The sequence below is a fragment of the Eublepharis macularius genome, chromosome 4 (genome assembly GCF_028583425.1).
Source record: "Eublepharis macularius isolate TG4126 chromosome 4, MPM_Emac_v1.0, whole genome shotgun sequence".
Lineage (NCBI taxonomy): Eukaryota > Metazoa > Chordata > Lepidosauria > Squamata > Eublepharidae > Eublepharis > Eublepharis macularius.
In genome coordinates this window covers 133,419,397-133,707,754 of record NC_072793.1, presented here as the reverse complement: position 1 = coordinate 133,707,754, position 288,358 = coordinate 133,419,397, and the positions used below count along the sequence as shown (strand labels likewise).

The 288,358-nt window shown below is 42.4% G+C and overlaps 1 protein-coding gene across 1 annotated transcript; it reads left to right on the top strand.

The window, feature by feature from the left end:
* Nucleotides 1-7,527: 7,527 nt before the first annotated feature.
* Nucleotides 7,528-8,838, top strand: LOC129327650 (uncharacterized protein F54H12.2-like). Its single transcript, XM_054976402.1, has one exon. It carries the CDS (start codon nt 7,528-7,530, stop codon nt 8,836-8,838), a length of 1,311 nt encoding a protein of 436 aa, XP_054832377.1.
* The last annotated feature ends 279,520 nt before the right edge of the window (nt 8,839-288,358 follow it).

Below are 288,358 nucleotides of genomic sequence, written 5' to 3'. Positions count from 1 at the left end.
TGCTCTGTCTTTTTACCTTGTTCATGTTCTTTCTTCGCCCTTAATTTTATCAAGGCCTATTACTGGTTAGCTACTGAGCCTCCTCTATGTTGTTCATTATGCTTACTATATATTTGGCGCTAACTTCACAGTGCTAAGTGCAATAACCGAATAGTTATGCTCTTATCCAACTTGTTCTAGAAAACCCACCTAGAAGATAACCAAAGAGTGAACCATTCTTGTTTTCTTATTTCCCTCTTTTCATTGAGGGGCACCCTTTAAAAAGGTTGACTTCTAGGGTTCCCAGGTCCCTTGGAGTCCAAACTGGGGGATCGAGGGGGGGGGGTCAGGGGGGATGCCTTGAGAGTATTTATCTCATGAGTGTGTGTTCCTAAGAACTTGCGCTGCGGGGCTCCTGGGCCCATTCCCTGGACCTTTTTTCTCCTGCCAGCCAGGTGAGTGGTGATGGAGGCAGAGGCTGGGAGCAGGGGATTCGCCATCCCCACTTGGGGAATGGGATCCCTATTGGTCTCAGACACTTAAGGCATTAAAAGAAATCCTGCACCGCATTGTGCTGAGAGGTGCTGAGCCCTACTGATAACCCCCCCCCCCCCGATTGAACCATTATTCATTGTGGCTCAAGGTCAAAATGTCAAATATTTAATTGTGGATGTCATCCAGCTTTGCAAATTGCTAAATTGTTGTGTCTTTCATGATTGTGTCATTCAACCACATTCTAAATAAGTGGTGAAGATACCAGTTGGTGAGAGTGAGGTAATTTCCTGAAATGTCAAGCAGCAGCTTCATTGGGGTAAAAGATTTCTATGTGTGAGTGTGTGTTTTCATTTTTAAGCTTGTGCTTTAACTACATGACAAGCTGTTATAGAACTGTTATAAAAGCTGTCACCCAATCATAGAAGAGACAGGAGGCTGTATGAAGTACATAACTAATGATTATGCCATCAACACCCTAGCATAACATTTGTTTGTTTGTTTGTGAGAGGAAGTGCATATCCTTCTTCCTAAAGAGAAGGCCAAGGTACCTATGATAAGTGTGACCCCTCACACACACAAGCCTTTCCCATCCCTTGCCCACCCTCTCCGAGCCTCCCTTCACAAGTTTGAGGCTTCCAAGGCAGGTAAAGTCTAGGAATCCACTACCACACACCACCTGTCTAGCCATCTGTATAGCAGACAGAGAGCCCTGACCCAAATCCTTACAGAGTCCCCTCTCCCCTCTTTCAGAGGCTCCAGCAGGCAGCCTATATGTACCTCCTCTCACCCAGCTAATGCCCAGGGCTATTGGGGAAAAGGGAACTCAGAGGTACTCTCCTTATATATACCCTGCCACTATTTAGACTAAGCCTATTTAACATGTGTGTGTGTGTGTCAGATATTTCCCCTCAGCTAATGATCTCAGGTCAGCCAGGGTTAAAAAACAAAACTGTATTTACAAGATGGAACATAGGAGTGAACGAATTTTAAACCAACAAACAGATTTGAGTTAACAGAGAATTTTTTCAGAATATCACAACAGGTTTGTATCAGCGATCTCTCTCTGCTACCTTCCCTCAGCAAGATCAAAACTTCTTCTCTCCCTGTCACTCAAAAGCCCTCCCCTCCCCCCACTGATAGACACAAACTCTCATTGGCCCAGCATTCTGCCCGCTCCCATTGGCTGTCTCTCAGGAGAGGTGGAGCTGAAGCCAGTCCTGTTGGTCACAGTACCTTACACACATATAATCACAAGCAAAGAAAAACAAACTATGACAAACAAATTCCACCTCTCTCAAGAACAAACAGGCAATTGAGATCTGTTAGGACAGTTAGGAAGAGAGAGAATGGGATTTTCGGCTGCTGAAGGGGAGCAACAGAAAGAAAGCTGGCTTCTGATGCCTGTTATATTGTAGTGTAGCATTCACTGTTAGAAGAGTATGGGGTTGTAAGTTCATATCTTAACAACGTAGCCACATGTTTGAATTACTCACTCCTGTATTGTTCATCTTGTAAATAAACATTCTTTTTCTGTTTTAACTCTGCCTGGCTGAAAGTTGTTGTCTTAGGGGAACTCCACACAAACACACAATTCTATCTGGTCATAGCCAAAGTGTCTGAAGAATTAAATGGTGTCAGGGTATATGGGAAAGAAAAACTGAGTTTCCTGACTCTGGTAGCCCTGGGAATTCTGCTAGGCGAGGGGTAGTGAATTGAGGGAATTGGCTGCCTGTCTGGTGAAGTCCCTAGGAAGAGGAGACACGGTGTGGATTTGGGTGAGGCTTCTCTGCCTCATAATTAGGGACTAGGCAAGTGGCAAATTGTGGCTGTGCTGAACTGCCTGTGTAGTTCAGAACCTGAAAAGAAAGTTCTAAAGTGGGTGACAGTGGGGCAGGGGTAACACAAACATTTAAAAAACTACAGTCAGCAACTGCTTTCCAAGATGTTAAAACAATCAGCCTCCAGGTAGTGGCTGGAGATCTCCTGGAATTACAACTGGTCTCCTGGCCACAAAGATCAGTTCACCTGGAGAAAATGGCAACTTTGGGGTGTGTGTGTGTGGACTCTATGGAATTATGCCATGCCAATGTCTTTTCCCTCCCCCAACCCCCCTTTCTCCAGGTTTCTCCAGGTTTCACCCCCCAGATCTCCAGGAATTTCCAAACTTGGAGCTGGCAACCCTAATCACAGCCCAACTAGTCCTCTATCAGCATACAATCATAATGTCAGCAACAAAAAATCCCTCTGAAACGAAGCTGTTCTGCAACAGCTTCTAGAATCCAAGAAGGAGAGCGCTCTCCTGACTATTGGTCCAGCTCAGGATTGTCTACTCTGACTCAAAGTTATTCCCCAAGTGCTCAGGCACAAAGGGGCTGTTCCCAACCTTAGTTACTTCAGATCTTTAAATTGGAGATGCAAAGGATCTTCCAGTATGGTGCCTTGTGTGGCATGGTGCCTCAGCAGTTTATATTTCCGATGTGGTCTCTGAGCTGAAGAAGGTTTTTAGTTACATTTTAGAAGCAATCTCAGCTTTTCATATCGGCTCTCACATATTCTTGGTGTATGCAGAAACATAATTTTCAGTGGGGAATTTTATGTAAGCACATCCCATTTTTTGACATATTTCTCAACTGGGTACAATTCTGTGTAACCCTGAGGATGTACTTGTTATTGATCGTAATATTTCAATTGAGCTGTGTCTGTACCATGAACTCTCTTTTTAGCCATGGCGATTCAAGTGCCAAATATCTGTTCAAAAGTGCATGAAGAGCACTGGGAGTTAATTATTATAATTATCAACTTAGTGGACTTGGATGCAAATCTATTAAAAGGTAGACTGTTAATTGGTATTAAACTGCTGATTACTGTGCCCTCTACTATAAAAAAATAACTAGGAGCATCACCCCATTGGAAAGTCAGCCAGATCAGAATAGCGGGCACTCAGAATTTACATATGTACTGTATGAAAAATTAAGCAGGCATACACACATTCTAAATGAATATTATGTGGAGAATTAATTAGGATGATTCTTTATATTTAAATGAGGGTAAATTTGTTTAATGTATATTGTTCTGTACTTGGAAATATTTGGCAAAGAATAGAGGAAGATTAGTATAATTTTATATATAATTAATATATAATTTCATTAATCTTCCTCTATTCTTTGACAAATATTACCAAGTACAGAAGAATACACCCCTCCCAATTGTGAGGAAATTTTAAACTTTCTCTGTTCTTTGACAAATATTACCAAGTAGAGGAGAATACACACTTCCCAATTGTGAGGAAATTTTAAACTTTGTTAGCCAGCCTAGAGAGAAAAACAAAAGATGGTGACAGTTTTGAAGATCACAGCAGCAGTGAATGATCCTGCACTCTCCTATATAAGTAGTAAAAGGGTATACCATGAATAATTAATGAGGCATTACGTCACCGGATGTGACGTAAGCAATGGCGCCCTCCTGTGACATCACCGGAAATGACGCCATCAAGCCCCGCCGCCGGAAATGACGCCATCAAGCCACGCCACCGGAAATGACGTGGGCAAGCTGCGCCACAACCCCTGACGCCATCGGAAGTGACGCCAGCAGACCACTCCCCCTGCCACATCGCCGGAATTGTCGTAAGCTGGCCACCCCCACCCATGACATCATCGGAAGTGACGGGTATACCATGCATATTAATTAGGCATTTTGCATATTTGCTGTATCATCGGAAGTGACGTGTGCAGGCCACCCCTCCCCTATTACCTCAGCGGAAGTGACATTGGAAGGCCACAACCCCTGCAATGTAACTGGATCTCCTTTCGCAAACACCACCCACTTCCACGTCAGTGAACTTCCACCTGCTGCACCCCACCCCGGAAATGGGGTAACCACCACAGCTATTGGCTGAGTATGGCCGTGTGACCCCTCTATCAACACGCCCATTCACCCCCAACCAATAGGATGCTCTTAGACACACCCATACAAGGTGGTTTTTAGGAAAGAAGCCATTTTGCGCTAGCAGACACGCGGCTGGGCTCTTGCTGATAACATGGATACTCCTGTGAGGCCCCAGGAATTTAAGACACCGTTGGCATCTAAGATGTACTTTGGAGAGCTCCTCCCTATGTATTGTACTTACCGGATTCGCAACGGGAAGATTGAGGCAGGTGAGCAGGCCAAGTCTCCGGAGCCGGATCTAATTCCCCCCACTATCATAGAAAATCCAATGCTACAAACATGGGGAAACCAGCATGGAACACAGACGGGGTTAACCGGCCCCCCTGCAGATGAAATGGATTTTAGGATACCCAACCCTATGTGGTGTGTTTTCCGGACCCCTGCTGAGGAGTTTGAGGATGTGGCAGAGGACCAGGAGGAGGATGGACCTTTAAATGAATCTATGGACATAGAAAGCACAGTTCAACACTCACAGGTACTGAGGTAAATCAATATTTGTGTTTGTGAATGGGGTGGCTAATGAAGTTGGGTGGGGGGTGGCCTCTGAGGGGCCTTTTCACTGAACTATGCCTTTTTTTATTCTGTTACACCAGTTTGATGAGGACGTTATCCAAGCTTTTGAGAATCTGCACATCGGCAGCCATGTGGATATGAACATCTCCTGCGTGTCATGCTTTTGCCTTAATCAGAGTGAAGAGCAGAAGAGGAGTTAGTTTGTCACAATAAAACATTTTATTTTTTACCCTGAATGGTCATAATTGTGTTAAGCGGGGTGGAGGTAGAGATGTCGGGGGAGGAGGCGATATTAAAGAATATATATTATACACCTGGAGAAACAGGTAGTTTTGGTGGGGTGACCCCTCTCTTCCACGCGGCCAAAAAGCAATCTAAAACTCTAACTCGAAATAATGTTGCTGCCTGGCTTTCAGAGCAAGATGCTTACACATTGCACAAGCAGGCCAGGGTTCATTTTAAGAGAAACAAGACCATAGTTTCTGGTCTGGATGCCCAATGGCAGGCTGATTTAGTGGATATGCAGCAGTTTTCCAAATACAATGAGGGGTACAAGTACATTTTAACAGTGGTGGACATCCTGTCTAAATATGCCTGGGCTTCAGTCCTAAAAGACAAAACAGGGGAGGGGGTGTCAAAAGCCTTTAATGATATTTTCAGGCAAGGTAGAAAGCCCGCCAAGCTTCAGACTGATCGTGGCAAAGAGTTTTTAAACAAGTCTGTAAGCAGTGTGTTAAAGAAGCATGGAGTTCACCACTTTGTCACCAACAGTGAAGTCAAAGCAGCCATTGTGGAACGCTTCAACCGAACTTTAAAAACAAAAATGTGGAGGTATTTTACAGCCAACAATACATTCAGGTATATTGACGTGTTACCTCTGCTCATAAAAACGTATAATCACAGCTTTCACAGGACAATTAGGGCCCGGCCTGCAGATGTAAATTCGGCCAATGCTCAGATGGTCTGGAGAATGGTTTATGGAGACTGTTTTGTGACAAAAGAAAAGGAAGGGGAGAATCCTCTGTTTAAAAAAGGAGACCATGTGCGAGTGTCTAAAAGCAAAGGGCTATTTGTAAAAGGTTATGAACAAAGCTACACAGATGAAATATTCATAGTGGAACAGGTCATCCGTAGAGGGAAGAGGCCTGTATACCAGCTCAAAGATTTTGCTGAAGACCCCGTCATAGGGTCATTCTATCCTGAAGAGTTACAGAAAGTTAAGGCAAAAGCAGACAGGGTGTACAGAATTGAGAAAGTTTTAGCATCAAAAGGCAGGGGGAAGAGAAAGTACTATCTAGTAAAGTGGTTAGGCTGGCCTGATAAATTTAACAGCTGGGTGCTTGCTTCCCGCCTTTGCAATCCCATCTACGAAAAAGAAGATGGATAGTGGGTTCTACGTCACCCTCCCTAGCAATGCTTGCGCAGATGTATTCCCACAGAACACCACTGCTGCTTTCACCATCCGACTAGCTCGGCCATTGGAACTTCTTGGTGCTTGGGAGGTGGCGATGGTTGAAATACATTACCCACACAGCTGGAGAACCATCCCCCAAACTACAACATTTGAAATGGCAAAGGATGGGGAGAAATGGGGCTTCCCTCTGAGACAAGGATATTACAAAGACATGTTTAGCTTGGTTGATGCCATGAACATTGCTATAGAAGAACACCCTAAACCCCCAGGGGCGGTGCTGCGCTATGACCTTGTTTCTCAAAAGGTTAAGATTTATGCTCCAGACCCCCATACTATCTCAGCAAGTGGAGAGCTGGCCCACATATTAGGCTTGGTCCCGAATAAACCTGTCCAAAAAATACCATTTACTGCAGATATTACAGGGGGGTTCAACAGCTTGTACGTTTATACAGACATCGTGGAGTATCAGATAGTGGGGGACTACTACGTCCCCCTACTCCGGTGTGTCCCAGTTCGTGGAGAAAGCAATGAGCGTATTAACATTACTTATGACAAGCCTCATTACGTACCTGTCAGTAAGCACCACATAGACACTATCACTATTGAAATTAAGACGGATCAGAACAACAACGTGCCATTTCGTCTCGGCAAGGTGATCGTGAAGCTTCACTTTCGTCCTCGGAAAGCCCTGGTCTTTTAAGCACATAAAGATGGTCATCTTAAAAAGCTATGGCGACCCAGATGTTTACAGGCATTACTACAGGAACCAAGCTGGAAACGCCCTTCCTGGATTCCAAGGAGCCCCTGTTATGTATGGGGCAGGTGTTGGGGGCATATTCCGGAGCCTTTTCCGAAAAGCCGTCCCTCTTTTGAGAAGAGGATTTGAGCTCATAAAGCCCCATGTAAAAAATGCAGCTCGAAATATTGCTAAAGATGTAGTGGGGCATGTTTCTGAAGCAGTTCTGAATAAAATGAGCCCACTTACACCACAAGAGGGGTCAGGCCTCATGTATCTTAAAAGGCAACGAGGGCTTAAAAGAAAAGCATCACGTGTTCCATTAACTGGCCCTCCACACCCCTTTAAAAGAAAAGCTGTGAAGCGCCGCGGGCCTCAGAAGCGGAAGGCAAAGAGAAGCGCAGGGAGACAGCCTCCGAGCCCTGGAGACATATTTTAAGCAGCAATGGCTTTTATTCACAGCGGCTCAGAAGAATGCACCAAATCAGAACTAGACCTGTTCCAAATAGCCCCTACGCAAACGAGCATCGAGAGGTGTCTATTTATTGAAGTCCCACCCCTGGCGGCTTTGTCAGAATCAGCACCACTGGACTTTTTCATCGCGGGAAATGGTGAAGACTACATGGATTTAAACAACACTCTACTTTACCTGTGTTGCAGGATCGTGAAAGATGATGGTACAGACCTTGATAGAAATGCAAGGGTAAGTTTGGTGAACTACCCGATAGCCTCTATCTTTAGCCAGCTGGACGTGACTCTGGGAGACCGCCTCATCAGCCAGAGTAACAACTGCTATCCTTACAGAGCCTTTATAGAATCAGTGCTCAATTATAGTGAAGACACACTATCCACCCAATTCTCTGCAGGCCTGTTTTACAAAGATACACCTGGACATCATGAATCAACTGCCCTGGATGGAGATAACAAAGGGTTTGTTAAAAGAGCAGCCCTGACTGCTGAAAGCAGAAAAATAGACCTGCTGGGGCGCCTCCACAGTGATCTGTTTTTTCAAGAGAAGCTGCTGGTAAATGGAGTTGATGTCAAAATTAAACTGACACGCAGCAAAGATGCCTTTTGCCTCATGACAGATGGTCCAAATAGGGGGTGCAAATTACAAATCTTGTCTGCTTCCCTTTTTGTGAAAAAAGTAAGAGTAGCTCCTGGTGTCCGTTTAGGCCACGCAGAGGCGCTCTTTACAGCTAATGCCAAATACCCTGTGGATCGCGTGGGCATGAAAGTGTTTAGCATCCCCGCAGGGAGCCGTGTCAGCAACCAAGAGAATTTGTTTTTGGGGCAATTACCCAAGCTTTTAGTTATAGGACTGGTAGATAACGATTCCTTCAGCGGAGCCCATAATAAAAACCCATTTAACTTTAAGCATTATGACATCAATTTTGTGGCACTGTACCTGGACGGCGAGCAAGTACCTGCTAAACCTCTACAACCCAACTTTGAAGATGGAAACTGTGTGCGGGAATACATGCATCTGGTTCAGGCGGCTGGTAAACATATGAAAGACAGATCTTTGTTAGTTAACCGTGAGGAGTTTGCTCAGGGCTACACGCTGTTTGCATTTGACCTGTCTCCAGATCAGGAATGTGCGGACCACTACTCCTTGATTAAAACTGGTAATCTGCGTGCTGAAATACGTTTTGCCAATGCACTGCCTAACACCGTTAACATGATTGTCTATGGGGTTTTTGACAACGTTATTGAGATAAATCATAGAAGAAACGTTTTATTTGACTATATGTAACATGGATACCCTACAGCTGACATCTGTGTTATCTACAAGCCCTCACACCAAAAAGACTTTCCTTGGAGTGTTTCCAGCTGACTGGCTCCCCAAACAGAGACTGCATCGAAGGCCTGTGAGCCTAGTGGTGAATACCCACCCCCACAACCTCCCTGGAGAACACTGGCTTGCCATATACTTGACACTGGATGGGTGTGGTGAATTTTTTGACTCTTATGGACATCCTCCCGACAGCCCCCTGTTTCCCAAAACCATTGTGAATTTTTTGCGAAAAAATGCCAACAAGACTGCGTTCCAACCCAGACAGCTACAGGCTGACGACTCAGTGGTCTGTGGCTATCACTGCATATTTTTTCTACAGCTGCGCAATAAAGGACTTTCCTTTGATCAGATCCAAGAACTGTATTCTGATGACTTAGCTCAAAATGATCTAATGGTGGAAGAGTTTGTAAAAAAGAAGGGCATGCCCAAACTTGTTCCAAACCTCTTTGTGCAACCCCAGGCATGTGTATCTTGCAACGAATTCCACAATATTGAATTTCAATAAAGCGCCCCCATGTGGGCTTAAAATGTGATTTTTGTCTGTCTGTTTTGTTTAAACAAACAAACAAACACGGTATAAATTTTAAAAGGAAATTTTTTATTTTAAAGCATTACAAATTTATCCATGCAGCTGGCAAGCTGCCTCTTCGTTTTGTAGAAGCTCTACGAAAATGGGCCGGCATCTCTTTGGAGGAGACCGGGTTCTTTAGATGCTCGAAAGCTTGGCGATTAATCGGGTTTCCCACCACAGAAGATGGAACATTCAGCTCAGCCATGGCCTTCATGAAAGCACCCCAGCCTGTGGGTATGCGATGGCTAGGCAGGGTGTGTGTTTGAGTAACCCCCTTCACCAAGTCCAGCATATTGGAGCCTTGGATATTTTCTCCTTTGTACACAAAGACTCCACGGTCATCCCAAGAAGAAACACTTTTGTTTTGTCTCATTTTGTTTAACAGCACTTTTGCATGTTTCTTATATCTAACAGGCAAAGTGTCTATTATTTCTTGGAAGATCGCATCAGGAATTTTAGGGGTTTCTACAGAAGAATCCTCTGGCTGAGGCAGAAACAGGCTCAGTTTAGATTTTTCACTTTCCCCCTGTTTCACATGTGTTAAAAATTTTTGAAGCAGGGCATCGTAATGCTTGGCCTTCTCATATTCTGTCAAGTCACGCCTTTGAAGAATCCCCTTCATTTCAGCATCTAAGGTATACATTGTTGCAGTTCTGATGTTTTCCTCCTTAGGAGGAGGGGGCCCCCTTAATTGTGCTAACTGCTGGCTAGGAACCAAATACATTTTTTCTGCATATTCCATTACTGACTTGTTAAAAGCCCTGTTAAGAGAGGAATAGCAAAGCTTAACAGAGGGGCAATAAACCCACCAGACTGTTTCACCAACTGCTTCTTCCTTTTTAGAGATACTCTTTTGTTACTCAGGTTCTTGATGAAACTTCGCCTTTTCCTCAGTATGCACACCTGCCGAGGTGATAGAGGGATGTTGCCTTTTAAAGTGTTGAGGGCGATTTCTGAGATAGCCGCGACCAGATCATCTGATGCTGAACATAAAATGGCTTTCCTCTGCTGTGGAGTAGCTTTAATGAGTAGTTTTAGGAGTGCCAAATTTCTCTTTATACGCCTGGACATGTTGTCCTTTGAAGGCCACGGGGACAACAGGGGGGTTAGAGCGCAGGCTGCTTTCTTTTGTACCCAGAGGAAGCCGGTTTTGTTTTTAAGACATACACTGCAGGCCACTCTGGTGGGAAAAGTCCTGTTCTTAACCTGTGAGAATCTGGTGTAGAGGCATTTAAATCTACAACCAAATACCCATAAGGGTTTTGTGTGGCATCCTCAAAGGCCTCCAGAAAGAACTGGGACTTCCCCGGGTACATTTGACGGGCCAGTGTTGCAATCTGTAACTTGTCTCTGGGGTTTTTAAACAACACTAGATATTTGGTATTTAAACTGATGGTTCTGTTGCTTTTCCCACAAAAGAAAATATTCTGAGTGATAAATAAGATACTCAGATTCCGATGATGCACGTATTTAGTAAAGGCTTTCTCAATTTCTGGATTTTCACAAGCTGAGTTCATCAAATCATCAACTATGATAACATTTACTTTATTGGTGGGGAGAAGTTGATCATCATTAAGAGTTTCAGGCAGTCCTTCCACAAATTTTACAAAGGGGTATTTACAGAGGATTTCATCATACAGATTCTGCCAGCAGCTATAAAACCACACAATATTTTCAGGCATGACAGACAGTACATGTTGGGCATTTTCCAAAATGTTTTTTACAAAAAAACTTTTCCCGCAGTTGCTAGGACCAGCCACTACTGCAGAAAATGGATGTTTCCAGCGTACATCCATATTAAAAACCGTATGGTAAAGTTTTGAAATCTTCCACTAGGACCCTCTTATCATAAACGACTTTCAATGTTTTTTTCAGTGGCCCCGTATGAATGAGCCACTGATTTTTGTCTCTTATGATGGAGGGCTGCTGGACTCGGATCTCTTTAGTAGTCTGCTCTGAGCCGTAGTCTAGCACCAGGTCCTTCAGCGTGTCAAAGTTTATTTTTACAGAATTGGAAACATTAAGAGTAATCCCCTTGGCTTTCATACACACCTTTCCCCCAGATAATCTGTAGCCGTATGTCTTTGGCCCAGCCGATGTGAATTCTGTAATATATTGATCTGGTGGGATCTCGCTTGTGAGGTCACCTAAGTAGTCTCCTAAAGGGGGATTCCAGTCCCCGTCTCGACTCACAAATATGACAGAATCGGTATCATGATACAAACAACGATCTTGCAATTTATCTAGCAGCTCATAAAGTTCCAGCCTTGCGTACGCAGTAGTAAAACAGGCAATCATTACATTAGTATTCCCTGATAATGTGTGCCTGTCTTTAGCGTGCTTCCAGGACACGCTTGCTGTCTCGTCATCAATTACATCAAAGCTGGATACTTCATATGCCGGAGAAAATGCATACTCTAAAAGTTTGGTTGGGTCCCTCACAATGCTAGTGTTCACCAAGTTTGACCTCTGGCCAAACTTGCCCCACAAAGAGTTCAAAAATAATTTTGCAATTTGCCTCTTTGCAGGGTTCTTAGCTATGTGTTCAGCGCGCAACTGAACACCTTCTTTCTCTAGGTAATCCTTAATATATTTCTCCCTTTTTTCCTCATCTGTACACCAGTTAGGGTACCCAGACGCTTCTTGTTTTTGCCGGAGGTGCATTTTAATATATTCTGAGAACAGTTCCTCAGAGCTTTCTTCAAAATGCCACACTTCACTAATAGACATCACACTGTACCCCTTTTCTATAGCCTTAAGTAGCTCTATGGTACACCAGGTCCCTTCTAGGGCCCTTTCCTCAGCTGAATGAGCGCAGCGCGCTTTCAGTTTTGCCTCTGCACATGTGCGGCACAGTGGGAACAGAAGTTTGCTATCCACCTTGAAGGGTAAAACAGGGTAAAGGAGCCCTCGAGGTGGATGCACCTTAACTTTGGCAAGGCCAAAATATTCAGAGACAGGGGCAAAGTCCTTATAAATAATGATTGGGTGACCAATAGGGTATTTCTTTGTCTTGTTTACGAAAGGGTACAGGCTGGTGAAGTCATAATAGTGTATTTTTTCCCCAGCCTGGGGCTTATAATACAAACAGACAGCATTTGTCCTCCCGCCAAAAAGGGCATCTCTAGGGCATAGAGGTGAGGGCAGTTTCTTTTCCCTTAGAAAAGCACCAAGATCCCTGTCATCCTCCATCATCTCCCTCCACTCATGTTCCCACAGGGTCCTAACTGCAAACCCCTGGCTTTTCAGAAAACTGGCCTTCATCTGTGTGCGGTGGTATAACTCGCCAAACGTAGAATCAGTCAGTGGATTTCTGTCAGTTGGGCTGAAGCAGATGGGGCAGCCATGGAAAAAACACCCATTAAACTCAAAGGCTGTGGGGGCCCCACCAACTTCTGCAAAACCGTCAAGAAAATAAGGTCCTACTTTTAACTCTCCACCTTTCAGAGCATGCTGTATCTCGATACCTTCTTTATGCTGGACATACAGCATCCACTGTATAGATGGGGTGGAAAATCTTTTGGTCTGTCTGTGGTAATTGTCATGTGGCAGCAGTGCAATTGTGTCTGGTTTTAAAAACATGTGTCTGAACATGGCCATGCAAACACCAGCGAGAGTAATATATTGGAAAGGGTCAATTTTTGAGATGGAAATAATTTCTTCCCTGTATAGGAGGCAGGCCTTTCTCAGGATTTTAACATCCTGCTGGCAATAATAAGACAGCTCTTTTTGCAAGTTGAAAACACTGTCTTGGTTATCCTGGTACCAGGACAGAAATTCCGCTCTCTCACCTGGCATCATATTATCAATGCCATAATCCTCCACCCTAGGCATGGGGCCGACATACGCCCAATTTGCGGCAGTGTTAAAGAAATGGGGGAAGAAGCCCTTGCACCCCTCAAAGCCCATGGCTTGTGGCAATTTTGCAAGCTTCATAGGTAAGAAGTTTAAACTGTCTATAAACCTAATACCAAACTTTTTTGCAGTCACACACATCAGTTTTCCCCCTTGTGTAATGAGGTCTACATCCACCTTTTCAACCAACAACTGCCTAACAATAAAGTAACTATCATATCCTTTTGCGTTATGGGCTAGAAAAGTGTAATCCTTGTACTTTTTGTTGATGAATTTTTTAACAAAGTCTGAAACGCACTTTCCACCCTTAAATTCCCAAGAATCACATTCCTCTAGCCCCATAGCGAAAATGTAATTTGCAACATGTATTCCGGATTCCTGTGTACATTCAAAATCATAAAATATATATTTGCTTGTTATTTTAGTTTCTTTAATTGGGGGCATGTAGCAGCGGTGGCTGTTTATGTCCCCAACGGGCTCTTTGCACTGCTTACACCACCGCACCCTGCATGTGTGCTTCTTTGGAGCATAGGTGCGGCATGAATTGCAAAATATTTTAACTGTGCATGTTGCCAAATTCAAGTGCCTTTCCAAACAGGACCTTGATTTGCAATATATTTTACAAGTAGGGCACCTTTCCTCCTGCTGAACAACACATTTTGTCTCCAAACATAAGCGGCACCGATACTTGCAGGTGTGTGAGTGGCTATAAACATTACCACAAACAGAGCAATAATTTCTCTGGCCAAAGAACCCCTTTATGTTCCTAATGCCATAGAAGTGATTTTCATAAAGCAGTACAAAGTATGTTTCAGGATGTATGGGATCCCCACTTCTAAAGATTTCCCAACCTTTGCCCCCATTGATAACTACTCCTATATTCACCTTTAAATGTTTCTCAAACGTGACCACATCAGATAGTAATATTTTTTTATCCTCTGAAATTCCTAGTTCTCTATACAAATTGCGGGCTCTTTCTGATAATTCCGGAATGGTGAGCATCCTCTTTGACATAACCGCCAAGAGACTACCCCCAAAGCACAAGTTACTATCAGTGTTGCTTAGATCAACTAAGTGCTGTTTTTTCTTATGGATTACCTCACTATAGAGGATAGTGCTTATTACCCGCCTTCCCCTCCCACCCCTGTTTCTAATTACTGTCATGACTAGCCGCAGGCTTCCATGAAGGTGGATTTCCGCATTACTTTGCATAAGATTGGACATCTGGTTTATGAATTCCTCGGCAGGGAAGTCTCCAACCGGCCTTCTCACTGAGCGAAGAGGGTTACTTAACCCCCCACCCTCAAGATGGAGCTGTACCAAATCACCCTCCTGGACTCTAGCCCTCATCTCATCAAGAAGCCCCTGAATGGATTGACGAATTGCCTCCTGCACAAGTACTGGGTGGTTTAACTGTTCCAAGTTTACAAATCGGAAAAGTTCTCCATATTGATCCATTGGCAAGCGCTGCAATTGTCGTTCCCACTGCCCCACCCTTTCTAAGTAAACTTTGGGTGGATCATTGTTGGGGGACAATTCTTGGGGGCTTTCATCAATGGAGACAGCAGCACTGTCATTTGCCAGTTGGGCGATAGATGGGTGGTTTTCTTGCGGAAGTAATTCCTGAGGGTGTTCTTCAGGGGTGGCCCATATAGGGCTAGCTGCAGTGTCAATTGATGAATGGGGGGTGGCAGGTGGGGATTCTTGTGGAGGTAATTCTAGCGGGTTTTCTTTAGGGGGTGCTGTAGTTCCATTTGCTGAATGGGGGGTAGTTGGCGCCTCCTCTGAGATGAGGCGACAACCACCAGCCATGTGTTGATTTGGCTCTTTAGCCCTCTGTCTTTTACTTATCAGCTTTAAAATGGAAGCACTGCGTTTTGGACGGGAATTAATATGTTTAGCATTATTTAGGAGTTTAAGTATCACTCTTTTCCATAAGTTTTTGAATTTCAAAGATTTGCTTTTCCTCTGGTATGGGGTCAGGTGAGGCTTGACCCGGCCTGCCCCTTTTTGCTTGAACCCCCCTTGCTGCACATTTAGATTTGAGATTTTTAGATCTAATACATTGTCAACTGCGGTAGCCAGTGCCTTGATATCTTTATAACCTAGCCTATCCAAGTTACCATTTAACAGTGCAATGCTACCACATATAGCTTTAACAGCTGCAGTAGTATCAGAGACTTTTAGATTTACTACATTCTCAACTGCGGTAGTCAGTGCCTTGATATCTTTATAACCTAACCTATCCAAATTACCATGTAACAGTGCAATCCTATCACATATAGCTTTAACAGCTGCAGTAGTATCAGAAATGTCAATTTTTGGTTTCTTGCTGGGTGGCATTGAAGACCCCCCCTTTTGTGTCTGTTTAATGTCAGTTTGGTGTACGTGTTTTCTTTTTGATTTACCGCATGCTTCTGGCTTGGTTGGGTTTGCCAATCCTTTCTTGCAGGTTTGCTGTATGGTATGCGGGTTTGAAAGCCTGCTGGCGGGTATCTGCTGCTGGGTCACATTCGTGCGCTGCAACGGGGAGCTCTGCTTTGAGGACCTTTTAGGAGAGTCACGGTCTGTATGGAAAACAAAAGATAACTTTAGTAAACCTTGAGAATAGCATTTCAGAAGCCCCCTAGTTTGTCAAAAAACCTCAAAATTGTGATCATTGTGAATAATTAAATATACCTGCTTGTGGATTTTTATGTTTCATAGTGCTCCAAAGAGTCAGCTGTGGAGCTGTATTTTTTTCTTTAGAATTTCTGCACAAGCATGGCTTTGATGTTTCCTCATCACCTCTTCCACTTTCAGGATGGTTATGCTGAACTAAACAGGAGACATCAAACCATAGAAAATTTCTTTCGTGCTAAGTTATAAAAACCTTTTTTTTAAAAAAAAGGATTTATAAGAGCACGCATATTTACCCCTGCCCCAGCCCAAGGAAAAAACTTCCCCATACCCCGCCATTGCTTTATGAAAGCACATGGCCTTCAGGCATGACGTGAATACCGCTCATTCCCCTCCCCCTCCCCCTCCAAGACATGCCCAGACATGCCCCAGTAAGGGGGAAAGCTCCATTTTATTGTAAACGATTTCCTCATCCATAATGTGCTAGTTTGTCAAAAACACCGCAAACCATAGTGCACCACAAATAATAAAATATACCTGCTTGTGTTTTTTTATGTTTCATAGCACCCCAAAGAGTCAGCTGTGGAGCTGTATTTTTTTCTTTAGAATTTCTGCACAAGCATGGCTTCGATGCCCCATCATCATCTCTTCCACTTTCAAGATAGCTATTCTGAACTAAACAGGAGACAACAAACCATGAAAATTTCTTTCGTGCTAAGTTATAAATAACCTTTTTTTAAAAAAAAGTATTTATAAGAGCATGCATATTTACCATCATTTGGATTGGCCATAGCTGGTCTCTTTTTCCAGTGAACTTATTAGTGATGCTATAAAATTCAAGATGCTGGGAAGGCCTTCACTATCTATGGAGGGACAATTCATTTTAGAAATAAAAGCTTTCCTCGCCAGAAACCTACAATCCCTACATCACAATCTAAATAATTAACACCCCAAAAGAAAAATTGTAGAAATCTGGCTTTAATTTCCCCACTAACATGGCAATCTAAAGCTTAAAACCCAGGACACAGGTTTCAAAGGTCCAAACTTCCAAGAACACATGGTAAATCTCCCACTCAAATAGCAGCCTATAGAAACATTAAGGTGGTTTTCTCCCACAAAATGGCAATTATTTAAAAAAAGCCTCATCTGCCCCAATTTAAGTTACCAACTACCACCCAAAATGCAGCAAGTAATAGAGAAAAACTAGTAGCCCCCCCCCCCATTTTCCCACATTTTCCCAAAGAAAAAAAGGTTGTATAATGGGGGGGGGGGGGGTCAACTCACCTGGGTAAGGTCAGGCTCTGTCTTGAGTTCCAGGAAAAAGAGGGCAAGGCTAACCTAGCACAGTCTTTATGAAACCTTGGCTCCATTGTGTGTAAAGCACCTCTGTGATTGGCTGTGGCATTCAGGTGGCCCTCAGTACAATGGGGAAACTATGTGCCTGAAGGTGTGTCCCCTCCAGACATTCCAGCCATGCTTTTCTGAAAGCACATGTTGTAGGCTGGATTGAATTGCCCGCCTCCCAGACAAGTTGTAGGTAACTAAGGACCAATGAATTTCAAAAATGGTTCAATAAGGCACCTCTGTGATTGGCTGTGTCCATCAGGTGGTCCCTCAGTGCAATGGGGAAACCATATGGCTGAAGGAAACTACCTCACCCCCACCCCCACCTTCTAGCCACGCTTTTCTGAAAAGGATTCCAGTCTTGATTTACTTAGCACCCCCCTCCCCCCTCCCCACCCACAAGTTGCAGTAAAAAAAAGACTACTGGTTTACAGAAAGGTTCATTTTATTTTACATTTTATATTACATAGTCTACAATTTACAGAAATGTCTTGACTTGAATATCAGGTTGTGAATATGTTCTAACACTGTTTATTTCATTTGTTGACGGGCAAAAAATGTTCTGAAATACCTGCCCTTGATTAAGCATTCAATGTGCTGCAACATTCTCTTATCAGACTCTTTCAAAATTTTTTCAAGGGCATTTTGGGAATTTACTGCATTGCCAACTTGGGCTATTAAGGAGTAAACTTCATCCATATTTTCCTGAGTGAAAACCAAGCATTCCAGACAATAGGCAAGTGAACTTATAATTAACAGAGCAGAGCTCGCACATATTTCATCACAAACAAATTTAACTTTCCTGTCCAGCTCATTTTCAGTCCATATTAAGCATTCGTGGTCTCTCTGGCCCGGGGCGTCATTCGTGCAGCCCTCGCAAGACTCAAATAAATATCCATTTATGCAGTGGCTCAGAATCCCATAAACTGCTGCTCTTACAATACTCCTCATGGCGGATTTGCGCTGGCGTGGTGGAATAAAGTCAATATCCCGGTCAATATTCAGCTGAAGAAGGCTTCTCATAGACCTGAGCCTTTCATGTGAGGTTATCATTCCCCCTGCTCCTGCAGATGTGGCCTATAAAGAAGGTTTAAATGCATTTTAGGGTTTTTTCCAAATTATAGCAACATAATTGATCCCCCACATACCCCCTCCCCAAAAAGAATCCACTAAAGAATCCATGCCTTACCTGGGAATTCTCTGCTGAAGTTAAATTGTCCTGTGTTTCTTGGTTACCCAAAGGCACAGTGGAAGTCAATTCAGGAAGTTCCAGAACATTGAAGGAAGGCCCCTATAAAACAGTAAAGATCACATTTTATTTTTTTCTTAACAGCTCTGTGCGCCATTTACATTCAGTACCTCTTTTGACCCCGCTACCCCTTCTCCTTCCCACATTCAAATTACCTGTGTTTGAGAGTTCGCTTGTGAAATCAGTTCTTGGAATTCTGGGGACACTTCCATCAGCTCATTCAATATTTGGACCATTTCACTGTCAGTTATGTCTGCGGATGTTCGAGTCTCCTCGTCGTAAACAGGTGCGGAAAACTGAAGCTTGCACGTACCAGCTCTCTATCGTCATCAGAGCTGGTGCTAATATAACGTCTTTTGAATTTAGGCCTCACCACCGGGGGTGGGCTGATAAGTTCCAGGGGCCTCACAGGAGTATCCATGTTATCAGCAAGAGCCCAGCCGCGTGTCTGCTAGCGCAAAATGGCTTCTTTCCTAAAAACCACCTTGAATGGGTGTGTCTAAGAGCATCCTATTGGTTGGGGGTGAATGGGCGTGTTGATAGAGGGGTCACACGGCCATACTCAGCCAATAGCTGTGGTGGTTACCCCATTTCCGGGGTGGGGTGCAGCAGGTGGAAGTTCACTGACGTGGAAGTGGGTGGTGTTTGCGAAAGGAGATCCAGTTACATTGCAGGGGTTGTGGCCTTCCAATGTCACTTCCGCTGAGGTAATAGGGGAGGGGTGGCCTGCACACGTCACTTCCGATGATACAGCAAATATGCAAAATGCCTAATTAATATGCATGGTATACCCGTCACTTCCGATGATGTCATGGGTGGGGGTGGCCAGCTTACGACAATTCCGGCGATGTGGCAGGGGGAGTGGTCTGCTGGCGTCACTTCCGATGGCGTCAGGGGTTGTGGCGCAGCTTGCCCACGTCATTTCCGGTGGCGTGGCTTGATGGCGTCATTTCCGGCGGCGGGGCTTGATGGCGTCATTTCCGGTGACGTCACAGGAGGGTGCCATTGCTTACGTCACATCCGGTGACGTAATGCCTCATTAATTATTCATGGTATACCCTTTTACTACTTATATATCTCCCACACAATAAAGGAATAGTAACATGTATTAATGATTATAGTTATCTCCTTGGGGAACCTTAAGTATCAGGAAATGGCCCTGGTCAAGTGCCTATCAGGGCTTGGAAGACACAAGCCCGTGCCTGCCCCTACTTAATGGAAGAGGCAGATATATATCTGTGTGGAGAGACAAAGAAAGCACTGAGTTTGCTGAAGCAACAGGGTGCACAGGATGTCTCCATTTGGTATCTGATTTGGGATAGTGGATTTGCAGCCCTACAGGAGTGCCCCTTTGCTTCCATCTGTGCTTTACTTGTACATTTGTAAATAAAACACACACTATAAAAATCCCATATGTAGTGTTATCTTTTCCAAAGAAAAAGTGCTACCTCTGAGAATTTTCACCAGATGAGGCATACAGGTGAGGCACACACACACATGCATATTTCACATATTCACAGATCTACGTATACAGATGAATGTATATTTCTACCAATAATTTTTATTACTATAAATGATCAGGGGATGAGGTTGTGCCACTAATCAATGTTAATTACCAGGTGATGTTATTTATCCCCATGCCTTGAAAAGCTTCCATTTCCTCTTTCCACACATTGAAGGAACAGGACATTGTTAAGTGAGTCAATGCTTCCCTTATGCTGTCTATTGACTTTGTAGCTGAGGTAAAGTTTAAGACACAAATTTCCTAATTTACCACTCAGGTGCATAGTATATAGCACATATCCAGATGTTTAGACTTCTGGCATACCTTTTCTCCAGTGGTCAGGGTGGGAATTATCCTCCAAGGAAAGTCACATTTTTTTCTGTTTTAAATATGAGGATCTGAAGCTTAGAGACAGTTGCTTGCTTAAGCTCAACTTGTAGATTTCTTTCTCAACTGGGACATGAACCCAGGGGTCACTGGTCCTGCTGTATTATTTTGTTCAGAGTATTCATTCTCCGGCTGCAAACCGAAGGACACTTCCCTGGGAGTAAGTCCCATTGAATAATATGGGACTTCTGAGTAGAACTGATAGGATTGCTCCTGATAGCTCCCAAAAGATCCATTATGCCTTTGATATAGTTTTCTTACAATTGGACTCTTGCAAATAGCTTGCATCAGCCAGTATGATCATGAATCTAAACTATGCACTCTACAAGTTTAAAATTCAAGCAAACCCACACTCAAGTCTTGGCCAATGTGTTACAAATGGCAAGCAGTCCCTGGTCCTGAAGCACATTCTCTGCGTTGGCAAGGACCAATTGAAATCAGTTGGAATTAACTCCTCTTTTTCTTGAGGGCATGGAAAGATGGGATGCAAATAGTTGAATGATCCTGTGAATCTGTTATTCAAATGATCTCTCCTTGCATCTAACTAACAGCACAGTATGAAGCTCTCTTGTAAAGAAGCATATTTAAGGGTTTACTGTAGCCACATGTGAAATTTTCAGGAGCAATGAGAGATGGAATTCCAGCTGAAAGATTTAAGTATATATCTTGCAACTTCTAATTATGAGCTTTGATCAAGCAATTTTCTGAGACATATGGGAGCTTCTGAACTCACACAGAATTCACCCATGTGCAAGGCTTTTTTACTGGTGACAGCTTGCCTGTTGAGTGCCCTTCCCCTTGAGGCTTGACTGGTACCTATCCTTTTTTTTATTTTCCAGAACAAAACAATTCTTTTTACCCAAGCTTTTACTTAGAGGTGGGAACATTTTCATTGTTTTGACTATCTGCTTCTAGCCCAAAGACTGTTACAAGAACCATTTAGACTGCCAAATGTTGTATGCTTTGGGATTTTATGCACTTTTATGCTGCTGGATTTTGTTGGCTGGTTTTTAATGGTTTTTAATTGTAATGGATTTGTGTTTTATGATGTTTTTGAGCTATGTCAAGCAGGTCTCTGAAGAGACAGCATGTAAATGTTTTAAATAAATAAGTGCTTACATTAATTTCAATGGAGAAATCTGCTCTGTGAGCATTCCATGACTATTTCCACTACATGAACGGAACCTATATGAAATAAGCTCCATGTGCACATTAGTACACACACACGGAACCCTAGGTTAGCAGCGCAAAGGTGGTTACATTACGACTGTTTTTGGAATCAGCTCTTCTTTCAATGGTCATGGACTTCTTCAAACAAACTATATAATCATCAAACAAATAAAATACTTGAATGCACTTTTGCTACTTCTGCTCTTGCAACTGAAAAGCTTACTGCCATGTAACAGAAATTGATTTAATATATCTATATTATTTGTTTGGTATCTATAATTTCTGGAACTACCTTGACAATCACATCTGTATTAGATTGGGCTAGCTTTTGATTCTTTAGTTATCTTGTGTTATCTTGATTATTCTTCCTATATATTAACTTTCATTGACTAGGAGAGCAATTATACATTTACACTCACCACTTGTTACAGTTCTTCCAAACTGCCACCTTCTTTTCTGCTTCTTCATTGCTGCTACTCCATCTATCACTTTGCTACTGAATATCTTGAAACTCTTCCTTTTAATATTCACTTGTAAGCTTTAAATGGCAGCTCTAAATTATCTTTTTAAAAACAACTATCATCAATGGATCTACTTCTTAATGGCCCCATATGTGGATACTTAAATCTAGAGATTAAGGCGATGGACAAAAAAGACAGATCTGTCTATATACCTGAGAAAAAATACAGGGTTGCAGATAGAATTGAAATGAAGAAAAAAAAAAGTGGATTCGGTTTGGTTTTTCCGGCCATGTCGGACGCTCCTCTCCGCAGGTCCGGGAGGAAGCGGCCGAGCAGCCTGACCGGGTGGTTGACCTGTGAGGGTTAACCCCCAGGACTCCCAGGTAGGGGGTCAGGGTCCGGAGCGCTGCTGGAAGAGCCCCCTGAAGTCGATCCAGGGGGTAAATAGCCCGTCTGCTCCTATGGAGGCCAGCAGACTTGCACAGCACATCGTGTGCTGCCGGGCCATGGAGAACGGCAACAAGCAGATTTAAGGTGAAAACCTGTAAGTAAGCGGATCCCTTCTGTTACTTTAAGCGTATGCGAAGGATTGGTGGGAGTTGAAGCTTAAGAAGGTTCGGATATCTTCCCCTTCATTGAGTTTTGGAACTTAGTTGGTGGACTCCCCCCCCCCCTAAGATGGCGATGAAAAAGCAGAGCCCTGCTGTGGGCAAATCGGTTTCGGCTGCGTTGCAGGGGAAGGGAGAGACTCCTGAAGAGGTGGTTAAACGGTCGGTCATTGAAGCTATGAAGCCCTTTGTTGATAGGCTAAATGAAATCGAACAAAGGGTTGGTTCAGTTGAAAATGAAGTGAAAACCACTAAAGATGTAGCGCTCGAGGCAGAGAAATCTACTCGTGAAAATGCAACACTCATGAGAGCTACAAACAAAGAAGTAAAGCTTTTGGAGAATCAACTGATAGGACTACAAGTGGATCGTGCTCAGATGGTATTGCGTTTACAGAATGTGAAGGAGGAGGAAAGTGAAAATTTAAAGGATCTGGTGTTGGAACTTTTGGCGTCATTCGCAAAGGCAACTAAAGAAGAGTTAAAAAGCAATATTCTGGAAGTCCGTCGGACATCTTCAAAATATGCAACGAAGCTTCAGCTGCCTCGCGAGATTATTATTGATTTTTCATCTAAGAAGACTCGGGACACCATTTTATATAATTTGACTAACGTGGACTTGGACTTTCTTGGCAACAAGGTTAAGATATCGAAGGACGTTCCATTTCTAGCTCGGAAAAGAAGATTCAAATACAAAAGGTTTGCAGCTCTTCTGAGAAAGCGTGATATAAAATACAAATGGTTATTTCTGGAAGGTATCTGGTTTAGATATAAAGACCAAGCCTACAAGATAATATCGGAAGAACAGCTGAGGGATTTTGTGCTTAATCATCAAGAGTTCGAGCAAGAAGAAGATCCAGAATCTGAAGGGGGGAGTGGGGAGGAGGGAGTGAGCGCAGCTATTGTAGTTGTTCAAAGAGAACTGAGACCGAGATGCAGGGGGGGGAAGAAGACCTGATCCTGACTGTAGTTCGTATCTTATAAGATAAGAACATAAGAACATAAGCAAAGCCATGTTGGATCAGGCCAGTGGCCCATCCAGTCCAACATTCTGTCACACACAGTGGCTAGAAATCCAGTGCCATCTAAAGGACTGTCAGTGAGGCCAGGACACCAGAAGCCCTCCCACTGCCTTCCTTCCAGCACCAAGACAACAGAGCACCACCTCCCCACAAAGAGAATACCATCTATCTCCTGTGGCTAATAGCCACTGATGGACCTCTGCTCCATATATTTGTCCAGTCCCCTCTTGAAGCTGGCAATGCTTGTAGCTGCCACCACCTCCTGTGGCAACGAATTCCATGTGTTTATCACCCTTTGTGTAAAGTAGTATTTTCTTCTATCTGTTCTAACCCGACTGCTCAATAATTTCATAGAGTGCCCACGAGTTCTTGTATTGTGAGAAAGGGAGAAAAACACATCTTTCTCGACCTTCTCTAACCCGTGCATTATCTTGTAAACCTCTATCATGTCTCCCCTCAGTCGTCTTTTCTCCAGGCTAAAGAGCCCCAAGCGCCTCAATCTTTCCTCATAGGGAAAGTGTTCCAACCCTTTAATCATTTTAGTTGCCCTTCTCTGTACTTTTTCCAGTGCTATGATATCTTTTTTAAGGTGTGGCGACCAGAACTGTACACAGTACTCCAAATGAGGCCTCACCATCGATTTATACAGAGGCATTATGATACCGGCTGATTTGTTTTCAATCCCTTTCCTAATAACCCCTAGCATAGCATTAGCTTTTTTTATGGCAGTCGCACACTGTGCTGACGTTTTTAGTGAGTTAAGATCTACCAATCTAATAGCATATTAGAAAGTTTAACTTTAAATAATTGTATTATGAAGGGAATTCAGTACTTGTAGTTGTAGTCTGTGTTTTTATGTTGTTTTTTCCCTCCCCCTTGTTTCTTTTTCCCTTTTTCTATTTGTAGTTTGTAGTTTTGATGTTAGTAATTAAAATAAAAAAATAAATATAAAAAAAATGAAAAAAAGGAAAAGAAAGAAAAAGAAAAAAAGAAAAGGGAGGGTAACCCTCCAATAAAAAAGAGCACTTGTAACTTTAAGAAATGGATGGTTTTAGTGGCTGTTGCTAGGCAACTGCAATAGTACTGCTGGCCTTCAAGCCTTGTTTTTTGTCAGGAAAATTCAGAGGGAGGGAGAAGTGCCCTTTTCAGGGTTGTGTGAAATCTGAAGGAGGATTCATCAGGCCAGGCCAGACAGCAACTATCAGATGCCTTGCTACTACATGGCTTGCATGACTCAACCAAGCCCAGCTGATTGCTATTGTTCAACAGCACCCACCCCACAAAAGGTAGTGTGGTGTAGTGGTTAGGGTTTCAGACTAAGACTTCGGAGATCCTTGAATTCTACTCTGCCATGTAAGATCACTGAGTTACCTTGAACCAGCTACACTCTCTCAGACTAAACTACCTAACAGGGTTTTTGTGAGAATAAAATGGAGGAGAGGCAAATGAGGAAATAGGCTTGCCATCCCCCTGCCCCCACCTGCTGCTTCTCAGCCCCACTTTCCAGCACAAAGGAAGAGCAGAGGGGTGCGCTGAAGCCAAAAATTGCCCGTTGAGCTACTGTAGGAGAGTGGTTAAGTGGTTGGGCTATGAACCAGCACTCTGCTGGTTCAAATCCCACTACTGCCCTAAGCTCAGCAGGTGGCCTTGGGTGGCCTCTCAGCTCCAGCTCCTTAGCTGTATTGTGGGGATAATAATGATGACTTTGTCCACTGCTCTAAGAGGGGCACTAATCTGTCTAGAAGAACATTATATAAGTGTGCTATTATTATAATTATTAATAACCATTGAATGAATTTAATTTTTAATGTGGTAGCTATTACTATATTTTATGGGCCATGTATTAATTTAGAGTTCTTTGGATGGTATTTAATTTTTCCTAATAATAATATCCCCTTTTTTTTTTTTTAACTTTCTTGACTTGAGGTTGATTTCCACAATGCATTTTCCTTTGACACAACCTGTCCTCACCATCCCAAGGTAGGAATATGTATACAGAGCAAAATGACACAGATGGAGAGATATAGCTTACAGAAGTTATCCTGATTGAATGGGCATTTTTTCCAGCACTTGGAAGCCGGAGATTAAGTATAAGCATGGTAGAAATATGGTCCAATCTTTTAAATATAGAATATCTGAGAGAGGATATTTGAGATTGCAAATTTAAGAATTGGAATGGGTATGGAGAACCATAAATCAGATAAAGTGTTTTGAGAAAAATAAGCTCCACAGGTGGGTGTCTATTAGTGAACCATAGCAAGACTTTCCTTGATAACTTAATATACACCTTGAAGTCTTTTGCTCAGTTTCAGGAGAATTACTAAAAAGATATCAAAAGACCTATATAGTCTGCCCCAGCATCTCCTTGCTCATGGGAGAGCTCTAGTGCATATATGGAGGCCCAGATACTCAAAGGAGTTCAAGTTGGGGGAAGTTCCACAAATATATCACTTTATTCAAACAGAACTGGGCTCCACTGAAATGAATGGAAAGCATAGGATCATCAGAGTCGTATCACATTACTTCTTTAATTATTTCCCATTGTCTTTGACAACGTTCATGGAATTATGGTAAACAAGGAATTGAATAGTTTACGGATGATTCTGGAAGTCATGGTCCAGCTAAACTGAAATACTTTAACCTTCTGTTGCAATTAGTGAATTGTAAAAATGCTGAGTTTTTGTGGGATTCTGCCCATCGGTAGATACTTGCATTTTATTGCAAGAAAAATCCAATACAAGTCTACTCAAATACCATCTGTTTAATGGAACTTAAACAGCAGCATTTCAGATTTTGATTGGGAACAAAGATTATTCATGCAGAGGAACAATGATTCAAGGCTTGGTTTTTTTGTTTTTATAACTTACAAAAACTATAGCAGTGTTATCAACTGGGTCTATTATATTGTATGTACTTCATTGTTCTCTAATTGTGAAATACAGTTTATTGGATCATTATTCTCTGCAAAATCCACTTTACACAATGTATTATACTGTTTCTAGTCCACTGTTTTGTGTAATCCAGTTTTCCTGTGTTGTTCATTGTATGTATTATATTGTCTTTATTGCATTGTCTTTTATAACTCCGTAATCTGCCTTGAGTGTCAATGAGAAAGGTGTAGACAAATGAAGTGAACTGCAAACACTGGATAGCCATGGTTTCTGGAACAATGGGATTTGCATCTTTGACATGTAAACCCATACATAGCTCCATTCAGTTGCCTGCAAAGACCCAATAGTTCTAAACTCATTGGTTAGAACCGGTGGCTAGGCATATGCATAGAGGTTTTCAGAATAATTGCCTGTGATCCAAAATAAAAATGAGGAACTGGATAGCATTTGTGTTATGTAGTACAACTGCTCATGAATACACATAAAATGTATTTTTATTCTAAGAGAATGTCAGATACTGCCAGCTTAGATCTCAAATAACTTCACTGCATGAGTCCAAAGATGCACGAGTTAAAGCTTTTAATAATCCAAGAATTCAGTATAGAAAGACTTTCTTGATAGTAATGGCTGTCCTCTCCCTCTGTTAAGCTTTAAGTTCTTCAGGCACTACCCACTTTACTACTGCCCATGCTAGTCCCCCTGAAACTAAGCTCTAAGTTAATTTCTAATAAGCTGCAGAAAGAAAAAGAAAAGTAAACAAAGTTGGATGCTCTTTGTCTCCTTGGCAACAGCAATAGCTGTCCTGGTAACATTGATAACTGCCTTCTCTGCATTCCAGAGCTTCTCCCATATGTCAAAGATCCTAATAACACTCCCAAAGAATCCCAGGCTGGCAGCACACCAGTGAACCCCAAACCCCCAAAGTATGGCAGGGGCCATGACCCTGACAGAGAACCCATATGCTTTCTATGGCTAAGACTTCAAAAATCAAATGTGATTATGAATCTGTACTTAATTCTTGCAAAGCCTGTTCTCCCATCACCATGACTGTAAGAATTTTATTATGTTTTGGGAGACATTATCTCCTGAATAGCTAGGAAAAGACAGAGCTTGTGCACCAGCAAATAGCTATAATGGTATAGTGTAAGACATGAATCATAGAGAGCAGAAACATTTGGTCTGTTGTAGAGGAATAAAATGTATCATGTCATTATTGCATTAAGTTTCTTCACATTCTTTTCCTGAGACAAGTTTCTCATACCTCCTTTCAATTATGCCTCATTTGTTCTTTTTGCCACAAAATTTAATTTGAAGCAGTTGCTTTGCAGATGGGCTTACACTTTACATTTAAAGCAAGAGAATAGAAAATGATTACTGTTGTATATCATAAAACTGAAAAGTCATTATGGGACAGAGATGGAGATTGAACATGTTTGCAAATAGCTCAGGAGGAGAGAGAAGAAGAGTTGCCTGCCTATGTGATTTTTGTTTAACTCGCATAATTAGTGACGGGCAAATTTTCTCAGCTTGATTTGAATTTGGCTCAGCAATTTTGCACTTTCTTGGTGAGTGTTCAGAAAAGAAAACTCATCTGTTTTCTGAGAGATTTCTTCAAGCTTGTAATGTGCATCCATTCTGATGGCATGGTGCACATGTGGCTTATAATACTGGTCTTTGAAGACTGTAGGTCTGTTTGAAAATCCAGCTATGCCCCTTTATCCAAAACACATCCAGGGACAAGAGCAACTTTTTGATACATGTCCAGGTTCTGAGGCTCAGCCCCCGGACTTGCCGGGAGGAGAGGATGGGAGGCAGCTGGGAGACAGGTTCCCAGCCACCCCAACAGACACCCAGGGCCAGAGCCCACCAGCACCAGAGGGAGGGAAAGAAGCAACAAAGCTTCAGAGGGTTAGGTGGGGCAGGTGGAAGCTGGCTAGCTCCACCTTCTGGTGGGAGGCTAAGAGCCCAGGCAGGGAGAGTGGGGGCAGCCAGGAGGGGATCAGACCAGAGGAAGAAAGCCTAGGAAGTAGGGAAAGCCAGCTAGCAGCAAGACAGCCAGCAACCTTACCTGCAGTAGAGGAAGGGCAGCACAGGGCCATGTCCCAGCCTGCAGGCAGGCTAGAAAAAATCAGCCAGAACTAGGTAGGGCTGAAGGCAAAGCAGCCACAGGTGGGGCTGCCTGAGGCCCTTAGTAGAGAGAGCTTGGCAGCCAGCCAAGAGAGCACAGCTGTAGCTGCCCAGAGGCCTGAAGCTCAGAGCAGAGGAGGCTTGGCAGCCAGCCAAGACAGCACAGCTGTAGCTGCCCAAAGCAGCCAGACTAGCTACCCCAGGTGCAGCTGCTTGAGGCATCCCAGACCAAGGCTAGAGGGCAAAAGAGGGGTGTGGCTGGCATGTGGAGCCAGGAATGAGGGACAGGATATAAGGGAAGTCCACCCACAGGCAGGGTGGATTGTTTGTTGTGTAGGAGTGTGGTGGAGTGGAGGAGAGTGAGAGTGATCAGTGGAGAGGAGGTGGAGAAAAAAAGACGAGGAGGAGTAAAACCAACAGCTGGATGGGGACAACTGTCATGGAAGGCAGCTGGGACAAGGTCAGGTTGAAGGGACCTGCAAGTGGACTGAGAGGGTGTGAGGGTGAGGTATATCCCCCTCCTTCCACACAGTGGTATCCCACATATTCCCTGAAGGTCCTTTAAGGCTGAAGTCAGGCAGGTTGGCGTCTCACAGGGCAGCACCCTTAGCAGAACCTGACAATACAGTTGAGGGAGACACAATCACCACACAAAATGTTTGGAAGAAATTATCGAGGTAATTTACCCAGAGAGAAGATAGGAAAGAAAATGCTGTTGTATTAGATAGACTAGTGGCCACAGGATCCACAGCAACCTATACTAGTTATATTGAAGTTAAAAAACATGCACATCTATACAGCACATTCACCTATAAAGTTTTGGATACCTGGTCTGCTGACAATACATAGACAGAATTTTGTTGAATCTCATTTTACATTCCAAATTGAAGAAAAACTGTGCGGAGAATTAGTATTTCATTTTTAGCAATGATTTGTAATTTGAGTATTATAAGCTAGATTAATTGGCATTTTAAACCAGATGGCTACCAATTAGAGATGGGCACGAACCGAAATATGAACCAAAATTTGTGATGAACCAGGCTGGTTTGTGGTTTGTGAACCAGCAGTTCATCAGATCCCATTTCTGATGAACCACCACGAACATTAGGCTGGTTCATTTGGTTAGTTTTTCAGTTCATCACTGCAGACAGCCTGGCGCCGATCAATCAGTTTCTTAGGCAACAGGGGATGGACTTCCTGCAGACCTTCTGCTGACCTGGAAGTGACCTTCTACTGACCCGGAAGTGGTGATTTGCTGGCCCAGAAGTGACATTTTCATGAACCAAAATTCACCAAATTGTGAATTGGGGCAGGTTTGAGAAAGTTCATGGTTCATAAAACGTGACGAACCATGAACCACACGGTTCATTTTTTCTGGTTTGTGCCCATCTCTACTACCAATATAGGTGGCATGGCATCAGCATGCATAGTGTCTTGAATCACGTGAACCATTTCCACAGACAGAAGGATTTTCTTCCAGAGAACATGACTTTTCCTTCTTCCCACTGTAGTGCCCCCTCCCAGAAATACTATTTCTGGTAGACAGGGGAGCCCCAGGATCAGCATTTTGGAGGCCATATGGGGCTGCAGCAGGAGGAGAGAGGCAAGGAAGTCATATTCTGTTTACAAAAATACTTCCACCTATGGAAAAAATCTGTAAGTTCTAAGCCAATATCATATTATTAAAAAAAATTCTAGTAGACTAGGTAATTGTCAATATTATCCTCTACTGGGATTTTAGCCAAAAGAAAATATTGGCTGAGCTTTAAGGACTTTATAAATGATAACTCGGTAATAATTTTCCAGAATCGCTGTCCATTTTTTGAGTTGGGTTGACTTCCAATTACCAGGGTTATGCACAGAGTCATTTTAATCCTTTGTAATATCTTGTAATTAGGATATGATTGTTTGTTTTAATGCACTGGTTGTACTGGTTTGGATCAGTGCTTGTGGGACGCTGAAAAAGTATGAACAAGTCTTGGCAGTAGCAGAAGTATTAGGTATCAGAAAACAGATTTGGGGAATAGGATCCAATAACAGGGAGACAATTGGTCTTGCTGGATTTCAGAGAACTCTTTGTTAGAAACTCCAGGCAATATAGATGCTATTTTTTTTTACTGTGGCCTGACCTCAACTGAGGCCTGCAAAGTGCCCTAGTTCCAAACTTTAGTCCAGGGTTCCTCAACTCTGTTAACTGAAAAATCAAAACTTAAAGAGACAGCTCCTCATATCTTCCTCTTCTTATGAACTTTCTATGAGGGCAGGAAGGCTGGGAAAAAATCTTGTTAATAAATAAATAAAATACCAAAACAATATATATATATAGAGAGAGAGACACATGTCCTAACTGACTCAACAATGCCCAGCCCAACCCCCTGGACCTAGAAACGTGAAATTTGGGGAGAATGTTCCTTTGTGGTGTAGAGGCTCACTAAGAAGGGATTTTAAGAAATTCACCCCCTAAGGGGGTTAAAAGGAGTAAAATGTGTTTTCCCATAGGGATACAGCTTCTCTGTCTGGCTGGCAGGGTGCTCCCCCCCCCCCCCCGCCAACTGCCACTCTTTCCTGAGGTCATTTGCATATGCGACCAGAATGGCCATCTCCCCAACATTCTAAAGAGTATACAGTTGCTACTGGGAATCATTGGATGTGTCCTGAGGAAAAAATAACCTCCCATCCTTCCCCTCTAGGGTTGCCAATCTCCCTGTGGGGCCTGGGTTTCCTTTTTTGGCTGCCAGGCTCCTGCCTGCTAGCACTCTCCCCCTCCCTGATGGGTCAGCTACAGAACTCTGTGTTCTGAAGTAAAAATCAGGTAAAGGAGACTACAGACAGTTGAAGAAAGACAGTACAAGATTCCTGAAAAGGGATTTTATATAAAAGTCAGTATGGCAACTGAGTTTTTAAATGTTCATGGGGAGATGGTGCATGACCTTTCTAGGGGCCATTTCAATGCGAACCTCTCACATGAACCTGCCGAAGTGCCCACCACACCACCCCTTCCTCAGTCCAACTCCACCTCACACCTCTTGCAGCCATCATCTCTTACTGCCCCCAAGAAGCCTCCTGGCAACTGTTGTGTAAGATATACCGATGCTAAAAGGAGGAAGCAACTTATAGATGTGGCAAAGAAATATGCACATCATACTAATGTGGTGCACTGAGCAGCAGTGGCCAAGTACCAGCAAGTCCCGAGGCAAGGGAAAGGTGACCATCCCTGCAGGCCTGGGCACAGTAGCGATGACCCTAGCATACCTAACAGCCACGATATACCCTGATATCATCACTATCATGGAGAAGTCTATGGACAGGCTGTGCAAGCGTGCCATTCTAACCCCCAAGAATGACAAGGCTGCCATCATTAATGAAACACAACTTAACTCCCTCGAAGGGGTAGAAATGGAGTACAGATCTGTGGACTCAGTGGTGCAAATGGATGTTGCTGTCCACTACCCTGTGGAGTTCCTTAACATGCTCAACCCTTCTAGCTTCCCAGCCCACAAGCTTCTCCTTGAAGTGGGGGCTCCAGTGATGCTGCTTCATAACCTTAGCTCACCCAAACTTTGCAATGGCACCAGACTACAAGTGAAAGCCCTCGACAGGGATATCATCGAGGCCACATTGTTCACCGGCAATGCTCGGGGGGAGTTGGTGTTCATACCACGCATACCATTCATACCATCAGATAACCTCTTCGAGTTCAAGAGACTGTAGTTTCCCCTCAAGGTCTGCTTTGCTATGATGATCAACAAGTCCCAGGGGCAGATACTGAAGGTGGCAAAAATTGACTTGAGGGAGGACAGCTTCTCACATGGGCGGTTCTACTTGGCTTGCTTCAGAGTGAACTCACCCATCAGCCTGGTGATCCTAGCACCTGAAGGGAAAACCACCTATGAGGTCTACAAAGAAGTCCTTCAGTAGAAAAAAAAAGGTTGTACATATTTTTCACTTTATTTATTGCACTACAATCTTTTCCTTTTAAAATCTCTTCAATAAATGTTACATTTCAAAATTCACTTCATCAGTTTTCGGCATGAACATGCTTCGCTTTATACAAACACCTTTGTGACACTCGGGTACTATGCCATTATACTACAACTCAAAAAAAAACAACAACCCACAAACCAAAAAATATTACATACCCATAAGTATAATAACTGGAATTAAAGTAGTTAAATACCTTAGTGAAGAACGGGCATCAAGCTAGTATATTATAACCTAAACAATATGTACAACTAACAGCTCCTCAGATGTTTTCCTTCTTGTGAACTTAAACAAAAACAAATATAACCTAAACTGTGATTATCTTCAGAGACCCTGCTTCATGTGCCCCCACTTTCTGAGATTTGATGGATATAGGGTTGTTATGGGGAGGCCGAATCCACATTACCTCCGCGCATCCCGGTGTTGCACTAAATGTCCGCGAAACACCCGGAAGTATAGCGTCTTTCAAGCGCGATTCAGAAATCGCGCTTGAAAGACGCTATACTTCCGGGTGTTTCGCGGACATTTAGTGCAACACCGGGACACGTGGAGGTAATGTGAATTCGGCCTCACTTTTTTAGATATAGCTATTGATTCTTCTTATTCTCTTTTTTAAGAGCAGGGTTTCTCTTCCATTTCTCGTCAAAGAGAAATCAATGTGCTCTTTTTTAACTTTAGCCTTTGCAGTTGTTTTATGTTACACAACCCAGGGTGGTGAGCTAGCAGGAAAATAATGTGGCTTGGGAAGACATTGCCTGCCTTTGAGCATTTACAGAATTAAACTTCCTTACTGCCCCATCTCTTTTCAAATTTCAATTTGATCAAAAAGGAATTGATTAGAAACTTACTCCAAATTCCTAAAAAGAGGAGAAACTAGGTAAAGAGGAATGAAGAGAATTTCTCTTAACCACCCTAGATGTATGGCAACTAGGGTTGCCAGGTCCCTATACCCTCCTGCTGGGAGGGTTGGGGACCTTGTACTTACTTTGTGCCAGTGACATGTTCAATCTGTTCTGGAAGTGACGTCACCATGCCGACTGCGGGAGCACTCCCGCGCTCTGCACGGGGCTGATTCAGCCCGTTCGGAGCCCAAATCGGCTCCAAACAAAGCATAGGAATGCTCCCACAGCTAGTACGATGACATCACTTCAGGAAGTGATGTTGCTGCACCAGTTGGGAGTGTGTGCGGGCGCATGTTCCTCAGGTGTCTGCTAGCGGCAGGCTATCTCCAGGAGTTTGCCACATCCCACCGATTGCCCAGCGATCAGCAGACGAGGAGGCAAATCCCTGGGAGTTTGCCTACCACCTGAGGACACCTGGGAACCCTAATGGCAACTTGGGAGAGGGCCTTCTTGTTTGTGTTACTAAAATTCTGAAAGTTTCTTCCAAGGAGGATTTGTCTGTCCCCTTCTGTTGTCAACTTCTGCCAGCAGGTGAAGATTTTTTTTGTTTCATTTGGTTCACCCTCACTGATCCCTCCTTCATGCTCAATGTTTTATTTTTTTTTAGTCTTTTAATTGTTGTTTGTTTTTGCATGTTTTAAAAGTTCTGGTTTTAACTGTTTTAATGATGTGCCTCAGTCAATTTTAACAGTTTTATAATGTGATTTTAGTATGTATGTTTTAATTTGTTAGTCACCTTGGTGGCCTTTGGGAGGGCAGAAAGATAGGATGTACATTTTGTAAAATAAAATAAAATAAACAAACAAACAATTTTTGTTTGTTATTTTTATATCATTTCTAGCATTCTTCAATTAGTCTAGTAGGTCTTATTCTTATAGTTGTTTTTGACAGAGTAATCTTAAATAGAGTTACTCCAGTCTGAGTTCAATGGGCTTAGACAGGAGTAACTCTCCTTAGGATTGTGGTGTGATTTGTTACCCCCATGTAATAGCCTTGTAGTGTCTTTTGAGTCTCTACTGGATGATGGGTCACATAGATTTATGCATCGATTTGTTTCCTGATGATGATTCACTTTTTCTTCTGTGTCTTCTTCTGTGTGGGCTGCTGAAGCATTCAGCTCTGTTTCTTAGGGAATATGTAGCAAGTGCCTTCTGTTTTGCTTGAAGGTAACAACCAAATGCGAAGCTATGCAAGGGTCAACTTTAACAGATGAAGCCTTATTCTTGCAGATTTCTCTAATATCTACAGCTTGACCTTCTTTGTACTGCTCTGCCAATTTGGTCCTGCCAGCTCCTTCAACCACTACTCCCCTCCCTTTTTAAAAAGTTGCTTAAAATAATTGAGTGCATTAGGCTTTGCCAAGTAGCTTGAGAATAAGATTCAATTTCATTAATTTTAAGTGAAACCCTTGTTAAATTATTAAAAAGCTACACATTATTAGCAATTATACATTTCTTCCACACAAAGCCGTTTGGCATCCAGAGAGGATTCTTTTTATTTTTTGGAGCATCCATATGTGGCTTAATCACCCACTTTCTGGGTTTTCTTCTGCTTTGATACAACCTTTATGGAAAGATCACAAAGATCCTTTGCATGCTGTACTGACAGGAAGGTGCACATTTTTAAAGGGCCCACCCAAACTGGTTCCATTTTCCTTGCTTCAGCCCACCAGTTCCCCTTCCCGCACTACCAGAAGGCTTTTACAATTGATAGCCTTAGTGAAACATTAACATGAATTTAAAGAAACAGATTCCTGAATGGAGCTGTGTATCTTAGAACTGCTGGATGGCTATCAGGTGACTCAACTGTTTTGTATGCAGGAACCTACAAGGTAATCTTTGGAAACTTGATGTAGTGCTGGAGCAATTTTCTCATTCTGAACCTATGACCTCTGAGGCAGAGGTTCCTTCCTTTAGAATGATTTCTCTTAGTCTGGGTCTCCATATAGTTTGGAATCTGGGGGATTCCTGAGAGAGGTTCCTGTTACACATTTTTAGAGGATGCTTCTGCCTGAGAGAAGATGTCTTGCCAGTTCTATAAGAGAAACATTACAGATGGGTTGTTTTAATATTGGTGCCCATTCAAGGGCTTGAAACATAGGTATTAAAATAAAATAAATATCTTAATTCCCTGTAGTTTGCCTTTGTCTGCAGCCAATTCAACAGAAAGACAGAGGTGCTGGTTGTCAGGCATGAGTGAAACCATCTGGAAGAATTCTGTTTTTCAGTCTATTTCCTGATCCTTAGCTGTAGATAATCATGTAATATCCAGCTGCCAATCTCACTTTGTCTTTTCTAGTTGCATACCATTTCAATCAGTATTCTCAATCTGTTAATTTAATTGAAAGGCCTTGGGTGCTCTTAAATACTTTGCATTTTTTCTCACAGTCACACTGGATAATGGGTTGAAACAATGTAGGAATGATGATAGCTGGAAACAAAAGTTTATATTATTTATAAAATTAGATGGTTTAGCCTGACTGAACAGTATTGTTAGAATCAATACAGATAATCAATACAGATAAATCGAATGCATGATACTTGTACATGAATTGTAAATGAAATTACTTGGCGATTATACCTTTTGGAGTAACAGCTAGAATTTACTTTTTATTATTTGCCAGATACAGAATCATTAAGTTTGACAAAAATACAAGGCGCGTATTTTGGTAACAAGTGTGGTTTATTTTTATTGCTTTTTTGCTGCTGTTCCATAAATATGCCCCAAATGATAATCAAGCGATTTAGAACTCTGAAATGGGTAGAGTTTGTCAAATGATACATCTGTTAGAGAAGGTAGTTCAGCCTGCTGAGTCTGAAACGGACAGAAAAGCTCTATCCATGATTCCTGATGAGATTATCACTGATGTGTTAGCCAATTTGTACAGTAGAACCACTGCCTGATACTTTCAACTGTCACATAGTAAATACAGTAATTAGAATTTGGGCTCTGAAAGGTGTATACCTGGTGGGCATTATTCTTCTGGAGTATCCAAATTGGCAGTTTCTTACCAGTTTAACAGAGCAAAAACCTTAGATTAAGCAAGTTATTATAGGATATTCTTGGTCTTAGCAGTTCACTTCATGAAATGAACATCTTAACTCTCTCATGGTCTCATGCAACCATGAGGATGACTTCAAATCTAGCCTCCTTGGAAACTAAATGCAAAATTTATGCATTCAAATCTGTGTTGCATATCATATAGTATTGTTGTTGTCTTTTCCCAAGCAAAGCAATTGCAAGGCAAATAAAAGTAGTCCTCATTTCGATTTCAAATGGCCACATTGACTTTTAAAAGAACTAAAAACAGTTAAAGAAGAAGCTGTTTCTTATAGTCCATTACAAGTCAATGGGGTGCTAAAACTAACAGCACAATCCTAAACAGAGTTACACCATTCTAAGTCCATTGATTTTAATGAACTAAGAAAAGTAGAACTCTGCTTAAAACTGCACTATAAGCCTAATCTACTTGATCTACTTAATTCCATTTCTGTGAGACCTTTAAAAGAAAAGAAATAAATAGTCCTTGCATGTGCTGATAGAGGGATTGTTTCACAGTTGTAGACAAAAGGATTTTTAAAATATAAAAAGTCTGTAAATTGGTGGAGCGTTCTTGTGACCTGACAGTTAACCTAGTGCAATTTGCTTTTTAAAAAGGGATATATGAATGGTTATGTAGAGAAGTGAATGTATACCTATCTTTCACCAAAGGGAAAGAGATACTTTGAACTGTTTGGCATGGGGAAATAAATTAATGTGTGCATTGGAGTCTGTGATGGCTCTATAATGCTGCTTCCAAGTCTATGAAAAGTAATTGTCTGTACACAGTGCAAGAGATAATCAAGACTGTGTGTCTAGGAGGCAGGAGAGATAATCTTCTATCTATAGATGAGTGAAGGGAAGGGAAGGAAGATTAAAAGCTTCATCAAACACACATTCAATTTAAAGTGTTAACTGAGACACCCAAGATGAAATACTGGTTGGACTGTTAAAAAACTGGAAACCTGGAAAAAGGTCAGGAATGGAAAATAAAGTGGGGGAATCATTAATGTAAAAAAAAAAAATTCTCTAGTACCTGTTGTTCACTGAAAGACTTATGCCAGGCTTAGGCGCATTCTCAACCCTACCCTTACTTGCATTACAGATTTAAACAGACCTTCAAGGATCTATACATGTAGCACCAACAAAAATGGCTGGTCAAGCCCTTTTAACCCCTGTTATGACCAAGGATACAATAGAGTGGATACCCATAATATTGTTACTGCCTTTTAAGGCTCCAATGTTGTCTATAAAATAGTGAAATCTTTTTTAAAAAATGGAAAAATGTACAGGAAACAAAGACACACTTCAGACAAGTCATCAATGGATTCCTAAAAGCTCCTGAAGAATAAATAATTTTTTGTCAGATGATAAAGAAGCAGTACTTTAATTAAGGGAAAGGAGCTCCTGAATCAAGCAGGGGCAATTCATCTTCACTCTTTAGAGTAACTAAGAGGGCTATCACAAGAGGCGGAGGATATGCCTTGTTGAGCAACTGGAAGGAAATGAGAAACATCAAGGAGGCAGTGAATTTGAGATGTGCTTGCTTATTAAATGATGTGGCATGTATTGCCCATTGACACAAGCAAAGCTAGTTTAGGGAAAAAAGGATAGCCAGATGAACAATTTTATTTATTTACTTCATTTATACCCCACCTTTCTCCCCAGTAGGGACCCAAAGTGGCTTACATTGTTCTCTGCTTTATCCTCACAACAATCTTGTGAGAGTGTGTGACTGGTCCAACATCATCCAGTGAGCTTCCATGGCAAAGTGGGGATTCAAACCTGGGTCTCTCAGCTCCTAGACCAAGGCCGTTTTCACACTGTTTATAAATCGTGCGAGACTCAGGGAAGGCTGCCGGCTTCCTTCTGCAATTTTTAACACCATCTGATTACAAAACACCGTAAATCACTGTTTGTGGCATTTTGTAAACAGATGGCGTCACAAATCGTGGGAGAAAGCCGGCAGCCTTCCATGAGTTTCATGCGATTTATAGACAGTGTGAAAATGGCCAAAGACTCTAACCACTACACCACACTAGTTTAGGTTCTTTACACTGATCCCACAAGTGACTAGGCCTTGTGCATCCTGGAGGACCATGTACTCCCACATCCCTGGGCTTATGTTACCCAAATAGGCAGTCTTCTAATTAGTTGGGAGAATTAGCTTAAAGAAGACGAAGTGAGAGGGGGTAACTGGTATTCTCCATGTATGTTTACGGGGATTATTCCCTTATAGAACTCTCAAATAAGCCAGGCAGCTGTTCAACAAGAAAGTTTTTTTTTTATTAAAAGAGAATTAAAAGGGCAAAAGTACAGAAAATCACACACAGCACACATACAAGGCTAATTAAGAGAAAATCAGGGTGGAAAAGGGAAGAAAGCAGTTTCAGGGAAGGCAATATTTATCAGTCTTGAAGTCAGAAGTCCATGGAAGGCAGCAGGAGAACAACCAGTGTTTCACAGGGAAGAGAACAGGCCCAAACAGATTTGGGTGCATGTGGACGGAACCAGAACACATATACACTCAATGGTGGCTAGGGAGTCCAGATATAGGGCAAAATGCTCCATGGGGCAAGATGATGTCTTTACCCTCCAAACAATGACTTCATGGCTGTCTCTTGACGTGGACAATGTTGGGAGAAGCTTAATGGATCTTCCTGAAGTGGACTATAGGTGTGAATGGTGCTTGATGACCGTTTGAGTACTGGATGGGGAAAGCTCCAAGGTTTGCTGAATAGTGTTAGGTGGTGTTTAATCAAGATTAACGGGTGGGGGACAATGAGGCAGGGCGTGGATGAGATTAACTAGGAGGTTCCTGGGAGCCTCATCATCATATATTATGAATCACTCCATGGTGTGGGGGAGGCATTAGTCAGTCAGCTGCTCTGACTCTCTTTTAAAATATTTTTCCAGGCTCTTTCCCTGCTGGCATCTATTTTGTTTTATTTCAGGCTTGGCAGTGCCTTGCACTTATGTTATATGAGGAGGAGTGTTTATGATTTCATATCCATAAATTACCCCTCAGTGGGAGGAGGGGGTCTGACCCTATTGGTTGCCAAGCAAAAATATTTACAGCCAGAACTTAGACAACAATGGCAGTAATGATGATGAAACTAGTTAGGTTTGTTCAAGGATGGCAGTTGCTTTATCTAACATTATTTAGCAAGGGATTTGGGAGCTAGAGCTCATATCTAAATCAGGATTTAATCATATGCAAAATGAGAGGATAATGTAAAAGAAAGAATGCATGTATTCAATGGGAGAAAAAAGCTTTGTGTAAAGTGAAGCAAACCTTTTAAAGGAGCTCCAGGGAAGGACTTATTTACTTATGGTTACAGGAAGGGGTTTGCTGCTAATAGTTGCTGTAGAAACTGTAACATTCCAGCATGTTCTTTCCTGTCATGGAAGTGACATTACTCTTTCACCACCACCCTCCTCAAACAAAGTGCAAATAGAAGCAAACTGCTGCATTAATATTGATATAATTTCCCCACCGCTATCCATTACCTGAATATAGTAAATGTACTGATAGATTATTTCCATGTTGGATACTGCAATATGTTATACATAGAGCTGCCTTTGATGACTGTTCAAAATGAGGCAGCTAGAAGGTATAGATTACAGGGATCATCTCTTGCTCACTTTAAAAGATAGATACTAGTTGCCATTTAACTTTCAGGAACAATTTAAGATGGTGATTTTTACCTATAAAGCTCATCAAAATCTGGTTGCCTGAAGGAGCACCTCATCCCTTATGAGTCAGCTCATCAGTTTAAGACCTTTGTGGATTGAAATATCATTTGTAGTAAAGTATACGTTGTAGAGCTAAGCCAAAAATATTCAATTTAATATTGTGTAGTTGTTAGGACCACACTGAGAGAGCCACTTAGCTATGATGCCCTTTGGGTGACAAAGTTGTTATAATGTTAAAATGGAGTAGGGGAGACCCATGTATACTGTCCTGAAATTTTAAGAATTGTGATAAAAGTGGATATCATGATTGTATGGCTTAGAATACATAGAGTATAAAAATAATGAAAATTAATGATAGAAAATTTCTGCCAACTATAAAAATTAATTTATAAAAATGAATTAATTACTTTAAAACTATTCTTCAGAAACCGTAACTTTTTTACTGCAAGAAAGACTCTAGGGTGTGAACAAATATAAGTACTTCTATTTGAAGCCAGAGCTTTAAGATTAAAATCCTTACACCTCTAACTTTTTTGTAGTAAAACTGAGGGCAGCTGGACAATTCCAGGCAAGTGGTTTGGTTTCTGCTATAACTAGAAAGACCTTACTGCTTGAAAAACTGATGTGTGGCTTTGGTTTGATTCCCACTGTTGTGAGTGCTCGTAGATCTGCCTGTAAATTATGTTACAAATGCTATAATAAGCCACTGCTGTTATGCTGTCAAGCTAGCTAGAATAATTTATTGTCCTCAGGGATATTCAGCTGCTAATGCAGAAGTAATATCAAAACAATGGTTAGGTTCAGAACTACTCAGCATTTAATGGACCTCCATAAATAAGGCATGTATGTATCACTAGCTTGCTTCCTAAAGATTTACTATACCTGTAGCAGCACCAAAGAGTCCCAGTAGTGAAAACAATTGGTAGATCTTCATCAGAATTGTTATGATAGCCACAGGAGCCTCATCCATTCCATATGGTCTGTTTTCTTTGCTACAACCTTTTAGAATACTTGGGATGGGCTTTTTAAGCCCCTGGCCTCAGTTATTAAATATTTGTACACATAGCATTGAATAGAAAACCCAAACAGAATTGAGCCTTGGTTTAAATTAAGATCTGACTCCCTATCATCACAAATTTTTTTTTTAAGTCGCTTATTACTAGAGATGGGCACGAACAGAAAAAAAAAGAACATGATGTTCGTTGTTCATTGCCATCCACAAACAGGTACTCACAAACAACCATGAGCATGGCCCTGTTCATGAACATGTTTGTGGTTGCCTGTTCATGGGGGCCAGCAGGTTCTCCTCCAGCCATCATCCAAGTCAAGATCCCTACTGCACCACCCCCAGAAACCTGACCTGAGCAGGCACCAGGAACAGTACCAATAATAAATAATAGCTTGGCCCCAGAGCCTGGCAGCAGCCCTGGAAATTGAAGGGGTAGATCCCTATTCCACCACACACAAAGAAAATTCAAGCTCCAATGCACTCTCTCTATCAAAATGCCAACAGCAACTCTCTCTCCACTGTCTGCAAAGTCAGAGCTGGAAGCCCCCCTCCCCCCTGGTCTTTGCTCCCTTGTTGTAACAAATTTGGAGCTCCACACTTGAAAGGAAGACCTGCCTATCAAGCTAAATTGGGCTTAGATTGGGGTTTCCAGGGCAACAGCAGGAGTTCAGACAGAGTTCAGACAATCCTTGCCTAAATTGCCAAGGGAATTGATTGCGGGTGCCAGACTGTCTGGCTTGACAAACAGCAACGAACAGCAATGAATGAGGCTTGCAACGACCACCTGTTTGTTTAGAATGGGGCCTCACAAACAGTTTGTTCGCAAACAGCAGATTGGGCTGTTCGTTTTCTGTGTGTGTTCGTATTGCTGTTCATGCCCATCTCTACTTATTACCCTACTTTTCTTCTTGATAGGTATCCAAAGTGGCTTACAAAAATATCTGATTTAAATAAATCTCAATTAATCAAGCAAAATGCTTTCCAAATATACATATTCCACAGAAAACAACATCTTGGGCAGATTCTGAATCTATTGGTCAGCTTAGTCAATGGCGGCAAGTTGCAAGCCATGGGCTAAGAGCCAAGGGCCAAGACTGTTCCTCTTTTGGTTCTTGCCAAACAGTTGTGCATGTGGCCATGTCTAGCTTTAATGCTACTTGCAAAGAGGAAACAGACAGAAATATAGCTGGGATGTTATGCAGCTAGCATGATCCACCCACAACAATTCTCTTGCCAGAGTACTATGCAATTCCTAACACCTTATATTTACTCATTACAGTGGAACAAATCTCTTCCTCCACAAAATAGTAAGTAATCTGTACCTCAGTGCTGAGGGTACATGTCCCAAGGAGCACATCGGGAGCTTAGTGTAACAAATCTAAATCCTATTATAGATTAAGTTTGTTATATATTTCCAAGACATTCACCCCACAGAAGAGGCTGATAAAGACCACTACTGTTCTCACAATGCCCTTGGTTTTGCAAAGCCTTTTCTCTAACTATGGAATGTAATTTTTGGATTGAATGTACCTCAGAAGGACATGGTCTGTAGTCATAGTGCTCTGAGGAAGCAGTCCACTTTCAAAGAATTGTGTTGGTTTTTGCTCTTCTTACCTGAGATGTGACTGAGACCATTAGCTTAGATGGCATTTAAAAAGATTAGACACATTTGTGGAGGATAGATCTATTCATGGCTATTGGCCACAACAGCTATATAGTTTGCTTCCATGTCTTGGAATGGCGTCAGTGTCATCTGAAGCAGAGTTGCATTCTTCTAAATGCACTGACTTCAGTGGACTTAGAAGGGTGTGAGTCTGCATAGGATTGTGTTGTACAACTTTGGATACTAAATGGTGGGAACAAACAACATAGGACTGCTGCCTTCATGCCATGCTTGTTGGCTTCCTGGCAGCATTCAGCAGCATTCAGCTGGAAACAGGATGCTGGAGAAGATGAACTCTTGGTGTATTCTAGCAGCAGTCATTTTATCTTATGTTTAACCAGTGAATGCCATTTTGGGATTGCATGAATGAAGGAAAGAAGGACTATTGACCTGGAAAACTCATGTGCTTTGAAGAAGGAAGATGGGCTCTTCATACAGTGAAGTTTCTGCATCCCTACAGAGTTAAGTAAATGGGATGTTCAGCGCCCAGGAATAACATATACAGCACCTATTCGCATTATAAATAATATACTTCTATTAGTTTCTCTCCTCACTTTAATGTGGGTCAGCACATTACATATTTTTTAAAATTTATTTACAATAGCTTCCACTAATGCCATTTTGCAGCAGTAAAGAATGCAATCAATAGTGAAGTACCAATTTTTCCATCTCAAGTCCCATTTCCTCAAAAGGTCTGTAATCTCATCCATGAGAAATTGCTTTGTCCTATAGCATGACCCCCCTCTCAAAGATAGACGATTAACCTAGATATGTTTCAAGCATACTTTGAACTTAATATTGCTTTCATTTTTAAGCAATATTAAGCAATAAAGGCAATCATTTAAAAAGTCCATCTTATGCACTCATTGCAAGAAATACTTCATTAGGACTTTCCTCAATCTGCTATCCAGTGTGGTAGAATGGTTAGTATGTTGGCTTGGCAGACTCAGGTTCTGGGTGACCTTGGTCTGTTACAGTTCCATTCTGAGCAGAGTTACCCATTCTGAGTCCATTGAAGTCAGTGGGCTTAGAAGGATGCACTCTGATATGGATGGAAATGTTAGTCTCTCATAACCATGCATGTTGCCATGAGCTCATCTGAGGGTAAAATCAAAAACAGGAGAAAATACCTGATCTAGAAATAGATTATCACTTGCAAGATACCTGCAAAGAGGAACTAAATACATATTTTTAGTAGCTAGTGATATTGTTTTCTTTTTGCCAGATCAGTAGACTGATTTCATGAAGGGATACCTGGGGCTACAGAAACAAGCTGGCTTGACACGATTCCTGTTTTGGTGTTCATTTAAGCTTGGTGGTCCTGCCCACCACATATTAAATGATAACATTTGAATACATACTAATGCATACCCCTGAATGAGCACGGACAACTATATGCATTATATAGGATTCTCCATTTCAAATACAGGACCCTCTATATGCAGTATACCAACAGTACCCTTGAACACAAGGGAGGCAGGACCAGTGATCCTAGTGTAAGAATGGGACTCTTGGCAAACCAAATTATTTTTTTCAACCAGAACTCACCTTATGAAATCAGCCTAGCCATCCTAATAAAGAAGAATTACAAAGGAGGAGGAAGGTGAAATGGTTGTGAAAGCATGGGATTTTGTGCTCATCTTACAACTACCATAATTATTAACATTATTCTGTAGTTGGCAGGAAAGAACAAAATTGCAGTAGGCATGAAAATGGATAGTAGGTGTGATGCACGCCCATTCTTTCTACACATTTATTTAAATCCTGATGAACCTCTGAACAGTTTTGTTGAGTGTGCATTACCATAACTGAGCCACATCAAGAACAGGACAAACTAAATTTGTTGAGTTATGCTGCAGTTCTGAACAGGGAGAGGACACCCATCCTTGACTGGTAGCCACAACAGCAGAAAGGACATTTGAGGTGCTGTGAGTAGCAGTTCTGGGGGAAAGCTGGGCAAAGGATAGCTCCAGGAAGTGATTGTCTTTGCAGCAAGAGTGTATCCTGGCCTCTGCTGAAATTAGATCCAGAGGAGTTAGCCGTGTTAGTCTGTATTTGACCAGTTTCTGTTGGCCCTCCATGCATCTGATGAAGAGAACTGTGATTCTCGAAAGCTTATGCTACAATAAAATTGGTTAGTCTTAAAGGTGCTACTGGACTCTTTTTGATTCTGCTGAAATTGACGACTCTCAAAAGAAGCTGAAGAGAATGAGATGGAATATGCGCCTTGCCATCCTTTTTTGTTTTGAAAGAAGCTGGGAAGTGGTTCCCTGCACTTGGCTGCTTGCTACAAGCTGTGATGGATGGGGGCCAAAGGCAGGAGGTTGAGTATACGTACGAACACTCTTCCTTCTCCATCTGAGGCCAAAAAATGGGGATGGTGGTGGTTAGGTATTGCAAAGGACAGAGCGCAAACACCCCCCCCCCCACTCATCATAGATCAAAACTGCAATCCTACATTCTTTTGAGGGCACCTACCAGCTTGCAAGATATATACTCTTCATTGTCTGAATGCTTTATTTCCTCTCATAACCCAAGTTTTAGTAATAACTAGCTTCTCATTCAGCACAGGGGTCTCATGTCCAGAACAGAAAAGACTTAATGAAGGTTTCATGCGTATGTCAATGAACTGTGTTTTAAAATGCCTGTCTAGCAATTTATTTCATAGGCCTTCTAATTCAATGTGGATGGAAACTGTTATTTTCAGCACTAAATGGTTAAAGGAGCCCTTGTTGGAATAAACTATTATTTCAGAGTGCATGTTGCTGAAATGAGAGATTACTGTTTATGGAAGCACTTATTTTACAGTCTTGTTAGAGAAAAATACATAATCCTATTTGTAACCAAGGCCACAAATGACCTATGTGTCTTTAACATAAAGACAAAGCTATTCCTCACCCCTCTTCCCCATTAGCAAACCCTACAACAACTTCAGCAGTAATGAATGGGAAGCCAGTTTGGAGTCCACAGGATAGCAGCCTTCAATCTTCCTGGCACTTCTTTCTGGTGTGCCTGACACACAGTGGTGTACAAGGTGCTTCAGTACTCATTTTGGGCATCCATTGAGAGGAAAGCTGTAGCTGTCATTCATATATCTCTCTTGCAAGTGTTCTAGGTGCAGGGGCCCTACAGAAATAGATAGCTTCGCAGCTCCCTTAGAAATAGATAGTTCAGCACAGAGGGAAACGTTAAATCTTTTCTTCTGCCATTTTCTTGCTGGAAAAAGCTTTTCATGAGTTGCTTTTACCCCCACTGCAGAAAAGGTATGAGCTGCTAAATTTGTAAAAACCAAAAAGTTGTTGTTTAAAGTGAACATAGAAGAAATTGTAATATATAGTTGGGTCTGCTGTGATGGTTAACAGACAATGCCCCTGTCTGTTTGCCTGGACATGCACATACAGTGGGAGAGTCCAGATGGGGAATCTGTATCTTAGCCAAGGATTTTCCATTTAGAACTTTGAGGAGGGGAAACAATATGATTGTTTCTAGGCTAGTTTTCTTACATTGTATGGACATTGCTTACTAGAAGAGTGTACTATGGACCTTGGAGAAACGTGGTCACAAATGCTGCACTTTTCTTATCTTTCTCTAGATATATATAAAAAAATCTTTTGGCTTAAACAAAAGTAACAGCATTGTCGAAGGCTTTCACGGCCGGAGAACGATGGTTGTTGTGGGTTTTCCGGGCTGTATTGCCGTGGTCTTGGCATTGTAGTTCTTGACGTTTCGCCAGCAGCTGTGGCTGGCATCTTCAGAGGTGTAGCACCAAAAGACAGAGATCTCTCAGTGTCACAGTGTGGAAAAGATGTAGGTCATTTGTATCTACTCAGGAGGGGTGGGGTTGAGCTGAGTCATCCTGTAAGAGTTTCCCAGGGTGTGGAATGCTAATGGAGGGAGGCTTCACTGTATCCTGAGGAGGTTCTTTTGCATATGGATTGGTACTTGATGTGCTAATCTTCTCTGCAGGGCTATTGTCGGGGATAGAATGTTTTGTTAGCCTGGTGTTTTTCAGAACTGGAAACCATGCTCTGTTCATTCTTAAGGTTTCTTCTTTCCTGTTAAAGTTTTGCTTATGCTTGTGAATTTCAATGGCTTCCCTGTGCAGTCTGACAAAGTAGTTGGAAGTGTTGTCCAGTATTTTGGGGTCCTGGAATAAGATACTGTGCCCTGTTTGCGTTAGGCTATGTTCAGCCACTGCTGATTTTTCAGGTTGTCCAAGTCTGCAGTGTCTTTCATGTTCTTTTATTCTTGTCTGGATGCTACGCTTTGTGGTCCCGATGTAAACTTGTCCACAGCTGCAGGGTATACGGTATACTCCTGCAGAGGTGAGGGGGTCTCTACTGTCTTTTGCTGATCGTAGCATCTGTTGTATTTTTCGGGTGGGTCTGAACACTGCTTGAAGGTTATGCTTTTTCATAAGCTTTCCCATCTGATCAGTAATTCCTTTGATATATGGCAAAAAAACTTTTCCTGTAGGAGACTGTTTTTCCTTGGTTGTTTGATTCATCCTGGGTTTGATTGCTCTTCGGATTTCATTTCTGGAGTAGCCATTTGCCTGAAGTGTGTGGTTTAGATGATTAATTTCCTCATTGAGAAAGTGCGGCTCACATATCCGTCTTGCACGATCCACTAATGTTTTCATTATGCCTCTTTTCTGTCGGGGGTGGTGATTGGAGTTTTTGTGTAAGTACCAATCAGTGTGAGTTGGTTTCCTGTAGACCTTGTGACCTAACTGAAAGTTTGCTTTGCGGATGACCAAGGTATCCAGGAATGGGAGTTTTCCCTCGATTTCTTTCTCCATTGTGAATTGTATGTTCAGGTGGATGTTGTTGAGATGATTCAAAAACCCCATCAATTCTTCCTCCCCATGGCTCCAAATGATAAATGTATCATCCACAAACCGGAACCATACACTAGGTTTGTGGGGTGCTGATTCTAGAGCTGTTTTTTCAAAATGTTCCATGTAGAAGTTTCTATCCCCGACAATAGCCCTGCAGAGAAGATTAGCACATCAAGTACCAATCCATATGCAAAAGAACCTCCTCAGGATACAATGAAGCCTCCCTCCATTAGCATTCCACACCCTGGGAAACTCTTCCAGGATGACTCAGCTCAACCCCACCCCTCCTGAGTAGATACAAATGACCTACATCTTTTCCACACTGTGACACTGAGAGATCTCTGTCTTTTGGTGCTACACCTCTGAAGATGCCAGCCACAGCTGCTGGCGAAACGTCAGGAACTACAATGCCAAGACCACGGCAATACAGCCCGGAAAACCCACAACAACCAAAAGTAACAGCCTTTCTGAATGATAGTTTTAGCTGATGAGTGCCTGACTATGAAGCTTATAAATATATTTAACTTAAGGCATGTGGTGGGCATATAAAAGCTTCCTCCAGAAGATTTTAGAAGAGGTTGAAGTATACTGCATAAAAACACTCTAGTCTTGTGTCTTAAATAAATATGGCTATTTACAGACTTTACAACTCCCACATTTGGCTGGAGTCCCATATCCCACTATAAAAAGCTGTGAGCAGTGTTTCTGTAAAAATCCACCATATTTGGTGTTATGCGCTGGTGCAATGGCTGTATTGCACAATATCCATCATGTTAGAGGCTTCTGAGACCATGTACAAATATATTAACAAAATATATTACATAGATTTGGCAGAGAAGCCAGCCCAGGACTTCTAACACTAAGGAGTCCAAGGTGAGCATCCCCAATGAAAAGCATCAACAGCTGAATCCAAACTCTAGAATATTCCAGCTGAGGAAAAGTTTGGCCCAAAGTCATAGAATAAAGATTGTGGCTGAGCATGGTACTCTAGACCAGTGAAAGCCAGAATAGAAGAATTATAAGTAATTGCACTTAGGAAAAAAGGTTGTTCCTGACCAGTTCCATTCTGATGGAGTGGGAAAAGCCAAATTGTCTTCCTAGTGCAGGATCCAGTGTCCTGAATGCTGCAGCATTTATATTAGAATCTCTTTCTTAGCACATAACATGGATGAAGCCACTTTGATTCATCAGAAAGGAACCTCAGTTGTTCAGAGAGCTGGCAGTGGTATGCATGGCTTATTGACAGCAATAGCAAAAGCAGCATATCGTAAAAGGCAGGGTTCATGGCAGATAACAGTCTGGAGACTATAAAAATGAATTGTTCATGTTTCGCTGGCTTTGATACAGCCACATCTTCTTGAAATGATATACTCAACTCTCCCCATCCCCCATTCACTCATTATTCTGTCATGTGGGGTGATTGCCAAGTGAAGCCCTTTTAACCATATGCAGGCTGTAAATCTCACAAACAGCTGTCTCCAAAGCGAGCTTGTTCAGAAAGAATAGGGAAACAAATGATATAAAAGCAGATTAACTTCTGTTTAAGATCTTTTCAAAATATCCCTCTCCTCCACCCACCATAACCAACAGCCCCTGTAATCTGGCTTCTTTGTATGCACTCTGTCTCTGTGCTTGTGGTCCATTCTGGTGTGACATGAATTTCAAAGATGGAGCTTTATCTGTTTGCTTGATAAACTATTGTAATTTTAATCTTTAATTTGTTAAATTGTGGGAATGCCCATCTCCTGTTTGTGTTTCGTAGCAGTCCAATGAAAAAGATTCCATTTGTATACTTCAGTTGCTGTCTGTTTGTGCACTTGCCTGCATGTTGCAACACTTTCTGATGTTGTTGTGCCTGTGGCATTTTAACCTAGCAAGCTTGGGAAATGAGTCTGGCTCCTGATTGTGTTTTGTGCTGTTAATTATGGAAAGTGTTTTACAAGGAGCAATGGAAGACTAATTCTTTAAAAAATAAGAACAATGAGGGGTTTGCTATCTGTCAAAATTTGATAGCAATGTGCAGTGTTAGGTCCCCTCTCCTGAATAGTCAAAATATATGAATCTTTATGCTGAAGGAGCTTCTAGAGATGTCTAGAGATGTAGAAGCATCAACTGATATAGAATTAGGGATTGAAAGAGCTTCAGGCCTTAGACAGTGGGATAAACAGTTGGCTAATTTTCATGTGAGTTTCTATTTATCATTTCATGTTTTGGTTAATAAACAGAGTATCTTATCATTTCAACAGTTTAGGTCAGGTAATATGTTGGGAGATGACAGCAATGCCCCAATAGACTTGTGGATGCTCTGAGTGTGAGGACAGGCACCAGACAGGTTGCCTTGTAAACAAAGGTAGGCCTTTTAAAGCCTGGCCAGGGTCAAGCCCAGTGGCAGGCAAGGGGGCACATGGTCTTTGTTGCAGTCTGCCCCCCACCATTGACTTGATGCCCAGCTGGCTTGTGGAGAGAGCGGTCTGCAGCTGGGTGGCATCACTGCACCTGAGCCTTCAGGGATCAGGCCAGATGCCTGGGCAAGCAATGACAGGTGGACTTGGGAGATGCCTGCTTCTTCGGTGGCTTGACTCTTTAAATTCCCAAGCAATACTCAGCAGAGCACCAGCTGGAAACAGACAGGGAGATCCAACCAGCCCACAGTTAGAGAAGGCCATTTTCTATCAGAACCCCAGGTAAGGCCAAGTCCCCAGGGCAGGGCTTCAGGGGCAATATGGGAGATTGGCCTGTGGGAAGCTAGTCCCAAGTTTACATGGGCAGACAGGTCAAAGGGCAGAACTCTGCAAAGTATCAAGCCAGGTTTAAAAGATTGGAGGGATAGATCATTGGGGAGGTTTTGTTTTTTATCTCTTGACCAGAAGAAGGAAGGCTGTATAAGAAGGAGAAACATTTGTGTACTATCAAACTGGCTTGCTCCCCCTTCTGAGGCCCCCAAAGGGGGGCAATGGATGTCAGCTGTATAGAAGGGAGTGGGACTTCCCCTACCCTCTCACACAATGCTTGAGCATATTGAAGCTCCTGAATTTTTGAGTTCCTTCTATAGAAAATCAGCTTCTGTGTATGATTTAGTTCAGTAATAAACTTACCAATATTTAATTCAATATGGGCCAATCCTGTTCTGGGAAGGATCTGGTTGTATACTCCCAGTGGAGGCCCTGAGGTAGTTCTGGAACCACTCAGTGTTCCACAACTCTCAGTGTAGGAACTCAGTTTTTCCTACACTGAGAGTGGCTGGAGGCACCAACCCATCCTCTACTTTGAATGCCTCATAAATGGAGCGGAGAAGGGTTCAAGCCACCCAGGGCTTCCATCTCCCATTGGGTTTATTATATTGTTGAAGGCTTTCATGGCCGGAGAACGATGGTTGTTGTGGATTTTCCGGGCTGTATAGCCGTGGTCTTGGCATTGTAGTTCCTGACATTTCGCCAGCTGCTGTGACTGGCATCTTCAGAGGTATAGCACCAAAAGACAGAGATCTCTCAGTGTCACAGTGTGTAGAAGATGTTGGCAGGTATTTATATCTACTCAGGAAGGTGGGTTTGGGCTGAGTCATCCTGGAGCTGTGGATTGGTGCTTGATATGCAAGACGTTTATGTGAACCACACTTTCTCAACGAGGAAACTAATCATCTAAACCATGCACTTCAAGCAAATGCCTACTCCAGAAATGAAATCAGAAGAGTGATTAAACCAAGGATAAATCAAACAACTAAGGAAAAACAGTCTCCCGCAGGAAAAGTGTTTTTGCCATATATCAAAGGAATCACTGATCAGATGGGAAAGCTTATGAAAAAGCACAACTTACAAACAGTATTCAGACCCACCAGAAAAATACAACAGATGCTACGATCAGCAAAAGACAGTAGAGACCCCCTCACCTCTGCAGGAGTATACCACATACCCTGCAGCTGTGGACAAGTTTACATTGGGACCACACAGCATAGCATCCAGACAAGAATAAAAGAACATGAAAGATACTGCAGGCTTGGCCATCTGGAAAAATCAGCAGTGGCTGAACATAGCCTAACTCAAACAGGACGCAGTATCCTATTCCAGGACACTAAAATACTGGACAACACTTCCAACTACTTTGTCAGATTGCACAGGGAAGCCATTGAAATTCATAAGCATAAGCACAATTTCAACAGGAAAGAAGAGACTTTAAGAATGAATAGAGCATGGTTTCCAGTCCTGAAAAACACCAGGCTAACAAAATACTCTACATTCTACAATAGCCTTGCAGAGAAGATTAGCATATCAAGCACCAATCCATATGCAAAAGAACCTCCTCAGAATACAGTGAAGCCTCCCTCCATTAGCACCTGGGAAACTCTTACAGGATGACTCAGCCCAAACCCACCTTCCTGAGTAGATATAAATACCTGTCAACATATTCTCCACACTGTGACACTGAGAGATCTGTCTTTTGGTGCTATACCTCTGAAGATGCTAGTCACAGCTGCTGGCGAAATGTCAGGAACTACAATGCCAAGACCACGGCTATACAGCCCAGAAAATCCACAACAACCATCCCATTGGGTTGTTCCTGGCCATCATAGGTCTCTCTGGAGCTTCCCTGAAGCCATAGGATCAGCCCAAATTGAATCCTCCTCCTTTCATGGTTGCAAGGAGTTATGTAGGCCAGGCCAATCTCCCTGGGCTACACCTCCCCAATTGTCTTCTCTCATCCCCACCCCCTTTGCAACAGGGCTGTTGGGTGTCCCCTGGTGGCCTAAAGGCCCACTGCTATCATGAGGCCTGGGAGGGTTGCCCAATGGGTGGCAGGGTATGGTCCCATCATGCAACTGCTTGGCACTACCAGTGTTGCTGGCTTGGGCCTTGTCCACAGAGTCACTGTAGGTGGCATCAGCATGAATGAGAGTGGGTCAGGCAGGTGGCATCTCAAGGAGGCATGATGATGGGCTATGGCTCCCCCAAGAAGGTGAGTGGCAGTGGCAGTGGCAGAGAGAAGTCCAGAGCCAGAGGGTCCTGGTTCCGGCCAACCATTTACCTTCAATTAGAATAATTTTTCTCTCTAACAAGGCTAATTCTCATGCATAATATGTATATGGAACACGTTTGTGGTTACCATGAATAGAAAATAAAGTGATTGCTACTAGAGGCAAATACAATTTTCACACACACTTTGGTTCCATTTTTTTAAAGATGTTGCCAGCATTTCCTTTTGCTTATATGCACAATTTTGACCAATATGATTTGCTACAATCTGTCATTTTATTATTACATAGTTTGTAGTTACCTAGAAAAATAAAGTCCAGAAAATTCTGGGACAGGCATGAAATTTTTTCTAACCATTGTTTTGTTCATTTTAATCTACAACTCAATCTCTACTCTTCTTAACACAGTTATTAACATGGCATACTAACATGATTTATGGGGGGAACAAAGGTCAGCAGAGATAACTGGGGGAGGGGAATTGGGGAAGAGAGACGGGTGTGAAGGAGAGAATGCATGAGGACACCGGAAAATAGAGGTTTGTGTGTGTTTGAATTTACTGCTCAACATATTATCAAAATATTCTAATACTATCTATTTTCAACCTCTGCTATAAATGGAAGATATTTGTTAAGACAAAATTATTAAATATTCACAAAATTACAAATATTGCTCAGGAACATTTAAAACCTAAACAAGGTACAGATATCAGATAGCAGCTTCAGCACCAGGGTCAGCTCAGGAACACTAATTCCTAAAGATAATTACCAGAATCTAGCACTGAATTAGGCACATTTAAAAGCTATTGAATCCAAATGGATTCTTTGGATGGTGGTTACTGTGTTCTAGAGGGTTGCATCTCACCTTTTTTGTTTGTTTGCAGATATCTGAGTACAAAATAAACACATTTCATATCTTTTGAATGGTGGATATGCATTTAAACTGCTGCTTTTGTGGGAGGAATACAAAGTGAGACAGCAATGAAGATAGAATGCTGTGTCTAGGCATTTAACTGAAAAAAGCACGCACATTACCTCCAGATGCATGTCAAAATGGGCACAAAACTTTCTGCAACTGGAGAGATGAAGAATCCAGAACCTAGGTAGTATATTACACAAGAGTCCAAAAACTTAATTACCAATCCATTTCTTTTAAGTTTATCTCCATACAGAAAGCAGTAATCCAGGCACAGAAGTATAAGAATATGGAAAAGATTGTGCAATTTAGGCTCAGGCAGATTCTAGAAAAGGAGATAGTTTGAACATAAACTCATTAAAATCTACTTCGGTCACCAAGAAGATTTTCCCTGTCTATATAGTGGAAGGACTTTGATTAAAAGTAGGGTTAGAACTTGGATGCATATAAGCACAATTTGATACACAGGAGGCCAGTGCATGTCCAACTGGCTTTCCTTATAGTGACACTTTGATTTAAGCCAAATACAAAGCTATAACTTTATAATCAGTTAGTGATTCATTGTCTGAATCCATGACACATATTACATTAGTGAAGAAAATTGCTATACCCACCAAGTTTTAAAGTAACTAAAAGGTCAAGTTAATTAAGAAAGTGAGAGTAGAATTAGATGTTACACCGGCAAACATGTGTTTGCTATATATAAGTCAGATAGATAATAGGAAACACCGTCAGGATTTCTAGCCGAACTGGCCTAGGGAAAATTGCTACCAGATCCCAAGGTGGCAATTGGCATTACCCTGGACATGTAAGAAGGGGCCATAGTAAAGCAAGCTATTGCACATGCCACCTGCTGCAACATCAGTGTTTGTCTTAATGCATGTGCAAGCATTGTAACGCAGGTGTATCTGTGTTACAATGCTTTCAGTGCAATGAACATTCATATGCATATTCCAGTGTGCTTCCCCTGTGGATTTAAATATGTATTTGAATTCCCATCCCATGCCATGTGATGCATTGTGGATAGACAATAATCTGGAGGGAGATCGAGCAAATGATACACAAGGGGAAGCATATTTACGCATGCAGATCTCTTTTGCTGGAATGGGGATGAAGAGGGAGGTGATACTTGTATAGCTATGATATTTTTTCTGCCAGCTCAGCATTATGTCTCTAAAAGCACTTTTACAGTGAAATCCTAAGCAGATCCAGAGGAGTTAGCCACGTTAGTCTGTAGTTGCAAAATAGTAAAAAGTCCAGTAGCACCTTTAAGACTAACCAAGTTTATTGAGGCATAAGCTTTCGAGAACCACAGCTCTCTTCTTCAGATGCAAGTGACATGCACCTGATGAAGAGAGCTGTGATCCTAAGCAGAGTTACTCCAGTCTAAGCCCATTGAAATAATGGGCTTAGACTGGTGTAACTCTGCTTAGGATTTCACTGTTAGTTGCTCTCAACTGTGTCTGAAATCTCTTTTAAGAAACTAATTGGGGTAGAGCCATAGTGCTGTATTACCAGCTTGTAAATACTAACAGGCATACAAAAATGGCTTGAGACCCAGGTCTATCAAACTTGGTGTCTTGTGGTCACTGATGTTAAATGGTTCATTCTGCAGTACTGCAGAATTATTATTCAGGAGGGCAAATTGAGGAGAAGAATTTCATAACAATGGATTCCATGCAGAAAGGGTTAATCCTCAAATAACTCAGCGTTTTGGCGCATCGATCCCTTTCAACATTGATGAGTTCAAGGAATATCGTTCAGTGTGTGTGTGTGTGTGTGTGTGTGTGTGTGTGTGTGTTTTATTTTAAAAATATTTGGCTCTATGAAAGTCAATTTGTTTCCAATCTGGATGATAGTTGCTGGGAGCTTGGAAGAGAGCAGGATTTGCTCTATGCAGTAGCCTTTTAGCACAGTCATACACAAACTGCTTGTTTAAGACTGCATAATCCATCACAGCCTTTGAAAATGAGTCATCACAGTTTGTTAAAATGAACAGTTTGGAAGTTCAGCCCATGATGATGGTGCAACAAAACTAAACAGGCATCTTTTGGGCACCAAGTGAGAAATGGAAGTGTGTTGGATGGCTTTGAGTTGGCTGCTCATGGTGACCATCTGGCTTCCTTTTGGGACACATTGACAATTGTTCCAGTAAGGATTCCCCTATTTGGAATAAAGCATGTTTTAACATACTGTCTACATCAGCTGGAATCTCTTAGGGAGAGCTCATATGTTCAGCTAAAGCAACAACTGAGAGAATGAAACTGAAGCAGCTTCCAAAGTGTGGACTTTTGTTTTTCTAATAGGCCATCACATCTTCAGTTATTTTGGATAGACTTTTTTTTTTTTTTTGCAAATCTCATTAAAAAATAGAGTGCCACTTTATATTTGGGCTGCCAGTGTGGGTTAGTGAGTTAGATTGATTTACCTGCCATTTGTAATACAGCATGGAGCTATGAACAAAAACAAAAGCCAAGCTTTTTAAAAAAGATGGTTGTTGTGGGTTTTCCGGGCTTTTTAAAAAAGCCTTATGCATCTGGAAAGATTCTGTAGGGCATATGGATGGCATCAATGGCATTGTAGAGTCAGAACGTAAGCTGGCAGGTATTAGAACACTAAAGTCAATGAATGTTCTAAATAATCGAAAAGACTGTACAAAGTGCCCTAGATACCTTATGCCACTTTGGTCTTAAGACTACATGTGTTAAGCTTTAGCATGTTAGATTATGTAGCTACTGCAATGGGTCAGTCGCCTCCTCTACATGGTTCTGGTCACCTAAGATTGCTATTGTCTTCCCTTGTAGTATGGCACAATGAGACATGGAAGGGCTTTATGACCAGAGATCTTAGCACCTGTAGAAGTGCCCTGCTTCAGAACTCAAGGAAGAATGCCTAACAGAAAGCTTAATGCCATTCTTGCAACTCAACAAGATAAATAGCACCCCTCAGCCAAACAAAGGAACAGGGCTCACCAAAAGGTGTGGGAGGGACCATATTTTAAAATAGGATTCCTGAACATCCTTCTTCCTCATCAAAACTTCCCATGGGGGTGGGGGTGCCCTGATTGGTTGCATATCTGAATTCCTATGCATTTGAAATCACAGAGAAGGAGACAACGTGGTAGAAGGGCAATGATCAGTTCATCTTCATGGGAATGTTTTATCCTATGGTACTTTTTCTTTTCAAAGTGCCCATTACACTATCATCAATGGTGAGACTATCCTTGAACAAGTGACAGATTTTGCCTTGAGCATTGTTCTTTACATCACATCATCAAACAAGCTCAGTTATCCTCTTATTCTTGAGATTCTGCCACTGCTAGAGTACACTGGTGTGCTGTTCTGCCATTCCTTGGAGCTTTGGGGAATAATCCTATTGGAAAACTGGGAATAGGACCACTTTTCTAATCAAGAAGCCCAAAGTAAAACAAAATGGGTTGCCTCCTATCACTCTGCTCATCTAAGTGTGGAGCCTTTCTCTAACAACAGCAGCAGCAGCAGCAGCAACAGAAGCAGCAGCAGCAACAACATTCAATCTACATACCGCCCTTCAGGACAACTTAACTCTCACTCAGAGCAGTTTACAAAATGTGTTGTTATTATCCTCACAACAATCACCCTGTGAGGTGGGTGGGGCTGAGAGCTCTGGAAGAGCTGTGACTGACCCAAGTTCACCTAGTGGGCTTCAAGAAGAGGAGAGGGAAATTAAACCCGGTTCTCCATATTAGAGTCTTGTCCTAAGCAGACTTCCTGCATAAGTAGAGTCTCTTCCTGCAGATGAAATTCCTTGTGTTGATGGAGTGCTGCACACTTAGCTGAGTGGTAGGATAATAGCCAATGCCTCCCTGTCTATATTTTTAAAAAGCCATTCATGGCAAAGAACACTTATTGCATCCTGCTTGGTGTCTCCTCTTTATCTTAGTTGCTATTAATTGTTAATATATATTTTACAATAGATGTTCAATGGGATGTACCACAGACACATGTTTCAACATTATTATCCTGTGTCACACAAAGAAAATAAAACTAAAGACATCTGGGAATGTGCCAAGTTAAGTAATGGGATTCTAGGTCACATCCCTTCATCTCTTTTAAAGCACAGGAGCACCTGGAACAGCAGATGGCAGGACAAGGGAGCTATCACTAGAGCTTTTCATTTTCTTGGATTAAGAAGCAAGAATGGCTTGATCAACTAAAGATATAGCAACAATCCCAGCACAAGGAATTATTCCTGGCACTACCAGAGGTAAGTGAACAGCTACCAAAAAAGGCACCCATGTTCTTGCTCTTTTTATCACTACACACTAGTCTGGGTAGATCAGGTTAACTCTGAAGGCATGAATATAGAAATGTTAGCTGTAGGTGCTGAGCTCCTAGAATACAAGCAACCTGGACATTTCCCGACTGACCTCTTTTTAAATTCAGTTTTCTTACACAATCCTAAATGTCAAATTTTCAGATAGCCTCAATGTGTAGAATGGAAAAATGATCAAAATGGAACATATCATTGTCATGTTCTGACTATGTTGCATGTGTGGTCTAACCAAAGAGACTCCATTTTAATCCTGTCAGTGTTTTAAGTGCTTCTTTTCAGGTGGCAAGCAGCTCAGTAGAAGATATCTTAAAGAAGAGGAATGTTATGACTACAACCTTTCCAGTCTTGGGAAACTTTCATTTTCTCAGCCTCGGGCCGTTTGTTTTGAGAACTGTGGGGGAGGAGGGGGCCTGCAGGAGTTTGCTATTCTGTACCTCAGCTTTTGCCTGTCATTCGTAACAATACTCGTGTATCAGCCAAGATCTTAGTGTCTTGGATAGTGGACTATAATGGTTGTTTATATTTAGTAAATCTTTTGAAATCTATGGATCCTTGTCTCATTGCAAGAGGTAGTCTGGATTGCAACTTTTAGCAAGCCACTGTCGGACAATCATTCCTATCTTGGCTCATCTATTCTGGCCCCAGAGTGTTTCTCGGCACAATTCAAGATGCTGGTACAGGCATTTTGAGAGCCAGTTTGGTGTAGTGGTTAAGAGTGTGGGACTCTATTCTGGAGAGCCGGGTTTGATTCCCTACTCCTCCACTTGAAGCCAGCTGGGTGACCTTGGGCTAGTCACAGCTCTCTGGAGCTCTCTCAGCCCCACTCACCTCACAGGGTGTTTTTTTGTGGGGATGATAATGGTATACTTTGTAAACCACTCTGAGTGGGCATTAAGTTGTCCTGAAGGGCAGTATATAAATCGAATGTTATTATTATGTTATTATTTAATGCCCTATATAGTTTGGAACCCACATACATGAAGCACCACATACTTCTTATGAACCTACCCACCCACTGCAGTTATCTTTGGAGGTCCTGCTTTTGGTACCCCTGCCTTCCAAGATTAGGTAAGTGGCAACCTGGGAGAGGGACTTCTCAGTAATGGCACCAGAACTTTGGAACTCTTTCCCCAGAGAGATTCGCCTGCTCCCTTCTGTTGCTGTCTTCTGCTGGTGGATGAAGACATTTTTGTTTCATTTGGCATTTCCTCAGTGATCCCTCCTCCTTCCCCAATGTTTTAACTATTGGTTCTGTATTTTGTATATATTTTAAATTCTGGTTTAAAAGTGTTTTAATTATTTATTTATGCACTGGTTTTAGTAGCTTTTAAGGTGAGATTTTAATTTGTATGTTTTAATTTGTTAGCTACTTTGGTGGCCCAGTGAAGGCAGAAAAGAGGGGTAAAAATCCAGTAAATGAATGAATTAATGAGGAAAACAAAATAAAGGTAGAGAGGACAGAATTCATGGGTTGGATCCAGCAATTTTTGAATACAAGGATTGCAAATCATTCTCTTGTTTTTCTCTTACCCAATAAGTCCTTTCTGAGCTCAGAAAAGTTGATTCCCAGAGTGGGAGACCATGTGGACTAGTAAAATTGATATTTAAACCTATCAATCCCTTTATAACCTTCTGCTCTTTAGTGCTCTGAAGCCACAACATATTTGGTTATCTTCAACAGTACTAGTAACATTTTATAAATTGGCAGCGAAAATGATCATATATCAATTACAAAGAAGCACAGCGTTTTAGATATTTAGCTTAGAGACGCATCACACTCAAAAAAACTATTTCGGTCACATCCATCAGAAACCATATTAAATGACCAATGTGTATCTCTCTTTTACTTGCCTTATTTATATTCTTTGAAGAAAGAGATGCCTAGTTTGAAATCCATTACATCGTCTACCTATTATATGCTAAAAAAAGATCCTTACCACTATACCACACTATGTACAAATTCAATTACTTTTAAAATAAGTTCAAGAAATTCCTCATTTTCCTATACAGCTTTTTTTTGGTAGTTCATTATAGGCTGCAGATTTCTTAGAATATAAAATGCATTCCCTTGGAGAGTGCTAATGGACCTCGTTCTATAGTAATAGTTCCAACAGCATTTGTGGCCAAAAGTACTTTTGATCGGCTTTGGCTGGTGTCTAATATGTCATTCATATGTTCCAGGGAAAAAATGGTCTGGCTACTGTCATTATACCTATTCTGGTAACTTCTGGGTTGGACTATTTGTCCAGTCCTACACACTGTGCAGGGCTGCCTTTCAAGACCTGGTGGGAACTCAGTTCAGAATGCAATGGTCCACATTGACAGGAATTTTGGACAGAGGGCTGAAATATCTATATTGGCTTTCAGTTAGTTTCTGGGCACAATTCAAAATGTTGATTTTGACCTTTAAGGCCTTTAAGGCACTAAAGGAACAATCTTAAGCAGGTATATGCAAAAGTAAGCCCCGCGTTATTCAACAGGGTTCACTCCCAGGAAAGCATTTTTAGAATTGCAGCTTCTGTACAGGATATCTCAAAATACCGTTCTCTGTGTTTAGGTTATCAGGCAAAAGTCTCCTATGCATGCCAGCATTGTCTGATGTTAGGTTAACAGTACAAAGAACAGAATATTTTGATTTTCATTATGAGCTCCCTCCCTAGAGGATTTCATCAGTTCCATGTTTTTGTGTTTAGTTGACTGTTGTGGTGGAGATATGAATATGTTCTCAGACTTGCTTAGTTGTGTTATTAGTAACCGCTGCTATAAATTATGTATTGAAAATAAATGGAGGGTTTTAGGGCATGTGGCAGGACATGAATTTGAAATGAAATGCATAAAACATAAAATTTGGCACAAATAGTCTACAATATTTACAAGGAATTTCAACACAGCCACTTTGCCTAACCTGAATTAAACTGTATAGAAAAAATAATCTTGTCTGTGTTTTCATACCTTTCAAGCAATAAGAGGTGTAGAAGTTTACTGTATGTGTTTTCAGGGTGTCCAATGAGTCATGAAACAAGAATGAACTCCATTTGCCTGGGCTTTAAGCCCAGTTTGTAAGTAATTGCTGTAGCACAGTAGCAGCTGCAGAGCAGACCGAGGCAGATCAAATCGAAAGATCAAATGCTTATTTCATTTTGATAAAAATCATGAAACCACAAATCAACTTACTCAGGACTGTAGTCAGGGAATGACTTCCGATGTGCCATCTGTACAAAACTGTCTCCTCATAAATTAGTAAGGTGATACTGGTTTTCTTACATAAAACCCAACAGCTATATATACTTCATACTCAGGCACAGCCATTTATTACTTGAATTTTAGTTAGCAGCTGAAATTATATTCTATATTTAAAATCATGAAAGATGATTTCTCAGAACACATCATTTCCCTACATTTAGGCTTCAAGAACAGTGACATTCCAGATTAAATGAATTCACCCCCCCCCATTTAGCCATTCAAAAAAATATTTGATCAATTGATTTATCAAATGTTGGCAAACAAAGCTCAATTTTTTAAAGTTGTCCTGAAGGGCAGAATATAAATCAAATGCTGTAGTTGTAGTTGTAGTAGCTGTTGTTGTTAATATTATTATTAAAACCACCATCATTTTAATAACAATAACAAGCATATTTTGGTCATTGACGGATATGATACTTCTGCCAATTATACAAACACATTCATGATTTGTTATTGTAAAACAATGGCTACATTTAAACATTGTAATTTACCATATAATTTTTTAAAATGTTAGGTATGGTTATTCATTGAACAGCTCATCTCCTGGATCACTAGGGCCAGCCCACAGTGACACACACACACTATTCAGCTATTAAAAATTGAAAGTTTTTAAAGGTAGTTGTGCTAAGTAGGCAGAACATTGTTTTTAAGATCTTGTTTCTGGCAGGAACTTTTATCAGTTGAGTTCAGTTGCATGACAGGAGCTTTAGGTTGCCAGATCACAGGGAGTAGATGATTCTTAGAACAAGTGAAATAGACTCTGGGTGGCCCTAGGCAGTGAGTGTTGTCACTGATGATGCCTTATGCCTCTGAAAATATCCACAGTTATAGCATGTGTCAGTAGGAGTAGTTTTGCTACATTAATAGGTTTCCCTTCTCAGCTGCAAGGAAAGTGAACGAGCCCAGCTGTCCTTCATACTGCCTTTGCTGACAAATGCCACAGAGGGAATAAAAAGGTAAGCTACAAAGTGACGTGCTTGGTTTCATGGAATATCGATCAGCATTTGTCTACAGATGTAATAGGCAGTGTATTGAGCGGTGTGCCAACCCCATCCTGAGTGAATAGCCACCTAAAAGAGAAAAATGACTCAAATATAAGCATGTCACAGAACTTTACTTTAATAATATTGCTCATTTGGCCAACAGGCCTTGAGCAATGCCACACTAACATGTCACAGTACTGCAAAAGCACAAACTACTACCTTGTGATGACATTATATTATATCTAATGGATGCCAGTAACATTGAAACTATAGCCCTTACAGAAAAATGCTTTCAATAGTCAAGTTGGCGATGGAGAAAAATTAATGTTTCCCACCATCTATAGCTACTGGTCTAATTGCTGCAAACCATGACTTTACAGGAATAGGAGAACTTCCTGGAGCAGCAGCATCTGTTTGGTTCAGTCATATTTGCAAAGTCACTGAGAAAATCAATGTGTCCGATAAGGCTCTTACTGTTCTTCCTTCTCTCTTAATAGGTTGTCCAAGTTGCCAAGAAAATGTAATCTTTTAGATTGTCGAATGAACCAATGTAACACCGTATGTAAATATTTTTAGCAATGATATATAACAGTTTAAATAATGTCTTGTTGCCTTTACTATATTTTGTGTCCCCCCCCCCCCAACTTTCAGTATGCCAGCTGGAAGGAAAGGCCTTTTTTGAGGTAGATACAGCATGAATGGGAATCTGGGACTCAGTTGATCCACTTACATTTGATAATATTAATAATGGCATTTATACAGTGGGAGTTTAATTAGACTGTAAATGAAATCGTGGTTAAGATGTCACAATAACTCAAGACAATGCGAAAACCAGTCCAAAGGCATTCGATCTTTAATTAGTCTAGGACAGGTCTTTTATTTACTAAGCCAAAAGGATGTGCATAGTGATTGGAAATATAGATTACTAAAATGCATGCTGCCAGATCAAAGTTTCTCTATTTGAATAAGTTGTTTAGGCAGGGCCAGTGCAAACTATGCAAAGAATTGGTGACTTCATTGCTTTGCAAGTAAATCCCTGTGCAAGCACCGAGTCATTACTGACCCAGTACAAAAATATAATTGACTTTAATAAAACAAAGGCTTGTTTTTGGCAGAAACTTTTAAAAACACCTTAGTTCTCTAAGTAAACACCAAGTCATTTGAAAACTGGAAATGCTATATCTTATGGGGTGGGAGAATTTTCTACGAATTCTCTATGGTGGAGGTGGATTTTTCCAGTCTTCCCCAGCAGCTACCTGTGAGCATCCAAAATATAACCAAAGAACGCTTCTTGCTAAAGCCATTCCAACTATTGGGTATGAGACTAAAAAGGAGTAGACAAATGTCTTATTTATAGACAGTGGCAGCAGAGCAAAAAATGGGGCAGGGGAGGACAGACTTTTTTGCCTAATTCTATTTCTCCCTATGCAGGAAGCCCACCACCTGTCTAATGCCTATAGGGAAAGAGTCAAAGACTGCTTGCATTCTATGTCCTCTAATTTGCTGAGAAGGGCTGTGGTGGGGAGGGCTATTTGCGTTACTGATGTTTGCATGCATCTGCCAAGGATCTTCCCTCCTGGGCAGATGCATGGAACCATAAAGTAAAGCAAATAGCCTCCCACCACTCCCTTTCTTGGCTAGTTAAAGAGGATGAAGATGCTCTTTCTGCCTCCCCCTCACTTGGGAGATGAATTGCATGCCCCCCACTGTGTGTGTAACCTCACAGATCTTAGCGGTGTATGCCTTCAATAAGTCTCTTAAACACAACCTTAATAACCAGTTCCTCCCTTCTTAGGGTGGCCAGGTCCCTGCTGGCAATTGGTTGGTATTTAAAGGGGCACTGATGAATTACATTTTCACTGTGTTTGCTGTTGCTTCTGGATCACACCAGAAGTGACATTATTGTGGGGAGCTGCAAAGCGCACCTCTCCATTTTCTAGGCCTCCCTCCTCCCACTAATCAGCTGGTGGTTGGCAGGCAGGCAGGGATTGCTACGATATTGCCAGCCATCAGCAGACACCTGGCATCCCTAATCCTACTGCCCTTTGTTCTATTTCAGATGGCTTTAATTAGACAGATTAATGGAAGATAGGCTTGTCAATGGAAAAATTTGCCAAAAAGATTAAAGGGAATCTCCACATCCAGAGGCAGTAAAACTTTGAATACCAGCTCTAGAAGGCAACATCTGGGGAAGGTTTTAGCCTCTTATATCCTGCTACACCCTCAAAGGTAACTGGTCATACAAGATTTGTCAGACAAGATGTGTGTACTAGAGGAACCACTGGTAGAGATGGGGACGAACAGCAATACGAACAAAAAAAAAGCCACGAACAGCCCAATCTGCTGTTCGAGAACAAGCTGTTTGTAAGGCCCCATTCTAAATGAACAGGTGGTCGTTGCACGCCGTGTTCATTGCTGTTTGTCAAGCCAGACAGTCTGGCACCTGCAATCAATTCCCTTGGCAACTTAGGCAGGAATTGTCTGAACACTGAACTCCTGCTGTTGCCCTGGGAACCCCAAGCTCCCAGCATAGCTAATTTATACATGGCAGAATTAGAGGATAAATTCTTTCTGAATCCACAACAAAACTCCTTTTTTGAGGAAATTCTCTACTATGGCAGGGACATTGACGATGTGGCCATTATTTTGAGAGATGGCAGTAATGCTGAGGGGTTAGCCACATGGATGAATTCAGTGGATGTTAACATTAAGTTTTCCTGGCACTATAGCCCTGATGAAATCCATTTTTTGGATGTATGCATTTACAAAATAATAGGAGGGAAACTAGGTGTGAAACCTTATAGAAAACCTACCGATAGGTTTGCTTATTTGCATTATACCTCTCATCATTCCAAAAGCCTTATCAAGAATATCCCGTATGGCCAATTCTTAAGATTAAAACGTAATTCTACCTCCTTTGAGGATTACAGTAGGGAATCTTCTCGAGTAGAGAGGGTATTTACACAACGAGGTTACCCACAGGAAGTGGTCAGGAAAGCTAGATTAAAATCTTATCTGATTTCCAGGGACAGTTTGCTAGGTCCAACTACTAGGTCTGATGAGGATAGAATTACATGGTCCATGGAGTTTTCTACTTTGGCTCTCGAGATCATCAGAGTCATCAGGAAAAACTGGCACATATTGAGATTCATTCCAGGGTGTGCCGCCCCACCATTAGTGGGGCTAAGAAAAACGAAAAGCATTAAGGATTTGGTGGTACATACAGATTTCAAACAAAAAACCACATCTGGCAATTTGCCAGTGGGACACTTTAAATGTGGTCACTGTAACATATGTGACCTCTCAGTTAGTCTCACAGATATAATTAATCCCATTACAGGCAAGAATCTCTACAGCAAGTTTTTCAACATGTGCTACTTCACAGGTTGTTTATGTTATACATTGCTCATGTGGGTTACTTTACGTAGGGAGTACCACTAGACAGCTCAAACTGCGAATCCAAGAACACATGTCTCGAATCAGAACCAAATCTTTGGAAGCACCCCTAAGTCAGCATTTTGATCAATTCCATACCCAGGAACGATAATTTGTTTTTTCTGTGCTCCAGACAGTGGACCCTAAACAATCTGTTAACACGCACAGAACGTTGCTACAGTTGGAAGCACAATGGATTGTCCAATTAAATAGCCTTTCACCGCATGGGCTGAATCTTGAGGTGGATTTTTCTCCATTTTTGGGCTAATATACACCAATTGGCATTCCACAGCTATACTTTTTGTAACATCACAGCCTGGCCCCTTTAAATTGAAGGCACTGGGTTTTTATCTTTAATAATGAATATAACTTTAATTTGCATGTGTGGTTAAAGTAACTTTGGCTTCTGGAAATGAGACACTTTGTAACGATGTAACACTGTTTGGCACACTGGCTATTTCAAATGATGTATTCATTTATTTTAGATTTACATGTGGCTTCTATGTAAAAGAGAAAAGTAGCAATAGCAGACTATAATTGGTGAGTTTTTTCTCTCTGTAAAAACATTTGCTATGATTTCTGCATGGCTGTATATATCAGCAAGGGCAGTTTAAATGTAATTCGCATGTGTGGTTAAAGTAACTTTGGCTTTTGGAAGTGAGAGACCTTGTAACCTTGTAACTATGTAAGACTGTTTGGCACACTGGCTGTTTCAAATGATGTATTCTTTTGTTCATTTTAGATTTACATGTGGCTTATGACAAAGCACATTGTGCGAAACGGGGCCTAATTTCCAAGCCGGCAAACCCGTTGCCACCTCCAGCCGGGAGTTTGGGAATTCTTCACAACTCCTCGGTTGATTTTGGCTTATTATGTGCCTTACAATTGTGTTCTGGAAGCAAGAAAATTGATTTTGGCTTTTCGTTGTGCCTTATATTTGAGTTTTGATAGCAAGAAAATTAAACTCTTTTGTACGTGGTCCTGTTCTTCGGCTTTGTTTCATTTTGTTTGGGACCACCCCCTCTTGGATTTGCTCTTCAAACTTGGATGATGGCTGGAGGAGAGCCTGCTGGCCCCTACGAATAGCCAACCACGAACATGTTCGTGAACAGGGTCATGTTCGTGGTTGTTCATGAGTCCCTGTTTGTGGATGGCAACAAACAATGAACATCACGTTCAGTTTTTTTTCTGTTCATGCTCATCTCTAACCATTGGTCTGATCCAACATGGCACCTTATATGTTCTTAATGTGAAGACCTCATAGTCTTACTTATAAAAACCACCCACCACCATTTTTTGTTAATCCTGATAGCAGGACTTTCTTCAGAAGGGGGAACTTTTTCGTGGACCAGCTCACCCTTGTTCAATAGCTCAGTCCATTTTCTAAGTTGAGAGTGATATGAAGAAAAATTTGTGCAGGGATGCTGAGGGTAATTTTGCCCATCACTTTTATACAAGGACTCAATAATTGTTTCACCTATTTAAACAGAGGTGTGGGCTGAGAGGGAGGCAGGAGAGCAGTGCTGGAGATGCTTGGCCATTGCTGGGGTTGCTGCCTGATTTTTACCACCTGGTTCTTTAATGTTCCACAAGATTCATTGGGGCTCCTTGGATGTTTCTACAGGTACTGCACTGTTTAAAGGGAGGCCTGGGCTGAGGCATAAACCTCTGGTGGGAACAGAAGGGTGAGATCTAAAGGTCTAGTGGGTGGCAAATGATGCTATTGCTTGCATGTGGAGCCAAGCTGCCAGAAGATAACTCAGCATGGGCTACCATTTTTGTACAAGAGGAATTACAGTGTTCTGTTGTCTGCAGGGCTTTTTTTTCTGGGAAAAGAGGTGGTGGAACTCAGGACAGCACAATGACGTCACTTTGGGTCAGCTGGAACAAGGAGGGAGTTTTTAAAAGTTTAAATTGCCCTCGGCGAAAATGGTCACATGGCCGGTGGCACCACCCCCTGATCTCCAGACAGAGGGAAGTTTAGATTGCCCTCCATGACATGACGTGGAGGGCAATCTAAACTCCCCTCTGTCTGGAGATCAGGGGGTGGGGCCACTGGCCATGTGACCATTTTCAAGAGGTGCCAGAACTCTGTTCCACTGCATTCCTGCTGAAAAAAAGCCCTGGTTGTCTGTCTTATACAAGTTAAGAAATGGCTTTGTGTTTATATCTTGCCTACAACCAGGTGGGAGCTGTTCCCCAGACTTATTTTTCTTGTCTAGATCCAGGTGAGAGCTGGCATCTAGATTGTAGTGGCTGTTTGACCTTGTGTCACCTGCTAGCTGGGTATGTGCTTGGGGAAGCAGAACAGGACAGGGGATAGTGCCATGATCAATAGAGTGTAGAGTAGAGGGGAGATATGGTGCTTGGAGAAGAACAGGCCAGGTGAAAGGAAGGGACAGTAGACATTTTTGGGCTGTTGCTCCTTTGGTTCTTCTTCCAGCCAGGGTGATAGTGCAGACCATATCAACATCCTGGAGTAGTATCTTGTTTTCCAATGCTAGGTCAGGTATAGACAAAACAGCAGCCATCCAGGGTGGGGCAGAGAGGTGGACTTGACCTCTGGCAGCTGTGCCTCCCAGGGTACTCAGTGATGCATCAGGGAGGAGGTGTCATTATAGTCTATTGGAATTCTATCTCCCTGGCTCAATGTCCTGTCAAGGACTCTGCTGGTTTTTAAAGTGTGTATGTAGCATTGGGAGTAAGAGACAGGATTGGGATTCTGTTGGTATACCACCCACTCTGATGCCCAACTGTCTTCCTGCCTGAGCTCAGAGGTAGTGTTGAAAACTCCTAAGCTGGGTTTTAGGGGACTTCAGCATTCATACTGAGGCTACCCTGTTGGAAGCAGTTCAGGATTACAAGTCCCCATGACAACCATGGGTATGTCTCTGGTAATAACCAGCCCCACATGCTCTGCAGCCACACTTTTGATCTGGTGTTTTGCACTGGTCAGGAAATATATGATCTGAAAGTGTTTGGGTGGGGGACTGAATATGGTTCCCTTGTTATGAGAAGATCACTGTTTGCTGGGGGTTAAACTTATATAGATACCAAGACTCATTAGAGGTAGGTATCAATTAAGATTATCCACCTGTCATATTGATATTGATTAGAAAACATTATATTTAGTGATATACATGTATTTTAGTGAAGTCTGTATGAACTTCACTGTAGTTTTTTTCTAGTATGTTGTATAACTACACAGTTGTTCTTTCATCTTTGACAGCCAATTAAAAATAGTGGACAGTATCAGATAAATGTTCTCTAATTGTTAGAATGGATCAATGATGATCTGCTCACTTAACTTTTCCTGTCATCTTTACTGATTTATCTCTCTTCTCTTGCAGCTGGACATAGTGTTACCTTTTGGCTAGGCAAAATGTCACATGATTGAAAATATGAATAATTAAATCTCAAACCAATTATAGTTTATCTATGCTATCACATAAAAAAGATCTTAGATTTCTGCATAAGATAAGAGGTCCAGAGTTAGGGGTGCATATGTGAATGGCCACATAAACATACTCCATCAGGGTCTCAGAGTAACATAGGGGATTTTCCTGCTGATACAGTTAGCGCCACTGTCAATGCTCCAGTTTATCTCTGGAACAAGAAAATAACCCAGTTAATTAACAATCTCTCATAGGCACCCTCTCTCAAATCTAAGAGCCTGGGAAGCCCCTTAGTTTACTGAGGGGCTAGAGACAGCTAGAGTGACAGTGGAGAAAGACTTAAGAATCTGACAAGGCATAGGATAGATCTCATTTATGGTGGCAAAGAAACAATATTTCTTCACTGCCACTGCATCCACACAGTGTAGACCTGCAGAACTCTTCTACGTGGTCAGGGACCAATTGGGTTCCAGCCTATTAGAGGAGGTGGACTGCTCTGCAGCCCGCTGTGATCATTTTGCTCATGTTCTGTCCAACTGGGACTCTACATTAGCAGTGACATGATTGGCTAATCCTAGTATGCCAAATTGTCCAGTTGTGTGAGATACCTTTCAGCGATGTTGGCAGGATTCTTAGAAGTTTGAGGCCTACCACCTGTTGGTACAACCCATACTCCTCCTGGCTGCTAAAGTCAGCCTGGAGTGCAGGGCAGATTGTTTCTTGGAGACAGTAAATGCCTCCTTAAGTGAGAGGGTAGTTGCTGCTGCCTTGAAGTATGCAGTGGTGCATCCACTCCTAAAGAAACTTACTCTGGACCCAGTAAAGTTGATTAACTACCATCTAGTCACAAATGTACCATTCTTCAGCAAGGACTGAATGAGTGGTGGTTGGATAACTGCAGGATTTCCTGAATGGAGTGAATTGTTTGGATCCGTTCCAATCTAGTTTTAGAACTGGTTATAGGAGCAAAACAGCCTTGGGAGGTATTGTTCTATGGTGGCTTTGGTTCTACCTTGAAGGTAGATTTCAGAGTGTGGTGCTGGGGGACTGCTGCTCCCTACCTTGGCCTCTGGCCTATGGAGTGCCTCAAGGTTCATGCTTTTCAACATCTATGTAAAGCCCCTGGGAAAGGTCATCTGAAGATTTGGGCTGAATTTTCACCAATATGTGAATGACACTTGGCTCTATCTCATGCATCCAGTAAATCTCAGCAAGGTTGTGAAAACAGTTTTCTGGAAGAAGTTTTGGGATAGACAAGGACTAACAAATGAAATGTAATTCTGACAAAATGGAGGAGCTACTGGTAGGGCAAGGTTTGAGCCAGGAATTGGGATATTTTCTGTTCTGTTCTGTTCCCCTAAAGGAGTAGGTTCATAGCTTGGGGTTTCTGCTGGAGCTAGGCTTCCTACTGGATAAATGTGACAGTAGTGGCCAGGATTGCCTTCTACTAGCTATGTCTAGTGTGCCAGTTGCAGCCCTTCCTGGACGGGAAAGATCTTGCCAGTGTAGTAACATCTGGTAACATCTCTATTAATGTGTTTTATGTGGGGCTGACCCTGAAGACTGTCCAGAAGATACAGAATGCTGCAGCTAGGATGTTTGGACTGTCTCACTACAGGCTTGTCCCATCCAGACTGGTCCCAATTTGCCTCTGATCCTAATTCAAACCCCTATAACAGCTCGAGCCCAGCATATCTAAGGATTGCCTTCACCCGTATGAACCTACCTGTCTACTCTGGTCATCTTCTGAGTCAGGTGCTCCCACCATCTGAGGCTAAATGTGTATGAACCCAAGAAAGAGCCTTCCGGGTTGTGGTGCCAAAATTTTGGAAATCCTTCCTCAGGGACATTCATCTGCATTCCAGCACCATTATCTCCAACCAGTTGGTGAAGAAGATGGCATATGGTGTGCACCCAAGAACTGTTATTGACCCTCCTCCCTGATTGTGTTGTTATGTGTGTTTATGTTTTATTGAAATATTTATTTTATGTATACTTTAATTTAATTGCAGTTTAAATGTTGAAATATTTTTTATACTTTGATGTTTGCCACCTGGAGGACCCTATTTGGGTCAAATGGTGGCACAGAAAATATACAAAACATTCTCTTATTTATTTATTTGGGGTATTTATATATCCTTCTTTTTCCCAGACACAGTCAGGATCTGGAGCAGGGAACTATGGCACAATACAAAATAACATCTATTAAAATTATTAAAGCATGTCATTAAAAGAGATCAGCCAGATCCCACATTTGTAACTTTTTAGCTGCCTCATAAGATCTCTTAAATGGTTCCATTTTACATCATTTCTAGAAGGTCCCAGGAGTAGGCATCTGTCTCATCTGGGCTGGAAGGCTGTTCTAAAAAGAGGGACTGTAACAGAAAAGACATGGGCTATAACAGATTGTACTCTGGAGAGCAAGGAGAAGTCTAGTCAGCTACTAGGCTGTCTTATAAGGAGTACATCTGGCAAAAAGCATGAGCTTCACTCCCTGTACACAGGAAATATGGAAAGGGGAACTGCAGTTTCATGGTTGCTGTTAGTGTGCAACAAGGAAATCCTTCAAGGGCATTGTCCCATAATCAAGGAGGGATTGGTGGTTTTTAAAAACAAAGACATATTTTGGATGTTTTCACAGGGAATGAATCAGAAATATGGCACTAGAAAGACCCAGTAGTCTGAACTGAACTCATGTGAACCATCAGTCCTTAAACTGCAGAACTTCATTTCTTCCTTCTTTTCTTTCAAGGACAAATAAGTGCCTTTCTTTCTTACACAACCGCTATTTTCAGCTTTGTTGAGGTTTGCTGCATATGGTTTTCCTCATGCACATTTCCTGCTGCTTCCTTCCTGCTACCTACAAGCTTGGCCTCAGGCACATCTCAGAGGTGTTGCAGTTCTCTTTTTTAATAAACTGTTGACAAACAGAACTGCTGCTAGTTTTCCTTCCCCTGCTTCTGTGACTGCCGTAATGTTATGCTCTGATAGATGCAACACATGTCGTTCTCTCTCTTTCAAGCTCCACAGAGAACATCCCCTGCCTTTCCCATCCATGTGTACATGATCAACATCGTATCATTAAACATTTTATTATTATTTTTTTTTGAAAAATTTTTATTGGGTTAGAATCCATTATTTCCACATTTACATTCAATTTTCCCCAATTTTTTCATCTCTAACCCCCTCCCTTTCCCCCCCCCCCCTTTTTGTTGACTTCCAACAGCTTTCCAACCCTTTGTCCCCTTTCCCTTACTTTTATTAGCTTCCTCTATCTAAAACAAATATATATTCTCCATTATTCTAAGCAGTACATCCTTAACTATTTTTAACATTATATGCCCAAACTGTAAGCCTTTGTTTCTATCTTAGATAAACAATTTATCCCAATTTTTCAATTTCAGGTATTTCTATATATCATAAACCATATAGATCATACATTCGTTTATATCAAACAATTTGACTTATTCTCTATATATATTACTCATTCTATCTTTTTATAATAGTTCTATATATCTCTCCTCACGTAGTCAATCAATTTGACCCATCTATATCTTCAGACATTCAGTTTGGTACAAAACTTGTCAGAAAAAAAAGAAAATATTGTTAGTTAATCGCTCCTTATATTTAGTCCTTATAATTAATTATTTTCTCTATGTTCTGTTTGTTAACCTACATATATCTATATATATGTCAATCTATTAATCTGACTGCTTATTAATTCACATTTATCTCTTCTCCCCCCGGTAAAGTCTCCCCCCTCTACTTCAATACTTCAGTAGTTCTCAAACTGCCACAGTTTTCCTCCCACCTCCCATTTCTTCTCCAGGTATTGTTTCAGCTTCTCCCAGTCTGTGTTGAACTGCCCTGAGTCCAGATCTCTCAATTTTCTTGTCATCTTGTCCATTTCAGCCATATACAGCAATTTGTAAGTCCAATCTTCCATAGTTGGCACTTCTTGTACTTTCCATTTTTGCGCATACAAAAGTCTAGCTGCTGCTGTCATATAAAATATCAACGTCCTGTGTTGGGCTGGAATTCCCTCCATTCCCAAGTTCAGTAGCAGGAGTTCTGGGTTCTTATTAATTTGAAATTGTAAAATTTCACTCATTTCTCTTATTATTTCCCCCCAGTACTGCCTGGCTACCTCACACGACCACCACATATGATAGAGGGAGCCCTCATGCTTCTTACATTTCCAGCATTTATTAGAAGTATTCAAATTCCCTAGCGCAATCTTCTTTGGTGTCATGTACCAACGATAGATCATTTTATAAATGTTCTCTTTGATATTAATACATGTCGTTGTCTTCATTGTAGTTTTCCACAAGTATTCCCATGCCTCCATTGTTATTTCTTTATTAAAGTTTATAGCCCATTTCACCATTTGTGTTTTAACTATCTCATCCTCGGTATACCACTTCAACAGTACTTGGTATACCTTGGATATTCTTTTCTTATCTTCTTTAAGAAGGGTCTGCTCTAGTTCCGAATTCTCTATTCGTATACCTCCCTTTACAGAGTCCGAATTATATAAGTCTCTGATCTGTCTATACTGGAACCAATCGTAGTTAGGTGATAGTTCCTCTTGTGTCTTTATTCTAAGTTTGGATGCTTCAGTTTTAGTTATTTCTTTATACGTTAAACATTGTTGTTCATTATCAACAGCTCTCGGGTCTATCACCTCATATGGAACCACCCACAAAGGGGTTCCTTCTTGTAGATAAATTCTGTACTTCTTCCAGATTATGTATAGACTTCTCCGAACAAAGTGATGCAGGAACATCGAGTTGACCTTTACTTTGTCATGCCATAAATATGCGTGCCATTAAACATTTTATTATGACACTGAGATCAAAATTTTTCTACAGTTTTCTTTTAGAATGATGTTTTAATATTTATCACTACATTATTTCCCCCTCTTTTGTACATGTGCCTTTATCAAAGCAAGCATACAACGAATACATGAAGCTGCCTTATTCTGAATTATACCATTCCTCTATCAAGTCCAGTATTGTCTACTCTGCCTGGCAATGGCTCTCCAAGAACTCAGGCAGAGATGTCACATTATTTACTATCTGGCTGAGAGTGAGTGTGGTGTAACAACAACAACAACAACATTCGATTTATATACCACCCTTCAGGACAACTTAATGCCCCACTCAGAGCGGTTTACAAAGTATACCATTATTATCCCCACAACAAAACACCCTGTGAGGTGGGTGGGGCTGAGAGAGCTCCAGAGAACTGTGACTAGCCCAAGGTCACCCAGCTGGCTTCAAGTGGAGGAGTGGGGAATCAAACCCAGCTCTCCAGATTAGAGTCTCGCGCTCTTGACCACTACACTAAACTGGCTTTCCTACACCAAACTGGCTCTCACCGTGTTAGCTTTAGCGAAACCAATATTAATATGCGAGAGAGAGATCTTGGCATATCTTAGACTGAATAGACTTTCCCCAAATGAAGAGAGTAAGGATACAACGCAAGCCAGGACATGAATTTAGTAATTTTATTCAAATCAACTTGTAAAGGTTACAGGAAAACTTTTAGAAATCATGGTACAAAACCTGGCAAGCTAAAAACGGCATAGCTAAAAGATCCTAGCAATGCAATAAAGCATAATGAATTATCTTACCAACCCTGAGGAGTGTCACTTCCAGGAGTGACATCATCATGCAGGCTGTGGGAGTGCTCCTGTGCTTCACACTGGTCAATTCATAAAGAGCCTGCACAATGTTATCACTTCTGGAACTGACATCATTGTGCTGCACTGGAAGTGCACCCCGGGAGGCCTGTTCCTGTCCCTATTCCCCCGTCGACCAGGCAAATGGTGGCAGGGGGCAGAGGCTGGGAGCAGGAGATCCAGCAATCCAATCTTGGACTAATCATACTATCTCATTCTCACTTCTGTAGGTTTAAAACTGGAATATTAAACTCCAACATTATATAGAGTGGGTATTGTCTGCTGTTGTCATTATGTTATTCTGCTGAGCTAGAAATTTCAATCTACATGAGAATTGTACCATTTTGGGGGCTTAAAATGCATAATGTAGAGTTCAATATTTCTTTGTTGTTATTGTTTTTAACCCAAATCATCCTAAACAGCATTGAACCACTGCATAAACAGAGGCTGATTAATTTTTCCTCCGTTGGTCATCTTTCAGTTCAAAATTAACCGAAACTGCTTTTCATCTTTGTAGGGCGGGGGTGGGGAGGAAGACAAGGGTTATCTATAGTTTGCCTGTGAGGGGGATTTTTGAAATGAAAAATATCTGAAAGGGAAAGCATGAAGTAGCCTTTTCATGTCCCTTTTTTCTGTTCACATGCAACTTAGGGTTCCCAACAGTGACCCAGCAAATGCTGGAAGATTTAGGGGAATGTATCTGGGGAATGCAAAGTTTGGGGAGGATATGATGTCAATTCAGGGCCACACTCTAAGCTATCTTTACCATAGACACTATGGGAAATTCCTAGACTGTTACGATTTGGAGGCCTTTTTTTCTTCTGTTCCTCAGTTCCTTGAGGGTGGGAAATTGGGGCTTACGTGTGGGTAAATCTTCACCCTGGGTTGGGTAAATGACTCATGAGAGGCCTAATGGGGCCTTAGATTAAACGAAAAACAAAGAAAGAATGGTGTGTGTTTGGATAACATGTTGTTTGAGCCTTCAGTCATCTCACCTTGCTTGATTGTATTGTGTTACTCTATTTATTTATGGAAATGTGTTTCTCACTTATCAGAGACCATGCATGCATGATGAAGCAATCATGCAGCCCTTTTATCATAAGCACAACTCAGGTCAGGCATGCTGATTAGAGATGATTTATCAGAGTAACCAAATAACTGAGCCATGAATCCGGAAATCCCAGCTTTGGATCTTCCTTTCAACATCAGCTTAGACTTAGGCAACCCACATACTCTTGCTCCATTTGTAATATGCAGAAAATAAACATAATTTTCCTTATAGGAAAATATTATGAGAAGATAATGCATGCAAAGTGCTTGTAATATTCAACGGTGCTATATAAATGCTCAGTGGTTTATTATACACTAAACCCACATTCCCTTCATGTCAAGTTGGTCATGTGTGTTGGAACTGGACCAAGACTTTGAGTTCAATGGTTGTTGGGGGTTTTCCGGGCTGTATTGCCGTGGTCTTGGCATTGTAGTTCCTGACGTTTCGCCAGCAGCTGTGGCTGGCATCTTCAGAGGTATAGCACCAAAAGACAGAGATCTCTCAGTGTCACAGTGTGGAAAAGATGTAGGTCATTTGTATCTACTCAGGAGGGGTGGGGTTGAGCTGAGTCATTCTGTAAGAGTTTCCCAGGGTGTGGAATGCTAATGGCGGGAGGCTTCACTGTCTCCTGAGGAGGTTCTTTTGCATATGGATTGGTGCTTGATGTGCTAATCTTCTCTGCAGGGCTATTGTCGGGTGTGGAGTGTTTTGTTGGCCTGGTGTTTTTCAGAACCGGAGCCCATGCTCTGTTCATTCTTAAGGTTTCTTCTTTCCTGTTGAAGTTTTGCTTATGCTTGTGAATTTCAATGGCTTCCCTGTGCAGTCTGACAAAGTAGTTGGAAGTGTTGTCCAGTATTTTGGTGTCCTGGAATAAGATACTGTGCCCTGTTTGAGTTAGGCTATGTTCAGCCACAGCTGATTTTTCAGGCTGTCCAAGTCTGCAGTGTCTTTCATGTTCTTTTATTCTTGTCTGGATGCTACGCTTTGTGGTCCCGATGTAAACTTGTCCACAGCTGCAGGGTATACGGTATACTCCTGCAGAGGTGAGGGGATCTCTGCTGTCTTTTGCTGATCGTAGCATCTGTTGTATTTTTCAGGTGGGTCTGAATACTGCTTGAAGGTTATGCTTTTCCATAAGCTTACGGATATGTGAGCCGCGCTTTCTCAATGAGGAAATTAATCATCTAAACCACGCACTTCAGGCAAATGGCTACTCCAGAAATGAAATCCGAAGAGCAATCAAACCCAGGATGAATCAAACAACCAAGGAAAAACAGTCACCTACAGGAAAAGTGTTTTTGCCATATATCAAAGGGATTACTGATCAGATGGGAAAGCTTATGGAAAAGCATAACCTTCAAGCAGTATTCAGACCCACCCGAAAAATACAACAGATGCTACGATCAGCAAAAGACAGCAGAGATCCCCTCACCTCTGCAGGAGTATACCGTATACCCTGCAGCTGTGGACAAGTTTACATCGGGACCACAAAGCGTAGCATCCAGACAAGAATAAAAGAACATGAAAGACACTGCAGACTTGGACAGCCTGAAAAATCAGCTGTGGCTGAACATAGCCTAACTCAAACAGGGCACAGTATCTTATTCCAGGACACCAAAATACTGGACAACACTTCCAACTACTTTGTCAGACTGCACAGGGAAGCCATTGAAATTCACAAGCATAAGCAAAACTTCAACAGGAAAGAAGAAACCTTAAGAATGAACAGAGCATGGGCTCCGGTTCTGAAAAACACCAGGCCAACAAAACACTCCACACCCGACAATAGCCCTGCAGAGAAGATTAGCACATCAAGCACCAATCCATATGCAAAAGAACCTCCTCAGGAGACAGTGAAGCCTCCCGCCATTAGCATTCCACACCCTGGGAAACTCTTACAGAATGACTCAGCTCAACCCCACCCCTCCTGAGTAGATACAAATGACCTACATCTTTTCCACACTGTGACACTGAGAGATCTCTGTCTTTTGGTGCTACACCTCTGAAGATGCCAGCCACAGCTGCTGGCGAAACGTCAGGAACTACAATGCCAAGACCACGGCAATACAGCCCGGAAAACCCCCAACAACCATCGTTCTCCGGCCGTGAAAGCCTTCGACAATACTTTGAGTTCAGTTCAAAAGCATACACGAGTCTCACCAATTATGCATATGTATAGGGAGTCATTTTCACTCTATTAAGTGATGTATTCTCCTTAGTCATTGCTGCCATAAAGCCACTTCTGTTAGAAAACCCTGCAGATACTTAATGTACTGCCTGTCACTGAAGAGCCAATGCTTGTATTTTTGGTAAAGTTGAGCCAGAAATTCTCTGGTGAAGTTCCTTGGCTCATAGGAGAGTGAGTCTTGGAAGGGGGAAGATTTCCCTGTTCACCTTTTTGCCCCATTGCCATTGCCTCCATCTAGTCCTGGCAGTTGATGCAACCGCACTTCTTGCTGCTGCTTAGGATACTTATCCCTTCTCTTCCCCATCCTGCCAAGAAATTATTGCTGTGATTTTTAGGGTTTATTTGACTATGTGATAATGTTTGAAGTTATATCAAAGTAAGAGAAACATTTCCTGCCTTCACTCTGGCATTTTGTGGAAGGGGGTAGTAGTGGCGCTGAGCATGAAGCTGGCTCTGCCCACAGGGCCTCTTAAAAATAAAAGAACTCCCTCAGTGCACCCTAGAAGTAGGACAGAAAGTAAGGCTAGCTCGATTTTGGTGTATGACCTCACAGTTAAATGACATACAACTAAGAATCTGATCAAGGCCCAGTTGTTACTCACATATATTTTAAAGTGGAACACAGCAAAAAGCGTTCATGTGCCCTTGAGTTTTCAATGGCAGCATCAATATTTTATATCTGGATATCCATACCTGCTCCAGTGATTAGTAAGAAGCAACTTCTCAATTAATTTTGTCTTCTAATTATTGTATTTGGTTCACATGTGCCCCGGAGAATGCTCCGATCAGCTGGAAAACATCTGCTGGTGGTCCCTGGCCCCAGGGAGGCTCGGTTGGTCTCAACCAGGGCCAGGGCCTTTTCGGTCCTGGCCCCAACCTGCTGGAACTCTCTGTCTGAGGACACCCAGGCCCGTCAGGATCTTCTATCATTTCGGTGGGCCTGTAAGATGGAGATGTTCCACCAGGCGTATGGTGGAACCATGATATGGACCAAAGCCAATCAATGAAAGAGCCAGATCCTTTCCAGTTTCAAGCAGATGAAATAGTGTGTGTATTGAATAACATACCTATAACTGAATGATTTCTGGCAAAAAAGGCTTTCTTAACATTAAAAGTCGCACAGGTGATGCAGATGTTTTTCCTTAGGACACATTGCTGAACACGAAACTTGAATCCAATCTACTTCATAGATCAGATTATCTTGTGAGAACTGATCTCTCTTCATATTGCTGTCATAAAACTTTTTCCGAGCCAGAAACAGAGATTGAATTGGTACTTGAGAATTCAGTATTGCAGTTACAGTTGAGCCACCTCTGTCCCTCAATTCACAAAAACTAATAAAAAATGACCATGTGGTATCTAGAAGTTATCTTTTAGTGCCTCAGTGCTCAATGACACCAAGAAGACGCCACAGTGACAGGGCAGACATTTTCCAATAACATTCAAGCAAAAGCAAACCCAGAAAGCAGAACAGGTTGATATTATGGGTAAGGATTAGAAATATTCCGCAGCAGGTACTCTTACTTGTCTACCACAATGTTAAGAATTTGGAAGAAATGTTTTCCGCAGTTTCACATGCTGTGGTTAGACTTGTACTGTAGTTCTGTAGTACCCTACTATATTATAGAGTAATCTCTTTTGACAAAAGAGTGGGAACTGTTGGGAAGGTGACTATTTATTCATAGATAAACAGTACAGTCCTAAGCAATTCTACATTTCTAAGTCCACTAAAGTATATGCGTGTATTAGGGTTCAACTCTGCTTAAGATTACAGTGCAAGAAAATCAGAGATAGGGTGACTCAGTACTGACAGGCGTATTTCCCAGTCAACTGAGTTATACACAGATCCTGCTACTAAAGAGGATTGTGCTGATATATTTGTCTTTCCAAAGTGTTGTTTACATCATGCACTTTGCTACCGCATTGGCTTTAGGCCTGGATTGTATTACCTATAAATAGCAGTGGCAAATCATTTGCTTGCATACACTGGCATGCAGGCAGCCAACACAACAGACTTGTGGTGGTAAATATGTCAGATCTATACTGGCTACCCAGCAGCTGCACTGTTGCAATCCATAGCCAAAGGCAAATATTCTGTTGGCATACAGGCAGGTGTGGGGTGGGGGAATGCTAGCAAATGCTCTCTTCTGTCAATGTACATTGCAATCAGTAAGACCATACTTCCTTGTTGCTCCTCCTGGATCTATCCTCAGCCTTTGATACAGTAGACCATGCCATCTGCCTTGGAATGGTTGAAATCATTCCTCATGGAATGTACTCAGAGGGTTGCTGTTGGAGAGCAGTTGTTTTCAGTGTGGCAATTATCTTGTGGAGTTCCATGGGGTGCAATTTTATTCCCCATGTTATTCAACCTTTATGTAAAGCCTTTAGGTTAAATCATTCGTATCTTTGGAACTAGATGCCATCAGTATGTGTTTGATACTGAGCTCTCTATCTTACTATCCAAATCCTTTGGAGATGCAGTAGAGGCCTCAAGTTGCTGCTTGACAGCTGTGGTTGAACACCTGAAAGCAAACAAACTGAAAGACAACACAGAAGTGAGGCTGGCTGGGAAGACAGAGATCTTCAAGGACATTGTGCTCCCCACTTCAGATGGGGTTCAGTTGACTCTAGCAGAGCCTAGGGGGTTATACTGGATGCAACACTTCTGACAGAGAAGCAAGTTAATGCAGTAGCAAAAAAAGGCCTTCTCTCAGACTAGTTTGGAAGATGGCCCTCTACCTTGTCATGGCTGATATGGCCACCTGGATGTATGCCATAATATTATCAAAACTAGACTACTGTAATGCACTCTTCATAGCCTCCCTTCAAAGTCAAGAGACCCCAGCTGCTGCAGAATGCTGCAGCTCAATTATTTTCAGGAGCTAGGTGGAGCATGCATATTGCTCCCATTCTGCAGTCATTCCATTAGTTACCAGACTCAATTCAAGTTTTTGGCTATCACATAGAAAGCCCTTCATGGCCCTGCTCCCTCATATCTGCAGGACTGCCTCTCTCCCTATGCTCTGCCATGGCAGCTATGCTCATCTGATTCTGGGCAGGGCCTTCTGCAAATACCACCCTGCAAAATCAACAGCTGCCCATATGTGCACATTCTCTGTGGTGGCCACGGTCAAAGCCCCCTTGTCCCACAAGAAGGCTTTGGGGTGTAGGCCAAAGAGCAAAACACTCAAAACTGGGGAGTGATGCTTCACTTCCCAAGGTAATGTAGCTACCACCAGTCTCTCTGACTAACTCTCAGCTGTGAGATCCAGAGGCAAGTTCCTACTTACTGGATATTAAACAAGAAATCAGCTGTGCAAGGTAGGATGTCTGCAGACTGTTCCACAAAAACGTTTCTTGGGTAGCTGTAGCCAAATAGGCCAAAGTACAGGATTCCGATTGTAGCACTGAAACCCAATAATACTGCAGAAATGTAATCAATAAAGTTTATTTTAAAATTTCAAAAGAATACAATTATAGAAGTGTGCAAACAGGAAAGCAAAGCAATAAAAGCTAAATAACTATCCTAACAACATTGTACAGACTTTCTGTCTTCTAACCAGATGTTACCTTGTCGAGCTAGATCATAAAAGTCCTTGAAGCTTTCTGATCTGCACTTATGCCTGGTTCTGTCTTATTCTTATCTTTTTGGGAACTTGTAGAGTCATTATAACTGTATTTTCCCAGAAAAGAGCCTTCTTTAACTTTAACTAGGCAGGAAAGCCTGAACCAAAGTCTGAAAAAAGGCCAAGAAACAGACTAGGCAAAGTCAGTTTCTTGACAGCCCCCATCTTAGGGAATGGCTTGCCCGAAGAGGTTAGGAAAGCTTCCACTGTCCTAGTTTCCCACAAACTATGCTAAACTGCATTATGCAAGAAGTCTTTTTTTACTCAGGCAATAGGGCTTTGCTGTAAGGAAATGGTTCAGAGAGATGCTTTTTGTAAAGGGATAGACTGTAGACTGTATTACTGGGTATTGCCTGTTGATGTGGATATGATCTTACTGTGTAGTTTCTATGTTGTTTAATAGGTCACATCAAATTACTTAGGTTTTGTTTAATCTCTATATTCCTGTATGTGAATTTATCCTTCTTTTCAAATTTCTGCTATGCATAGTGTATTGTTTATTGAATGTCCCAGCTGTTGATAGCATGGACTTTCACCGTGTCTTGATTTTCAATGAGGCAGGTGAATTATAAATGACATAAGTAAAAATGTAAGAGATTGGTGATTAAGATCTGAACTCTCATTCATCTTGAATTTAACATAACAGTGGACATGTGGATCCTATAGGATATTTTCTTAAAATATTGGCTATGATTTGGTCTGGTAGAGGAAAAAAAGACAGGTATGACAGACAAGAGGCTGTCCTGCCCCTGAAAGTTAGAAAAGCTGTTTCTTCCCTGAGCCCATGGAAGTACTGCCTTAGCATCCAGTCACCATTCTGGAATGGGGGGTGAGGGTGGGGGGATAGAATGTGGGAGGGAAAAGTAGCAGCAGTTCAGACAGCAGATGATACTGTAGCTTTGCCTAGTATTGTGGTATAATGGTTTAGCACTACCTCTGGGAGAAAACTGAGTTGTGAGGATTGTCTTTGGTAATGAGCAGCCCTCATAACCTTTAGTCTTGCTGTTGGGAAAGGGCAGGCTGGTGTGAGTAGAATTCTGTATGTTGAAAGAGGATCCAACCTGGTGGCTAGTCAGTGAATGCCTGTCTGTACTTGAAAAACTTAAAGGAAATTAAAATCATAATCTGAAGACATAACTAGTTTAAATTTATGTACCCTAGCCAAGTTTTTCCTTTGAATATTGGGAGACCCAAACTGCTGGTAGAGAAAATAAAGATGTATGAAGAAGATTTTATTTTAAATGAAACAGAACTTGCTGATGAGGTAGCAAAACCTCTCCACTGTGCTCCATTTCTAGGACAAAAATATTGAAAGCATTGGAGTGAAGTAAGGTAAGACATAAGAGGGAGAAGGTGAACGCCCATCACCAGGCTCAGATTTTGTTTAAAAACAGATGGCTTTCACCACTTGTAGAAGTGAATGAGTTTAGACATGGGCACGAACTGAAAAAAAATGAACATGGTGTTCGTTGTTTGTTGCCATCCACGAACAACGAACAACAAACATTGACGAGCATGACCTGTTCACGAACATGTTCATTGTTCATTGTTCATTGTTTGTGGGGGCCAGCAGGCTCTCCTCCAGCCATCAAGATCCCTACCACACCACTCCCAGAAACCCTACCTGAGCAGGCAGCAGGAAAGGTACCAGTAATAAATAATAGCTTAGCCCCAGAGCCTGGCAGCAGCCTTGGAACCTGAAGGGGTAGATCCCTACTGCACCACTCCCAGAAACCTTACCTGAGCAGGCAGCAGGAAAGGTACCAGTAATAAATAATAGCTTGGTCCAGAGCCTGGCAGCAGCCCTGGAACTTGAAGAGGTAGATCCCTATCCCACCACACACAAAGAAAATTCAAGCTCCAATGCACTCTACCTGTCTATCAAAATGCCAACAGCAACTGTCTCTCCCTCACTGTTTACAAAACCAGAGCTGGGAGCCCCCCTCCCCCCTGCTCTTTGCTTCCTTCTAACAAATTTGGAGCTCCACACTTGAAAGGAAGACCTGCCTATCAAGCTAAATTGGGCTTAAATTGGGGTTTCCAGGGCAACAGCAGGAGTTCAGACAGACTTCAGGCAGTCCCTGCCTCCGGTTGCCAAGGGAATTGATTGCAGGTGCTAGATTGTCTGGCTTGACGAACAGCAAGGAACAGCAACCAATGAGGCTTGCAACGACCTCCTGTTCGTTTAGAATGGAGCCCCATTAACAGCTTGTTTGCGAACAGCTGATTGGGCTGTTCGTGGCTTTTTTTAGTTCTTATTGCTGTTTGTGCCCATCTCTAAATGAGTTATCTCATAAACAAAAATTCCCCTGTGTAATATATGATTTGTACAAATTTGCTTTTTTACAACTGCCAAACATCTGCCCCTCTACATGCTATGATCAAGAATATTAACTGTCTGTAAACAGAAACACTGTATTTTATCTGCATAGAACTGGGCAGGAAGGATCCCTTGAGTAAGGGATATAGTCTCTGAGGATTTTTTCCAACTGGATGGGAGGGATGCTACTGGTGGAAATGTGTATCTTATTGAAAGCAATAGAAATAAATGAAGAATACAATGAAGAAAACATGTATAATGAAAATAAAGGAAAAGATTTGAAACTGTTCATGCACAGTGTTTTCTCCTCAAAGAGTACTTAACAGCAAGTATAATTTTTTTATTTAGTAAAGATTACAAATATTTAATGAGGCTTGTATTTATGCACATTTTTGCAAAGAAATGCCCAGTTTAGTTTTTCTCCAGAACAAAACAATATCAACAACAAAGAATATAATCTCATTACAGAAATAACTGAAATAAAATATGCTTTTTTCTTCACAGATTTACAGTGCAATCCTAAGCAGCAGGGTGGAAAGCGCATTGGGAGAGAACTAAGTCTTGTGCAGGCATAAATGGCACTTACGAGGATGTAACTCCCCCTCCGCCAGCACCTGTCTGAGGTGCACTATTGCAGACGGTTTGCTGCCAGTGGGCATGTCTGGCATCTGGGTGGTGTAAGTGCCCCGTGCTGGTGCTAGAGGGGGCAGGATGGGGGCGGGGCAGGAGTTAGTCTACTTGCAAAGCCACTCCTAGACCCAGGAACTCCCCCTGCAGCGGCAGAAAGCTACGCCACGAAGAAAGGAGGCGTAGCCCATAGGTACCCCTTGAAGGGGGAAAACTCGGGCCCCACACCTGGTGCCCCACCCTGCCCCCGTGGCCTGAAAGAGCATAGGATGGGAACTACCATGGGGCCCAATCCACATGCGCTTCTGGGGTGGATGAGCCCCCCCTCCCCGCACCCAATCACCTGCTCACGCACCCTACAAAATGTCCAGCTGCACTACTCATGACCTCAGGTAGGTGAGCACGCGGCCGAAGGCTCTGCCCATCAGCCTTCTGCCGTGGGTACTTTGTGCACGAGGCAGGAGAGTGCACTGGGGGGACTTAGCAGGAAAACTGGGAGAACTTTGCACTCGCTCAAGGGAAGAAGGGCAAAGTACAGAATGCCTGACTAACAATAACCACTCAAGTCTCCTTGCATGTTATCTGACTCTGAAGTTCCAGCTCGGTAAGAAATGAGGGAGCACTGACAGGTAAGGAGATGGGCAGCGGCTAACCTGGCTCGCTGATTTGTGCCAGCTGCCCCCTCACCTGAACTCGCCTGACCGCTAGCCTCGTCAGGTGAGGCTCGGCGGAGGAGGGGGCAGTGGCGGCAGCCTCTGCCTGTCCCAGAGACAGTTGCCCAGAAAACTTCATTTGACACAGCGAATTGGGGAGGGGGCGCTACCCATGTGGGAGCTCTGTTCAGACTCACTCAGCTGGGGCCCCTCCCAGCAGAGGAGGAGGTGTGACCAGTGGTTGGGTTGACTGGGTGTTCATAATACCCTATTGCTGAAGGGTGCTCAACCACTTGACTTTCTCCCTCATGGGATAAGATCATCTGTAGGCAGAGCACTGTCACGCCAGAGAGTCCTGCATCATGTGGTTGTGAGCTGCACCTGTGGAGCTGCTGCCACAGATCTTAACCAAAGGACACCTTCACAGATGTTGCTGATTGGGCTTGGCATCAGCTGTGCACTGGCCTGGATCACTTGCAACACGTCTGTTTCCCTTGCAGGCAGATTGCCACTTGTCTGGGAGACCAAGGGATGTGGCTGTCTGAGCTCCCCATAAGACTCCACAAGTGCCAGTCAGGTCCTGCACAGGGAGCAGTTTACCAAGGCAGCTCACAGTTCGGCCACATTAGCAGGAAATACTTCCAGAGAACCTCTGCACCTTTTCCAGTTTAATAAAATATGTGCTGAAAAACAAGACACTGCTGTCTGTTCACTCGCTCCCCTAACTTTGACAATAGCTGACCTCCTCCCAACTCCCCATTGAGAGTCTTCTCACACATCCCCACAATTTTTCCTGGCTCAGGGCTTGGATCGATGGGGGGCCAGGAGGAGCAGGTGTCAAGTGGCACCGTGTCCAGCTCCCCTGCCCCCTTCCCTCCCCTCAATATAAGTTCAGGCAGTGGGATGGGAATTGAACTGTGGCCCATGAATGTCTGGCAGGGTGGGGGTGGGGGGAATGCTCCACTGAGGACGTTCGTTTTCTGACGGACGAAGCTGCTGGTGTCTGATAAGCCAGGCAGAGGGGAAGGCAGAAGTTACTGCAGAGAGGTGGGTGTTGTGGAGTGACATCTTTGGATTTCCTCCTCCTGCAGAAGGATGGACCATCTCTATTTTGCTGTATGTGGAAGCAGGGATGGATTTGGAAAATCTGGGCTGGGGAGAATGGCTGGGGTGAATGGCGGCCACTGGAGCAGTTTCTCTGCTCCTGTGAGCTGTCAGTCCAGGGAGGGTGCTGGGCTGAACTGGACTTGACTGGGGCGTGGCTTTCAAGGTCCAACCCGCATTCTCACATCGTTGTGATGCAGTGCTTGTTCAAATGGTGCCAGTGCAAGTCTGTGGGAACTTTGCACTCCCTTCTGGCCTCTCACATGGTTTCCAATGGGCATTCCTGTCACTCATTTTAGAACCCGCTCCCCCCACTGCCTTTTGGATCATGGGGGCTGCTCCCAAGTGCTTTCTAGTCCCACTTTTCAAGGAGGGGGAACCTGTTTCTCGTGGTAGCAGTGGCCGCAGGGATTTGCAGGTGCACCAAGCTGTAACCACCGGCCTGGCCCTCATCAGAAATGGGGGCTGGATGGGCGAGAGGGTGGGTGTTCAATCTGGACCTTCACTGTCACCTCTGCTCCCTCCCTGGCAGGGATGTCTGCTCTCTGAGGGGAGGCCTATTGCCGGCAGCGGGGATAGTGGCCTCCCCATTGGCTGCGCCACTGCATTTCTCTTGCCTGCCTGTCAGGGGAGGGTGTGACCATTGGCTGATGTGAGCAGGGTTGTCAGGGGAATGGTGGGTGGGTGTTCCTGGAGGTGGCTGCACCTTGCCTTGCCATGCTTGGGTGCTGGCGGGACTCTCCTACAAAACTCCATAGGGAGCCGTCAAGTGGCACCCCATTTACGTTGACACACGAGCGATGACACTGTCTTGGGGGTTAGGATTGAGCTGCCCATCCATGTACATTTATCAATGTTTAAACTTATACTGAGAAGCAAAAAGGACACACATTAATGTACATTTACAAAGTTTGTGAGATAATCATATCTGATGTCTCAAAATAAACATCACAATGAAGTCTTCAACAACCAGCTTAGTAATTTATGGCCTTTCTATCTCTAACTAACGTTTGTATAGAAAAAATATTCAGTGAGGTTCTGTGAACAAAAGAAGAAAAGTAGACATTACAAAAGCATAATGGGATTTATTTATTTTTTAAAAAATCAAATTTACAGCTACTTAGTAGCGCTGAAGCTGAGTTTCTTCAAGAATTCAACTTCAACACTGTTTCTTACACAGTTCTGCATAATGTATTGAACCACTATGCAAAATATTGCTGCTCTAAAAAGACGCAGACAGTCTTGATCAGTTTTTATGAGGTTTCTGATTTGGCCCTGAAAGTAGGGTTGCTAGCTTCAATTTGATATATATCTGGAGATTTGGGGCAGAGCCTGGAGATAGTGCAAATTGGGAGGGAAAGGAGCCCAGCCCTTATGTGATGCCATCTTGGGTGTAACGAAGTGGCTGCTAAAGTCTACTCTTGGTAGCCTGACTTTTCCCAGCCCTGCCTCCAGTTGGGATAGCTGGAACAGAGTTCAACAGACTGAGATAGTTTTGCCTTCTTGTCTTAGGTTGTTTCATATAATTCCTGGAAAATCATGAAATTAAGGTTTGTTAATTTCCTGGGATTCTAGTGTACGCAGACATGTTTTGGCTTAGTTCTTGGGAAAAGCTCTGATTTATGGTTCTATGGCTGCAACCTACAAGCACAGTCCAGACTGTATTCTGCTCCTCTGTGAGTCTCAGTTTTTTGTTTATTCTGCATGCAGCAATGAGACAATTGTGGTCTTTATGTTTCAGAGGGTGTGTGTGTGTGTCTTAAAGTCTACATATTTCAGGATCCCCTGGGAAAAATGATCAGGGGTGGGAGGAATCTGCTTTAATGGTGTTGCAGGTCCATTATAATTGTGTTGCAACATGACTTGGCACTGGACATGACACTGGACATGATGCTAAGATAAACTAATTACCACACATTGTCTAACCACTCTCAGGAGTCTTGTGTTTAAGATAAATGATCCCACTGACAAAATTAAAATACTTCAAGCAATGAAGTTCTAAGTATATATGCATTCTGATTTCAATGCAACTTGAGGCTTATAAATATAAAATCTGCCTTGTATAATCATCACTTTCTCACTTTGCTTCAGATTCCTTTCCTCCGATTATTTTTAATTTTTTTAAAAATAAACGGCTATTTCTGTCCAATAAAATATAGAGCACCAGCTGCTCCAGAGGGATTTCCTGCCAGCATTACTGTGAGTTTGCCTTTTGTCTAATAATTAACAGCTTCTGAGAATGGCATGGACCCCACAACAGAGCTGTAAAATATTTCATCACAAAACTAGCGACCTGGTTATATTTTTAAAAAAATATTATTTGCTATTTAAACTTTATTTGACATCATGTAATTATTGAGTAGGAAACGCAGTAATAATGTGTTGATGGAAGGGATTCTGAAATGTATCAAAAGGATAATAGAATTTTAACCATCTTCTGACCTTTTTATTTTAGTTTTTCATGTATGTACAAAACCTTACAGCATTTTTCATTGTGAGAACCAAAGATTTTCCATTCTCAAAATGGGTTCCCAGTTCAGATTTTCCTGATCGTGGTTCTTGGACTTTATGCTGAACAGGAAACTCCAAAAGGCTGCACACCTATCCTTATGCTCTTTGGCATGAATCCTATTAAAATCACTCGGACTGAGTAAACCTGGTTAAGCTAAAACTATTCTTGGAAACTATGGTGTTAATTGTGCGGGTAGTAGCCATCCATTGGGACTTTGTAAGCAGCATTCTTTCCAGAACATGGTTAAATAATTAGAGGACCTATAATGATGCCCTTGAAAAAGACATTTTCTGAAACAAGTTGAACACTTTAGCTAGCTCCTCATTGGGCTAGAGATGTGTGGGTTCTTGCACCCCCCCCCCCAGGTCTTGGTCCATCTTGAAATATAAGAAGAAAAAAGCTCCTCCAGGAGCTTGCCACCTCCCACCAACCACTGGCAGGTTGGCAGGCAAGGAGGCAAACCCCTGGGAGTTTACCTACCACCCACAGGCACCTAGGAACTCTAGATCTAGGAGATCCAGTTTGAATTCCTTCTCTGCCATGGAGGCTTTTTGAATGACTTTGGCCTTGTTTCTCTCTCTTAGCGTAACAAAATGTAACAGAACTGGAGAATCCCAGCAAAACCAACCTGGCAAAAAACTCACACTGAAGCTTCAGGCTGCTCTCCCCCCCCTTTTCACAGGATTCCTAGGCTGGGGAGTGAGGGAGAGGGAGGTGACTCTCACAAGCAAATGGAATTACATGTTAGGGAGAGTTAAACTGTCTGTCCAATCATAACAATTCCCTTATTCTGAGACACTATGTGTCATTTGTGGCTGCTCTTGTGTGTTGACTAAGGCTTCTTTGTTCTGGAGAAAGTATGGGATTCCCCCCATAGGATACAATGGAGAGAAACTGACAGGACCTTATCCAAGGGCCTGTCAAATTGGAACCCTTGGTTTGATTTACTTGAAACATGGGGTGTCTTGAGAGAACAGGCTTCCCTCATTTCACTGCAATTGTGGTGCCATTCACTTCAAAAACAGCCCCTCCAGCCCCATGGAAAATTCCCCCATAGGGAATAATGGGCCCAGTTATTTTCAGAATCCTGCAAGCAAAACACATCCAAATACAAAATCTGTATTTTTGGGCCCAAATATTGGGAATACCAATATTTATCAGATTCCCAACACCAAAATCTGAAAAATGCCATTTCTTTTGTGTGCATCCCTCCCTTAAATGGCTAGGGACCACGGTACCTGAAGGACCACCTGATCCCATACAGTCCAACACACCAGTTAAGATTGGCCTCTCATGTCCTGCTCTCTTTGTTCCTGCCCTTGGAAATGAGGCAAGTGGTGACTAAAGATGGGGCATTTTCTGTGATGGCATCTCACCTCTAGAATACCCTCCCACTTGATACTCATCTGGTGCCTACTTGCTTTCTTTTAGGTTCCAGGCACAACCACATTTTTTTGGCCAGTCTTTTTAATTAGGAGTTTTATCTTACCAGCTTCTGCTTCTTTTTATGGATGGTTTTTCATGCTGCTTATGTCCAATGGCTTGTTTTTAATGGCTTGTTTTAAACATTGTGGTTTGAATTGTAGGCCACCTTGAGCAGGGCTTTGAAAAGGTGGCATAGAAATAGTCTAAACAAACAAACAATAGTATAAGGAGATTCAAACCCACCCCCTGTAAAGATCCCTGGAGCATGTTTGCTACCAGGTCCTTCCAGGCTACATTATGGTGGTTCATATGTGGTGAACCACTATTAACGGCTCTGTGTTGTTTCTGTATCTGCCAAGTTCAATATAGTAGGGTGGGGTGATGTTATGGAGATGTGCCAGCAGTATTTGAATTGGCTGCTTTCATTCATAGTTAATGTGGGAACATTGTTCATATATTGCACCATGATTGGTGGGTTTCAGCAGTGTTGTTTCATGCTCTGGTGGGTTTGCTAGGTTCTCCATTATTTAAAATTATATTGATCTTTCTTTCAACTTCTCTGGTAAAAGTGTGTTGGATACCAATTAAGCTACAACATTATGCTGGTGTTAGCAGGCTGCTGGTGTAACAGGGGCATGGAACGGCTCAGTAAATGACCTTACATCCAAGTGTTTCATCTTAACTGGATTGTAAATGCAGTTGTTTAGATGCTAAATACCATGTCTTTTATATAACTTTGGAAGCTTAAGTCTCCTTGAATTTAAAAGCAAGTACCAGTTCTACTAAGCAGCAGTGAAACAAATTGTGAATTCAAAGGCAGTCATATAAACCAGCTCGGTGATTTCTAAGGATGGACACTTCAGTTCATCTATATGGGGTTTTATTTCCCCAGTGAAATGCAAGTGGTAAGTTATCTAACCCTCAAAAACCTGTACTTCACCTTGAAGCGTTTGCCTCCGAAACAATTTTTTCATATGGTTTATACATGTCTAGAATGTGATATCCCTACACTTCTATCATTTCACAGAACATAGAAAACACAATGTTCAGGAGGGCATTTCTATAAAGGGATTGGAGCTGAGTATAATGGAGCAGTTCAGAAGATCACTTTTACAGGGAATAGGATTATATTCGAGCACAATGCTTGTACAGATCACCTTGCTTTTACGGCATTGTCTTCGACCTTGTAACTAACTCATTTTCTGCACTAGGGTGTGTCATGCCTCAGGCAGGTTTTTTGTTTGTTTGTTCATTTGCATTGTTTTCCAAGTTTGTAATTCTAGTCCTATTGCATTGTTTATTAGATACCTTATGGTGTCTGATTTAATTATTTTGTATATTTGGCAATTCATCTTGAGTCTCAGCAAGGAAGGAAGGGTATAAATGAAGGTACATACAATAAAATAACTAAAATACTGCAGACAATATTTTGTTTGGGTCTAAGTTCTTGAATCAGTTTTGAATTCATTTTTTAATATTCTTTTATTTATGCGAACCAATTATTTTCTATGCTGCCTTTTCATCTGGATCGGTTAGATGTGAATTTTGCCAAAATACTTAATTCTGGTGAAGTATTATCATGTATTTCTCTCCTGCTATCTATTTGTGGGGTGAGTGGGGTTGGGGGTGTTGGGGAGAGGATGTTTTGAATGGCAGAATATTCAATTATAGTGGCTTCCACCTGTCATCTGAAGTTGCATAGCCCAGTAACAAATTTACCACAATGAGAGCTAGACTTCAATTGGTTTAGTTTTACCACTTAATTGTATCATGTCAGCATGTAAGATGCATAAATGGACCTATAGAGGCAGTTCTCAGTTTAAAAGGGGGTTCATTCTGTAAATAGGACTGTTGTAATTGCTACAAACATGCAGTTTAATATAGATTAATTTTAAAATGACAGGTTTTTTTTAGTTTTTAATGACAATGGCTTAGTGATTTGTCAGAATCCAACTCAACTGTTATTTTAAATGCCATGAGATACAAGCAATTTTTCCTCAACAAATTGTTAATACTGTTACCAGTGTATGGCTATTTAAAATTTCAGCTAAAGAGTATGAATTCTACTTGCATACTCCACTTCAGCAGAAAATAAGGGTAACAGCTCCTTGTTCATAGGCTAGAGTGAATGTTTTTGCAGCCCAACTACTTGTTCATTTTATTACTTTGGCATAGATCCAGAAAATTTGGCATACTTGAAGGTGCGGTGGCTGGGGAGGGGGTGTAGGCCTGGCTGGCACATAGTCCCACACCTATCCAGAAGGAACAGGGAGTAGAAATGGCAATGGATCACCATCCTTGCACACTGATAATGCAGTTGATGGAAGTGAAAAAGAATAAAAGCTTACAATCACACCAGTATGGAGTCATTTTTCTGGAGAAGTGAAAGGCAGGGGGAGGGCATCTGTTATCCACGAGGCAACAAAGAAATTGATTGCCTCACAGGAAAAAGAAAAGCACCTTGTATTTTTTTTTACAAAAACATTTGATGGATTTGTCTGATTGCTATGCAGTCCATTGTCAGTGTAAGCTGAATTCATCTCTTGCATTGCTCTGTCAAGCAGGCAGACAGCCTGTGCAATTCTGAAAGTTGATAGGATGGAACTTCTCCCATCTGCCAATTATTGGACGACCTTGGGGAATCAGTGGGCTGTAAAGTCCATACTTCTGTGTTAACTGCTTAATCACTTGGTAGACTGAGGAAAAATAACATAATTCCCAGGTACTCAACATAGGAATATCTTCTCTGAAAGCCTGCCAAGTGTTCTTTTCCTTATTACCTCATTATTTTAAAAACCTGGTGCTAGCATATCGCTTATATTCCATTTTAACTGTGTTCTCAATAAGATACAGGTGAGAAACAGTCTTGTTCTACTCTGCAATAAAATGAAAATCTGCCAGTAATTGGGAAAATAAATAATAAAAAGGCTTTTAAAAATAAAGACAAATACAAAATGTCTCTATTCAATGTGTGATTTGGCAACCTGAAGACTTCTAGACAGGTAACATCTGAACAAAAGAAGCAGCTTAATGTTGAGCCTCTTTGGCTTTGGGATCAGTTTCACATCACAATCACTAGCTTGTACCTGTACAAAAATGTACAAAAATAATAGCAAAAGAAAACCAAAGGTAATCCTGATGAGTTATCTACAGGATGCTCCTCACTGACATTTTACACAGAAGAAACCAACTGACTGTCAATAAACTGAATGCAGAAAAATAATGAGCATCATGTATTGCGCAAGAGGTTACTGATCTTTAGATGGCTGATTCCGCACGTGTTGGATAATGCACTTCCAATCCTCTTTATAGATCATTTGGAATGGATTTTTTTGTGTGCGGAACAAAAAATCCACCTCAAACGATTGATAAAGTGCATTGAAAGTGCATTATCCAACGTGTGTGGAATCAGCCATGCCTAAGGCAAGAGATCCAGTGGGTATGTTATAAGAGAAAGCTGGAAACCTTCAGAATAACTAGCCAATCTGACTTGAAGAAAATTCCTTCAGAAGCAAGAAAAGGGATCCTAAGAGGATCCGAGACACTATCCTATACAACTCATACAATGCGGATCTGGACTTTCTGGGTAATAAAGTTAAGATACTGAAGGACGTTCCATTTTTAGTTCGGAAAAGAAGATTTAAGTATAAAAAGTTCGCAGCTCTTCTGAGGGAACGTGGAATAAAGTATAAATGGCTATTTCCGGAAGGTATCTGGTTTAGTTACAAAGATCAAGCTTACAAGATAACATCAGAAGATCAACTAAGGGATTTTGAGGACAAAAATCAAGAATTTCAGCAAGACACCAAGCAAGAAGAAAAGGATTTAAAGTCTGAAGCGGGGGAGGGAACGAGCACTGTGGTTGCAGTTGCTCAGAGAGAACTGCGTCCAAGGCCCAGGGGGGGGGGGGAGGAAGACTTAATTTGGATTGTAATCTGTATTTTGCAAGGTCAACCACTCCATCAATATCTTACAAAGTTTTAATTTTTTAATAATGGCAGTATGAAGGGAAAGCATTATTTGTAGTGTAGTGTTGTTATATGTTGCTGTTTTTTTTTCTTTCCTTCCCCTGCCCCCCTTCTTTCCCTCTGTATTGTTAGTTAATGTAGGTTATAAAAAATAAAAAAAATAAAAAAAAGAAGCAAGAAAAGGGATCAAAACAATTGCAGGAAAAATGCAGGAAAATAATAGCAATGGTAGTGTAGGAAAAGACTTTTATTTCTAGTACATTTAAAATAATGTATTAAAGGAGGTTGTCTTCAGAACACCAAGCTGGTTTGAGCTGCTCACTCTTTCATCTATCACAGTTTGCCACGGATTTTTAACTAGGGCCATAAAACAGTCATGGAGGTGATCTAAAAATCTTGGGTTGGGGGGCACATTCAAAACTTTGGGTAGCAAATAGGGAAGATGAAGGATTTTAGGCAGCCCCTTCTCCCTTCTGGCAGCCAGTTGAGGAGAATTATTTTGTGCTGCTTATTCCACCCAGAGGATAACAATCCAGATTCTAGATTTCTCTCCCAGGCCTTAAAAATGTTAGATTAATAATGTCATATTTCCCTCCTTCCCCCAATCACTTCAAGGATATCATGTACAGCAGAGGTCTTCATCCTTTTTGGTCCTGGTAACAGCTTTCAATCCCTAGATGGCTGCATGGGACCCACTGAACTTGCAAATAAATGATAGAATCATGAGAGGAAGAGAGGGAGACAAAATTAGGACCTCATCTGTTGAGGTCAGGAGAGTGGATAGCGGATCATGTTAGTTAGGGATAGAAAATTCAAGCTGAGTACCAAGAGGAATAGAAGTCAAGGGTCACAGCAATAGTAGAATTTTCTACGCTGTTGTCTGATGCAGCCTTGCCACCCTGCTGCTTCAGTTAGCATGTGTGCAAAGCAAAGCTGGAGGTATGGATCCCTTACTTTCTGCATGTGCATACTAGTGGTACGCTGTTTGTGGCATAGGCCCTTCCAAAAAGCAGGAAACAAGGGCAGCTTTATAGGAACTTGTGAAATGTCATGTGTGTGTGTGTGGGGGGTGGTCTGCAGTCCATGTACTTATCTTGACTCATGGGTTGAAGACCATGATGTGTATGCATGTATGTGTGTGGTTTGGAGATATGCCATTTTGTGCTCCATCTTAGGCAGTAAGACGTCTTGAGCTGGCACTCATCTCAACAGACCTTATAACAACCAATTATTATTATCCCTATGGAGAGCTATGACAAAGTTCTAATAATTGCCTAAGCTCATGGATAAGAAACCTTTATTTCTAGGGTCTGTGACTGAATTGAAAGAGTGTAGAACCAAGAATACTTTTTCCTTTGTAATTTGTGATGAACAGGAGAAGATTCTGACCTTTTTTTCTCCCTGTTCTGTGAGGACTAATTGAATTTGAAAGGCTGAATGGAATGCTGAAGTGAGGGGAAAAAAACCTGAGGTGTTTAACTGTCAATAACCAATGGACAAAAAGAGGAGTTGGGGGTTTGGAGGGAGCAAGGATAAGAGTGTTCTGACTAGGCAGGGAGTCTATGAGGGACTGTGCTGTAGGATTTTAGACAGACAGGGTTTGGTTGACATCCCTTCATAAAAACAATGAATTGTTAAAGCTGTCTAGTTATTGTTTGTAAGTCTGAAATGATGAAAGAACAAACACTGTAACCATTAAACATAACATGCCTCCCAGCTGATAACTGTGCCAGCTATCAGACTAGAGTGGGAAGTCAGGGTGTGGGATTCCATATTAATATATTGAATATACACCTGGATAATAGCTAAATTGGCATTATCCAGGTACACCAAACCAAATTAGAGAATCCCAAATAAAATCTGGATGCTGAATATGTTAATACTGGATAAAACTGAATATATTCAATTTTATCAGTCAAACGCAGCTCAGCCTTGTTAAAACTGGCTGGCTACTTCTCCAAATGGTTTTTTTAAAACTCTGTTTTCAGGGTAATGAGTGAGTAGGGGAGTTAGATCAAGAAGGGTAGCCGTGTTAGTCTGTCTGTAGCAACAGAAAAGAGCAAGAGTCCAGTAGCACCTATAAGACTAACAAAATTTGTGGCAGGGTATAAGCTGTTGTGAGTCACAGCTCACTTCTTCAGATACAGCTAGACTGTGAGTCCTTCTGTCCTTATATCTTGGAGAGTGGCATGATTTCTCCATACCCACTACCCCTCTGCCTATTCCACCCTATCCAGTCATGCCTGCTACTGTCATTCACCAGCTATTGTCATTTACCTGCTATTGTCATTTGGCCTTTGAAATGCCTTCACTCTCCAAGGTATAAGGACAGATGAGCGCACAGGAAGGACTAGGTTTCCCACAAATTTGGTGGAGTTTGCTTGAAAAATACTCCCCAGTCTCCTCAGATAGTTTCCTCACAGGGAAAAATATGAGATTCTCTAATAAAACCAAAACCAAAACCAAATCCAAATAAATAATTTGACCTGGATATTAGGAATACCAAATATTTATAGTATTCCTGATACCTGGATCTGAATTATAGCAATTTTTTTTTTGCTGCACACTCCTAGTGGAAAGGCATTATAGGTCATGCTTACCAACTAAATAAATGTATGTGTTGTGTTATATGTGACTCCCATATAATCCTCAACTCATATAACCCTCTACACACTCTGTAAGATCCAGACCTCCATACAGACCTTCTAGTCCAACCCCCTGCCCAATGCAGGATGAAACTAAAGCATCCCTGACAAATATTCATCCAGCCTCTTATTGAAAACTGCTAGTGAAGGGGAGCTCACCTCCTCCCTAGGCAGCTGATTCCACCTTTGAACTACACTGACCATGAAAAGGTTTTTCCTAATATCCATCCGGTACCTTTCTGCATGTAATTTAAGATTGCTTCGAGTCCTCTGCTGCCAACTGGAACAGCTCCTTGCCCTCCTCCAAATGTCAGCCTTTCAAATATTTAAAGAGAACAATCATGCCCCCCTCAATCTCCTCTAAACAAAATATTCCCAAGGCCCTCAGCCTTTTCTCGTAGGGCTCAGTCTCCAGACCCCTGATCATCCTTGTCGCTCTCTTCTTGTTGTAAAAGAAGACACTCTCAATATGAGAAATCCATTTTGCCTAACATGCTTAAAGTTGACAGTGGACCTAGTATAGTAATAGAAAATGCTCACAACCTCCCATCTAGTGGTATTTCATGGGCTCTGACTGGCTGACTATAAGGCTATAATCTGAGCCTCAGGCTATAAACACAAGGATTGGCTCAGAGCCCTGGAACAGAGATGGAACTTTGAGGGGATGATTGCCAAGGATGGGCAGACAGTTAATGTCATGCAAAATCAGATGTGGAAAAAGACACTATTTCAGACTAGCGAAACTTCCTGCAACCTAAGGAGCCAGCCTAATGAATCTTCCTCCAATTTATGTGGCTGTTCCTTCAACAGAAGAGCCACATAACTTGGAGGAAGTTTGTTAGGTTGAAAGAAGCTTTCATGTTGTGTTTAGCAGAGTGGTAGCATCCTACTATATAAAAGGCTAAGTGTATTAAAGACAACTCACTTGCTACCCTCGTGCACCTCCAGAGGGTGCTGGTGTGGACAGAAGCCCAGATGAGGCAGCCAGACCTCCAGCCACGGTGGGAAGCCCAGGTCAGGATCAGGCGCAGATCAGTTGGCAAGGCCTGTCCCCCGCCTTCACCCAGCTGGGATCAGGTGTGGAGCAGGTGGCAATGCCCATCCCCTACCTTCACCCAGCTAGGCTCAAAAGCGGAGCAGATGGCAATGCCCACCCTCCACCTTCATCCAGCTGGGTCCACCTGCCCTACCCAGCTGGGATCAGGAGCAAAGCAGGTGGCAATACTTGCTTGCCCTTCACCCAGCTGGGATCAGGAGGGGAGCAGGTGGCAATGCCTATCCTCCACCTTCACCCAGCTGGGATTAGGAGTGAAGCAGGTGGCAATGCCTATCCCCTCTCTTCACCCATCTGGGATCAGGAATGGAGCAGGTGGCAATACCCGCTCCCCATCTTCACCCATCTGGGATCAGGCATAGAGCAGGAGGCAATGCCCACTCCCCTTCACCCATCTTGAATCAGGCAAGAATCAGGAGGTAAGGCCCACCTCCCCTTCAACAGGTTGGGATCAGGCATGGAGCAGGTGGCAATGCTTGCCCCCCAACTTCACCCAGCAAGGATCAGGAGTGGAGCAGGTGGCAATTCCTACCCCTTGCCTTCACCCAGCCAGGATCGGGCATGGAGCAGGAGGCAATATTCGCCACCATTCAACCTGCCGCAATCAGGCACGGAGCAGGCAGCAATGTCCCTCCCTCTTCACCTAGCTGAAATCAGTCACAGAGCAGGAGGCAATGCCCGCCTCTTCACCTGGCTGAGATCAGGAGTGGAGGAGGTGGCAATGCCCACTGCCCTTCACTCAGCCAAGATCAGGCACGGAGCAGGTGACAATGCCTGCCCCCTTCACTCAGCCAGGATCAGGTGCAGAGCAGGCAGCAATGCCTGCCCCCTTCACCCAGCCAGGATCAGGCATGGAGCAGGCGACAATGCCTGCCCCCTTCACTCGGCCAGGATCAGGTGCAGAGCAGGTGGCAATGCCTGCCCCCTTCACCCAGCCAGGATCAGGCATGGAGCAGGTGGCAATGCCTCCCCCCCTCACTCGGCTGGGATTAGGCGCAGAGGAAGTGGCCATGCCTGCCCCCCTTGCCTTCATCTGGCTGTTATCAGTTATGGAGGAGGAGGGAATGCTTGCCTGCCTGCCCTCCCCTTTCTAGAGCCCATTGTATTTTTCCCACAATGGGCTTTGTTGCTAGTACAGGTAATATTAGGGAACCATGTCACAGAATATTTCTACACAGAAAGCAAGGCAATGGCACTACAATCGGGGGAGGAAAAAACCTCTTCTCAGATAGGCGCTTTGAGGCTCTGGTTAAGATCATCAGCATAGCCAGGTTTTTATTTGATTTTATTTTTAGGTAGTGAGGGTAAGCTATGGGGGGAATGCTTATTTTTTGGTGATAAATAAGCACCCTGGTAAAAGCAAGAAGCACTAAATCTCCCCAGGCAGTTTCTGAGACCCAGGGATTGTGAAGTGATAGGGGAAAACCTACTCCTTTGAGGCAATCTGTGAATTAGTAACCAGGTTCAGTAAACCTCCTAAGCTGAAGCAAACTTTCTGAAGAAAGAAAGCAAGAATTTCCCCTCAGTATTTATTTTTGTTGGGCCCAGTTACAAAGTGGAGAAAGGTTGTAAGTGTTGGGGCATAGAGGAGAGTCACTTGTTAAATAAAATGTTCTTTTGCCTTCACCTGTGTTGTATTGGTCCAGTTAAATACACAGAAAAAGGCAAACTATATTCACCTCATAAATACAACCAATATTGTTTTAACAGCATCTGAATAAGAGACTTGAAGGGGCATATGGTTAACGAACACTTCATCATAAACTTATGTTACCCATTCTTATGATTGTGAGTAGAGGTAGGCACAATCCCCCCCCAAAATACCGATCAAGCCGTTCGTGGATCCGGGCCACCGCCGAACTCAGGTCACTGATTCTAACCGATCAAGTCCCATTTCCGATTCGGAATCAGGAATCGGGGAGGCCAAAGCGGGAGGTGCCCCGCTGTTTCCAGCGATATAGGAATGGTGGTTGGTGGCAGCAGCCTCCAGACCCAGCGGGCACGGGGAGGCTGCAATGAGCTGCCTCCCCTCAGGGAGGGAGGGAACGTTCACACACACACACACACACACACTTAGAGCAGGGGGGGAGTTTTTAACCCGGCAATGAGCTGCCTCCCCTCAGGGAGGGGACATTCACACCAGGGCCGGATCTACGGTTGCCAGCGCCCAGGGCAACCGTAGTCAGGCTCTTGCGCATGCGCACTCCTGGGTCGCCTCCCCCCCACGCAGCAAGCTGGCTGTCCCGGTGCACTGCGGAGCTGGCGGCAGCGCGAGTAGCTCGGAGGCTGCCCGTGCCATTCACCTGCCCCTTAAGACAAGGGGCGGCTGGCTTGCTCGTGCGCCCCTTGGGGAAAGGTGAACAGTGCAGGCGGCCTCCCAGCCTCCCACGCTGCCTTTTGCCTTTCCCCAGGACAAGGGGCAGCCAGCTTGCCCGCACACCCCTTGTCCTGAGGAAAGGCGAATGGAGTGGGCGGCCTCCCAGCCACGCGCGCTGCTTTTTGCCTTTCCCCAGGACAAGGGGCAGCCAGCTTGCCCGCACACCCCTTGTTCTGGGGAAAGACGAACGGCGCAGGCGGCCTCCCAGCCACCTGCGCTGCCTTTTGCTTTCCCGCAAGCCAGCCACCCCTTGTCCTGCGGGAAAGGCAAAAGGCAGCGTGGGTGGCTGGGAGGCTGCCCGCGCCATTCAACTTTCCCCAGGCACGCTCCTGGGGCTGGCAACTGTGCCCCGCGCCCCCTCTTTGGTGATGCTGGGAGCAGACTACCCCCCTGCCCCCCCGTCGATCCGGCCCTGATTCACACACACACACACACACACACACACACACACACACACACACACACTTAGAGCAGAGGGGGGGGAAAATCTATCCCTGCCTCTCCAAATAGAGACAGACACCCCGTCAACATGTTTCAGCCAGCTTTTAAAAAAAGCTTAGGATTGTACTGTAAATGTGTTTGCATAAGGTACATTTATTGAACTCACTGCAACAAGCTCTAGGATAAAAGAACAATAATGTGAGCTGGTGTATCTAATTAAATTTGGAACATACATCATGTGGAACTGATTGTTGTTATCTGAAATAATGAAAGGATCATATACTAGAATCCCAGAGCTGATGTTCTTGCAGTCATTTCCCCCCACCCCCGAAAGAATAAAGAGGCAGACAAGGTATTTAGGAACTAAAGGGCCATTTTATTTGGTGACAACATATAAACATGGCAAGGACAGAACTAGTGATATAGTTCAAGCCCTGGAGACACCCCTGGATCTTCACCTTGACCTGTCTGGGCGAGCTCCACTGCCCCAGGCTTGAGCTATCCATACACATGGTTGGGACCTGGCTGGCTAGGCAAAAGGGGTTCCCCTCTACAAGCTTCTACCACCCCAGCCATCAAACATGAGGGAAAAACTTGTACCGGGGGGCCCAGCCAGCAGTCTGCCCTCACAGCTGGCAGCCATCAAACATGCCAGCAAATCCTAACAGACCCCAATTCCCTCAACAATACGGATGTGCTCACTGGCCCCCGCACTTAATCCAAATTCTATTCTGCCAGTGACAACCTGTTTAAGGCTCTACCCTAATCCAATTACCATAACCCATGTATGCAGTGTAAGGTAGGTGAAAAACATCTCTCCCCATCAGCTAAGCAGGGAGAGGAGAAAAAATTTCTACCTGGCCCTAGTAATCAGCAACCAGTTAAACCTGAACTACTACAGGATGGGTAGGTGGACCGAGCACAAGGCAAACTGCGGAGCCTGAGGGGCGGAGGCCCAGATAGCTGGGAAGAGGCTCCCTGCCTCCCTCTATGCTGGACAGGCCTATGCGGCTGCTGCCACTGGCTGGGGTAGTTTGCCATGGTACACTTCTTCCTGCTTTTTGCCTACTGTATAATACCGTAAGGGCGCACAGAAATAAGTGCATGTATATACCACCCAGATTCAATTGTAGGACAATGGATGGAATTTGGATTTTCCAGTAAGCTTAACAGAGCTTTTGTGATTATTTAACTATTACTTCATAGACCTTAGAATGTTAATTATGTGGAACTGACTGTTGTTACCTGAAGTCTTTCATAAATTATTTGGCAGCATTCCTGGTCAAAATACTGATATGGTGCAGCTGATATGGTGCAACAGTTATTTAACAATAAACTTTTGATTTTCTATTACCTTCATCAGGGGACTGTGTTCAACAAACAGATACCTATTGCACATCCTTCTGGTATAGCAATATAGAGACAATCAGATTCACAGGAAAGAAGCATACATGCAGACAGAGGTGTTTTGAAATGTTTTGCTTCAGGCAAAAAGGAAAACTAGTTTTAAAAATAAAAATGTAGGTGAGATTTTATGCTACAGTAAGCATTTTAAAAATACCTTAAGTTGCATATGTACTTCTACTCCTCCTCCATAGCACCAGAGGGTGTGACTATTCTTTGGAGGGGGCTATTCATTGCCACTGCAGGGTGAACAAAGTGGAGGACAGGAAACCTAGTTCATACTAAAAAGTATTGGGAGTTGGTGGTGGAGGATACCAGGGGTGGGACATCATGCAAACTTGGGAGTTGCTGATTGACTAGCAGTCTTGTGGATGCCAGGACCTGCCAGCCAGTCAGCTGCTCACACACTTGCATGCCGTCTGCTTCTCTCGGTGGTTAACAACATAGGTGTGCTTCCCCAACCTTTTTGATCATCCCTCATAGCAGCTGTTGGGTTCCACCTGTAAACCACCTCAGCAGCAACTAGTTCAAGGACTCACGTCTTTGTCAGCAGCACTACCATTTACCCAACCTTCTGATAATTATACCACTTACAACAGATGAGACTGATCAGAAGGCCATCCATGTTTTCTTAATTTTTCTCCATCCTCATGGTCTCTTAATTAATAAATGTTGATATTGATGAAGGGATATCTCAGCTCTGCTTCTCCAAATACCTCATTGTTTTTTGACATACCTCGGAAGAAAGATAGTATATAAAGTGACTGATAATCCAGTATGTTTTAATTAATCTTTTCAAAAGGTACAACATTAAATTCTATGATGCTGAGGATATGTTGGTCTGCAGTAGATTAGCAGGATTTGAGTCCAATGGAACTTTAGAGACCAATAAGATTTTCAAGGCATAAGCTTTCAAGAGCTAAAGCTCCCTTCTTCAGAAAATGTCTGAAGGGAGCTCTGATTCTTGAAAGCTTGTACTTCAAATATCCTGTTCGTTGCTAAGGAGCCATTGGACTCAAATCCTGCTGAGGATGTTATGGCTCATTACATTTTGATCGAACTCAGAAAATATAACTGAATACAACTTTCTATAATATTTTAACTATTTGGGGCCTTTAAACATTTTTCTGTTTCTTATTGTGTGCAATCTCTCCCCCTCCCTTTCCGATATTATCAAATTAAACATTTTGCTAACATGGTGGGCTCTTCCTTGTTGAAACCAATTGGTGTCCCATATTATGTGAAAATCAAACATTTCCAGTCTACCATGATTGCATGCAATCAATTACATGTAGCATGAGATCAAAGGCAGAGAAATACATGGGGGAAAGTCTTTTAAGAAGGTATCTTTTACATATACTGATAGGGAAAATCTCCCACAAAATTCATGCTAGCACCACTTGGCAAATTTCTTCAAGGAGCATTCTGGGATCAACAGCACATCTTATCAGGGGATATATATCTATATCTATATATTTCTATATCTATTTATATCTATATACATAGATATAAATGTACATTTGAGCTTCAAAATTTGAGCAGATATATGCTGTAAGGTTCCCTTCACTGAATAGATACTGTGCTCTTTATCATGAGGAAGAATGGGGGAAGGAAAACCAGTAGAAATACTTCACTAACCATTTAATTTAAAAAGTTAGAAGAAAATAGCACACATCCTAGACATACTGAATTCTATTCAGGTGATTCCTGAATAATGTAAGAGTGATAATGGTTATCAATTGACTTCTTGCTATATTTGCCACAAAACTGACTGGGGATACAGTTTATTCCCTCATTTTGATCCTTGCTACTCAGGATTTATTATGACTTCCAAATGCATTTAGGCCATTGTCATTGTATGTATGTGTCTCCTTCCAACTACTCTCTTGACCATTCTTTTCTTCTTCACTCATAGAATGGTTGTCCAAGGTACCTGACGTCCTTGTTCTTTTTTTGACATGTTTGTTATTAAACTGAAAGAGAAAGATACTATAACTCATTGAGCTGGCAAGAGCCGCACAGCTTATTTTTTTTAAACAGTAATTCTTCAGTTTCTAGTAGTGGGATACCATTTAGTTTTTAAGATGTATGCTTTCAACCATAATTTTTCATTGAATTTCGAGTAGCTAGCTACTCAGAGAACACCCATCTTCTGGCAATGTTATATTGTTCTGACCTTTCTATCTGTACTAGCTCTATTCTTTAAAAAAAATAAAAAATATAGTTCATATGTTTACTTTCATTCTCCGTAATACAGAGAGAAGCTCTTAAATGTTGTTACCTTTTATTAAGGAAACCACACACAAACATTAATCTATGATCCATGCAGACATTCTCATTGCTTATGCATGTTAAAAATATACAGTAGTATAAAAAGGAAACAGGAAAATTATAGAAAGCAAAAATACACCATATCTAAAATAGTTGCTATTCCTCTTGCACATCCATGTGTATGTGTGTGTGCCATCAAGTCGCCTCCGACCAATCGCGACCCTATGAGTGAAAGACCTGCACAACATCCTATCATTAGTTTGCTCAGATCTTGCAAACTGGAGGACGTCGCTTCTTTTATTGAGTCAAGCCATCTCGTGTTAGGTCTTCCTCTTTTCCTATTGCTTTCTACTTTTCCTAGCAATATTGACTTTTCCATCTTGTCTTCTCATAATGTTACCAAAGTACAATAGCCTCAGTTTTGTCATTTTAGCTTCTAGGGAGAATTCAAGCTTGATTTGATCTAGTATCTACTTATTTCTCTTTTTGGCTGTCCATGGTATCCACAGAACTCTCCTTCAGCACCACATTTCAAATGAATCAATTTTCTTTCTGTTAGCTTTCTTCACTGTCCAACTTTCACATCCATACATCGTAATGGGGAATACCATTGTTTGGATTATCTTAATCTTTGTCCCCAGAAAGATATCTTTATCTTTAAGGATCTTATCTAGCTCCTTCACAGCTGTTCTTACAAGTTTCAGTCTCCTTCTCATTGCAGTCTCCCTGTTGGTTGATGATTGAGCCAAGGAATAGAAAATCCTGGACAATTTCAATTTCCTCATTGTCAGCTTTAAAATTGTGTAACTCCTCAGTAATCCTCTACTTTAACCTCTGCAGTCCTCCTCTATTTTAACCTTCATCAGTAGTTGTTTCAGGTCTTCACAATTTTTTGCCAGTAATGTGGTGTCATCTGCATATCTCAAATTGTTAATTTTCCTTCCACCAATTTTTACTCCAGCTTCTTCTAGATCTAATCCAGCTTTCCTTATGATATGCTCTGGATAGAGGTTGAACAGGTAGGGAGATAATGTACATCCTTGTCTGACACCTCTGCCAATTGGAAACCATTTTGTTTCCCCATATTCTGCCCTAACAGTAGCCTCTTGTTTAGAGTACAAGTTACAAAACAATCAGATGTTGTGGCACCCCCCATAGCTTTTCATGATCCACACAATCAAAAGCTTTGCTGTAATCTATAAAGCACATGATGATTTTCTTCTGAAATTCCCTGGTGCATTCTATTAGTCATTGTAAATTTGTGATGTGATCTGTAGTGCCTCTTCCTTTCCTGAATCCAGCTTGAGCACCTGGCATTTCTTGTTCCATAAATGGTGAGAGTCTTTGCTATAGAATCTTGAGTATCATTTTGCTTGCATGGGAAATTAATGTGATAGTCTGATAGTTGCTGCACATCCATAGAGTTTGAGAATAATTGTGATGTAAAAGTTCCAAATTTTACTTTGGTTATTCTTTTTGTATGCTATGGATTGCCATATGGCCAAATGTTGCCATATTAATTCTACTTAAATGGAAGGCAGGAGCTCTTTTAATTATTATAAGTACACTAACTGTGCAATCCTAAGCAGTGTTACTCCAGTCCAAACCCCTTGAAATCAGTGGGCTTAGACTGGAGCAACTCTGCTTAGGATTGCACTGTAAGGGTCTAGCTAAATATTATGAGAGTCAAGTAACTCCTCTGTCCCCTTCCTCACAATCTCTTGTTAAACACAACATGTTGAATGATGCCATCAAACAATATGTTTTCCTTTCAACCAGCTGTGGTACAAATGCAGTGTGTAACAAAGCGGAGTGTTGTCACATTATACATTATGTTCAACAGACATTAAGAGAACTTACTGGGTAGAAGACACATAGAACTGTAGCAACTCCATATCTTTTGAACTGTCTAGGCAAGTAGGGTGATGAAAGGAAGATTTTAAAAATCTTTCTTCCTGTTGCATATTTTGGCTTGTTGTCTAGCCTCTGGAACGTCAATAAATGAGCAGCTGGTTCATCTGACCAAAAATGGGGAGATGGAGAATATATATTTGTTTTTATGAGGCAATTTTGCTTCTTCACAAGGACCACAGCTTGATACACAACCCATAAAACAACTTAAATTGAGTGAAGAAAGTGATGATGTGATCAGTAGAATAGTTTGATTAATGGACAGTATAAAAATCTGCTTCAATAAACTGAATAAGAACCATTAAAACAGCCTATAATGTGACAAGTCTTTATAGGGTGATGTGCTTTCGTAATGAAATCCATCCCAGAAATATGGCATTAAAACAAGAAAGATTTTTTGGAAGTTCCTTAGTCCTCTCTGTACTAAAATCTCTGCAAGATGGAATTTTCTCACAAGAAGTTGGAAAGTTCTCTTAATTAGTGAACGCTGGTTTCTTAAAGCCCCTCTCATCTTTAAAATGCAACATGTAAGCAGCTGAATGGAGGATGTAAAATTCTGTAACATAGTTCCAACTTTAGAACATGTAAACCAAATCTAAATTAATTATCATATTTTCATTAGGCGCCCTAAGAATGATTCTTTCCATGCATCTGAAAGGTATACCATTGGTGATTCACACAGCTTTTTTTTTTTTTTTAAATACAGGGGTAGTTGGAGCTTTTCTGTGGCATACACACACAGAGTCTTCTCCTTCTCACAAGATGGAGCTGATACATTTCTATAAGGGATCCAAACAGAAAATAACTTATTTGTATAACTCTTCTATAACCCACTCATCAAACCCAATGTGGATATTAGTGTTCTTAAATCATTAGTATTAGAAATGTATGTTGAATAAGAACAGCTTTTTTTTTTTTAGATCAGACATGGTTAACAACTGCCTCTGTATACAACTTGGCTCACACCAGCATCTCCCTGCATATTTACAGCATTTCAGATGTTTGTCTATAGGTCAGATTGACTTTGGTGCCTGGTCCTTTGCTGACTTTGAGCATTTGTACATTTTCTGGCAGATTTATAAATCAATAGAAATTCCCCAAATAAAATGTTAAGCGTTCCTTAGTTCTCAGTTTCTGAGATGATTAATTTATCTTAACAGTTACTTTGGTCCACCTGACCTGACTTTAAAACATACACAGAGAGATGAGGCAGCCCCCTTCCCCAGTACCATCCACACTGGTGTTGTCTCTGAGGCTTTTAAAAATTGCATTTAGAATCCCCTTATACGTCAAGTGCTAGATGGGAAACATATGCCTGCAATACTCTCAGCTGGTGTTCTACTAGATGGTGCGTAATACAAGAAAAAGTCCTACAGCAGCAGCTGCTGAAAACACTATTGTGTTTTCTAAGATGACAGTGTGTGAAATGATATTGGAGCTAAAACAGCTGAACTGCAGAAGCAAAGTGCTCTAATGGAGGAACCTATTCCAGACTTATGAGGTGTGAGCGTTTTCCAGTTAAACATATTGCACATACTAATGTATTTTCAAGTCTACAGTGTGTGAAATGACAGACCCTTCCTGAAGGAGATGAGATGGCGAAGGAAGAACTTTAATGCAAAAGTGCATTACGAACTTATGAGCTGTACACTCTCCATTGAAAGGTAGCAGCAAGGAGGCACAATGTTAGTACTGATGGGAAGCAATCATCCCTTTTCTGACTCAGCAGATCTGATAAAGCACTTAGAGTTTTGGAACTGACAAAAGTATAAGAGAAAACACCATTTCTGATGCTAGTGCCTGCAAACCCAGCTGACAAAAACTGACAGGGGAAGATTTTACAATTTGTTTCCTGGGCCATCATTATGAAACATTAATAATAGACAACTGTCTAACCATGGACATTAAATACAGTGAAGATTGAGTATATACAAAGGATACTTTTCCTTTTCACATAAATATTCATTCTTATGATGAAGGCAGACGTCTCAAGTATATAGAGACTGCTTAGCGACTCAAACACAAGCAGACATTGCAAAGAAGGAATAAGAGGCTGTCATGCAGTGTGATCCTAAACAGTTACACCCTTCTAAGACCATTGAATCAATGTCTGAGAATGGCCAGGATGTCCAAAGTACAGAAACAGAAGAGTTAGCCATGTTAGTCTGTAGCTGGAAAATAGTAAAGAGTCCAGTAGCAGTTTTAAGACTAACCAACTTTATTGTAGCATAAGTTTTCGAGAACTACAGCTCTCTTCGTCAGATGCATATCTAGCTTGTTTAATAGTTTCTGTGAATGCAGTTTGTTTTAGTAATTGTTTTATTCCTTGGGCTAACAAACTATTCTGCCTCTGTTTGGCCACACTAGGATCTTTATGTGCCCCTATTAAAATCTAGAGAGGTGTTAAGCAGGGCTGTCGCTTTTATGCCTTTCTTTTTGCCATTGCAATTGAACCATTAGCAATCTCAACGTGCCAGTCTTCCATGATTAAAGACATTATAATTAAAGGATCATTGCTTAAGTTTATATGCTGAAAACTAACTGATATTGAAAATGCCAGTCATATGTAGAGATGGTCATGAACCGAAATACAAACCAAAATTAAGCATGAACCAGGCCAGTTCATGGTTTGTGAACCAGCAGTTCATCAGATCCCATTTCTGACGAACTGCCACAAACTTTAGGCTGGTTCATTTGGATGGTTTTTTGGTTCATCACTGCAGACAGCCTGGTGCCAATCAATCAATTTCCTAGGCAATAGGGGATGGACTTCCTGCAGACCTTCTGCTGACCTGGAAGTGACCTTCTGCTGATCTGGAAGTGATAATTTTCTGACCTGGATGTGACATTTTCATGAACCAAATGAACCAGTTCATGAACCAGGGGTAGGTTTGTGAAAGTTCATGGTTTGTTAAATTTGACAAACCATGAACCACGTGGTTTGGTTTTTTTCCGGTTCGTGCCCATCTCTAGTCATATGTTAAAAGTGGTTCTTGAAAGTTATGTGGCAAGCCCTAGTTATAATTAAATGTATAGAAGTCTGAATTAATGCTGTTAAATGTGTCAAAAAGAAACTTGAATAAGGATTGTTGGTTACATATAGGGTTGCCAAATGTGGCTTGAGAAATTCATGGAGATTTGGGGGTAGAACCTGGGGACAGTGGCGTTTGGGAAGGGGAGGCTCCTCAGCAGGATACAATTCCACAGAGTCCACTTTCCATAGCAGCCATTTTCTGCAGGTGAACTAATCTTTGTTGCCTAGAGATCAGTTGTAATTCTGGGAGATCTCCATGCTGTAGCTGGATATTTGGAATCCTAGTTACATAGAGTTTCCCATTTAGATAAAATTAAATATTTGGGAATGTATATATCTTCAGATTTTTTAAAAAGACAAAATCTTGTCTCAGTTGTTTTGGAGCTTAAAACTATCTCTGAAACTATCTTTCAATGATAGAATTAATATTATTAAGATGTCAGCTCTTCCAAAGCTTATTTTCCTCCTTTGTAATTCCTTATTCATATCCATGATGATGAGCTGAAAAATGTCTTAAATTAATACAAGATTTTATTTGAGTTAAAAAACCATCAGGAGTTGATTGGAGTCAAGTAAAATGGAGTCATAGAGGACTAGTAATTCCTAATATGCTGGAAAGTTACTTTGGCTAGCAGACTGGTTTGGTGGCCAGTCAAATCTGGCACTGCAAACCATTCCTTTAAAAGACTGGATGCTGTTAACAAAACCAAAAGGCATAAGTGTTTAAACTCTAAAATGGGATAAGTTACATCATACATTAGTCCCCCAAACCTAATCTCTAGCCTCAGCAGTGATGGAGCTTGCCTCCAAAGACGGTTTGTCTAGGTTTCAGTGTAAACGACAGATGTAACAGATGGAAACCCTAGGTTTCAATGTGAATGACTGGCTTAGATCACTACTGTGATTTAATTAAAGATAATAGAATGTTGTTGTATGAGGTTATAATCCAGTGTAGTAATATCAACATCTCTCCATTTCAATATTTGCAAATGAGAAGCTTTATTATTAAAAAATTGTATAGAAGAGAATTGGGGAGTGAACTAACAACTCTGATTTTTGTCTTTCAAAAATGTAGTTACTATGTCCCTTTTAAATCACTATATCTAATTCTCAAGGTGGACAAAACCTGTGGATACTTAAATCCAGAAACTGGAGCTGAGAACAGACAAGACAGATCTCTCTGCAAACATGATGAAAGCCCTAGGTTTGCAGAAAAATCTGAAATAAAAAAATACACTGAGGGATTAAAAACCCTCGAACAATAACAGAAGCAGCACCTGTAGCTTTAAGAAATGAATGCCCTCTATGGCTGTTGCTAAGCAGCCACAACAATATTGCCAGCTTGAGTTTCTGTCAGTAAACGGCATGGAGAGAGGGCAGGAGGACCCCTTCCACAGCAGTTCTGGCCTTTGAAAGAGGACACATCTGGGTTAAGTCCAGCAGCAACCACAAGGCAATATAATATCACACAATTTCCATTACTTACCCAGGCCTGCTACTAGAGGTGTACACTTTGGGTTTCACATTCGGGTTTTTAACCCAAATTGGGCTCAATTTGTATAGATTCGAGGTTCCCGAATCAGCCCCAGCATTGCTGAGCCAATTAGGGAATCCCGAAGCAAAGCTTTCTGAAGCATTTTGGAACACTTTGGGAAAGTTTGTGTAGAGCAGAAGCAGCAGCACTTACCTTGCTGTTTGCAAACAGCGAGAAAAGTGCTGCTGCGGCCTTCAAAGCTCCCGGACCTCTTTTTCACCCAATGGGAGGGGGGAAGAGGGAGTTCCCTCTTAACCCCTCCCATTGGAAGAAAAAGCCAGCCTGGAAGTTTTAAAAGCTCAAATCAGCTCTTTTCAGGGCTGCTTTGAGCTTTCAAAACTCCACGGAGGCTTTTTCACCCAGTGGGAGGGGGGAAAGAGGGAGTTCCCTCTTCTTTCCCTCCCATTGGAAGAAAAAGCCAGCTGGGAAGTTTTAAAAGCTCAAATCAGCTCTTTTCAGGGCTGCTTTGAGCTTTCAAAACTCCACGGAGGCTTTTTCATCCAGAAGGAACTCCCTCTTCCCTCCTCCCATTGGATGAAAAAGGCTGCTGGAAGTGCTGCTTTGTTTACTCGGAATATTTACAGAGCATTCCGAAGCAGCTTAAATACCCAAACTCAAAGCTGCTCACCGCTTCAGGTTTAGGGTTATTCCAGATTTTTTTCCTCTTCGGGTAAACCCTACCTGCTACTATTCAACAGCAGACAACATATGAACGCTAGTGTGGGATAGTAGTGAGAGTGTCAGAGTAGGATCTGGAGGACTCCAGTTCAAATCCCCACTCCGCTGTGGAAGCAAGCTGGGTGACCTTGGGTCAGTTACACACTGTTAGTCTAATCTACCTCACAGGGTTGTTATGAAGATAAAATGGAAGAGAATGATGTAAGCTGCTTTGGGCCCATACTGTGGTGAAAGTTGGGGTGTAAATTCATGAAGTAAATAATAAATATAGCTTAAGAGAGGGGGCAGAAAAAAAGATAGGTTGGTTGGTTTGTGGGAAGGAGAGAAGGAAGCAGGGAAAGTTGAAGATATGGGGGCTGCTGGGAGGAAGAAGAAATAGTTTGGATGGGTGATATGGGGAAATGAAGTGACCCCCCCCCCCGCCACAAGTACTTGTAAGTACTTGTGCAACTGAGCCTGGATTAGCCAGCACCACACAACTAGGCCTGGGTTGGTGACTGGCACCATGCAAACCAGCGATAGTTTTTCTATGGAGACAGTGCCGGGGGGGTGGAGCTGAAGATGTGGAGAGGGGGCAGATAAAGCTAGGTTGGCTGGTGGGAAGGAGAGAAGGAAGGAAGAAGAGAGGAGAGGCTATGAGGTCTTTTAGGGAAGGGGAGAAGAAATAGTGGGGGAAGGGGGAAATGAGATGCTCCTCACAAGTCCTTGGGGGTCCCCAACATGCTCTTCTGTTAGAAATAGAGATAAGGAGATCTCAGTTCTCCCATTGGCAAGAACAGTGCAATATAAATGAATTAAAGAAACCTTTGGGGATGATGTTGGACTGTATGGTTATACAAGGCAATAATACAAATCTGGCAAGTCTTGATAATCAGTTTCTCCAATACAGAGATCTAAAGTTCTCTGGCTTTTAATCAGGAAGAATAGCAAAAGCCGTTGAATAAGAAATGGTAACAGAAAAATAAGAACTAGATAGAAAAGGTTTACTTTGGTGAAATTATCACAAGTTAGTGGCACACAGTAGAATTTGCTATGGTACATAAAAGAAAATCTGAAATGTGTAGCAGGTTCAATGTGGTTTCACTTCATGCTCATTCTTTTATATTCAAAAGTAGAGAAGTGGGGGAACAAAGATTTGAAAAGCACAGAAGGAAGCTGTCAAAACCATGTCAACTTTTGAATGGGTGCTTGATTCACTGAAAACCTACAGGGTCAAGTTATTGGAAAGCCAATATATGATGCAACAAAGGGTAGTGTTGGCAGGTGCTGCAGCAGAATACTGCAATGCAGCTCTTGTATAACCAACCTCTCTTCAGTCTGAAGAACAAGAAGCCCATTGCAGACAGCAAAACACTTGTCAAGGCTTATGCACATATGTATATTGGTATGAAGTGCCCAGGAACAGATATGCAGTGATCAGTTTTGGCAAAGGAATATCAAGAACTGAATTTACTTCTTGTCTAGAGATGAATTCACCAGCTGGGATGCTTTTTTGTGATCATCCTTGCTTAGCAACCAACACAAAGCATGCATTCCTGAATGGGTTCAAATTGAGGTTTCGGATCCTCAAAGCAATGGTACCTATATTCAGAGTTCCAATAAGAAGCTTCCTAAGTATTTGGGTTCAGGAGGAGCAGGGGAGAACTGAGGGCAGACCTACGAAATGGACCAAGATTAAGTGTTGTTTTCTTCGAAGGTCATTCTTCAACAATAGATCAAAAATAAAGTGTCTTATCACAGCATCAAACTAGTGCCATAAGGCTGCAATCCCACAGTTGCAAGAGCCTTACTTGGAGTATATACACACTAGAACGTTCCTAGCAGATACATCCCAAAGTCTGTAAAGGGGTACAGCAGTGTTGTATATTTATCTTTGTTTTTCTTAATTATATTTTTCTGTTTCATTGTAAAGCTCTTGGTGATCCCTAAATATCTACACAAACAAGTGTTAAGCATTCAGATTTGAGGGAAAGGGGTTGGTATTTATTGATACTTGCTGTGGCTTTCATCCGGCAGGCTGAACCAACACAAAGACTCTCACTCCTCCAGCCAGCCCTTAGCAGAACATACATACATGCTTAGCCTTTTTCAGTATCTCTCACTCTAAAGTAACCTAATGAATCTGAACCTGCTAACTGCCATGTCCATTTCAGCTCCCAACCCAACAGAGGTTTTCTATCTGTCTGTTCTGTCATAGAACTCTCATCTTCCTGGCTTGAACAGCTATGAATAATCCTGTCACACAACATAAGGTTACATCATTTTGATCATGTTTACCTTCAGCATAAAGTGCGTCATCTATATGAACAATGAGTTGTATGGAGGCCAGTTTGTATGCTTTATCAAGGGTGTGTATAGACAAACACATGGTCTAGGGCGCTGCACAAAAGGATGTTGAAGACAAGCTGTGTACATCCATGTTGGTCCAAAAGTAAGATCCAAAAAGCCAAGAACACAATCCATGTAATACTTTGTGTTAGGACCAATCCAAAGATGCATAACAAGATACAAATTTTTGAGTTCCCTAGAACTCTTCATCAGGACAGATATTACAGAATAAAAAAGGTGGAAAGGTAGATTTTTCAGATTATTATGATTCTGTTTACTGAGATATGGTGGAATTTCTGGCAGGCAAAGGAGACTGAGGGTTCCGATTGCTGCAGGCCAGGGGCCATAAAACCAAGAGTCAATAAAACAACTGGACTCCATAGTAACAGTGTTTTCCAGTTTTCAATTTCCCCCTTAAACACAGTGAAACTTCAGTCTTCAGCTGGAAGACTCAGTTCATACCAGGGTTGCTATGCTTGGCCAGGCAACTGGCAGGGATTTCAGGTTTGGAGGGGAGGACAATTGGCAAAATCCCTGACATAATGATGTCGTTTCCAGTATGACCCAGAAGTGACACAGTTGCAGTGGAAGTTTAACCATAGAGTTTTAGGCAAATGCTAGAGCATCACTCAGCATGAAGATGTCACTTCTGGGTCACACCATCAGCAATGTTGTCATGCTGTGGATATGGATGGTGGCCCCAATTTCATCTGGGCATTTCCTACTGCTGCCCAGCCGAAGGATGGTGGGCAATTGGAACTGGAGCTGGGAAATCTTCCACCCCCAGTGGGAATCTAGCAACCCTAGTTTTCATTGCAGGTTATACAGCCGCTGGAAAGTAGGGGCATATTCTATGCCATCATGCTATTGTAATTCCACTTAACCCCCTTCTCTGATTGTATATATAAATCAGGACTTAGATGTGTTTGTGGACCTGTGTATGTATTGTGATAAAACCATTCCTCATATGCTCAGATATATTCTCAATATCTGGGGGAAAAACTAGTAACAGAAACAAAAAACCCACCGTTTTAGCTGCTTTCTATTGATAGTTTGGTTAAAGTAACAAAACATCAACCAATTTATTAATTTCAGCATTTTCTCCTCTTCAGTATTTTAACATCATGCCATACAGATCACAAATCTTGTTTCTACTGGTACCAACATGGGGATTGTTATGGAAATGTATTAAAATCTATAGCAGTTCAGTACCTTTCCCTGTATCCTTATATCTGACATGTAGCATTTCTGTTTAATCTTACTATTGTAAAGTTTTACTAACTTTATTTTTACAGTCAGATACATTGTGAGGAACAGGGAATCTAATGTAAATAATTAATAATGGGAAGATTTCATGTTGTTCTGAATTAGGTTTTTCTGGTGAATGCTGTCACCTGGCAGCAGACGCTAAACTTTATTGTCTGATCCTTTTGTATTTTTCTTATCCTGTGACATAACCAATCTATTAAAGCACACTCTTAGCCTTTTACTTGCCACTCAAGGAAATGTAGCAAGGTGCTATCTACCAGCGTAATGTACCAGGAAAAAATGGAAAAAATGTGGTTTAAGTGTATAAAACTTGCATGCGTATAGGTGAAACAGATGGAATTCTCTTACTTCCATTTATTTTCCCATTTGTGTTAAAAATGGCTCTAAAGTTAGAGATGCATTCAAAGATAAAATTAATTGTTTCAAACTTCTTTCAGTGTTCACATTAAAAAAAAATTCTTTAATTAATTCACATCTTCTTCTTTAATGGAGGACTAAAGGGGGAGAGCCATGGATCATGCCTTTCCTGCAGTGCAATCTCTCTGAAACTGGTGTGGGGGGGTCTTCAGAGGACAGTGAGGACTAAAGGGGGAGAGCCATGGATCATGCCGTTCTTGGGGTGCAATCCCCCTTGCCACCTGCCAGCTGATAGTTTAAAGGGATATTTAAAGGGCCAGATAAGTGGGTTTGAGGGGAGGGGGGCTAAGTGGGGGGTTGGGGTTGGGGGTGGTTCTGGCCCCCATGAACAATGAACAACAAACATCTTCAGGAACAGTTCATGTTCATCCATGTTCATTGTTCATTGTTCGTGGATGGCACCGAACGTCGAACAGGGTGTTCAGGGTTTTTTCCCCGTTCGTGCCCATATCTACTCCTGATATGAAAATTATTTGTCTAAAATCCTGGAGAGCAATAATTAATTCTTATAATTGCTGTTTAAGAAGGTCAAACAAACAAAATAATCAAATTATTAAAGTAAATTATTATGTATCTAGTTCCTAAAATCCATGTTTATTTTTCTTCCATCTTTTTTTTTTTTGTCATTTTACCTCCTTCTTTCTTAGCCATGTCTGTGCTGGGATGAGAGTGCAGAGGCAACACAGAAGGGTGAGGGGTTTTTTAAGAAAGCCAAAGCCCTCACAACTTGCTGCGAGGCTTGTTTACGGGCTGCAGGGTGTGGGTGCATGGTGAAGGCTTCCACTGTGGTGCTCAGACCCAGGTAATTCCCTGAGGCTCTGAGTGGCCACATGAGAGCCAATAAGTTTCAAATGGCCCAGACAGCCAATCAGGGATGGCTGGGCCAGGGTCTGGGGGTGGGCCTGGCTAGTGGACCTGGGTAGTACAGGCTCCTGTCTGGTCCACTGGGTGGACTTAAAAGTGGAACCTGCCTGGGCCCTGTGTTCAGTCTTCTGCAGCTGGCTCCCATTCAGCCTGTCCTTGGTTTAATCGTTTGGCATTGTGAGGAGGTGGTGTTGTTTGCATGTGGGGGTGAACTCCTACAACTGTTATATTTTGTCACAACTTTGGGGTGGCAGTTTTGGCATTGAGCATGAATCCATTGGGGTGGGGGGACATGGCCTGTGTGCACTGTGTTCTCATAGCTGGGGATCCCCTTAAGGGGTCTTGGAGGTAATGCAGGGCAGGAACAAGCCCAACTCAAGGGCTGTTGGGGTATCCTTACTACTAGATGACAGGGAAACCACACAGAAGCATACACTGACATGGAATCCCACTTACTCTCATCCCATCATGCCCCCCTGTCAGCTGGTGGTCTGAGGGGGTCATTGTCTGGCAGGAAGGCCAGCTGATTTGGGGACCTGTGCCCCATGTGGCACCAAGGCTCCTGAAAGCTGTAAATAATACAGTTGTGACCTTTTAAACTCCATCTGTGGTATGTGCATCTTCTTAACCTTTGCTTTTGCCCTCACCCCTTAGGCTGGCCCCGCAAATGGGTGCTTTACATCCATCCTTGGTGTGATGACTGCAGTGTGCAGCTTATCCATCCTCCAGTCCCTGCAGTAGCAGCTGTTTCAGGGTGGGAACCACTTGCCAATAACATGCCCTACAGAGCAATGGTATTCTCACTTTCCTGGAACATGAGGCAGGTGCCATACTGGGAACTGTGTCTAGAAGATCCGCAGGTGACATATCAAAGAGCCTCATGTGGTTATCAAGCTACTGAGTGAGTATGTATAATTGCTTTAGTGCAATTTTTGGCTACATACTCTGCAACAAAATTAAAATTATGGCTACTGGGCAATTCTATTTCAACCATCCTGAAAGATCACAATGGGTCAGTGAACCGACTTTGACATATATAATAAAGTAGCAACTAAAACTTAGGAAAAAGAGAAGTGCCTGAAGTCTTGCTGGTATACTCTCTGCACCTTTTCGATATAGCTGCATACCATTTTGGAACTGAGTTTGTTGCTATACCCTTTCTGTGGGACAAATCTAGTACAGTACCAAACTTTGTGTGTAAGAAATGTACGATGTACAATAGCTTTGTTTCTCTGCAAACAAAGCAGATGGGAAGTGGGAACTGTTATACCAATTACTTTAGAACAATCAGTCTGAGCCTCATAGCCCCAGGGATTTAGCCTGGAGAACACATTCTAAGTAGGATGGGTAAACCAATTCTAGACACGTTTACCTGCAAGCAAGTTAGTTATTTCAGTGGCCTTTTCTTTCTTTAGGTTTAATAGCATAGTGTTATGTGGCATTAATACTGTGACAAATGATCTCCCATTTTGGTTTTGAAAATAGTTATAGCATTTTTCTCCCTTTATGAGACCTGTAGGATTTTCACTGCCACCAAATGCTCTCACCTTAGTTCTGTCAGTTTAATCCATAAGACAGGAAGGCATTCTGTTTGATAGAATGCATAATGATTAGCAAATGGGGGTGGCTGTGAAGTAAAAAGGGATCCTTTATTCTAGACAAAACATACGTTTTACTTAAACAGAAACAGAGTTTATTTAAAAGCACATGCTTGCAATGGTTTCAAGGTAGTTCTAAAATGTGATGCTTTAATTAAGACTGTGGGCCAAGCTACACATGACGAATGACACTTGAACGGCAAGTGGATTGAGTGGAGGGCAAGTGAACAGGGAGAAATACACTTGCTGTTCAAGTGTCATTTGTCATGTGTAGCTTGGCCCTAATAGTTTCCTAGTTGCAAGATAAGTACAGGTTTTCTTGGTGTTTTCTAAGCAGACCTAGTCTCAAAGACTTAATTCTCTCAGATGCCACTTAGGTTAATGCCATCCACAAAAAAGAACACACAAACTTTTCTCAGTTTCCAGGCCCTCATTCTTCCTCTGTCTCTTCTTTAAAACTGCAGTGCACTCCACCCTAGGGTACAGCTACCATCCAATCACATTATCCAGCCAGCCAGCCTTCCCCTTTTTTTCCTTAGAGGCTTGCAAGCATACTTTCAAAACCCTTCATTACCTTGAGTATCAGTGTAACAATAACAGTAAATTTTATTACAGTCCGCAACAAGATTCAAGTTTATAAAACAAAACATTATCTAGTATACAATATACAAGTTAAAAGAAACTTTGGTTAAAAATTATACAAATATCAAGATACCTAGTTAAAATTACATCATAGAATTAAAATAGAGTATAAAAAATATAAAATATCATCCTAGATAACCATTTCAAAATTTGGATCTAGAGACCTAAAAACAACGATATAGTAACCTCGTAATGTGATCTGAATCAGTGAGAAAGGCCAACTATAAATAACATAAATTTTAAAAATAGCAGAAATAAAACACAAAAAATTTACATGGCAAAACATTACAATAGTGCTTTCATGGACAGAAGTCCTTTCTGGAAAAAAAACCCTTGATTTTTAGAATATTAACTTTTGTGGTCCTGTTTACTGTCCCACTATTGCTTCAGCATCATTTTGTTTCCTAATCCCTGTTTCTATTCTTCCTGGAACACAGTTGATCCTAGCCAATTTGGAAGCACATAACAAATGGTTGATGTCTTCTTTGACTCTACATAACCAATAATGTCACTAAGGCCAAAGCACTGATGGCAATGAATCCTAGATCTGTCCCATGATAATCTTAGCAAATTGGGAATTATGTAGTGAATGGGATGACATCATAAATAGAATATAACTAATGATCTTTGTCTATATGACATTGTCTCTGAAGGTAGATGATGCTAATTAAGAGGGCAATGTCTCCAGAAAAGGTAAATACTTTCAAAATAATTACCAAAAATCGTAGGGAGAATTAGAGAGAATGTTATGATACATTAACGATTGTATAACATCATAGAAAATAGTGACAAAAACCTATACGGTTTAAGTACTGTTAGGTCACCCTGGATTTCATTGAATGATTGCTTTTTTCATTTTTAAGATTAGAGGCGGGCATGAACTGAATGGTTCATGGAAGCTCATTTCTCATGAACCGTGATGAATTTTTGCCTGGTTCGTTTGGTTCGTATTTCAGTTAATCTCTGCAGACAGCCTGGTGCCAATCAATCAGTTTCCTAGGCAATGGAGGGTGGACTCTCTGCACCCAGAAGTGACGTTTTCACGAGCTGAACGAACCAGTTCACGAACCAGGGCAAGTTCGTGAAAGTTCATGGTTCATGAAATGTGACGAACCATGAACCACACGTTCAAAATTTTCCTGGTTTCTGTCCATCCCTTTTTAAGATTGGTTGTGACTACTGTTTGTGTTAAAATATGCTAAACTTTCCTTTAGCACCTGTGATACACTACACATTGTACAGACCATAGAAATAACACAAATTCAGAGTTTCTTGTATTTTGAACATTCAAGAAAAAAATGTTTGAGTGCTTCGCAGTTTGCTGTGCTTACCAACTGCTGTCTTAAAACTGCCAGCTCTTAAGCTAATGGAACCCCTGCTTCATTTTAAAATAGAAAACATAAGCAAAGAAGAGTAAAAATACTTTCTACTTGCCTATTTTCTTCCAGTTATATTTATGTAGGCAATGAAGTACTGCTGATATATAGCCACAAAAAATATGTGTTCCCTACAAGCATCTTTTCAGATGTGCTTCCAACAGAGGCTGTTATTTTCCAAACAGTTATTCTATACAAGATTAATTGTCCATCTTATTTATGTAAACAGGAGAGCTCCACTTCCTTTGCACCCTTATTCATAAATTAAAAACAATGCTTTCAAATGGTTACCACTATAAAGAGGAAATAGACCTTGACGAGAGGTAATGAGGCATTTGTGTTTGCCATAAGTATAATTTACCATTACTGCTTGAAGAGCCATCAGTTCTTGTTGAGCCTGCTAAGTGACAATAACTGAACCTAAAGTAAATTTTAGTGAGCGCTCCTGGGTCACCTTACAGAATTTATGGAGCATGACGCAACATTATCAGAAACAATTGTAAATTGGGGGGAAGGGGTGCTGCATGTACTAGCAGGAGCTGTTCGGTTTGATTTTTCAAGCTGTATATAATAGCTCATAATTAAACAGCAATACATTCTGAAATGATGACCTCCAGTTTAACTATAGCTCTCTGGTGAAGTGTGCAAGGTTATCAGACTGTTCACAGAGGATGCCAAATGACTCATGAAGCAGCACTACCTTTTTTCCTGAGGACAAACTGTTCAGCACTATTTGAGCTCTGCTGGTGTTGTGCATAGGGGCTGCTAAGATAGGCAGGTCCTTTCAAGAACAGTTTCCAAACAAGTGCAATTATTTAAAAACAATCCTGCATCCACCTACAATAAAAAGTATAGTGTTCTCGTTTCCCACTTGCCAACACACACACATATAGGGTAACAAGCCTGGGGTTGTGAGGACCTACCTTTTTGGTATCTTGCTAATGTCATGACACCACCTCTGGTGCAACCCAGTTTAACTGGAGGCCATGACAAAGGGCTAAGTCCTTGCCAGGGGCAAGCTTGGTGTAAGCTGAAGGGCTCTTGCCCTGTGGGTCTTAGCTTGTGGCACATAGTTGAGATTCAGCGATGTCACACAACAAGCAGAAGAAGTTCCACCACTACTGGAGACAGAGAGCAATTGCAGTTGCTTACTTGGAAACTAGAAGCAGTACTACTGACATAGGACAATCCCTGTTAGACAACACCAATATCAACATCCTGTAACTATATGCATGGACTGCTGAATGGCTTCTCTGTGGACACCAGCATACTGACTGTAGGGGTATGGAGGGTCTATCAGTGGTGCTGAGAGAAATCATTACATAGAACAGGTTCTTTGCTGAATGTACTATTTCAGTGCAGATAGAAAGTTGCAGGTATGGGGGGTGGGTGGGATTTATCAAAGATGTCCAGTATTTGGAAAGGATGCTCACTGCCTATCTAACCTCCATTGCATCTGGAGGTTAGATGGGGATTTCTTCCACGTCTTCACTAATAATGTGCAGTACCTAATCAGTGAGGCATAAAGCTGCTTGTCTCTCCAGGATGCTACAGGAAAAAATTTACCTGGCTTGCATAACTGAGATGGGATTGCATCAGTCTCAACTAACTTTGCCTTGGTTATGCAGTCCTCCACCAACCTGACACAGGTGGCCAGGGAGGAGGGGTAGCTATTATCCTCTGAGAGTCCTTCAACTTCTGCAGTCTCCCAGTACAAATTATAGTGAGCATTTGTTGCATGCTCCTTCCTTGATTGTATACTCCTTCCATTGGTGACTAAAGATAGATTGGGTATTCTTCTTGTTTATCAGCTGCCTAGCTCCCCATAGCAGAGGTTCTCTCAAATGGGGTTCTGGAGACATGCAGACTGATTGTTTGGAGTGACTTCAACAACGATACTGGGTGCTCCTCATCAGGGCAGGCCCGGGATGTTATAGCTTCCTTGGCTGCCCTGGGCTTCTTTCAAATCATGATGGGCCCAGCACATAAAAGGGGGCACACATTGGACTTCATCTTTTGCACTGAATCTTTGAGAGGAGGTCTTGATCTGGGTTTGGAGATTTGGCCTGAACCATAGTCTGACCACTATCTACTCAAGGTAAGGGCAAATGCGGTGCTGACACCAAGCAAAAGGGCCCCCAATTAAGATGGTCCACTCTTTTGCTGAACTTTAATATTCCAAACACATGCTCTGTTGAGGCTGTTGTGGAAGTTTGGACAGTGACGTTCCTGAAAGCTATTTATAAGATTGTTCCTTGCTGACCTCTCCAACCCTTGAGGTAGAAGTCATTCCTGTGGTTTATTGTGGAGCTTGGTGAATTATAGAGGGCTGGAAGACATCTAGAAATATATTGGTGGAAAACTCATACTGAATCCAGCAGAGTGAGTTATCAAGCCCATTAAGCAATGCTGAGAGTGGCAAAGAAATGTCATTTCTCTGCAACCAATGCATCAGCTAGCTCACAACCATTTTGGTTGTTTAACATATCTCAACATTGGTTGGCTCTTAAATAAGAGTCTTTATTGACTCAGGAACAGACAATTAGCTGTGATACTTTTGCAAAGTTTAGTTGATGACAAGAGTCCATGGTTATTTGTTTTTCCTAGTAGATCTACCTGCTACCTTTGATACCAATTTATACAGTAGATTATACTAGCCTGTTGAGGCATTTAAAGCAGAAATAGGTATCAGGGGCTGTGCCTTGGACCAGTTTAAATAATTCCTCATGGCCTGGATTCAAAGGGTTGCTGTGGGAGACCAGCTATCTTAAGTGTGGGAACTGTCCTGAGGAGTTCCACAGGGCACACTCTTATCCCTCTACATTATCCAACCTATATATAAAGTCTTTAGGAGAAATCATTCATAGCTTTGGAATTGGATATCTTCAATATGTGGCTGACACTCAGATCAATCTCTCTCTATTCAAATTCCCTGGCAATACAATAGAGGTCTCAAGCCACTGCCTGACTGTCGTGGTTAAATGGCTGAGAGTGAAAAAAATTGTAACCAAACCCCAGCAAGATGGAGATGATGCTGGTTGGTAAGCCTTAAGTCTTGGAAGACTGTGTTTTCCACTTTCAGTGGGGTTCAGCTGACTTGGTTAAGAGCCATGGGATTGTTTTGGATCCAGCATTGCTGGAGGAACAAGTTAATGCAGCTGCAAAAATGGTTTCTGCCAATCCAGTCTAGCTCAGAAGATACCCCCCTACCTTGAAATGGCCAGTCTAACCACCTGGATACATGCCACAATAACATTGAGACTAGACTGCTGTAATGCACTACATATAGGTCTCCCCTCAAAGTGAACTCAAAGACTGCACTTGGTGCTGAATGCTGCAGCTTGGTATTATCAGGAGCTAGGAAGAGCTCCCATTCTGCAATCACTTCATTGGTTGCCCATCAGATACCAGGGTCAATTCAAGGTATTGAAGATCACATACAAAGCCCTTCACTGCCTTCATTCCTCATATCTGCAGGACTGCCTCTCCCTCTGTGCTCCATCATGATAGCTTTGCTTATTTCAGCAGGGCCTCCTGCAGGTGCTGCCCTGTAAATGGGCAAAATAATAAGCTGCCAATAAATATGCATTCTCTGTTGTGGCTCCCTCCCACTTTGGAATGGCCTGCCTGATGAGGTCAGTAAGCCTCCCACCTGCCTCACTTTCTACAAACTATACATAACCAAATTATTCAGGAGGGCTTTTTTACACAGGTAATAGGAATATATTGTGACAAAAAGATTCATAAAGATTTTTTGGTAAAGGACTAGGGACTGTGGATCCAGTATTGTGTAGTTGTACTGTCTGTTGCTGCAAGTAGGATCTTGTTATGTAATTTCTGTATTATTTAGTGTGCCATGTTAATACTTTGGCTTTGTTCTGGCCTTTATTCAGCTCCAATTTCAGTTTTTTCCTTTTTTCAAATTTCTGCAATCCAAACCTTATGACTTTGTTTACTGGATGTCCTATCCTGTTGGTAATGTTTGACTTACATTGCGTAATCTACTTTGAGTCTCAGTGATAAAGGTAGCCGAATGAATGAATAAGTGTGAATTATATTTGTCATCCTTCCATCTATATTTGCTTGCATTTCCAATATGAAATCTATTTCTGGATGTAATGACTTTTTGTTTTCCATTCAGTTTGGATGACGTTTTTAGGAATTGTGAACTTTACTCAAAGGATCACAGCTGTCAAATTTCAGTGAAATGGGAGAATGGGTCAGAATTTTATAGCCAATTAAAATAAAGTCTTGTAAAACAAAGGCCCTGAAGATTACTTCTGTCACCTTGCACATTCAGAAGATCACAAGATGCTTGATTAGAACAGGCATGTTTGCTATTATCCAGCAACACTTCCTGAAACCCCAGAATTTTGTACTCATATAATTTCTCCTGTTCATTGGCCCTCATCGTTCACACTTGATTAAAAATGTCTTAGTCTGTGCGGCAAGTAGATGCTTGGTAAAAACCTTATTTGATTCTTGCACCTGAACCTTATCTGATTCTTTTAGCTGAGTTGATTTATTCAGTCAGTTTACCAGATCTGGATGTCCAGTGAAGCCACATAATATCAGTCTGACTTTTGGGGGAATGTGTAAAGAGTAGACAGTAAGAAGCATACTCAGTTCTGCATAGTGAGCTGTGAGCAGTAATAATAGTTGTTTGCCAACATCTTTGTTTGAAAGAAAACATGATAAGTGGATAGAGTTATTGCTTTGATTTCCAACTGAACACTTGCAAAGCAGATTATTAACCCACATCACAGAGCATCGAGGGATTGTGATCAATGGTACATATGTTTTTGCCCAAGAAATGTAGATTAATTGTGTATTGTCTCAGAGCACTGTGGAATGCATTGTCATTTATAAAACAGGCAAAATTATAGCAGTCACTATGGCAGTGTAATTCAGCAGAGGAAGGCAATGGCAAACCACCTCTGCTTCTCACTTGACTTGAAAGCTCCTTGCTAGGTTCCCATCAATAGTTTTAGAATTACAAATCTAGTTTCACAATTGGTATGACCACATTTTTAGTTCACCTTTCCATCTTGTTAAGAGAGAATTTAATGGAATTTCAAGAAAGCAGAAAGCTTTCCTCTGATTGTATTTCTAGATCTATAAGATATATAACAGAGGTAAACTTACAAAAAGAGGATTATTGTCACAATTACCTTCACTGTCAATCTGGAGCATAATAATTTATATGCTTGAGTAAGACTTTTGAACCTGATATTTCAGAAAAATGTGGATACCAGATTATTTACTGAGTTACAGCACAATGAGAATCCACTCTGCTCCTTGTTCAGTATTAGGATCCAATACAAGAATTACATAACTATTTTCCAAAAAAGCATTCAATAATAATGGCAGTAAATAAGGCCCATACAGACATATACAAAACAGGAAAGACATGTGCCCCATTACCCCTCTATTAGTGCATTTTGGGTTATTGTTATACCATACATTGCAGTCTTGTACTCCTACCTTACTAATGTGCCATTTCATCTACCAGCACACACTGAGATCTTTTGTTCACATAAGAATCATTTGTACCTTATTTACTATTTATCTCTTCAGTCCTCTTATATTACAACAGGGGGGGGGAGAAAGAAACCAATACACTAAACAATAGAATATGGAAGGATCCATCCATGGTTAAAGACTGTTAATGGTATTTGCACTAAGTGAACTTAAGCACACTTACTTATATACTATTGCAGCAAAGCTTAAAGGAAATAACTAGCATGTATTAAAGTGTATTGACAAGTCCCTGAAGGGCTTCTGTGACTTTTTGACTCCAGTTCTGAGAACACATCTCTAAAGGTTATTATCCAGATTAATATGACTCACTTTTAGCCAGAAAAATTAAGCTTTCAAGAGTTTTATGGGAAAGGAGTCAGATTTTTCTACAGGCTTGACTTTTCCTTTCCTGTTGTAGTGACAAAGGGGAGGGGGTGACTGAATCTGAATCTGGATGATGTGTTCATATTTGTGACACTAATTAGGTCAGTAAAAAGGGAAATTTAGATCAAACAAGTGGTTTCCACTTTACATGGTCAATGTGAAACAAAACAAACTTTTGGTCCTGGCCTGCTTTAAGGTTCTTGTTATTGCAGGCAGAGGCCTTTTGATTTTACTTATGGAACTTTGGTGTTTCATCAGTTGTTCATTTATGCAATGTAGCAAATTACAGAGATGCTTCCAACTGTCTCTGGAGGTCCCACAGGAGTTTGATAATAATTTTATATATGAGCTCCAATAACTGCTCAAAGGGGGGAAACTGTTAGGGAATTTCTATGACCTCTATTCTAAAAGACCTACATATGAGCATTTATTGGAGTTGACCTGTCACACAGAAGGCAAAAGTTATTCCTATGTAAACAGATTCTGACACTGTGGTTAGAGAGCCCTATTGCAAGGGCAGAATCTCTCTTGTTTTGACTTTGTACTCAAGGATTTAGCTTGGATAAACACTCTCTCAGGAAGACACCCAAGATTCCTGTGTGGCACCAGACATGTAGCATGTTTATATCACAGAGAGAGTTTACTGTCTTGTCAGTGAGGCGTGTATTGGTGCCATGTCTCCTGAAGAATTTTATTCTGAAGAACTGTTTGTATCTAGTTTTGTATAACAATTTTATCTCTTTTCTGTAAACAATTAACTTTGGAGAGTATATAAGATTCTCTGCTATGGCTGATCTTTATGCATGTGTCGGAACATGGCACTGTTGACATAATGAGCCAAGAAGCATGTGTGCATCTTGCTGTTTAGGTCTGTCTGTCACAACTGATGTAAGAGATCTATTTGACAGGTCCTTGGATGATGCAAGAGTGAAGAAACAGCCTTTGACACCTCATCTGATGTACAGGGATTGGACACTGGGGGGTGCTATGGATGTATATAAGCCAGCTGTGTCTGGTGTAAGTGTGGAGCTTGTTCCATTAAGTGCTTGGCGAAGCACTTTGACACTGAGAACAAAGTCCTGTATATAAGTCACTGTAAAATAAATGTACATACACTTTTACTACTATAAGTGTGTGGAAGCCTTATTGATAGCTCAGCTACAGTTCTAACCACGCTGCGCCAACAGGGTTATGGGCCCAGCACTGCATGGCGGGCGTTGCAGGTTCGAGAAACTGTGAGCCGTGAAGTCCTGTGTGGCTTGGAGCTGGAGGCTGTGGACAGTGAAGTCCAGGAGTGACTGTGCTGCGCTGGTGAGGAAAAACAGCAGCTGGCAAGCTGTCCTCACAGGGAAGCAGTGCGGAGGAGGAGGAGAAGGAAGACTTTCTCCCGGGGCCAGTCCAGATACCAGAGATGGCACAAATTCAAACAGCCCTGCTGGTGGAGAAGCTTACGGATGAGAACTACTAGGTATGGTCCATCCGAATGCAGCATTACCTTAAGAGGGAAAGTTTTTGGGTCTGTGTTGACAACCCTCCTGACGACCCCACGCCGGCTGAGGAGGTGAAAGATGAAAGGGCACTGGCTGTAATTGTGTTAAGCATAGCCAACAGCCAGCTAAACTGTAGCTCATGAAAACACAGCTCAGGCGTCTTGGAAGGCACTCAAGGCTGTGCACCTGCGTGAGTCAGCAGGAGTCTTGATAGCCTTAACGAGAGCCCTGTACTGAAGGGTTCAGAAGCCTGGAGAACCAGTGCAAGAACACATAGCCGCATTGATGCAAAGCTTCAGGGACCTGGAGCTAAGAGGAAAGACTTTCTCAGAGCTGGACCGGGTATATATTTTGCTCTCCAGCTTAGCACCTGAGTATGAAATTCTCCTGACAACATTGGAAATGGTGCAAGCAGACGATTTAACGTGGAGCTATGTTGTAGCTAAACTGCTGGATTATGAAAGGAGGCAAAGAGACAAGCTGTTATCTGAGTCCGGGCATGCAGCCAAGTCTGGGTATGCAGCCAAATCTGGGAACGCAGCCAAGTCTACAGCGTGTTCTGAGGGGGCCGACAGCAAACTACAGAGAGACAACAGGCAAGCTGTTCTGATGTCTCCAGTTTTGCTGGCAACTATAAAGTGTTGGACCTGCGGAAGCAGATCCCATTTTCGTAGAGAGTGCCCACGTCGAAGGAAAGGAAGGAGGCCAGAGTCCAGCAACAGCCAAGGTGATTCCAGGAGCGGAGAAGCAAGGCTGGTGGTGTCTGCTGTCACTGGAAGCTGTTGGCTGGTTGATTCGGGCGCTTCCCAGATAATTTGCCGGGAGGAGTCCGTGCTGGAGGACGTCCACGAGTCAACACTGCCACACGTCAGGCTAGCTGACGGGAGGTGTGCAAAGGTGACTTGCCAGGGCAAATTAACTTTTCCTTCCTTAGGACACACCTTCAGAGATGTATTATGTGTACCCTCGTTAGAAAGCAACCTGTTAAGTGTGTGTGCTCTGTAACCAGAGTAGGGTTTAACGTATCTTTTTCCCAGAGTGGGTGCACGATCTCTAAAGAGGGAAAGCCTCTGATGCAAGGTGAATTGCGTAATGATGTCTATTCCATTGAGAATGTAAAAGTAGGGGCATAGGTTGTGTCCAACAGGTGTGACCCTGAGAGGTGTGTTCATATTTTACACTGCAGGCTTGGTCATATTGGGTATGAAGCACTAAGGAAAACATTGGCTCTGCTACCAGGGGAAAGTGTAAAACCATGTAAGCATTTTCTAGACTGCCAGGTCTGCAAACAGGTAAAGAGTCATGCTTATCCTGTGGCTAAGTCCAGTAGCCATGTGTCAAATAAGCCCTTAGAACTGGTCCACATGGATCTGATAGGGCTGTACCCTCAAAGTCATTCAGGGAAACGATATGCTTTGATTACCTGTGATGATAAGAGTCGTTATCTGTGGGCGTATGTGCTGACACACAAGTCAGACATGTTTCAAGCGGTGAAGTACTGGCACAAAAGAGCTGAGTTGCAGCTGGGTGAAAAGCTTCGTGCCATTCAAACCGACATGGGTGGAGAGTTCCAGACAAATGAATTCTCTAGATGGTTGAATAAAAAGGGAATTGTTCATAGCATGGCAAACCCAGGGGTTCCAAGTGAAAATGGCGTGGTGGAACACAGTGGTGGTAAAGTCCAAACAATAATGAAAGCCATGCTGACAGATGCAGACCTGCCGATATCTTATTGGGCTGAGGCATTGGGAGCAGCCTGTTATGTCAGCAACAGGGTTTGGAGTAGGGCAATAAATGATATTCCCTACAGAGTGTTGTATAAAAAGGACCGAAAGCTCGGGTATCTAAGAGTGTTTGGGGTTAAAGTGTGGGTAAATGTGCCTCTAAAGCAGAGGAGAAAGGGATCTGTCAGAGCAATTAAACATGTGTTTGTAGGATATCAGTCTGGTATGAAATCCTACAGGTTTGTCACAGCAGACCGAAAGGTTTGTTTTAGCAGATCCACAAGCTTTAACGAAAATAATGGCTGGGAAAAACTCCATGGTAAGGAGGAGAAATCACAGGAGTTTCTGCCATTAACAGAGCACAAAGAGGCTCTGAATGGCAAAAGTCAGCCGCAGAGTGTGATTCATGAGCAGGAGGTTAAAAGGGAAGAGAAATCTCCTACAACACAGTCTCAGAGTCCTGGTATGAGAATTCCAAGAGTGTCACAACGCTCCACAAAAGGAGTGCCTCCTGTGAGATATGGCTTTGAGTCAGATCTGCCGCAAGTAAATTTTGTGTGGGTGCCAGAACCGGCTGACTATCAAGAAGTTTTGCGGCTAGATGGGTCAGAGAGAGAGGCTTGGTTCGCTGCTATGCGACAGGAATATGAGTCCCTCATAGATCACCAAGTGTTCTCTCTGTCTGAAATGCCAGAAGGGAAAAGCCCAGTGGGCTGCAAGTGGTTGTATAAAGTGAAATATAACCCTAACGGAGGTTTTAAGCGCAAGACTCGCCTTGTGGCAAAGGGATACTCTCAAATACAGGGGCAGGATTATGATTTAGTGTTTTCACCAACTATGAGGGGGGAAACCTTCAGAGCTTCTCTGTGCAAAGCAAGTGCAGAGGGCTTAGCTGTTTATCACTTTGATATTGAAACTGCCTTTCTGAATGCAAACTTGGAAGAAGAGGTATATATGGAACAAATTCCAGGTTTTGAAACTGAACAAAAAGGTTGTGTATTAAAACTGCACAAGTCCATCTATAGGTTGAAACAGGCAGCACGGTGCTGGAATTTGTGTTTATCAAAGGCACTAGCTAGCCTTGGGTTTAGGCAAGCAGAGGCTGATCCATGTTTATACACAAAGAAGAGTGGTAAGAAGCAATGTTACCTACTTTGCTATGTGGATGATCTCTATTTTCTTTGTAAGTCAACCGAGGAATTGGATGAATTCCGACAAGCAATAACTGGTGTGTTTAGAACAAGGTTTTTGGGACCTATATCAAACAACTTAGGTATGCAAATCACCAGAAACAGCTCAGGGTGTTTTGAGCTGAGTCAAAGCAATAAAATAAAACAGTTGCTGAAGCAGCATGGAATGTCAGAGGCAAGAGAAGTGCAAACTCCCATGTCTGCTGGGTGTCTCAAGGAGCCAAGGAATACTCCTTTAGATAATAAAACAAAATACCAATCGTTAGTTGGGTCACTGCTGTATTTGTCCTGCTGGAGCCGCCCTGATCTGGGTTATGTGGTGCAGTGGCTGCGTAGGCAGTGTGCAGATCCCTGTGAAAGGGACTGGCAAGCAGCAAAAAGGGTGCTGCGTTATCTGAAGGGAACTTCTGAACACAGGCTTATACTAAATACTACAAAAGGTGCTGAAGTGGTAGCCTTTAGTGATGCATCATGGGGTGATTATGAAGGAAGGTATACTTCTGGGTATCTTATACAAGTTCTGGGAGTACTAGTATTTTGGAAATCACAAAGACAAACAATAGTGGCAACTAGTTCGTATGAGGCTGAACTTGCCTCATTAAGTGATTGTATTCTGCAACTGGAATGGGTAATAAAGTTATTGGGGGATCTGAAAATCCAATGTCCATTGCCAGTGAAAATAAAGTGTGACAGTTCTGCTGCGGAGCAATTGGCACAACACCAAACAATACGTGCCAGAAGTAAACATATTATGATCCGTTACCAAAATGTACGTGATGCCGTTCACAGAGGTATAATATGTTTAAGTCATTGTAGGTCAACTGAAAATTGTGCAGATCTGTTAACAAAGGGACAAAACCAGGAAATGTTGGCTAAATGCAAAGAAATGCTGGGTATCATGCCTCTTGTCTCAAGGAGGAGTGTTGAAGCAAGGAGGAGCCAAGAAGCATGTGTGCATCTTGCTGTTTAGGTCTGTCTGTCACAACTGATGTAAGAGATATATTTGACAGGTCCTTGGATGATGCAAGAGCGAAGAAACAGCCTTTGACTCCTCACCTGATGTGCAGGGATTGGACACTGGGGGGTGCTATGGATGTATATAAGCCAGCTGTGTCTGGTGTAAGTGCAGAGCTTGTTCCATTAAGTGCTTGGCGAAGCACTTTGACACTGAGAACAAAGTCCTGTATATAAGTCACTGTAAAATAAATGTACATACACTTTTACTACTATAAGTGTGTGGAAGCCTTATTGATAGCTCAGCTACAGTTCTAACCACGCTGCGCCAACAGGCACTGCATCTGGATTTTATTGTAAATAAAGCTCAATTCTTTATGGACCACAGGTTTTTGGTGTCTTGATTAAACATGGGTGATGGCTATAGGGAAACATAATCTAAACACAGAGTACCTTTAAGAAATTTTTCCTTAACAGTTTTTATACTTAGTAGGGACTTTCCCCCTTGTTTGTCTCCACAGCTTTAAAGTCTTTGTTTTACTTTTTGTGCACAAGGTCAAGAAGAACAATATGTTATGGATGTATTACACTTAGGTGTAGCTCACCATTTCTCCATCATGGCCATGAAAGCATTCAAAAGGGTCCCAGAAAATCCTGTGCCCAGACTCTGACCAGTCCCAGAGCTGCTGCTTAGCTTCAGCATGGTTGCTGCATCAAATGCCTTACAACCACAATCTGAGAACTTATTTTATTTACTCTATTTATACCCCGTCTTTTCCCCCAATTGGTACCCAAGGTGGCTTACATCAACATCATTCTTTCCTCCATTTTATCCTCACAACAACCCTGTGAGGTAGGGTATGCTGAGAAGGTGTGCATGGCTCACGGTCATCCAGCATGCTTCCATGGCACTCCACCCCAGAATCAACAGCAATTTGGCTGGGAAGGAATTTCCATAACATATGATAGAAAATTCTGCTACTCTGGTAATTTCCTGTCTGAGCTCATGTAGAAAGGCATCAGACATTGAACTGCCATGTTGAGCAGGCTCTTAAAGAATTTAACAGCTGCTAAAGAGTATAGCCATTAGACCTCATGACAAGAATAGGTAAAAGAAAATGTTTCACAGTATACATCATTGAGATTTTAAAGGCACTTTAGAAATGAGTGTTTCTATATGGATTTTCAAGCATCATAGCAAGAAGCTCTTAGATCTATTTCTAGTGGATTCTTACTACCAATCTGTAATGACAAGACACTCCAGTTTTAGCTAAAGCAATTCTTTAAAATACACAACTGTAATTTAAAACCTCACAGCAGCTCCAATAAGGAAAAAAGCAGGTTCAGTTGATTCAAGTACCATTCTAGAGAATTTAGCACAGCATTCAGTTTGGGAGAAACTATAACATACTGTTGGTTATGGTGTGGAATAACTGGCTTATTATCATAATTAAAAAATGCATTAGCTCCAAATAGTATTTCTAAATATTCACATAACAAATGCAATATTTCACTGTCCAAATGATAATGGAACCTCATTGTAAAATGTTTTACCTATCTTATTAATAACAAGGTGACATTTATGGATTTAATAAGCTGTTCAGTCCATTATGCTGTATTGTAATATTTGAACAAACTTGCAATAAATTCATTTACAGAAACTGTTAGAGTCATTTAAATCTCATTAAAAGTCTAGCAGAATTAAATAGTGTTTCCTACTGTGGTCTCGGGTTTGTAGAATGGGCTAGGAAGAGTAAATAACAGCATGGGGAACCTGCATTAGATTGAGGCCATGGCACTTGTGGTGTTTTAAACTGTGTCAGTGTTGTAGATAGCTTCAGTCCACTCCAGGACTTAGGGTGGGCAGGTACAGAGAAAAGGGACATTGATGTTACTGCAGCTCCACACAGAGAAAGAACCTGACTTAGCACACTGTGCTCCTGTTTAAAATTATGCCTCCTCTCTTAATTTATAAACTATAAACAGTTGGAATAAATCTTTACACACACACACACACTAAATGAAATCAACATAAAGATCTTTTCACTGAGTAAGAGTTTCATTTTATTGTTCTTAGAAATGTGATAGTTATCAGATACGAATTTCAGGTTCTACTCAATTAATCCTTGGTTTAACAATATCTTAAAATAAATTGTGCAAACAAACAAAATTATGCCTCCTCCTGATTCTAATGCCTAGCACTGGAAACAATAGGACATGTGATGGCGGTTAATACCTCCCCTCCATGCTGCTTTCCCAATCTGCAGACAGGAAGGTGATTGGGAAAATGACACAAAGGGACCCAAGCTGGGATTGTGAGTGGCTGCTGTGTGCTTTAAGAGTAAACATAGGAGATCTCCTCACAGATCTTCTACTGTGTCTCACTTGGTCCTCAGTTACTGGAATGATATGGTTTCATGATATGGATAGCCTTGTTGGTCTGCAGTTGAAGAGCAAGATCTGGGTCCAACAGCACCTTAAAGACCAACTAGAATCCCAAGGAAATAGATGCTTATTGATTGAAGTCCATCATTATTCAGACAAATAAGTCTATAGTGAAATGATTGTATAGGAGTTCCATACTCACTATTGAAAATTTTGACACTTGAACATAAAGAATCATTTGGCTTAAAAGTGAGGCGATGATCTTTGACAGTAGGACTTTTAAGCCAGCTAAAACGTTCATTGCATATTTACATCTACTGACCCAACTGAATCATGGGACTGCCAGAAAGTAACGAATCTAGGAGTTCAGATCCCTCAAGACTGCTCAGATGTATTAACTTTCTTTTACCCTACAACAAAATACAACAGCTTTTCCTTCCAATGGATATCCAAACCTAGCAGACACATTACCTTTTAAAAGGGAAAATGGCATTTCCTCTAGGCATGAAACTCAGATATACTAGGTAGTAAGTCAATAAAACCAAATTAGGTAGAGTTATCTACTGTTGCAAGATTCAAGTCCAGTAGCACCTTAAAGACCAACAAGATTTTCAAGGTATATGCTTTCAAGAGTCAAAGCTCCCTTTGTCAGATACCAGAGCTTTGATTCTTGGAAGCTTATATCCTGAAAACCTTGTTGGTCTTTAAGATGCCACTGGACTGGAATCTTGCTATTCTACTAAAAGACCAACATGGCTACCCAACTGAAATGATTACATCTCTAGTTATTCTCTAGCTTTGTTAATGTATTTGTTTCAAATTGCACCTAAGAAAAGTTTTGATAAACTGCTGTTTTTTATATTTTCAGTAAAAAAAGAATCCCTTATTGTTTCTTCATCACAAGAGCCTCAGGGGGATATCTTGAGACCTGACTTGTTCTCAGTACCGTATAACATGATGAAATGGTTAGTGTTGAACTAGGATCTGGGGCCCTGAGGGAGCTGGGACCCTGAGGACTGATTCCCAACTTTGCCAGGGGAGATTGCAGGGTGACCTTGGGCCAATCTCTCTCTCTCATTAAAACCTACCACTTGAGGTTGCTGTTCTGAGGATAAAATGGAGAAGGGAAGAATAGTGTATGCTTCCTCTGAGTTTCCTTGTGGAGAAAAGCAAGTTATAAATATCTAAATAAATAATAATAAAGGTTGCAAACCAGTGAACCTGGGAGTAAGCCCCATTGAACATAGTGAAAGTTACTTATGAGTAGAAATGCGTATGATTGTGCTGTAAGTCTGCAATACCGCCTGGCCTCAATTTTAAGAATGCTACAATTAGGATTGCCAACTGCCTGGAGAAATAAAGTCAAGGCCCTTTAATAGAGGCTCAGTGGAATGTAAATTAGCTACATGCCATCAAAAGCTTCAGCTGCCCATTTCTAATGAAGGCGCAGACCATTTTCTCCAGGCAACCCTATTTGCAACCCTAGCTACAACTGCAGAATGTGGGGAATTTCCATCACGTCTTGAAACAGATTCTTTCTTGCTCTCTCTCTCTCCTTTCCTACTGTCCTCTTTGGTTCTTAACAACTAGCCTGATGAAGATTTTTGGAAATGTAAGAACTGTTGCTCACTTAGGGTTACTAGACATGGCCTGCCAACTGGCAAGAGTCGGGGGGTGACATGGGTGCACTGTCAGGTTTCTGGTGATTCCTAGAGCAGATTGATGTTACTTCTGGGTTTTCTCTGGAAGTGATGTCACACTGAAGCCTGATAGTAATTCTTTAATTTCTCCCCTCCCACCAGTCACTATAGTGACAGTGGGAGCCAAGGGGGCAAAGATCCTCCACTCCTTGTGGGAACCTGGGTTGTCTCCCTGTGCTTAGTAGTTTATGATATCTATAGCTCTAACTAAAAGAGATGAACACTACAGTTTTTAATTTTTTTCCTCAGATCAACTAGAGTTGCCAGATGTGGTTCAGAATAATTCCAGATTGCGGGACAGGGTGGTGGTGTCACTGACCTTTTTGTTGTTGTTGTTTTAGAGTTGCTTGCACGCACATGCGCCTATCCTGTACAATGACATCACTAACAGAAGTGACATCATCATACTGACCTCACCATCATCATACTGACCTCACTACTGACGTCATCATACTGACCTCACATACTGACCTCACTGGCTCCTGCCAGTGCCAGCACGGCACAACTGCAGGAGGCCATCAGGAGCACTGCAGAAGCCACTTGGCCTGGCTGGCTGCTCCTGCTGGTTCTCACAGCTATAGGAGGCTGGATGTGCTCCAGAAGCCACCTGGGTGCCTGGGCTAGTGATGCACAGCTGCACTGTGCAGGAGGCTGGGTACCTCAGCAATGGAGCAGGTTAGAAGGGAAGGTGTCTGGCATTTGGGGAATATTTTCCTTGGGCAGTTTCCCAAAACACCAGACTGTCCAGGTGAATACCGGACACCTAGCAACCCTAAGATCAACATGGCTACCTACAGTCCTTGTCTTCTTAATTACCAAGCAGTACAGGGAATCTCTTCCTCCACCTCATTAGTAAATGACACATTTTTAGGATTGCCAAAAGGCCTGGAGAAATATATTCTGTTCCTTTAATGTGGAGCATAATGCTTTTCTTGGCATTAAGATAAATAATAGCTCATTTAGCCTCCATTAAAGGGATGGACATTTTTTTCCAGACCAGTTGACAACTCTAGAACACTTTTTTTTCAACAATGTGATCAGTTCCACTGAAAATTTTAGACTTTGCATTTCAAAATGGATCTTCAAATATACGATGAGAGGAAAAGAGACAGAGGAGGTAAATTTCATCATAGATCGCAGTAAGTGGTTCTCCCCCATCATAACACAGTTCTAAGAAATCTTCCTTCACAACCTGATTTGAGATGGGAAGATTACTGAAATAGAAGGCCTTGTTTCAAGCTGTTTTTCTGAATTCAAATTATAATAATTACTGGGAACTTCAATTGTAAAATGTTTTTAGTAATGTCCTTGAATTCTATGATTTGCATATTCATACTATGCAAGCTCCTTTTTCATTTTTTAAAAGGAACTCTAAAGCAAAAGAATGCAGAGACAACTTCTCAGTTGATGTCATGCAGCTATATTTTCACTCTGATTCTGAAGAAAGAAAGGATTTACACCAAGGAAAGGCATCTCTCATTACAGATACACAAACTTCTTGTCCCAGCTTAAGCTACTGGGGGTGTGCATAACAAAATTTCTGAGCTGAAGATAAATATGGAAATCCTTTTTGATGTTTTGAATCATTACCTAGATTTTCCAAATTGGTAATACAAACCCAAGATGTTTGGGAATTATGAAACCCCTCCATCCCACCACCCAGATTTTCCCCCTCAAGTTCCGATGCTTAACAATCATGCAGCATGCGTATGTTTTCTCTTGATTTTACTGATTTTCTGGATAATGGCACTTCTCCTTTCCAATCAGATCCTTGCAAGAGAGGAGCACAGAACACTCCCACCCAATCACAAGCCAAAAACAACTGCCTTCTCCTCCCCTGCTCCTTTGTGGAGATTTGCTTCTCAAAGTAGAAAACCTCAGGAACCAGTGGATGTAGAATTGGAATACTTGGTTGAGTTCATTTGATACTTGGTTGGTCTTCAATTTACAGACAGTAGTCACTCCCCTGCAATTTTAGTGTTACTTGGTTGAAAAACAGCCTCCCCAGCCCCTCCTGAAGTCCTCCATAAGGAACAATAGAACTTCAGCTCCCTCATTCTTTCCTCCCTCTCTTGTGGGGGTGGAGTAGAAACTAAGCCTGGAGGAAATGGTGTCCATAGAATTGGAAACTTTAGTCCAATTTGTTTGAAACTTAGATAGTCGCTAGTGGACAAGCTGTAATTGCTTCCCTGAAAATTTGGTGTCATTTGGTTGAAAAACAACCTCCCCTGCCATCCTGGCCAAGTCCCCTATAGGAAATAATAGAAAAGATTGCAGAATATATAAAAAAACACCAAATTAACTGCATATTCCCTACAACAACCCTAATTTGGATAGTATTTCACAGCAGCACACTTCCAAAAAAGGTAGTATCACATTATGCCACAATTAGAGATAGGCACGAACCGGAAAAAAACCGAACCATGCGGTTCATGGTTCGTCAAATTTCATGAACCATGAACTTTCATGAACCTGCCCCTGGTTTCTGAACCAGTTTGTTTGGTTTGTGAAAACGTCATGTCTGGGTCAGAAAATCATTACTTCCGGGTCAGCAGAAGTTCACTTCTGGGTCAGCAGAAGGTCTGCAGGAAGTCTATCTCCTGTTGCCTAGGAAACTGATTGATTGGCACCAGGCTGTCTGCGGTCATGAACCAAAATGGGATCTGACATACTGTGGTTCGTGAACCATGAACCGGCCTGGTTCGTGCTTAATTTTGGTTCATATTTCAGTTCGTGCCCATCTCTAGTCACAATGCTTTCATATTCACTATATGAGACATATGAATGTGGCCTCAAGGTCATGATGCTTGATGCGCTCCTATTCTGGGTCATCCAGGAGCAACCCAATCCTAAATAAGTAACCTGGTCAGTCAGCAAGTAATAATAATAACAACAACATCTGATTTATATACTGCCCTTCAGGACAACTTAATGTCCACTCAGAGCAGTTTACAAAGTATGTTATTATTATCCCCACAACAATAATCACTCTGTGAGGTGGGTGGGGCTGAGAGAGCTCCCAGAAGCTGTGACTGACCCAAGGTCACCCAGCTGTCTTCAAATGGAGGAGTGGGGAATCAAACCCGGTTCTCCAGATTACACCAAACTCGTACCCACTTAGATTAATTGATGTGACATCTATCTCCCTTGACAGGCTTGATTTTTGCTCAAAGACTGAAATGTTTTAAAGTAAAGAGACAAATCCCCAAAGCAAAGGACATTAAAAGTGGTGGGGAGTGAAGATCTGTGAAATTAACGATTTAAAGAGTTTAAAAAGAGCAAAAGGAACTTTTTTGTTTTGCATACCTGCAGTTTTGGAGAGGGGGAAGAGTGTGGGAAGCGGCTGAAATATCGTGAGAAGTGGATTGCCTGTAATATAGCCGAGTGGTGGCTAGAAAGGCAGGAAGTCGGCTGGAGCAGAGGAAGAGAGACAGCGAGGGACAGAAGACCCAAAGAGGAAGTGGAAGTTGGCCATCTTGAGTGTGGGAAGGGCAGATGACTACATGTGAACTGTATAACTGTGTAACAGAGAAAAGCGTCCGACATTGATAAAATGAAGCGGAATACGCCATTTTGGATAGGGGAAAAGTGGAAGGCAAACATAGAGAACACCATTGAGAAAAAACGCCCGACATCTTGACTACTGGAAAAAGATAAAATTTTCCCTTTACATTCTTTTTATGTTATTGGACAAGACTGATTTAATTAAAGTAAGAAATATAAAAAAGGAAAGACGGAGTTGAGGAAGCGAGCCGATTCGTGGGGTCCTAAGGCAAGTCCAATGGCGGGGGGAAAAGATAAAGACTGGCAGGTAGCAATTGAAAATTTGGACAAAAAAATAACAGAAGGTAATAAGGAAACAAATGAAACCATACAAAAGACGCAGGAAATGGTTCAAGAGTTGCAAAAGCAAGTGAAGGACTCTCAGTTGAATTTAGTGAAAGAGATTAAAGAGGCAATAAAATCAGAGGTTGCAGAACTGGCAAAAAGTATTGATGAAATAAGAACGGAACTCCAAGCTACACAGGCGAAGGTACAAGAGATGGATGTGAAAATGGAAGGTTTAAGAGCAGAGGCAGCTGGAGTGAGCGATAGGGTTGTGGTAATGGAATGCAAAGCTATGGAAAAGCAACTTTGTTTTAGAGGCATTTCAGAAGTAACGGCTGGAACAACCCTGAAGTAAGTTACTGAAATAATTGCAGAATTTCTAAATAAAGAGCAGGAAGAAGTGGCAGCCAATTTAGATATTGCCTATAGAATTAATTCCAAATATGCAGAGCAAAAAAATTTGCCAAGGGATATTATTGTCCAGTTAACTACCAAAAGAATGAAAGAGGAAATTCTCAGAAAGCATTTTGAATCCCCATTGGTACTTGAAGGGAAGCGTGTTCGAATTATGAAGGAGCTACTGAGATCAGTGCTGCAAGATCGAAAAAAATATAGGGATCTGACTCAAAAGTTGAAAACCGTGAATATAAGATATAGATGGGAAATACCAGAAGGGCTGAGTTTTGAGTTCCAATCTGTGAGGCAAGTTATCAAATCAAGACATGCAATGGAAGTGTTTCTGGTAGAGTATGAAAAGGACTTACCAAAATCAACCCGATTGTAATTATGGAATACAAATTATTATTATGGAATGTAAACGGACTTAATTCACCCTCAAAGAGAAAAGCAATATTTCATTGGCTGGCTAAACAGAGATGTAATGTGATTTGTCTACAAGAAACCCATATACGAGAACAAGATGTAAAATATTTACAAAATAAAAAATTAGGGAAACAATTTGTGGCAACAACTAAGCAAAAGAAGAGAGGAATTGTACTTTATATTAAAGAAGAATTGCAACTGAAATTGATTTTCAATGATAAAGATGGAAGATATGTGGCAGTGGAATTTGATTGTAATGCTAAAAAAGCCCTGATTGTGGGAATATACTCACCAAATGGTGCGAAAGAGCAATTTTTTAACGAAATTAAAGATAGACTTGGACAGATGACATATGATCAAGTGATTGTGACGGGATTTCAATGGGGTAGTAGATGTGCAATTAGATTAAAAAATGAATTTGATAAAAAATAAAGGAGGGAAATTGCCAAAATCTTTTTTTGAACTTCAAGGACAAGAGGGTTTGGAAGATATATGGAGGAAATATAATCCGAATGCCAAACAATATACCTTTTTTTCAGCAAGACATCAGTCTTTTTCAAGAATTGATATGATTTGGGTATCTAAACAGCTTGCTGTGTGTACAAAAGAAACGGACATTTTGCCAAAAGTTAGCTCAGACCACAATCCTGTGTTTTGGAGATTTGGAATGAGAGGTAAAAAAAGGAGATGGAGAATAAATGAGGATATTTTGAGCAGTCGTGCTAATGTGGAGGTTCTTAAGAAAGAGACTAAAGACTTTATACAATATAATGTGGATCAAGGAGTGGCAATTCATAAAGTATGGGATGCATACAAAGCAGTGATTCGAGGAGTGCTTATGGATTTAAATGCCAGAGATAAGAAAAACAAAGAGTTGAAGTTGAAAGAAATTCAAGGAAAAATTAAGCTAAAAGAACAACATTGGTTGTTGTGGGTTTTCCGGGCTGTATTGCCGTGGTCTTGGCATTGTAGTTCCTGACGTTTCACCAGCAGCTGTGGCTGGCATCTTCAGAGGTATAGCACCAAAAGGTGTAGCACAGTGTGCTACACCACCTTCAGAGGTGTAGCACACTGTGACACTGAGAGATCTCTGTCTTTTGGTGCTTCAGCTCTGAAGATGCCAGCCACAGCTGCTGGCGGAACGTCAGGAACTACAATGCCAAGACCACGGCAATACAGCCCGGAAAACCCACAACAACCATCGTTCTCCGGCCGTGAAAGCCTTCGACAATACAAAAGAACAACAGTTAAAGAAAAGACCGGGCAAAAAGAAGTTACAACAAGAAATTAAAATATTACAGGAACAAATTAGAACAATGGAGAATAAAGAAGTGGAATGGGAGTTAAAAAGGATGAAACAAAAAGCTTTTGAAGGAGCCAACAAACCAGGGAAATATTTGGCTTGGCAATTGAAGAAGAAAAGGGAGAAGCAAACAATCAGTAAGATTGTGGAGGATGGGAAGGAGCTGTTTGATCAAAATTCAATTGAGAGGGCATTTTTTAAATATTATGCAGTTATATCAGAAGAGATCAATTGATAAAAGGTTATTAGAAGAATATTTTCGAAAGTTTAGTTTACCAATGGTGCCCAAGAAACTGAGAGAGAAATTAAATACTGAAATAACAACACTGGAAATTTTGGAAGCAATACAAGATACAAAAGTGGGAAAGGCGCCAGGACCGGATGGACTTACAGCTAAATTTTATAAAGTAATGGCAGAGGACTTGAAGCAGCTGATGCAGAAAGTGATGAATGCGATTTTGGAAGGTCATGATTTGCCGGAGACATGGAATGAAGCTAATATTACATTAATACCAAAAGAAACACAAGATTTGACTAATGTGAAAAATTGTAGACCGATATCCTTAACAAATAACGACTATAAGATTTTTGCAAAAATATTGGCTGAGAGGTTAAAGATCTGGTTGGTAGAGTTTGTGAGGGAGGAGCAGGCAGGTTTTTACCAGATAGACAGATAAAGGACAATTTGAGGACGGTTTTTGAATGCGATAGAATATTATGATAAAAACCCAGGAAAACAAGTTGGATTTTTTTTTTGTGGATGCCGAAAAAGCGTTTGACAATTTAAAGTTGGATTTTATGTTTGCAATGATGGAAAAAGTGCAGATGGGCGAGATGTTTATTCAAGCAGTAAAGATGATATACAAAAACCAATCTGCAGCTATAGTTGTTAACCGGTACATAACGAAAAAATTGGAGATAAGAAAGGGAACGAGACAAGGATGCCCACTCTCTCCATTGTTATTTGTAATGGTATTGGAAATTTTACTTAGACAAATACGTGAAGATGATGAAATTAAAGGTAGGAAGATTAAAGGGTATACATATAAGGTGAGGGCCTTTGCAGATGATGTGATGGTGATAGTGGAAGATCTGCTCCAAAATATGCCGGCTGTTGGGGAAGATAAAAGAATTTGGAGAGTCGGCAGGATTTTATATAAATAAAAAGAAATCTAAACTGCTTTGTAAAAATATGTCTAAACAACAACAGCAAGAGTTAATGAAGATAACGGATTGTGAAGTGGTTCATAAAACAAGGTACTTAGGTATTGAGTTAACTGCAAAAAATATTGACTTATTCAGGAACAATTATGAAAAGTTATGGCAGCAAATAGATAAAGACATGATGGTATGGAATAGGTTAAATTTGTCATGGTTGGGTCGTATTGCCGCAATTAAGATGAATGTCCTACCAAGGATAATGTTTTTAATGCAGACAATTCCAATAGTGAAAGACAATAAGCAATTTGAAAAATGGCAAAGGAAAATGATAACATTTGTGTGGGCAGGGAAAAAGCCTAGAGTCAAGATGAAGGTGTTATATGATGCAAAGGAGAGAGGTGGACTACAGCTACCAAATCTGAAATTATATTATGAAGCTATATGTTTGGTTTGGGTGAGGGATTGGATGCTGTTGGAAAACCATAAACTATTGACATTGGAAGGGTACAATAAAACCTTTGGATGGCATGCATATCTATGGTATGAAAAGACTAAGGCTGATATGATGTCTTTGCATCATTTTGTGAGGCAAAGTCAATTTGCTGTATGGGCTAAATATAAGAGATATCTGAATGAAAAAAACACCAATGTGGATTGTACCAGCGGAGGTTGTCAATCCAAGGACTGAACACGAAGGAGAGGAGTGGACGACATATCAAAATATCCTTAGAGTGGACCAGAATTTATATAGTATTAAAAACAATGAAGAATTGCCATTTCGATGTGGTTGGTTTCAATATATGCAGATAAAAGATTTGTATGATTCTGATCGGAGGAAAGCAGGTTTTAGGACAGAAAATTCAGAGCTGGAACAGTGTTTACTTCAAGGGGGAAAATTGATACCTAAAGTGTATACAATTTTGTTGAAATGGTTTACAGAAGACGAGATAGTAAAGGTTCAAATGGTAAAATGGGCAATAAATTGTAATAAGGATATATTGATGGAAGCTTGGGAGAAATTGTGGAAGAATACTATAAAGATATCAACATGTACCACAATAAGAGAGAATGTTTATAAAATGATTTATAGATGGTATCTTACGCCAAAAAAGTTAGCTAAGGGAAACAGTCAGGTGTCAGATAAATGTTGGAAATGTGGGAAACATGAAGGTTCTTTTTACCATATTTGGTGGACGTGTGAAAAAGCTAAACAGTTCTGGGGGGAAATAGTAGACGCTATGTCAGATATATTACAGGAAAATGTTGTTAAAAACCCAGAATTGTTATTGTTATGTATGAACCTTGAAGAATTTGATAAAATGGATAGGATAATGGTGTTTTATATGATTATGGCGGCTAGGATACTATATGCTCAGTTGTGGAAGACAAAGGAGATACCATCAGTGGAAGATTGGATCTTGAAAACATTGAATCTGGCAGAAATGGACAAACTTACGAGGAAACTACGAGAAGAAGTTGCGGAAGAATATATAAGAAGCTGGGAGAAATTTAAGAATTATATGGGAAAAAAGTGGGACATTAAAGGGAAAATGTGGTCTTTGGATACTTTTTAAGGGGAGGATAGTGCTCTGTTACTTTAACTGAATATAGAGATAGAAATTTTAACATTATATTGGAAAAGGATAATATAGTTTGTGATAATATACCAGGCTATAGTGATGTATTTTGCTATAATACATTAGGTCACAATAAGACAAGATTTATAGGGTATACACCAGATTATGGTATATTGTAGGACGTTATATTAAACGCTTAATTTAAGTTATAAGAGGAAAAAATGAGACAATATATCTTAAAGTAATACTGAAAATAACAATACATTTGAATGTTATAGATATGGTATAGTAGATATATATTATTTTGGATATGGAATATTATAGGTTATACTATTATAGAGTAAGTTATTATAGAGAGTGTATATGCTGAGTAATAGAATATATGATTCATTGCTAGAATATACTGGATATTATATAGTATTAAATATATGATACATATTGTTAGAATATATTATATGTTATTGGATAACTATGTTATATAGGGTTTAGGATGGTTAAGGATTATATATTAAGAGGTAGTAAAGTTAATTAGATGAAGGGAATGGAAAACTGTCGGAAGTCAACGGAAAAGGGGGGGAAGGGGGGATATTATTATATGGGGGAGATAAAAAAATGTGTTGTATGTGTGAATAATGACCCATCCAATAAAAATTCTTTTTTTAAAAAAAGATTAATTGATGTGACATGTTAGCCCTGTTTCTAAATTCCTTTTTCTGCCTGTAGGTATATATTATACCTGCATTGCTTTGGGGGAACATGCAAGAACTTGTGTTCATCCACACAATAATTCTATCTAGGATAACTATTATTTCATTTTAAAGATTAACATGAAATTTCCAAGGAGGAAATATATTCTGATTTACCATTTGCCAAGTGATAAAAATGAGGGGCCTATATGGACTGTGTACTTCCTGACTTGGCAGCTCTTGCCAGATATTTAATGTGTCTTTATTTAGAGAATGTAAGTTGTCTCTCTAGAGACCTGCTGGAACTGGTTCACAAAGTAAAAGCTACGTAGCAATAAAATCATAGAAAACAACACACCTGGAACATTATCAACATTAAGCAAGCCATAAAACAAGCCAAGAACCCACTAGGGCCATAAAAAAGCATAAAAACAATATTCTGCAGTCTAAGAACATAGTTATGTGGAGGAAAAACAGATGTTATTGATTGGTTATGCAATCCCTAGTGTGGAGAAAAGTGGGGCAAAAATTATGAAATAAGCAAATAATAATGTTGCTGATTTTAAGGGAATCTGTGAAATATGCCAGGATGAAGACAAAATCCATCTGCACAATGTACTTCATTTCAGCTACAGTTGCAACCGTTTTTAATTAAAATAAAACCAATGGCAAGTAGAATCATATTCAGGTTCTCTTCTACGCTGAGGAGATTGTAGCAAGAGGATCTTATCACAATTAACTTCCAATTTCACAGCTTGCTAACATTTTGCACTGCAAACATGACAACAGTGAGAGCAGAGAAGTGTATCGATGAAGAGGTCTTGTTTGCCATTCTAATGCACAGTGTGTTCCCTTCAGTATAATAGCCTTAATTTTAATATACATAGGGAGGGGAGGAGAAAACATTTTTGTCGAGGGAGAAGTTGCTGCTTCAATGGTTTTCCTAAGCTCCATTTCTCTGAACACAGAAGCAATTAAAACCTCTCTTGCTATATTTGAAAATGCATCACTTCTCAAGCCTATCTAATATGCTGCACTTGAAACTGCCTCATTGCTTCCAGCTTTGTCATTCCCACTCACTGAAGGAGGCAGATAAAAAGATAAAAGGATTTGGAAAGGTCTAAATGTTTATTACGTTGACCCAAGCCTGAGCCTCCAAGATTCTGCCATTTTACGTGTTACAGCTGAATTCTGACTCACAAAGCCTCTGAATGCAGATTGACAGCTAGCTGCTTTTCAAAGCCAGGGTTTTCCCTCTGATGTGAAATTTGATTCTATTCATCTTCATCTTTCAGGCTCCCGATATCTTATTTCCTTTTCCTGCATTTCCTGTAACGAATTGGTTTCTCATTTCTGGCCACAGTGTGATTTGCTGCATGTACTCCCTCTCTTCCTCCTCCAAATTAACTATTATTCATTACTCATAATTTGCTGTGGTAAATTCAGATTTAATTATAAACTCATCAAATGGGATTCAGCCTATAATTAGCAGGCTATGCCTTGTAACCATTAAATTGCAAGAGAATGAAATATATTGGTCACAATTCAACATGTGCTCTAATACCAGCATAATGTCTTAATTTTTAATCTAAAGGTATGTTTATTATTCTACAGTCAATGGTGCTCTGGTACTATGATATTATGCTGTAGGAAGCACAAGCCTGTAAGCTATTACTATGAAGTTATATGCATTTCATGGTGTTTACATGTTGTTTTGATGGTCACGCAGACAGCTTTAGAAGCCTGTGGGCACAGTCAGCATTGCTTCACTTTCCATATTTTAGCTGTTGTGGCACAGAAATCTGTGTTTGTTTATGAAGGTGAAGCTATCATTGAGGACTAAGACACTCAAAGGTATCTTTGCTCTAGCCTTCAATTAGCTTTATTTAAACATGTTTTAAAGTTATGTGTCTCTGCTCTACTAAATGTGATTGATGTTCATGCTTGACTTCCTTTATCATTGTTTTACCACGTTAAAAAGCCATGGGGATCATCAAGAATGAGTATACAACATATATTCTGTAGCCATAATATAATCCCCTTCACTGAAATTTATGGTCACTGGATTTGTCTTTGCAATGTCACCCTGGGAATATGAGGTGACCAAAGGAAGCAGTGATGGAGCACAAGTAGAGATTTTTTTATGACATCACCAAATATCCAGCATACTTTTCTAGATTTATGTACTCCAGCCAGTTCCCACCATTCACATCTTAGGTATGCAAGCTGAGAAATCTGCCCCTGCCTAACATGTAAAGCGGGGTTCCCCAACGTGGTGCTTGGGGTTCCATGGCATCCACTGGTACTTCCCTCCACTTGAAGCCAGCTGGGTGACTTTGGGTCAGTCACAGCTTCTGGGAGCTCTCTCAGCCCCACCCACCTCACAGAGTGATTATTGTTGTGGGGATAATAATAACATACTTTGTAAACTGCTCTGAGTGGGCATTAAGTTGTCCTGAAGGGCGGTATATAAATTGAATGTTGTTGTTGTTGTTGTTGTTGTTAATTGCACTCCCTCAAACTTTTCAGAAAGTAGGTGAAGCCATTGTAAGGCAAGAGCTTGTTATTGACTGCCCTCAATCGAATGAATGAGTTTTGCACTGGAGGATGAGCAGGACTGGTAACTACCTGGGCTTTCTTTAATCAGTGTGTGGGTCCATTCCTCTTCAAGATTTCCTTTTTTTCAAGGAAGGAGGTATTCCACTTGGCTCTGCCATTTTGGAGTGGTACTCACAACTAGAGATGGGCACGAACAGCAACATGAACAAAAAAAAGCCACGAACAGGCCAATCTGCTGTTCGCGAACAAGCTGTTTGTGAGGCCCCATTCTAAATGAACAGGTGGTCATTGCAAGCCTCATTTATTGCTGTTCATCAAGCCAGACAGTCTGGCACATGCAATCAATTCCCTTGGCAACTTAGGCAGGGATTGTCTGAACTCTGAACTCCTGCTTTTGCCCTGGAAACCCCAATCTAAGCCAAATTTAGCTTGATAGGCAGGTTTTCCTTTCAAGTGTGGAGCTCCAAATTTGTCACAACAAGGGAGCAAAGACCAGGGAGGAGAGGGGCTCCCAGCTCTGACTTTGCAGACAGTGGAGAGACAGTTGCTGTTGACATTTTGATAGAGAGAGTGCATTGGAGCTTGAATTTTCTTTGTGTGTGGTGGGATAGGGATGTACCTCTTCAAGTTCCAGGGCTGCTGCCAGGCTCTGGGCCAAGCTATTATTTATTATTAGTACCTTTCCTGCTGCCTGCTCAGGTCAGGTTTCTGGGAGTGGTGAGGTAGGGTTCTAGCCCTTCAAGTTCCAGAGCTGCTGCCAGGCTCTGGGGCCAAGCTATTATTACTGGTACCTTTCCTGGTGCCTGCTCAGGTCAGATTTCTGGGAGTGGTGCAGTAGGGAACTTGACTTGGATGATGGCTGGAGGAGAGGCTGCTGGCCCCTATGAACAGCCATCCACGAACATGTTCATGAACAGGGCCATATTCGTGGTTGTTCATGAGTTCCTGTTCGTGGATGGCAATGAACAATGAACATCATGTTCTTTTTTTTTCTGTTCGTGCCTATCTCTACTCACAACCCCCTCTCAAAATTCCAAAGGTGCCCGCAGGTTCAAAAATGTGGGGTACCATTATGTTAAAAATGAAACTCTGAAATCTGTAATCTTGAAAAATATATGGCATGCATCCCACTTGATGATGATAAAGAAAACTTTCCCCCCCAGCACCACTTTGTCTCTTCATTTTCATCCAATAAAGCAGTTTCAATGAATGTTGCATTCACTTTACAAGGCACTTGATCTAAAAAGTTGCTCCATTTGGTCCAACTTACTTGCCACAGTTTGAGTTGGACATGCCCCCATTGCCCTTTGGAGACAATTACCTTAATTTAGGAATGTGTATTCAGATGATAAATAAGCAAAAGGTGGTTTAAGTACCTCCATTCTTTAGCCTAGTTTACCAACTATAATGATTTCTAGCATTCTGTAATAATAGAAAATGTTTGTATCTGTCTATTGCACTGGTGCCTTATTGTCATTCTGTAATAATAGAAATGGTTTATATCTGTCTATTGCACTGGTGCCTCATTGTCTGGCATTATCTTTCCTTAGGTAGTGACATGAGCAGAAAAAGGAGAGAGTAACTCAGGAGACAGATGTTCCCATGGATCAGGATTGTCCCATCTTAAAGAAGCATTTAGCAAATCTATTTTTAAATGTATTGTTATTTGACTTTTAATTATTAATTTGCTACTTCATATTATTTTTTTAACGCTATGAACAGTTTTTAATATTTTTAAAGACGGGTAGAATATAATGTGACTGCTTATAGTACACACAATTACAGTTAAATAAATGAGGTTGGTAAACTATGATAAACTGCAATTTATATATGGGGAATTCAGTCAGATAGGGCACATTCTAAGCAGAGTGAAACAACTTGTGCCACTATGATTTCAGTGGGAAAGGTTGATAAATATGTGCCTTTGAAATCAATGATATTTTAAATTGCTCAGGTTTGTGGAGGAGATTTGTGACAGAGCAAGAAATGGATAAAAGACCTATTTGTTAAGTGCAGCCCACAGGTCTTACCGTGTCATATCATTTTTTAAGAAAGAAACCAGAGAGCCAAAAAAAATGTACATTGAACCAGAATTCATCTTCCAATCATATCTTGATGAGAGACCTTCTCTGTATTTAGCATTCAAGGTAAGCACACATAATATGCCACTTGGTCAACAAAACTAACAATATGCCGATATTTCCATAAAATCTCAAAGAAAAAAAACAACCAAAAAGGTCAGAAGACACTTAATCTTGACCGTGCTTGATCAGGATGATAACAAATTAACTAAAGGTCAATACAACCATCATGTTGTGCAACTGGATGGTAAAATATGGTCCTCAGTTAAAAGGCAACAGCTGACAACAAGCAAATGTAATATATGTTCTGCAGATGCTCACAAGATAGAATACCTATAACAATTGCAAGCATCTCTTCATATGCTCATTGATAGAGATGTGCATTCAGAATGCAAGTAATCAAAATCCTGCCTGAATGCTTCCCATTCGTTAATGTTGGTACAGTAACAATTTTGAATGAAATTGTCTCTGATATTTATTAGCATTCAGGACTCTGGAAAATGCTAGTGTTCTGGAGGCTCACTCACTGGTACTGTTTCCATTTTATCAGGGCACAGCAATACCCATGTGACTGAGAAGGTGAGCAGAAGTGAGAGTGGTTTTGCAGTAAAGTGCATGACAGGCCTACTGTACTAGGGTAAAAGGTAAAGGTAGTCCCCTGTGCAAGCTCCGAGTCATTACTGACCCATGCGGGGATGTCACATCATGACTTTTTTTGGCAGACATTTTATGGGGTGGTTTGCCATTGCCTTCCCCAGTCATCTACACTTTACCCCCAGGAAACTGGGTACTCATTTTACTGATCTAGAAAGGATGGAAGGCTGAGTCAACCTTGAGCCAGCTACCTGAACCTGACTTCCGCCAGAATCAAACTCAGGTCATGAATAGAGATGAGCACGAACCGCATTACGAACGTCAAAACCCCACGAAAATGGCAATTGCGCGATCGCGATCCGGCGGTTCGTGATCGTCCACGACCAATGAACCAGCGTTCAGAAGAGGCCTGGTTCGGTGCATTTGGCTGTGGTTCGGGAAGCCAGACAGTCAGGTGCCAGAAATCAATTCCCCTAGCAATGGAGCTGGGGTAATGCCTGAACTCTGTCTGCACTCCTTCTGTCACCCTGGAAACCCAAATGGAAGCCCAGCTTTCCTTGATCACCAGGGCTTCCTTCCAACCACAGAGCTGCAAAGCAGTTACAAGTTGGGAGAAGACACCCAGGGGAGAGAGGGGGAAGGGGGTGTTCTGTAGCCACGGGCACTCCAATCTCATCCCTGCAAACTCTGATAGGCAGCTCTGATGGCCAAACACAGACCTCCTGAGTTGCTCAATGGGACCTGTGCTTATAAATAGCCATGGGCTCCCAGGCTGGGTTTCACTTTCTTTTTTTTTAATAAAATTTTTATTGGAATTAGAATCATTAAATTTTACATTACAATCAATTCCCGTTTCCCAATTTCTAACCCCCTCCCTTTCCCCCCTTTTTTGTAGACTTCCAACAGTTTTCCAACCCTTTGTCCCTTTTCCCTTACTCATTTTAAATTCATCTATCTAACAAACATATACTCTCCCTTTAATCTAAGCAATAATTCTTTAACTATTTTTAACACTCTGTACCCTATCTTTAAGTCCCTTCTTCCGTATTAGACAAACAATTTGTCCCTTTTTCCATAATTTCATAATTTCCTGGTTTCAAATATTTCTATAAACCATATACCATATAAACCATATAATCCATGCATTCATATAAGTCAACCAATTTAACTTATATTCTGTATATTACTTTTTCTACATGTCTTGTCTTCCTTATACTTTAGTTATATTTAATTATATTATTAATTTCCTCTTTCTTTAATTATACATCTATATAACTATCGTCAAAAGTTATCAATCAATTTGATCCATATGTTTCTTCAGGTAGACTTATTCAGTTTAACATGTTACACGTTTATACCAGAAACAATATTAATTAGTCGGTCCTTATAGTTAGTTATTTTCTATCCATATTCTATATATTTTTCTATATATGACAATCTAACAAGATAACTGCTTAGACATTTTCATTTCTCTCTCTACCCTCCGGTAAAGTCACCCCCCTCTACATTTTATCATGTTTCAATAGTTCTCGAACTGCCACAGTTCTCCTCCCACCTCCCATTTCTTCATCACATATTGCTTCAGCTTCTCCCAGTCTGTGTTGAACTGTCCTGGGTCCAGATTTCTCAATTTTCTTGTCATTTTGTCCATTTCGGCCATATACAGCAATTTGTATGTCCAGTCCTCAATAGTTGGCACTTCTTGTATTTTCCATTTTTGCGCATACAAAAGTCTGGCCGCTGCTGTCATGTAAAATAGCAATGTTCTATATTGGGCTGGAATGTTCTCCATTCCCAAGTTCAGTAGCAGGAGTTCTGGGTTCTTATTGATTTGAAATTGTAGAATCTCACTTATTACTTTTATTATTTCTCCCCAGTACTGCCTAGCTACCTCACACGTCCACCACATATGGTACAGAGAGCCCTCATGTTTTTTACATTTCCAGCATTTATTAGAAGTGTTCGAATTCCCTAGCGCAATCTTCTTTGGTGTCATGTACCAACGACAGATCATTTTGTAAATGTTCTCTTTAATATTAGTACACGCTGTAGTCTTCATTGTGTTTTTCCACAAGTGTTCCCATGCCTCCATTGTTATTTCTTTGTTAAAATTTATGGCCCACTTCACCATTTGTACTTTAACTATTTCATCTTCAGGCTGGGTTTCACTTTCAGCGAGCAGTGGAGTGGGACAGAGCTCTTGCTTGCCACTTGTTAGCCTTTGGGGAGAGAGACTGAGAGTATAATTCAGCTTGGATTTGGGGGATAGGGATCTTTCTCCTCTGGTGCCAGGGCTGCTGCCTGGCTCTGGGGCCAAGCTCAGTGGGCACCTCGGCCAAGGGCTCACATTAGTGCCTGATCTATTCAGGTCTGTGGGAGTGGTGGGCTCTAGTCTCTCCCTCCCTCTGGTGCCAGGGCTGCTGCCAGGCCCTGGGGCCAAGCTCGGTGGGCACCTCGGCCGAGGGCTCATATTAGTGCCTGATCTGTCCAAGTCTGTGGGAGTGGTGGGCTAGGGCTCTAGTCCCTCCCTCCCTCTGGTGCCAGGGCTGCTGCCTTGCTCTTGGGCCAAGCTCAGTGGGCACCTCAGCTGAGGGTTCACAGTGTCATCTCCGTTCTTCTTATCAATTGTTGTTTGCTGGCACGATGAGGCTTCGGGTGGGGGACAAGAGTGGTCGTGGGGGGAAGTGCAGAGATTTTCTCAGTTGCAGCACAGGAAGCAGTGCTGAGCAGGACTCTGGAGCAGCAGAGAATCCCGCTCCCCCAAAATCACCAGTTGAGGCTGTGGAGGAGGCCAAAGAGGTCTTGCCAGCGGCAGAAGAGGAATTGAAAATTTTGGGGGAGGAGGAGGCTGAGGGATCCTTGGAGGAATGGTTGGGGTTTGAGGAAACATCCAGCCCAGCCCCATCCCAAACTACTGGTGGTGCTGTCCCTGCCTGCAATCCACCCATCACTCCGTCTTCCATTGCCAGCTCTGTGGCACATCCAGCAGCAACCCTTCATCCTCTCTCCCCTGGAACCATTAGTGGGCCACAGTTCAACCTTAATGTTTGGAGGCACTTTCAGTCCCTTCCTAATGACCCCCACGTGGTGCGGTGCTGTGTGTGTGAGGGCCTGGTGCGCAGGGGCAATGACCCGAAGCACCTGTCATCGACGGCCCTGACTCGGCACCTGAAGAGGCACCAGCCGAGCATGTGGTCTCCGTCCTCGGCCAGCATAACATCCGTCGGGGGGAGACTGAGGGCCACCAGCTTGTCTGATCTGGGATCGATGGAAGGGTCTCCGGAATGCACTCTGAGCAAGAAGCCTTGCCTCGAGGGTGCGGCTGGTGGGAGCGGAAGGGTCAGGCAGGCCGCCTTGGGGGAATTTGTTCCATCTGGGTCGGGGGGGAGGGTGCTCCGCTGAAAAGGGTGAGGTCAAGGGCTCAGGAGGCGGGCATTCATGTGGTGGCACAGACAATTGCCCTGCAAAGTTTCCCCCTATTGGTTGCGGAGGGCATGGGCTTCCAACTGCTGCTCCAGCACTTTGCCCCATGGTTCTCCATGCTGTCATGGCGCACAGTTGGGCGTCGAGTCATGCCCGCCCTGTACGAGGCAGTGCAAGACATGGTGTGCAGAGACCTGTCGGCTGCCCAAGGCAGAACAGTGCACTTCACAGACATGCTCAGGCTGGGGAGCAAGCTGATGGACAGCTGGGACGAGGGAACTTTGCGGACACGCAATCTCCTAGACAGCTGCTGTCGCATTGTTTCCCAGTTCTCCCATAGCATAAACTCTTCCTGCAAGCAGTTACAGAGGTGGGGGAGGCAGGGCACCCTGAGCACCAACTCTTCCAGGACCTACCCACCTGCTGGAACTCCACCTATGACATGATATGTCATCTGGTGGAGCAGATGGGTGCGTTGGAAGACATCCTGTCCTCTTTGGATGTGCTGAGGAGGGGAGAGGAGTTGAGCCTCAGCTCTATGGACTGGAGAGTCCTTGCCCAAATGTCCCGGATCCTGAAACCCTTCAAGGATGCCACTTAGCTCCTGTGCTCCTACCAGGCCAGCCTGGGTCATGTCCTCCCTCTGATCCACAGCCTCGACCAGTTTCTGGCCTAGGAGCTCCAGCAAGGGAGCTCCTAGGCCAGCTGCTCCCCAGTGTCCAGGACTTTGTCTGGAGGATCCAGGCCTGCGTCGCTGAATGCCTGCATCCTCTATGCTGCGAGGCGCTGTACCAACTGGCCACCCTCTGTGACCCCCACATCAAGGGCAGCATCACCATGCAGGCGAATCAGATGCAGTACTGGAAAAAGGAGCTCTGCAGAGCGGTGCTCCATTTCCAGAGACAGAGGGCAGGAGAGAAGGAACCGGGCAGCGGCGAGGGGCAGGCTGTGGGGGAGGGGGAGGAGGAGGGGGAGGGGGAGGGAAGAGAGCCACGCCAGGGAAGAGCCACCCAAATGGCCACATTCGATTTCTGGGCCTCGTCGGTGGGCTGTGTGGTTGGCCGCTGCACAGTGGGTGCGTCCCTCTCAGTGGAGGACTCGGTGGGGGCCATGGTGTATGAGTACCTTTCTGAGCCCACCGAGCCCCTCTATGCCAACCCGTTGCAGTACTGGGCGAAGAAATCTGACCGATGGCCGAACCTGTACATCATCGCCACCAACATCCTGTCCTGCCCTCCCACCAGCATGCAGAGCAAGCGGGTGTTCTCCCACCTGGGAGACCTCCTCCATCCCCGCCACGCACGTCTGCACCTGGACCCAGTGGACATGTTGAAGTTCATCAAGGTGAACCTCAACCTACTGAGGCACCCTCCCGTGGACCTGGACCTACCCAGGCTCTGAGCCACCCTGGGGTTGTAGCCGGCCCAGCTCGTCCACAGCGGGCTCAAGCCTCCCTCAGTTCTCGAGGCTGCTTCCATGGCTGGTGAGTGACCCTTTGCCCTCCTCTCCCAGACAAGTTCCTGTTCCCTCTTCACACCTCTCCCTCTCTGGATCTGCTCAGATGCCTTCCAACCTCTCCTGTCTTTCCCATCCCATCCCATCCTTTCTGCAAAGGCAGGAAGGTATAGTGCTGCCAGCTGATGCTGCTTTTGGGCACGAGGAACAGCTCTGCTGCTGTTGACGATGTGAGAGTGGCACCATATGTTACCCCCCCTTCCATGGCACCTGGTGTCCCCTCTGAGCAGAGGGAATGGGTCCCTCCCACCCTTTCCATGAAGGCAGGAAGTTGGGTGCTGTCTGCTGCCGCTGATTTGGACCCCGAGGGGCAGCTCAGAAGCTTTTGCTGAGCTTGACAGGTTTGAGCTGCACAGTGCACCCCTATCTATGTGCACCTGCTGTCCTCTCTGTGCATGGGGGGAATGGGACCTACGACCAGTCACGTGTCCTTTCTGCGAAGTCAGGAAGGTGGTTGAGGTCTGCTGCTGTTGCTTTTGGGCACGAGGGACAGCTCAGGAGCTGTTGCTGGTGTTAAAGTGGTGCCGCACGGTACCCTCCCTTTCCATGGTCACCTGCTGCCCCCTCTGAGCAGAGGGGAATGGGTCTCTTCTTGCCCTCACACCCTTTCTGTGAAGGCCGGACGGTGGGTGATGTATGATGCTTCAGCTTTGGGCCACGAGGGACAGATCAACTACAGTTGCATATAAGATTGTACGTCATGGTGGCCCCTGCCAACAGCAGCGGCTGTCCCCTCAAGGCAGGGGTGAATGGGTAATGCCACTACGACCAGTCATGTCCTTTCCGCGAAGGCAGGAACTTGTGGTGCTGTGAGCTGATGCCACTTTCTGCCACAAGGAGCAGCTCTGCTGCTGTTGCTGGTGTTAGTGTGGCACCGCATGGTACCACCGCATGGTCACGTCCTTTCCACAAAGGCAGGAAGGTGAGTGATGCTGGCAACAGTCTCCACTGTGACACAGGGGGAGCGGACAAGCCTCTGCCACAGCAGTCTGCGCACTCCTTCAGGGTGGGTGTGGGGTCCCTCCGTCCCCATCCTGCTGTGCAATGAGGCCAGGAAGGCTTGGGCTTGACCCTCCTCTCCCACACAAGTACACGGTCCCTCTTCTCACCTTGCCCTCTGCAGAACACTCAGTCCCCTCCCAACGACCTCTCCATTTCTGTCTTATTCCATCCTTTCCACAAAGGCAAGAAGGTGGTTGATGCTGGCTGCTGCCGCAGAGTTCCTCAGTGGTATCCTTGGAGGAGGCCTCATGGCTGTTGGGATCTTCCGACTTCACAGACCCTCTTTCAACCTGTCCCTCTCTGGAGCACTCCGACCCCTCCAAACGACATCTCTCCCTCCTGTCTTTTCTGGCAAGGCTGGAAGGTTGGTACTGTCAGCTGCCACCACAGAGTAGCTCAGTGGGAGCTTCGGAGGAGGCCTCGTGGCTGTTGGTGGATCTTCCCACTTCCCCTCCAAATGACATCTCCACTCCCTCCCAGGGTGGATGCAATTATGGACGAGACCACCTGTTTGGGTCTCTCTCTCTCTCTTTTTACAAAAAAGGAGCATACAGGTGAAGCCCACATGTATTTGCGTAAACTTGCTGCTCCACTATGAAATAACCATTTAACTGGAAATGTTGGGCATGGAATGGAGAAACATGCTGACATAAATGAATCTATATGTTTGGTTGGAATCCTACCTCGCAACCACATCCAGGTCCTATCACATCCAGGTCCTAATTGGGTCACATCAAGGCCCAATTAATTAAAAGTCACCAGTTCCTAGGTAATTTTAATGAATTGAGCTTTGGTGCGACCTGCAGCTCACCAATCAGCTGGAAAATGACATCATTTTCTGGTGTGATAGAGGAAGTTATTATTCCAGGTATAAAGTGATCACTTATGATTGTCTTTAAGACTTATTAAATCAATCTAATCAGTCTTGAGATAGTAAAATATACACAGATCACAACATTTATTACCATATATAAAAGATAACATAAGAAATCACCACCACCACTACCACCACTATCATCATCATCATCCCTTTCTCATTGAGACCCAAGGTAGATCACACACTGCACATGAAATATACTAGGACATTTACTGAGCAAAATTCAGTAATGAACAAGAATTAGGACATTTGGTGAGCAGATAAAATAGGGTATGGGAGCAGAAAACTTGAAAACAAGCATAAAGCTGAGCACAGAGACAAAATCTTTCCGAAACAAGCGTAGCTAATTCAAATGGCATATTTAGCAACATGGAAACTCCCTAGCAGGCAGTGGCGGACTGGGTCTAAAAATATTGGTTGCCAGGAGGCGAAGGGGTTCCACCCACAACTATAAGGCTATCATTTAATTTTTATAAGAAATAAATAAAGTTTTCAAAAAATACATGAGTGGAAAAAAGGTACAATTAATTTTTTTGTAAAATAAATGTATATTTGTTAGTAATTATTGTACATATTGTACATATTACTGCCAGTATACAGCAGATACTAAATGTAAATACAGATTGTTTGGCTTCTCTTTCATGCACACACATACACATACACATACACATACACATACACATACACATACACATACACATACACATACACATGCACGCACGCATGCACGCACACATGCACATTCTTTTACTTGCTTACTCCATTTGCCTGCTGTCTCTGTAGCCCATCCCGACCCCCCCAATCCAGGCTTCTCTTTCACTTTCATGCACGTGCGCATGCACACCCACACATCCACACACAAACATTCTTTTGCTTACTTACTCCACTCGCCTGTCGGGCCTCACAGCCCCCCCCCCCCCCGCACACACACACACAGAAGACAGCGCTGGCTGCCCAGGGGGAGAAAGTGGAGAGGGCAACTCCCCTCTGTTCTGTCTTCCTGTGGCGGGGCAGAGCACCAGGAGGACAGTCAGGCAGTAGGCAGCTGCAGCTCCTGGGAGGCAAACCTCTTGCTCAGTGGGGGTGAGGACTGCCTACTCCAGTGCCCCCTGTACAGGCCCCACAATCCCGGGTGGAACCAACCCACGAGGATCCCTGCACTGAGCTAATGAGCTCTGAACTGGAGGAGGGGGAAAATAGTAGGCAGCCACCAGCCATCCAGCAGCCAGGGTGCTCTAGCCTTCCACTCTATGTTAGCATTAGGAGGAAGGAAACTAGGAGGAAGGAAATTCTAGAGTGTCCGCTGCCAGCCACCATTTTTCTCCTGCTGTGGGATTCTTCTAAATTAGGGGATTTTTAACATATTGTCTATTGTTTAAGGGGGGCCACTTCATCAGGGGCCCACAGGGCCCACTTGCCATCAGGCAAGCTGACACCCTGGCCAGTTCACCACTGCTAGCAGGAACATATCTACATCATCAGTCGTGTAAGTCTACAGTCCTCATCCCTACCAAGGATTCTCTCTGAGCTGTTTCTTATGACACAATGTGATAATCTGGGTAGAAAGCCAGTTTTGCATGGTTTGTAAAAGCCAGGAGAGTAGGAGCTTTCCTGACCTCTGCAGGTCATTCCATAAGGATACATGTCATAATCCCTTACTCATGGCATGCACCCCAAAAAATCTGGGTTTCAGGGATGCTAGAAAAATTCATTATCCCCGAAATCCAGACCAGATTCTCTAATCCACTTAGAGAAACCTGAATTTAACTGGCCATTATTCACTATGAGGAAAAATAACTAGGGGGATGGGATGTGTGTGTATTTTTCAAGTAGACTCCACCAAATTTTCAGGGAACTTACTCCTTCCTGTCCACTAAAGACCTCCAAGTTTCAGGTAAATTGGACCCATGGGTTCAATTATATGGGGCCCTGAACAAGCTAACCCTAGTTACTCTTCATTGTTTCCTAGGGGGAAAACATTTCCAAGGCTTTCCAGGCAAAGGGAAACCTAAAGCAAAGACAACCCCTGGCTAAAAGCCAATCCCAAATGCAAATCCTACTCCCATGTAAACTGAACCAACAAAGTCCAAAAGAACCAAAATGGAGGAGAACCAATGTCAAAGCAGAGAATCCCAATATAAAAGGAGAGTAAGGGGTGGGAGATGATGCTCACTGGAGACACAGAGTTTAAAAGGTGGATGATATCAACTTGAAGGGTTCTTTTGGAGCTTGGGTGGGGTGGAGGAGCTGGATGGGAATCCACTCTGCTTGCTGCTTCCTGTCCCAGTGCTCATCTCTCTGGTCTCCTGCTGCAACGCAGAGTTTGCCTCTGCTTTGCACCAGTCCCCTCTCACTCATTGTTGCTCTGAATCTTTTGCAGCTGCCTAAAACTGCCTATGGCCAAATAAATGTGGCCCAGGAGAGTTGTGCTCCCTAGATCCAATCTAGGATTCTCCAATGTGATCCAGCATAGCTGGATTATGCTGGATCAGTATAAATCCATCTATTTAGCCAGCTCCGGAATCCTGGATTGCACACCCCATGTGCAATTACCCTATGTTCCTTACCCTATATATCTTAGGTCTAAAAGTTAAAACACAATTTTAAGAATCTCACCAAAACGCAATTCATATCTGAGCAGTTCAGGAGTCTCTTGGATGTGGCTATCTAATATAAACTTAATGGCATGAAACTCATATAATCATACGGATATTCACTGCTTTTCCCCTTCTGATGCCCTAGATGAGTTTCTCTCCAAGCTTAAGCAAATCTTTCTCATGGGATATGTGTAACAAACATTGTTGCTTAGAAAATGTTGATGAGATTAATCTGGGCATAAAGTTCAATGCTGCAGATTAATCTGGGCATCAGTTCAGCCATTGTGCCTTATCTTCTTCAAAGTTATCCGGCAGAAACTTGAGCAGAGAAAAAAAATGCCTTGCAAATATGAAAATGAAGCAATTGTCAAACCTGTTCTCTTTTCTTCAACCACTATTTTGTTCCAGACAAGGGTCCATGACACTAGTTGATGGATACTTGTCTCACAGCCCATATTAATCCTTCTTTGCAATGCAAATCTTTGTACTCTCTTCTCTCTTCCTCCTCCCTTCTCTAGTCGAATGGCAGTTAGGCAATGGATAAATACTCCTGCTGTCTGAATTTCTCAGTTTGCTTGTGAAATCAGAGAGGCAATACCATGTTCCTTAGGCACACTATCTCATCTGCCTTAATCCTGTGATAAAGAAGCTGCAGCTGGCTGGGTGAAGGCTGAGCCTCTGACCTTTCTAAATATAGTAATCCACCATATGTATTATGGCTACAATCCTTAATCCAGCAGCAGGGCTGTGAATTTAACTGAAATCAGTACAATTGGTGTGTATACCACAAACCTGGCAATTGCACTGTGTGAAGAGTTTGCTCTAGGTCTACATGTAGCTAACTCTAGAGGCGTGAAGCAACTCTGAAGAAAGCCAGCTCTAATAGCCAGGATTTTAAGGTGCTGGAGAACCCACATATGAGTCATTCAAATTATGATAGGCTCATTCATGGTAAGATTTCTTTCTATGATAAAACACATGAAAATTGCTGTCACAGAGAGAGAGGCATCCTAGTCTTGCAGCTTGGCTCTCTGACTGCTGTCCAATGGACTTTTCAACTGTCACTTGTCCAACATTCCGCCAAGTTGCCTACATTTCCCATCAAAACTTGAGGGAAGCTGGCAAGTGTCCAACCTGTGTCAGGCGTCACTTGTGGTCCCGCTCTAAGAGAGAGAGAGAGAGAGAGAGAGAGAGAGAGAGAGAGAGAGAGAGAGAGAGAGAGAGAACTAGGCTATTATCTGCTAATTTAAGTCAACATTTAGAAAACATTCATGCAAAGATATTAAATTATGAGAATATTATAAAAGATCATGCAGGTTTACCTACTGTAAAAATATTAATTTTGTAGTTCCCACTTTCCTACAAACAAACAACAGTGTGGGTTAGAATGGACTGGCAGCTAGATGTCAAATAGCCTGGCTTGCTCTTGTGCCCTTAGTAACAGTCTGAAATAATTAAATTTGCAGGCAAATCTTTTCAGGGCACAAAGATAAATATCAGTCTGAAATTGAAAGTATCTCCATATTAAACATCAAAGGCCCAGCTAGAGGAACACTAGAGTTGCCAGCCCTCTTTACCTCTAAAACAGGGGGCAGGGCATCTCCAGGGGGTCAGGGGGCTTGATCTTGCTGTCTTGCTCATGCAAAGCCCCGATGACATCATGACCAGTTGAAAAATGGAAGCTATGGCATCTCAGTGAGGCAAAAATCAGCCCCTAACATAGTGCTGGGACCAATTTGGCTCTACTGAGTCCCGGTGGCTTCTGATTTTCAGCCAGAAGTGCATCATCAGGGCCTCTGTGGTGTGTACATACACCATTTTGCCACATGCTCTGAGGGTTTCTGGCTTGCCTCCCCAGTCCTTTCTCCCTCATCAACCAGGTGAGCAGGGGCAGGGAGTGAAAGGTGGGGACAGGGGATCCCCAGCCCACAGCAGGGAGCTGGCAACCCTTTAAAAAACAGTATGAGAACCAACAGCTTTCAGGGTTATGATCTTTGTTTAAAGTAGTCATATCCTCAAGAGTTTAAAAAAATGAAAAAAAAATCTAGATCCTCTTCTAAACTTCTAAATTGCCTGTACCACATATAGTATTATCTTTCTATTAAAGTTACATTTAAGTTCCCTTCAAATGTTTGGACATGGAGTCCCTTTTATTTAGTTAGGTTTTCACATGATTCTGAGACCTTGCCTGACACTCTTCAACCCTCATACTGCAACTTCTTTCCTTGCTGCACTCTTAAAAAGAAAGGTCACTATGAAGGTTAATATAACTTCAAAAATGGCTAAGGTATATATTTTGAGTGGAAAGGCTTTTTAATGAATTCTCAGCCAGAAGACTCAGCTATGCTAGAGAGGCTGACACCCAAACTTTTCACAGTCCTAAGGTTGATTTCTTTTTTGTATTTTTGTAGCCTGGATATCAAGCAAATTCCCATCAAGAAATCTCTCTCTCTCTCTCTCTCTCTCTCTCTCACACACACACACACCAAGATTCTGGATTGTTTTTAGCTAATTCAACCTTTAATTCAGTCCTATATGAAAACTACAGTAGGGGATGCAAATTATGAAGCTGATGGAAAACAGTCCTTTACCTCTGAATTTTTATGTCTAGTTTCCCTAAGCCCTGTGCCTAGATGTTTTTTCCCCTCTGTCCCTTTCTTCCTTGCTTGCTTTGCCTTTCCCCTTCTCTTTAATCCTTCCTTCTTCTTCCCCCTTCACTTGGTGACTTCAATTCAGTATTACCACTACATCAGTTCTTCCCAGCTAACATTCATCATCCTATACCATCCCCTTCACCAACTCTGGCAGTCCCTTTTCCTCACCTTTCCTGATAGTCCTCTCCATCAGCAAATTACCCTTCCACTTTTCCTACCTTTCCTGTCTTTCTTATTCCCCACTGCACCCCTTGCCCTTGGTATCCTAGTTCCACCTACTTTTATATTCCCTTTCCATCTTTTGTCCTTCACTCATAAACTACCTTTGTAAAAAAAGCTTTAACTGATGTGCTTCAGTTTACACCCCTTGTATCCACCCCCAATTTCACTCATCCCTTTCCCCTACATCTTTCTCATATTGCTTCCTCAGGCTCATATGTCTTAAGACTCTTGCTGAGATTTTATCACGCTCTAAAATGATACCAAGATTAAATATGTTCTTCTAGAATCATTAAATCATATTACATTGGACTGTTGAACTATGACAATGACAAAAAAGTCATTAAAATCAGTTTTAAGTTATTCTTGGACAGAATTGTAGTGCTATGTGAGTAAACGTTACATTTCTAATACTATTCGGCAGGGAATATTGAAGAAACATAAACTATCCAAAAGAATTTTTTTTTGTCCATTGTCATGGTCTAGCAAGAAAAAAGAAAGAAAACTGATGAAAAATGGAAAAGAAATAGTTCCATGATTTATTTTCTTGTGCAATGAAAGTTTGAACATTTCTAATTTCGGCCAAGTGCTGAGGGGCGGGGATTAGCCATCCGACCAGGGGCCCGCGCCGGATGTGCCTGGGCAGAATCACCTGGCCCCTGGACACTCCCCGCCCCTCCTCAACATGGTGGCCCCCATGCCACTTCCCCACTCTCCTCCCCCTGCATCGCCTGCAACTCAGGCCCCCAGGTGAGTCTGGGAGCCGTTATTTTTTCTATAGATTAGGAAAGATTTTTACATATGTAAAGAGATTGGAGAAGGAAAGGTATTTTTGTCAGATTACGCAAACATCATGCACACAGTTCTATTCAGGTCACACAACATGTTATTTGCATGGTGTTGGGTTGGCATGTGCTTATGGCCTGATCCCCATAATTTAAAGAATATTACCAAAGGCCCCAGTGTTTGAATCAAGCTTTATTGTTAAGATGATATATGTATCAGTGCAACCACATCAGAGCTGAAAAAAGTATTTGGCAATGTTCCAAAATTTGGTGAAGTTCCCCGTTTGGCTGTTCCTAGAACAGTGGTTCCTTTCCTTTCTTTCTTTGGAATTCTAGAATTCAGCTTCTTGAATTTCAACTCAGCTTCTTAAAGGCTCATTTTATGCTATTGCATATTTTATCTATAGATAATAATGATCTTCTCAAAGATGTTTTCTTTTAATTCTGTTATACTTTAAGAAAACATGAAAGCTGCCTTATACTGAATCAGACTGTCGATCAGTTGAGCCAAAATCTGGATTACTGGACTGGCAATGAAGGGTTAACAGGGAGTAATGGCCTTAGCTGAATAGGAGAACCCTGCTTCCCATGCAAAATCAGTCCCCAGTAGGAATGGGAAAGATCACTTTGTGACCTTGGAGAGTCACTATCAGTGTGAGCAATCAGTACTTGTCATATTTAACCTTCTTCTTTTTTTCAGAAAGCAAAAAAAATAAGATTTTGAGGCTTTTATATTTTATCAAAGAAAATTATCTGATGATGCATAGAAGGCAAAAGAAACCTCTAGAAAAGTTGCCTATATTGCATCTGACATATAAATAATTCTTGAGAAGCCACAACAAAAAAGAAAGAAGAATGCTAGTGAGAATGAACTTCACTCCACATAATAAATTTTACTGGCTGCATGTTGAAGCGGATATTAGGATTCTCATGCAACTGTGGGATTCTTAAAATGTTTGTTTCAACATTTAGCAAGTTGCTGCGGGAAAAGTCAGCAGAGGTTTACCAAAAAACACCCATAGATATCAAATATAATAGCAGACACCAGGGGTCATTTTGTAGAAAAAGAGCTGGAGGAACTCATTAGCATAACTCATTAGCATATCTCACACCCCTTGCCATCACTGGAAGTGTATCATTAGCATAACTGATTTGCATATGCTACACCCCCTGTCATCACCTATCCTGGCTGTTTTGGACCCAATCCTGGCCATTCAGAGCCGAAATTGAGCCCAAAATGGCAAAAGGGGCAGAAAATGGCCGAAGAGTGGTCCTAAATGTTCAGGATCAGGCCACTGCTGAGTGGGAGAGTGATCCGCCACCCGTCCGAGGCCCAATCCAGGCTGTTTTGGCCCCAATCCAGGCCGAAACAGGCCCAAAATGGCCAAGAGTCAGGTGGGCGGGGCCACCTAACATGTGATCTCTTTGGGGAACTGCCAGAACTGCGTTCCGGCACATTCCCCCTCAAAATGAGCCCTGGCAGAAAATGGTTTGACTTAGTCTACAGGGACTTTACCATAGCTTTCCTACCCTGGGATTTGTTATATATCAGATATGTTCCTTCTACTTTATTTGAGACATAAAACGAATTGTTTGACCTCTTTCTCTATATAGACCTTTCCACTCAGTGAGGTCAACACAGAGCCATCCTTGAGTTATCCTTTCCTTCCTGGAGGTTGGTTTATTTATTTATTGGTTCAGTTTATAGAGCACTAGGAACCTCTAGGAGACTGATCTATTCTGTGGAGTCTCATAACTTTGTAAATAATGTGGCAGAGGAGCTTCAGAGGGGCCCTTCTGTCATATTGTAGGTCTTATAAATTGAATAAGGCACCTTCAGTTCAACAGATTATCTTTACTGTGGTCTAATTCTCCTGTGTCTTGCTGGGCAGTGGAATGCTTCCTACAGGCATATATTTATGATTTAAATAGTTGCTTGGCTTGTCCTTGGGCTGCTTAGGTATGAAGAGATCCCCATTTGATATGAATGATGCCTGTATCATTCTTCATCCGTTTGTACTTTGAAGTTCAAACTGTTTTGTGTATTTTGTAAATTAGATTAAAATATGTCAATAAAATAAATACACTTTTCTGAAATCATTTCTTTTCTTTAGTCAAAATGTTTGGGAAGTATATGATATACAATGCAGTCCTAATCAAGGTTCTCAGAAGTACATCTCACTGAGTTTAGTACATCTGTAAATTAGTACTAAATTAGTGCTAGTTAATTTGATAAATGGATTTACAGTGCATTTAAGTTGAGGGAAGAAATAATCAGCAACATGGTTCCATTTGTTGTCTGAAGACATCTGAGAAGGAAAACCAAGCCACGAACAAAAAGAACATAGATTGTGAAGATTATTTTGAATTGATTGTAACTGGCTTTTGAAAACTATAGATGTTTTTTTAAAAAAACTTTTCAGCTGAGCTCCTGATGTCAGAGAGCTTGGGTACTGACTTTACTAAGCTTCAAAAGAAAGCAGAAGGATTTCATTGATTTTTTGGTCTTTTCTGAAAATCCCCGCTTGTGCCGAACAAAAGGCATATCACCACAATCTTCTGTTACATTTGTGAGCCAACAATAGGTGTTTATTTTTAGTAGCTCAAAATATTAAGCACCATTTCCTCCCAAATAAATGGCAATCTGTAGCAGTCTCTCCAAGCGCTAGGATTTCAAGTAATTCAAGATTGAATTGATGCTTCAATTCCTATCTTTGCTTTCAGGAGGGATCTATATAACATTCTTCCCATTATAAATACATTTTTAAAAGGGATTGTCCAACAGTGCAATCCTTAACAAAATTATATCCTTCTAATCCCTTTGAGTTCAAGAGGAGAACTCAGGTGTAATTCCGCTCATGATTTCACTATATATTTTAGACTCAAAAGTCTTCTAATGAAACATAGGTAAATTTCCCTTTTTGTTTTTCAAGATGAAATACAAATAATTATTTTAATCAACTGATTTAAAAACAAAACAAAACATTTACTATTGAATGGCTGAGCAAGATTCCAGTCCAGTAGCACCTTAAATACCAACAACATTTTCCAAGGTATAAGCTTTCAAGAGTCAAACTCCTTTCATCAGACTCTTGAAAATTTATACCTTAGAAAATCTTGTTGGTCTTTATGGTGCTACTGTACTCCAATCTTGCTATTCTACTGCAGAGCAACATGACTGCCTTTCTGAAACTGGCTGGTCTCAATTTACAGAATTTCCCTTTTTGTTATGACTATCTAAAGGACACTGTCCTACACAACCCTACACAATCTACTATACACATGTATTGGGATAAAACACTGACCAAATCAGTTGTGGTCAGAGTAGTTTTGATGGGCCTGATTATGGGAGAACAGGAGGCAGTTAAAGAAAATGCATAGTCTTCTCTGAGCCCAGCTTGGATCTAGAGATTGAGGCCAGTTTGGTGTAGTGGTTAAGACTGCAGGTCTCTAATCTGGAGAACCAGGTTTGATTCCCCACTCCTCCACTTGAAGCCAGCTGGGTGACCTTGGGTTAGTCACAGCTCTCCAGAGCTCTCTCAGCCCCAACCACCTCACAGGGTGTTTTCTTGTGGGGATAATAACAACATGCTTTTTAAACCACTCCGAGTAGCATTAAGTTGTCCTGAAGCATGGTATATAAATCAAATATTATTATTATTAAATGAGGATCCACTGATTGCATCTGAAGAAGTTGTTTCTAGAAAATGAACACTTATGCTGAAAAAAAAGTTAGTCTTTAAGTTGCTGCAAGACTCCTGTTTATCAACTGTGAGAATTTTGATCCCCTAAATCTCTTTACTTTGAACTTAGGCATAGTTATGGACTCCAACCTTCCCAGACCTGGGACCTTGCAGCCTGGGAGCCACTGAGCTGCAAGCACATGACAGGTGGCAATGTGACAGAGTCACATGATAAAAAGGTGGGATATAGAGTTATGGCTTCACAGGAGTCAAAGCTAGGACTAACAACTGACCAAGAGAGTATGGGATAGGAAACCAACAGAATACCTCGAGGTGTAGCATAGTAAAGATCAAACCAGGGGTCAGAGCTAGACATGGGAACAAACCAAAAAGATTTAACGAACTAGCAGTTTGTGGTTCAGTGCCACCGACAAACACGAACGAACGAACCGAAACAAACATTTCCTGCTGATGAACCGGTTCGAGGTTTGTGGTTCGTGGGCATCAGAATGGCCCCCGTTGGACTTAGAGAGCCCATATTCCCAGGGAGTGTTTAGCAGGCTCTCCTCCAGCCAGCACCCAAGTTTGGTCAAGATTGCAATAGGGATCTTGGAGTTATACCCTCTCCAATCCAAGGCCCCAAGGAAACTCCCATTTGATACAATTAGAGCCACCAGTTGACATTGGCCCAGTGTACAAGGGGTTGGCCGTCAGAACTGCCTATCAGGGTTTGCAGGGATGAGATTGGAGTGCCCATGCCTACAGAACACCCCCTCCCCCCTCCCTCCCCCCAAGTGTCTTCTCCCATGTAACCAATCGTAACCAATTTTTCAGCTCCATGGTTGGAAGGAAGACCTGCCGACCAAGGTAAGCTGGGCTTTGATTCGGGTTTCCAGGGCAACAGAAGGAGTGCAGACAGAGTTCAAGCATTCCCCCAGCTCCGTTTTCAAGGGAATTGATTGATAGTGCCTGACTGTCTGGCTTCATGAACCGCGGATGAATGCAATGAACCGGGCTTCCAACGAACGCTGGTTCAATGGTCATGGACTCTCACGAACCACTGGTTCGTGAACAGACGATCAGGTGGTTCATGGGTTTTTTTGGTTCGTAATGCAGTTCGTGCCCATGTCTAGTCAGAGCCATGGAGGAATCCTTTCTTAAAGTGAGTGACTTCTCCTTACCATCCTGTTGCTCCTCTGAGCATGTGTGCAATCAGAGAAAGGAGATGTGTCACCTTGCTCTAAAAGCAGGAGAAAATATGTGATTTTATAGGGGTTCACAATCCACTATGTACGACTGTATCCTCTTAAGGGTACTGACTAAAAAGTCAAAGACAACTACATTATGACATATCTGGATGGGTTTCCCAACTGGTATCTTTGCATAAATCAGATCTGAAGGAGGCTAATCTCTCTAGAATTTTGTATGTGTGCATCATTTCATTCTTCATGTACATGTAACAGGCTCTGTGATTCTTCATCCTCAGGCAATTCTGATATTTTTTTAACAATAAACCTTTTTATGCTACTGCATTAATATGTCTATGGACTGAAACCATCTGAACCTAGATATGTCCTTAAACTACCACATAATGAGCCTTGTTACTGATAGATAGAGCAAGATGGGTAGCCGTGTTAGTCTATCTGCAGCAGTAGAAAAGAGCAGGAGTCCAGTAGCACCTATAAGTCTAACAAAATTTGTGATAGGATATGAACTTTTGTGAGCCACAGCTCACTTCTTCAGATATAGCTAGAATATGAGTCCAGCTGTCCTTATATCTTGAGGAGTTGAACGATTGCAGAAGCCGAATGATAATAGCTGGTGAATGACAACGGCAGGCATGATTGAATAGGGTGGGGTATGCAGAGAGGCAGTGGCTGTTGAGAAATCAGCATTGATAATAAGCCAGGAAGCTTTTGTCTCGATTCAGTCCAGGTTGAAGCATTGTCTTGAGCTTTGTTATCACTTGCAGTTCAGCACTCTCTCTTTCTAATCTCCCTTTGAAATTCCTCTGCAGGATACCTGCTGTTTGTAGGTCAGCAACTGAATGTCCTGTAATGTCCTGAATGTCCCTCCACTGTTTTTTTTAATGTTTGGGTTATTCAGAGGTTATTATCATTTGGCTTCTGCAATCACTCTATTCTCTAAGATATAAGGACAAATGGACTCACATTCTAGCCGCATCTGAAGAAGTGAGCTGTGGCTCACAAAAGCTCATACCCTACCACGGATTTTGTTAGTCTTATAGGTGCTACTGGACTCTTGCTCTTTTCTATTGATAAATACATAGGGGTTTTATATGAGAATTGAAGTACATGCAAATGCCTAAAGGGCAGCTAAAATGTATTGCTTTTAAAACAGGAGTTTGGAGTGTGGGCAATATCTACTACTGATTTAGGTTTTTTTAAAAAATGGGAGCCAGCTGAAGGTACAAGGTTTCCCATAGTTGGGCAAGCATGGTATCATTTGGAAAGCTTGCAAAGAAAATTACACTTCCTATTGCTAGTTTTGAATTGCTTTGTCTGTTTAAAGGGGGAATGATTGGAAGGTCTCTTTTAAATGTAATATTCTCTAGCCTCTCTAAAAAATGAATTGTGATTTAATGTTATTCTTTTTTATCTAATTAACTGGGAATGTACAATCATTCTATCTGTGCGTGTTTTGGTTCATTAAGTATGCCATTCTTGCTGTATCTTGCTTTAAATTACTAAACACTGGTATACAGGAAAATGTACAGTGGACAGCAGAGACTTGGGTCAGGGCAGGCAGCCATGGAGAATAGAAACTGACAATTTTACTATTACATTGGCTTAGCTACCTTGTAGTGTCACTTGCTGTAATAGCTGCACTTAAGAGTATTTTTTGTTGCAAAGGCACCAAACATATACATGAGAATAATGAAGGGAGAACAGTTTCAGAATCTTATCCTATCACAGTGGAATGTGTAGCTGAAAGGAATTAAACCCCACCCGTACACCTTACCTCACAACCCTCTGTTAATGTCAGCATGTTTCTAACAGTTTTGTTCACGTCTACTTATACTTGCATCAAAGGCAGCCTAAGAGAGAGCTTATTCAAGGACAGGAGTAAGGGGTGGGAATGGACAGGGTTTAGCTCTTCTCACCTGCATTCTGCTTAAAAATAAACTGCCCATACCCCTGCTTCTTTCCTGTATAAACAGGAAGTTGTCTGTCTATTTTTTTTTACTTCACTTTCATTTTGAGTAAGAGAGCTCAGAAATTTGATCCCAACTTGCTGCTAAGAAGTAAGGTTTCCCCCCTCCATTCCCACAGCATCATGGTGCATTTGTGCACCTCTTGGAGTTTCCTTGGCTTTTCTCCAGTCTTTATCTTGCTTTGCTCTGAAGTTTTGTGAAAGATTTCAGTTATACCTGGGTGGCTGCTGGGTGGCTCCTGCTTGGCCAGAGTCTGTATGAGTTATAACACTGTGACAGTGAACCCACAGAAGATTACTTTGCAGCCCAGGTGCTGTTGCTGAAGCATCCAAGGCTAAAGGCAAGGCCAAGCCTTCCAGTTTATTAAGCTTATCTGACCCAGCTGTGGTTCTCATGGGAAGATGGAACGTGCTCATGGTACCGTTGTGTGAGCAACTGCAGAATGCCAGCCTCACATGCAACTGTGGGGCATGGGTTGGTTAGTGAGATCTCCCCAAGTTGCTAGGCAATTGGGAATTGGGAAAGTCAGTTTTTACTTCTGTTGGTCTATTTGTCTTTTTCTTGGGGATCTCTTCAAAGTCCCTTATGGCCTTCATTAATTATGTGTGTCTTTTCATCCTTGGGCTATAAGAACAAGAACATAAGAACATAAGCAAAGCCATGTTGGATCAGGCCAGTGGCCCATCCAGTCCAACATTCTGTCACACACAGTGGCTAGAAATCCAGTGCCATCTAAAGGACTGTCAGTGAGGCCAGGACACCAGAAGCCCTCCCACTGCCTTCCTTCCAGCACCAAGACAACAGAGCACCACCTCCCCACAAAGAGAATACCATCTATCTCCTGTGGCTAATAGCCACTGATGGACCTCTTCTCCATATATTTGTCCAGTCCCCTCTTGAAGCTGGCAATGCTTGTAACTGCCACCACCTCCTGTGGCAACGAATTCCATGTGTTTATCACCCTTTGTGTAAAGTAGTATTTTCTTCTATCTGTTCTAACCCGACTGCTCAATAATTTCATAGAGTGCCCACGAGTTCTTGTATTGTGAGAAAGGGAGAAAAACACATCTTTCTCTACCTTCTCTAACCCGTGCATTATCTTGTAAACCTCTACATCTTTGACTTGATGCCTTGGACTTAGAAACTTTGATGCTACCAACGAATGCTGTGTACCACCTACAAGTTAGAATCGTGGATTAGAAGGACAAAAGCCGCTGTCTGGTATGTATATTGTTAGGTTCAATTCAATCTTTATTGCTTTATACTTTTACATACATTCCAAAATATAACCTTTTATGCATATTTACAATCAACAAAATATTTTTCATAATTGTGTGATGTTTCCTTGATCCTTGGCTTTTCAACCCGAACCAGTGCTGAGACTGATTTGGTCTAGTCACCTTTGAAACTTTTGTGGAGATTCAGTATGGCTGATTCTCGGATAATGTCCACTAAGGTTAAAGGCTTGGTTGGGGAAAATAGTAAATATACTACAAATGCGGTGGCCAGGATTATTTTTATAGGATTGGGACTTTAATTCTCAGTTCTACTGACTTCCCTAGACCAGCAGGTTTCACTTTCTTCACAACAGGTTTTGTGATTTCTCAGTTTTCATTTTTTTTAAAGTAACTCTCTAACCCCTTCTGTTGCAGAGATGTATGCCTTTCCCCTTAGATCTCTGCAATGGAAGGTGAGAGAGACTTTTTGAAAATGAAAGCTGGGAATCCAGAGAACCTGTTAGACATATTGTTACAATGGTACATTGCTGTAATGATATTCCAGTGGCAGTTTTAAAAAATTGCAAAGGCCCCAGTCGCCCAAGGGAGATGGGTAGCCCCTGCTAGGGGACTAGGCATGGAAACTGCAAGGAAATCTGTCATGACAAGACCCACTGCTAATGCACTTCATCTATGTTCTGTGCCTCTCCTTTCTTTTTTTCTTCTTCATAATGATTCATAAGATTTAATATAAGATACAAAGACTCTTAAGGATCAAAATTCATATCCTATGTCACAAAATAGTGGAAAGTGTCATCAAACTGCAGCCATGTTACGGCAACCTTATAGGGTTTTCAAGGCTAGAGCCAGAGGTGGCATGCCATTGCCTGCCTCCACATAGTAACCCTGGACTTCTTTGCTAGTCTCCCATCCAAATAATATCCAGAGCCAACCATGCCTAGCAGCCAAGATCTGATGAGATCAGGCTAGGCCAGGTCATCCAAGTTAGGGCATCTCACAAAATAAGAATAAAATACTATGCAAAATTTATACCTTCATTTTTTAGTGAGACAAGAGAGATATTTTTTCAAAATTCTATCCATTTCCCCCTAAACAGTGCACCAACCACAATTCATGCTTCCAATATTCAGTAAGACAAGCTACATATAAATATATTTATATATCTTGATAGCATATATACTTAACTAATTTTTTAATTCAATGCTACATAATTCATAATGGTGGTAGGATGAGGCTTCCCTTGAAGAATGTTCAGAAGCTGCAGCAAGTGAGAATACTGCAGCTAGACTGCTGGTTGGGGCCAGCTATGACCCTGGATATTACAGTGATTACACTGGCTATCAGTCTGCTCCTCAGCACAGTTCAGAGTGTTGGTTTGGACCTTTAATACTTTACATGGCTTGGGATGAGTATGAATGATGGTCTTTTCCCATATGTTCCTGCATGGGAACTAAGATCACAGGAAGAGGCACTCCTGACTGTCCCATCAGCTGATCTGGTGGGTATACGAGAGAGGGCCTTCTCAGTGGCTGTCCCATGAAGCAGCAACTCTAGGGTAGTGCACCTGGTTGCCTCTCTAGTGATCTTCAGGAGACAGCTGAAGATAAGTTTTATTTAGGACAGCTTTTTACTTAACTTTGTTTTCATGGTTATTGGCAGTCCTAAACTGTGTTTTTAAACTTGGTGTTATTTATTTTACAACTGTTATTGTAAGCTTCTTTGAGTTCTTGCAAGGTGGAAAGGCTAAATGTTTTAAATAAATATATAAAATTTCTGCTTTGTCCTTAAGTAGTGTAGTTGCTGATATTCCTATCTACCTTCCCTTATCATGAGAACCAGGGAGATTGCTGCTCAGAGAGTTTGTTAATTTCCTCTTTGCCTCCTGAAGACTCTGTCAGTTTCACTTCCCCTTTTAAGAGGCAAAGAAGTAATAAACAAACCTTCTGAGCAGTAACCTCCCTGGCTCTGTAAAGAGGGGAAATTGACAAAGCCGTCCAGTCTCTTTTAAAACCTCAGCTTCCCGGCGAACATTGCAACTCCCTTCAAGTGTTCCTCCTCATGTAATTCGTCTCTTGTAGCTTAGCTCAGAGAATCCCACATTTCATATTGGCCAGAAATATGGATCGGGGAGAGCCCCAAGAGGTCAGGTTTCCTTCCTATTTCTTTCTCCTTCCTAGAAATGCCATATGGCTCTTGAATGAGACTTATCGGAGATGCATGAGTGACTGTGACTGAAGTAGTTTTCCTTCTATTAATCAATATAAGCAGGGATAGCAGAAAGAGAGTAAGAATGATATGAATAATAATCAACCTAGAAATCATCTTGCCACAAGTTATTCTACTCACACCTCCTGGTGGTGGCTTAATTGAGCTTAAATTCATCCATGGCAAGGCTGTAGAGAAAGTTTGCCAACCCTCCTCATTTTCAATCACAATTTTCTTTTTAGGTAAGTTATTGCACTACATAATTGATCTTAATTTTGTTGTGAATTGTTACCACGGAAGGAAGGCCGAAAAATTGCAAACTGTAAGAGTTAGGAAATTATTTCTCAGTTTTATGATTCCCTGGAATGAGCAGCAATTTACAATAGAAACCACGAGAACCAAAAAAGCAGGGGAGGGAGAATGATTCTTATGCTTTTATGAAGAACATTAACTTTGTACGCTGCAGGGAGCTAAATGGAAAAGCAGATGCTCCTGCTGAGTGGCTGAGAGCTGACTTTGGTAGAACACCTGTCTTTGTAAAATGAAAACTTGCTAAATCCGATGCTCTGTCAGCAATCCTGAAACCCAAGAGGGTGACAGCAGCCCCAGGGAAGCCATCTTGGATCGTAGACATCCTCACATTCCCTAGGAAGCACCACCCTTTAAAAACTTTTGCATAGTTCATGTAACCCTTTGGCTCACAACAGTTGCTGCAATCGATATCTCCTTATCCAAAATAACTGCAAACCCTCACCCGAAAAGCTAAATACAGATCAGCCTTGGCAGCTTGTAGAACTATGACACACACATCAGAGTAAACTACAAAGTGATTTTTGTTTAGAGAAGAAAGAAAGGAATTGGAACAGCAGTACAGTCAGCTTTTGATTCACTGGAGTCCTCTTGGCTTGCTTGGCTCATCCCTTAGAAAAAAATACAGTGTTGCAGCAAACACTGTGTATATATTTAAAATGCTTATTGCAATACTTTCAAAAGAATATACAATGGCAAGAAATAAACATAGTTCAAGGATTATAATGACTGAGGAATGACAATTCATATTAAAATGCAGTTCAAAGATTAAAAGGACTAAAGAACAGAAAGGGATCTGGATGTAGTCCTGTTTTGAGCGTTTCTTCTTCAGTATACAGATATCAAGTAGATAAAAATGTTCTGACCTCTTTTGAAGATGAATATATTCACTACAATAAGTAACCAAGGCCATTAAAACTAGATATACAATGCAGTCCTAAGAAGAGTTACCTAAGCGGAGCCCATTGAGTCTAAGCTCAATGGGCTTAGATCGAAGTAACTCTGCTTAGGATTGCTCTGACAATTTTGAATTTTTTCAGATACAATAAAGAACTTGACAGAGCCTTATGGAACACAGCTGCAGTTTGAAACATTTCCTTATCATTTAATAATGTTTCAATGTTGATACACAATTAAACATTCCTTATTTACACTCAGTCTGAAGTGTAACTTCACTAAATTGAAGTTAAAAGAGCCTACCTATCTTGTATAGAGACAGGTGTCAACAACAGCACAGAAACTTCATTCAAGCATATTCAAAGTCAGGAATCCCTGGAAAGCAGTGAACTATAATATGTCATATAAACGTAATTAAAACTAAAACACCAAAGTTCATACGTGCTCAGGAATCCCATATACCTAATATTCTAACAGCAGCCAGTGAAATAAAGCTTGCATGACAAACTGGGAAATGTAAAATGAATTTAAAGGGTAGGTAAAGGACAAACTAGACTTGACGATGCTGCTACTGCCATTTTAAAGTCATTTTAAAATGCTGCTAGGGCCTGTTCATGGGCTTGCAGCACAATGGCCTAAGGAACTCTTGGCCCCCATGCACTATCAAGTGCTGGCATGACCGTACCTCCCCCTGCCAGCGGATTTAGTTACTGAAAAGGCATGGGTGGGGGAGATCATCATGCTGCAGACCTGCTCAGTATCGGGCCCTCATGGCATTTAATGACTTTAAAATGGCGGTGGCATTCTTGTGGTGGCCATAAGGACACTGTCATGTCTAGTTTGGCCCAGAGACACCATAGCAAACTGAGTGATGTAATAATCGACATAATTCATAATAGCTGTGTAAGTGGACTTACTAACTGCCATTGAAATGTACTATTTTAAAGGGCTCACATACTAAGAAGTATATATATGTAATTTCGAGAAAGAAGGGAATACTACCAAAAATTTATCATATATGAATACAAACAAAATTTAGATCATACCAAAAAGCAAGTTTACATAGGGAAAAAGGATTATTGTTAAGCTGCTATTGTGCTATGTTTCTCATCTAGGAATATGGTTAATGTATTTTGTTTATTAAATAACAGGTAAACTCAAACTCGAATCAAGGCTGTATTATTGTCTATTCTTCTACAAGCATTGCAATAATCATTCTTAATATATTCACAATATTTGCTGTGACACCTTATTTTTTTCTTTTTATCAGCATTGTGATTCTACTTCCTTCATATGTTTTGCGCAGCTCTTACATAAAGCTTATCCTGTTCGCTTCTGTATTAGTTAGCAGGAGTTGATGGACTGATTTAGTTATGTCAGTCATAAGGTTAGAGAGATCATACTAAATGATAACAATGCTGCTTCTGCTATACATAAATTATTTTTAGATATATACTTAAAAACCTAAAGCATGAACAAACACATTAGCAAAGATGTGTAACAAACAGGTAAGCTCACCAAATATTTAGAATTGGCCAAAGATTCCTGCCAAATGGAGAGTTTACTTCTACTCATAATGTATGAAATGGTTGTGATGGAATGGGCTTGAAAGGTATGAAAGGAATAGAATGAAAGGTACTAAGTGCAGCACCCAGAATGTGGAAGGGAAAGAGTTTTAAAAAATGCCTGAAGGGAGAACGATTGACAGGCTGCTCCTCCTTGGCTAGTGAGAAGGTAACAGTTGGTGCTGACAAAATTGATGGAGGAGTTGAAGTTTGGAGTCTGATAAGGAGGGTCTGCCTAATAATCCTCTGTGTGAGGAAAAAGGAAAAGTTCACACTAATTTGGACAGCTTTAGGTTTAAAGAAGACTTTTAGTTAAAGTATTGAAGTGTGTAAGCCAGAACTAATTTAAAACAGACAAGATAGAACGGGGGGTGGGTGGGTGGGTGGGATGTTGTTGACAGAAGAAGTGGGTAGTGAAAGGAGACTCACTTTCAGCCAAGTGATCAGGGTTATGTCTTCTGAAGAATAATAATTCCTGCTGAGTGTCTAAAAAGGGGGGGTTTGGCTCTGAGGAGGACTCTGGGTCTAGCGTAAAGGGAAAAGAGTGCTGTGGTGAAGTCAGAATACCTAAGCCGAAAAGTGAAATCTGTGAAGGAACCTTGTTAATGCAACCTAAGTCTGAAACTATCAACCTGTCACTTTTAAGATCTGTAACTATTGAAACTAATCTTTAAGAAGATTATTGTGCCTAATGGTTGTAAAGTATTCTGTTCTACAATCAAAGTTTACCTCAGTGTTACTTTCCCTGCCTACCTATATACCAACCCTGCCTATTTAATAAACCTGCCATTTCCCTTTTGAACTTTACTTAGCCTCTAGTACCATTTCATTTGAAGAAGATGTAGGCTCTTGTTTTTCTCATACCAAATATTTGGGCTGGGATATAAGCCATAAATACATAAGCTTAAAGTGTGGGTCAAAAAGATCTTTAAATAACACTCAGAGACTTGCTACCAAATTGTATGCCAACTCGCATCATGTGCCCACCCCTCCCTTCTGATGGATTGTACGGAAGGGTGAAGGAAATCCCGTCCCGGGATAATAGGAATTATGAGCAGAGTTTTATGCTGCTGAATTGATTTTATTTTATTTTTTTTAATTTTTATTGGAATTAGAAATATTTTGTCATTTATAACAATCAAATTACTTTAATATTCCAGTTCTAACCCCCTCCCTTCCCCCCCGTTTATTGACTTCCAACAGTTTTCCAACCCTTTGTCTATTCTTCCCCTACTCATTTCAACTTATTTTGTCAATTAAACATATACTTTCACACTCTTCTAAGCTAGTCTATTATAACACAGTGCTAAGTCAATTTCCCTTCACTTATCAACTAACTAATACATTCCTGGCATGTTATTCAATAGTAATAATACTGGTAATATTCTCAATATCCTGTACTCTAACTTATTCATTCTAATGTCATCAATATGGGACAAACAATTTATCCCTCCCTATACATAACTTGAGTACTCATAAGTGATGAATACATTTATAAGTCAACCAATTTAACTTATACTCTATATGTTACTCTTTACTTCCTCTTATATCTCTTATCTTTCTAACATAAAGTCAATCAATTTGACCCATGTTCTGCACATTTCTAAATCGCTATAACCAAAAATACCTTCAGCATAAGTCAATCAATTTAACCTATATTCTATATGCTACTTCTCATTCCCCCCCTTCTTGTATTCATGAATTTTAACTCTGTTAATTCTCAATTACACCCCTATCTGCCAGCAACATAATTAATTAATTAATTTCTATTCTTATATATCACATAATAACTATTACTTAATACTGTATAGAATAATCAAATAGAATAATTGCTTAGTAATTCTTCTTTAACTCTCCTCCCCCCGGTATAGTCACTTCTCTCTTCTTTTGTTTTTCTTCAATAATTTTCAAACTGCCACAGTTCTCCTCCCACCTCCCATTTTTTCACCAAATATTGTTTCAGCTTCTCCCAATCTGTGTTAAACTGTCCTGGATCAAGGTCTCTTAGTTTTCTTGTCAGTTTATCCATCTCCACCATGTACAGCAATTTGTGAATCCAGTCCTCGATAGTTGGCACTTCTTGTACTTTCCACTTTTGCGCGTACAAAAGTCTAGCCGCTGCTGTCATGTAAAAAAGCAATGTCCTATGTTGTGCTGGAATATCTTCTGCTGAATTGATTTTATGATCTGTGATTTTATTGTATTTTATTGTAAAAGAGACGTCTTATTTTAACAATTGTTGTAATCTGCCCTGAGCCCATTTGTGGGGAGGGCGGACTGTAAATGTAATAAATAAATAAACACTAGAGGCTGCCCAGCCGCAGGAAGCAATCTTGACAGTTTTGGAGGGAAAATTTGCCTCACAGTGGGGGAGTGAGTGGGGCTTACATCATAATGGCTCTCAGTGATGTCTCCTCCATCTAATTTACTGGGCTTTTAAACCATTTTTTCCTCATCCCTCTGATGTTTATTATATTACAATTGATTTCACACATGCTTGTTCTTCCTGTGATGGCCTGTGTGGCGGAACGGGCGCTGGCTCTCAGTCCCAGCAACTGAGCCGCCGTCAATGGCCTGCTAGCCCCACTATCCGCCTCCCACCGTCCCTGGTGGGCGTGACTCACCCTCTTCATCACTGCCACCACTCACTGATTTGTACACCACCTGACTAAGGGGCAGTGAGACCCCTCTGGCTGAATTTCCCTACTGAGAAGTGAATTCCCCAATCTTTGGGTGGGCCCTGGAGAATTGGCAACCCACCAAGGTCTGGCCTGATCAGTTTCTCCTGGGCTCCCTCCCTTCCTGTAGCATGCCAAGTTGGGGGGGGGAGTTTATGTAGTCAGAGCACCACAAGGTACTTTATATTCAAAAAAGTATAATTTATTCACTATATACAGAGCACTATATACAAAGCAGGAAAAGGCACAACACATAGGGGTAGACCCCCCTGTTCAGAACTCATAGGGCAGAAAATCAAACTGAAGAGAACCACTGTCTGCTTTCCCTACCACACTGTTCCCTGCTCTACCTTAAGGGGGTGGTGGTCTGAGGGAAGGTTCACCTTTTATTTCCTTTGTGCTGCCTCCCAGGCCCTCCACATTTAGGGCCTAGGCAACCAGGTTTCACCCAGCAGCAGGAGCCTCTCCTTCTTCAACTAAGAAGGTGACTCCCTTTTATTTCCTTTGTGCTGCCTCCCAGGCCCTCCGCATTTAGGGCCTAGGCACCTGGGTTTCACCCAGCAGCAGGAGCCTCTCCTTCTTCAACCAAGAAGCTGACTAACCCTTTTCCTCAGGATCCGCTGGGTATATCTATTCAGGCTCCACCCCTTACTTTGCCCGCACTTTCTTGGCCCGGAGCAGCTGGGAGTTGTCCCGGAAGAAGGGCGTCCCACACCAAGACTCCTTGGCCCCACAGCCCATCAGACCTCATGGGGAACATTTCCTCCCCTTTCTTTAAAGACAGACTAACAGCAACTGGCACTCATTTCACCCCTGGTAACCATTTCGTTACAGCCTGTATCCTACCAGTCCACTGAGCAAATCCTTCCTCCCACGTAAGCAGACTTCTTTCAACTTAAGTGGCTCATCCATTGGAGGAAGAGCCACTTAAGTCGGTGGAAGTCTCCTTAGGATACCTAAGATAGGATACTGCCCAGTATCTCCAAGATCAACTGATGACTTGCATGTGTGAAATAACACAAGAAGGAAAAGTATCATCTCACGTCAGACATCATGCTTTTTATAGGGGGCTAAGTTCACGTAGCCAGTTACGTGCCACTGAGCAATAGGTCAGGGAGTGGGAAGACAGCAAGAGATTAACACAGATGCATGAATCACCTCAAATGTTGAAGTGGTACAGTCCAACACAAAACTGCATAATGTTAGATTGTACATGGGCAGTTACTTTGTTGAAACCAAAAAGCAAAGTGATTTCAAATGAACAATTTCTTATGTATACATATGGAAGTATGATATCTTGGCCTGAGTGCTTGAACTGGCTCTCTCAGATCCCTCAGCTAAGAGCAGAACTACGTGACGAAAAGCACGTGTTTAGCACGTGAAAAGGTTTACACGTGTTAAAGCTTTTTCCTCACCTGTTCACCACAAACACTGTGATCACACTGTCTTTGTTTCCGTGTCCTTTTTTGCACATGTTTCTCCACGGTCCTCCCGCAACGAGGAAAGTATCCCATGAAGCACTGCGGCTTTGCGCATGCTCAGCTCTTTATTCTGATTATTCTCTGTGAGGAATAATTAAAGGCCTTGAACACCAGGTGGCGCTGTTATGGACCTTCTCCACAAGCACCTTAGTATGTGGAGTGCAGCAGCAAGTGATTGACCACAAAGTTCTGTTGCATCCCTTGGTTCTCACTCAAGAGGGGGAGAGAAGAAGTGCAATCCCCTCAAAAGCTCTTAAGTGTCCCCTCATCCTAGTCAGCACTTTTAAAGAGAGCTCACGGGAGAGGGAGGGGGTGGGTGGGAGAGAGAGAGAGAGGCGCCCGAGTGTCAAGGACAACCTGGCAACTCACCCGGTGCAGCCCTGCTGAGGGCCGCACCGAGCGAGCTCTAGGCTTGCCTGCTCTGCCGAGGGAGGGGGGGTGGGGGAGAGAGAGAGGCGCCCAAGTGTCAAGGAGAACCTGTCAACTCGCCTGCGGGGGGGGGGGGAGGGCATGGGGAAAGAAGCATAATAAAGCGGCATAATAAAGCTTTACTGTGAATGTGCCCACTCACCTCACTTTGGCTTTGCTGGGAAGGGAATGGTGGAAAGGCTCGGTGTGACAGCATAATAAAGCATTTACTGTGACTGTGCCTACTCAACTCACTTTGGTGACATGGCGCCTGCTCACCCGCCCGGTGCAGCCCTGAAAGGACGGCTTCACTGCCAGGGCTGCATGCGGGTTGGCAGGGGTGCAAGGGCGGGGGTGGGAGGGAGGGGAGCCAGGCACGATTCTCTCCCGGCTTGTTTAGAAAGTGGAGGAAGTTCTAATGGTGGTGAAGCCTGCACATTGATTCTTGAGTAGGGAGACAGAGAACAATGTTAAGCCTCCTTGCAAATGCCAGAATCACCGTCTCCAGAAATCATAATGCATTCAATGTTCTCTAGACCCAGCTAATTTCTCTTTCTCCCAATCTTAATTTTATAATATTATTGCAGAAAACACTAGAAATTTGCCAACAATTCCAGCCTTATCTTCCCACATTTGCCATCTTTCTCCACCTGCGAAAACTTACCACATGAAAGCAAAGGAGAATCTGCATCAGAGAAGTTCTGCGATGACAGAGGGAGAGTTTTTACATTCCTTCAGTTTCTCAGATGGCAGAGTCTTTGGCTTATTCTTAGGGGCTTCTGTTACTATTGCAATAATCAGTAACCAATAATATGCCAATAACTCAGATAGAGAGCTCTGAAAGACCTTGGAAGCAATTCCAGACAAGTCTGCACAGTTATCTGATGTTATTCAATTGTATCTAATATTAGTGTGTGTTTGAGAGAGTCACAGAATTATTATTTCAGCACTGTCCTGAAATAAACGTACTCACTGGTACATCTATCTCAGACTGACTGCACGAGTTGAATCAAGTTGTGGAATTATTAAATGGTCTGGAAAATTTAATACGTGGCAACAGCTTTGATGACAGTACACAATTGAGCTTACTTCCAAGGATGAGTTGCACCACACTTCAGCCTGTGTAAAAACGTCTCTGTTGTGGATGCCCTTGTGGCAATAGAAAAGCAAGTCCTGCTTCAAGTGCATGTCTCTCTTGCCCGCTTTTCAACTGGTCCTGCGTCTACAGGGTGGCTACCAAGGAACTTGCAGGTAAGTAGAGTTGACGGGATCAGCATCATATATCTAGATGTTAAACACTGATTGCTGATTTGGGGAAGAGGGGCGAGATGCTCCTGGCTGTAACTCGAAAATGTGATTGAGGGGGGTCTTTTGCTAGAATTTTTTTTTGGGGGGGTGCTGGTTAAGACTTTTTGTTGGCACATCTACACCCACACTCCTGGGATGCCTTTTTTTAAAAAATGGATGACCCGAGGGGACATGTTTGTGTATTATTCATCCGCTATTATGACCCAAAAGATGTGAATCCAATTGACTTGTGAATTTAAAGGCAACTAACTAGCTTTAGATCGCCACAATGGGTGGTTGTTCATCTCTGATCGCCAGCATATCATGCCCCCCCCTTAAAATGCACCAGCAAAGAATAGAAATAGGGGCTGTTGTAAAGTTTAAACTTAATTTTTATTACAGTGAACAATTGGTGAGGTATAGTCACCTTATAAATCACAAATCGGAAACTTTAGGGAATGCAATAACACACATCACACAGCCGAAACAAAAACAACTTTGAAAGTTTTTTTTAAAGAACAAAACCGATAAATTTTTAAAACATTAACTATAACTGTCACATATGGAGCAAGCTCCTGCTCTACTGAAACCTATGAAGTGGAATTTTTCCTCTAAATCTGGAGAGGGATGGATGAGCAATGCAGAGCAGCACTGGAGATAAAGCCACCCCTCCTCAAACCGCCACAAAAATGGAAAATTTAACGAACAAATTCAGAACAGCCTTTGCATTGCCATTTCACAGCCTAAAATGAGCAGGGGCAGTGCGTTGACGCTTCTTGAACAGGAGATCCCTGGGTAGCTTCTCTGGAGTGGGGCGCACTCCAAAGCATTTCCTGGGCTTACTTCTGGACTCTGCAACAGTGGGCAGTTTATTCTCATCCATAGGTATGGGATCCCTTGTTCGCGATCCGGATGCTGTGGGGGCTTCGGGTGTTGGGCTTTGAGAGCTGGAGAATGTCTCTGCTGCCATGAAATCCCCTATGGCTGATGGCTGAGGATCGTGGTCAGTCAACAATCTCTCTAGCAGCAAATTGTGACGTTCGAATTGTCCCAAAAAAGCCTCCTGTGTCTCACGGATGGCTCGAACCATGTCCTGCAGCCCACTCTCTGCATTTATGGCCTGTCTTTCTGCTGCCTCCACGGCTCGGTTGAGCAGCTGAATTTGAGCCCTTCGTGCCTCTCCCTCTTCCCTGCGCAACCCCATCTCTTCACGACGGAACTCAGCCTCGGCCTCACTAGCTTTGATGGAATCTTCTGCCATCTTCTCAACAGCAACTCTAGTGGCATCAAGGCTGGTTAGGGCCTCGTTCCGTGGCCGTTCCCTGCGACGCAGGCACAAATTCGCCATTCTCTCTGCTGGAGTATAGCAGCGGCTTCTCGGGGTGCCAGAATTGACCACTTTATGGGGAGAGGGGGAAAGGGGAAAATTAAATTTAAGCCAGATTTCTACTCAGTAACCTGTCCCTTGCTCTCAATGCAATTCTTGCTGTGCCCGTAGATCAACCATAGCCCCCCCCCCAACCCTCAAGCAGAAAATGTTGCAAGGGATGCTTAGAGTACCGCAATGAGTTGGCAGGATTAGCGACCCTCACCCAAATGCCATTCAAGAGCATTCACAGGCACTTTCCCGAAAAGCATCCAGATGCAACCATCAGTTTCAAGGGACAAAATTGTTTAACTTACCCATGCTTTCCACATCGTGTCCACTGCTCTGCTCACTGTTGGCTTCCCTAGCAGGCATAACATCACCACTGGGCTCCTCGAAGCAGTCGCTATACTCCTCAGCTGTTCCATCTCTTTGGACGTCGCTCCCCTCATTCTCTCTCCCTCTACGGGAAGACATTCTTCTGCGGTCCACCATAGTTGATGGCACAGCAGTTCCCATCACCCTTGGGACAACCAGATCTTGCTCCATCCTGAGAAATCGGTTGAGCTCTTCGAAGAAGGGCCACACACGGCGTCCATGGCCCGACCTACTGTTCCCGTCCACACACTCTTTGTAACCGCGGCACAGTGATTTTGCACGTTGTCTGCATTGTTCCCAGTCTCTTGAGAAACCACGGCTGGCCAACTCATTTGCGATCCACTGAAACTGGCTCACATTACGGTAGCTTTTTGAGAGTTTGCTTTGCACAGTGTCGTCACCCCATATCTGGATAAAAGCTCGAGTTTCTTCCTCCGACCATTGCACATTCCTTCCTTTTCGAGATCCAGTCGATGATGAAGCAAAATCTGTTCCATTGGAGGGTGGGCTTGTGGACAATGTGATCACCAGTGGAACAGAGCCAGGAGCCGATAATGTGGCAGTGCCAAATGGAGTTTGTGTGTCTGACAGACTAGTAGATGGCATGTGTTGATCCATTCTGAGGACTTATTCGGGTGGTAAACACAATTTGCCTCAATGTTGTGCACACCTCAGAATTGTCTCCTCTGCTGTCCCTTTGGCTCAGTGGCACAGCATAAACGGTTAGAATGTAGCAGTTCAGAACTGTGGTTCACTGCAAGATTCAAATTCAGCAACTGCCGTTGGTCACTGCTGCAACCCGACTTCCATGGTTACAGCAGAAAGAAGACTCTTTCTGATGCAGTATTTAATCTTTTGGGAAAGGTAGGAAGGAACATTTTCTTGCATCTCAGGTCACCTGTCGCATGAACTTCCTCTTCCCAGAGGCACCCGTGGGAAGCCATTACTTGCACTACACGTTTAAATGCACCGCATTGAGTCAGCATGCAAAAGGATATGCCACAACATGAGCTTGCTCCTTCATTCCCAAACACAAAAATGTGTCATCTGTCGGCCTCAGAACCATGCTGGGGACCATTTGCTGTGGGAGAAGCAAGAAAATTATCATCTAGGCGGCTGGACAAAGCCATTTATGTGGCTGAGCATTTCGCCACTCTTCAGGAGCAGAGACATCAATCTCTTTTTACTCTTCTGCATCTCTCTGTTCACAAGGTGGCTGTATCCCTTGTGAAAACGAACCTGACCCTGTGCAAACTATATGCACAACTGCAAAGTCTGGGCCAAGTGGCTGACCTGGAAATGAGGCGTAAAAAGCGTCTCGAACAGGCGATATTGCAGCTGGTTGCAGTGAAACAGATGTCGTACCTTGTTCTCAAGCTCCTGAGCTCAAAAAGGTCTGTGTGGATACTTCCCAGAGCAGATCCGTATTGGTGGCCATGGTGGAGTAAATATCAATTTGATGACTCTCAATGGCTTCAGCAGTTCCGCATGCGTCGGAAAACCTTTGAGTACATAGTTGAAGAGCTTCGTGAACACTTACAAAGGGAAACCTCACCAATGCGTGAACCGCTACCTCCAGAAGAGCTGGTTGCCATCACCATCTGGAAATTGGCCATGGGCACGACTAATGCTGCATCAATTCCTGCCTTTGGCCGAGGGGTATCAACCATCTGCACTGTCTTTGATGAGGTATGTGAGCTAATAGCAGCCAAACTAACGGAGAAGTGGATCCGAGTAGATGACATTGACGCCATATTAGATGGGTTCGAGGAGCGCGGATTTCCGCATGCGTGGGGAGCCGTGGATGGAACCCACATTGAAATCAGGCCCCCCCCCCCCCCCGTTCTCAGGTGAGCATTACATCAACCGCAAGAGATACTGTTCAATGATTCTACAGGCTGTGGTAGACACCCGAGCGAGATTCCTGGACATATTTGTTGGGTTCCCGGGGAAAGCACATGATGCCCGAGTTTTGTGGAATTCACCCTTATTCAAGAGAATGGAGGATGGTTCAAGAGTGCCAAGAATACCGGGTACAATAGAGGGAGTAATGTTTAACCCTGTCCTCGTCGGCGACCTGGCATACCCCCTCTGGCCTTGGCTCATGAAGCCGTACCCCGCTGCATACACCAAATCACAGAAAAGATTCAACTACCGACTAAGCCGGGTTCGTATTTCGGTGGAAAGGAGTTTTGGGATTCTGAAAAATCGTTGGCTTTGTTTGCAGAGACCACTCCAAGTTGGGGAGAGACTCTTGACCGCAGTCATCACTACATGCAGCATACTGCACAACATATGCATCGCGCAGGAAGATCTTGTCTATGGTCCCTTTCCCCACGACCCACTGCTTGAAGCAGGAGAGGACAGACCGCTGATCCTCTGGACTGAGGCTACATTGACGGAAACAGCTCTCAGCATTCGTTCGGCATACTGCAAATACTTTTCACGTTAACCTGCTGTTGATATGGGAGGTGTTTGCCCATCTTTTCCTTCCCCCAGAGATTCACCGATGCAGCACTGGAGGGGGTCTGGGGCCCATTTTAAGTATTTAACACTGCCAAACATTTTTTTGTTGGATTCAAGACTGTTATGTTCTAAGTTTCTGTGTCAAATTGATAAAAATAAAGTTACTGCTGTTCAGATTTGTGCTGTAGTTGCCCATTTAATCTGTGCATGTTAAGAGATACTAAATGGGAAGCAGATTGCAAAGGAGAGAAAGTGTAGAAAAATCTGTGGGTGGTGTGGGCTGTCATATGGTGGGACAGGAAAAAAAACTGTGTCCACTAGGGATAACAAACAGGCATCTAGAAAATCTTCCCCAAACACATCTTCACTAGCCCGGCAGCACACCGGAAGTAGCCATGACAGTGTTGCCTGCGCTTCGAATACTGTGTCTTGCATGGTGTTCCTTTTCCCCCATCCACAGACTTCATTAGGAGAGTTAACAAGCGCAGACACATCCGCCTGCTTCCTTCCCCCTCTCCTCAGGCCAGTATAGAATAACATAACATAAGAACATAAGCAAAGCCATGTTGGATCAGGCCAGTGGCCCATCCAGTCCAACATTCTGTCACACACAGTGGCTAGAAATCCAGTGCCATCTAAAGGACTGTCAGTGAGGCCAGGACACCAGAAGCCCTCCCACTGCCTTCCCCCCTTCACCTGGCAGAGCCGGTGAGCCACCAGCCCTCCCTAAGCTATGAACTTGACTTTTCAGGGGGAGTGTAATCCCATTTAAGACAGGGGATATCTCACATTGCTGGGCAGTCTATTAAGTCAGAGAACCTCTGTCTTGTCAAAATTCAGTTTCAGCTTGTTGACTCTTGTCCAGCCTGTAACTTACTTCAAGTATCCATCCAGAACATGCACAGCATCCTTGGAATGAAGTGAAAAAGAAAAGTAGAGATGGGTATCATCGACTGCAACCCATTACTTGATGCCTAGTACTTTTCTCAATAAACTGATCCCTAAGATGCTTCAGGCCCTTTTAAATTTAAATAATCTTGATCTCACTTGCCATATTTCTAAATGCAATACAAATATTAATGCACTCAGAGCAATGACAATATACTATAAAGAATATACGTTTGGGACCTAATCGGCTGTAAAGTCCAGTGTGTCAAAAAGAGTCACAATACTGGTAATTTGTTCTCCATGCAATTATGAGCAAAATATCTTGGTTTCATGTAGCTTCTTGAATGCTGGAAAACTCTCACTTGGTTTATTATTTTGCAAAAGAACTCATGGGTTCACAGCTGCAAGGACCACAGATCATTCCCACTTTCCCTTTCTCAGAACAGTCATTTCAAATGGACACACATTGTTTAATAATCCTCTAGGTTGGAGAGCTGTTGGGAGAGGGGAAACATTGCACACTCGGGTGCTTCTCTCTCTCCCACCCCACCCCCTCCCACCGACAGGCGAGTTGACAGGTTCGCCTGCACACTCGGGCGCTTCTCTCTCTCCCACCCCACCCCCTCCCACCGACAGGCGAGTTGACAGGTTCGCCTGCACACTCGGGCGCCTCTCTCTCTCTCTCCCACCCACCCCCTCCCTCAGCAGAGCAGGCAAGCCTAGAGCTCGCTCGGTGCGGCCCTTAGCAGGGCTGCACCGGGTGAGTTGCCAGGTTCTCCTTGACACTCGGGCGCCTCTCTCTCTCTCTCCCACCCACTCCCTCCCTCGGCAGAGCAGGCAAGCCTAGAGCTCGCGAGTTGACAGGTTCGCCTGCACCCTCGGGCCCCTCTCTCTCCTACCCACACCCCTCCTCCCCCACCTTCACAGTCAGGCACCTCTCTCTCCCACCCAACCCCCTCCCTTGGCAGAGCCGGCAAGCCTAGAGCTCCCTTGGTCGGCCTGCACACTCGGGCGCCTCTTTCCCCCACCCCCTCCCCCCGGAGGCATGACATGTTCACCTGCACTCTCAGGTGCCTCTCTCTCCCACGCACCCCCCCCCGCTCTTGCACCCCTACCAACTCGCCTACAGCTCGGGCGGTGAAGCCCTGCTTTCAGGGCTGCACCGGGTGGGTGAGCAGGCGCCATGTCACCAAAGTGAGTTGAGTAGGCACAGTCACAGTAAATGCTTTATTATGCTGCTCCACGGACAGAATGTTGAATCACACAGTAATAGAAACAAAACACTAATTTAGCAAGAGTCATCTCATCAAGATGAAGACTGGTCTCTTTTTTATAGATTCATGTATGTTTGTAAGGAAAAGCAGTCCTTAAACTGTGCCCTCAGCAAAAGCTGAGTGATATTCATAAAGGAAAATGACAGTTGAAGTCAGATGAGGTTATTCCCCCCCACTAACACTCAGATACAATAGCGCCATCTACCTGTTCTAGAGAGAGTGACAGGAAGGTGAAAGCGGAAGCTTAAGAAAATCGACCGTCTGCGAGTGGAACTCAATGGTATCTCATCAGACACGGGCTAATATGACTAGACGTATTTCCCAACACGTGCATAGGAGCAACACACGTGTTCATCATGGAGCAGAAATGAACACGGGCAGGTATGATCAGATGTGATTTATTCACTCGTTGTACTCGTGCTTTTTGTCACTTGTAGTTCTGCTCTAAGACGGATTTCTGGCTTAAATCAATCTTCTATTTAAACATATTATGTGCTGGGGGAATTTGGAGATGGGGGTCTCTTTTGTGTATTTTCCTGTTAGAATTGGCCCTGTACATTAGCTAAAATCAGATCTCCAATGTATGTCACACGCATCATTACCAGAAAGTATGATCATGAGGCAAAATAAAGAGGCATAGAACAATAAAAAACCTATTAAATATGCATTGACTACTTGCTGAGAATTCAAAATAAGTAGGTTAATTTAGCATTGGTTTCTATGTAATAACCATCTACATCTTCTCTTTGACTTTACCATACAAAGAATTAACATCTATTTGTTCAGCTTAGTGATACCAGCGAGGTTTAGAACTGTGGGGTTCTGAAATGGATTTCATGAATTTAGAACTCTCCAAGTCTGTTCCAGCTCAGTTTGAACTTCATCTCAGCCACTACTATTGCACCTTCTTTTCTTTTCCAACCAAATTTAAGGGACAGCTGAGGCACCAGCTATAGGGCAGCAGCTGCTGGGACTATAGAATACTACAGTTGCAATATCCTGGCAATAACAATAGGTAATGTAGTTCCCTTCATTCTTGGTTCCGGGAAAAGACACGTGAAGCTGTGGAACTTATTTTTTGTGGTTCTGTATGCCTATGATGCTGAAGCGAAGTATTTTAGCTGCTAAGCAATGGCCGCCTTTTTGTTAACTCCAAGTGCTGATGAAAAAGGAGGGGCTATAGCCCTGTCACATTTCTTCACAATGAGATTGGGAGGCGGGGGGAGGATGCAGGAATGGTTTTTGATTCATATTTTTTCTGATCCAGTTCTTGAATTGAACTGGAGAGGACCTCACCTAACATACACTCAGTTTATCTATTTGTTTGGAAAGTTTTCCAATTAAAATAAGTTGTAGACATGGATTAGAAGAAGAAAATGCTTTTTTATTGATAATACAGTTCTGTCAATTTGAAACTAATTTGTTTGAGAAAATTAACAGCAGAAATTTTGGGAGAAAACAAGACTATATTAATTAATCACTTCCAAGCACCCCTGCAAAGTTCAGTGCAGCAGTTTTAATCCACTTGGAAGCTGTCCTGAGGAAATGTCCTTGCTATGAATGGGAGCTGTGGTAAGAAGTGTTATGCTCTTGAGCACTGACCTTTCATGTCAATGAAGTATGAACAGAACAATATCCATTCATGTAATGCAGGACTCTCAGCCAGTGGCAACAGCTGCTGTGACCAGGGGCCATGATTTGCCTCCCCGGAGGAGGGGGGGACAGGCAGCACTATCCTGGCCATCCAGGAATGCAGCAAGGGGTGGAGCTGGAGGCCTTATAAGACTGCTCCACTCCTCAGCATCTCAGTTGTGCCTCGTGCTTGGCTGAGAGAGCATAGATCATGTCATCTCTCCCCAGCACAAGGACTAAGGTACAGGGCACAGTCTTCTACCTTGCAGCTCCTGTGGCCCATTGGGCTTCTCTGTCGGACTCCACCTTTGGTGCAGCCTGGGTATTGCAGCAGAGCATCTCCTGCTGCCACAACGGCCTCGTCACCAACGTTGCCTTCTTCAGTATGGTGGTGATCTGCTTGCCACGGCTCACCTCGCGGTGGCGCTTGCCTGGCTTCTTCTCTGAGTGCTGAGTCATGGGGTTGAATGCTGCTTGTGGGCAATTTGGGATGTCAGGCATGGACTTAGCTATGGCCTGGTGCAGGGTGCCTTCCTCCCCCTCCCCCAATCAATGGTTGTAATGCCCCCAGGCATATTAACCATGCAGCCGGCTTGCGGCACGGCATAAACTGGGGCATTCATTCACTGTCTTCCTGCATTAAGCATATAGTAGGGCAGGAGCAGCCACAACATTTGACTTGGGTTTTCATGCCCCCTTTTTGTTTCAATTCAGTTGAAACAAGCTCTTCTCTAATGTGCAGCCTGATATGCCTGAAAGGCCCGGCTTTGTGGCATTTTTGAGGGAGGTGTGAAGCAGGGGTCCATTTCGAGACTTCAGCACAGGTGGCCATTTTGGGGTTGGGCTGGGCGACCATTTTGGGAGCAGCCCTCTTTGGCTCAGTGATAGCTTGGCAGGTTGCCTTACAGGGTTTGGAAGCTGCTCTTGCTTGAGTGGTGTTTCTCCAGTGGTAAGCCAGTTTAGTGTAGTGGTTAAGAGCGACACGATTCCTTCATAAGGGGCTTTTAATTTAGGGAGTTATTGTGCCTCCCAAGAAAGGCACAGGCCCCTCTAAGCATAAGTAGCCTACAAAATGCTCTGCCCCCAGGTGGCCTCCAGTTGCCCTATCTTCCTCAGATGAGGAGGAGGCAGGGCCAAGCTGGCAGCAGATTTTGCAGCAGTTTGTGGCATTAGAGCAAGCCAAGGGCATTCCCAACCCAGGGGCTAGGAGATAGAGGCTGGTAGGGCTGCTTCAAGTGCAACTTTTATTAATGATATACTGTCTCATCTCTCTGCCCTCGAGGGACCATCCAGCCTTGGAAGCCCATCCAGCACGCCTGAGGGTGAGGGTTTTGCCACTCCATTACCAGAGAGTCCGGTGGATGACAGGAGATGGAGGTTGGGCTGCGTCGGGAGATGGATGCTGGTCAGCAGATCCTGGCCAGGGGACAGTGGCTGTACAGCCCCCAGAGTTGAATGGTAAGTCCCTATGGTCTCAAGAGGGGTATGCTTGGCTGTATGGGACATGGGGTCAGGCCACTGCCCCCACACCCCCAGGCATACCTCAGCCTAATTACATGCAAGCAGCCTCTTCACAAGCTGTATGTGCAGGATATGGATGGCCACATTGGGATCAGCTGTCTTCCATGGGATGGCTGACAGGGGTGGCAGAGTGGCCACCTGCTTTGCAGCAAGCTCAGGCAGGAATGGGGATGTTGGCTCCTTGGAGTTCCTTTTACAGAACAACATGGTCCACCTATGGAACAGTGCCCTTTAGAGCTTTGCCATTTGGGGACACGGCCATGCCCCTGGGCAACCACCTGATGCTTGCATCAAGGGAGAAAACTGTGAAGGGAGAATACATGGATGTCTTTACCCTTCTCTTCAGGGAACTGGAGAAGGATAAAGAGGACCTTGATGAGTGGCTGCCCAGCAGCAGGCAGGCAGGCAAAGGGCTCTGCCACAAGACTGATGATGCTGGTTAACATGTAGGTTCCGTTGCCTTGTTGAAGGCAGTTACTGGTTATGTTTTTCCTTAGATGTGGTGTTGCCTGTGGGCTAGTGAGGACCCATGGACAAGGGGATCTACAGCCTGTCAAGTCATTCACAGGAGATGAAGCTTTGCCCATTATTGCAGGTTTAGGACCTACAGCTCCTCTGCAGTGTGTGTTTCAGAAGCTGAGGATCCCTATGGTATTTTCTCCAATGCTTCTTTGCCAGGTGTGTACATGAAGCTTGGAAATTATTTTGTTTTGGGCCCAAGGCTTCTCAGCTGGGTGTGTGCAAAAAGCTTGGGATCCCTGTGTGCTGTTCTTCCAAAGCTCTCCACCTGGGTGAGTAAGGAGTAGAGGTGGGCACGGACAGGGGAAAAAATGAACACAACGCTCGTTGTTCGTTGCCATCCACAAACGGAATCATGAACAATCATGAACATGGCCCTGTTCATGAACATGTTCGTGGTTGGCTGTTCGTGGGAGGGCAGGGGGAAACTCTGAAGGGAAGAAGGTTCCCCACACTGTTTGCAAATGGTGTGGAGAACCTACTTCCCTTCAAAGTCTCCCTCCTTCCAGTCGGCTGGAGGGAGGGGAGACCCTGAAGGGAAGAAGGTTCCCCATGTTCGTGGCTTTTTTCCCCTTTGTATTGCTGTTCGTGCCCACCTCTAGTAAGGAGTTTGGAATCCAAAGTATCTGAGCACTAGGCAAAGGCCAATGGAGCTTTCCTATAGAACTGGGGGAGGGGCTAGGGACCTGCCGCATCTGCATATCAGGGCTGAATTTGCTGACCTCTACAGAGGGGATGGAAGGAACGATATCTTATGAGTGATATGCAGCAAGGGTATAGGGTAGTTTTACCCTAGGGAGAAGGCCTAAGTAGCCATACAATGGGTGGTTCACACCCAGGGCAGCGGGTGGATCGCCCAGATAGGTCAGGGCGGAGATCTAGGAGTGACCCTATGGCCTGATCTGCACTGCTAGTTAGGACCTTGCCGTGTTGACAGATATGTTGTAATTTTAATAAAGCGTCCCTTTAGTTCCCAACTCTTGTGTCTGCCTCTACATTCCAAGTGGAGGGGCGATAGGGCTTCTACAGATGAATTGTGGCCTAAACAGCTAACCTTATGTACAACAATGACATTGGACAGAAATATTCCTTTATAGAAAAGGGCTGCTTATGCTTCTTCTCCAACATGTTTGCTTGGCTTTCTTTTCTTCTCAAGCTACAAATACATACAGCTATTTTAGAAATACAGGAACCACATATACAGAAAATGTATACCTTTATGTGTGATGTAGGTGCGTGTGCAAATCTATCAGATGAAAGACAAATGCCAGTCATCTAACCTAGGTGTGGTACTTACTAATAATTAAATTATATAATCATTATTTTTTTCTGATTGTTTGCACATGTGACCATTCGTTTCTGTCTATTTCAAATCTGTTTCTGTTACTGAATAATCTTTTGCTTCTTTTATGGCATTTTAATGCTGTTTATGTTCAATTTTATGCAATTTATATGTATACACCATTTTTATAGGGTTGCCAGATGGTTTCTGAAAAATTACTGGACACAGGAGAGGGGATCCCCCACTACTCACAGGAGAAGAGTTCTTCATGTGAGCTTCTGGGACCAGCACTTCTGGAAGTGACGTTATTGTGCTGCCCTCAGGTATTGAAGCCACAGCCAGCCAGGCTGGGTTCTAGTGTGGTGGCTGGCCTGTGGAATGTGCAGTCACCTGGACAGCTTTTTCAGGGGACTCTGCTTCCTGAGGGGTGAGCTGTGGCACACTCCCTTGTGCTTGCTTTTCTGGCACACCTCTGCCTGCCCAGCCCCAGAGGGCCAGTGCTGCAGCCTTGCCAGCTCATTTGCAGGGCAAGGTGGTATCTGGCCACCCTCCCAGCTTACAGGAGGCTGGACGGCTTGGAAGGCAAGTGAACAACAGAGTGAGGAGTTGAGGGGCACTGCACTCTGGATGCACTGTGAGGCTAAAGGCAGGGTCACTGGGCTGGACTGGGCAGGTGGCTGGCTGATGCTGGCTGCCCTCCTTCTGCAGCAAGCAAGATGATGAGATTGGCTTTGGTGGGCATTCTCCTGCTGCTCCTGCAGACGCAGCCCCAGGTGAAAGGCAAGGTCAGCATCAGGGATGGGGAGCTGGTATTTCTCCAGGAGCAGCAGCTGATTGGCTGGCTGTGCTGCCTGGAAGCAGTGTGGAAAGAGATGAAGCGGAGGTGTGCATGAACCTCAGCAAAGGTCTACTTGGCACTGTCGCCAGCTTGTGCACACCTTGGCCATCTGCTTCTTGCATGCACAAAAATACTGGACATTTAAATGGCTGATATTTTCACTCCATTTCCCCTGGACAGTCCAAGAAAATATTGGACTGTCAAAGTGAAAACCAGATACCTGGCCACCCAACATTTTTATGCCTATACACAATCAGCATTCAAATATAGTTGGAAAATGTATATAGTTTTATGAGAAAAGTTCAACATTTTTTTTTAAAAGATTTTTATTCTTTTTATTAACTACATTAACTAACGATACAGAGGTAAGGAAGGGGGACAGGGGAAGGAAAGAAAAAAAAACCAACAACATATAACAACACTACACTACACAAAATGCTTTCCCTTCATACTGCCATTATTAAAAAAAAATTAAAGCTTTGTATGGTATTGATGGAGTGGTTGACCTTGCGAAATACAAATTACAATTCAAATTAAGTCTTCCTCCCCCTCCTGGGCCCCGGACGTAATTCTCTCTGAGCAACTGCAGCCGCAGTGCTCGTTTCCTCCCCCCCCTCAGACTTCGCCTTTTCTTTTTGCTTGGTGTTTTGCTGGAATTCCGGATTTTTATCCTCAAAATCCCTTAGTTGATCTTCTGATATAATCTTGCAAGCTTGATCTTCGTAACTGAACCAGATACCTTCCGGAAATAGCCATTTGTACTTTATTCCACGTTCCCTCAGAAGAGCTGCGAGCTTTTTATACTTAAATCTTCTTTTCCGAACTAAAAATGGGACGTCTTTCAGTATCTTGACTTTATTGCCCAAAAAGTCCAGATCCGCATTATATGAGTTGTATAGGATAGTGTCTCGGATCCTTTTAGATGAAAGATCGATGATGATCTCGCGAGGCAGCTGATGCTTTGTTGCATATTTTGAAGAAGCCTGACGGACTTCCAAAATGGCGCTTTTAACCTCTTCTTTAGTTGCCATCGCGGGTGTCACCAATAGTTCCGAGACCAGACCCCATAAATCCTCATTTTCCTCCTCTTTCACGTTCTGGAGGCGCAAAATTGTCTGTGTTCGTTCCACTTGTAGCCCGATCAGCTGGTTCTCCACCAGCTTTAACTCTTTATTCGTAGCCCTCACGAGTGACGCACTTTCCCGAGCAGACTTCTCTGCCCCCCCGCTACTTCCTTAATGGCTTTCACTTCGCTCTCAATTAAGCCCACCCTTTGATCTGTTTCATTCAGCTTGTCAACAAAGGGTTTTATGGCTTCGATAACCGACGTCTTCACCAATTCCTCGAGCGACTCTCCTTTCCCCTGCAGGGCAGCCGAGATTGACTTGCCCAAAGCCGGACTCTGTTTTTTCGCTGCCATTTTAGGGGGGGGGGACCGCCAGCCGAATTCTGAAACTCAGTGAGGGGGAAGAACAAGCCTTCTTAGCTTCAGATCCCACCACTCCTTCGCGTGCGCTTGTAATAACAGAAGGGATTCGCTTACTTGCAGGCTTCCGCCTAGTTCTGCTCTTTGCCGTTTTCCATGGCCCGGCAGCACTCGAGGCACCGCACACGTCTGCCGGCCTCCATAGGGACAAACGGGCAATTTACTCCCCGCATTGATTTTCAGGGGGCTCTTCCCGCAGCGCCCCGGACCCTGCCTCCCTCACTGGGAGTCTGGGGGCTAATCCTCGCAGATCAGCCGCCCGGTCAGGGTGCTCGGGCGCTTCCTCCCGGACCTGCGGAGAGGAGCGTCCGACATGGCCGAGAAAACGAAACTGACCGAGAAAAGTTCAACATAAGGAAACAGAAGATGGTGCAAAAATGACAGGACTTAATTTCTTGCATAGGATAGTAAAATAGAAATGGGGACATGCAAATGGAACCAGCAAGCTTGTGGAATTGGTATTTACACTTGAGCAAGGATAGAGTTTCAGTTCCCTTTTTGGATTTCTTTTTCTATTATTTTCTTTGCTATTTCCTCTTAAGTGCTATTTTGGAAAAACCCAGAGGGGTAGCCTAAGGCCTAATCCACAACAGCAGTATTCTTCAGTGAGTAGATGGAGTAAACTACCTTGTTTTCATTATTTGCCAGTTAACTAAAGGGAATGCTAAAGAAATGGAAAGACTACCTTAGGGAGCCTAGTTATTTTGGAGCAACAAGGCGTCTGCTTCACTGTTGAGGTAAAAATACCATCAGGTAAATCCAGTTTACTTCATTGCAGGTTTTTTTCTTCAAACAAATAAAGGAAACAATGGGAAATGGACAAAAAGTTCACTCAGCTGACACAGGTGAATAAATAAGTCACAAATTGTAATTGCTTGTGGGAGGTATAATGGAAAAGGCATGAAATAATATATGATACAAAATTCTTAAAATACAAGTGTAGAAAGGGAAACAGACTCACAATGCATTTCTAAACTAGAGAACACCTTCCATTTATTTTAGGATGGCTCCCATACGTTTACTGCTCATGGTTAATAGGAATCTGGGAGAGAAGATGACTTTGAGCCAACAAATCTTTGGAAATGGAAGGCTTAAACAGTGGACTGGCCTGCCAATCCTTGCCTTAACCTGAATCCATCTACACATGACATATAATTCTGCCCTCAGTGGAGGAAAATCCCACTGGATTTAGGATATATTTTTTAACAAATCCAGAGAGGAAGCCATGTTCGTCTGCTGCAGCAGAAAGAAACAGGAGTCTTGTGGCATTATAAAAGACTAACAAATTTTATTCCAGCATAAGATTTCATGGACTAAGCTCACTGTCGATCCAATGTGTGGATTCACATTATGCAGGCACTTTATGTAGTCGGATGAGAACAAAAAGGAGCAAGGAAATGACATTTAACACTATATTTCTTGTGTTTCACAGCCTCTGGACTCTGCTGCATTCCTCCCCCATCCTCCTACATAAAATGTCTCTATAGTGGGGATTTATTAATTGCATTTCAAAAAGTGGGCACTTGATCAAAAAATCTTTGGCTGGAACAACAACAACTACTACTCCAACTCTTTTAGGTGCTGCAAGGATCCTGTTAATTATTCAAGAAAGAAGTGCAAGAGTTCAAGCTGCCATTCCCAGAAAGTCACATGGTCTGAGACTGTATCTCCTCCCTGTACCAGCCCATAGGGGAAAGGCACCCATGTGGCCACCAAGACATCCACACACCCCTGGGAGGGGTCTGACTGGTAGCAAAAGTGCTGCCCACATGCTACCATCCATGCTTGAAGACACATAATCCCTTCCACTGAAAAAGTAAAATGAACAAACAAGCAACAAGAGAGTTAAGGCTCAAACTCACAGCTCCCACACCCAAGACTCTCATCCTAACCACTGGGCTATGAAGGTGGATAGAAAGGAGGCATGCCATGATGTATTAGGCACTCCACTGCAGCTCTGACATCACCACCAGCCACTTGAGTAGGGGCATGGGTCAGTGGAAAGACACTGGGGTAGCATGGCTAGGGCTCCTGATTCAATCCATACATGGGAGAGGGGAGATGCAGGCAAAAGCCATGAAGCTGATGTTTTGTTACTGCAAAAAGCAACGGGGGGGGGGATCAAGATGGCCCTATCTGTGCAGTTAGTTTTGTCAGCTGATCACAGGTTGAGGATTGGCTGCCATATTTCTCTTCCTTAAAAGGGACTTCTGCTAAATCTGATATCCAATAAGCATTCTGTGGATCCATCATTATGGCAGGAGTGTCCCCTTGCAGCCCTTCCATACTGCACCCATGGCAGCAGCTCTATTTACCTGTCCACCCTGGAGCCCTTGCACTCCTGCTTGGCTTTTCAAATACCATCAGTGCTGTGGGTAAGTGTGGGGCCCAGATACCCTCACTCATTCATGCTAGAGCAGCCACACACACCATTGGGCCATCCACTAATCCAATTCCCCATGCAAGCTGTAAACAGCAGCCAGCAGAGTGTAAGGGCCAAGAAGTGTAGTCAGTATCGCAGTGCCACTAGACCTGCTGTATTATGCAGATGAACAGAAGTCTAGTGGCAGCATAGAGCCCAACAGTAACAATCCCAGCATGAGAATCCCTGAGCCAGAGCTTGAACATGTGAAGGGAAGATCATCCCAGGAAGCTCTAAGGGGAAGTCACAGACTGGGGGAAACGGAGGTGAGACAGGGACGGCTATGGAGCAAGTCTCATCTGCTCTATAACAGAGAGGGACAGAATAGTAGAAGACATCAGTCTTTTTGGAGTGGCTTGCAACGACCACCTGTTTGTTTAGAATGGAGCCTCACGAGCGGCTTGTTCGTGAACAGATGAATGAGGCTTGCAACGACAACCTGTTTGTTTAGAATGGAGCCTCACGAGCGGCTTTTTCGTGAACAGATGAATGAGGCTTGCAACGACAACCTGTTTGTTTAGAATGGAGCCTCACGAGCGGCTTGTTCGTGAACAGATGAATGAGGCTTGCAACGACAACCTGTTTGTTTAGAATGGAGCCTCACGAACGGCTTGTTCATGAACAGATGAACGGGCTGTTCGTGGGTTTTTCCCACTCGTAATGCTGTTCATGCCCATGTCTATTCTAGAGAAACAGTCTAGGAAAAAACTTACAGATCAACACAAAGGATACCATAAAAGAGATGTTGCTTCTGGGGTTTGCCTGAAAGTGACATCATTGTGTTTGGGATGCTAGTAAAGGAGAGTATACTATCTGTGCAGTTAGTTTTGTCAGCTGATCACAGGTTGAGGATTGGCTGCCATATTTCTCTTCCTTAAAAGGGACTTCTGCTAAATCTGATATCCAATAAGCGACTAACCCCCCACCCCTTGATGCTCGAAAATCCACATTTTTCTTGCTTAAATCCTTATGGTTCCCCTTGTTAAATTGCACTTCAGTTTGAGCAGGCACAATAGAGTAAAGTACAATTTCTTTTTTAAAAAGCACATTTGTTTACAACCATAAACTGATTTAAGAAAAGTGAAGTAGAATGTAGGGGAGAAATCTGATGCATTTTCTTAAAAGCATAAATAAAGTAAATAATAATGCTACAAAACAAACTTCATGTGCAGATATGAACATCAGAAGTCAGTTATTTGGGCTTGGAGAAAATAATAGTTTTCAAGTAAAAGTGCTCACGTAGGTTATTTGCTTTTGCTTATCATAAAAGTGCCAGATTTTATCAGACGTTTCCCTCTTATTTCTCTCATTAAATAGTAGGCTTTTCTTCATTAAGGTTGACTTAGTCAGCTCAGAAAACCAAGCTGCACAAGTCAAAGATGAAGAGCTTTTCTCAGCATAACCCTCTTATCAAAAACACAATCAAAGTAAATAACAGATTAGCATGACTAATTGTATTTTTCTTGATTCCATTTTGATCCTTAAATTAAACATTTCCTTAAAAAGAGACAGAGATTTAAAAGCCTGATCGTCTTTCAGTTTTATTCATCATTTAGGATTGTGTCCAAAATAACAATTAAAAAGTTTTATTACTAAAATGCTGCTTCTAGGTAGTTGTATACAAGAATTCCCAGTGTGGGCCAATTTGAGTGATCTGGGCTTTCTCCAGCTGCTAGATCGTAGAAAACAATATATGTGCAGCTGTTACTTGGTTGTGACATCAAGATTGCTTCTTTGTTCTGAGTGCTAAAAAATATTCCAAACTGTAATTGTCATTGAGAAAATGTGTCACCGCCATACGGTGGTATCTCAACTGAACTGTGAGTGTGATATGAAATATTGTTATACCATAGGCCCATACTGGATAGTATCCAATGATACTAGTGAGTTGCCTTTTCTACATCAATTTGATTTTGTGACTTTAGAAATCATGGGATTTTTTACATAAAACTGAGAATGAATACTCTCCTTTTTATAGTCAGAGACTCAAGCTGGTAGATTTTAGTGGACAATCAATGTGCAGTGGCTGTTCAGGTATTTTGTGGGTATCTGACATACTCATGGGGCTCTTCCCGAAAAGGAAGGAATGATGAGTCAGTCATTTGTAACACTAAAAGTGCCATCCTAAGCAAAGTTACAGCTTTCTAAATCCAGGGAATTCAATGGGCTTACAAGGGTGTACCTATGCTTAAGATAGCACTGTATGAAAACATAAAAATGTAAAAACAGCCATACTGGTCCATATAGTCCAGCATTCTGTTACATAATGGCCAACCATATCCCCCAATAAAGTCTGCAAGCACGACATGGAGGTCAAAGCCTGTTGTTGCTCCCCAGCACTGATAGGATTAATACCTCTGAATACCAGTGCTAAGTATGGGGAAGGAAGCAACAACAGGCTTTGGCCTCTGTGTTCTGCTTGTAATAATCCACTTACTCCTAGTCTTGCTTCATGGTGCTTAACAAGTTCCTAATGCATGAGTAGACTCATCCTCTTCTCCTGTCATTCTGACATTGGTGAGGGATTTGAGTTCAGTGGCATCTAAGGCACTTTTCACACTCGGTTTTTAAGAGTGTGTTTGTACCTGTTCCACATCCCATGTTTGCAAGGTTTTCACACTTTCAAAGCAGTTATGGGACGCAGTCCTGCTTTTTGACTACTATATCCCCAATTCCCCCCCCCCTGCGGACATACCATGATTTTTTAAAAGCCCGTTGCCGAATGGCAGCTGGCCCACATTTTGCTAATGTGAACACTTTCGCCCCCTTTTTGCTTCTCTTCCCTCCTCTCCTTTTCCCTGGGAGCTGATTGGTTTGTGCAGAATTAACCACTCCCACCCTCCTCAGCTCTATGAACTCCTTGTCCACCATTTTTTTAGTAAAGTGAAGTGAGGGTCATAAGGCTGCTTCTCCGTTGGTTTCCTTCCTCCCAGTATGCATGCACTCTGTCATTTTCCCCCCCAAAGACAGGAACGATTCCCAAGCTTGCTGCTAATTCCCTGCTAGCTTTAAAAGCAAGGAAAGGGTTAAATAGCTGCTTTCTACTTCCTCCCTTAGGGTTTTTTTTAAAGACAAGAATGGGTTGCAATGTTGTATCATTGTAATGTTACTGCACTTTCTTCCTGGCTTTAAAAGCCAGGAAAGGATTAAATGGCTGCTTTCCCCTCCCTCACAGGCATGTTTCAGAATTTGCCAAAGAGAAAAAAAACCCCAAGCATTTTGCACAGCCCTTTGGAAACAAAGCCTGGGCTTGCCAGGAGGGGATGAATTGGCAGCATTTTAACCCTTTCCTGGCTTGATTAAAAAAAATGAGAGTGGTATATGTTTCCCCCCAGAACTCTACCACCAATTGCCTCTCCAGTGGGCAGGGGACAGCCCAATCAGCAAAAAGGGAGGAAGGGTTCCAACATTGCAACGTTACTATGCATGCTCAGTTTTTTTTTTAAAAGTGTGACATGAATTGCAGGGCCCCGAAAGCCCAAAACTGTACCGAGGCTTCAAAGTGGGTTTGAAATGAAGCACAGACACCAAATCGAAACTGCAGTGGACAGTATGAAATGAATGGGCGCAAAGCCGAAGCCACTGCGATTGGGGCGAATGCTCATAAATGGCGGTTTAAACCGTAAGTGCGAAAAGGGCTTAAGAGACCAACAAGATTGGTCTCACATAATATTGTATTTCATCATTTTTGTTTGTTCTCCCTCCTGTTTCTTTTACAGGATTGGCATGTAGTTCAGTGGTAGAATACCTGCTTTGCAGGTATAAGGTTGCAGAGTAACTCCATTGTTTCCTTTCATTTAAAAGGATCAGGTCATGAGCGATGAGAAGGACCTCCATTTGAGTTCCTAGAGAGCTGCTGCCAGAGTAGGCTAGGCAGTTTTATGCATTTCTTAAGTTACTGAAATTCTATTAATTTGTCTTTTCCAATGCTGTGGTGCACATCTCTCCTAAAAAACAAATGAGGATAGACTACACCCTCTCTTGCAGCACAACTATTCTTGCTCTATAGATGGTGAAAGGTGAGCATCTAACATGCTGCTATGCTCTCTGTTTTTATACTTATATAGATGTAGTATATTTTTAAATGAATTATATGTACTATTTATGTTTTTAATGGAAGTGTTGATTAATTGTGTAGTGTGTTTTTAAGCTTTGTTGTGATCTGCCCTGAGCCCACTGGTGTGGGGAGGGTGGACTATAAATTGAATAAATTAAATTAAATTAAAGGCAATCGCTCATCCTTTTCGTGGGAACAGGGTATAAAGTTATTGGGGCTTGTGTTTTATCATGCATCTAATTCCTAAGTATGGCCTCACTATGCAGATCAAAAAATCCACAAGGGCCAGGAACATTTTTCTGTACCCTGGAAATACCTCAAGTTTTTCCAAAAAATATAAAAAATGCAAGGGGGAACCCCAAAAACTGAACAAGTGATGTCTAAGGCACAAATATAGCAAGTTTAAAAAATGTATAGAACTGTGATTGTAGTCTTCTGCAACTACTTTGTGACATTTCATTGACTCTTTTGGTTTGCTAGGGAACCCCATGCTACATTGGCGAGGGGTTTTCAGCTGAGGCCAAATGTGCATCCCTCATGCTTTGAAGCAAAAGCTAATGCCAGAGACTCTACATCATCACATGTGCTTTCAGAGTCAAGCATGACCACCCGGCCAGCAAAGTTCCTGCCTGGTGATAATTGGTGGTGGCTTGGCACTGAAAGAACATCACACATGCTTTTGGCCTCAGACAACCACTAATCATGGCTGGAGGGATCTTTGGCTGTTGCTTAGGGCCGAAAACATGTAGGACGTGCTTTAGGATTGTTGGTCCCCCGGTAGGGGCAGGGGATCCTCTGCTCTCACCCGCCACACCCAGCCACCTCTCATCTGGCCGGTGGGGGAATGGGCCTCCAGTGCTCCCGGCTTGGCGCAACAATGTCACTTCCAGGAGTGATGTTATTGTGCCGGCTGTGGGAGTCCTCCTGTGCTTTGTGCCAGCTGATTTGGACCCTAAATGATGTGAAGCGTGGGAGCACTCCCACAGCTTGCTCAATGATGTCATTCCTTGAAGTGGTGTCATTGCGCAACTCCAGGAGCACAGGCACATGAAGACCCTCAAAAAGTGAGTGCTGGGTTCCCCACTCCTCCTGCCGGGAGGGTAAGAAGACATGGAAACCCTAATGTGCTTTCAATTCTGATCACCGGGCAGGTAGGCCCATACACTGTAGGGCTTTGGGGGAGAGGAGACTTGTTTTTCTCCTCACATGTGGATCCTCATGTTTCTTTGCTTGTATTAGTATAATTTGAAAAAGGTCCTTGCATCACAAATGGCATTCCTCATTCAGCTAGATATGCACGTGGAAGCGAACTTCCATTCAAGAAGATGGAGCACATGTAAACAACAACAAAGACCACAAAGGGGGAAACGAATGTTCCAAAACTTCTTAATGACACTTGGGTTTTATATGATTTCAGCTTGTTACTTTCTTTATGTCACAAGGAACTTATGAAGCATTTTTCCCATTTTTTAAAAATTCCTTAGAATGTCATCCTGGTGAACAGTTTGCTTTGATGATAGGTTTTAATGCATAGTATATAACCAAGCCACAAGAACTCCTACAGTTTCTTCTCAAAGTAAGACTGAGTGAACATTCGGAATGAGAGTTGAGGGAGTTCACTTTACAAAGGAAAAAAGATAATAAGGCTGCTGTAATAATCTACCTTTAATTTTTATTCCTTTGGTTTGTCATTTATTATTTATTATTAAAGGACTCTCAATTGTGTTAATTAATATATAGACAGTCTATCCCAGACATAATTTTCTTTACAAATCCTCCATTGGACAGTATCAAGCCTTCATTTAAATTAATTGAAAAATGAATTTTTAGAGAGGGGAAAGACTGGTCATAAATAGAAGATATGTTTATGAACAGGAACATCTCAGAGCTCTTCTTCACAAACACCTAAATAAGTTCATCCTTCAAGAGCCAAAGAAATCTTGGTTATGATCCTCCAAATGTGTCATGTATCCTTAGCTTTCAGTATATACTTTATTATATATCCTTCATTGTGTCCAGGAGTGGTAAAAATCCACAGAATATGGGGGCATAAAGTATGCAAATGGAAATGTGACTTTGCGTTTATAAACTTGATGACTTATTTGTATTAACAGTTTTCCTGCTGAGAACTAGATATACCATAAGATATTTTTGTTCGTTGACAGCTCAATTTTATTAGGGCAACAGCTCTTTTCACCTTCCAATAGGCAGCTTATTGATCTTTGCAGAGTAACAACTGTACTGTTACATTTTGATTTATGAGGGCAAAATCTTTACTCTTAGCTCATTTATTATCTTTCTAAAGAGGTAATATGCCAGGCAGGTTTAAGTGAGTTTGAGCATAGTAATTAAATCTTGTGTGAATTAACTGTTAATCAATCATTCCCAAATGTCTGAAAAATCAGACTTATCTGAAGGATCACAGACACTTATGGAACAAATTGGGGTATGACCAATATTTCATATATTTAAATATGTGTATAAATCAGTCATACCCACTCAGTAGCTTGGGAGCCACATGTTAATAGGGAATATGCAAGGGGCAAAGAAAGAAGCGGGGGAGGGAGACCTGAAGATTTACCAGGCTTATTCCTGTAATAGTCAAACTATGGTTTACCTGTCTTATTTGCTTACATTTCCTGCTGGCATTGCAAGATTCTCTGAATTGTACATTCTGTATGCTTGAACAGTTAGTTTTTACATTATCATCTACCTTTTTTGATTAAAAGCATTATGCCCTTTTAAGTGATTTCAATCTACAGTCATTTCAAAATTAAATGAATCTTTGCATATCCCTTGGGAATAACTCATTCAACTGTTTTTTTTTTAATTCAACAGTACATTGAAAAAAAATACACTGTAGCCGTGAACATTTTATTTAATTAAACTGCACTCTTTGTCAATTAAACCAAATATTGGAACATTAACCTTATTTTGTTATATTTTATTTAATAGAGAAAACAAGATAGAATAATAAAACACCTTTTCACCTCAAGTATTCACCGCCAAGGGCAAAATTTAGCTCTGTGCAGAAAGCTGACAGCTTTAATTGTAACATTATGTTGGCTATGATTAGATTCTGTTTTAAGTAAAGCTCTCCAAAAGAACATTTCAGTGTTTTATCCAGTTCAGGTCAGATTAGCCTTTGAGCAAAACACTTCTTAATGTCAACCTGCTTTCCTAGCCATATCTCTTCAAGCTTTGGGAGCTGGTTTAATTTAAAAGAGGACATTTCATGTTATTGGCCTGCTTCTTGTTTAGGGGAGTTGGACACAGAATTCTTGAGCACTGAAAATACTGAGCACAAGGAAAACAAACCTTGTAAAAATATTTTACCTATTTGATACTAGAGTCAAATTCATACCAGTTAATTCATAAATTGTGTATATTACAGCGATTACATTAAGGAAAATAGAAGTTGTATTAAGGATTATCATTCATAGTCCATACAAGGATTGTATCTCAGGACCATAATGAACTCCAATATTAATTCCTAGGGTCAAAGACCTTCTGGAAAACCTTCCAGAAAAAATACCATGGAATAATTAATTTTTTGCTACTTTAACTGCTGTATAGTTTTTATGCTGTTAAAGGAAAGTTTTTACCAAAAGCTGTTGTGCTCAAAAGCTTGTTTTGTTCCTCCCCTCCCACATCTCTTCCAGTTTATTTTTGACGTAATTGACCAGCTTTTGCAGAAGGATTTATGCACAAATGAAGCTGCTTGAACCGAGTAAGATCAATAGTTTATGTAGGTCAGCATTGTCTACTTTGATGGGCAGCAGCTCTCTGTGGGTTCAGATAGAAGTCTTCGCATCACCTTTGACCTGATAGTTTAACTTCAAATGTCACAGGCTGAACTTGGAAGTGCCCTACTACTATGGTGTTTAAATAGGCACAAACTAAAAGAAAATGTTTTACATATTAAGGTATTAAAGTATTCTAGGCGAGGATGTAACGATTCTGACAAGGCAAAGGCTAGAGTTTGTTTTAAAGCCTACTCTGTGGCAGTTATGGTGGCAAAGAAACAATATACTACCTGCACGTAGACAAAATCAACATCTGCCTGCACATGTGCATTTTCTTTGGTAGCCCCCATCTTATGGGAAGTCCTGCCTGAAGAGGTCAGGAAATCACTCTCCTGGCTTTCTGCAAACTATTATTCTGAAGGGCTTTATTACACTGGTAATAGGACTCTGATGTAAGGAAATGGTTTCAGAGAGATGAGTTGGAAAGGGATAGGGACTGTAGAATCTACTACTGTGTAGTCTCTGTTGCAGTAAGCATGCTCCTACTGAATAGGTCCGCATTGTTTAATGTGTCATGTCAAGTTGCTTATGATTTGTTTCAGCATTGTGTTCAGTTCTATATCAGATTTCTGATTGTTTTCAAATTTTTGCAATCTTTATCCCATTATATTATTTATTGAATGTTTATTCAATATCCCAGCCATTAATTGTATTGATCTACACTGTATAATCCACCTTGAATTTCAGTGAGAAAGGCAGACTATAAGTAAATACATATGTACATACACACACTCAAATAAATACATAAATAAATGCAAATATATTTCTGCCACCATTTATAAGCAGGGCCCAGAGTTCTCCTGGATTGACAACTGATCTCCAGACTACACAATGGCATCTTCAGAGGGCAAACTCTATGGTATACCATATATTATTGTTTAAATTCCTCCCCCAATTTTCTGCTCCATAGGCACATTTCCCAAATCTCCAGGAATTTCCTAGGCTGGAGTTGGCAGCCCTATCTGCACAGTGTAGACCTCTGGGCTCTTCTGGGTGGTCAGGGGCCTATTGTGTTCTGGCCTATAGGAGAAGGTGGACTACTCAACAGCCTGCAGTGACCATTTTTCCATCTTGGCCACCCCATTGGGGAGATGGATTCCGGCAGTTGCTGCTCTCACCTCGAAGGGATGGGCTTCCCCTTTGTCCCTTTCTGCCTCCTCCCCCAGCAGAGAGACTCGGTCATCCAGAGTCAGGCTCCAACCCCACCCCAGGCTCTATGCCACTGCCAGACTCAGGGGCCAAGTGTTTTGGTGGGTCAGGGCTGTGGCCCACCTCCTGTCCATGCCAGGAGCGAATGCACTCCCCTCCCCCTGCAAGGGGAATTTTAACCTCCTGTTGTGAAGATGGATTTCATTGGTGGGAAGGCTTCCATCTTGGCCACCCTATTGGGGAGATGGATTCTGCCTGTTGTGGCAACTCCCACCCAGGGTTTGTTTCCATAGGCTTTTCCTTTTCCAGATGGGAAGGTGTCTGGGTGAGTCAGGGCTCTGGACCTCCCCTTGTCCTTGCCAGATGCAAAGGCACCCCCCAGTGCAAGGGAATTTTAACTTCCTTGTGAACCGCCAGGGTCTGACCCCCACCCCAGTCTCTGTGCCACTGCCAGACCCCGTCACCAAGTGTCTGGGTGGGTCAGGGCTCTGGAGCACTCCTAGTACTTTCCAGGTGCAAAGGCACCCCCCCCCACACACACACAAGGGGAATTTTAACCTCTGTCCCCATGGGTCCTCCCACCCCCTAGTCCTACACTGCCTGAAACCCCTGGCTGCATCCCAGCAGAGGGAATCAGTTGTCCATAGCTGAGTTCATTCCAAAAGGATCTGAACCCCCTTTTGGGAATTCCTTGCCAGTAGACCATCCAGGACCCCAACAGGGCCACCCCCTACTCCAGGAGCCTGTCGCCCCTGTGCAGCCAACCTCCTAGGTCACGTCTGAAGACCAGTAGGCATCCTGCAGGGTTGGGATCTTGGAGACTGAGGTGCTGGCAGCTGCCAGTGCAAGTCAATTGGTATTCGTGGCTCCCATTATATCTAATGGGCCTTCAAGCATCTCCCATTGTTTTCAATGGGCATTCTTGTCATTTGTTTTAGTATGCCCCCCAGGGGCTCTCATTACACTCTGGCAGCTGTTATTACAGTCCCAGAATGCTTCTACTATGGCTAGGGGCTGTAATTCTACTCTGTGGGTTGTCATTCTAGTCCCAGAACACTTTTACTACTCCCAAGGGCTCTTGTTGCACTTGGGGGATGGTCATTCCAGTCCAAGAACATATCTGCTACTCCAAGAGGCTGTCATTCCACTCTGGGGGCTGTCATTCCATTCCCAAAACACTTCTGCTACTCCAAGAGGCTCTCATTCTACTCTGCAACCCATCACTCCAGTACCAGAGCACAGATTCTGTTCTGAGGGGCTGTCATTGCACTCGGGGGGGGGGGGCTGTCATTCCAGTCACATAACAGCTTAGCTGGTCCCAGGGACCATCATTCCACTCTGGGGGCCATCATTCCATTCTCAGAGGAAGTTTCTCTAACTCCATCCCACATTTTCATTGCAACTTTTTGGTGCTGCAATGTATTTCAATGGAGCCAGTGCAAGTCAATTGGCATTTGTGGCTTCCATTGTATCAAATGGAACTTTCCTGGGGGCACCCGCTTTGGGGGTTTATAACTTGGACATCCAAAATCCAATCTTCACCAAACTTGGAGGGTGGCTGAAGGAGAGCCTGCTGAAGACTCCTTGTGAGTTTGGCATCTTTGACTGTCAAGGGGTCCATTCCATGGCCTCCAGAAGTGACAAATCATGAACTAAATGAACCTGTTTGTGAACTGGGCAAGTTCATGAAAGTTCGTGGTTCGTTAACCACAAACCACCATGAACTGCCATTTTCCTGGTTCATGCCTGATCGCTAGTCATAACTATACATTTATACCATTTTTTCAATTTCCCACAAGTGATTAAAACAAGTTCAATTTTGTCCCTGTTACTTTTGTAATTATGAAGTCAACCTATGAAAAATATAGGGTGACTCCTAGAAATATGAAGCAAAGATTTTAAAGAAAATATGGGGCAAAATAGATCTCCCTTGTTTCTATCAGAGATTTTGCATAGCAGTGAGATTCAGTGGTGCATGTGATATGCCTGTAGTCTTTTGCACAAAGTTCCATGCGTGTAAATGAAGTTTACCAGATTGAAAATTCATAATTAAGAGACACCATGGTGCTTTGGCCTTTGTTCTAGGATGCATGAGCTGCTTCAGAAAAAGGGATGTCCATTATAGTCTATGGAACTAACATTCTTTGGAAAAGAAGACAGTCTTTTTGAACAGAGACATCTGGCAAACATAGCTTATGTCTCACTAAAAGCTCCCATATTTGTGGAAACCAGAAGTTATGAAAAGTGGAGGCAGGGCTGGGTGTGCATGCACGCACACACACACACACACAAACAAAAAAATTGAACTGTTTTCTTTTATTAAATTGAAGTGTATTCATATGTAACATATATTCTACATTTTATAAATAGAGTTCACACAGTCATTTTTTGGTTCTTAAAAATGACATTATTGCATTTTGTTTTTCACAAATGTTGCATTCAGTTCTGTTTTCGATGAGTTGCATTGGCTCTATGTTTTTAACTTCATCTACTTTGTGTATGATTGCTGTTTTGCAAAAATTGTTTCTACTTTACTGTTGCAGTTTCTTAGAAAATGAATCACAGAGCAGGCATCCTGACTCTGTTTTATGGCCCACATACTCACACAACTCAGTGTCCAAAACACATTTTGGCATTTTTGTATGGGAACGTTAGATGGGCATAAGAGCATATAATGTGCAAAAGTCCTCTCTCATGGGCTATGAAAGTGTTTAAGAAGCTTGGCTAGCAGTGTTGCATGCATGGGGGTTGGGGATAAAGCAGTTAAAATGAACACATCAGTTTATCTATCAAATCATGGCATGTATTAGGCCTGGAAAAAAATCCTAGTCTGAGATCTCAAAATAACAGGTGTTTGGCCTATAAAAGTCAAGACAAAAGTGGGAAAGGCTTTCCACATCCTCTCCTCTAATTTCTACAGCAACAAAGCTTTTGACAGAGGGCTTCTGACTGCTCAATTTGATGGCCATACAGACTTATAAAAGCTGAAGCATGGAGTTTCCCAGGGGAAGGCAGAATGAAATCAATGCACTCATGAATATGGATGGATGTTGGTGGCCATCTGTTCCCTAACATGGTTTCTTAAAGCAACTTATATTTGTACTGAAAAATTGTGTCTTCATCTCCGCATATATAAAAATAAAGAACTTGAATTTTCATTGCCCAGTACTATTGTTATCAAAACGTAATTCCATGACCAGGTTAATCCAGAGACTGACACATAATTTCTGTTCCTTAGGTAGATGCTGAACATGTTGCAGTGGCAGTTTTAAAATGTCCAGAGCAAGTGAGAAAATATAACATGCCACAGAAAAGTAAATCAAAACTCCACAAGGCTGGCAAAGGGGAAGCTGGACAATAAATAGAATTTAGTTAAGGGAATGGGGCAGGGTGGGGGTGGGAGAAGAGAAACAACCGTAAAGCACATGGGGCTGAAATCTTTAAAAAAGTGGAAACAGGCAGATGATTTTGACATGAAGTGAGCTATATGGCAATTTCAGTTATTCAGGTACAACAGAGATCAACAGCCTGTATATACTCATGCTCATACTTCACAGAGTCAGTTTTTTTAATCTCTGAAGGGAAAAAATAAGAGGCTGCTTAACCCATTCCCCTTCAATTCCTTGCAAACCCCAAAATCATGCCTCCACAAGCAGATTTTTAACCTGAAATGAGGAAAATATGGAATGCTCCTGAGGAGAAAAATGTGATTTGAAGACTGTAATTTTTATCAGATCAAAACAATAGAGGATTAAACAGCATATGCTGGGAAGGGGTAAAAGCCGGAACAGGCTGGAACAGGCCGGAACAGGCATTAAACAAATATTGGTACTACAAAAAAACTGTGGGATATGTTAAAGACAGTAAAGAACAATATTTTAGAAATGAAAATATGGCAATATCATGCTTTTATTAACCCTTTCCCTGCCAAAATGGTCCTGGGACGCCATGGAATTGACTGGAATGGGTACTAAATAAATGCTACTGTCACAAAAACAGTGGGAATAAATAATATATAATATAATAATGTTCAAGTTATATACTGCCCTTCAGGATAATTTAACACCCACTCAGAGTGGTTTACAAAGTATGTTATCCCCACAACAAATACCCTGTGAGGCAGGTGGGGCTGAGAGAGCTCCTAGAAGCTGTGACTGACCCAAGGTCACCCAGCTGGCATCAAGTGGAGGAGTAGGAAATCAAACCCACTTATCCAGATTAGAGTCCCATTCTCTTAAACACTACACCAAACTGAATAAAGATGCAAGAGAACAGTAGTCCATAAATGAAAACATGGAAATGTCAGGCTTTTATTAACTCTTTCCCTGCCGAAATGCTCCAGGAACAGGCCGGAATGGGCACTAAAGAAATGATAGGACAACAAGAAACAGTGGGAAGTATTAAAGGCACTGGAGAAGAAGATTTTAGAAATGAAAACACTGAACTGGCATGCTTTTATTAACCCTTTCCCTGCCAAAATGCTCCTAGAACACCACAGAACAGGCCAGAACGGGCACTAAAGAAATGAACAGCAGGCGGGGCAGGTGGGGCCTTGGGGAGTGGCGTAGCCCATCCTTGTCTTTGTCTTGGGATGTGGATGAGGAATATACAAGAAAACAAACAAACAATAAAAAATAAATTATATATATCTAAATCTTAAAAAAACGTTATCAAAATTAAATTTTAAAACCCCACCCACTCCTATAAATAGGGGGGAAACAAAAACAATAACAAAACTTAATACAAATAAGAATTTATTATTTTTCAGCTACATATATATTATAACACACAAGCAATAACTGCAACTATCTAATTTATTACACAAAAATGCATTCTAAATTAAAGATAACATCTTATAATATTCGTTGACCTGGAAATCTAATCAAGAGGAAACGCATACTTGCTACCTTAACCAAACTTAGATCAGTCATTACCTTTTTGCAAGAAACTTGCCTACAACCTAATTGGATCTAATCTCAATACTATGCTAATACTCTCCCATTTTGGTTGTTTTAGAATCCCAGCTACTGGAAGGAAAACTAAATCTGAATAAACCTCATGCCTGCCTTTGTATTGCATGGATAATCACCAGTCCTTCATTGCATTCTGTGGAATGAAGCTACAGATAAATTGGACATCTGAATGCAGCTCAACATTCATGCCCCGTAATTTATTCCTTTACCAATTGCTACTCGCACCAGATACTAACAGAGCTCAGAGAAAAACATATCTCTATCAGAGAATAATTCAACTGCCTCAAACCCACATCCAACTCAGGCTTAGGCTGACCTTCCCCTACCCTGAGGTAAAACTTCTCCTCTTTAAGCCTATGAAGCTGTATGCTGGGCTGGGAAGCCTCTGGTAGCTTCAACTTTCCTTCTTCTCCCACCCTTAGGAAATATTAAAAATGGTTACCCAGCCAAGTCTTAGTAGGGGACAGAACAGGGATTTGTGCTTCCCTTTAGCAGAAACTGGCTCACAAGGCTTGGGGAGGTTCAAAATGTAACTGAAGGTTTATTTACATTAGGTAGAGTCAGAAGACAGGTAGGCAGGTGTTTAAACTGAAGAAACAGAAAGGTTTTTGTACAGGAACTTCACTGGTGTGAGGCACAAAACACTTGGTATAACACTAGGTTGCTGGCTGCTTCACACTTTATGTTACACTTTATATACTCAAACACAAACACAGCACGATTTTCCCTCCTTTCCAGAATTAAGGGTGCTCCACTGAGACAAACCCTTCCTAAATACTGGGCAGGCATTATAGTTATGAGCTATAACCCTTTTCCTGGCACTGAAGGGGAGACTTCTTTCTACCCACTTCCTTGGCCCACTATAATTCCCAGATCTCTCAAGTCTAAGCATAAATTAGTACTGGTTTTCCCTTCTTTAGTCCTAGGACTAAAAGTGTTTCACATTATTTCCTCACACAGAGGATTCTCTGGCTGACCCTCTCTGGTCAAAAGCCAGGCTCCAACTCCCTTTCACTCTCTTGTTTACTCTCTAACTCCAACTGACAGCTTCCCCAACATTCCATCCCCAACTGCCATTTCAGGCTAGCCCCCTGCGGGGAGGGGAGGAAACATGTCAATCATACTTTCACTTCTGGAAATCTCAGCATCTGAAGCTGAGTCCGTCACATCAACTGTACATTGGAAATTAAGCAGCATCCTTTGGTTGGAAGTAGTGGTACTAGCACTTGGAGGAGGAAGAGGAGGATAGGAGCAGTAGGTGCAATTCTAAAAGGACTATCTAAACATCTACATGCTATCAGTATTGACCACAACAGGACAGGTGCAAACAGCTGCCCACTTGGAACATGCCACATACTAAGGTGATACCTCATTGATTCGTAGATTCTTGAATAAAATATTAGTTAGTGAAGGACTAAAAAGTTCCAGCTCAAACATCTGGTGAACTGTGATAACATCACATAATAATATAATAAAACAGTTTCCTAGAAGAATTGCAAGATCTCAAGAGACAGCTTATGCGTCTCACAGAAACATAGTTTTTGTTATAGAGTATTTATTTTGAAGGAAGCATGGTATGAAGGCTGATGTAAATTTCAGGGAAATTAATCAGCTATTCCAAAGTTAAGGATGGGATAGAAGATGGATCTCTTTCTTCTTTGTTTGATGGTTATGTTATTTCCATGCTATTTATATATTTTTTCCTTTTATTGAAACGATCACATCGATTTGATGAAATGAAATCAACCTGTGTGTTACACACAAAAATTTGATCTGATGAGAGCATAACTATGCTGGTCATTGAAAAATGGATCCTGATAAGAAACACCATATATGGAAAAATAGGGTTGCCAACTTCTAGGAATTAGCTGGAGATCTCCCAGAATTACAACTTATCTCCAGGTGACAGAGATCAGTTCCCCTGGAGAAAATGACAGTGTGCGCTCAATGGCATTATACCCTCCTGAAGTCCCTCCCCCCCTAAACCCCACCCTCCCCAGCTTCCACCCTCAGAATCTCCAGGAATTTCTCTGGGGCCAGTCACCTCACAGGCTTACTAAGAGGCCGCCCGCCGCAGCTGCTCCCTTCTCCCGGAGCCAGTGGTAGTACTTGCACTTCCTCCCTTGACACTTGAGGCATGTGTGTCTTGCTCCATCTGGGCTTGTAGGGCTCAGGAGCTGAACATCAAACAGCTTGCCACCCACCTTCATGGGTTTCTTGTATGTAGATGGATTGTGCAATAAGAATGCCGCCATGTTTCACTGAAGTGTTTTAATTATTATGCTGCCTGTTTTATATTTTTTTTCTGTGATCCACTCTGAGCCTGCTTCTCAGGGAGGTGGTGGTGGAGAGTGCCCTCAAGTTGGAGTTGACTTATGGTGACCCCGGTGGAATTTTAATGGCAAGAGACTAACAGAGGTGGTTTGCCATGGCCTGCCTCTGCAACCCTGGTCTTCATTGAAGGCATCCCATCTAATTACTAACCAAAGTCGATCCTGCTTAGCTTCTGAGATCTGATGGGATCAGGCTCACCTCAGCTATCTAGGTTAGGGCAGTTATCAGGGAAAACAAAATTTAAATGTAATAAATAAATATTGTTATCTCCTTTCTTATCTGTATGCCAAGTTGCTGCTATTTACATGTCCTACCAAATGTGTTATTCCAATATCAGGTGTATTTATTGCTCAGTTATTTATTAATCATGCCTCTAATTAGCTCTTCCAGGCAACTAACCCCCCTACCTGCACGTAATATTTGAGGAAATCTGTTTCAATATATGTGAAGAAGTGGACACATGCTGAATCTCTCTTCTCGCATTTACCCAGGGTTGAATCCTGAACCCCGTTCCAAATCACTGTGTATTTTATTTAACTATTACATTACAATATGCTTAAGGATAGGGCGTTGGGATTCGGCATTCTTGAATTTATCTAAATACTAGTAACAAAGCCCATTGTGCTTAACGATACAATGGGCTCTAGCAGGACCTTGTGAGGGCATACTCCGCCCCAGCAGCGTTCCTGTGCTCCACAGTGAGCCAATTTCAGCCACAAATCAGGCTGCTACAGAGTGCAGGAGCACTCCAGGGCCCATGACTGCACCCCAACAGCACTCCTGCACCCCACACCAGCCCGACCGTGTGGAAATTGGGCAGGTGTAGAGTGCAGGAGCACTGCAGGGCCCTTTGCACCACCCCGGCACTGGCTGATTTCAGCCTCAAACAGGCAGAATTCCAACAAATGTGGAGCACAGGAGCACTCCGGGGCACCTTGTGCTGCCCCAGCAATATTCCTGCGCCCTGCACTAGCCCAATTCAGCCTCAAATGGAAAGAAACTGGGCCAGTGCATTTGAGATGGGGGAGCAAAGGTGAACTGCACGTGCTGCCGCCAAATGCCTGCGACCTTGATGGAAGCTTTGGGGGGCAGGGTAGGCGAGCCACGTATGCCCACCCCCTGCCCTGATCATGGCTGGGGCAGTGCAGGGAGTCAGGCATGTCCCCCCACACCCAATCTAGGCTTTGGGGCAGTGCAAGGAGCCAGGCATGACCCCATGCCCCCGATCTAGGCTTTGAGAGGCAGCGCAGGGAGCCAGGCATGCCCCCATGACCCCCACTCCGATTGTGGCTTTAGGGAGGCAGCGCATGGAGCCTGGCATGCCCTCCACACCCCCACCCATGATTGCGGCATTGTGGTAGTGCAGGGAGCTGGACATGCTCCCCCAAGCACCTTACCCTGGATCATGGCTTTGGTGGGCAGCGCAGGGAGCCAGCTATGCCTGCTGCATGCCCCTTATCCCCCAATCTAGGTTTTGGAGTGCAGCACAGAGAGATGGACATGCCTACTGCCACACGCCCCCTGTTCCCCAAATCTAGGCTTTGGTTCTTCCCAGGCCTCTGGAGGCCCCGAGGAGACAGCAGACAGGCAAACTGTGTTGCCATCAACTGGCTTCTTATACCCTCGTACTGCGCCTGCACTAGGATAAGAGGTGAGTCATCAGCAATACGGTTTGCATTTTACATTTAAGGATGGGCAAGCGTGCTCTCCATTATTCCCTAAGGTAAAACATGCATTCTCTATTGGCAATAATGTATTGTCTATGGGCAATCAGTGTCCTTAGTTTTAGTATGTCCCTTGATGCTTCCACTGTTTTTTGTGGTACTAGCATTTAGCTATTGCCCGTTCCAGGCTGCGGTGTTCTGGTAGTATTTTGGGAGGGAAAGGGTTAATGAAAGCCTTATATTTCCATGTTTTCATTTATAGAATATTGTTCTCTTGTGTTTTTAATGCTTCCCACTTTTTTTCTGATAATAGCATTTCTTTAGTGCCCATTCCAGCCTCTTTTATTCTATTCTGGGAGCCTTTTGACAGGGAAAGGGTTAATAAAAGCATGATGTTTCCATGTTTTCATTTCTAAAACATTGTTCTCCAGTGTCTTTAACACATTCCACTGTTCCTTCTGGTACCACTATTTGTTTAATGCCCGTTCTGGCCCATTTCAACTCATTCCGGCTTTTACCCCATCCCATAAACATGTAATACATAGATAATTACTTATTGTTCTAATATTGCACTCTACTCCCCCAAGCCACTAAAAGCAGCAACAAGATATTTTCTAGGATTCCAATGGGATTTTAAAAATACAGCACACACTATTGATTATGATTTATGAAGTAAGTGACGTGGTGGGAGAAGTAGTAGAGATGTAACCCAAAGCTGAAAACAGCCAGCTGACAGTAACTCCAGCCCAGGTGCTCGTTTGTGCAGGGCAGTGTTTTACTCACTCCCAGTCAATACTGGGAAACATAAGATGGCTTGAAAGGGCTTCACATCCAGACCAGTGTTGTAGTGTTGCCCTGTTGGCGGCCTTTAATATATTTTTTGTCTGTGACCTGTGGCCGAAATGTAGATGTCTCCATAAGGGCAATGCCAGAAGGGTGTGGCTCTCTAGCAAGGTCTTCAGGTATGGACTGAAGGTGAGATTGAATGATTAGATGCTGGCATCTGATGAAAACAATTGTTTTCATGTTAGCTTGAGGGGCCGAAGAACGACTTGCCCTCTTTCCTTAAAAAGACCCATGGACTGCCTGGAGTGTCTGGGTCCCAGTTTGAGTCATGCTGTCTTAGCACAATATGTCATGATGCTCAGAAAAACTAAGGATTGCAGTCCCAGTTGATTTTTTCTACTTCTTACGTGCTTTTCACCAGAGATGTCACAACATTTGAAGGAGGTTAATCCAAAACAAATATTGTAAAGAAAAGTAGTTATGACATTGAAATAAAACTCCAACCTGAGAATTTCTCAAAGCTTTGTAAAGACCAGAATTGTACACAGGGGGAAAAAACTTCCATAGAATCAGAAAAGCAACAGGATTATTTACTTCATAAAATCATGTCAGCAATAAACTCTTTAGTCCTGTGGGATCTAACCCAGAAGAATCCATCTGGCTGAAGACAACCTGATATAGAAAGGGAGCCCACAGTGTTCTGAACGCACAGTCAGCTCCATTTTAATATTAACACCTTTTTGTAGCATACCCGCAAATCAAGTGCTGATTATGTCATTCTGGCCTTTTCTGCTCTCTCATCTGCTCGGTCAACCATATCATCTTCTCCACATCATCGATTGGCTGGGGGAGTTCCCACAAGTGCCTAAGATATGCACAATGACTCCCATTTCTGTTTACAAGCCATCAGAGGGACTGACCAGGCAGTGAGTGAGCATGAAGGAGCAGGAATAACGTATCGGTGAATTTTCTGGTCTGTTGTTTGTATGTATGTATGTACTGTCAAGTCACAACTGACTTATATTGATCCTAGTAAGGGGCTTTTAAGGGAAGTGAGAAGCACAGGGGATTTGACATTACTTTCATCTGTAGAGTTTTCCTTGGTGGTTCCGCATCTAAGTATCTTTTCCACCTGCCTTTTTCTGCCTCTGTGTTGCTCCTTTACCAATTTGGTAATGTGTTACTCAGTCCTACCCAATTCCCTTCTTACCACCCCCAATGACACTTTGGGTGGTCAAAGGGGACTCCAAATTCCTTTCCCACAGCAGAAAAGTTGGCTACATCCAATGCATGGTTCCCTGGCCTGCTTATAACATCCAGCCCCTTTAGCATAATTTCAAATGATGTTAGACCTATATAGGGTTCTCAGAAGTAAACATTTTGAATATAATATATTCCACTACATTGAAAAGATTCTGCACAGAGATGGAAGAATGGGCAATTTTAAAATACAGCTTTCCCTCAATATGTCAGCTGCAATCAAAATACCGTGGAAGAATGGACTCTGAGATGTTCCTCTAAAACTGTTTCTATACCATTTGTGAGTTGCTGTCTTTGACTTCTGATTTAATCTGCTGTAAATCTAGTGAAAAGAACTGTAGACTTCTCACTGATTGGTTTGTCTTTTAAGTTCTTTTTTTAAATTAAGCCATGAATGTAGTACCTACCAACTGGGTTTTATTGCTTATTTTTAAAGATGCATAGAACAATGAATTATATATGGTTTTACTTAACTGCTATCAATTGTTCCTTCTTCAAAGGTATCAATAATCTGTTTCCTCTCCTCCCTGCCAATTTCATTCACTGTTCCTTCACAAATGAAAGAGGCTACAGATGTAAACAAATGATTTTATTTTAAATTAAAGTGCTCATTGTGATGAACGTTCTTTGTAACATGTTTTTCGTACAAACATAAAAGTCCATTTATAGGTTGTTGGGAATGTTACTGTATGAAATATCTAGGACAGGAGTTTGTATTTTGGTTGAACACTTGGACTACAGCAAGATGCAACTTTAAGAAAAGTTTGTAATGGTAATGTTAAATATGGGGAATACATTTCCCTATATCCTTCTTCTTGACAGAGTTGCCCTTGTTCAGGGAAAGGTTGAATCAAGAAGAGAAATAGTGAAGGAGACTATAGAAAAGAGCAAGAGTCCAGTAGCACCCATAAGACTAACAAAATTTGTGGTAGGGTATGAGCTTTTCTGAGTCACTGAAGAACTGAGTATCTGAAGAAGTGAGCTGTGACTCAGGAAAGCTCATACCCTACCACAAATTTTGTTAGTCTTATAGGTGCTACTGGACTCTTGCTCTTTTCTACTGCTACAGACAGACAAACATGGCAACCCATCTTGAAGGAGACTATGATAGTGTAATGGAGGAACAGGTCACTGAGACCGTCACTGAATATCACTGAGGATTTAGAACAGGAACAAAGGAGCATTACCAGCATATTGGGAACAAAAGTAGTTCTAGAATTATCACACAAACTGAAGGAAGGGCCCAATGAACTGTACAGACATTCTCAGAAGGTTGGTTAAATTCTTGGATGATTACCATTTGAATCCAGTTATTATTTGTTGACTGTAAGTTTTCCTGTTTTATCTGCCCCATTAAACCAATTGCTATTTGTTAGAATCATGTAAAAAAAAATTCTAGAATCGACAAGGATTAGTGTAGAGTAGACATGGGCACGAACAGCATTACGAACAGAAAAAACCCACAAACAGCCCAATCTGCTGTTCACGAACAAGCTGTTCATGAGGCCCCATCCTAAACGAACAGGTGGTCATTGCAAGCCTCGTTCGTTGCCTTCTGCAGCTGTTCAGCAAGCCAGACAGTCTGGCACCTGCAATCAATACCCTTGGCAACCTGAGGAAGAGACTGAACTCTGTCTGAACTCCTTCTGGCTTTAACCCTTCAAAGTACTTCCAGCAGAGAGTCCCATTTTTTGCCACTGTGAAGAGAAAATGACAGCTAACGGGGAGACCCGTGGATCATGCCTTTCCCGGCGTGCAATCTCTGTAAAACTTGGGGGGGGGGGTCTTCAGAGGACAGTGAGGACTATTTCCCCTGCAAATTTGGTGGGTATTGGACATTAGGAAGGTCAGTTTGTAACCCCTCAAACTAGCTGCCAGCAGACACTGCTGTTTTTGCCAGGACAGGGCCCTTTAAACTATCATCTGGCAGGCAGCAGGGGGGAATCCCCCCTGCTGCCTGCCAGCTGATAGTTTAAAGGGATCTTTAAAGGGCCAGGTAAGTGGGGTTGATCTGGCCCCCACGAATAACTAACAACGAACATGTCCAGGAACAGTCCATGTTCATCCATGTTTGTTGTTCATTGTTCGTGGATGGCAACGAACCACGAACAGGGTGTTCGGTTCTTCTTCCCGTTCGTGCCCATGTCTAGTGTAGAGTGGGAATAGGCAACTGGTATATGTGCCAAAGAGTGGTATACCAGACCATTTCACTTGGTATGCTAGTCTGATAATCTACCCAAGCAGCTGGGGCAGGCCCTGGAGGAATGGACAGTGGCAGTATTGTTGTGGCTGATGGCATTAAAGGCTATGGGCATGATTTATGGCCATCATCATCTCATGAATACACACAATGACTAGTCAGGTAAGGGATGAAACTCTGTGTTGTAGCAGTGCCTCTGGCGTTCAACTTGTTCTAAGTATACCTCCCACTTCCCCTTATCCTTTTGGTCTGTATAACAACACCTTCACAGATATTGAGAGTTTGGGCCACACCTCCTGATATAGAGGTTGCAAACACATTAAGCACTTACTTCAAACTAGGTGGCACAGTCAAACTATTGATTTATATTCTCATTAGAAGCCTTAAACGTACTGGGAGTATTTATAGGAGTGAGTTCTATAGGAGGAGCCGGCTGCAGTTTCCAGAACCAGGTAGGAATTTTTTACCCTTTTCCCTGATTGACTGTTGAGAAGTGTTTTTTTTTCACCTACCTTGGCAGAGGTTTGAGGTATTGGCCTGGGTGGTGCTGTTTTGGTTAGGTTGCTGGTAGGAGAGTTTTGGGAATAGGGCGCGGGCCAGTGAGCACCCAGTGGCGCTTCCCCATGGGTAGGGAACAGGATCTGTCAACAGTGCGGTATGCTTGTGACAGCTACCTTAACACGGGCAGATGCCTGCAGGGATCCCCAGGGACAAGGCCTTCCCTCATGCTGTATGGCTGGGGCGTTAGGTGCTTGATGGGGGGTTCAATTTGCCTGGCCAGCTGGGTTGCAGCCATTCCAGGAATGGCCTACACCCGGGGCTGTGGGGCTCGCCCAGACAGGTCAAGGCAGAGGTCCAGGGATGACCCCATAGCTTGACCTGTACCACTTAGTTGACCCTTGCAATGGTTTATGTTTACGGTCATGTTAATAAACGCCCTTTAGTTCCAAGCATGTGTCTGTCTCTTCATTCCGGCTGGGGTTGCAAACCATTGATTTTCAAAAGCTTAGTTATGCAAATTCTGGCTGCTGCTTGCTCTTTCTCCCTTTCATTTTCTCAAATACATTCAAACTAATTGTCACAAAATTAGTTGTTTAGAATGAATCATCCCTCCCTCAAAAGCCCTAGATCTCTTTGCTGTATTTAAAGATTTGATACTGAATCTAAGTTCTCACTCCTCTTTAGTGTTCCAGGCCAATAATTTTCATGCTTTTGGCAGCCATTTAATTCAAGGGCTGATATTGTCTTCATTTGAACCATTTATTCAAGTAATTCCACCATATATAGTGAAATAATATAAAATCATGTAAGCATAAGGTGTGGGGAAGCCCACCTTCTTAGGTACCTATCTGGCAAGTGCTGGTTTTAACATCAAAGTACAACAAAAAAAATAAAACAGATATAAAGTGATGCTTGATTAAACCAATTTTTAACTAATTTTTTCACTAACCACTTCAATGTAACAAACAGGTCTGCACTATCTTATTCAAAAGAGACCAGGAATGCACATGATCTCAGTGTCCAAAGCTGCTTTTGGCTACCAAAGTTCATTCAGTCACACCAGCACCTCATTCAGGAGAAAGCTGCAGGAGGACAATTTATCTTTCTTTGTTAGCTCTCCCAGGCTGACTTCTTTTGAAGGGCAAAAAGTGAACAGGAGGTGGAACCAAACACTACTTGTCCAATTTGGCTGCAAGATTTTTAAAAAATTGTTAAGGATTAGGACTAGGGCATTTTCTAATATTAACACCCCCAAGTAGCCCGTGAAGTATCACTTATATGATCATTAATTTGGCAAGGACTGAGAAACTGCTACAGTCTTTCGAAAAATTGTCTGCTAGTGGAGTTAAAGATAAAAAGACACTTTTACTCCCAAAAGAAGCATTGAAAGTTAGCTGCTTAGCTACCCTCATAGCCTTTGAAAATCTCTTTCCTAAATATAACAGGAAGGCTGAATGGACTGTAAGTCAGTCAGATATTATTATAAATTTGATGTCACTGCATTACACAGAGGTGCTGACAATCTGGCTCTAAATTCAAAGCCAACAGCAGTCAAAGTAACGATTTCCAATAATGCCTGTGGCCTTTTGATAAGCCCTTGGTGAATTAAAGCTTTCTTAAAGACAACTCCTATGTGAGCAGTCTATGAACTTGTCATATCAATGCTCTCTCTTTCCTCAGACTAGTCACTCTAGTATCTTAAATCAGAAACAAATTCTATTAGAGTGCTGCAGAGCCAGGAATATAATTTTTAGAATGTGCTGCATGAATCCCATTTACATTTATATGCACTTTGTTCCTTTATTCACATATAACATCTATACTTTTTTTCAAGAGTAGTTCCATATAATTTGGTAAATACATAAGAAAGAAGTACAGTGTTTGGATTTTGAAATGCTAATGAACACAAATTAACAAAATCATATACTATAACCTTACTCTTTTCATCTTTGAACATCCACTTTGGCCATCTGTTTTTAACCAGGATTCAGGGAAGCACGAACCTCAAAAAGAATATGTGGAATCCTAAGGAGAGTTACATCTTTTTTAGCCTATTGATTTGAATGTATTTAGAAGAGTATAAACCTACACTATAAATCTCAACAAAATTCTTACACGTGTGAAATGAATAGAGCCTGTAACAAACAGAATATGCACGAGCACTTTGATAAGTCATCTTTACTTAGTCTATATTTTATTATGTGGGTAGGTGATGGAAGTGGATCTGCTGATTTATTCCTCTTGTTTCATTTTATCAGTTTTGTGAAAACCTTTTAGAGATACGAGATAATGTAATTTATACATTTTAATATCTTCAGCAAAACCCTTAGAACATCAAAAGAAAATGAGTGTGTTTAAAATGTATTAAATGCAGAATCTGTTATTAAGATGATGATTTAATTAAAGTGCTTAGGAGTTGGGTATATCGTAATGTATGAAGTAAGCCACTTAAGAAAGGGTATCATACGCCTGTGGTCTTTAGCACGTGGTTTGTGGCAGAGAGCCACCTGTAAAACCACAGAGATCGAATGGCTACAACATGCCTGCCTGCTGCAGGTAGCCCCCCACTGTCTGCTCCAATCCCCTATCCTTGAGAAATTAAGGACCTGAAGAAAATATGGCTGGAAAATGGCCTCCATCGTGACAACCTTGGAATTTTCTCATGTCTCTACTTTCTTCAGTTTATATATTAGGATAAATCCCTAGAGCATCACCTGGGAGTGACATCACATCCTGCCCAGGCACTGCTCTCAAAATCTCTCAGCATCTGCAAGCCAGTGCTTGCAACCACAACCTGCCGAGCTGGGAGGCTCTGTAAAGCAACTATGTTACTGCTTTCTGGAAGGACCAGATGCTAGTCACATATGCAGAAAGTGTGAGGGTGCCAATAGAGCTGTGCACTTTAAAAAAATTGGATCCACATTTAGTATTATTACCAGTTAGAGATGGGGGGGGTTGTGCGGTAGGAGCAAGGAGGAATAGATAGAAAGAGAGGAAGCTGGTCTTGTACTTACCATTCCAGATGCAGGCTCCTCTGCACTGCCAGCATGAGAGGTGGCAGAGTCCTCCCCATGGTTGAAAAATGGCAGGCAGGCTCCTGTACTCCTGTGAGGCTGGGCTGCTGCAATGGCTATTTCCTGCCCCCTCCACACCATTGGGGACTTTTGGTTTTTTTAAAAAAAAAAATTGGCAAATGAATAGTGTTATATTAACATGATGGTATAACCTTATGTGTATCAGGTACTCTTAATCCTCAGCTTTTATTTTTTTAAAAGCATGTCCCTAGCCCCTTTGGTTGCTGAGTTTTGCTTTTTCCTTTATATGTCCATAACAGAAGAGGCTAGACACTTAGTTTATTAAATAAATGAAACCCGTGAATTCAGAGAACCCAATACACATATTGCTATACTGTTATAGTGATATAATTAATATATTCAATTGCTGGATTAAAGAGTTTGGAATTATTTTGGATATCCCCCCGAGCTGACCTGAAACAGCTAATTGTAGTTCAAGTATATCAAATGCACACCTCTAAGCACCACTTCTCCTGTGTCTCTTTGCACGCATGCTGAGAGGAACAACAGGACAATGAAACAAGTTCCCTCAGCAGTAGGGGTGTGCAGTTCGGGAATCTGAATCCCGAAAAAATCCCAAATCACCCTGATTCGGGGTGATTCGGGGAATCCCGAATCGATTGGGGGAATCCCGAATCGATTCGAGAATCCTGAATCGACATGCCCCAAATCGATTCGGGGCGATTTGGGGCGATTCGGGAAAGCTTTTTCAATGGAAAAAAGCCTCCCCAGGTTTCTCTGAAGCCTGGGGGAGGCATTTTCCCACCGCATCAAGCCAAAATTGGTGGGGGCCTTCCTCTAACTCCCCTCTAACAACCCCCCGAGTTTCAGACAGATTGGACTTTGGGGAGCCATGTTATGGTCCCCCAAACCAGGTCCCCCTATCCTCGCCTATAAAAGGGCATAGCTTTAGGTTGCTGCTGCTAATCTCCTATTTTGTGCTTGCTGCTGCTGATCTCCATTATTTCCTATGGGGAAAAAATGAAGAGGCAGGCTTCCTTTGCCAGGGGTGGCATTTTGCATGCAAAATGCCCCCCAACCCTCAGGGGCCCTTCTCCCTCCTTTCCTCCCACCCCCACCAAGGCTCAGCCTGCTCCCACTTGGGGGGGGCATTTCATGGCCTCCCCAAGTAGGTGCTCTCAGCCCCCAAAGTCCACCCCCTACAGCCCCACACAAACCCAATTTTCCCCCAGCTGCCACACACAGACCCAAATCCCCACATTAGCCCCTCACAGACCTAAATCCACCCCCAGCAGCCCTACACCCATAACCCCAGGAACAGGCTGGCCAGCCCTCGCCCTTTGTTCCCTATGTTGGGAACTTCTAAACTCTCTTTCCCAGGGCAATTGCGCACAGCCCAGGGGTGCCACAATGGTGTGCAAACTTCTGAGTGCCAACTTGTCCCTGGGAAAGAGCACCTGACCTGACACACAGACAACCACCCCCTGACACCCCCACCACCTACAGAGATGGCTGGCCAGCCTCCCCATTGTTCCCTATGATGGGAACTAACTGCACAACAAAGAAGAAAACACGAACAACACAAAATAAAGTTTTTTTTAAAATTATTTTCTCCCTTTCAAAGTACAAGTAGGCAAAGCATTATGACACCTTACACCAGCAGTCCCCCACACAGAAAAACAACACAACTCTCACTTAACATCAGAGAATCACAAAAACACGATTCCTGTCAAAAACACTTTATTTCTTTAACTGCTTTAGGTTACACAGTAGGAGGGCATAACAGGGCATGATAGCAGTGTACTACACAAAATAATACAACCCACTTTACCGTTTTTGACAGCAATTGTGTTTGGGTGATTCTCTGATGTGAAGTGAGTTGTTATTTTTGTGAAGTACACTGCTTTCATGCCCTGTTGTGCCTTCCTACTGTGTAACCTAAAGCAGTTAAAGAAATAAAGTGCTTTTGACAGCAATTTTTGGGGTGATTCTTTAATGTGAAGTGAGTTGTGTTATTTTTGTGTAAGATACTGCTGCCATGCCCTTTGGTGTGCCCCCCCTGCTGTGTAACCTAAAGCTGTTCAAGAAATAAAGTGTTTTTGACAGGAATTGTGTTTTTGTGATTCTCTGATGTTAAGTGAGTTGTGTTAATTTTTCTGTGTGGGGGACTGCTGGTGTAATGTGTCATAATGCTTTGCCTACTTGTACTTTGAAAGGGAGAAAATAATTTTTAAAAAACTTTATTTTGTGTTGTTCATGTTTTATTCTTTGTTGTGCAGTTGGTTCCCATCATAGGGAACAATGAGGAAGGCTGGCCAGCCATCTCTGTAGGTGGTGGGGGTGTCAGGGGGTGGTTGTCTGTGTGTCAGGTGCTCTTTCCCAGGGACAAGTTGGCACTCAGAAGTGTGCCCACCATTGTGGCACCCTTGGGCTGTGCAGAATTGCTCTGGGAAAGAGAGTTTGGAAGTTCCCAGCATAGGGAACAAAGGGAGAGGGCTGGTCAGCCTGTTCCTGGGGTTATGGGTGTGGGGAGCTGGGGGTGGATTTGGGTCAGTGAGGGGCTAATGTGGGGATTTGGGTCTGTGTATGGCAGCTGGGGGGAATTGGGTTTGTGTGGGGCAGTGGGGGGTGGGCTTTGGGGGCTGAGAGCACCTACTTGGGGAGGCCATGAGATGCCCCCCGCAAGTGGGAGCAGGCTGAGCCTTGGTGGGGGGTGAGAGTAGAGGTGGGAGAAGGGCCCCAGAGGGTTGGGGGCATTTTGCATGCTAAATGCTGCCCCTGGCAAGACTAGCCTCCCCCAGGTGGAGCACCTACTTGGGGAGGCCATGAAATGCCCCCCCCCAAGTGGGAGCAGGCTGTGCCTTGGTGGCGGGTGGGAGGAAAGGTGGGAGAAGGGCCCCTGAGGGTAGGGGGGCATTTTGCATGCAAAATGCCACCCCTGGCAAAGGAAGCCTGCCTCTTCATTTTTTCCCCATAGGAAAAAATGAATGAAGGTCAGCAGCAGCAACCTAAAGCTATGCGCTTTTTTAGGCGAGGATAGGGTGACCTGGTTTGGGGGGCCATAACATGGCCCCCCAAAGTCCAATCGGTCTGATACTTGGAGGGTTGTTAGAGAGGAGTTAGAGGAAGGCCCCCACCAATTTTGGCTTGATTCGGTGGGAAAATGCCTCCCCCAGGCTTCAGAGAAACCTGGGGAAGCTTTTTCCCATTGAAAAAGCTTTCCCGAATCATCCCGAATCATCCCGAATCGCCATTCCCGAATCGGCTTGGCGAGTTGGGATTCGGCTATTCCTGAATCGGCTTCTCGATTCAGGTATACTCAAATCGGGAAAGCCGAATCGAGGTGCCTTTGCACACCCCTACTCAGCAGTGAAGGTTAACTTCATGGCTCTGACCTTTGGTTTGTTCCTTGCTGCAGTATACCAGGGTGCTTCCTGGATCTGGCTTCCTTGGTCTGCTGCTTAGGGCCCTCTTGACTCTGGTGAGTTCATCATTCTGGTTCCTAATTTCCCTGAAATATGACTCTGCTTTCACATAACTTCCCGTCACATGCTTCATCTCTGTGGGTTTTATGCTTTTCCAGGGAGGGAGAATTAAAGGTGGGTTTCAGGTCTGGAAAAGTTGAAAACCACTGCCCTATGTTGGATTTAATTTTGTCCTACATATAAACAACATGTAAGAAGTAGCAGGAGCATTTTAGGTGCTGGAAGGTAATAAGATAAAACTTGTTCAATCTACAGCAGAGAGATTAATCAGGAGAAACAGGAAGGGGGGATTATATGAAGCATGAATCAGATGAAATGCTCTGTCATCTTAGTCTCAGAAATGACTGGAGGAAAATAAACTGTACATCATTGTAATATCAGTATAGGAAAGTCTAGTCAAGCAGACTTGATAGTGTTAATATTATTAACAAGTTATAGAAGGAACAGGAAGACTAGGAGATGCTGGCTTGGGGGGAAAAAATTGATTCTCTCTAACCGATGCTAAACCAAGGTGTTCTAGTCATGACAAAAGTACCACACTTATTTGAGAGATAATATAATAAAAGCTTTGCAACGAAATCCTAAGCAGAGTAACAGCTTTCTAAGTCCATTGAAGACCATTGCTAGGGTTGCATTGCTAATATACGTAGTTGTTTTTTCCAATGATCCTGTTAATTTTAATGTTGCGGTAATGGTTTAAAAAAAGTGGTCATGTCACTGGCAGGAAGGTAAATGAATCTAAGCAGTCCCACATGGTATATGAGAGCTTTACTGGTCTTCATTTCATCTTTTGTTCCTGTAAGATGCCTTCAAAATATAAATCAAAACATAAATATAAAGATACTGATGTAGCGTGCAAGGTGGGCTCCCTTCCTATGTTTTAGTGATATTTGTATGATTGCTTAAATTTCACTATTTGTTTTATTGTTTACTGTTTTATTGTATTTGTATGCACATGTTGTGAATCCGCTCTGAGCCTGCATGTGGGGAGAGAAGACTACAAATAAAATAAAATAAATAGAACCAGACTTGCAAGGCAATCCTAAGCAGAGTTACACCCTTCTAACACCATTGATTTCAATGGACTTAGAAATGCATAACATTGCGTAGGACTGAAGTGTACTAGCAGGAGCAGGGAGTATAGTGCTATTTCTATTTTTTTTCTGGCTTGGTTAGGGGAGTGAGAGTGATGATTATTATTTTATGTTTAAAAAGCCTTCACAATAATAACACGCTAAATGTGCTTTCAAATGTGGCAAGTAAATTGTTATTTATTTATACTTACTTATTGTTACTTACTTACTTATGTGTCAATCATAATCCCTTGATTTTTTTCTTCATATGTGCCTTATCCTCTTCCATTCTTTTACCACTGCTGCACCATCTGTGTAAAAATCTCAAGGTGGAAAAAAGGCTTTCTACTAAATGGCCATTTATCACTGTTGGAAGAGCAGCCAACTAGTTTGTTAGTAGGAAAGGCAGTGCTGAGAAACTCCTAATTAGTGGGTAAAGTTAAGTCAGTAGATATCATCAGTCATTTTGCTGCTGAGCCTGGAGTAATTGGTATCAGCATTTACACACTCACTTAGGAGACGAGGGTTATCATCAGAAATGTGCTGAAACTTCAAGAAGACAATATGATGATGCTACCACTGCCATACACCAGTGATTGCAAGAAACAAGTTTTCCTCTATTTAAAAGGTCCACATTTTGTATCAACATAACTTCTAAATAAGTGCTAGGCACAGCTGTGTAGTAGAGATGTCTATAAACATAGAAAGGTCTCCACAGAAGTACATCTTTCTGTACCAGGAAGATGGCATTTCATCTGTCAACATATAACAAGTGTGAATTAAAATTGTGCAAGTTAGTTGACATTGTCTGGTAAAGTCAAAGGGGGCTACATATTTTGTTTTCATCTGTTAGTTTCTAGAGCGATTGAACTGTTTTTAGATGCATATACTTCAAAATGCATGAAGAAAACCTGAGAAACCTTGTTGGAAATGCAACAACATTGCCAGCAAAAGCATGGCAACATTAAGGTAGTGATTGCAAGTGGTGGACACAGGGCTTTTTTTCAGGGGGAACGCGGGGGAACGTTGTTCTGGAACCTCTTGAAAAAGGTCACATGGCTGGTGGCCCCGCCCCCTGATCTCCAGGCAGAGGGGAGTTTAGATTGCCCTCCGCGCCGCTCAGCGGCGTGGAGGGCAATCTAAACTCCCCTCTGTCTGGAGATCGGGGGCGGGGCCACCAGCCATGTGACCATTTTCTCCAAGGGCAACCCACTGAGTTCCACCACCTCTTTTCCCAGAAAAAAAGCCCTGGGTGGCCACAATAACTATGGAACATGTGCCAGAGTGCATCTCTAGTAAATGAGGCAACTGGAAGAACAGCCTCCAGATGTGTGAACTATGTTAAATGATAGTTATTTTACTCTGAAAAGGCATCCAAGGATGTGGGCATGTGTATGTAAGATTAGAGCAAACCATTACGAAGGGGCATGACTGAAACTGAATGTTATTTATGGGTTTAATGTTATTCATCATGCAGTGAGATCATTTTTGCTCACAGAATTTTTTAAATGTCCATACCAAGAAATACATTAATGTGTTAAGGATACAAGCAAGATTTTTGGCAAACATCCATTTTTTTCTGGTTCATGTAATGTATTCCCTGGAATAACAGTCAACACAAGGTGAATGCCAATGACTCTAAAATGATTAGTAGAGAAATGCAAAACATGTTAACGTGCAGTTGCTCAGAAACGTCATCATGCTGGCATCAGAACAAGCTATAATAATGAGAATTCTGAAGGGTATTATTATTGATGGTACGACTCATTTTGCTACACAGTGATTGCTCGAAAGTCTTTCATTAGAGAAATCACATGAATTCAGTTAAGCACATAACCACCATCATTATTTGATATTGTTACATAGTCTGTGACAAGTCTTCTCCAGGAAGAGCTCTAGAAACGGTAATAGCCAGTACGAGTTCAGGAGCATATGAAGAAACTTGCTGAGTTCTTAAGAGCAATGGACTATACCAAAGATGCTATGGCCCAAACTAGGAACATTTACAGATGTTTTAGGGAGCATGTTGTGAAGTATTATAGAAGACTTACATTACTTTTACATTTTTTCATAAACCAGTCACCTTGACAGCAACATTCATAAGAATTCTCTGGTTCTTATAAGAAGCTTCAGCTCCAGATTCAATAGGGGCCCAGTTTGAGAGCAGTGGGGTGCAGAGCACAGGGAAAAGGTGTCCACTGCATCATGCTGGCCAGGGCAGCTCCCAGAGGCTCCACGTGATTGCATGGAAGCCTATCGTTTCAAACTGTCCAGTCAGCCAACTGGGTGCAGGGCCCAGTCAGTAGAGCTGGACAGGGCGGTTTCCTCTCAGGTCTGCCTGACAGGGAGCCACCTGGGTCCTATGGGAACTTGATCATGGTCACTATTAGAGATGGGCACGATCCGCATTACAATCCAAAAAAACCCACGATAATGGCGATCGCACGATCGTGACTCAGTAGATCGTGATCGGCCACGGCCAACGATCCAGCGATCGGGAGGGGGCTGGATCGGGGCTGGATTGTGCTTGGATTGGGAAGCCAGACACTCAGGCACCAGTAATCTATTCCTGGGGCAACGGAGCCAGGGGAATGCCTGAGCTGTGTTTCCCCTCCTTCTGTCGCCCTGGAAATCCGAATGGAAGCCCAGCTTTCCTTGATCAGCAGGGCTTCCTTCCAACCACGGAGCAGCAAAGCAGTCACCAGTTGGGAGAAGACACCCAGGGGAGGGAGGGGGAAGGGGGTGTTCTGTAGCCATGGGCACTCCAATCTCATCCCTGTAAACCCTGATAGGCAGCTCTGACGGCCAAACACAGATGGCCAAACACAAACACAGATGCCGCCGGCATCACCCACCGTTCTTTTCTCACCAGCACACTCCCTTTTGGCCTGGCGGGTGGGCACATGGGGGGTGCCACCGGCAAGCAGCCAGACCACCTGCCCCCTGAGGGGAGGCGGCTCGTCACCATCTCCCCGTGCCCACCGGGCCCGGTGGCCGCCGCCAACACTCACCTTCCCACATAGCTGGGAATAGCAGCGCGCCCCGCTTTGGCCTCCACGATCCACGGATCGGGAACGGGAGATGATCGGTGTGGATCGTTTAATCAGGATCATCACCAGCACCGATCCACGATCAGCTGGATCGGCAATTTTTTTTGGATCGTGCCCATCTCTAGTCACTATCCCACCTAGCCCACCCTCATTTGGCATCATAGGACTCTAGCTTCTTGGAATGGGTGCTCGATTGTTGAGCAGGATGGGGGATTCTCTTGGTTGTTTTTTACGATAGTCACATCTTTCGGGGTGATGGTTTGGCATTGGGCACGGATCCTTTTTGGGGAAACATGGCCTATGGGTTATGTTTTCCACCAGTTGGGGATCCCTTTAAGGGATCTTGGGGGCAATGCAGGGCAGGGACAAGCCCAGTTTGGGGGCTGCCATGCTGTGTTCATTCCCAGAAGACAGGGGAACCACACAGAGGCATACGCTCAGGTGGAATCCCACTTACTGTCATCCCATGGTGCCCTGCCCCCAGCTGGTGGACTGAGGGGGCAAGGGGTTTTATTGGCTGACAGGCAGGTCAGCTGATGCTGGAATATGTGCCCCATGCAGCGTCAAGGCTCCTGCAAGCTGTAATTAATAAAGTTGTGGTCTTTTTAACCCCACCTGTGGTCTCCATATCTTTGCAGCCTTTCCCTTCCTCTCTGTCATGTCTGAGCCACACATCAGCCATGCCAATATCAATGCTGTTGTCAGCAATGCTAATTCTAATGCAAACCTGTTGTCCTGAACCAATGTTTCATGCTGTAACTTGCTATAACTTGATATCATATTGCCAATGCCATAACTGTTTCTCTTGCAGGCTTACAGGTGCTTATCTAACGGACTGTAGAATCTTTCAGTGTTCATGACTTTGTATAATACTCACTCCCATGTATTGCTATGTCTTGCTTTCCCAGTGACTCAACTTGATAGTACAAAGGGGTGAGGTATTCTCACTAGAGATGGGCACGATCGGTATTACGACAGGAAAATACCCCCGTTAATGGCGTTTGCGCCATCGGGACCTGGCTGATTGGTGCCGTTCATGGCAACCGATCCAGCAGTTGGGAGGGGCACTTGTTCGGGGCTTGATCGGATCAATCGGTATCTGATCGTGATCCAGACACTCTGGTGCCAGGAATCAATTCCCCTGGCAATGGAGCCAGGGGAATGCCTGAGCTGTGTTTCCCCTCCTTCTGTCGCCCTGGAAACGAAAATGGAAGCCCAGCTTTCCTTGATCAGCAGGTCTTCCTTCCATGGATCAGCAACGCACTCACACCAGTTGGGAGAAGACAGCCAGGGGAGGGAGGGGAAGGGGGTGTTCTGTAGCCATGGGCACTCCAAACGTTTTTTGCTTTTTTAAAAAATGGGGCTTTGTAGGAGGAATGGCTGTTTTTCTGTCTGTCACTCTCTGTTTTTAACCTGCTTTTAAAACACTGTATTTTGTGGGAAAACCTCATTCACGGCTCTGTGTGTGTGTTTAAAAGGGAGTGGGTAAAAGCTGGATCCAGATGATTTTAAATGGATCCTCATGAATTCGTATGATTTTTATATTGAAACAAAACAAAAAGGCTGTCATATTATAGATCATGTCATAGTCTACAGACAGCAACAAAACAATCATGCATCCACTAATTCGTGGCACTGCCACGGCACAAAAACATGCTAAAAAAAGCACGGATCCACAAGGATCCTCTTGATTTTTAAGTGGGACCACCCCAAATCCACCACACAATCACAGACCATGTCTGTTGCCACAAATGGGACCAAAAAATTCAGCCATCCACTACTTTGTGGAACCACCATGGTGCAAAAATACGGTTCAAAAGCACGGATCCGCATGGATCCTCTAGGTTTTTACATGGGACCACCCAAAATCCACCATACAATCCCAGATCATGTCCATTGCCACAAAAGGGGCAAAAAAAATCAGTTATCCACCGCTTCGTGGCACTCCCACGGTGCAATAACATGGTTCAAAAGCACGGATCCTCATGGATCCTCTTGATTTATACATGGGGCCACCCAAAATCCAGTATACTGTCCCCGATCATGTCCAGTGCCACAAACAGGACCAAAAGATCTAAAATATAACAGCCTTTTTGTTTTGTTTCAATGTAAAAATCATATGAATTCATGAGGATCCGTGTCTCAGATTCATGTTTTTTCACTGTGGCAGCGCCAAATATTTTTGGATCTGTGTTTTTTATATTTCAGTCTGCGGACCTGGCTGTGATATGTAATTTGATGTTTCATTTGTGTTTTTCATATTTAAAAAAACATAGGATCCGCGAGGATCCTGGTTTTACTTTCTTCCTGTTTAAAATATGCTTTTGGAAGACTGCTTGCTTTTAAAATCGGGTGGGGAGGAATGGAGGATTCTGTCCCTGGTTTTTTAAAAAAGCTGGCTGAAACATGTTGACGGGGTGTGTCTCTCTCTCTATTTGGAGAGGCAGGGACGGGTTAAAAACTCCCCCCCCTCTGCTCTAAGTGTGTGTGTGTGTGTGAAAACATCCCCTCCCTGAGGGGAGGCAGCTCGTCACTGGGTTAAAAACTCCCCCCCCTCTTCTCTAAGTGTGTGTGTGTGTGTGTGAAAATGTCCCCTCCCTGAGGGGAGGCGGCTCGTTGCTGGGTTAAAAACTCCCCCCCCTGCTCTAAGTGTGTGTGTGTGGTGGGGTGCCCCTCCGCTTTGGCCTCCCCGATGGGAAACAGGACATGATCGGTGTGGATCAGTGATCTGGGGTCGTCACCGGCACGGATCCACGATCAGCTTGATTGGTATTTTTTTTTGGATCGTGCCCACCTCTAATTCTCATGCCAGGTTCGCGCCAAAAATCTTATTTACTGTTGGGAGAGGGGAAGGAGCAAACGTGTGTGTTAAGAAGAAGGATTTTTCCACATATCACTATACCTGTATAGATGCTTACCTTACTTCTGAGTAACCCTATGGACATCTATATGGAAATGTTTCGATTTCTGAATAAAACCATTTAACCAAGAGCCTGGAATTCTTGTTGCAGTGGTACAGGGATCTGTCTGCCATATCCTGTCATCCATTGCCTGACACTCTCACCCTTCAACCTGACCCAGAAAACAATATCTTCTTTTCCCCCTGCCCAAGCCTCCAAACCTGACTCTTAGGCTTGGTTACTTCTTATTGGTAGTAATGGTTTAACGTCAGACTAAATCTGGAAAGACCCAGGTTCAAACTCTAACTCATAATCATTGATAATATAAGTCCAGCATTAGCAAAACTTTGAACATGATCTGCAACTGCAAAAGTCAGTTTCAGTGACACATCATTAGGCACACATGACAATGTTATAGAGAGAATTGTAAAGTATTTTGCAAAAATTGGTATGGACAGATTGTAGAAATACTGACTGGGACCAGCATACCTGAGGGACCGCCTCACCCTGTATGTGCCACGGAGAATGCTTTGAACATAAATATAGTCTAATATAACTTAATTTATGTGCAGTACAGTTTAAAAATCACAGTATGTCAAAAGATTTGTATTTATTTATTTATTTATTTATTTATATCCTATTTTTCTCCCTATTGGGGATCCAAAGTGGCTTCCAACAACATTCTCCCTTCTTCCATTTTATCCTCAAAGTAAAACATGCAAATGCCTCAAGAAAATTGTGTTGCCTGCATATATGCTTGTATATATTTTATGTTTTTGTATTTTGTACTCCATTTTGTACTCCAGTTTGATGTAGTGGTTAAGAGCACGGGACTCTAATATGGAGAAAAGGGTTTGATTCCCCACTCCTCCGCTTGAAGCCAGCTGGGTGACCTTAGGTCAGTCACAGCTTCTAGGAGCTCTCTCAGCCCCACCCACCTCAGAGGGTGTTTGTTGTGGGGATAATAATAACATACTTTGTAAACCACTCTGAGTGGGCATTAAGTTGTCCTGAAGGGCGGTATAAAAATTGAATGTTGTTGTTGTTGTTATATGTCATAATGCATAAAAATAGCACTATTTTCTGAGAAACAGTTGTTTTTTAAAGTTACATCCACTCTAGCACCAATTGTATTGATAAAAAGTTTGCATATACTTAGTACGCCAACACATATAAGGATCCTCTCAAATCTGTGCATGAATCGTTGGTGGTTTGCTAAGCAGAAACTGTGCAGTTAACTTGGTGAAGAATTACTCTTCGTGAGGAAAAAGAAATCTTTATTTGTCTGTATAACCCAATAATTAAAAGCCCTTGAATGAAACTAAGCAGGAAGAGAACGACTGGCCAGAAAGGATTATATTTCTGCTAGGGTGGATTTACTAGACAACAAATGGCCTCGTAAAGAGTAAATTAGACAAATCACTTGGGAACATATAATAATAGGCACCCCATATAGTTGTCAGAGGAGATACTTTAAAGGACCATTAGCTTTTTTATTAGTAAACCAGCCTGCAAAATGTCTAACTTTAAAAAGAGAATATATAGTTTTGCTGCCTAAAGCTATTTAGGGAAACCATTCAGTTATCTTAAATTCATCAAATTTCTTATGACTTGGCTACAACATTAAAATGTTAATACTTAATTTTACTCACTTTAGGGCAGAATTAGGTTTTCTTCAGAGATCGAAGTCACCCTTCTTAATGGGTCTCATTGAGCCAAGGGTAATTATTAAATGTAAAAAATACCATTGGCTGTATGTGGTTCAAGGTCAGTTGGGCTACCCAACAGAAATTTGAATAAAAACATGAAGAGGAAGAATGAGGAAGTCAATTTGGGGTTCTTTTGCCTAGATGTGGGGGAATGTCCTCAGCATATGGATATAGAATGCTAATTGAGAAACAATAACCTTAAAAGGATATGCGCACAGATCCCTGAGGCTATATTGAAAGCAGAGAGTCAACAGATCTGTAATCATGGGGGAGTGGCCAAAAGACTGCTACCTGTTCACTTTCAGAATGTTTTATTATTTCTGGATAGAAGACTTTCGATAGTTAATAAGAACACCAATATCAGTCTGCTATTTTGAGGTGCTTTCTATCATGTCTGCACCTCATCCATGCCATTATTTTAAGCTGAGTTGTTACTGTGAACCATTATTTGATGATGTACCTTAATGTCATATTTCCAATGTCATAATTGCCTTGCTTTCACAGGCCTACTAAAGCTACAGGTGCCTTATCTAATTGCTTTGAAGCTCCCAGGGCTTCTGACCTTGTAAACTGTTTGTTCTCATGAATCACTGTTTCAATTTTAATTTTATGCCTTCCTAGTGTCTAGACTGGGTATGTAAACTATACGAGGAGTACCAAAGACTGTTTCATGTTGAAAGTTATGTTTTACTAGTGGAAGGGGGGATGAGTATCTGGGCTCTATAAGAAGAATGGATTTCACACTTTTAAGTATTCCTATCAATCTATTTAACTGCTTTCTTTCTTTCTGAGCAATCCTATGGACATATCTGTGGGTTTGAATTGATTCCTGAATAGAAGCCTTTCAACCAAGAATGTGGATTTCTTGCTGTGAGGGTACAGGGGTCTATCTTCTATGGCCTGTCATCCATAGACTGACACTTCCTAGAGTTGTATCTAAATACAACTCAGATATGTTTCCATATATATGCTAGCAACAGTCTTTGTGTTCTGGCAGCTGTCCATGATTTTGCATGAGGAGGACATTTGGAGATGGCTTTTTTAAAAAAATGGCATTGCATGTACAAACTGATTTATTCTTTAAAATCACATCCCATCACCAAACTGTAGTTTACAAGACAGCTAACAAACAAGACAAACATTGTTAAGACAGCACCAATAAAACAAACAATCACACACTATAGTCATGTTGAAGGCCACATCAGCAAATTCTTTACATCTCAGCACATTCATCCAGGTCTATAGAAGTTGTATTGCTGAAGTGGTGGCAATGATAGAATCCATCTTAATTCTAGTCCACATATATACAAAATGAAAGCATGTTCCTATTTTCATGTTAGAAAGTATGAACTACATATGAATTTTCACTTCCCGTTATATATGTCATATATGTGTGGCCTCTATAAGTAGACATAATGTAAAAGGAAGCAGGGAAGTGTTATTAAAACAGTTCATGGTATGAATGCTAGATAAACAGCAATGTCAAACAATATTCACACACTAATACCTACAGGACCACTTCTCCCATTATGTCCCACAGGACCTTGAGCTCTGCAGATAAGAAGCTTCTGGTGGTTCCTGGCTTGAGGGATATTCGGCTGGCTTCAACCAGGGCCAGGGCCTTTTCTGCCCTAGCCCCAGCCTGGTGGGATGCTCACCCAATGGAGAGCTGGGCCCTGCAGTACCTTTTACAGTTTCTCAGGGCCTAAAAGACAGAGATGTTCCACCAGGCCTTTGATTAGAAGCCAGCATCTTGTCCCCTTTTCTGACCGCCATGCCCCCTCTGCAACCACCCTGGGCCTTTTATCACGGCAGTCCCATGGTTTTATAGTAGTTTTGCAGTAGCCTGGTATTGTTTAGAGGTGCTTGGGTTTTAGATGTAAATTGATTTGTATGCTGTTATGTTTTTAATTGTACATTCTTGTTATAAGCTGCCCAGAGCCCACTTGTGGGAAGGGTGGGGTATAAGCTGAATAAAATAAAAAATAAATAAAATAATATAAAATAGGCATCATGCCCATCTTAGTTGTAACTATGATATGAAATAAAAACTAGTTCATCTTAAATCTAGCATTATGCAGGTTGTTAAAATGAAATATAGACAAGAAATCAAAAACAACGTCTAGGAGTACAAGAGACAAACAGTGCATTCATTATATTAATGAGCAACATTTGGTTGTCAGATCAGACATCTCTGTATATTTTCTATTTTAGTCCATCCAAAATTCTTAGACTATACATGTGGGAGTTGAGAGTGCCCTCAGGTCATAGCTGACCCCTGGCAGGGTTTTCATGGCAAGAAACTAACAGAGGTGGTTTGCCATTGCCTGCCTTTGTAACCCTGGTATTCGTTGGAGGTCTCCCATTCAATTACTAACCAAGGCTGACTCTGCTTAGCTTCTGAGATCTGATGAGATCAGGCTCACCTGGGCTATCCAGGTCAGGGCACAGGTGAAAGGGGATGAGGGTAAAATAGCTCTGGGCTTTGGCAATGTAATCAAAGCCTAATATGAATCATGTGGATATGATCATGTGGGTAGGGGCCATGGCTCAGTAGTAGAGCATTTGCTTTGCATGCAAAAGGTTCTAGGTTCAAACTCCTAGCATCTCCAGTTAAAAAGATAAGGTAGTAGGAAATGTGAAATACTTTTGCTTGAGAGCTCCTGCCAGTCTGAGCAGATAACATGGACCTTCATAGACCAAGTATTTCAATCAGTATAAAGGCAAGTTTATGTTCTGCACCTCTACCCCTCCCTTTTTGTTTCCCTAAAATCAGCTGGACCTGGAAGACATACTACCCCCCCCCCCAAAAAAAAGAATGAACTTGGAGGTCCATCCATCACCTCACAAAAGTAATTTACTTTTATACACAACACATTTATGAAATTTATCTCTTCAAGACATGGTGATTGTCATTACCTGAGGAAGCTTTAAAAAGTATTTGACGTATTTGTGGAGGATAGATCCATCTTTAGTTATTAGTTATGATAGCTAAAGGGGACTTCTGTTTTCAGAGGCAATATTCCTCTGAGAAATAGATGCTGGTGATTGACAGGAGGTTAAGAATGTCATCATTACACTGTTCTGAGCTAGATAGAGGCACTTAGCTAGAGACAGAATACCAGGCCTTGGTCAGATCTAGCAAGACATTTCTTACATGCTTGTTGCTGCACATCAGTGGATTCTTAGAAGGAAATAAAATAGAAATGTAGGCTGTGGTTGAGATGTTTTACAAAAAAATAGGCAAGAGATACAGTTAACATCTTTCTAAGCTCATGTTCCATAGCTCCCCATGGTTCAGTGAGTACATGTATTAAAAATGAGCAAGAGGAAATTAACTTGAACTATATTCACCCGTCAAAGATAATATGTGCAACATCAATCATTACATTGATTCCACCAACTTTTTTTGTTGATAATTAGGATTGTCACCTCCCTCCCCACTTTTGGAATGGATTATTGATTACTTCTTCATGACTCCATAGTTCCTGCAGCACACAGTCCAGTGAAAGGATGCCAGCCATTATAAATAGAAACGTAATTACATTTTACAGGTCTAACTAGATGTTTTCAATATAGAGCATGCATTCTTACATATTCCTCTGCACGCCTCCTAGTGATAATTCTATTTTAAGCAGTCTCATATTAGGCATCTTGCTTGTTCATGGTTACGTGTCCCATTTGTCCATAGATTCCTAGGACAACCATTTGATAAAAATATGTTGTGCATTTTTTCTGCAGTTTAAAATAATACTGCCAGGCCTTTCAGCTGCTGGGAGTCAACAGGTGGTGTGCAAAAGTGGTAGGGATTTTATCTTTCTTACATGCCATTACATCTGCTATTTAGATGTTCACCTTGTTGATGTGTTCCTTCAGTAAGTAAAGTGAGCCCCAAAGGAAACAAAATAAACATAATCTGAGATGTTCCTCCTCTCACAAATATCATAACCATTTTAATTTTACTTGATTCAATTAAGTAAGTTAACTTTTGGTTTATGGAGCAGAGAAAACATAAAAGATCGTAAAGCTACATTGATTCAGCAAAAGGTCATTCATGGTTCTATTAGAGCCATGGGTGTTGTTGTGCCAGTTCATTTATTTCAGCTGTGATATGAGATGCAGTTAGCATGGATGGAATGGTGCACTTCCAATGGGAGGTTTTTTTGGTGTTACTTGTAAGTCTTCCTCATGCAGGCACTTGCCACATGCTGCTAACTCACCCAGCCCCCTGCCCCCTGTTGGAACAATGTACATTTACCTGGTCACCTAGTGGTACCAAGTAGGAGTTTTTGGATACAATACAGTGCCCTAAATGAACTAGAACACTTTTAATACTGAATAGACAAAAAGCCCTGAATATTCATGGGATCATGGAGATATTCATTTCACTCAATTAGACAGGGGTCAAAATTCATAAAGTGAAATCCAGACCATTTGGAAGGGTGCAAAATATTCATTTAGAAACAACAACAACATTTTATTTATATACTACCCTTAATGACAACTTCATGTCCACTCAGAGTGGTTACAAAGTGTGTTATTATTATCCTCGCAACAATCACCCTGTGAGGTGGTAGAGCTGAGAGAGCTCTGATAGAACTGTGACTGACCTAAGGTCGCCCAGCTGGCTTCAAGCAACTGAGTGGGGAATCAAACCTGGTTCTCCACATTAGAGCCCTGCCACTCAGGTATAACCTCCTTCGTGATACCATATATTATTACCCTGTTATTGTATAAATGGTAACTGGGCCAAGGGACCCCCCCTCCGACTGCCAGTCAGTGCAACAGAAATGGCTATCAGTGCTGTGTGCTCCACAACTGGAACTGTGTGGGCAAATTGACTCTGGCCCCATTTGTCACAAGGAAAATGAAACACATTATAGAACCTAACCACCCATGTTCTGTACAATAGTGGGAAATTATTAATCTAAGTAGTCATCATGGATCTTTCTGTCAGGAATGAATATCATCTGTTTTTGTTGGTTTACAGCCAGGCATCATTTGAAAAAGTTTGAGAATATCTAGGCTGGAGATAATTTTCAGAAGCCTTTCCTCTAGTCCATTACCTGGAACCCTCATCCATTTATTTCAGCTTGAAGTTGTTTACAAATGAAGTAACAGGCTTCTGCAAAGGTAAACTGAGGTATAAATGCAGCACACAGACACACACACACCCTCCGCAATCTATTCTCTTTTGTCTATTTGACTTGTGAAAATGCTATCATAACTCCAGTTTTCTGAATTTACTTCCATAAATGAACTCAAATCAAACTTATCTCTTTCTGGATTCTCATTTGTAACAAAGAGGTCCCTTTTTTCTTCTTAAAGCAATTGAAACACGGTTCTGGTAGGCATGTACCTACTGTAAATGCCATGTCATAACATGACAGCTCTGTTTAATTAACACACACTTAGAATTGCCAGCTAATTATTCTTCAGATCTTTTGGAAGAGAGCTCACTAACTCTACTAAGTGCTTAAAGAGAATTGCTCTGAGCTATTAGTACTCAATGCAAATTGCAAAAACACATGGCCCACAGAGCCTCAGAATAAATTATTTGCATAAAATTCTCTCTCTCTCTCTCTCTCTCTCTCTCTCTCTCTCTCTCTCTCTCTCTCTCTCACACACACACACACACACACACACTCCTTCAGATCACTGAATAAAATTTTATGAAAGCATATTATAATAAGATTTGTGCAGCTGAACCACGTGTGGAAAAGGGGGCTGTAAGTTCCTTAGTCACTGAGCAGGTCACTGAGGTGATGTACACTGCGGCTGTGGAGGATAATGGAATCTGTCACCCTAGGCAGAGGTATTTGCTTCTTAGACAAGCAAAAAACTAGGATGGAAAAGCAATTCACTTGCCCTTCAGGCCTGAGAGAAGCTGCTTAGAGGCACAGAGGGAAGAGGAAATCAATGGAATGGTGAAGCGAACTGCCGAACGAGAGAAATAATAAAAAAGAGGGGACAGAGGAAACACAATTCCCTCCTTACTTGTTGATGGTAATCAATGGTGAAAGTGTAGTCTGTTGCTTTTTAAAAATTCATTTCACTGATGGATTTTTCTCACCCAGTGATAGCTCTCATTTATGTAGCTTGGCATCCCAAGTTTTTATAAAAGTCCTGCAGACTGCCAAAGAACATACATGAACAACAAAGGCACAAGAATGAGGAGAAAGAAAGGAAGAAAAGGTTATCAACATGTGTTCAAATGTGAATTGATCAAAGAGACCAGGAGGAGGGTGAGAGGAAAACTGTATATAAAAGAAAGCCAGAAGAATTATAATTTTTAAGCCTAACATCCTCCTAGTTTTTCCTGGAATTCTAGAATCCTCTGAAGCATTTGCACAGTCAGTGTTTTGGCAGAATTGAAAATTATGGCTCACTTTTGTTTCAAGGCTTGAAAGAACCACCGAGCCTGCAGGAGACAGGGAAATAACCTTCTAGTATTCCTAGAAGATGGTGCACCCACAAAGACAGGGAACAGCTATGTCACCTTCCTGCTGCCAATGGACAGAAAATAACAAAGGGATGAAATGGAAACATTAAAAAGGGTGCAGTGGCGGGTGGGAAGGCCTTCTGTGGCTGGCTAGACATATGATAATTGTCTTCATCATTTACTTATGAAACTCACTGCAAGTGGATGTAGTGTTGGTCGCCACCACAGATAGCTTTTAAAAAGAGGATTAGATGGATTCATGGAGGAGAGTTCCACCAATGGTTGATAGCCATAGTGTCTCAAGAGGACCTCCATATTTGGAAGCAGTATACTTCTGGATTCTGGCTGCTTGGGAGAAGCAGCAAGGAGAGGTGCTGATTTTTGTACTCCTGCTGTGGGCCTTCTGGGAAATCTAATCAGCCACTGTGGGAAATAGGTTCCAAAACTAGATGGGCCTTTTCATGGATCAGAAAGCTAGAAATACTAAGCATATCAGAAAGCTATTGTGAGTTGGCTAGATCTACTGGAATTGCTACAACTGTAATAAAACAGACTACCACAGCTTCGCAAATCCTGGCCAACCACCGCTGTAGCCTTCTCGTATACATCGTTCAAGCCTCCTAGTATACATCTGTGAATCAGGCCATAGATGTTGTTTTTTCCTGTCTTTCTCTTTTTTTGTATCCTGCAGTGCGGCATGGTTCATGGATACAAGTCATCTGGAGCTACTGTTCTGTAAATACCCCTTTGCAGAGTACTTGCTTGTGGACTCCCATTCGCTTCAGACTTTATGATGCTAGGATGAGAGAAACTCAAAACAGCAAAAGGATTAACTCAGTCTGCCAAATTGCTGCTTTTGGAAATTATAGTGTGAACATTTTTTACCCATAAAAATCAGAACATTATTTAAAAATGAGGCCAAGCCTGATGAAAAATGAGATCCCATTTCTATTCTTTTCAAGTCTGCAAGAGTGAACTCAATAAACACAAAAGAAATCAATCATTATGCTTCATTATTTTTTTGAAAAAATACTTTCCCCTTCCAGAGAGATGCCTGCAATAAGACTCAAGGGTTTTTTTTAAAAAAAATCATACTGAAATATTTGAATATAATATCCCCATTGAAGCCAATCTTCAGCACAGAAAGAAATGCCCCCCAAAAGGAAGGGGGACAAATATTAGAGCTTTTACCATCTGCAACTGAGAGAAAGTGTGGTGCAGTCAGATATGCAGCTTACAACAGTGCTTTTAAGGTTTCTGCTGTTTGCATCAGAGGACATCTGTACTGGCATTGAGATTCCTTGCAGATGCAGTGCCTTGCAAGGACCATGATGCTGTTCTAACACCATGAGTTGCCAAGTCAGTGCAAAGTTGCTCCATTTGTAACTGGAGGAACTGCCTGACTGTCTCCCAGGAGTCATTGCATAAGACCCAGTGTAAGCAGTCAAAGTCCAGTGGCACCTTACAGCTAACTAACTATATTTCATTCATTATAAATGTTTATGAGCCAAACTTCACTTTTGCATCAGGTAATATCACTGCCCAGTATGATGACCTCTGATACAAACAGCAGAATCTGATAAAGTGAGTTCTGATCATTAAAGTTTATGTTGATCTTTAAAGTTGCTCTGAACTTCTGTTTTATTTTGCTGCAACAAATTAACAACCTACCCCACTGGAACTGTATAGCAGATGCATGCTGTCTTTGAAAAGTTCTGCTACTAAGCTTGATATTTGGATAGCTGTTGTTATCTTGGTCATTTCCACATATCCCAAAAAGAGTGCCCTACTCACCGAATTCTGGCAGCTTTTTCGTGGGATTTCTGACATCTCTGATTGCAAAACGGATGCAAGCAGTGCCACAAAACTGCCTGTATCCGTTTTGGAAACAGAGATGTCAGAAATCCCACAAAAAAGCTGCCAGAATTCGGTGAGTAGAGGGCTCTTTTTAGGATGCATCAAAACAGCCTTTGTCTGTTGCTGCTTGTGCTGTCTTCCCCAGCTGCTGTTGCTGTTTAGGAAGCTCGCAGATTCACCTCAGGCTGTGTTGCTACTGAGGGCCAGGCTGAGATACAGCTATGGAAGAGGAGGAGCAGAGGAGGCCTCTTCCGAGAAGACAATGTGGTTGGCACCATTCCAGAGGTGCATCAGCAAGAGCAGGATGCTTTCCCGCCTGCCCACCACTCAAGCAGGGTGGTCAGTGAGCCTGTCACAGCTTTATGGGTTTGGTGGTTTTGAGACATTGAGCCAGATCCTTAAGGGGTGAGTAGGGCATTCAGGTGGCTCACCCCTGTGGAAAAAGGAGGCAAAGGCCGGCCAGCATGGCTGATGGTGGCACATCACTTGCCATCCTGCAGAGCCAGCATTGGGCTGGGGTGGTAAGCATTGAACAATAAGGGGCCTTTTGATGCCAAAGGATCCACTGCCCATATACTTGGCCAATGTTCCAATCTGGCTGTAATCAATAAAGTTGTGGCCATTCCAACCAAACGGAGGTGTCTGTGTATCATTAGCTGGAACCCAGCGGGAACATAGCACATAGGTAGCAACTATAGATACTTTGGCTTGCTAGGCTGTGGTCACTGCTAGACCCATTGTGGCTGAATCTTCTGCTACGTCTGCCTCCCCCTTCCCTCCTCCTCAGCATGCCCCATTTTCTAGGACTACAGCTCTCTGAAGAGTTGCCACTGTTGATACATACATCCTCTTCAACTGACCATTGTTAATTCTGGCTAGAGGAGTCAAATGCCACAGTCTTCATGTTCATGGCACACCACGCTCTATATGTTCAACTGTAGTGTGTGTGTTTGTGTTGGGGGACATAAGCAAGTTGTAGATGTTAAGCAGTGATAAAAATGCACTGTGAATATACTCAGAAGCATTTGTTCTCATGACAGTGAGAACAGATACCACAGTTTATCTCTGGTGAGCCAAAGAATATATGAGGCCTGGTATGTGCACCATTTTCTGTGGTGTGGGCAGATTGTGAGTCAGTACATGCAAAAAGCAGAGAACTATGGGGAACATGTGGGTTGAAGGAAATTGGACATAAACAGTAAGTTGACTAGTGAAGAAGTAGAGCAGATGGAAAATATCTCCCATATCCTGGGGACAGGAAGAGTTGATTTTTTATATATTTATTGTAATTTGTCATCCAAAGATTATAGATAAAAACTATCCTAGTAAATAGTATTTAGCACAGAATTTGGATATTACAATCATGGTTCAGTTGCAAACTGAACTCAACATGGCTCATAATCTTTTTGAAGTATAAATATGTAACCAAAGGGTATATATTATACTTGTGCATGGGAGTTTGTTTTATTTCTTTCATTTTTGTTTTTAATTCTAAAAGAGACTGTTTGTTTGGGGGAATTTTGTATAGTTTTGTTTCATGATTGTTTCCTTTGTTATTGTTTTGTTTTAATAATTCTACTTTGTTTTATTTCACAGGGGTTTCAATGGAAACCCCTGCTCCTTATCTTCCATCTGTAACTTCATGGTTTTCTATCCAAATTGGACAAAAGGAGGATTGTAGCATTCTCTAGGGTTGTGACCTTCCAGGTGGGGCCTGGAGATATCTCAGAATTACAACTCACCTCCAGACTACAGAGATCAATTCTGCTGGAAGAAATGGTTGAGGTTCCTCCCCTCCTCAATCTCCACACTACCTGGAATCCACCCACCCCTCCCAAATCTCCAGGTATTTCCCAACCTATAGTTGGCAACCCTAGTATTCTCCAGCATTACTAAATTTCAGGCAAATAGAATAAAGCCTTTGAGTTAGGGTTGACAGGTCCCCTCCTCCTGATGGGAGGAGGGGACCCAGTGCTTACCTTCCTGGTTATTCAAAGATGCTCCTTGCACATGCATGACACTGTGCCAGCACTGAACTTCCAGGAAATGATGTCATTGTGCAAGGCTGCAGAGTGGGTGCACTTCACAGCTGCCCGATTTGGGCCCCAAACAGGCCCAATTTGGCCGTTTTGGGGCCCAAATCGGCCCCCTGAGACATGCAGAGTGTGTCCAAGAGGCCCATTCCCCTCACCAGCCAGGTAAGCAGTGTGGGGGGGAGAGAGGTGAGATCGAGGAATTCCCTGCCCCACTGAGGGAATGGGATCTATTGCGCTCAGGGGTGAGGCACTGGCCAAGCAAGGGAGAGGATGATGCTTAGGAGGCGCAGCGGTTTCTTTTGTTATTAATTCCAATAAATATGTTTTGTAATTATTATAATCAGTCCTACTTGAATGTTGCCTCCTCCTTCTCTTCCCTTCCTTCCCCCCTGTTTACTATAAACAGGGGTGGATGTTAAGGTTAAGGACCTGCCATCTCGGGGATTCCAGACAGTATATTTTATGGATATTATGATTGTTTGATTTTATTGTGATTTTAAATTGTATTTATTTTTGATATAACCCGCCCTGAGCCTGTTCATGGGGAGGGAGGGCTAAAAAAATGAATATAACAACAACAGCAGCAACAACAACAGCAACAACAGCAATAATAATAACAACAGAATGGCATGAAATGGAACCTGGCCTGCAATGTGGGAGATTAAATTTCAGTTCAAGTCCTTATGTGGAGAATAAAGCAACTACATTAAAATAAATCCATACAGATAAATCCTCATTAACTTTTCAGCTGCAATTGGAACACTCCATCCTTTTAATGCAACAGCTGTTTCTACCTAGGAGTTTACATATTAAGCACTCTACAAGATTTGTTGCAGATTGTCAACCAGCATGCCAATTGGGCTACTAGGAAAACAGATCTGTGCCAATGCTAGGATTCTGATAACAATCCGGGGTATATGATGCCTTCTATCTATCTATTATATTTTTATGCCCTCTTCCTTTAGGGAGTTCAGAGCAGCATATATAGTTCTTAGTGCCCTCATTTTAATCCTACAAATGTGAGCTAGGTTAGGCTGAGAGAATGTTTGGGCCAAAGTCATCAAGGGAATGTGATGGCTATGGATTTCTTTCCAGGTCTCCCACTCACAATATAATAATATAATAATAACATTTGATTTATATACTGCCCTTCAGGGCAACCTAATGCCCACTCAGAGTGGATTACAAAGTATGTCATTATTATCCCCACAACGAAACACCCTGTGAAGTGGGTGGGGCTGAGAGAGCTCTAGAGAGCCATGACTAGCAAAAGGTCACCCAGCTGGCTTCAAGTGGTGGAGTGGGGAATCAAACCTGGCTCTCCAGATTAGAGTCCTGTGCTCTTAGCCACTACACTAAACTGGATCTCAACAGTGTCATCCTATTTTATGTATTTATTTATTTAAAACATTTATTGGGTGCCTTTCCACCATATGAAACTCAAGACAGCTTACAATATAAATAAATCAAATCAATATAAACAATGTAAACAAATCAAACAAATTAAAAAGCAGTTTAAAATCATAATTTAAAACTACCACTACATTAAAAAAATAGCTAAACAAAAGCCATCCTAAATAAAAGAATCTTCTAAACCGAGTTAGACCCTTATAAGTCTATTGAAGTCAATGAGGTTAAAAGGGTATGATTCTGCTTAGGATGGAATAGCAACTGCAACTACTATAATGTGCTGGTATAAAGTGAAACCTAATCATTCATTTCCTGGAGCTTCCAGGCTCTAACAGAAAACTTTGCACTAGTAACTCCAATAGCCAAGGAGATGAGGTTTTCATTTTGTGATATAAATATAGCTTATTCGAAATAGATTTCAATCTCCAGAAGACAACTTTTTTTAATCGCAAAAAGTGGGCAAGTACAGGAGATCAGCACAAATAATGTGTAAAATAATTAGAATGATTAATATTCATATGATAATAATAGATATAACATGCATTGGGGAGAATGTCTTGAAACACTAAAAACAAATCACATCTCATAGAATCATAGAGTTGGAAGGGATCTCCAGGATCATCTAGTCCAACCCCCTGCACAATGCAGTAAATTCACAACTACTCCTCCACACACATCCTAAGTCACCTCTGCTCCATGCCCAGAAGATGATAAAAAACCCTCGAGGATCCCTGGCCAAACTGACCTGTAGAAAATTGCTTCCTGATTCCAAAGTGGCGATCGGCAATACCCTGGGTGTGTAAGAAAGGGTCACAAGAACTAAGCCCTGATGTAACCCTTCCTGCCCCCCCCTCTCATGATCTGCTTAGGTTCATGGAATCACCATTGCTGCCAGATGGCTATCTAGCCCCTCTTAAAAACCTCCAAAGAAGGAGAGCTCACCATCTCCCTGTTCCACTGAAGGACCACTCTAACTGTCAGGAAGTTCTTCCTAATTTTTAGCCAAAAACTCTCTTGATTTAATTTCAACCTGTTGGTTCTGGTCCTACCTTCTTGGGCAATGGAGAACAACTCCACCATCCTCCATATGAGAGAGAATCTACAAATCTGTTTGTGATATGATACTCTTCTGCTATAGTAGCATTAAGGGTTCTCTCAGGTATCACAATACACCAGGCTCTTTAAAAAATAGTTTAACAAATTCTGATTGGTTTTCCAGGATCAGGACCTCCCCAGGAGGTAACACAAGCCCAGCACTTACACCCTATACCAGCACCACTGCTATACTTCAGGCCATTCTAGTCCACCTTACCCCTCACTGCCATTATAGCTCATCCCCTTTAGGACCCAGCACCACCAGAAAGGGATGCGTTCAGATGAAGTTAGGGAGGGAGGAGGCAATCCCTAGCAAAACTTGCTTTTCTTGCCAAAGGCTGGGAGAAATCAATAGCACCTACACAGCTTGTGGAGTCAGCCTCACACAATGCCAGAATGGCAGACCAAGAAAGAGGACAACTTGGGAACTCACCAAGCTGTGAGAGGGAGGTCTGGGGTGAGAGGAGAAACACAATGAGCCCGTCTTTTGATTCTGAGGCCCTGTTGGGCCCCTAGGAGGGGGCAACAACAGACCAGAAGGCTGGAGATCAGAATCCCTGGATTGGTCTACCAAATGTGAGTTATGAATCTTTCTTGTTTATCTCTTGTTTCCTTCTCACTTTCCAGCAGAAGAACATCTTCCCTATATTGCTGTCTCTACAGCCAGGCAGCCACAAGGGGCAGCTATACTTAACAAAATGTGGATTCCAAATTTAGATATCATAGCAAACCACAATTAGCACAAACTCTGGTTAATGAAGTTGGTACAGAGTGTAGTTTGAAATCCCATTTAGTTGGACTGTATGCATTTTCCCTCACTACTAACCAGACTAAACTGCATCCACCCCCTTCAGAAATCAACAGTCACATCAGCAGAAGAGAACTGAATGTTCCAATGGTGATGGGAGCAGAGGAATTCTTAAAGGCTAGCTACTGGGAAGCAGCAGTAGTGGAAGATGACACTGGCAGAGGTTCTTTCACAGACAACAGCAGTGTCACTTCAACTAACCCTGGTTAGTACTGCGCAGCAGGAGAAGGCAATGGTAAACCACTTCTGCTAATCTCTGACCTTGAAAACCCTATAATAAGAAAATCCAAAATGAAAAAAGATATAGTGCTGGAAGACACAACCTCAATGGCACTCAATTGGCTACTAGGGAAGAGCCGAGGACAAGTACAAATAGTGCTATTCTTAATAGTGGGACTGGATTAAAGCTGAAAGGATGTCCAGTTGTGAACGTGAATAGATGCAAAAGGAATGTCCAAAGCTGTGCGACACATAATAGGAACATGGAACGTGAGAGGTATGAAGCCAGGTAAGCCAGAGATAGTAAAACAAGAAATGGAATGTTTAAACATTGCAGTCCTGGATATGAGTGAACTAATGTGGACCAACTCAGGACATTGTCAGTCAGAAAACCACAGTGTTTTACTGCTGAAACAAATGCAAAAGAAATGGTGTTGCTCTAATAGTGAGGCAAGACATAGCACAAACAGTCAAGAGCTACAATAAAAAGTCTGACTAAGTAATGTCAGTCAGACTTCAGGGAAAGCCTGTTAACATAACCATCATTCAAGTTTATGCTCCAACTATGGATTATGAAGAGGAAGAAATTGAAAACTTTTACGTAAGTGTGCAAGAAGAAATTGATCGTACACCTAAACAATATATGCTTATAATCATAGGTGACTGGGATGCAAAAGGAGGAGATAAAGCAGAATCAAACATGGTTGAAAAATTTGGACTAGGATCATAAAATGAAGCCAGAGAGCAACTCATAGAATTTTGTGAAGCCAACAACCTGTTCATTGCTAACGGATACTTCAGGTAACCATAAATGTAAATCACTGGGTGACCGATTTAGGAACCAAATAGATTACATAACTGGAAACATAAGATGGAAGTGCTCTATTCTCTCTGCTAAAACAAAACCAGGAACTGATTGTATTACAGCTCATGAGTTGCTAATATCAAAAATTAGAATAAAGTTGAAGAGAAACACTAAAAGAATTATAGTGCCAAAATACAATCTAAATAATATTCCTGAAGAATTTAAAGACCAGGTAAGGAACAGATTTGCAATACTAAGTTTAATTGATCCTGAGCAAGAAGAACTATGGGTTGAAACCAGAGATATTATCAAGGAAGAATGTGCAAAGACTATTCCTGTAGCCAAAAGAAAGGAGCAGTCTAAATGGATGACTGAGGAAATTCTTAAAATTGGTAAAAATAGATGAAAAGCAAAAGCAAAAGGTGAGGCGACTTGATGGCACACAACACTCACACACACCTAACCAGTTGGATCCAAGTATTTTATTGTGATACCTAAATTATTTATTTTTAAAAAAATATATCCCACCTTTCTGCCCTCATAAGAGCCATTAAGGCAGCCCAAAGTAGTAAAGCTTAAGGTAGTAAATCAGAAGAACATACGCTGATTCTATCTGAAGTCCACATGTCACTACTAGGGGTGTGCAATTCGGTATTCTGATTAGGTTAAAAATACCGAATCAGGGCCGATTCGGTTTTTTTCAGTATTACCGAAACTTTTTCTGAATACTGAAAAATTTCGGTAATACTGAAACAGAGATTGCCGAAATGATTTGGCCATTGTTTTCAAAGAGAAAACCTTCTCCCGGCTTGCCGGGAGTCTGGGGGGGGCATTTTCTGTCCAAATCACACCAAGCTTGGTGGAGGCCTTCTCCTAACTCTCCTCTAACTATTCCCCAAGTTACAGAAATATTGGACTTTGGGGGGCCATGTTATGCCCCCCAAAACAAGGTGCCCCCATCCTCCTACACTCTCCATGGTTCTCTATGGGGAAAAACAAGTCACTCATTTTTCTAGGTGGTTTGGGGTGGCATTTTGCAAGCAAAATGCAACCAACTTTCAGGGGAATTGCTCCCACCTGTCCTCCCACCCTCCACCAAGTTTCAGGCAGATTCCACTTTGGGGGGGGGCATTTTACAGCCTCCCAAAGAAGGTGCCCCTATCCACCTCCACTCCACTATTCCCTATGGGGGAAATAAGAGAAGCTTGTCTGGCGAGGGGTGGCATTTTGCATGCAAAATGCCCCCAAACTTCAGGGGCCCATCTACCACCTGTCCTCCCACCCTCAAACAAGGCCCAAGCTGATCCCACTTTGGGGGGCCATTTTATGCCCTCCAAAGGTGGTTCTCCTGCCACACCACTTTGTCTTTCTACTGTGGGGAAGACTTCCACACCGTAGAAACACATGGGATTGGGGCTGCCAATGGCCACAGCCACAGTCCACCTGCACTCAAACTGCCAAATACCACACACACCCTCCCCAAAACCTAACCTCCCCTGTCCTGTGGCCAGCCACTTTCTATTGATTCCTGTTATGGAAAAATCTCCCACAGCAGGAACCCATGGAATGTGGCATCTATGGCCACAGGAACAGTCCCCCTTTTAAATCCACTGCCCCCCCCCACACACAGTCCCACACTGACCCAAAGACACCCTCCCCAACATTCCCACACCTGCCACTACCCCAGGAGCAGGCTGGCCAGCCGTTCCCCATTGTTCCCTATGATGGGAACTTTTAGACTCTCTTTCCAAGGGCAATTATGCACAGCCCAAGTGTGCCACAATGGTGGGCACACTCCTGAGTGCAAGCTTGTCCCTGTGAAAGAGCACCTGAACCACAGACACCCTCCCCCAAATTCCCCCACCACCTACAGAAATGGCTGGCCAGCCAGCCCCATTGTGCCCTATGATGGGAACCAGCAGCCCAACAAAGAATAAAACACAAGCACACACGGAATAAAGTTTTTTAAAAAAATATTTTCTCACTTTCAAAGTACAAGTAGGCAAAGCATTGTGACACATTACACCAGCAGTCCCCCACACAGAAAAATAACACAACTCACTTAACATCAGAGAATCACAAAAACACAATTCCTGTCAAAACCACTTTATTTCTTGAACAGCTTTAGGTAACACAGCAGGGGGTCACACCAAAGGGCATGCCAACAGTATCTGACACAAAAATAACACAACTCACTTCACATTAAAGAATCACCCAAAACACAATTCCTGTCAAAAGCACTTTATTTCTTTAACTGCTTTAGGTTAAACAGTAGGAGGGCACAACAGGGCATAAAAGCAGTCTACTACACAAAAATAACACCACTCACTTCACATCAGAGAATCACCTAAACACAATTGCTGTCAAAAACGGTGATGTGAGTTGTGTTATTTTGTGTAGTAGACTGCTTTCATGCCCTTTTGTGCCCTCCTACTGTGCAAACTAAAGCTGTTCAAGAAATGAAGTGTTTTTGACAGGAATTGTGTTTTTGTGATTCTCTGATGTTAAGTGAGTTGTGTTATTTTTCTGTGTGGGGGACTGCTGGTGTAATGTGTCACAATGCTTTGCCTACTTGTACTTTGAAAGTGAGAAAATATTTTTTAAAAAACTTTATTCAGTGTGTGCTTGTGTTTTATTCTTTGTTGTGCTGTTGGTTCCCATCATAGGGCACAGTGGGGCTGGCTGGCCAGCCATCTCTGTAGGTGGTGGGGGAATTTGGGGGAGGGTGTCTGTGGTTCAGGTGCTCTTTCACAGGGACAAGCTCGCACTCAGGAGTGTGGGAATGTTGGGGAGGGTGTCTTTGGGTCAGTGTGGGGCTGTGTGTGTGGGGGGGGGCGGTGGATTTAAAAGGGGGACTGTTCCTGTGGCCATAGATGCCACATTCCATGGGTTCCTGCTGTGGGAGATTTTCCCATAACAGGAATCAATAGAAAGTGGCTGGCCACAGGACAGGGGACGTTAGGTTTTGGGGAGGGTGTGTGTGGTATTTGGCAGTTTGGGTGCAGGTGGACTGTGGCTGTGGCCATTGGCAGCCCCAATCCCATGTGTTTCCGTGGTATGGAAGTCTTCCTCACAGTAGAAAGACAAAGTGGTGTGGCAGAAGAACCACCTTTGGGGGGCATAAAATTGCCCCCCAAAGTGGGATCAGCTTGGGCCTTGGTGGAGGGTGGGAGGACAGGTGGGAGACGGGCCCCTGAAGTTTGGGGGCATTTTGCATGCAAAATGCCACCCCTCACCAGACAACCCTCTCTTATTTCCCCCATAGGAAATAGTGGAGAAAGGAGGGGCTAAGAGCAGCATCTTTGGGAGGCCATAAAATGGCCCCCCCAAAGTGAGATCTGCTTGAGCCTTGGTGGAGGGAGGGAGGACAGGTAGGAGGAGGTTCTCTGAAGTTTGGGGGCATTTTGCATGCAAAATGCCACCCCTAACCAGACAAGCCTCTCTTATTTCCCCCATAGGGAATAGTGGAGGTGGATAGGGGCACCTTCTTTGGGAGGCCGTAAAATGCCCCCCCCCAAAGTGGAATCTGCCTGAAACTCGGTGGAGGGTGGGAGGACAGGTGGGAACAATTCCCCTGAACGTTGGTTGCATTTTGCTTGCAAGCAAAATGCAACCCCAAACCACCTAGAAAAATGAGTGACTTGTTTTTCCCCATAGAGAACCATGGAGAGTGTAGGAGGATGGGGGCACCTTGTTTTGGGGGGCATAACATGGCCCCCCAAAGTCCAATATTTCTGTAACTTGGGGAATAGTTAGAGAGTTAGGAGAAGGCCTCCACCAAGGTTGGTGTGATTTGGACAGAAAATACCCCTCCCCCAGACTCCCGGCAAGCCGGGAGAAGGTTTTCTCATTGAAAACAATGGCCGAATCAAGCTGAAACACCAATACCGAATCAGCTTGCTGTTTCGGTATTCCCTGAATACCGAAACGGTTTCCTGATTCAGTTAAAACCGAATCAGGTTTATCAAAACAGGCAGGCCTTGCACACCCCTAGTCACTACCAAGTGTTGGAGAATTTATTAGGAAATAAGTATGTGATGAAATTCTCCCTGTTCAAATTTCCCCCAAATTTTGGGGAAACCTGATCTTGGTTTGCAGCATTATTTCCATTTTTCACTTGCCAGATTTGGTTCAGACCATTGTACATGGGTATTCTGCTACAATTTTTGCTTCATTCTTTTTCTTACCGGTTACTAATGCACATGAGCAATAAAAAGCAGAGGAAACAGGAAGCGAGATGTGTTTGTAAAACTGCATTGATATTCCTCAGTATGCACATGCAAAGCCAAGTTGAGAGTAAAGTGTGAAAAGAGAAGGGCACCTAGAAACTCAAGCTAGTCATTTCTAACATTAATTTTCAGAATTAAGAGCTAAAACAAACTACAAAACAATAACAAAAGAGTTGGGGGGATGGAGTATCTACACATACCTGCTATACATGTGTTTGCTATACATAAGCATTAGATCCCTATTAGACCCACCTATGACTTATTTGCTATAAAGCATTAGACCTCCTATGACTTGAATACTTTCTGAACCTTCAGGAAATGTAACTGCTCATATTAGAACCGACTAATGGACTGGAGTTCATCAACTTGTGCATGGTAAATTCACTTACAATTGAAACGTTTTTTTTATAGAATTCCACAGCTATTCTGTAGAATCAGCCACTATTCTTTTGAAAAGCACATCATTCTAGGACATTTAAGAATATAAATCCCCACAGGCTTTTAATTGAATGGCACAATGTAACTAAAATGAAACAATGCGGGGGGAGGGGGAATCAGAATTTTCACTCTCTGCTTCATCCCTCTCAGTGCCACACATGAGTGCAAGCTGCAGCTGTGTGTTGCTTAGGAACCTATTGCAACACAATTTGGCTTTGTTTTGCACTTTCAATGGTGATGGTTTATTATATTCTTGGATGATATGGACTTAACTACAGCCAAAGCAGGATTCTTTTTATTATTTTTTAAGATCAAAACTGTAATGGAAGCTCCTAGTACAATCTTTGCCACCTCAGCAAAATTAACTATATAGGGTCCTGCTAAAAGTCCCCACTTCCAGACAAATAAGAAAAATGAGGGGCACAGCCAGACTTTTTCAATTATGATGGAATCCCCTCCTTCAAATGCAATGTCAGAATAGTTTTTGTTTATTTTTATACTATTAAGCCTTTTACAGTATGATATTTCATTAATCTATGAAAATGTATCACTTTTCAGTTTTAAGTCTTGTTAGAACAGCATACAAATAGCTTTACTGTGATGTTTTTAGAGCTGTTATCAGGTAAACCACTTTGAGATACCTTAGTTAAAGTATGTAATTCTTGAATAAATAATCTATCATAATGGGTAGTATGGCATAGCAGCATCACAAGGTTCCATTTCTGTACACTAGGGAGAGAAAAATCTGGTAGCCCTCCTGGATTCTTCTGTCCAGCCTGGTCCCCTGTCCTTTCTCATTGGGCCATCATAATTACAGATATTTAGCCCAGGTATTCCAGGAAGATACGGTATGTCCAATACTGAAGGCTATATGGTCAGAAGGTATGTTCTAGAGGAGAAAGGGCAGACAGATCAGCTATTGACAAAAACAAAATGTGAAGGGACAAGAGTGTCAAGGAAGTGTGTATGTAGTAGTCAGTCCAAAGGTAGAGCTCAGAGAAGTAGATGAGGAAAAGGAGATGGGAAGAAGCTGAGTCAGAAGGACTACCAACATGAATGCTGAAAACAACAAAGAGAAAGCTGGGGTGGGGGGGTTGTCAGGCAAAGATGAGGCAAGTGTAAAGTTAGGTCTGTTACTAGATGAGGAACATCTGGTGATGTTCCTCATCCCCTGCCCTTGCTCAATGGAGTGGGGGGAAGGGGAGGAACAGAATGTCACTTCCTATTTTGGAACAAGAAGAGATGTCATGAAACTTTAGAAAGTTTCAAATATCAAACCCACAAAGATTTTGAAATTCATAAAGAGTTATGGTGTCACTTCCTGTCCTAAACAGGCAATGAAGATGGGAAATGTACTGTACATTCCTAAAACGGGATACAATATTCTAAGTCCATTATACTAAATCTGCTTAAAATGGTGCAACTCTGTTTATGAGTGTAATGCAATTGAGCCCTGGAGGACTACAATAAGTTGTATGTGAATTGTCTGTGTGTGTCACAAATTATGCCTTCGATATGCTCTTTTGTTAAAAAAACAAACTTACCCAGTAAAGGCTGCCTGGGGAGGAGACACTAAACACTAGCAAACAACAATAGATCTGAGGATGTGTGTGGTTTGGACTGGCCTTTTATGAGACATTAGTGCTTCCAGGCAGATTTTAGAATACAGCAGAATTTCTGTTCCTTTATGGAAAGTCTCACACTGCACAGAGAATGCTAGTATCTGTCAAGCTGTTTCTCACTCCCAATATAACTTTTAATTGGTGCTTGCACCTGTGTTTTTGTGTGACCTAACTAGCACTTAGAAGGAAGAGTTCTGGCAAAGATAAAGTAGCTCTCTATTTGCTAGCACAGTCCTATTTTTCAATTTCTTCTAGTTTGGCTAAGCACAGTATTCATTTCAGATTGGAATAGCCTCATACAATAGACATGTCCCTATTGAACTACGGTGTTCCTTACCAGAATTTTTTTTTAAAATTCCTGCTGAAAATTGCACGATAATCAGTCACACAGAGGCAAATTCTTGAGCACAGCAATATCATTGTGCTTTAATTGCATTGATATATTTCATGACATCACCGTAGGGGGAAAAAATTCCCATCTTCTGACATTGCCATGTCCACAAATATGATAACATTAAACTCCAAATGTTTATTAACTGGCTGGCACAATCACGGTGTTGTAACTGCAAGGCACACTATCTTGTGGAATTCTCTCTGATTGTTTCAGAGAGCTATCAAAATGAATTTCTGACAAGCATCAGCAGTGACTTTCATTTTGCAGAACTCATTGTAAAATTAGACAGGATCAATTAATCAGATTCTATTTCACATTCACTCAAAAATGTGAGCGTGAAAATCTCAAACTGCATACAAATATGATCACTTACCAGGGCTATATGCCACCATGCAAACAAAAATTCAAAAACTGGAAAGAATTGCAAAGCAAAAACAAGAGGCAAGAAAACCTTTAGAGTTAACCATTGTGATGCTCTGAACAATCTGAGAATTTATTTATTTATTTAAAAGCATTGATATTCTACCTCCTCAGAGACCTGCTTGAGCATGCTCACAAAATAATGGGATTAAACATTCCCAGACAACAGATAGTTTTAATGTTAAATAACCATCCCTTTCTGATTCAGTCTAAGGATGTAATTTTATGAACTCACATAAATGAGTTCAGGTTACATAGAACTCAGTGAAATGTCATTCCAGCTAAATGTATTCATCATTAGACTGCAAAGTTTTTAGAGCAGGTACTCCACATGGGGGAGTATACTTTACTGGGGCCCAGTAATAGCCCAGGTTGCAACCCCCATTATCATGAGTTAAAAAAGGATAAACTTAGAGTTGCTATCCTCTAGATAGGAGGATCTGAAACCAGGAGTTCTCCTGGAATTACAGCTGATCACCACGTTATAGAGATAAGTTTCACAGGAGAAAAAGGGCAATCCTTATGGAAACACATCCCTGCTAAACTCCCTTCTTCCCAGATTCCACCCACATCAAGCTCCTTTCCCAAATCTCCAGGAATTTCCTTGGCCAGAGTTGTTCATGCTGTAGATCATGCCAAAGAATATTATTTTTCATATCTTTGCATCTATTTTCCATATCTCTTTTGAGATTTGCTGGAGTCAATAAGAAGCAGCGATCTCATTCTCGTGCTGGGCCTCCTGGGCTAGCCAGAGTAGACAGGGTTTTTGTGCAGTTAAACTACGACTGTATGAGTGAGACTGAGACACACAGAGAGATTTGTTTTCCTGTATTTGGCATGCAGACCCAATGTGGTGCAGTTGGACTAGGGACTAAGAGACCTAGGTTTGATTTCTTGGGGAGAAAGGCAGAATAAAAATGAAGTTAATAAATAAATCCCCCCAAATTAAAGAGGAAGTACATCTTGTAGCAGAAGTCAGGAATTTTGGCAAATTTGCCAATGAAGAGAGGGATGAAATGGAAACGGTTTCATGAGACATATGATCCATCACTCCCAGAAACCTTACCTGAGCAGGAAGCAGGAAAGATATCAATAATAAATAATAGCTTGGCCCAGAGCCTGGCAGCAGCCCTGGAACTTGAAGGGGTAGATCCCTATCCCACCACACACAAAGAAAATTCAAGCTCCAATGCACTCTCTGTATCAAAATGCCAACAGCAACTGTCTCTCCACTGTCTGCAAAGTCAGAGCTGGGAGCCCCCCTCCCCCCTGGTCTTTGCTTCCTTGTTGTAATAAATTTGTAGCTACACACTTGAAAGGAAGACCTGCCTATCAAGCTAAATTGGGCTTAGATTGGGGCTTCCAGGGCAACAGCAGGAGTTCAGACAGAGCTCAGACAATCCCTGCCTAGGTTGCCAAGGGAATTGATTGCAGGTGCCAGACTGTCTGGCTTGATGAACAGCAACAAACAAGGCTTGCAACGACCACCTGTTCATTTAGAATGGGGCCTCACGAACAGCTTGTTCGCGAACAGCAGATTGGCCTGTTCGTGGCTTTTTTTGGTTTGTATTGCTGTTCGTGCCCATCTCTAGTCAAGAATGGTTAAGCCATCTAGCCATCTTGTCTACTGAGTATGAACTTGCAAAAGAAATTGACTTTGAGGGACTAATTCATGATTTTCTTATCCTGTTGACTTCAAAATCTCTATTTTGATTTCTTCTCCTTTACTTTCTAATTTTGCGCAATGATTTTTATTTTTACACTTTCTTTTTACTTTGTGTCAGTTTTCCTCCCAAAATGTATGCATATGGAGTGTTATTTGTACACCAACAAATTGATATTTTGTATTGTGTATATTATACATGTAAATTATGAATGTTGCACATAAAACACCATGTGAATTGTGAACTATATATAATTTTTTAAAATTTTATTTCACTTCATTTATATCCCCCATTTCTTCCCAATGGGGACCCAAGGTGGCTTACATCATTCTCCTCTCCTCCATTTTCCCTCACAACAAACCCTGTGAGGTAGGTTAGGCTGAGAGTGAGTGACTGACACAAGGTCACCCAGCAAGCTTTCAGCAGAGCAGGGAAAGTTATTCAATATACCTATGCACATAGACACTGAGCTAGCCCAGCCCCATAATTAGACAGGCCACAAAGGGAGACCTAAAATAAAACAAACTTGGAGAGGGCATAAAATAATAGAATTACACATTTGTGCTGCCATGTGTAGATTAGAAGTGTAACTCATATCAATATATACAATGTACTATGGCCCAGGAGCAGGGAGTATCTAAGAATGGCAGGAATGTTTAACTTCATAAAAGCTGGCAATATTATTTGAGGATAGTTGTATTGGTGGAGGGCCAAAAGATATTCAGATGTATGAGAAACTTGTAATCACTAATTCTACATAGACTTGGTTAACACAAAAAGAAGCAAAAATGAACTAATTATTGTTATATATTTCAAGAAGATTTCAAATATGGATGACTTGTTTGGTGTTTGAACTCATAAGATAATAAGTAGAGATGGGCACGAACCGAAATATGAACCAAAGTTTGGCATGAACAAGGTCTGTTCGTGGTTCACAAACCAGCAGTTTATCAGTATGCCTTTCTGACGAACTATGACAAGCCGCTATGATTTTTAGGGCGGTCCATTTGATTTGTTTTTCAGTTCATCACGGCAGACAGTCTGGCACCAATTTCTGCAGACTTTATGCGGCCATGGGAACACCAATGTCAGCTCTCGAAAGCTTATGCTACAATAAAATAAAATTGGTTAGTCTTAAAGGTGCTACTGGACTCTTTTTGATTTTGCTACTACAGACTAACACGGCTAACTCCTCTGAAAGTTTGATAGGCACTTCTGGCTGCCAATCATAGAGCTCCCATTTTGCTCTATGAGAGCAAAAGGAGTATATAACCCCCAGCTCTCAGGCGAGTGGTTTCAGTTTCCAGCAGGCAGTTAGACTGCTGGAAACTGCTGTTGGATTTTCAGTCACAGGGGGAGGTATTTGAAGCTTGTGCTTGACACTCTGGTGCATCTGTTCCACAGACAGACTCAGGCGCTAAGGCTAGTGGCTTACTCATCTGAGGAGCCTTTTATTATTATTTTGAACACCTTTCCCAGTGCCAGCCTCAGGGGCCAAGTCTAGTGGGTTCCTGTGAGGACTCACAAAATACTTTTATATGTCATAGTATCATTATTATTTAGAGCACCTGTCTCAGCTGGGAAGGTGCCTGGGTGGTGAATTAGGGCTCTGACCCTACCCCAGTCTCTGTGGCACTGCCAGCCTCAGGGGCTAAGCCTGGCGGGTTCCTGGGAGGACTCACAGAATACTTTTATGTATCATATTTAGTATCAGTATCATTATTATTTAGAGCACCTGTCCTGGATGGGAAGGTGTCTGGGAGGATCAGGGCTCTGGACCACCCCCTGTCCTTACCAAGAGTGAATGCACCACTCACAAGGGGAATTTTAACTTCCTACTCCATGGGTCCTCCCATCCCCTAGTCCACCAGTGCCTGCCACCCCCTGGCTGCATCCCAGCAGAAGGGCTCAGTTGTCCATAGCTGAGTTCGTTCCAGGAGAATTTGAAACCCCCCCTCCTTTGAGAATTCCTTGCCACAAGACCATCCAGGGCCTCGGCATCCCAACTGCTTGCTGATGCAGCCACCCACATTACCCCCCCCCACACACACACATCCCATCCCCTACTTAACCCTATTTAACCCCCTCCTCATGAGTACCCTCAAGAATCACCCACCCTATTGCGGAGATGGATTCTGCTGGTGGAAGGCTTCCCTCTTGGGGCCAAGCTATACATGACGAATGACACTTGAACGGCAAGTGGATTGAGTGGAGGGCAAGTGAACAGGGAGAAATACACTTGCTGTTCAAGTGTCATTCGTCATGTGTAGCTTGGCCCTTGGCCACCCCACTGGAGAGATGGACTCTAGTTGCCACAGCTCTCACCCAGGACACTTTCTGTCTCCCCCAAGAACTTTCTTTCCTCTCAAAGAAGATTTTTGTCTTTTCTTTCCGTCCTTTCAAAGAACATTTCTCCTCAAGGACTACGTCTTTCCCCCCAATAAGATTTCTGTTCCCCCAAGGTCTCCTTTCCTCCCCCCAGGACTGACCTTCCTTCATGGATTGCCTTTGTTCTTTCCTGTACAAGAATATTCCTGTCTCCCCAAAGAACATCTACTCTTTCCCCCCAGGATTAACCTCTTCCCATAGAATGTCTCTGTCCTTTCCTTTAAAACAATGTTCCTGTCTCCCCAAGAACATCTCCTTGACTGTCCCCTCAAAGAGTACTTCTGTCCCCATTCCAGCCCCAGAGCAGTTTTTCTGCTCCTAGGGAACTATCATTCCACTCTGGGAGCTGTCATTCTGTTCTCAGAGGAAGATTCTCTAACTCTATCCCACGTTTTCATAGCAACTTTTTGGTGCTGCAATATATTTCAATGGAGCCAATGCAAGCCAATTGTCATTCATGGCTCCCATTATATCTAATGGACCTTCAAGCCTTGTTTTCAGTGTAAGTTCCCTTAACATCTGTTGTAAAAAGAATAATGGTATACATAGTTCCTAGAATGGTGTAATAAGACTCCCAGGGAAGGGATAGAGAAGACGGGGACAGATCTTTAACCTAAAGGTTACTTTTATTGACATAACCAACATACAGAATAGAAGGTGGGAAAGCAAAATGTAGCAGTATAAGACAGTGAGACTGAACTATTCAGTGACAACAATATAGATGCTATTTACTTGCGGCAATCCCTATATAGCTAGTACATCACAGTGAGAGTATAACAAACTGCATCCAGCTAAGGGTCGGTAGGATAACTATAAGGATCCTCCACTGAGCTTGCTGAAACATTTTCAGAACTTAATAGAAGTATCGTTCCATGGCTGCCTCTAGTCACTATATGAAATCAATGGACTAGACAATAATAACTCTGCATGGGGCTGTACTGCCATTTTTGCTTTTTTCCATAGCCAAGTTATTTGACCTTCAGTCTATACACTGTGTTCTCATGGTTACACTAATGGATACTGTGAAATTAAAAACTATTTCACAGTCCTACTGGGACAGCCAAACTTGTTTTAAAGATTATCTAAAAGAAGATGAGTTCAAAACTTTCACCAGAAAAACCTATTACAAGCAATAATCCAAAACTCCAACTCTAGCAGGGGATGAATTTGTTTTATTTATATACATATTTAGTGCATACTTTATAGCAACCCATTTGTTTGTTTACTCCCAGGCTTTCATCTGGCTGCTGAAAAATAAATCATTTCAACATTTATAATTTTGAATATTGTTTGTAATGACTGTGAGCATCTATAAAAATCCATCTATGCATCTATCCATTTGGAGTCCCAGCAGTATTTCCATCACTGCAGATTATTTTATCTAGTTATTTTGAACTTGCATAAATTTAGAAGTTAGGCAATTGAAAATTCAAAATAAATTATTCAAAATACAGTAATTCTGATCTCCAGTTTAGTCATTGAACATGATAAAATGATATTTCAATAAAAACATACTATTATACAAATACAAGCTGGGGGGGGGGAAGCCAAAAAAGCACAATTAATTTTTAATTGGTAAATACTTTGGAAGCTACAGGGAATCACTTTAAAAACTGGCAGCTATCTAGTGAGCAACGTTTGAAGTCTTTCTCCAGTCAAAGGACACATTCTCCTACTTATGGGGATCTTAATTTGGAGGAAGATCCACAACTTGGTGGGAGGAGTTGCTCTCAAGCCCTGACTCTCTCCCCCCACCCACCACCACACTGAGACCCATGTCTTTTTTTAACACTTCCATGATTTTCTGGCCTTGTGAAGTCAGAGGCTTGAATAGAGCTATCTTTTGATATCAAGCCATGTCTCCAGGGAACCCGGTTGACGTAAGATCTTCAGGGACATATTAATCAGATCTCTTTGTATGATCCTCCAAAGGCTCTTCAAAACCTGGCAGTGAATAATGACACATGTTTTCAGGTCAATAGCAACCCCTCTCAGAATCTCCTTCACAATGTAGACTTCTCTGGAAGTCTGATCAAGCCAGCAGCCTATCTCTTGACTATTATCAAAAGAACTGAGTCAGGCTTGCCACTCAAGTTAACTGAGTCTTTTGCAGCTGGGTGCATCTTGCCTTCCCAGTATATTATCTAGGTATCCCTCATTAGTACCCCTTACAACAAAGGCTTGAATTATTCAATGACAGCTCTGATTCTGACCTTCTCATCAATGCACATTTGGATTCTAAATGTCCACCAATCTCAGCAAAAACTGAATTTCACCAATAGGCAGACAGATCCTGAATTCTGACCAAAACAATTGTGGATCCTAGTTCTGCACCTAGGTCTGCATCCTAGGACTAGCTTTGCCAGATTCCTTCTGGCAGCAGGGGGATCCCCAGCCACCAGCAGGTGCTTCCTGCCACCACTCAACCAGGTTGCAGAGTTCCAGTGTATGACATCACTCTCCATATGCCAGGAAGTGATATTAGCATGTCATTGGGGATACTCTAGCATTTGGGCAAAACTCTATAGATAAATCACTATAAGAGCTCTCAGCCAACTCCTAGTGGTGTCTATCTGCTTCTCTATGTGTATCTTCAACTCTCAACCCTGTTACTTCTCACACAGAGACATATCTCCCCTCTTCCTTCAGCTCCTGTCCTCTAGCTCAGCTGGGCATTTCAAAGACATCAACTGATGACCACTGAGAAAACATCCACAGTCATTAAGGAAAAATTAACCTTCTTTTGTTATAGCGGCTGACTCCAGTCTCTTCAGGTAAAACCTGTTATATCCTTCTTTTGTATAATTAGGGTGTTAGGTTGGAGATATATTTGCAATTTTGATTTTCAAGTGTAAAGCTAACAGGTTTGCTGATATAGGCTTCAATACTGACCTAGAGGAGTTAGCCATATTAGTATGTAGTAGCAAAATGGCGAAGAGTCCAGTAGCACCTTTAAAACTAACCAACTTTACTGTAGCATAAGCTTTCGAGAACCACAGTTTTCGTCAGATGCATGGAGGGTATGAAGAAACTGGCCATATACCCATAGTCTCTATTCAATCCAAGTCTGACTGAGTCAAATTTACATATAAATTCCAATTCAGCAGCTTCCCGTTGGATTTTGTTTTTGAAAGGGTTCTGTTGAACTATGGTGACCTTTAAGTCCTTGATGGAATGTCCTGCTAGACTGAAGTGTTCCCCCACAGTTTTCTGGATGTTGCCATTTTTAATGTCAGATTTGTGTCCGTTTATTCTTTTGTGCAGAAGTTGGCTGGTTCGTCCAATGTACAGAACTGAGGGACATTGTTGGCACATGAGGGCATATATCACATTGGAGGATGAGCAGCTGTAAGAGCCAGAGATAGTGTAGTTGATGCCATTGGGTCCTGTAATTGTATTTCCTTGGTAGATATGAGGGCAGAGTTGGCATCTGGGTCTGTTGCAGGGTCTGGTACCTGCGTTGGTGACTCTGCTAGCCGATTCATGGTTCTGAATCTTGATTTGCGTTTCTACAGGCACAAGTACTTCAGCTCTCTTTCCTGCCTACCCCCTCCTCTGGTAGCCCAGAAATCTTGTTGCTGGAAGTTCCCTTCTTTCAGAAGAGGATTCCAGGGGGCATTTTGGACTGCAAATGGGTGAGGCATGGGTGACTGCAGATGGGTGAGGCAAGAAAATCATGCTCCATGAGTGGAAGTCTTTGCCCCTGTGGAAACATCTGCTGAGAGCCAACCCTTCTTTCTTCTCATTTTTTTTTATTGCATGGTAATGAAAGCACAACCAAGCCATACAATTTATAAAAGTAATTAAGCAAAATACACTTTATTAAAGAAATTATGTAGACAACAGGCATGAGTTATTTTAATTAAATGCTATATAGTTGTATTTTAAACTCCCATCCAACAATCTGTATACATATAAAAAAGAACTAGGAAGTAGAAACAAAATGCTATAGCAATGGAGAAAGAGTTAGGGAGAACAGCCATATTCACTCCATAGCATCACAGCAACTTTGGACAGTGAGAGTAGAGCAACCACAGAATAATGCAAAACAAGTAATGATAATTTGGCAACACTTCTTTAGGAAGTGAGCAAACTTTACCCACATTTTCTACACCGTAAGCTAATTGTCTGTATTTTATCAAACATATTCAGTGATAGGTTATTTATATTTTATTAATTTACATATTTTCATTCATATGAACTGTTTTAAGGGCACCATTTCAGATTTTTAGGCTTCTAGTCATAAGGAGCCTTCTTTTGGTCAGCCATTTGCATATATTAATAAACTTGACCATCATATGTATGGTAGGGGAGAATTATGTGTGTACCCAGTGTCATCTGCACTGTGCTTTCAAAAGTGCATTCAAATCATCCAGCCAGTTATTACGTGTTTCATATTCCACATATGGTTTTCTACAACCTTATGCTTGTTTTTTGGCTGTGTTTTGTTAACATAACTAGAGGTGGGCATGAACCGAAATATGAACCACAATTCATCACGAACCAGGCTTGTTTGTGGTTCATGATCCGGAGGTTTGTCAGAGCCCATTTCTGATGAACCACCATGTACTTTAGGCCAGTTCATTTGGTTCATTTTTCGGTTCATCACTGCAGACAGCCTGATGCCGATCAACCAGTTTCCTAGGCAATGGGGGAGATGGGCTTTCTGCAGCCCCGGAAGTGACCTTCTGCTGCTCCAGAAGTGACATTTTCATGAAACCAAATGAACCTGTTCACAAACTGGAGCAAGTTCGTGAAAGTTTGTGGTTCATGGTTTGTGAAACGTGATGAACCATGAACCACAAGGTTCAGTATTTTCCCAGTTCGTGCCCAGTGATAACCAATGACTAGCAGTAAGTATACCTTTAACCAATGCTTTCCCTTCATCCTGGCTACAAGATATGACAAACAATATCAGAATCAATCGTTTCACTTTGCATAGAGAAATCACAACAAAGTTTATTTTGGAGGAATTCTTGCAGATGCACTAGGAAAGGAGAAGAAAGTAATCCCTCAGAATGAGAAAGGTTCTGAAAAACTATGAGATAACTAGACACAGCTTTAAGTCAGGTTCTCTTGTCTAGAGCTGCTTAGACAGTGAATTGTGTTAATGCTACTGAAATGTACTCTTAATATCTGGGAAATGGAGCAGAGATACCTGGATTTGCTTTCACATATTTTCTGAGGGGGGAAAGCCCATAGGACCTTTTTCACCTCTCTCTCTGAACTACCAAAATTAGTTCAAAGTCCCTTACATCCTCTTGCTGATTGTGGTATGAAGTGCAGCTCTGGCAATGGAACACCAAAGCCTGCAGTTGTACTGAGATTCACTGTTAAAAGCATCATTGAGGGTAGGGGGAAGAGTTTATCTATTTTCTCCTTTTTCCATGTTTTACAACTTGCGGGTGGGAAGGGGGAGCTAACAGCTTAGAGTATGTGCAACAGCCAAGGTCTCTCCCTAAGTTTCTAGGTCTCTGAAAACGAAGGCCTCTGCATTATAATTTATCTCCCAGTGAGGTAGGCTAGTCTGATAGAAAACTACTCAGGGTCTTGCCAGTCGTATTCTGACTCTGTCGTCTACACCATACTGGGTGTGATCACACTTGAACCGTCTACAGTTGACAGGAACTCTCAGGACTGTATTTTTATTTATCCATCCTGATCTATGAGTTAGCATTAGAGATGGGCACGAACAGAAAAAAACCCGAACATGATGTTCATTGTTCATTTCCATTCATGAACAGGGACTCACAAACAACCACAAACATGGCCCTGTACACAAAAATATTTGTGGTTGGCTGTTCATGGGGACCAACAGGCTGTCCTCCAACCATCATCCAAGTCAAGATCCCTACTGCACTACTCCCAGAAGCCTAGCAGGCACTAGGAAAGGTACCAATAATAAAGAATAGCTTGGCCCAGAGCCTGGCAGCAGCCCTGGAACATGAAAGGGTAGATCCATACCGCACCACTGCCAGAAACCTTACCTGAGCAGGCAGCAGGAAAGGTACCAAAAATAAATAATAGCTTGGGCCACAGCCTGGCAGCAGCCCTGGAACTTGAAGGGGTAGATCCCTTTCCCACCACACACAAAGAAAATTCAAGCTCCAATGCGCTCTCTCTATCAAAATGCCAACAGCAACGGTCTCTCCCTCTCCACTGTCTGCAAAGCCAGAATTGGGAGCCCCACCCTGGTCTTTGCTCCCTTGTAACAAATTTGGAGCTCCGCACTTGAAAGGAAGACCTGCCTATCAAGCTAAATTGGGCTTAGATTGGGGTTTCCAGGGCAACAGCAGGAGTTCAGACAATCCCTGCCTCAGGGCCAAGCTACAAGTGATGAATGACACTTGAACGGCAAGTGGATTGAGTGGAGAGCAAGTGGAGGGCAAGTGAACAGGGAGGAATACACTTGCTGTTCAAGTGTCATTCGTCACTTGTAGTTTGGCCCTCAAGTGTATTCCTCCCTGTTCACTTGCGCTCCACTTGCTCTCCACTTGATCAAGTGGAGCGCAAGTAAATGGCAAGTGAACAAGGAAGAACACACGTGAGTCTGTTCACTTGCCAGGCAAGTGTCATTCATCACTTGTAGCTTGGCCCTCAGTTGCCAAGGGAATTGATTGCAGGTGCCAGACTGTCTAGCTTGACGAACAGCAATGAGGCTTGCAACGACCACCTGTTTGTTTAGAATGGGGCCTCATGAACAGTTTGTTAGTGAACAGCAGATTGGGCTGTCTGTGGCCTTTTTTTTTCATATTGCTGTTTTCGCCCATCTCTAGTTAGCATTCATACCTCTTGTCTTTATTGAAAGGGCAGCTTATGAGTATGAAATATCATAAGCCCCTTCCTCATGTGCCATAAGCATAAAATACTGCCTGGGCAGGTAGGATGCCTGGCTAGAACTGGAACATTACCAGAAACTGAGTTAGATTGACTAAGGGCCAAGCTACACATGACGAATGACACTTGAACAGCAAGTGTATTTCTCCCTGTTCACTTGCCCTCCACTAAATCCACTTGCCGTTCAAGTGTCATTCGTCATGTGTAGCTTGGCCCTAACTGACCCTCCATGCCCTGGAAAAGCACTTAAATAAAACAAAGAGGTCTCCCAAAAGTTCCTGCTGTATCTCATCAGTACCCTTCTGTATCTTCCTTACCTACCTTCCTAATCTGGGCTATTCAGGGACCTGATAAGCCTTTCTCATCCAGCAATTGCAGGACATCAAGCACCCTTATCATCTATAGTTTCTCCAGGATAAGTGCAATCAAGCCTTTCCCTCTTTATTGTTTTACCTCTGGACAAGCCATCAAGCTGGGTGTTTTTTTTGGGGGGGGGAGACGTAATTCTACCCCAGAATACTTTTGCTCTGTAATTATGCTGCCCCCAGCCATGTGCTGTGTGTATCCTATGCACACCCTCAGATGTAGGCGTCCTGGTTTTACAGCTTGGCTCTCCATTACAGCTGCAAGACCAGGATGCCTAAATTACCCATCAAAACTTGAGGGAAGCTGACAAGTGTCCAACCTGTGTCAGGCGTCACTTGTAGCTTGGCTCACAGCCTTGTTCTTGCTGTGAAGCGCTGGTTGTTAAAGCTGCTCCCTCTACAGGACATCCTCTGTCTCTCCTAGACTGGTAAATGTCACCCTACCCTGAATCTCTCTCCCTCTTCCTCACTGATTTCCCAGTTAGTCTTGTGTGTGTTGTGTGTATTCTGTGCAAGTGTTCCTTTACTGCCCCTTTAATAAAAACTGTTCCTGTTGAACACTCACCAGGTTCATTCAGAGAGTTTTCTAAGGGAACAATCCCAGTATATATTGGTGGAGATCCCTGTTACCCCCCTCTCACTGCATCTCCTTGAATGTTAATTTCCCCAACTCACAAGGAGACCCCCATTAGGGTAACACATGAGCCAGGAGCTCATTGGCAGGAACAGTTTAAAAGTAGCTCTTGCATTTTGCATTGGCTGCTTCACATTCCTCCACCCCACTTTATAACTTCCCATGAAGTGTAGGAATTTGGAAACTAGCAACTGGACATTAGTGGGATGACTGGTACGATTAAAAGCCAAGGCAAAATTCAATGGTGGATGGCTTGTGCCTGACTTCTAATGGTTTGGGGGTTTTGAACTGAACAATGGCTTTCAATGGCTCAGGCATTTCTGATACCCTCTTTCTAAAATTGTTTTCACTTTCTAATCACTGCCTCTGTGTGCGATTGCAATTTAAAAGACTGTGTGTGTTTTAGGTTTGTGCGATACAGTCAGGTAAGCTGCCTCACAGCTACAATTAAGGTATGGACATGGTGACCTTCAACTACCCAAATCATGGGTCATGTGGCTGGTAAGCTTACAAGTCCAGCCCAAATCCATTTTTGACCAGGTGAGAAGTAGAGTTGCCCTTTTAATTTTTTCTACTAAGTATGAGGTATGAATTTCAGCCTCTAAAAATAATTTCTAGACCTGTGAGTTCTGTTATAGAACTCTGCATAATGGATGGTGCCATGAAGGCACAATTTCTAATTTTCCATGGCAGCTTTCATTGGAAAACTGTAACAGTAGCTGAAAGCTGGAGGGAGGGGAAAAATAAACAGCCATGTTGTTCATTAACCCCTGCACAAATTATGCACTACCCTTTCCTTGTGAGATTTTAATCCTTTTTATACAAACTGTCAACTTTACCAAATCCCACAAGAACACTTCATGGTCAATTATTTTACAATCATGTTACCCATAACAATTTCGTGAGATTGCTTTAGTTGGTTGTTTTTATAAAATTGCTGGGGAGTTTGCAGGCCTTTCAGGTCCACAATGGAAGGAGCTCTTCTTTGACTATGTTGGATTTTGACCTACATTTATTTTCTTATTTATTATTTTATTTAAAACATTCATAGGCCACATTTCCACCCAAGTAGGGCCCCCAAGGCAGCAAACATCAGGCATTAAAACTTTTAAAATATTAGAATAATATTTAAAATGGATATATAAATACAATAAGAACATATAGATGAAGAGAGCTGTGGTTCTTGAATGCTTATGCTACAATAAAGTTGCTTGGTCTTAAAGGTGCTCCTGGACTCTACTATTTTGCTACTACAGACTAACATGTCTAACTCCTCTGAAAATATAGACAAACAAATGCACAACCAGGGAGGAGGGCCAATAACCATTTCATGAAACTACTGGCGGAAAACCATGGTGGAAGACAATGACAGAGGGAGAAACAAATCTCCCTGGGAAGGGAGCTCCAGAGTTTCAGTGCCTTGACTAAGAAGTCCTTTCCCAGGTTGCCACCCATCTAGCCTCAAACGGCAGAGGCATCCGAAGCAAGGCCTTAGAAAAGGACCAGGGGGGATGGGTAGGTTCGTATGGGAGGAAATGGTTCTTAACTTGGCCTGGTCTCAAGCCATACAGGACAAAAAGTCAGTAGTACCACCTTGAACTGGGCCCAGAAGCAAGCTGGAACCAGTGTAGACAGAACAAGACTAGAACAATATTGTCCCAAAGACCCTCTCCAGTCAACACTCTGGCTGCAGCATTCTTTACCAATTGCAGCTTCTGGACAGGCTTCAAAGTCAGCCCCCCATTGCAGTAACATAATCTAGAGATGTTACCAGAGCATGCACCACAGTGGCAAGATCTTTCCTGCTCAGGAATGGCAGCAGCAGTATCACCAGCCATAGTTGGGAAATGACGCCCAAGGGAACTGCTGCTGTAACTTCTCTTTTCATGGGTTCTATAGAGCTTAGAAAGCAACTTACACAAAATTTTAAGAAATAACGTTTTTTCTTTTAAACTTTTAAGCAATTAATAAAATACAACTTAAAAAAAATCAACTCTTAAGTGCAACCATAAAAAAACTCCAAATCAACAATGTCCTTGAAGAGGCAAACAGTTCAACATCCAAGAAGTGATGAGTCCTTTCTCATTCATTTGAAGCAGCTGTACCCCAGGCTTCCGTCTTCTTGTTGGGAATTATAGCCCTTATTCAAGGTGATAAGAGCTTATAATTTATTAAGCTCCCCGCAAACAGCCTCCTCCTCAGCAGCCTGCCTCTAGCTTCTGACTCCACCCCGCTTCTAGCTTCTGACTCCACCCCACTGGGCTAAACCAATTAACCTCACAGGGGTTACACTGCCACCCATTTATGCAACAGAAGGCCTGGGTCCAATAGCACCCCAAGTTACAGAACCAACAGCTTGAAATTTTTGGCTAAAAATTAAGAAGAACTTCCTGACAGAGTGGTCCCTCAGTGGAACAGGCTTCCTCAGGAGGTGGTGGGCTTTCCTTCTTTGGAGGTTTTTAAGCAGAGGCTAGATGGCCATCTGACAGCAATACTGATTCTGTGAACCTGGGCAGATCACGAGGGGGAGGACAGAATGGGTTACATCTGTGCTAAGTTCTCGTGGCCTTCTTATATGCCCAGGATAATGCTGATTGCCACCTTGGGGTCAGGTAGCAATTTTCCACAGGCCAGTTTGGCTAGGGATCCTGGAGGTGTTGTGTCATCTTCTGGGCATGGAGCAGGGGTCACTGGGGCAGTCAGGGGGGGGGGTAGTTGTGAATTTCCTGCATTGTGCAGGGGGTTGGACTAGATGACCCTAGAGGCCCCTTCCAACCCTATGATTCTATGCTTCTTTATGGGGAATTCAACCTCATCCAGAACAAGAGATATCTCCATTCCTGGGCCAACTCTCCCCCCCCCCCCGCCATCAGTAACTCCTGCATTTTGTTAGGATTAAGTTTTAGTATGTTAGCCCCTGTTAGCCTTCATTCATCCAAAAACTACCTCCAGGAATCTGTTAAGACTTTCCATACTTCCCTGGGATTTGCTGGAAGTGTGAGATAGAGCTGAGTGTCATCTGCATATTTATGACAACTCAGCCAAAATCTCTGGATGACCTCTCCCAAAGGTCATCCCTCTTGTTTAATCCAGATCAAGATATACTCCATGTACAAGATACATGGGATAAAAGATATACCCCAAAAGCAAAGGAGTAGAGCCGCAGTCTCCTAGCACCACACTCTGAAATGTACCTTTGAGGTAGGGCTGAAACCACTGCAAAACAGTTCCTGACAGCCCCAACCCTGAAAGGCAGACCAGAAGGATCCTATAATCATTGGTCTGCTGAGAGGTCTAAGAGAATTAACAGGGTTGCACTCCCCCTGTTAATCTTCCAGCTCAGGTCATGCAAAAGGGCAACCAAGGCCATTGTAGTCCCATGGCCAGGCCTAAAACCAGAGTGGAATGGATCCATTCGGGAAATCCTGCAGTTGCCCAACCATCACTCATTCGGTATCTTGCTGAAGAATGGTACATTTGAGACTGCATGATAGTTTATGAAAGTACCTAACTAAATTTAGATTATATTAAATTTTAAAAATCATGGACCGTTTGTCTCACAGAAACTTACCTGATTAAGATGTTACATCGAGGTATTTCTCCGTATGTCCTCATTGTCAGAGGAAAACAGGAAGCAACACAAAATAGAGCGTTTTCTGTAGTGATGCCTACTGCAGGGAATCCTTCACCACACAGTTATTTGTTTAATATTTTGTTTAATCCAGTATCATACCAAAGATTTAACGAGGCCTTTGGCTTATATATTTAAATTGTGGAATATGGGAGCCTCTGATTTGACTTGCGGGACTTTTCTTTGTATTCCTGATCGAATTTGTTTACATTTTATCCTGCTGAGCTGCTACTTATACTATGTTATTCATGTTTTTATTAAGGAATTTTAATGGTTGTATGGTATATTGTTTTAATTGTATTTCTTAGCTTATGTAAAAGGTATGGTGGAGAGGCAAGATCTCACTTTGAAAACAAAATTAATGAAACAACAAATAAATTGCTTTATTTGATGAAGAACACAAAAGAATAGAAGAGATAGCCAAAATGGTTCCAAATATTGACACTGTTCCTTCATAGGTGTATGTTTATTTGTGGAGCTAGTTTCAGGTGGATAGCAATTTAATAGAAGAACAAGATGTGGGTCCAGAAGCACTTTAGAGACCAACTAGATTTCTAGGGTGTGAGCTTTCAAGAGTCAAAGCTTTCTTTGTCAGATGAAGGGAGCTCACATCCTGGAAATCTAGTTGGTCTCTAAGGTGACACTGGTTCCAAATATTTGTGGAGAGGCATTCAAGTGGACTTTAAGAACTTGGTGGTAGTGGTGATTATGGAGAAAAGGCCTTAAACTACTCTACATACTTAGATCAAATGCTTTACTGATGTGCAATAAAACCAGGCGTTTACGGTGTGCTAAAAGGGATCAACAAACCTCCGTCACTTGAACCAATTGACATACCCAGTCAGATGCAAGAAAGCATAAAGATCAAATTGCAACATGAATAGCAATGAGATAGGCATGCCTGAGATCAATTCATGGCAATGTTCTTGTGGTGGGCAGAACTTCAGCAGAGAATCATTTAATTTTTCTAATAAATCCAAACTTCATTTGTTGAAGAAGCCCAGATTCTGATTGCCACCCACTTCAGAAATCACCTTTCAGTCAATTAACCTGCAGACTTCCTAGAATTGTACTATTTCAGCCTACTGGTGGAAGTTTTCATATCTGAAAGATCCTCACATTAAAATCTCCCAGTCAATGGGAAAATTTCAAGGAACTGCAAGAGAAACCCTAAAACAGGTCTACTCACAACTAAGTCCTGTTTTATTCAATATGGCTTACTCCCAGAAACATGTTAATAGGATGTGGCCTGTGTAGAATTCCCAGAAATCCTGCTATGGCAGGTGACATCTAGTCAGGAACCTTTGTTGCTCACCACTGCTCAGACCAGTAGTGGGGGGTGGGGGAATACTGGCATTACATGTATCATGACATCACTTCCAGGGAAAATCCATGTGATATCATGTTGCTCTAGAAATTGTTAAAAACTCTATGGTAAAACCTGTCCCTAGGATGCTGATAGACACTAGCAGCAATTGCTTCATACTCTAGGTAGGTTGCCAGACTGGGTGCTTGTGAATGGCTTATAGTACCTGCTCTTTGCAAGTCAGTAGCTGCAGCACCTGCTTTCTGCTGTCTCTGAAACAGGAAACCATTGGCCAGTAGGGAGATCTCCAGAAGGCCTTTTGCTGTGTGCTTGCAAACCTGGGAGCCAGTCCTGAGATAAGTTATGAGTATTTGTTTCACAGTTAATTTTTTATGTTGCTGCCTGAAGCTGAGATTCTGAAACAAAGTGATCTGTCCACATTCATCTTTTAACCATGCAGATGAAGGATAAGTAAACCTGTTGAAACCATGGGATTTTCTCACCCTGCTTTAGAGTTGCCAGTCATGGCAGCTTGGCAACCAGTGGGAGACTGGAGGCAGGAGACATGGAGGGACTGGCACTTCTGGGGGGGGGGGGGGGCTGACAGTGATGTCACACATCTCTAGAAGTTTCCAGAAGCTCTATGGTAAAACTATTACACTCTGAACATGGTGTGCTTGGTGGCTTTTCTGCCTTCTGTTTCCGAAATGTTCTCTGTATGTGTATTGGCTCTCCATGTCCTAGCACATTTCTCACAGCCTTTGGAATCTGTCAAATGCCCATATTAACTAGTGTGTCATAAGAGGTTCTTTTGAATCTTTTAAATCCTTTTATCTTCTTCTGCACTTTTGTTCCATCTACATAATTAAAGATGCTGAAACCTTCAATGCTGGACATGGTGTTAGCCAGACACATTGTAATGTCTACTCATATATATGTTGCTGGCATGATACTTTAAAAAAAATCTGCCAAGATGCATTAAAAATTTATTTTCCCTTGCCACGGTCACAAGAAACCCTCCTGAGGGCCAAGCTACAAATGACGAATGACACTTGAATGGCAAGTGTATTTCTCCCTGTTCACTTGCCCTCCACTCAATCCACTTGACGTTCAAGTGTCATTCATCACTTGTAGCTTGGCCCTGAGTCCCTCGGAAGAATTGGCTGAATTGTGATGGTGCTTCATTCCATTTTAATTAAATTGGTTGGGCAAGATTGAAGAAAAATACTCAGGTGAATGAGGGACTTGAAAACTTCATGTTTTTAAACTCACAATACTGTGCTGTGAGAAATAATTTGAAGGTCAAGTAGGAAAAATATAGATTCACATCATCAAAATTATGTGATTTCATCTCAGGAGAAAAATCTTGGATTTTTTTTTTTTGAGTTACAGATAAGGCTCCTCTGCATGGAATGGCTGCAAAAGATAGTGATCAGCACTGCATTTTCCTGGTTTAGAGATCAGGATAAAATTGTATCTAAAACAGTTGGGGCAGATCCCTCCTGGTCCATTTAAAAATTATTTGCGGTGTGTGTGTGTTGACGTTGGGTCTCTCCATGATGTCCAACTTGAGCTCTATCACTAATCATTTTTCCTCATTTACCTAGGGGCTCCATTAGGCACAAACACTATCACAAGCTTAGCAGAAACCCTAGGAAATATAATTCCTGTCTCGCCATTGTCGCTGGATTCTTCTATGAACATGTGTCATTACTGAGACTCAAAACCATGGTGCTCAAGCCCTTTTAACCTTCCTTTGTATCCAGTGCAAATATGCAAGGGGCTGATCTCTTGCAGCCACCCTCTGTGTATTGATAAGGACAAAGAGGGGGGTTGCCCATGGGTGCGTATCTCAGATTATATTGAAGACAACTTTACCATGCCGCCACTTTGACACATTTCTGGACTAAAGGAGATAGTAAGATCTTCCTTACTGAGCGGTCACAGATTACAGACTGACCACCTTCCCCAAAAGTTACATTTAAAAGAAATTTACAAGTAGCAGACATGAATTAAATAGTTGTCTGTACCTAACGGTATAAAAGGTGAGGAGAGAAAGATATGGCTTTTCCACACAGCAAATCCCGAAGTTTAAATGAAAAAAGTGTTTTCTCTAAACTTGAAGGTCAGACTGCTCTGCTTATTATAATCAGTCCCTGACTGCTGAAGGGAAGAATGCTTCCATTTCTAAATGCAGAGTAATTCCTCACTGTGACTGGTGATGTGAAGAAGCAAGAAAAAGAAAGCAAGGAAGTGCTCCCTCAGAGAAATGCAATGCTAAAGATTACTAGTAACAAGACAAGTTTAAATTTTGTAGGTTTCTGATGGTCATTCAGTTATTAATCAAATCAACCCCCAAATGTCTAATTAGCTATTCATTACAATAGCTAATCTGGATTAAAAATATGTAAATAGGGTACTGTCCTACCCCAATCGGCTGAATGCAGAGGCACGTGGATCTACAACCTTTTCCTCTTAGGACATCATTGCTTGCACATTAGTAAACAATTTCCCCAAAGTTAAGGCATTTAGCACTTACAGGTTTTTTTCTGTATACAAAAAAGCACAAGAGTACACAGAAACATATTCAATCATCTCTTGATTTTAAGTACTGTAAAAAAAAACAGTCTTCTGCCATCACAAAATCTTTTTTTTTTTAATCATGGAAATTTTTCTACCAGAAGATACATTGGAACTTGGCTTGGAGTAGAAATATACCCCACGATCATGTAAGACTGTTAACTGTCAGTAATAGTTGGTAATATTTGGAAAAATTCAGATTCTAGACAGCAGTCACACACAATTCTTGCTCCCACCAATATTTCTACAGTATTGCTTAAACCAGTCATGTTGCCTGCTCACTAGCTTTGAAAGAGGTTTCTGATTTGATTCTTTTGTTTTAACTTCTCTAGGGTTCTGCAGAGAAAAGCTTTTGCTGGCACACTACTGCACAGACAGATTGCAGTGCAAAATGGAGGGGATGGAGATAAATACCACATTCTCCCCTGCCCCATCATAGGCAATACTGTTGCCATCCATCCATCCATCCATCCATCCATCCATCCATCCATCCATCCATCCATCCATCCATCCATCCATCCATCCATCCATCCATCCATTGGAACACTGGACATCAAAAGGAAGCATTTGGATTCCTCCCTTATTGTGGGAACAAAACTATAAAGCTCAAGGAACCATAGCAGCAACATGCAACAGCAGGATGCAGAGGAAATTTATTGGCATTGTAGAAAAAAGAAAGAAGTGCACATAAAGCAGAGTTGTTTTAATGTCCCTGCACTGCACTTGTTAAAGAGCTCTCCTGATTGGGAGCCACTCTGCCACTACCCCACTACTGCTTTGCATGCCATGTTCCTGCAATAGTGTTCCTGCCAACAATCACCTTTTTCGGGGTCCATTGTTGAGCGTGTGTGTTATTGTGCTTGAGGGAAAACTTGGCAGATTGATGGTTTAAACTAAGAAGGGGACTAATTGTTGATGCAATTTTTGGTTAACCTGCCCCACAGCCTCATTTCCCCACCCCCACCCCCCAAAGGCACGTGTGTGTGGACAGCCACCCAGCACTCACCGTCCTAAAGCATTCTTCTGGGTCTGTAAACATTGAACCCCATTGTTGTGTGTTGGGTTGATGGTTTAGAGGGATGTTTGATGCGATTTTGGCGCCACTAACTGCAAAAACAGCTGCTCCAAAGAGCCAGGAAGCCCTCCTTGCAAAGAGGAGGGCCAAAACTCATGATAATGAAAAAAAAATGATTTGATCCAAATCAGCAACACTCCTCCTGGGGAAAAAAATAACAGTACACAGTTAATTTGGAAACCCCGGATTCGATACTGAAACAGAAATTTTCTCAGTGCACACCCTAGTAGGTAGTACTGCAGGTGAGGGGAGGAATGGAGAAAAAGATTACACCTCCCCAGGCAGTGTGTGCCTTGCCTCCTTGTGCATGAACTCTACAATTAATAACGCTCAAAAACAGGCAGACAAGGGCTAAACCTGATAAAATTAATGATATATTAATGATAGTAGTTTCTATTTATTCCTATTTATTCTGGTTTTACTATTTATTAAAGGTTTATTTATTGAAAGTGTATTATATTTAATGAGCATTAATTGTATGAAGTCTGTGTAAATTAATGTATTTATATTCTATTGAGATATTGGACTACCAAGTGGATGCTGGATATTTGTAATGGTGAATGACTAACTGTATTTATATAATTGTTCACTTTTTCATGCAACTTGCACTTTATGATAAATTTGGAATGTATTATTAACGTCTTGATTGTGTTCACTGGGACTGTTGTCTTTTATTTGGGTTGCTCAGACCCGTGGAAACCCTACTATTTGTTATCTAGGATCAGGTGTGGAGCAGGAGGCAATGCCCGCTCCTCCCTTCACCCAGCCTGGAGCAGGAGCAGAGCAGGTGGCAATGCCCACCCCCACCTTCACCAAGACAGAATCAGGCACAGAGCAGGAGGCTATGCCTGCCCCTCATTTACCAGGCTAGTATCAGGAGCAGAGCAGGTGGCAATGCCCACTCCCCCCTTCACGCACCAGGGTCATGAGCAGAGCAGATGGCAATGCCTGCCCCCCATACATCCAGCCAGGATCAGTCACAGAGGAGGAGGAGGAGGAGGAGGAGGAGGAGGAGGAGGCAGTGCCCACTTGCCCACTCTTACCTTTCTAGAACCCGTTGTTTTTTCCCCCCACAATGGGCTGTTACTAGTGAAATTATAACATGTGGGTTTTTTTCTCAGAGCACACACTAACCCTCGAGATTTAAAATGTAACTGTGGAAGGGTTGTCAATTGGGTTGAACAGTGTAAGTCTCTGGGTGTCTTTTGCAGCTATCTGATTGGAAATGTTGCATGACATAGCAGTGGAGAGTTATTTACATGCAAACCAGAGTTCTAGGTTTCACTTTATATAATAATGATAACAACAACAACATTCAATTTATATACCACCTTCAGAACAACGTAATGCCCACTCAGAGTGGTTTACAAAGTATGTTAATTATTATCCCCACAATAAGCACCCTGTGAGGTGAATGGGGCTGAGAGAGCTCTAAAGAGCTGTGACTAGCCCAATGTCAGGCTATGGATGACAGGCTATGGCAGATAGACCCCTGTACCATTACAGCAAGAATCCAGGCTCTTGGTTAAAAGGTTTTATTCAGGAATCAGATAATTTCCACAGATATAATAAATAATAATAATAATAATATTTGATTTATATACTGCCCTTAAGGATGACTTAACACCCACTCAGAGCGGTTTACAAAGTATGCCATTATTATCCCCACAACAGAACAACCTGTGAGGTGGGTGGGGCTGAGAGAGCTCCTAGAAGCTGGGACTGACCCAAGGTCACCCAGCTGGCTTTAAGTGGAGGAGTGAGGAATCAAACCCAGTTCTCCAGATTAGAGTCCTGCGCTCTTAACCACTACAACAAACTGTCCATAGGATTACTCAGAAGCAAGGTAAGCAACTAAGCAATGAAAACAGGTTGAGAAGAATGGCAACATGTGGGAAAACCATTCCTCTTAAAGAACACAATTACTCCTTTCCCCCCTCCCATCAGTAAAACATAACTTTTGGCACAAACCCATCCTGAGAACTTCTCACATATTTTAACTATCAAGCCTAGATACTGAAAAAGCAGGAGATTAAAGTTGAAACACAGTAATTCATGGGAGAGAGCAGTGTAAAAGGTCAGAGGCACTGAGAGCTCCCAAAGCCATTAGATAAGACACCTGCATCTTCAGTAAGCCTGTGAAAGCAAAGCAGTTATGGCATAGGCAATATGACATCAAAGTACAGCATTAAACACTGGTCAGAATAACAGGTCAGCATCAAACAATGGCATGGATGGGGGCACAGACATGACACCCAAGGTCACCCAGCTGGCTTCAAGTGGAGGAGTGGGGAATCAAACCCGGCTCTCCAGATTAGAGTCCCACACTCTTAACCACTACACCGAACTGTGCATTCATGTTAGAACTCTACATTTTGTTCTACTACTTGACAAGTATATATTGATTTGGAATGTAAAAAGGTTTCCTAATTCAGGTATTAATATTTATAAAATTCACTTTCAAAATAAAATAGCTGAAGAATTAATAATCAGAGACTTCTATGTAGCCATTTAAAAAACCATATATAATTTTTGTAGCGAGTAAAGCCAACAATAATGATGCTTGTGCTAAGAATATTAGGCACAATTTGTTCATAGTGGATCAGATTCAGCGTTATATCTGCATGGGGGGTGGTAAACTGATTACCCTTTACCTCTGATCCTGTAATCTCCAAATAACTTCATCCAAGCTGCTTCTATGTCTGTTCTGCTGCAATGGCAGCAACGTTAGGATATGCTTTGGACAGCTGGGCAAGGCTCTCTGTGGAAACCTGGATGGATTAATTGCCAACATTAGCAAATGGAGCTTTGCAACTCTGCTAATGAAACTTAACAGCTTAGACCACCTGCTGATTGCCTGGAGAGGTCAGCAAAAATGCTTTCACCCACATATTGCGTACCTGATTGCTTTACTTGTGCATTGTCAAGGAACATAGATGTATTTATGTCATTAACTATGGAGACTGAGGTGCAACTATAGTGTATTGGGCTTTGTTAGCAATTTTGTCCAGTCTTTTTATCAACCTCCTACTGTTCTTCAGCAATACTAGTCTTCTCATTTACTATGTTTTTTTTAAAGTTGTTCTTTTTTTAAAAAAAAGTCATCCAGCAGAAGAAAACTTTCTAGGTTTCACTTCTTGATTTTCTTATACACAGAACGTCCAAACTACCAGAGGGAATCAGCTCTGAACTGTCAATTCCTTTTTTTTTTAAAGTTCCATCTCAAGTTACTAGGACAAGTGATATTTCCTTGTTCAACTCTGAATGTTGGCAACCACCGAGAGCTTTGTGGAGGGGAGCAAATGTCGTATTTGCTGTGATGTCACTTCCAGAGATTTCACATCACTCTAGGAATCACCAGAAACTCTGTGGTTTTACCATAGAATTTTTAGCGATTTCTAGAATCAATCCCTGGAAATGATTTGTGCTACACACATCATCAGCATTTCCTCTCTGCTACTGATCTGACCTGTGGTGGGCAATGGAAATTGTCAGTGGGAGGTCACCAGTCAGAGCAATCCTGTGAACACTTTCCTGGGACTAAGTCCCATTGAATAAAAAGGGAGTTACTTCTAAGCAAACCTATTTAGGATTACTCACACAGTTCCCTGAAATTTTCCCATGGTGAATAAGCAGGTAGGAGAATGTTACCACCTGAGCAGTTGTGTAGTGATGGCTGTGGTTTACTCACCTTCCTTCAGGGCACCAGCTGCTCTTAGCAGTGATTGCTGTTCTCTTGAGCAGGTGGTCAGTCACTGCATCTGCTCTCAGCTTACTGGCAGAGGGGAAGAGGGAACCAAAATTTGCTGTAGTTATTCATACTTATTCACTCACCTGCCTACATATTTCTGCAAGCACCAGAGGCAGCTAGAAGCAGCTGCCACTCTCACACCTACTTATTTGCCTCTGGGGGGAGGTTGTCTCTTCCAGCTACCACAGCTGCTTAGGCAGGCAGGTGCAAATATGAAGAGCAGCAGGCTCCTCCTCTGTCAGAGACTGTGGTTGTTGCCTGCTATCATTCACCTGCTTGCATACACTGCTGCCTCTTGCTATCAAATGGAAAGGGCAGGGTAGGAATCCTTTGGTAGCAACACTTAAAGAGGGAGGCTCAAGCAATCCCATCAGAGAGCCCCAACCCCAACACTTCTGCTGTCACCCAGAAAGAAGGAATCAAGCCATGGCTTTTGCTGCACGAGACTGTTGCTGAGAGTCAATGTAGTATAATGGTTTCTGTGTTAGGCTAGCCATTTCATCACGGTTTAAAAATAATACAATACTCACAGAAGGCTGCCAGCTTCCTCCTGCGATTTTTGACTTTTGACGCCATCCGTTTACAAAACGCCACAAATCACATTTATGATGTTTTGTTAACAGATGGCATCAAAAATCGGGCAAGGAAGCTGGCAGCCTTCCTTGAGTATCGGGCTATTCTTAGACCGTGGGGAAATGGCCCTAGGGTAACCTTAGTTTTAATCCCCACTGAGAGTGTGACTACAAGTGACTTTCTTCACGTGGAGAACACTAGATTTTTCTCGCAAGGTTACCTGGGAAGTGAAGTCCGAGTTGTCCTTCCCCTCTCTGTTAGAATCGCTGCCTGAAGAGCCACATGAGGGCTTTGTTTGGGGGTGGGCAGCTGCTACTTTCTCCCAGGGCATCCTGCAGGCTGCCTGCTCCCAGGGAGCTGCTCTGGAGAAAGCAGCCACATCAGTGAAGCTTCAGCCGCAGCAACAGTGGAAGGATCTGCAGCAGATTCTTCCACTGTTGCTGCGGCTGAAGCTTCACCGATCCTGCCACTTCCAGAGCAGCTCCCTGGGAGCAGGCAGCCTGCAGGATGCCCTGGGAGAAAGTAGCAGCTGCCCACCCTCAAACAAAGCCCTCTTGTGGCTCTTCAGGCAGCGATTCTAACAGAGAGGGGAAGGACAACTCGGACTTCACTTCCCAGGTAACCTTGCGAGAAAAATCTAGTGTTCTCCACGTGAAGAAAGTCACTTGTAGCTTTGCTCTCAAGCATGGAAGTTTGCTGAAAGCCAAACTATAAGTGATGAATTACTCTTGCCTGGCAAGTGAACAGACTCCTGTGTATTCCTCCCTGTTCACTTGCCATTTACTTGCACTCCACTTGATCAATTCTGTCCCCTTAGCTTATGTCAAGGGGTATTTGCAATTGCACAAAATGCACATTGCTAAATGTTCTCTTTCACACTCTCAGTACACCTCTGATGACTGGCAAGTTATTAGGCACAGACTGCAGGAACTGTTTCAACACACAGTTCCAAAGACTTAAGAGAGCTTCTGTTTTCAGAAGAAGGGGCAATGTGGGGTTCTTTTATCAGGTACCTTTTTACCAGCTTCTTGACAAACAGAATTAAAAATTTTCCTTTCACTTCACCTTAATGACAAGAGAAGATTTTTAAAAAAATTCTGCCAGTCAAACAGCAATTCTGGAAGGCTGCCAACCTCCAGGTGGGGCTTAGAAATATGCTGGAATTATAACTGATCTCCAGACAAGAGAGATCAGTTCTCCTGGAGAAAATGGCTGCTTTAGAAGGTAAGTCTCCATGGCATTATACCCCATTGGACCTTTCCCTTTCCAAATCCCACCCTTCTCACCCAAAATTTCCAGGAATTTTCAAACCTATAGTTGGCAAACCTATTGCAGCCCTCCCATAAATTTTTTTGCTCTCCATTCCCCATGTATATGCTGTTGAAGAGAAGCACTTCTATTTATGACGTTACTCATAATTTGTTTGTATTTGCTATGGAAAAGCCAAATTGGAGGGGATAAAAATTTAGTCTTCTTGTTCCCTCAGCCTACCCTCTTGCAAGCAGTGGCAAGTGCAAGTGCTGTAGAAATGCAGATTTCTAATTATCATTAGCCAGCTGCCTAAAGTGGTTGTGTTCAATCCTGCGAGTAATTAACAGTTGCCTTCTTTGACATATAACTGCTTCTAAGTACAGTCTAAAAGACAGTCCTTCATGTAACACCTAAATCTCTTCACTTCCTGCTGAGAAATAATATGTTAGGTTGCAAGGCCCAGCCTAGCAGGCAGCAGGAAGGGGGAGGGTGCATTGGCAATGGTATGACATAATTTCCAAGGAAAACCTGGACATGACATTATACCTCCTTAGGAGTCTCCAGAAACTTTACGGTAAAACTGGCAATTCCTAGAGAAGACTAACATCACTTCTGTTTTCCCCCCAGAAGTAACAAAGGTACAAGAAATTGTACTGGAAGAAGCACAAAAACAAAACACAGTGTAAGTTTGTAATTTCTATAACAAGACAAATACAAATATTATGACAGGTAGCAAGCAAACAACTGCTGAGAAATCTATAGTTGTACCATAGATATTGATATTTAGAGAAGTGTGATGTTATTTCTGGATTTTCCAGGAAGTGATATTATACCATCAGCCTGACATACATTTTAAAAAATGTTCTCCCTCACTGCTCTGAGTGGTGGTGGAAAAGAGGAGCTGGGGGTGAATCCCCCACCCCCACTGGGGGGAGGGCTTGCAATCCTAATTACAAATCTGGAGATAAGACTTTGCTACTTGTAGTATGTGTTTATCAGGAGGAGCCTCTGACATGAGTGTGTTATTACAGACACTTTGACTTTAGTCAGGTGGTAAGGCCTTCTTCTTTTCCTGTAGCAACAATGGACAATTCCAAAATCTAAAAGGGCTAGTGATGCTGTCACAGATGAAAGCAGACTTCATTTCAAGGATGAATATAATTTCAATCTAAAATTCGGGGCACACACTTCTGGGTCTGAGTTAAATAAAGGCTTGTAAGAATTGTAGGCAGCTGTACTGGTTCAAAGTAAAATCCCCAAACAAGAAAAATATCTATATAGGACCTTTCATTATGACCAATCAAAATGACACAAAACTTCACTAGAACTTTTAATCAGATTGGACGTTACAAAAATAAAACAATTACAACAGATAAACAAAGGATAGATGAATAGTTGTCCCAGGCAGGGCTTCCAAGAGAAGGGGACTTAAGGGGACATGCTGAGAGAAGGCGACTAGGGGGATGTGTATCGATCCCTACACATCAATTGGGCCACATGTTAGATTTGATCTGCAGGATGGGGATTAATGTGGATCTGGAAGTAGTTGAACTAGTGCCATAGTCAGATCACTCGGTTTTGAAGGCTCAGGGCCAAGCTACACATGACGAATGACACTTGAATGGCAAGTGGATTGAGTGGAGGGCAAGTGAACAGGGAGAAATACACTTGCCGTTCAAGTGTCATTCGTCATGTGTAGCTTGGCCCTCAGTTGGATGTGCTGCTCCTCACAAGGGCGGCAAGCTGATTTATGTTCGCCTGTGGAGACTCATGGATCCAATTGGGTTCCAAAATGGTCTGCGAGAACCAATGCCTCCTGGCAGCTTGTTAGATGAGCTGGTGGAGGACTGGTGGGCCCGTCTCTCCAAAGCCATTGACAAAATTGCCCCCATCACCCTCTTCGCCCTTGCGCCAGACTGGCTTCTTGGTATACAGAGGAGCTACAATGGAAGAAACTGGAGCTAAGATGGCTTGAGTGAGTGTGGTGATGATCTTGAGATAAAGAGGTAAGATCATCTTATAGGATACTTATGAAAGCCTAAAAGATGGCAGTGAAGACGGCAAAGGAATTTTTCGCAGCCTCCATCGCGTCAGCTAGCTCACATCCAGCAAAATAGTTCAAAGTGGCTCAGTCGTTTGTCTCCCTATCAGAGGGAGCCTGCCAAATTTTGAATTCACATATTAGCTGTGAGGCTTTGGGGAGCTTTTTTGCTGATAAAATCTTATCTCTCTGCCGCAACTTGCCAGCCGTGATTGATAAAGTATATGAACTAGAGATCCCTTGGCCATCTTCTGAGCCAATATTGTATCATTTCAGTCCACTCTCTGGGGATGAGATTAACAGGACCCTGCGAGCGGTGAGGTCCACCACGTGCCCTCTAGATCCATGCCCATCATGGCTGGTAAAACCTGGTGCTGATTGGCTATGGACTTCTTTGGAGGTCATTGCTTGTCCTTAGGCTCTGGGGATTTTCCTGGAAGGAAAGCTGTGGTGAGACCTCTCCTAAAGAAACCATCTTTGGACCACACTGACCCGACCAATTACCACCCAGTTTCGAACCTCCCATTTCTGGGTAAGGTGATTGAGCAAGCGGTGGTGGAGCAGTTAAAGGGTTTCCTGAAGGATTCCTCAGCCTTAGATCCCTTCCAGGCCAGTTTCCACCTAGGACATGGGATGGAGACTTTGCTGGTCACCCTCACAGATGATCTTTGCAGGCATCTGGATTGAGAAGGTTTGGTGCTGCTGATACTATTGGAACTCTCAGCAGCATTCAATACGGTCAGCCATGATCTTTGGACCAACTATCTCACTGATATGGGGATACAAGGGACTACCTTGCAGTGGCTTGTTTCTTTTCTCCATGGTCGGGGACAGAGGGTGGCGCTAGGGAAGAAATTGTCATCCTGCCACCCTTTGGTGTGCAGGGTCCCACAGGGGGCAATACTCTCCCCACTATTGTTTAATATCTATATGCGCCCCCTTGTCCAACTGGTGCAAAGTTTCAGACTTGGGTGCCATCAATATGCAGATGACACCCAGTTGTATCTGATGATGGACGACCGGCCTGACTCGGCCCTGGATGTCCTGGATGGTTGAAGCAGAGTCGACTGAAACTGAATCCTATGAAGACGGAGGTCCTGCACTTGAGTCGTGGGTGTTTACGTTTGGGACTTCGGCTCCTGGTCCTCTATGGGGCACCATTTGCGCCGGTTCCAAGGGTTAAGAGCCTGGGGGTGATCCTGGATGCCTCCCTGACAACAGAGGTACAGGTTGCAGGGGTTGCCAGGTCTTCTTTTTTTCATCAACAACAGACCAGGCAGCTTGTCCCTTACCTTTCGACCCATGACTTAACTATAGTGATCCAGGCAATGGTCACCTCTAGATTGGATTATTGTAACTTGCTCTATGCATGGTTCCCTTGAGTCTGGTCTGGAAGTTACAGCTGGTTCAAAATGCAGCTGCACGTATTATTGCAGGAGTGCCAAGTGGGGCACACATAACATCTATATTGCACCATCTGCATTGGTTGCCAGTGGAGTACCGGATCAGATTCAAGATTTTGGTATTAACCTATGAAGCCCTATGTGGACTGGGACCAGCATGTCTGTGGGACTGCCTCTCCCTATATATACCCCAGAGGATGTTTCGATCAGCAGAAAAACAATTATTGGTGGTCCCTGGCCCCAGGGAGGCCTGCTTGGCTTCAACCAGAGCCAGGACCTTTTTGGTCCTGGCTCCGACCTGGTGGAACTCCCTGTCCTTTGAAACTAGGGCCCAGCAGGATTTGCTATCTTTCCGCCAGGCCTGTAAGATAGAGATGTTCTGCCAGGCATATGGTTGAGGCTAAGCCAGGCCTCTGCAGGCCTTGTAGGAGGAGAAGGTGAATTATTTAAACCTCCCCATTAGATATGTCCACCACCCTAGTTTTATATTATAATTGACTGAGATTTTATAATGTTTTAATGATTTTATAATGTTTTTAGTAATTGCATGTAATTATGTTACAGTGTTTTAAAATGATGTGATCCACCCTGAGCCCACTTGTGGGGAGGGTGGAATAGAAATCTAATAAAATAATCAATCAATCATTTCCTCGGCCCATTAGCCCTTGAGTGTCCATAAAGCTGGAATTATTTTGCATTCAGTGAACACATTTTTTAACTTTTTGTGCAGTTTTGTTCTTATTCATTAGGGGTAGAGCAGAGCAATGGACACAGAGAGCAAAGGCTTACTGGTTAGTGGTGTTTGCTGCCATTTTTTGCAGTCAGTGATTATTTTAAAAAGCTCTCCATGTACTATGAAGTGCAAGGATGCTGAAGGAAAGGGGATGTTGCTAAGCCCATAAACCAAGCTGGTCTGCTTTCCTCTCTACCCACTTATTCTGTGTTTGACCCCCCCTCCCATTACAGCCTTATTCATTCTCATCTCTTCCCAAGATGGCAAGTAAAAA

Coding starts and splice junctions, on each gene's coding strand:
- LOC129327650 (XM_054976402.1), top strand. CDS start 7,528: ATGGCTTTTATTCACAGCGGCTCAGAAGAATGCACCAAATCAGAACTA.